Source organism: Lepidochelys olivacea (genome assembly GCF_965140295.1).
Source record: "Lepidochelys olivacea isolate rLepOli2 genome assembly, chromosome: 2".
In the NCBI taxonomy this organism is placed as follows: Eukaryota; Metazoa; Chordata; order Testudines; family Cheloniidae; genus Lepidochelys; species Lepidochelys olivacea.
The window spans coordinates 52,646,704-52,912,990 of record NC_140412.1 but is presented as its reverse complement, the minus strand read 5'-3'; the positions used below and the strand labels follow the sequence as shown (position 1 = coordinate 52,912,990).

Below are 266,287 nucleotides of genomic sequence, written 5' to 3'. Positions count from 1 at the left end.
AGAACCTACATACAACATGTACCCTGTGGTCAGGACAGGACATTCCATGATGTTACAATCAGGTGTCTCGTGATCTCGACATTACCTTACCATTTATTGCAATCTAGTTTTTTATAATGTTACCTTTTGGCACATCTTTTGCAGTAATCTTGTGAGTTTAATGGCATAGGGTTATTCATCATTCACCCACTCATGTCAAGCATTGTTAAGCCTATGACCTAGTAACAAATCTATTTCGCACACATTGATTATTAATGAAATAGCATATGAATTGACCATAACATCACATACTACAATGATAAATGGATGATAAAATGAACTAATTGGCTACACTATGACTAGGTAGAGCAGAGTCATCTGCAAAAAAGGCTTCACATGTGAGGAAGTCCACAGTAGTTTAAATTATAAACACTTTATGAGGGATAGTGGGCCACATTCTGATCTCATTTGCACCGGTATAAGTGGAATAATTCCACTGAATTCAAATTCACTGAGTCAATTTACTGGAATTATTCAAGGTTTACAGGTTTCAGAGTAACAGCTGTGTTAGTCTGTATTCACAAAAAGAAAAGGAGTACTTGTGGCACCTTAGAGATTAACCAATTTATTTGAGCATGAGCTTTCGTGAGCTACAGCTCACTTCATTGGATGCATGGTTAACAGTGATGAATCTGATATCAGATTCTACCCCTATGTGTTTTAGTTATAATTATACACTAGAAGGGAAATGGGAAAATAGATGGTAGGCAAATTGAATTCATCATGATCACAAGTGTAAGGTTATGCAGCCACACATCTAGAATGTGAAGGACTAAATAAAGACTCAATTATCTGGCCCAGGAAAGCAAACATATTCAAATACTTCCATAGAGTTACATTCTACACTAATTTATGCTGGGGTAAAGCTAGAATAAACTGTTTTCTTCAATGTAATTTCAGAATACAGGTCTGTATATTTAGACCTTCATTCAGACTGTTTCTCCTCAGAATTATTGTAGAATTCAGTGGGCTTGATAATTATTGTCTGTCCATTGGATTTAGACCAGTGAAACAGAGCAGAAACTGGTCTGAGATTTGTAGCACTTCCTAGCTGAGCCAGATTGGGATGATAGCAAGAATAGTTTCTCTCGCAGAATTTCATGTACACCTGGAGTACAGAAATAACTATTTGTTCCATTTCTCCCCTGCCCATTTCTCCTCCAGCAGCACCTGGAACAGAGTTTAACACAGATTTTCCAAGAGGTTAATTTAAAAACAAAAGTGATGTCCTAAGATTTAGAAGAACAGTTAAGGGATCATAAACGCAGTTTCCACAAAAAGAAAAGGAGTACTTGTGGCACCTTAGAGACTAACCAATTTATTTGAGCATGAGCTTTCGTGAGCTACAGCTCACTTCATCGGATGCATGCACTTCAAAATCTTCATTTTTCTAGGTCCACTAAGTGTTAGGAGTCAAATGTGTAACAGAATCCACGGTCTCCCAATCAACTCTCTTTCCTTACCTCAGAGTCAGCCTTAGCACTTGGGGGGAATACATGGTTTTGGGTTTTTTTTGCCATGCTGTTACCCACAAAAATGTAGGACACCCCGCCTATACCCTACTGAGGGCTCAAGGCATGACCCAGCCAATTTAGGCACCCCCTACCTTTTCCCTTCCAAGGGTTGGGGGTGTAAGGCACCTATCCTTATCCATGGGGCTCAGGAAGAAACCTGATCAATTTAAGTACCTGCCCTTTCCCACGGGGCTCAGGGCTCTATGGGTCCGTGGAACCTTTTCCCAGTGAAAGAGCCTTACACAGCTGTGCTCTAAACATCTATTTATTAGCAGCACACACAGAATACATATATGAAGCAAATCTCTTATGCTCACCACTCCCAATATACAGACAAACTTCACCTGGAGTACACTGGGCTTCTGATACAAAGCCTGATGTTTCAGGCTCTCTTTCTACTACAATGGTCAGTCGGGATCCTCTCATCTGAGGATGCCGGTGCTGCCTCTGCACGCCACGGTCATGCAGAGGGATCAGAGTTCTAGCAGCTTAATGTTAAATTGAAGTCCGGAGATGGTTCCCAAAAAGCATTGGTTTTTAGTTACATTATATAGGTAAAACTAGTTACCTCCTTTAACTTCTCTAAACCTATGATATTATTCAATACCCCTAGGTAACAAAATTTAACCAATCACGCACTGGCACCTATGTTTTCTCCTCCCTGCTCAATTCTTTTTACATTTCAGAGTGGTAGCTGTGTTAGTCTGTATCAGCAAAAACAACGAGGAGTTCTTGTGGCACCTTAGAGACTAACAAATTTATTTGGGCATAAGCTTTCATGGGCTATGCCCAAATAAATTTAGTCTCTAAGGTACCACAAGAACTCCTTGTTCTTTTTACATTGAATGTCTCATGCCCAAATTGTAATTTATTTATGACTTTCTTTGTTTGTGGAGAGAGTCAGCATAAATTTGCTGGTTAGAGCTTATTTTATCTATTTTACCAATTCTTGGGGTCTTTCTGTTTCCTCCCTAAACTTCCAAGTGCCTGCTTTATAAAATAAATCTATTGGAATATAAATATTGTACTTACATTTTAGTCATTACAAGTCATTGCCTGTATGAAATTTTAGTTTAGTTTGTACTGACTTGGCTAGGGCTTTTTATATAGCCTTTTGTAAAACCTCAGCAAATATCTAGATGATTTGATGTACCTCCGAAGACATCTGCATACCCCTGATTGAGAACCACTGGCACAAGATACTTCCCAGTCTATCTATACCTGTCTTCACTTGCCATGGAATGACTGAATTTTGATTTTTGTTCTTTAGTCTCAGATCCATCTTTTTCTCCTTTCCATTAATGTTGGCCTTTTATCACCGGAGACAAGACCCGCACCCCTCGCAACTCATGTTGTACTTCAATTCTTCTCTGCTTTTTTTAAAACCTAGCAGCAATGAGAAGTAAATCACAACCACCTAGATATATGTAATGTGAACACCACATTGTGTTAAAAACAAACACTTTTTCTTGTCTCCACTAGAAACCCCTATTTTAATCTCAGAGTCGCTTCATTCTAATGCCTTTTTCTAATCCATAAACTAGACATCGCCACATCTTGTAAAGGTGTATGGAAGTATATTGAAGGGAACATTCCTGTAGAGAGGCGTGACCTAAGAACTCCTTTATGATCCTAATTTCTCTGTTTCTAATATTTAATTATAGTGTGTAACAAATGTAGTTGAATTTGCTTGAGCTGTACCTTTAAAAGCAGCACATGCATTTGTTATGTGTGTAGTCTGCTACTTCTCTTGTACTCCCAGGCATTGGGGCTGCTGCCAACTTCTTTAATTGGGGATCTGCCTTCTCCCCACCCTCTTTGTGAACTTCTGATTCTTTTTGCTTTGCAATGATCACTGAACAGCTGGGAGGACAGTCAGGCACCTTCAAGAAGAAGGGAATGATTGACAACATTAGTCTGTACATTGTCTACCAGATGCTGTGCAAAAGAAGAGAGGTGGCAACCTTCCCACCCTCTCTTTAGTAACCCAAATCATCGCTTCTGTGACATTCATGTGCCCACTCATCTAGAGAATGGGGAGCACAAGATTGCTTCTGAATCTGGCTATTGTGTGGAGCAATTCCACCATGCAATCAAGGCTATATTTACGTTAAGAAGGTTCTAATAGTAATCATGTGTTGGAATGAAGTCAATAGTAACAGTTTTAATCAGCAGTCAAACATTTCTCTTTCTGATCACGGGTACAAGATCAGTACTTAGAAAAGGTTATTAGTCCTGAAAGTACTTTTGGTGGTCCAACAAAGTGTTTCAGTGTTGGCAGATCATAATAAAACAGACCATGAAGAAAGGGTGTCATCTAGGTTAAAAACTGTCTCCCCCCACCATCAACTATATAAATCTTCAATAATTTCACAAAAAATAAAGCTAATATGTGTGCTTCTTGCATGGTTTCCTCTCCTGGAGAAGCCTGAGAAGTCATCCACGTCTCATGCTAGTGCTAACATCATGGGCTCTTCCTGTTTCCATGTTTAAACATAAACCACAATGAGAGAAACAAGAGGAGAAATTAGAAAATTTGTAAAACCAGTGCTTTCTCCACTTCACTTACTTAGGCCAATGAGAAATAGACACTGCATAAGACATTAATGGCAGCATTGGACTAAAACAGCCTCTCAGACTACTTCTATAGGGTACCAAGAGTGGGAAGTACACAGTTATTGGCCTCGGTTCTGCAAACACTTAAACACATGCTTAACTTAAAGCATGAGAGTAGGCCAACTGACATCAGTCCAACATCAGTAGGATTATTTGAGTGAGGTACATTAAGCATATGCTGAAACAGTTGTAGGATTGGGGTCATTAACTTCTCTTTACTGGTGACATGTGAAATGGAAACAATTCAGCTCAAGTCCCAGAATCTAGGCTGAATTTTCAGGGCTAGCAGTTAAAAAGAGCAACCAACACTTCTTCCTTGCAAGATGAGCAGATTTGATCAGGAATTTAGTAAGACACAATAACTAGAGAAGCTCACAATGCCATATTTACCAACTCACTTTTTAGGTTGTAACTGCACTGTAACGTTTGTGATACTACTGACCGTTTTTACACAGTTGTCAATCAACAACTGAGAAAAGACTGAAATAATGAATTCAATAAACTAGGTGACATACACACTTTTAAAACAATATAACTTTGATTGTTATTAATTATTTATGTTGTCATCTTGCCTTCCCCGTGCCCTGACTTCAGTTTTGGTGTAGTTTTAGCAGTCGTGATTTACACAAACTCTTGGTATTATGGATGAATGTTATCTACCTTTGAAAACTGGGATCTGAACATTTCAGATTATGTGCCACATTGGTTTTACTTCTAACAGTTCTTGAGGTAGTGGCTATTAAAATTGTGTCAGAACTGAAGGAAAAAATAATCAGGTAGCCTGATAACTTGTATGCCACCACTGCCAGAGACGGACGGAAAGCTGAATCCACAGTTTGAATTCTTCTCAGTTCCTGGTGGTATATGAGATGAGCCCTAAGTTAGTCTCTGGTTCCACAGAATAACACCACCACTTCATCTAACAAATCTGACCCTTCACACCGGTATAATTATACATCCTTGCTTTTAATAGCAATTTATCCTTTTCTGTAAGAAAATTAAGCTTTGGGAAAAAATTCTGGCTTCCTGATGAACAATCTGAAGTTCATGTATGTTCTTTTACTCATATTAGCAGTTTCCTGTACTGTAAAATGAGCATAATACTTAATTTGCCTACCTGGCAGGGGTGTTGTGAGGAATAATTTATGTTTGTAAAGCAATTAGAAGACAAAAGCTTTAGATAGATGCTACGTTATGATGCAATTGACTATTTTCATACTGGTAATTTTAGAAATATGATCAACTTTACCTTAAAGGGCATAAAATGGAAAAGCTAAGGATGAGTGTGTCACATAAAATAGTGAGCTTTACAGTAAGTAAATACTGTTCATTAGAACTGGTTGAAGTTTATCATTTGAAATGTTTTGATGGAATTCCCCTCCCCCCCACAAAAAAAAGTCTGCTTTCCTAATTTTTTGGCTTAAATTAAAAAAAACCCAAACATTTTTCAGTTGCCAAACACTCCAGTAAAAGTCTGAACATTTTGGAGGGAAACAAATCATTTGTTGACATTTTTTCACAGAAACTCTTCCTCTCCTCTCCCGATTTTCCCTGACCATTTCTACTGTTCATACATCATGATCTTTGGAGGGATCTGAACGTATCTTTCTTCCTCCCACAAAAATGAATGCGTGTAACCTTTTAGAATAGCTATCTTGCATGGAAATTATTTTGTGCATTTAAGAAAAACAACATTGTGTATGTTCTCCCCTACAAAGGTGAGTGTGTGTGATCCTCCTATTTGAAATTCTACTGTTTTACCAAAAAGAAAAGGAGTACTTGTGGCACCTTAGAGACTAACCAATTTATTTGAGCATGAGCTTTCGTGAGCTACAGATCTCTTGCATCCGATGAAGTGAGCTGTAGCTCACGAAAGCTCATGCTCAAATAAATTGGTTAGTCTCTAAGGTGCCACAAGTACTCCTTTTCTTTTTGCGAATACAGACTAACACGGCTGTTACTCTGAAAACTGTTTTACCAGAAACCTTGCATCACTTCAGCAGATGTCTCAGTTTGCCAGTGTCACAAATGCTCACAATGCATTCGATCCATGCTCCTGCTCAGGATCCTGTACAGTTTTTTATTCTGACTATTCCACCTACCGGCAGAATGCTGTCTGTAAACATATGTGGTTCAGAGAAAGGGAGCTTGCCATTGGTAGATTCACTCCAGCAGGCCTCCACTACACTACACATCGGATCTGTCAGTTACTTTTACAGTGTGCACTAGATTTTGGCGCCACCGCTGGGAGTGAGGTTTTTGTTCCATAACAAAAACATGAGCTTGAAAAGCAAGGCTATCGTACAGTCTATGAAGAGAGAAAGGAAGGAATACACCCTGAGAACGTTTCAGAGCTGTCATCGAGGCAGCTTTCTCTGGCTCTCAGAGATTATATTCGAAACAATGTAACAAATTATATTTGCATCAGCCATAAAACTGTTTAATCCCATAAAGATGAACATTAGGCAGTGGGCTCTTATGAACTATTTGTAGCTTTAGGTGGAAGTGTACAGTATTTTGATCTGTTAAAATTAAGGTGATCAGATAGCAAGTGTGAAAAATCAGGACGGGGGTAGGGTGAGATAGGGGGTCTATAGAAGACAAAGCCCCAACTATTGGGACTGTCCCTATAAACTCGGGACATCTGGTCACCATAGTTAAAACGCTTTCCAGTAATTTTGACTACCTGCATTTTTCTTATGACAATGGTCCTGTGGTCAAGACCCAAGACTGAGATGTCAAGATTGCTAGGTTCTGTTTCTGGCTGTGGAGCAGACTTCCTGTGCAAGCTTGGTCAAGTCATTTAAGCTCTTCCTGCTTCCATTTCCCCACCTGTAAAATGCAGCATTGTCAGTTCTCACGATTTTATTTCGCATCTCATTAAATTTGTTGTTTTCTTAAATCCAGAGCTCTGGGAAACAAGTGATTTCATGAGACTCTAAGCTTTCGTTAAAAAAAACAAAAACAAACAAACAAACAAACCTTTCTAGCCCTCATTGTTTGTGGAGAAAAGCTTTAAAATCTGACCCAAGCATACTCTAATGTCTAAAAGAAACCAGAAGGCAAAGAAAAAGAACCCCAAATCTGTTTTTAAAATGGCTCAAAATCATTATTATTGAATCTCATGAGTTTGGGGTCCTGATTCATGATTTTTGAATGCTTGGGGTTGGCCGTAGGAAAATGGGACAGTGACCTATCTCATAGGGCTATTATTTATCTTAAGCCATTAATATTTGTTAAACACATGGCATTTACTTAGTGTCTTACATACAATGATCTCAGAGGATAGTCAAGGCTGAAGCTAACTTTCCATTAAAAACTCAATTTCTAACTGTACCCTAACTTCTCCAAGAATATACTGATTCTCCCTCCCCTCTTCCCCCCAATATTTCACACACTGAATCTCATTCTGGGGTAGAGGTTTTTTGGGAGGATTCATGAAATTCCAAAGAAAAAATTTGAAGTCCTGATGTTTCAAACATTTTCTTGTAATTATTTTTAAATAAACTTTTTTGACTTATAAGAGTGTAGAATTATTAAAACATAAAGGGCTCTTTTAAAGTGTTTTCAGAGTAAACTTTTCAAATATAAACATTTATAAATATTAGTTGACTTTCTATTCCAGGCTTTGCTGCAGCAGCAGCTGGCCTGAGACAAAAAATAGACATATCATCAGCATGGGAAGGGGCAGGACAATGTGGGGCAAAATGAGGAAGGGCAAGGACTGAGGGGCACTTAGTGGGATGGAACAGAGCTGTGTTCTCGAGTCTCAAAGGCTTTGTCTAGACTTGGATTTAAAGATGTGCTGTAAGAAGGCATTAGACAAGGCAGTGGGTGCATTGACATGTGTTAGCTGGTCACATAAGAGCCTCGCTTTAAATACCCACTGCTTTGTCTACACTAGACTTTTAGAATTGGTCAGTCAGTGCACATGGGCTAACGCCTTGTTACAGCACATCTTGAAATCCAAGTCTAGACAAAGACAGAATGAAGGCACTCTGGGAAAGGCTGGAGCGGATTATGAAGGCAGGCAATAGATAAGCAGCCTATGGAAGGGTGGAATTTGGGGTCAGGGACATAAAGGATAGATATGGAAAGGGGTGCAGGGGACTAGGGGCGAGGAGTAGTGGTAAGGGACAAAGGCATAGAACGGAGCATATAAGGGACTACAGGAGACCAGGGAATATGGGGTGGGGATTGGAGAGGTTGTGTGCAGTGACTGGGAGAGGCACAGATGGCAGTGTGCAGGAGACCAGGGTGGGACACAGCCTGGGAGGATGGTAGACTGGTACATGGAAGGGGGCAGTGAAACGGATTGAAGTGGGAGAACAGGAGGGTTTTATATACTTTTTAAACATTTTAATCTACAAATGAGAGTGTTTGAAATGTAGCATGGTGCTTCCCCTGAGCCTCAGCAGCCCCATCCCACCTCCATCTCTCCCTTGGTTTCTGCACTCCACTCCCCCTTCCATGTCTTAGTCTCCATCCATCCCTTCCTAGTCTCCTGGGAAATCTCCCCTACTTCCTCCACTCCCCCGACTGTTGTTTCTACCCATGCCAGCTTAGCTTACTGCAAACTGTTTATGCTCTCCAGTGGCCTGCACACCATTCCATCCTCTAAAAAGCTGTGCAAGAGATTTCTGTTTTATCTTCTTCTGCCCTGAATCCCCCTTCCATGTCTGACAGTACCCTACACACACACACACACACTCTCTCTCTCTCTTTCTTCCCTGTCCTCACTCCATGCCCCTCATCCAAGCCCTTGGGGTTTTTGTACCCCTACCTACAGGACAATTCATGGGGTAGGCCACTGCTCAACGCAAGTAAATATAGCAGAATCTGGCTCTTAGAAAATGGTACAAATAGTTTTACTTTCTTCTGTCTCTGTGGTCCCAGCTGTCCTAATTGTGTGCAGTTCAGAAAACTAAGTAGCCTGCAAACCCGTGTCTTATGGGACTTGGAACCTAGATTAATATTTTTGCATAGAAGCATCAAACTCCTCTTACAAATTGTAAGCTTACTTTCTTTTTAAAGTAGATTTAGTCAATCTTTTTTGTCCCATGAATTATTATTCCAAATATTTAAATATAATTTATTAATGTATCATAGTTTTGTCAAAAAGTAGATCATTAACAAAAACTATCTATCCCTATTAGTTATTTCCTACTAGGTTACAGAGAACGATATGTCATTTGCACATGCATTTTGAAAATTTACCCCACTATTGTATCCATTATTTTGCAAATTGCAGACATTGAGATGAAGGGTGTATAATTTACGAGCTTGCCTTTATTCCCTTTTGCAACATTGGTACTGCATTGGCATGTATCCACTTTTGCTGAAACTTCATTTGAATACAGCACATTCTTTATTATGATTAACAAAGAGCTGCTCTCTGGACTGCTTTGAATCTAAGTCTGCTCAGGGAGATTAGTTGATTTTGAGCAATGCCAACTCACTAAATAGCTCTGCTTCACTGGTCTCAAAGATATTTGGGACAATGGATGCACAAGTCTTTTTTTTTGTGTATTCGCCCCTGCAAATCGATATTTCAGCAGTTTTGCCATCCTTTGCCATTTTATTTCCCATTTTGTTTAACAGCGTTCATTCAAAGCATCTACTTCCCCCATGTTATTTTCCAAGATTTGTAAACAGAGTCAACTGTGCGTTGAACTCCAGCATTCAACCGTCTTAGTATTTCTCTTTGGTTGGTTTGTTTGTATGCTATCGCCCTCTACAGGATGGAAACAACTACAGTTGTATGCCCTAAGCCCTTTGTTGGCAGAGATTCTCCTTCAATTTAAGTGGAAGGGGCCAGACGTTTTGGAGCAGAGGGGATTCCTTACGGTCACCACGTGCCTCATCTGGCTGGGTATTCAGAAGAGCAACAACTGTGAAGCCCTAGGTAGCAACAGATGTGTTTACTAGATTCTTTTGTTTTCATAAGTTTCAACATTAACTCCTTCTCTGATTACCCTTGAGCAGGTAACGTGCAGATTGCATTTGTATGTTTAGGTGTATATTTGGCACAGGTATTTACAATCACTGTTAAAACTGAGTTCATTTCTCTTTAAATCATCTGTCTGAAGTCAGAAACTCATTTTCATGAAGCTGCTTTTGGATTTCTCCACCACATAAAAATTAGGCAGTTGTCCACTTCTGCTCATGGTGTAATTTATCCTAATTTACTCATCTAGATTGACAGAAACCAGAGCTAGATGGGAACTTATTCCTTATAAAGTAATCATTAGAAAGGTGCATAAATTGTAATCCATAATGATTAGAGATCCATCATAAAGTACACACTCAATAGGTATATTGCTTTTGTGACTTCATAGCCATATCTGCAGATGGTAGTGACAAAAATATTCATATCTTTGTTATTTGTATTGCCAGAGCACCCAGAGGTGACCATCAAGAGTCAGGCCCCATTGTGCTAGGTGCTGTACAAACAGCAAACGACACAGTCCTTGCTTTGCAGGCTAGTTTAAGACAAGATGCAGCAAACAAATGTAACAAAAAATAGGAGGCAATAGGGGAGGAAGGACAAAGGCAACAGTAATACAGATATTTGCTGTGCTGTTGTAGCCATCTTGGTTCCAGGATATGAGAGAGATGAGGTGGGTGAAATCTCTTCTTGGATCAGCTTCTGTTGGTGAAAGAGGAAACCTTTCAAGTGCCACAAAGCTTTTCTTCAGGTCTTGGCTTGAGGAGCTCAAAAGATAGTACCTCAGCTAATAAAGATATGCAGTTACACAGATTAGAGGATGTGCACATAGGTGCTGGTTTTCTAAAGTGTCAGGGGTGGAGGGTGCTCGACCCCCAGCCCTGCCCCAGGCCACCCCCACTCCACCCCTCAAGACCCTACCCCCACTCCTCCTCTTCCTGCTCAGTTATGCCCCCTCCCCCGAGCATGCTGCATCCTTGTTCCTTCCTCGCTCCCAGCCTTCTGCATGCCGCAAAACAGCTGATTGCGGCCAGCAGAAGGCGCAGGGAGGGAGGGGGAAGCGGTGATCGGTGGGGCCCAATAGGGGGGCTGCCGGTGGGTGCTGAGCACCCACCATTTTTTCCCCATGGTTGCTTCAGCCCCAGAGCACCCATGGGGTCGGCGCCTCTGTGTGCACAACTCCATGGTTCCACATCAGTTATATTTAAAATAAAATATCAGGAGATGGGATTGCTATTACACTGGTCCTCCGCCAAGCTATTATCAAGTGGCAATTTCCAGTAGGCACCCGAACAGAAATAGGGCTTGAGGAGAGATTTGAAGGAAGGGTCACCATTCCCCTTATGCTTTCCCTCATTCTTGACAAGGGGAAAGAGAGTAAATAGAAGGAAAAGGACAATAGAAGGAAAAAGGAGAGAGAGAGAGATAGAAGAAATTAGATGGGTAGGCTATAAATCCTAAACTGGGAATAAAGGATGACTATGCAGTCTTAAAGGTTCATGAATCCTTCACAGGTCATCACCCAGAGAGGTAATGTTAGCCTACATAGAACCCTACTGGATTTCATGCTGGATTTCCTGCTGGGAAGCAGCAGTAAAATACCAGTTCTCAGTGACACACCAGAACCATTCACAATTGTGGAGATATTGAAGCAATGATGAGCATTTCCTTAAAAAAAAAAAAGAGAGAGAGAGAAATTCTAATGTAAGTGTCTAAGAAAATAGTCACTAAAGACCAGATCCTGCTTCTGTTGAAGTCAATGACAAAAACCTCCATTGATTTCAGCAGTGCTGGAGGCTTGATCTTGCCCTTAGAACTATACCTCAGATTTCCATTTTGGATATTCATGTGTCAGTTTTGAGTCTATGGATTTTTGGGGGAGGGAGCGGACGGAACTCTTGACTCCCCTCTGTTTCCAGAATGCTGGCACTCTTGGGATAAGAAACCTCCAACAGGTATGAAGGTGCAGTAAACATAGGACTTCAGCATGTAACCTGTGAATCTTATTAACATTCATATTCAGCTAAAGTAATAGTCATAGTAAATATCCATTTAAAAACAGACATTGCTGATAAGTATTGGAGATGTGGATTATTTTCTGGCTTCTTCCTACATATGTTAAGGAGCTATCAAAACATTAGAAGCTTTTGAGAAGAAGCGTGTGTACAAATTAAAATAATATCAGATACTGTTGTTGTTCCTGGGACTATTTTTGTTCCAGACTGAATTGTTCATATAAGGGGTTTACCTTGGATTTACTGATTCATAAAATCCTTGGTTCCTACAAATTTCATTGATAACAAAATACTTATAATATTGAAGATTCTATAATAGTGAAACACTGCTTATTCCTCCCAAGATAGAACACAGGTACAGGAGATAAAATGACATGGCAGCTCTAGAAATATCAGCTTAAAGAATTCCACATTCACTTGGAGACCAATCACTAGTGCACAGTATTTGCTACTATCATTTGTCTTCGGGCAGTCAGATATTATGGTGAAGAGCACAATAGAAATACCTCTAAATAGCTTCATCTGCATGTAGAATTCTTCTTCACCTCCACTAATGGAGAGTTGTGCAACATGCCCTAGGATTGTTAACTAGAAACCACCTTCCTGTGAAGTGGTGGGGATAGAGATTCAGGTGTATGTCAGATACATCAGTTTATATTTTGTTAAATGTTGGGGAATGAAAGTAAAAATGGATCAGGATATGATGAGAAGATTTGATTTGCCGTGGCATGATCAAGGCAGCTCAATTAATAGCACTGCCCAGTAATGTTGTCTAGCATAGGGATAGCTGGTTCCCTGAGTTTCACTTAGATCCATGTGTGGAGGACTTCTCCACACATGAACTTCCCTTCCTCCAGTCAGAACAGGGCACTACCCACCCTACCCTCCAGGATCCTGTAGATGGCTGTCCATAGGGGTAGAGACATCTGTCTGTGTGGTCCTGTTGCAGGACCTGAGTCTTATTTTACTAACCCATTTCAGTGGAAATAACTATTTTAATGAAGACACAGAAACTGGAGATAAACTAGTACATGAAGTTAAAATGCTAGAGCAAAGTACAGGGATTTAGTCAGGTAACTCCCATTAGTTCTAATTAGAATTGCACAGCTGAATCTAAACACACAACTTTATGGGCTTGTCCTATTGTTCTCAGCATATTTTCAGCAGCTTACTTACAAAATAAAGCACTAGGGGGAAGTGGCTCATTTAAACCTTTTCTGTAGGGCTGTCAACCTAGACAAATTGGAGGATTGGGCCAAAAGAAATCTGATGAGGTTTAACAAGGACAAGTGCAGAGTCCTGCACTTAGGATGGAAGAATCCCATGCACTGCTACAGGCTGGGGACCGACTGGCTAAGCAGCAGTTCTGCAGAAAAGGACCTGGGGATTACAGTGGACGAGAAGCTGGATATGAGTCAGCAGTCAGAAGGCTAATGGCATATTGGGCTGTATTAGTAGGAGCATTGCCAGCAGATCGAGGGAAGTGATTATTCCCCTCTGCTTGGCACTGGTGAGGCCACACCTGGAGTATTGCGTCCAGTTTTGGTCCCCCCACTACAGAATTGATGTGGACAAATTAGAGAGAGTCCAGCGGAGGGCAACGGAAATGATTAGGGGGCTGGGGCACATGACTTACGAGGAGAGGCTGGGGGAACTGGGGTTATTTAGTCTGCAGAAGAGAAGAGAAGTTAATCACGATTAATCACACTGTTAAACAATAATAGAATAACATTTTAAAAATATTTTTGGATGTTTTCTACATTTTCAAATATATTGATTTCAATTATAAAAGAATAAAAAGTGTATAGTGCTCACTTTATATTTATTTTTTATTACAAATATTTGCACTGTAAAAAACAATAGTATTTTTCAATTCACCTAATAAGTACTGTAGTGCAATCTCTCTATCATGAAAGTTGAATTTACAAATGTAGAATTATGTACAAAAAACACTGCATTCAAAAATAAAACAATGTAAAATTTTAGGGCCTGCAAGTCCAATCAGTCCTGCTTCTCATTCAGCCAATTGCAAAAACAAACAAGTTTGTTTACATTTGCAGGAGATAATGCTGCCTGCTTCTTGTTCACAATGTTACCTGCAAGTCAGAACAGGTGTTCGCATGGCACTGTTTAAGATATTTATGTGCCAGATGCACTAAAGATTCATATGTCCCCTTCATGCTTCAGCCACCATTCCAAAGGACATGCGCCCATGTGGATGTCAGGATCTGCTCGATAACAATCCAAAGCAGTGCAGACCAACGCATGTTCATTTTCATTATCTGAGTCAGATGCCACCAGCAAAAGCTGATTTGCTGTTTTGGTGGTTCCGGTTCTGTAGTTTCCGCATCAGAATGTTGCTCTTTTAAGACTTCTGAAAGCACGCGCCATACCTCATCCCTCTCAGATTGGAGGGCACTTCAGATTCTTAAACCGCAGGTGGAGTACGGTAGCTATCTTTAGAAATCTCTCATTTGTACCTTCTTTGTGTTTGGTCAAATCTGCAGCGAAAGTGTTCTTAAAGTGAACAACGTGCTGAGTCATCATCTGAGACTGCTATAACATTAAATATAAGGCAGAATATGGGTAAAATAGAGCCAGAGACATACAACTCTCCCCCAAGGAGTTCAGTTACAAATTTAATTAATGTATTCTTTTTTTAATGAGTGTCATCAGCATGGAACCATGTCCTTTGGAATGGCGGCCAAAGCATGAAGGGGCATACAAATGTTTAGCATATCTGGCATGAAAATACTTTGCAATACTGGCTACAAAAGTCCCATGCGAATGCCTGTTCTCACTTTCTGGTGACATTGTAAATAAGAAGTGAGCAGCATGATATCCTGTAAATGTAAACAAACTTGTTTCTCTAAGCCATTGGCTGAGAGAGAAGTAGGACCGAGTGGACTTGTAGGCGCTAAAGTTTTATATTGTTCTGTTTTTGAGTGCAGTTATGTAACAAAAAAAAAATCTATATTTGTAAGTTGCACTTTCATGATAAAGAGATTGCACTACAGTACTTGTATAAGGTGAATTGAAAAATACTGCTTCTTTTATCTTTTTACAATGCAAATATTTGTAATAAAAGTAATATAAAGTGAGCAGTGTACACTTTGTACTGTATTGTGTTGTAATTGAAAACAATATATTTGAAAATGTACAAGAACATCCAAAAATATTTAATAAATTTCAGTTGATATTCTAATTGTTTAACAGTGCGATTAATTTTTTTGAGTTAATTGTGAGAGTTAATTGCAATTAATCTACAGCCCTACTTTTCTGGTTTGTCTTTTTAAAGAGAGGGATGACTAGGCGTGCTATTTTATCTTGCGAAAAGACTAGTTATAAACCCTTTAAAAATGAGGCTAGAATTACAAAAAAACCAAATGAAGCCCTGACCATTGTGCTGCTGCCAGTTACGACAATAATAGCAGACTTCTATTTCAGCTGCCCTAGGAAGCTAGAAAAGTCCATTTATCAGGAAAGCAAAGTTTAGCTCCTGAAGTTGGACACAGACAGTAAATCCTTCTCTCCTCCATCCCCAAGAGAAACTAAAAAAGCAGAAGAATTCAGAGACTTTAGTGCAATTCCAGATCCATCAAACATAGATGTTAATTCCCCTTTTCCTACATAACGCAAGTGAAGCTGAAATATTATATTGATTTCCATGCTACTTTCTCATCAGTGAAACTATTGTTTATTCATGGCTTTGCTGAGCTGTTACACTTTGCTGGCATTCAGGCTGGAAGCATATCCTTTACCGATGACATTTTAGCAGGTTTCCTCTAAGCAAGCCTTTCAAAACAAACAAACAGACTCATAGTTAGAGTCCTAATTTGCTCTCCAAAGCACAGGACTCAGACCTTTTTCTCACAAACATATTTCCTGCAGATTGTCAGCTGGCAGAAGTTTGGCAGGCACACAAAGGATTACAACTGGCAGGTTCTTTTTCTTAAGATGTTCTTCTATTCATGGCTGACCCACCATTGCACCTCATGTAATACCCAAATCCAGTAGCTGTGTATGCTGTGAGCTACTAGATTATGCACCAATATCTGCATTGCAAAAGCAAAGAAAAGGGAGATTAGAAAATTTTGCAAGACCACCAGAGTGGGCCAGCTAAGACAAATAAAGCAGCAGGTCTAACTTATTCCCTGAGCACTACTATGTATTGTAGCCCAGCAAATTCCTATGGAAACTTACAAACGCCCATAGCCTGCTGAAATGACTTACCTTGAAGTTAATGAGCGCCTGTGCCTTCGTTTCCTCCTCCTCTCCCCTTGCCTGCCCCCAATCCGTTCCTTGCTTCTTTGTGGCTGCTTGCTCAGCTCCTCTTCCGAGCCTTCCCTGCCCTCCCAAACTCTGTTTTCTGTGGTGGATGCTGCTGCTCCTTTTGACCCTTGCTTCAGAGACAGACAGCCTGGGGAGCAGGAGGCAGAAGAGATGCCTATTGCATGGCCTGAAAGGAGACAACACTGACTCCCAGATGAGGGAAAGGGCAGCCACGAGTTCGGGGACATGGAAAGGTTAGCCAGGGGAAAGAAGGAGCAGCACAATGACAGGGAGCTGAATGAGGCAAGGAGGGTGGGTTTCCCGGTTTGCTGGCTGCAGCGTTGACGACCCCAAGCATTCAGAAATTTGGAGTCAGGCTCCTGTAAAATCATGATTTTAAAAAAATAGATCTGGCCTCTCATTTCTCTTCTGTTTTTGGAGCCTTTAGGGTTCCCGTTTTCAAGCTTTTCTCCACAACCCTGAGGGCTAGAAACATTTTCTATAAAAAAAAAAAATACATGCTTAGATTCTCATATAATCTAATTCAGGGTTTGGTATTACCACATATCACCTGACTCCAGGAGCTGGGCCTTCACAAAACGCACATCAAACATGAGAGCTGCCAACACTGGGGCAGGGGATAAAGGAGGGAGGTGGAGGGGTGCTGCTGGCGGCGGTCAGGCCTGCATTCCAAATTAGCAGAGGTGGTAGATGGGGTGGAGCTTGCCAGGCACAATAGCTGAGCCCTCAACATTTATTCTACTTGCTCACTTAAAAAAATACTGGCCCTTAGCGAGGGGATTTTTCAAGGCTGTTGTATAGGATTTACACACCATCACTTGATTTTATACTAAATTATTCAAATGCAGATATATGTATCTCTCTCCATTCCCCCCGGCACGTGTGTACACACACACGGATATGTATATATTTAAAATGCTACTTACAGCAGAGGGTGCTACTGCCCACCTATATTGATCAAAGAGGTGGGTCATTCTTTTATTTCAATGTTATCCTCATTCTCCCCTCCTGTTTGCTGCCCAGGCCTGCTGGCTGTTTGTCTTGAATTATATTGGAAGCCATCCGGGTCAAGAGCCATTTCATTTCATGACTTTGTACAGCACCAAGCACTTTGGGGCCACCACTTCACAAATTCCAAGCCCAACTCCCATCCCCAGTCCATACTGCAGATAAGAGATCCCACACTCATAGCCAACTGCACATTTTTTCAGTGGGTTTTCTAAAAAAAAAAAAAAAATCTTTAGACTCAATCCTCCAATCATATGTAAGATTCTATCCACTTTGATGATACTGTGGTACACTGGGCTGGTTTGGCATTTTGGGGAGGGGAAGACAGATTATTATTTGTCCCTCCATTTCCCCAAAGCTTAATTGACCTAGAAACGATTCCATCAGGAATAAATGTGCATTGATGGGGCCTGTGCTAGAGGACCAAGCCAGTTATGCTCAGGCAAAAAGTTTCCTATGACACCAAGAGAATTTTTGCTTGATTAAGAATTAAGGACTTCAAGATTTGCCCGTGTGATTCTGCAGTCCCAGAACGGTCATTAATGAGCCCCCCTGATATTTTCATTGATACAAAAATCCCCACGATATAGCAAGATTTTCCAGTTTGCCCAGAAGCAATTAGGAGGAACAGTAAATAATGAGGAATAGAATACTAAAGTTATTTTTGTGCCTGAACTAATTAATAGCAAGCAGCTTAGTGTAGGGGTATCATTATTTATTGAGCAATGACTGTGTAATCCATGCTCTATAAACAGAGGACAACAGGCTGTAAATTAAACACCAGAATATCTCCAGTGGCTTGGAATTGTAAAGTTATCAAGGGGGAGATTTGAAGACTATTGTAGGAAAATCTTGATACCTTCTTTCTTAACAGGGTGCATTGCTAAAGAAAATGATTAAGGTTCCAAAGACCTTCTGAATGGAGGATTGAGGTTGACTGTCTTACGGTGGAGCAAAAATAATTAGCTGTTATCTGCACAGGTCAGAGACACCTTTCCAATAATGCACGACCTGGCAGACAAATGCTGCAGTGCTCTTATTGTGAGCACAGCATGGAGGTAAAAAATCAGTCATTTCTACTGCACTTTATAGTTACACCAAGCTTAGGTACCTCAAGACATTACATTCTTTTGATATCACTGTATACTAGTTGGTTATTATAACTAGCAAGTTGAAAGTGTTTTTCACACTAATTAAAAGTTTTGGGGTTTTTGCGGGGGAGGGAGGGGAAGGAATCCAATTCTTCCCTTTCTTTAGAGGCCCCTAGCCAGTCCATCTGAGGAGTGCTTCATGTGGCTCCCTCCTGCGGATCATTGCTAGGCCTTGCGAGGGTCACTACTGGAAAGCAGAAGGGCATCTTTTTCTTCTGTGTTTGTGCAGCATCCTGCACAGTGACTCAGGCCCTTGGGTCATACAAATAAATAATAATAATTATGGGCCTATTCAACCTCGCTCCTGTCTAACGGCTTAGTGCGATCTGTAGCACTTCCAAAACGGAGGGCCAGAAAGTGAAAGGTATCAAAGCAGATTTAAACAGTGTGAATTTAGGGAGACCGGCCCATTGACTCAATGGGAATTTTGCCAGGAAACTGGAGCTAGCATAGCTAACTGCAGTGAATCAATATGAACAGAGGTGCGCGATCAGCTACATGGCAATTGGAACCAAGCGAAAGCGCCTCGTCTTCCCTGTCTTGATGTTGAGCTGGTCGACAATTCCTGCTAGTATCAAACCCTTCCTAGGGGTGGCAAGTTATGGAACATTCAGGGCCTGGCTCCACCAATGTCCAAGGCTGGGTCTCTCCACCGGGCCCGCCTGCTGCCCCCACGTGCCTCCCGGCCCTGTCTGCCACCCCCAGGTGATTTAAAAGGGCCTGGGGGGCCCCTGGCTGCCACCACCTGCAGTGCAGCGGGGCTAAGGCGGCTTCCTGCCCGCCCTTGCTCTGCGCCACTCCCGGAAGTGGCCGGCATGTCCCTGTAGCCCCGGGGGAGGGAGGGTGTGTCTCCACATGCTGCCTCTGTCCCGAGTCCCGACTCCGCAGCTCCCATTGGCCAGGAACTACAGCCAATGGGAGCTGCAGGAGCGGTGCCTGTGTGCAGCAGCGTGTGGGCCGCTGCCTCGATGACGCTGCCAGAGGGGTGAGCAGGTCGCTTTCAGAAGCCGCCTGAAGTGCCTCATCCCTCACCCTCTCCCACTCCCTAACCCCATGCCCCAGCTTGCACCCAAACTCCCTCCTAGAGCCTGTCCCCCACACCTCCTCCTGCCCCCAACCCCCTACCCCAGCCCGCACCCCACACCCAGACTCCCTCCCAGAGCCCACACGTCTCATCCCGTCCTCCACCAGCCCAGAGCCTGCACCCCAAACCCCATCCCACACCCCAAGCCCCTCCCAGAACTTGTACCCCCAACCCCAGCCAAGAGCCTGCACCCCTCCTGTGCCCAAACTCCCTCCCAGATCCTTAGGCAGGTGGTAGTGGGGCAGGGGGTACTTGGACCCATTCTGGGCACCACCAAAAATTATACAAACTTGCCGCTCTGACCCATCTCACAGACTCCAGTGACAGGGAACGCGGTCACTGCCAGCAGTCAGGGCCTTCTTTACATTTCATCTGAAAGACGGATGGATTTGCCACATAAATACAGTAACATACATTCTTCAGTGTGCAGGACTTGGGAAATGCAGGATAAGAAGGAGAAGCTAGCAAATATGCAGCACACTGGCCTGGTTCTGATCCTTGCACAATTAGCAGCATTGTTAGGGACAACAGACCTAATTAAACAGTTCTGCAACAACAACTGAAACTGGGAGCAGTTCATTGTCATGCTCCTGTTCCAGAAATGGAGTGACTTTAGAATTTGCTCCTGAGCCAGATATACACCAGCTGTGTTATCTTAAAATCCTTTTCATTTTCTGCCATGTATGGCTGAGGTTAGTTTAAATAGTCTGTCACACACAGTGCCACCTAGTGGCTGAACAGTATAATACCGTTTAGCATTCCATTTCATTCATTACAGCAGATTTAAACCAGAGATTACATACAATGGGCTACAAAGAATGTGGAATTATACTCCTTATCTAGTACTTTATGGCACTTGGGATACTTTTATCATGGAAGTGATATTGATCAGTACTCAGTAGATGTTACAGCTATTTTCTGAGTAGTGCCTACTCCCTTTCTGCACAGCTAAACAAACCACAGTGCAATTATTAGTTCTAACTTTGAGAATCACAGTAGATCTTAGACTAACACATCTGGGACCTAATTCTGGTCCCATTTGCACCTGATCTCTTCTGGTGTAACTCCACTGACATCAGTTTGGTTAGTCCTTACTTACACCAGTGTGAGATCAGAGTCCGGCTCCCTCTGGGCCACTTGCAAAGATGTTTCCAGTTCTTTGCCACAACGCCAGCCTATTCTTAGGCCCTCAGTGCCATAATGCATTTCCTGGTATTTGCTCAAAAAAGCTACTTTGTGATCAAAAAAGATTGTATGCCATGTCTCAAGTTTCTCTTTGTTAAACAAATAATGACTAGGGCTGTCTGTCCCAATGTCTGCTTCTATTTGTGGAGATTGTAACCTAATATAACATAGATCAAGCTCTCTTACGTGAACTTTAGTCAACAATGGAAACAAAAAGCTAATTTAAGTTTTCCCTCTAAACATCTGGGGTAAGGGTAGACTCAGCCTTTTGCTGGTCAGGTCCATAAAGCTAAGCTTAGCTTCTGTGCTTTCTGAGATGTGTCCTCTTCCTGCAGCTAAGCCTGCAGTTTGCTGCTTATTGAAAGCCTCCCATTAGATCATTGAGAGTGTTTCAGGCTTTTCAGAGTGTGGACCACATCTTAATACAGAGATGGTCTCATGGGCCATCTCCCTTCTCAATTTTAAGGACTACCTTCCCTCCCATTCACTATCCCGGTGGAAATGACAGCAGTTCCCTATACTCCCTAAAGATAGATTTTTATGTATTTTTAGATATCCTTAATAAAGAAGCATGTGATTAACCAGCTCTCTTGGGACCACCATCTGCTGCGATCTGGAGTCCACAGGTTGAGAACCTTGGTTCAAAGGAATGGTACCCTCCACTCAGGGAGCACATCAGTAGTCCCACTTCCAGCAGGCCCTAGCCATAGGACCTTTTATAGCAGCTTCTGGTGCCTTTCTTGTAGCTGCCTCCACTGCCAATGCCATACCCACAGATTCTTTCAAATCTGCCAAAGTCCATCAATGCATCCAGCCATCAGGAGTCCTGCCTGCAAATCAGTGGTGTGCTGTGACATTTGTTGCATGCCTTAGATGGTCCAAAATGGCATCTTCCATGTGGCGTGACAGTGCATGGAGGGTGCATGCGAGGCCACGCTATTGCAGAGGACACCATTTGTAAGGTGTCCTCCATGCTGTATGTGTGGGTCACGCTGTGCATAAAATGGCATCCTCCATGGGGGGCCGGAGGAGAGGCCAGATGCTACCCACGGGCTTCCGGCTGAACAACGCACAGTAGGTTGGGCATGCCTTGCCTACTAGATGGCACACCACTGCTGCAAATCCATCCTGCCAGTCTCTTCAAAATCACCGAAGTTGGTAGGCATAGGAGTGAGCAACAAAAGCTGCTGCTGATGCAAACAGCTGTTGAATTTGAACAGGTTTCCAATGATCCTGCAGTGCAGAATTTAAATGGTTCACTGTGGGAAAAATGGGAGACACTAGATTTTTTATGGGTTTGGCATGTATATAAAGCAGATGCCTTTTTACCCTCATTATGTTGCCGGCACCCAGTGCCAGAGGCAAACAACAGCAAGGTTTGTTGCCCAGTGGGCATCACCCAATAATCACAACGGGGTGGAGAAGCAGAAAAGTTTATTTGCAGCTGCAAACAAGGTACAGGGAGAACAGAATTTCAAATCCTGCACCCAGAGCAGGAAGTTACACAGGCTTTTATACATCCTTTCTTCAGCATACTTATCCAATAGCAAGCTGCCTTAAGCATCCACATAGCCAGCCAATCCAGTTACTAGCTAGTTCCCTTGTTCTCTGTACCATCTGTTAAACCATACATAAAGCTGCTTTGTTCAGCATTGTTCTGCCATATCTGCCCTGTTTGGCCTTGTTGCAAAGTGAGACTGCCTGAAACGAAACATATTGTTGCAGATCTTCAGCATAACTGCTGCGAGTGCCTCCAGGCGGGGGGGCCAAGGACTCATGGGCCTAGTGCGAGGGGGCTTCATCGACACTCGGGGTCTTCCATCCCCTCAAGTTACCTAGTGGCCATGCCCCAGTGTCCCCAACAATTAGTAACAATAAATAAAATATATACTCTCAAAGCAAACCAATACTGACTCCAGGCCTCTTTAACCAGAACTGGTTCCCTTCCCCATATACAGCCGTCCTGCAGCACAGTTAGCAGTGCCACTGATGCCTAGCTACAAAACTATCCACATGACATCGAAAAGCTGAACCTGGTAGGGAGCAGGGACAGGAAAGGTCTGGGAAGCACATTGCAAAATGGGGCTGTGCAGGGGCAATTGAGGCTGCGGAGAGGGCGGCGGAGCGGGAGGACTGTAGCTCTGCAGGGGTATATGAGGGAAAGGAGTGCACACTGGGGCTCTGCGGCGGGGGTTGTTATCGTCTGATTTCACCAGCTTGAGATGGTTCTGGTTTGTAATTTTAAGAGGAACCCTTAGATACTGAACTCAGCCCCTGTTGCTGCAGCCAACACCAGGCAGAATTGTTACATAATTCAAGACAGTTTCAAATGCATTCACAAAGGGACCGAATTAAGATTGCAGAGGCATTTCCTAAATATTGAGTGCCTGGCTTTGCAACCTTTATAGTGTTTTTTGCATAGCTAATCTATATAGTTTATACACACACACACACACATCCATGAGAGATTTCTTTCAATAAAGCTTTCCATATAATACAGTGCGACCTTGGAATGAAATATTAAAATTTGCCTCACTCTGGACTCACCGGTCCAGCTCACCGTTGAACAATTCTTACTTCATTGCTTGCGGTGTGGGTGATGGACTAGAGTTTACAAGCCTTGGGTTGGAGCTGGTTATGAAGACATCAGAATTATACATGAGTCCCAGAACAAAAGTGTGTAAGTTTATTCTACGATACAGCTGATGAAAATGGGAGAAGTTATCTTAATAGAGTGTGGCCAAGCCCATGAGAACCCAGCACACTAGGGTAGCGTATAAGTCACGCACTGTAGCCTAGGGTAGTTGCTGCTTCTCTTATTAAGGCGATTGAAGTACCAACCTTTAAAACAAACCTGTAGAGTATAGCAGATTCTGTCTCTTCTGTTTCATATTTCTGTAAAAATTACATAGGCTGACAAGGGCACTATGTTAACTAAGTTTCCTTCTGGGAGCTTCTCTGTAAATAGGAGAATGGCCGGAAGGTGATGACGATTGACTGTGAATATCACAATAGGAAAAATCACCCATCAGTCTGTATGTGCACAACGCACAGTACTTCATTTTACGTCCATATGCTTGAGACAAGCAGCAAAGCTCTACTGTTCACCCTGTTGCTGCACAGAGAAACACATTACACTATCGTCTATAACCAAGACCACACATGCTACAGGAGAGTGATTACAGAATCCACATATTTACCACTTAGAATCATAGACTCATAGAATATCAGGGTTGGAAGGGACCTCAGGAGGTCATCTAGTCCAACCCTCTGCTCAAAGCAAGACCAACCCCAACAAAATCATCCCAGCATTTAAGCTTTAATTTTGATAAAAGCTAGGCTCTAGGCCTCCTGGTTGTGGAGATAATCCTGAAAAGAAGCAGAGTTTAAATCCATGAAATGTTTGCCTGAGTCAGCAGACAGCTTGAAACCATAGCTCCAAGATGTGTGTCACCTGGCCCATTCATGTCAATGGCGTTAACTCTGAAACCTAACTCTGGCAATCTGAATGTCACCACTGCTAACTATTTCATTATAGTGTGGCAGGAACATTCAGATAATGTGCTTTCTCACAATCCCAAACCGCCCACTTCCACTTCACCATTCCAGGTGCCACAAACCTCTACCATCCTGAACCCAAATGCCAAAATCTCTGACAGCTTCTAGGATAGTAGAAAACTTTTTCCTTCTGTTTTATCTCTCCCTTCTAGTGGGAAGGATTTTGGATAGCAGCATGATGCGTTGCATAATTACCCCCGCTCCAAAAAAACATTTATTTCCATAAATTAGTCAGTGAGCCATACTTTCACAGCAATAAGCCACTCAAGGGTGTGCAGTAGTCAACTATCAGTGTCCGGCTTGAGTGGTCTGAGGCACAGTGTGGAGTACATCAGTGCCCTGCCCATGCCCATTATGCTGTTGTTCAACGCTGTATGACAACTTCTGCTTCCAGGACTGTTGAGCCAGCACTTTTCACACACAATTTATTTACATTGCAGATTTCTAAAAGTGACCTGCTGTTTATGACCTAGGGAAGCAAAACTTGGCAAAACAAGCAAAATGATTGTAAACAACTGTAGTAAGCACTCTAGTCTCTCTCCAACAGACATACAATAACTGAAAATAGCAAAAACAAAAGAAAACACCGTGGAACTTCAACTGATTTTAGAAATCCTGAACAAACATTTTCAGTTGTGGGTTAAACGGATTCTGAAAGAAACTTTCGTTAATGTTTAAGCCAGACTTGCAGCTGGAATGCAAAGTCAATAATTATCCCATTATCATTAAACCAAACACCCACAAATGAAAGTGGGGGACAACGTGTGAAAATCCCAAGTGAAGAGTCCCATACCCGTTAATCCCCTCTCACACTCACAATCCTCTTTCTACTTATGTTTCCAAATATGTAAAATAACAACCTTCGTGAGCATCAGTAAATGTTCAGAATACCCATTCCCTGGCTGAGAGTTTTTGGCAACATTTCCCTCTTTCTCTTCCTGTGATCCTTAACAGTAGCCAAAGCTATTCTGTTAACATTTGACAGTTGCTGTTGAATACTGAAGCATGGGTGGTGCGTGAACCCCGCCTTTGGGGATGCTAGTCACCCAGCCCTGCCCCTACCCTCGCTCCCACTGGAGCCCTGAGTGGCTCTTCCACCCCCACTGTGGCTGGAGGAACCCCAGTCAAACTGTCTCGAGCATCAGCCAGCCCACTCCAGCCACCCTGACCCTTGGGCCAGCCCAGGCTGCTGGCTGGCCTGAGCCTCAAGCTGAGCCCTCGCCAGCTTTGGAGGAAGAAAGGGTGAGGGGGAGTGAGAGCAGGACCTCAGGGCAGAGCATGAGTGGGGCCACGGCATGGATTTGGGGAGTCTTAGCCTCCCGGGGCCTATTATACCCATGGCTGCTTCCCTGTATTTATGACACACACACACACACAACTCCATTGAGATTTTAATAATAGATTTAACTTCAGAGTCTGGGAGATAGAAAAGAACTTTGCCCTCTCTCCGTCTGTTCTCTTTCTTACTTTCTGATCCTCTCCTCTCCATTTTTCCTTCACTCATGCTCAACTTCTACATCAAGCACACACACACACAAATAATGCAGTCTTTTGGCCCCAGTGGCACCCACACTTCCTCCCAATAGGGACTGTAGAGTGGCTAATGCTCCTAGGATTTCATCCCAAAATTCTATAGTCAGGGTCTGATTGGGGAGAGTTGTGGCCTGGTGAACCTAGACCTTGAGCCATAGACCCCTGAGTTCTAATTCCATCTCCATCTGTGCCCTTTGCAAAGTCAGTTCATTTCTCTGCCTCAGTTTCCTCAGTTGTGCAACAAAGATAACACTTGCCTTATCTGTTTTAGTTGGATTAATTAGTTCACTTTTGTAAAAACCCCAGAAGATAATAAATGCTAAATGGTTTTATCAAAGTCATTTTTCTCAGAGTACAGATTGTAGCTGGTGCTTTCTCAGCCAACCTGTGAGTTTGCTTCAAGATATGACTGAAAGAGCAAGTTTTCCAATTAATAGAAATCTAATCATGTTAAGGGAAACAAGTAAAATAATATGAATATTCCACTTAATCAGAGCCAACGTGTCATTGGACTTTTAGGAAAGGAATTAACATTACTGAAGGATGAGCTCTTAATGTACTTCATCCTAAGGTGTTATAGGCAAAGACTAATTAGGAGTGGGATAAGAAGAGGAAGAGGAAGATCAAAGAACATTATTAAAGACTTGGAACTTATTTAATAGCTCTCGCTATTTCTCTCTGTTTTCCTCACTCTTCCCAATACAAGAATTCAGTCCTTTGCTCATCTCTGTAAGCAACTCTGTGGTTTTGGATTGATAATTTCCTGTCTGGTTCTTAAAGGCTCCTGGGAGTTTTATCCAGTGCTCACCGCACTGCAGGATAGGTGCTGGGGCTGGGTACTCATTTTGTACATTTAGGGTATGTTGACACTGCAGCTAGACACTCGAGAGTGGCCTGTGACAGCTGACTTGGTCTTGCAGGGCTGTTTAATTGTGATGTAGACATTCAGGCTTGATAGAGCTCTAGGACCCTCCCACTTCACAGGGTCCTAGAATCCAGGATCCAGCCTGAGCGTCTACTCTGCAATTAAAAAAGCCCTTTAACCTGAGCCCTGCGAGCCCGAATCAGACAGTGTGGGCTAGTCACGGGTATCTAAGACATTCAGGCAGGCAGATTGCTTCCAGATGCAGACGTCCTCATCCCATTTAATGTAAAGCAGAAGAGGCTGGTGATATGGATGTTGTAATCCCATGCAATATCTTTGGAGACCATATTATATTAAGTTTATGCAGCAGTATCACTGTGGGCTAGGGATTGTATTCAATACTAGGAACAGGGTTACCACTGCTTCGCCAGGAACCAGAAACAGTAGAAGGTGATTAAGGCAAATCACTCAGGCTGTAACACGTCCAGAGAGGTACCACCTTTGGGGACTCTCCTGTGTGAGAAGAGACTCCGTCCTGCTCCCCACCTGAACCCGGCTGCCAGGGAGAGAGGCTGAACGTGTCATGGGTGGGGTAGGGGGGCACAACAGGAGAAGAACAGAGTCCCCTCCCCAGACAATGTGGGGTGGGAAGAGCATGGTGGCCCCGGACTGGGTGCAGGGCTGTGGGGGTGTCACTGGGTGATCACATGGGATGCTCACGTCCTCCCCTTTAGATTGTGCCACCCTAGTATGGGGAGGCAGGAATCACCTATGCCTGGGATGACTATCACCCTCTAGCAGTGAGGAATGCAGAAAAAAGATGTTCTTTCTTCCTCTTTTTTTTTTATTAATAATGAGAGAAAAGTTAGAATATCTTCTGAACACCGCTGAGAGGGGGAGGATCCCCCCACCAAAAGGGCCGGAAAATGAACTAAAGTTCTTTTTCTTCTTTTTTTTTTTTAAACCCAAAATTGGTAAATGGAAACACTAACAACTAAGAAGAACAAAAGAACCAAAATAAACTACTGCTTATACTAATGATGCAGAGAATGAAGAGATAACTGCTCGCTCCGTTTGAGGCCAAAGATGGTCCAGAAGGAATTAAGGGGGGTTCACACACAAAGCACAAGATAGCTTTGAGGAAGGCCAGAAAGGAGGGAGAGCGCATGTGTGGGCTGAATGGACACTGCTACCTAAAATCTCTGATTAGAGGCGCTAGGGAGCAGATACACCTACAGTGGAGCACCTATAGGGACACTGCTTGAAGAAGAATATTTGATTATTATTCTATTGTCGGATATTTTAGTGCACTAAAGAATGCCGATAGCCCCATAGCCATGGTAAAATGATCATTAATCTTCCTCTCCATTTCACTAACAGACTCTGTGAATTCATAGGTCTTGACTGGTTTGGTTGATAAGCTGCTTGGCATTGGCTAGGTTAGGAGCATCCATGTTAGCTCTAATGCACTATGCCACTGCAAAGCGTATCAGGAAGTCCTGACTCAGTGCATCAAACAGCTGTGAACCAAAGCACAGAAACTATAGTTTCGCCAAGACTAATACTTTCCAATTCCTGTTCTAACAGCCCTTTAACAGAAGGCGCCCTTCGTTATGCTCATGTAATTAATCTAAGAGTTAATAATAGTGCACATGCTTGGTTGGCTAATAACTGATAGAGAAGTAATTATGGAAAGAGTTTGTCAACTAGAGCTTCACTGAATTTTTGAGGCTATTAAGTATAACTTGTGCAGACGATAAAAAAACCCCCAGTCTGACACTTTATATACAAGTAAAGGTAACCTACCAGTTTTGTTCCGCTGACAGTCTATATTCATTATCGTAGTTCCTATGAAATATACAAGAGGCTCACCTGAGTTTATGCAGATTTATGACACTGCAACAGAGCTTTATGAAGTAGCCTCCTCATTAATAGTTATAAGAGAGAATGTTAACCATCAAAATGACAGGGCTTGTGAGCGGGGTGGGGGGGGCAATACATAGAAGAAAGGGAATCTTTTCCAGTAGAGTCAACTTTCACTGACTTAATGAGCGTGAGGGGAAAAATCAATTCTCCCCCATTTAAAGGGCGTACAGAATGACTGCTCCAACCTCAGGCCAATTGCTTCTCATGCAAAAGAGATGCAACTCTGTGTTTATGTAACAATAGCAGCTTCTTACTGCTTTTCACCTCCCTTAGCACTGCAGACCCAAATGAAATTATCAGCAAGGTGCTGTGGCATTTCATTCATTGCCTGAATAGTTCTTGGAGCTCTTCAGACGTAAGGCATTCTACCCATTGTTTATTATTCCTCTCTGATGCAACTATGGATTTCAAGGGAATTACATCAGATAATCTGCCCCGTCGCTGGTGAACCATAACCAGCATAATCACTCACTCCCCGTCAGCGGCAATAAAAATTTACAATTAATTATTTTTTCATAACACAAACAAGGCCATAGCGTTCATTAGCACATCGCTTGCATTTCAGCAAATGTCTGTCTTTCTGCGTAGCCATTACCAGTGCTTAACAAAACAGACAGGCCTCATCAGGGAAAACATTGCCTCTTCCGCCAAAAGAAGTGACATCTTCTCTATTTTGGGAAAAAAAAAAAAATCCAGGCTGTTCCTCCCTATTAAAGGGAGCAGGCCTTCACCCTGTCATAGGACTCTATGCATTTAGTGGTGTGTCACAGTTGCATTACCACTGAGGTAACAAGCCTTGTTCAAAACAGTTTCCCATTTAAACTGCACAGTGGAGAAAAGGCCTCTAGCCTCACCTCCCCCATCCCCGACAACTGTTGTAACATCACCTTGCCTGTGATTTGCTTTGATTGTGCGCATGCGTATAACACACCTACCAGCTTTCCGTCCATAAAGCTGGTCTTGTGTGGGCACTAGCCCCTCTGCAATGAGCCGGGGTGCATGGAGTGGGGAAGCAACTAGGACAGGGGCAGGCAAACCTTTGGGCCTGTGGGCCACATCGGATTTCGGAAATTGTATGGAGGGCCAGTTAGGGGAGGCTGTGCCCCCGCCCCCTATCCGCCCCCCCTTGCTTGTCACCCCCTGATGGCCCCCCCGGGACACCTGCCCCCCCACTCCCTGACAGCCCCCGGAACCCCTGCCCCTGATTGCCCCCCACTACCCCATCCAACCCCGCTTCCTTCTTGACCGCCCCCCGGGAGCCCTGCCCCCATTCAAACCCCACTTCCCCATTCCCTGCCTTCTGACCGCCCCAACCCCATCCACACCCCCGCCCCCTGACCACCACCCCAAACTCCCCTGCCCTCTATCCAACCCCCCTGCCCCCTCACCGCGCAGCACAGGGCACTGGTGGCTGGCGGCACTACAGTCGCGCTGCCCAAAGCGTTGCCTGGCCACCCGGAGCGTTGCGCCAACATAGAGTTGCTCTCCATAACGGCTACCACTAGCCCATTCCTACGCGGAGCAGTTTAATACACTACACTGGCAGCATGGCACGCTGAGGCTGCGGGGAAGGGGGAACAGCGGGGGAGGGGCCGGGGGCGAGCCTCCCGGGCCAGGAGCTCAGGGACTGGGCAGGAGGGTCCCGTAGGCCATAGTTTGCCCATCTCTGAACTAGGAAGAAAAGAGCAAAACAAGAACAAACCTAAACCATCACACGGCGAACACAGAAAGCTGGGAATTTTGCCATTTAGGGCATGCCCAGTGTTGTCTTTAACACTGCATTTAGACATCATGGTGATAGTCTATATAAGGTGCCTAATAGGGAAGACTAGAAAAATCTGTTTATTAAAATCTCTGATGACACGCACAGGCTTTCATATAACAGAATACATTACATCCGAAATTAAAATCCTCTCCCCACACACAGAGCGCTTGATTCTTGCGTTTGTTTAGTCTGGAGAAGACTGAGGGGGGGACATGTTAACAGTTTTCAAGTACGTAAAGGGTTGTTACAAAGAAAAGTTGTTCTTGTTAACCACTGAGGCTAGGACAGGAAGAAATGGGCTTAATTGAAGCAAGGGAAATTTAGATTAGACATTTGTGAAAATTTCCTGTCAGGGTAGTTAAGCACTGGATCAAAATTGCCTAGGGAGGTTGTGAAATCTCTGTCACTGTCTAACCTGCTCTTAAAAACCTCCAAACACCTGTCAGGAATGGTCTAGATAATACTTAGTCCTGCCTTGCGCGCTGGGGACTGGACTAGATGACCTCTCGAGGTCCCTTCCAGTCCTACACTTCTATGATTCTGCAAGTGGAAAGTCACAAACTGCTCAGTGAGGTGGAATGCTGGTGTTCCATGATCAAAAGCTTCATTCAGATAGTTGGGCATGTCTAACTGTATTAAGACAATGATGTCCATGGTTTTTAAGTTATAACAATGCCTTATGATTAGCCAAGGAAAAAGTCTGGGTGGTTATGTATGGGTTGTTTTATTTTTAAATGCAACATACAGACATACAATAGACTAAACATTTGATTAGCAAAAATATTTTGTTGAGTCTGTCTGATCAAATGCTACAAACATCTATACAGGCCGGTTCAGGTGAGCAGTTCTGCGTCTCCAAGATGAATTCATGAGACTACTTATGTACAGGATAAGGTCTGTATGCTGGAAGGTAGCAGTTCCTCATCAGGTACCTTTAAGGCTGGAATAGTAAATACCGGACTGTGGAAACTCATTTCTGTTTTTGAATATATTAAAATTAATCCCTTTATCTTAACATTGGAAATAACCTTCCCGTCCAGTCTTTCCCTTCTAAAGTGAGTCTTGGCTAGCTACCTTGCATGATTTGTACTCTAACTCTGAAATGTGAAAATACATGTAAAATAAATACAAAATTATTGGCAGCAAAATCAGACACTTACTTAACATGTTATTGATTTTTGCTGAGTTTCTCAAAGCCAGGCTACATGCTATGAGTACAAGTATGAAGATAACACTTCAAAATATTTTGAAGTCTACCATTAAAATGTTTTCCTTATGCATTCCTTATGCAAATTCTAAGCATCTATGAACAGTGAAAGTTACAAGTTTTCAGAACTAAAACAAAACCCAAAACAAACAAAAAATGTATTTTGAGGCAACTAGAGCTTTGCAATGTTACCCTGGGTACACATTTTAGCAAAGAAAATAGAATTTTACAGCATCATCAGAATATGGTGCACAAACTTGGTAATCGTTGCTCTTCAAAAATGCTGAAAAACTGCACGTTAAAAAGTTTAACAGCCAAATTCCAATACCACCAATTTCAGTGAAATCAGGTTATCAGTTGTGTCTGCAGTGGGACTGCTTGCAATGCATGGAAGTACACACATACCAACTCTCTACAAGATCAGCCTGTGGCAGAAGGTGTTACTCAACATGAGTAAGAGTGTCAGAGTCTCCCTTTAAATAATCAGATTGAATGGCCAGCCCAAAATATTTCTGGTTGAAATTAATATCAAAAGACTCCATCAAACAATGAGGATTTCAGAGGCTTCAGAAGCAGGATGAAAAAGAATGTGGAAATATTTGTTAAAAAAAAGAAAAAAAAGACACTTTCAAAAAGTGACAAAACTGATTTATTGTAGTTATTAGTTTTGATTAAATTTTTATAGATTTTCAATCGACTGAATTTCCCTAAGATTTTTAAAATTTGGTGTGTTTCATTTCATTTCAATGTGAAACATTTCTCAGTTTGACATTGTTTACACGGATCACCAATATATTCAAAAGCGATATGCAAATATCACATGAATCAGAAATATGGCAGAGCCAATTTTAAAAGCTTTTCAGAGAGTACAGTACAGTATATGAAGATTTTACCAGCATACAAACAAATAAGGATTAGGGCACTGCTGTACATAATTAAAACCTATATTTTAAATTATTGACCTGTGTTCTTACTTTTACATAACTTGCCTCATACTTAAGTTACATCAGGGCAAAAAAGTTTATTTACACACAACTTGTATATATTTACAGTAAATAACCATAATTACCTACTGTGCTTTCAGCAGCCAAAAGCTAAATTGGCTAGAAACATCAAACGAACATTCTTAGAATAATGGTAGAGCTAGATGACACCAGATCATACATATTACCACCAAAAAAAAAACAACCAACCCGCCCAAAAACCAAACCCCCCACACACTGAAAGGAATTTCATGTCATTTATCAATTTACAAAACCATAACTTAGAATTTTGGATCTGAATTACTTTCATAATGGTACAACCCCTGAAATTACAGCCAAGCTACAGTTTATGGAATATAATTTCTGAAAACTAACCTACTTTACTGCTGGTTGGTTCTGTGAATAAAACTATACAGATTTCAAAGGTAGCAAGCCAAATCACCAACCATATTGCAAACAAACCTCAAATGCTGCCATCTTGGAAGTCTGCATGCACTGATTGCACTTTCTTATATCACAAGCATTCCTTTAAAGGTCTCACTATCCATGCATCTGAACTACATACCATATATTTAACATGTTCTCTGTATCTAGTCCAAGATATCATAGCAGGATACAGCTCTAATCATCTCATTTTCAAATCAGGCTGGTTAGAGAATATTTTTTCAGTTCTGCTTCAGTGACAAAAGTCAACTATAGCCCAGAAAACGCTATTTGTTCCTTAATAGACCATTACGAGGAAATCATTCTAATAAAAAATGTTTTTCCATTTTAGAACAATAGTTAAACTAAAAACAAGTGCCTATAATTACAAATATAAACCCCATATGCTTTAAGGATACGATGTCTCATACATAAATAAAGATTTTTGTGCTGAAGCCTAGCTATTCTCTATAACACCTGCTTTAAAGCAAATCCTTGAAGAATTATTACCAAGGCATACTCTTTTGTAATAGCCATTACTAACAACTTTTCCCCATACAAAAAGCTCCGTATTTCTATTTGGTGCAATGGAAGTCATGATCGATTGTAGACCAGGGTCAGAGAAATAAAGAACCTTTTATCACTTCAGTTGTAATACACAGAATACTCACAGAAACACAAATTAGCTGTTTTGTATCTAAGGGCCTGCTCCAGCAACTCTTACTTTTGCGAATAATCCTACTGAAATCAAAGAGGCCAATTCTTCTGATTTCAGTCACAGTCCATTAGTGCACCGTGCAGATCACCACCTTGGAAGCAGTGGTTAAACAGGATTTCCATCACTGCAATTGTAAAATTTGTCCACTTGAGATTTCCCATACAGTGCTGACTAATTAGAAGTTAGGTTTTCATTATTTTTGTTTGTTTGTTTATCTGGGCTCTCCAGAAAAAGCTAGCCGAGTACCGCATGGGGCAGAGGGAGGAGAGAATTCCTGGCATTGCCTCTTTTTGCATCGGTTCTCAAACTGTGGGTGTCAAAACTGTCAAAACCCCATTTTAATGGGATCGCCAAGGCTGGCTTACACTTGCTGGGGCCTAGGGCCAAAGCCCAAACCCCACTGCCCGGGGCCAAAGGCTTCAGACCTGGGCGGCGGAGCTCAGGTTACAGGCCTCCTGCCTGTGGCTGAAGCCATTGGGCTTTGGCCTCTCTCCCCCCTGCCTGGAGTGGTGGAGGTCAGGCTTTGGGATTCCTGCCCCCTCATCTGGGGTGGTGGTGCTCAGGGGAGCTCAGGCTTTGATCCCTCTCCTGAGGTCCTGGGGTAATTTTTGTTGTCAGAAGGGGGTTGCAGTGCAATGAAGTCTGAGAACCCCTGGCTTATGGAAACCTTCAGGAGCAACGCTCCTGAAGAGAGATGGGGGAGCTGAATTAATCTCTTTCTAGGCATTGGGAATGTTCCCCTTGAATTGCAGTCTTTCTTGCTAGGGGAATCTTTCCTGGGAGGAATACATCTTTGTGATATGGCTGAAACATAAATGAAACTTACCTGTCATTCCTTTTCTTACTCTTCTTCCAGTTGCTACAGCATTCCACATTTCATCCCCCAGAAGAAACTATTCTTTCTGTTTTGGCAGTTTGGCTCTCAACACCCTTTTCTTTAAATTGGAGAACTGGTCTGCCTGAGGAGGATCAGTTAGCTTTCCTGGTATGAGTTAAAGCTTGTGAAGCAAACAGCCGCTTCCAGGAGCAGAGACAGGCCCAGGTGGCAATAATTAAGGGAGACACAGGTGCCAAATCAGCAGCTACTAGGAAAATTCAGTTGTCTGTGCAAAGCCAGAGCAGTAGACTGGAGCTGGTTGCTTGTAGGAAAACGCTGACGAAACGGGCTAAGTAATAGTTCCGATATAGCCTCAAGGAAAAAAGCAAAATGCAAATGTCCTCAGGTATCTGAGAGACTGCACTTGCTTGCAAGAGCCTGAAAAGTTCTTGTCTTGTCTTAGATGTGTTTTTTAAAATACATTTTTATCATATTATCTGTTTATGTTTCACCAATCCTTGCTTGTCAGCTGAGCTGCTTGCTGAGGTGACAGCTACTCACCTGAGTAAGGTCTGCAGGATCTGGTCCTTAAGGCTGTGATTTTCAAAAGGACCTAAGTACTGAGGAGCATAGGGCCCATTCTTCTAAATCAATTAGCTGCTGTTGAAAATTTCACGCTAAGTTCTCAATCTGATGCAGTATCCACGCTCCCTGACAGCTAAGCCATATTTCAAAAAGGACTGAAGTGTTGTTAAAATGCTGATTGCTGTCAATGTGACAAAAAACACCAACAACCAAACAGCTCCATAAACGATGGATGTTACAAACCCAGCCTATAGTGAAAGCCAGAAATGAAATACTTTAAGTCTCTTTCAGGGCATTACAAAGTCAGAGCTTCAGCACTGCCAACTCCCAGTGTTAAAAAAATCATGACTTTTTTAAAAATAAAAGTTGTGTCTTGGGTTGTAGACCCTTTTGGTTACACTTTTGTCATGTTTTCAAGCTTTTCTCTGCAAGTATGAGGCATTAGAAATTTTCATTAAAAAATTGAGAAGCTGAGATTCTCAAGTAATCACAGGATTCCAGGAGCTGGAGACACTGAACACCCCCCCCCCCCAGTACTAAATTTTATAAGATTCATATAAAACACAAGAGGTGGCAACATTATATTGTACTGAAAGGAAGTTATCCTGAATAAAATAAATAATGGAATCTTTAAAACAAAATTAACTTTAAGTACCCTCCAATTGTCTGAACAGTTTGTTATTTTTATACAAACAGGAAGAAATAACACAGCTACCCTTTGAACATAGCTGCCCTTTAAACCAGAGTCTCCTTTTATCTTTTCTATTACAAACATGTACTCATGCTTGTTAAAATTAGCCAGTGGGTTTTTAAATATACAAACTTGTAGGCAACGACTATTAAAAGGATAAAAAGAACATAAATGAAAGCCATAAGTTTAGAAAGTAAACAGCAGGACAACAGCATGTACAGTAGATCAGCCTAATAACTCTTGTGCAGAAACAGTGATCTGTTTATATCTTTAGCTGCAGGCACTTTGTCAGCCTATGTGTGATGATTGCCAGCTTGGCAAGAGTTTGAACTGGGGCCCTCCAGAGCTAAAAGCATGAGTTGTTATAGTTTGAATTAGACAGCCAGGCACTGTAGCCGACTCATGTCCTCTGTGGATTGAGGACAGATGCATGATACACACTGACCAGTGGTTTACATATGCAAGATGTGCAGTTATGTTTTGTAAACTGATCACTGGGTCACATCAGAAACTGATCACATTAGAAATCACCATTCATGTTTGGACTAGCCCTCAAGAAAAGAAAAGCACGTGGTATGCTTTAGCACTACTGGAAAAGTGGCACTTAGGCAATAAATCTATTGCATGTTTCTAGGTTGGGTCGGGTGGGGGGGGGGCATAAGAATTATGAGCATGGGTTCTTCCATACTGACCCATTCAACGGTATATATGATGGGGCTCTCTGTTCATCAAGGAAGGGACTTCAGATAATTATCTGAGTGTGGGAACTCCCTTGTCCCATTTATCTCTTCAGTGTTATAAATCTACCAAATTCTTTTATCACTAAAAGCTATGGCTAGTTGGAAAGGGATGCTGGAATATATCTTCCTGCCTTTCCTCAGACCGAGAGCTCTCTTCACAATGTCCTCCATCACTACCATCATACAGAGAGACACTAGGGACCAACTTCTGCACTGGTGTCAACAGTTGCAATACTCATCCAAGTCAATAAAAGTTGATCCTCTTTCCCTCAGAACAATGTTTGGTTTGAGGTCTGTAACAGCGCAACAAACCACTGTCTGAGATGCTGAGTCATTCTTTCTGAATTCTTGTATTTTGCAAGAAGCTAAATGCCAAGTTCTTCATTTGGGCAAAGTCCAACAGCCTTACTCAGGTATGCTCCAATTGAAGTCAGTGATTCAAATCTGAATTAAATTAGAGTTTGCCTGTGTAAAGGCAAAGAAAGGACCTCAGAATTTGACTCTAATTTAAATTTATGTTTCAGGGCTATATTTCATTAGATAGATTACAAAGTAAAATGTATATATAAGAATTGGGAGTGGGAGATAAGTTCCTGAACTGGGCCCCATTTATATATTATTCCAACCCCATAATGTACGATCACACCTTCACGTGTCCAACTGATCCTAAGCCAAGGCACTGGCTCTGACTGGTTGATTTTAAACTCTGATTGACTTGTCAGGTGTGAAGACTCCATTTTGAATCTGTGTGAGCTGACGAGAAAAAAGGAAGCATTGTTAGAGAGTTTTGCAGTTAGAATAATACTGCCAAAGCTAAGTTCTGGAAAGCACACATTGCAACAGAGAATGATGTATGTCACAGCTTTACATTTCAGCTTTGAGAAAGCACATTGAAACCATTTATCCAGCATCTTAAAAAGCACCATTAAAAGGTTTAACAACAGAGAACACTCGGTATACTGAATTTCGAGCAAGAGTATCAGCAGGAACTGTGCAGGGATCCATGGAAAAGTATACAGCCCAGAAGAATCCTTGGAAGATGGATTCCTAAAGGCACAATATGTTATGTCCTGAAGGATGCAGCAGTTGACACCTAGCCAACTGCTACTGTGGAAGATTTCAGCTTTGGGTGACCAATGAGAGTCTGAATCACAGCACCTATTTCCCTCCTGCAATTTTTTTCTAATACTATTCACCCTGCTACATATGAGAGAGTTTACAAGTGATTTTTATGCAAAAGACCATGAGCAACTATTAATCCTAGACAGATGTAGACCCAGTACGCCCCCGGCCTGAAAGCTCACTGGATCACTAACGATTTACGAAAGATTTTTGCTGGTATCTCCACTAGGGCTTTTGCTGATGCAGCTATGCTGATTAGGGTGTGATTTTTTTCACACTACTAACCAACATAGCTATGCCAGCGAAACTTTTAAGTGTACAGCAGGCCGTAGAAAGAAAATCATCATATAGCAAATATGTTCTGGATACTGACCTCACCCCTAATACGAGACATTTGGGATGTAGTGAGCATGGAGGAATTAATGGAAAAGGAGAGAGAAGTAAGGCCAGGCAAAGCATGTCCCTCTGCCTTAAAAATACTAGTATTAATCTATTTGTGACCCTGGTTTGAAACATCAGCCGAAGGATGCTGCTGAGCTCTGGTGCTTCCCCCATCCAATATACAGCTGAAGAGGAAGTGCAGTGGAAGCATCATTGAGAGTCCAGATCTTACTCTTGGAAAGGAGCGAGAAGAGATGCCAGATTCCTTGTCAAGTGATTACATTATCCAGGTGAGAACTTGGGATGGGACCCTGGCACATTTCTCTTTAAAGGTGGATTGGACCTGGAGGCTGAAAGGGAATTTTGGACTTGCCCCTGAAGAGTCCTTCATGAGGGAGGACTGTTCTGTTTGCTGGCTTCCAACAGCTGAAGAGCACTGATCCACCCCCACAAAGGAATCTCAGGGGTGTGAAGGGATATAAATGCCCCAACTAGCCACCCAGACTCTGAGCCCCTAAGGGAGTAGTCTTGGCAGATCTCCCCATCTGTGGCTCCTGAGTAGGTTTCCTTACAAATGGTATGCCTCTTGACCTTTGACCTGTGCTGCCATGATGGGGGTGGGAAGAATAGGCAAAGAAGGATCCCAGTAGGGGCCCTTGTTTAGGGAGCCCCCCCCTCCAAAATTTTTGAGGAAAGGAAATGGGAAAATAGGGGGGAAAGACTGTGGCTGCCCCCCAAAAAAAATTGGCTTTGAAAGGTGGAAGAGGCAGAAACAATAAACTGGAGGCAGAGAATCTGGTACAAGGATGAAAGTATTGAAAGGACTTTGAGCCAGGACCAAGATACTTGTGGCTTAGTCTGAACTGCCTCTGCATGTGCACGAAAAGAGTCACAGCCCAAATGTCCCAGAGTGAGTGGGAGGTCAGGATCCAGAAAGTTTTCATTGCTCTGATACTGCAAGATTTCATTGGAGAGTATCACTGCTTCACAAAATAATTCTGTGTCTTGTATAATAATGAATGAATTTACTGCTTACAGCTTAAAATAATCACTTTTATAACTGTGTGTTATTAAACAAATTCATGTTTGATATGTAGTGCTTTATGAGACCAAGTATTTACTGTGCCCATAAGTTACAAAAATACCCAGTTAGATTTGATACATCCCTGGTACAAATTACCAGTATTGCTTAATACCAATTGAAACATTATACCACTAACTGGGCCCAGTCTCAGTGTATGCATATCTTTTTGCTTTTCTTTTTTAAAGCAAAAACAAACATTTTCAAACACACACTATATAATATTGCATATACGAACATGAAATGGCCCATGGATTTGAACACTATCAAATTTTGGGAGAAGGAGAAATTTAAATCTGAATTTAAATTTTGCAGCTGTGTTTGTGTGTATAAAATAACACACACACATATACCAGATGTGGTGCATTTTCCTGTGTTCTTAGTGTGGTCCATTATGGTGTGTTGAAAGAAACAAAAGAACCAGCAAAACACCTATCTATTTAATCTCTCTAAGCCATATCCTTTGTTTTTATTAGTAACCATGTAACTTGAATGCTCTTCAAAATGATTTTAAAACTGGTTGCCAAAATGGTCAATTACCATCTCATCCCAAGAGAGTCTTCTCCTCCCTTGCTGTTTTCTTTCCCCATTAGTTTTTAGTATAGGAATGTTGAGCACCAGGGCTTTCCCTGAACATTTCTCATCCTCTTCTTTTCTCTCTTTGCCTTTTAACAAAGTGGTCTTTGCACAGACTGAATGATTTTGATTTTTGAAAAAACAGCAAGGCATATTCTACACACCTGCTTAGAAATCGGATAAAGCCTAGTAACAATTAAAGTATTCATTTATGTGCTTCTATTACAACTAATAGGTAATATTTTTAAAACCAGGATAATTTTTTTGTTACATAAAATGGCAAGTTAATATACAATATTTTTGAACATGGAAAATTTGTTAGGAAGTAAGCATAAAACTTAAAATATCAACCCCCATGTACCACACCCAGTAAATAAATTCTCATAATAAAAAAATATGTTTTTTACATTTGGATCTGATTACATTTAAGTTGAGCAACTTAAAAGAAGCAGATTTCTTAAAGATGAGGTCAATGCTGCGTTAATGTGGACCAGACATCCATTTGCACAGCCCTTCAGATGTAACACGACAGCTGCCCAAATGCTGTGTGTGTAAGTCTGAGTGTGTGCGAGAGACAGAACCTAAATGTTAAGGCTATAGTTTTAAAGCAATATGCTCCCAGATAATTTTTAAAAAGGCAACAAACAACCCCTACAAATACCAGTCCTTAAATACTGACAGTCAAGTTCTAAAGCTTGACTTAAAAAAACATGGACTCTACAAAATGAATTCAAGTACTATTGATGTAAGTCACTTGTGAAATGAAGTACCTTTTGTTTAGACCATTGCAGTAATAAAACCGGAATGGAACACATTAATATTCTGTATCCATCTCTTATCACATCTGGCTGCAAGAGCTCACAGTCCTAATATACTGAAATGCAGAGCTCCTCCTGTGTAAAGTTAAACTCATTTTTCCTGGCCCCACAAAGAAAGTCTGAGTTGAAGTATGGAGCTAAAATAATCTGAGATTTGCTCTTTGAAGAGGAGGGCTGAACTTGAAGCCAAACAATCCTTGAGAAATATTTTGAAGCTAAGGACAAGAATAATATTTAGAAATGTAAAGCTGGTTTTCTTTAATGACAGTATTTTTAGGAAGTGATCACTTTGAGGTGACAAATGTGGTACTCTTTCCCAAATACTGGTTGTCTTGAAACTCTAACAATAAAGGATCCTTTAAACCCTTTTGATTTCAATCCTGAACAGATGTAATCATTCTAGTGAGGTTCACACAACCAGCAAGATAGTGCATCCTGGATGAAAAATGTTTTGCTTCTTTGTCTTTAACTTTTGTTCTGTACTTATACTTTGAATTTCTGTGTTCAAAAGGAAAAAATATTCCTGTTCTTGTTTCACATGAATCTGTTGAAAATACCTGTTGATAATACTTGTCATAATCTTGTTGCCAGGGCAATTAAAGTCTGGTGATATCCCTAGAGTTTTGCTGCAAGTCCCCTATACTCTCATAGTCATTCTCTCCTTGGAGAACAGCTTGGCTGGTGTTAGGCACTGATAAGGTCTTGTCTTCCTCTTGGCTTACTGACTGGACCACTTCGTAGTCCGGCTCGGACTCCCCATTTGGCCTGTCCGCTGACTGAGGCACAGTGGTAATGTCTGAGGTGTTTTCCAAGTCCTTTACGCTAGCATAGAGGCCACTGCAAATAGATGGAGACCTTTGAGGTACAATTTCTTGAATACTAGTGTAAGTAGAATCCAGCATTCTGATGGCCTGCCCTGGTTTACTCACAGAAGAGTACATAGCTGAAATCTAGGGAAGAGAGAGACGGATTTAATTTTTAAGCATAGCAAAGAACTTCTGTTTCATCATCCTCAATCTGTTTTGAAGTCAGCCATGGAAAAGTATATTGCTGCTACATGCATCGATTTTCTTTATGGAGAAAACATTATTTATTAACAACCACCATTGAACATAATCCCTTGTAGCCAAATCTGTATACAAAAGAGAGCCAGCCCTGTGGGAAAGTTGATAGAGTTACAGTAAGTTCTACCTCAAGATTCTCAATGCTCTGGCTGACTGTGGGTGTGACAAGGAGATGACGGGTTTCAGCTTCTGGAAAACAGTGTGTGTGTGGAATGTAATTTGGACCTAATTTTAGATCCTCTGATAGAATGCCTACTCTTTTACCCGTGGATAGAGGCTGCACTGTAACTATAGTAGTCACAGGTGCTATGAGGGACCAAGGATGTGAAGAGAAAATAAAAATGGAGGACAACATTTACTCAGACAAGGCAATATTAAATAAAACTAGAGCTAATGCTGGGCCTGATGCTTCAACCCTATTCATTTGGCTTCAGTGGGATTGCTTCCTGAGCAGGGGTCACAGGATCAGTCCCTCTGTGATTTAGGATTACAAGTTAAAGAGCAAACCCTTGTCAGCATGTCTTGGAGGCTGACAGGAAGAGGGAACACCCATGGTCACACTAGTCAATTCCCACTAGCAGATGACAAAATCAATGTGCCTGAAAAGCTATGAAATAATAAACCGCAAACAAGGGCATTAATGGTTCCATAAAAAGGCACTTTCAAAGGGAATAATTAATAAAGAGAGCCAAATCTCATAAAACTCACAGAGCTGAATACAGGGGCCATGTGCTCAAACAAGCACACATAAAAGGCCTGGAGCTCAGACTTGGAATCCTGAACCCCAGAATGCAGTAGACAGCACACAGCCACTGCTCTAGATATGTGGTGCAGAAGTAGATGATACTCACTGCTCCACCCTATGTGTGGATTTAGCTTTGTGGTTCCACTTCTGTCTATACCCCTTCTCTGCTGGAACGCAGAGAGCCTTGCAGTGCATAAGGCAGGGGGTGGAGCTGACATATGTGGGTTTTCTGAGCCTACCACCTTTGTTAATGGAAACATAGCTCTTCTGTTACATCTTGGGTCTTTCACACGCATGCAGGGTCATTCATGATTTGGATTAAGTGAATTAAGAAACAAGAGATGTGCATTATCATAAGACAACATTGAGTGCCGCAGGTGCATCTGTGATTCTCATAGGCAGTTCAAACACTTCTATTAATGTTCTGGTGTATTTTTTAATTGATTAACAGATGTATCACTTTCCAGGTGGTGATATTTCCCATCTCTTATTTCCTACAAACAATAGGAAATACAGACAAAAAGTTTTCCTATTAATATATTTCCTGAAATACCATGTTCATGCATGCATAGAGTCCCAGGACTAAATTAAAGGAACCCAACTTCAAGGATGACTGCCTGTCTATGACTCTTTTAATATAATATATGAGATCATGTGGCGCACTGCAAAGTTTGTGTTTGCTTTTTTGTTTAGACAACACATATTTGTGTATTTCATGGGGTTACTCGAGGTGACCACACTCAGCTTCTCTCTTTTTTTAAAAAAAAACTTTTCTCTTCCTTCCCTATTTGGATCCCCTTAGTTTGTTTTACTTGTATACATTTTTAGAGGATGGCTTTATATTCCAAATGGTTTTATTATGATTTAAATCTATTTTATACTGCCCCAATCACTATGGGTAGGGGAGCACTTAAAAAAACAGGCCATATTGGGCCATTGATTTATTTTAAGCAGAACTCCTCATTGAAATCAACTGGACTATTTATGGCCTCAAATTATTTATTGGTATTAATTCTTTACAAGGCAGTAACCCCCTAGTAACAGGTATGAAAAACCAAAATGCAATGTTCTCCTTTAGAACACCTCAGATTTTATGACTTTGGCTTTATAAATGGAAAAAATAATCCATAGCTTTAGTCTCCCTCCAGAGAATTTTCACGTTTCTCAGACCCCACTTAATCATGCACAACTTATGCTGATCTCAGTCTGAAAAAAATGTCTTCTGGTTAGTTATTAAATTTCATGCAAGAAACCTACATCGTCTTCTGTAAGAGATGGGTCTTCCTCTCGAGACTTGTAAGACAGTGAACTAAGCCTCTGTAAGAGAAAAAAATCCTCATTAACAGTGAACATGGTGAAATCTGTAATACAGCATTCCCCTTACAATCAATATATATTACATGGGTATTTGCTCACTCCATTCTATTTTACATCAACTAATATCCATGCTACTGCTTTTGAGATAAACAGCCCTGAGGGTAGTATGGCTTTTTAGTGCACCAGCATTGTTCTGAACCTGACTATCATAAATAAAGGTAAATACAATTCAATGGTTAAATGGACTCGGTTCTATAGGATTCCTGCAGTTAGATTTCTAGTGAAAAAAGGAGGAGTCTTCAAAGGGTTTACAATCATGAACAATTAACACCAGGCTGTTATGTAAGGCTTACCATAACACACTATTTACATCTAAGAATTATTTCTAATTAAAAATAGTTAGTTTAAACAAATTCAAAGGAATAATATCCCTTTAAAAGACACACTTGAGTTACTGGAGGTACCATTCTTTGTTAAAATGTCGATGGAACCTTTGCAAAATGGTTGTGGCTGTTGTCTTGATGTTGGGTTGGAGGCTTTGGCCTCACAACTGAGGAAATACAGGTGTTACCCGTGAAGTTGGTTTAACAAAAAAATCAAAGATATATTTACATAAACATTCCCTTTTTTGTTGCTACAGCAGAACCAGCAGATGCTGCTGTGCGTTGATAGTGAGAGCTAAATAAAGGAATGGGAAATTAGAATTAAAAAAACCCCTACAACAACCCCCATCTACAATGCTTAAAAGATTCAATCAATTCCCATTTTCAACTGTGCTGCAGCTGTAGTTCTCAAAGACAGAGCAGGCCTGCACTTCAATGCATTATGCATGTACATGTCAAGAAACACGTGATGCTGCCGGAGCTCTACCTCAGGATGACTTTTACTCTGAATACATTTTAATTAGACAAACACCTTTTCTCTGGCACTCAGGGAACTGTATGTGTCAGCTCTCGATTAATTCTTCAAAGCGTGAACCATTTTAATCAATTCCCAGTCCCTGCAGATTCTGACATTGTATTCTCTGGATTGGGGAGCTACAGAGTAGCAAATACATTTCTTTGCATCAACGACTATGAAATAAAAAGATTTTTTGGAAGATTTTTCACACCTGACAGGAATAAAGTCATTAATACTGACAAATTTTCCCCATAAATATTAGGGTTGGTGTAAATATTCATTACAAATAATATTTATTATATATTTAGCTCTTTTTGGTTAATTATTAGCAAAGCAATCTTAATTTTCTTTCAATAACCTTGTTATTTGTAAGTATTCACTGAACAATCTTGATGAATAATTTTCAGGCTTATGGGTTGTGTTTAAATTGTTCACTTTAATTCTAATACAGCCACCTATATTATAGGGTGTTTTTCTGCTCCCTGATTGGATGATTGAAACATGTTAAATAGGAGACTCACCAATAATAAACAGCAAGTAATATATATCCAATACACATTTCAGACAAAATCATTCACATTAAAAATTGTGAAACTCTGGAGATTTGTTAATATTTTAATAAATACTAGGGCTGTCAAGTGATTAAAAAATCATGATTAATTGCGTGATTAAAAAAATTAATCGTGATTAATCGTGTGATTAATCGTGCTGTTAAACAATAATAGAATACCATTTATTTAAATATTTTTGGATGTTTTCTACATTTTCAAATATATTGATTTCAATTATACCACAGAATACAAAATGTACAGTGCTCACTTTATATTTATTTCTTATTACAAATATTTGCACTGTAAAAAAACAAACAAACTAGTATTTTTTCAATTCACCTAATACAAGTACTGTAGTGCAATCTCTTTAACATGAAAGTTGAACTTACAAATGTAGAATTATGTACAAAAAAACCCCTGCATTCAAAAATAAAACAATGTAAAACTTTAGAGCCTACAAGTCCACTCAGTCCTACTTCTTGTTCAGCCAGTCGCTCAGATAAACAAGTTTGTTTACATTTGCAGAAGATAATACTACCTGCTTCTTGTTTACAATGTCACCTGAAAGTGAGAACAGGCATTTGTATGGCACTGTTGTAGCCAGTGTTGCAAGATATTTTACATGCCAGATGTGCTAAAGATTCATGTCCCTTCCTACTTCAACCACCATTCCAGAGGACATGCGTTCACGCTGATGATGGGTTCTGCTTGATCATGATCCAAAGCAGTGCGACCAACACATATCCATTTTCATCATCTGAGTCAGATGCCACCAGCAGAAAGTTGATTTTCTTTTTTTTGGTGGTTTGAGTTCTGTAGTTTCTGCATCAGAGTCTTGCTCTTTTAAAATTTCTGAAAGCATGCTCCACACTTCATCCCTCTCAGATTTTGGAAGGCACTTCAGATTCTTAAATTGTGGGTTGAGTGCTGTAGCTGTCTTAAAAATTTCACATTGATATCTTCTTTGCATTTTGTCAAATTTGTAGTGAAAGTGTTCTTAAAATGAACAATATGTGCTGGGTCATCATCTGAGACTGCTATAACATGAAATATATGGCAGAATGCGGGTAAAACAGCAGGGGACGTACAATTCTCCCCCAAGGAGTTCAGTCACAAATTTAATTAACACATAATATTTTTAATAAGTGTCATCAGCATGGATGCATGTCCTCTGGAATGGTGGTTGAAGCATGAAGGGACATAGGAATCTTTAGCGCATCTGGCACGTAAATATCTTGGGACGCCAGTTACAACAGTGCCCTGCAAATGCCTGTTCTCACTTTCAGGTGACATTGTAAACAAGAAGCGTGGGGCATTATCTCCTACAAATGTAAACAAACTTGTTTGTCTTTGCAATTGCCTGAACAAGACGTAAGACAGAGTGGACTTGTAGGCTCAAAAGTTTTAAATTGGTTTGTTTTTGAGTGCAGTTATGTAACAAAAAAACCCTACATTTGTAACATGCACTTTCATGATAAAGAGATTGCACTCCAGTACTTGTATGAGGTGAACTGAAAAATACTATTTCTTTTATCATTTTCACAGTGCAAATATTTGTAATAAAAAACAATATAAAGTGAGCACTGTACACTTTGTATTCTGTGTTGTTATTGAAATCGATATATTTGAAAATGTAGAGAAGCATCCAAAAATATTTAATAAATTTCAATTGGTATTCCATTGCTTAAAAGTGCGATTAATTGTGATTAATTTTTTTGAGTTAATCGCGTGAGTTAACTGTGATTAATTGACAGCCCTAATAAATACCCAATATAATTTGAGCACACACAAATAACAAATAATACGACCCCATATCATAAGGATGTGGCTTCCCTGTAGCACACACTGTTGGTCAAGCGTGGCATGGCTGGCACTTCCTGCCTCAGTTTCCCTCTCCACAGTTGGTCTCCTCCAGCACTGATTAGACTGGTGTACAAGAAGAACTAGTATATGGCAAAGTGATGAACTGCTCTCACACATTATTGCCCTACTACCGGGAAAAGTTAACTTTGATCACTAGGCTAACATTTTTGCCATTGTGATCACGCAGTCTCGAAAATCACTTAACAGCGCTGACTAGACTATAAACAATCATGTCTTTTAGGAGTCTATAGTTACAAGTAAAGACTAAAGCAGTTCTTGTCTCATGAAAGCCCCCAAACTCATTCTGCTATTATCTACCTCAGCAAATGTAAATAATTGGGGGAAAAAGTCACTACAATTTCATTTGAGCCTTTTGTGAAACCTGCTCTATCTTAACACTGTTAAGAACTCTATGGTCATTCTAGCCTACAGAGCAGCTTAATAGCAGCCAGGGGGAAGATGCCTAAGATAGAGTAGCTCCTAGGGCAGATTTAACTTACATCAGCGGGCTGTCCCAACCACTGATGCAAGTGGAATCTGGGTGGCAAAAAGGTGGCTTAAAGTCACCTTTGTCCCCTCCTATGTTGTGCCTTGGCTATGTCTACACTATGAAATTAGAATCATAGAATATCAGGGTTGGAAGGGACCCCAGAAGGTCATCTAGTCCAACCCCCTGCTCGAAGCAGGACCAATTCCCAGTTAAATCATCCCAGCCAGGGCTTTGTCAAGCCTGACCTTAAAAACCTCTAAGGAAGGAGATTCTACCACCTCCCTAGGTAACGCATTCCAGTGTTTCACCACCCCCTTAGTGAAAAAGTTTTTCCTAATATCCAATCTAAACCTCCCCCACTGCAACTTGATTAGGTCGAATTTATAGAAGTCGGTTTTGTAGAACGCATTTTTATACAGTCTATTGTGTTTCCCCCCACATAAATGCTCTAAGTGCATTTAGTCCACGGAATGCGTCCACAGTACCGAGGCAACCGTCGACTTCCAGAGCGTTGCACTGTGGGTAGCTATTCCACAGTTCATGCAGTCTCCGCAGCCCATTTGAATTCTGGGTAGAAATCCCAATGCCTGATGCGGCAAAAACATTGTTGTGGATGGTTCTGGGTACATATCATCAAGCACCCCTTCCCTCCCTCCCTCTGTGAAAGCAACGGCAGACAATTGTTTCGAGCCTTTTTTCCTGGGTTACCCGTGCAGACGCCATACCATGGCAAGCGTGGAGCCCACTCAGCTCACCGTCACTGTATGTCTTCTGGGTGCTGGCAGACACGATACTACATTGCTACACAGCTCATTGCCTTTTGGCAGCAGACAGCATAGTATGACTGGTAGCCATCGTCGCTGTACTCCAGGGTGCTCTTTTAGCTGACCTCGGTGAGGTTGGTCGGGGCGCTTGGGCAAACATGGGAGTGACTCAGCCAGGTCATTTCCCTTTTAAGTTTCGTCTCTTGGCGATTCAGTCCTGCTGGCAGTCCTATTGCAGCATCTTCTAATGAGCAGCCAGGAGACGACAATGGCCAGCAGTCAGACTGCACTGTCTTCTGCCGAGCACCCAGGAGACTGGAGATGATGATGGCCAGCAGTCGTACTGCACCGTCTGCTGCCAGCAAGATGTATAAAGATAGATGAAGTGAATCTAAACAAGAAATAGACCAGATTTTTTTGTATTCATTTTCTCCTCTCTTCTTCCCTCCCTCCGTGAAATCAACGGCCTGCTAAACCCAGGGTTTTGAGTTCTACCCTTGAGGGGGCCATTCTGTTTCTCCTTGATGCAAAGCCACCCGTTTGTTGATTTTAATTCTCTCTAAGCCAAACCTGTAAGCCATGTTGTCAGTCACCCCTCCCTCTGTCAGAGCAACAGCAGACAATCATTTCGTGCCTTTTTTCAGCACAGATGCCGTAGCACTGGGAACATGGAGCCCGCTCATATCACCACGGCAATTATGAGTACTATAAACTCCGCATGCATTATCCAGCAGGATATGCAGAACCATAACCTGCAAGAAAAGTGAAACCAGGCGAGGAGGAGGCGACTGCAGCACAGTGATGAGAGTGATTAGGACATGGACATAGACTTCTCACAAAGTACGGGCCCCTGCAGTGTGCACATCCTGGTGTCAATTGGGCAGGTTCATGGCGTGGAACGCCGATTCTGGGCCCGGGAAACAAGCACAGACTGGTGGGACCGCATAGTGTTGCAGGTCTGGGACGATTCCCAGTGGCTGCAAAACTTTTGCATGCGTAAGGGCACTTTCATGGAACTTTGTGAGTTGCTTTCCCCTGCCCTGAAGAGCAAGAATACCAAGATGAGAGCAGCCCTCACAGCTGAGAAGCGAGTGGCGATAGCCCTGTGGAAGCTTGCAATGCCAGACAGCTACCGGTCAGTTGGGAATCAATTTGGAGTGGGCAAATCTACTATGGGGGCTGCTGTGATGCAAGTAGCCAACTCAATCACTGAGCTGCTGATATGAAGGGTAATGACTCTGGGAAATGTGCAGGTCATAGTGGATGGCTTTGCTGCAATCGGATTCCCTAACTGTGGTGGGGTGATAGATGGAACCCATAACCCTATCTTTGCACCAGAGCACCAAAGCAGCGAGTACATAAACCACAAGGGGTACTTTTCAATGGTGCTGCAAGAACTGGTGGATCACAAGGGACGTTTCACGGACATCAACGTGGGATGGCTGTGAAAGGTACATGACGCTTACATTTTCAGGAACTCTGGTCTGTTTCAAAAGCTGGGACTTACTTTCCAGACCAGAAAATAACCACTGGGGAGTTGAAATGCCTATAGTTATCCTTGGGGACCCAGCCTACCCCATAATGCCATGGCTCATGAAGCCGTACACAGGCATCCTGGACAGTCAGGAGCTGTTCAACTGTAGGCTGAACAAGTGCAGAATGGTGGTAGAATGTGCATTTGGGCATTTAAAAGTGCGCTGGCGCAGTTTACTGACTGACTCGGTTAGACCTTAGTGAAACCAATATTCCCATTGTTATTACTGCTTGCTGTGCGCTCCATAATATCTGTGAGAGTAAGGGGGAGACATTTATGGCGGGGTAGGAGGTTGAGGCAAATTGCCTGGCCACTGATTACGCGCAGCCAAACACCAGGGCGGTTACAATAGTACAGGAGGGTGCGGTACGCATCAGAGAAGCTTTGAAAACCAGTTTCAGGAATGGCCAGGCTACGGTATGAAAGTTCTGTTTGTTTCTCCTTGATGGACCCCCCCCAGCCCTGGTTTCACTCTACTTTCCTGTAAGCTAAGCACCCTCCCCTCCCATCTTCGATCACCACTTGCAGAGGCAATACAGTCATTGTTGCTTCACATTCATGCACTCTTTATTTATTCATCACACAAATAGGGGGCTAACTGCCAAGGTAGCCCGGGTGGGGTGGAGGAGGAGGGAAGGACAAGGCCACACAGCACTTTAAAACTTATTGAATCCCAGCCTTCTCTTGCTTGGACAATCCTCTGGGGTGGAGTAGCTGGGTGGCCTGAGGCCCCCACCGTGTTCTTGGTCGTCTGGGTGAAGAGGCTATGGAACTTGGGGAGGAGGGCGGTTGGTTACACAGGGGCTGTAGCAGCGGTCTGTGCTCCAGCTGCTTTTCCTGCAGCTCAACCATATGCTGGAGCATATGAGTTTGATCCTCCAGCAGCCTGAGCATTGACTCCTGCCTTCTTTCAGCAAGCTGATGCCACCTACCATCTTCAGCCCGCCACCTCTCCTCGCGGTCATAATGTGTTTTCCTGCACTCTGAGATTGTCTGCCGCCACGTATTTTGCTGTTCTCTGTCAGTGTGGGAGGACAGCATGAAGTCAGAGAACATTTCATCACGAGTGCGATTTTTTCGCCTTCTAATCTTTGCTAGCCTCTGGGAAGGAGAAACATATGCAGCTGGTGGAGGAAAAAAAAGGGAGAGTGGCAGTTAAAAAGACACATTTTATAGAACAATGTGTACACTCTTTGATGGTAAACCTTGCTGTTAACATTACATAGCACATGTGCTTTCATTACAAGGTCGCATTTTGCCTCTTATTGAGGGTATGCCAGTTTGGTGTGAGAGATCTCTCACGCAGGGCTGGGCAGCAGAATTCGGCTTGCAGGCAGCCATGGTAAGCCACAGTCTTTTGGCTTCTTTAACCTTCATAACATATGGGAATGGTTTCAAACAGCAGCGCCCTCATTTCCCATACCAAGTAGCTGTTGGGTTGGCCATTAAAAATGGGTTGGCAATTTGAAAGGAGGGGCTACAGTTTTCGGGTTCATGTGCAGCAGAAACCCAACTAACACCCCTCGCCCCCTCCACACCCAATTCTTTGGGATGATGGCTTCACCCTCCCCCCACCACGTGGCTAAAAGCGGGGAAGATTTCTGTTCAGCCACAGGCAAACAGCCCAGCAGGAATGGGCACCTCTGAATGTCCGCTTACTAAAACCACCCTATTTCAACCAGGTGACCATGAATGATATCACTCTCCTGAGGGTAATACAGAGAGATAAAGAACGGATGTTATTTGAATGCCAGCAAACACTGGGACCATATGCTGCAATGCTTTGTTCTGCAATGATTCCCGACGACGTGCTACTGGCCTGGTGTGGTAAAGTGTCTTAGCATGGAGGACGGAATAAGGCTGCCCTCCCCAGAAACCTTTTGCAAAGGCTTTGGGAGTACATCCAGGAGAGCTTTATGGAGATGTCCCTGGAGGATTTCCGCTCCATCCCCAGACACGTTAACAGACTTTTCCAATAGCTGTACTGGCCACGAATGCCAGGGCAAATTAATCATTAAACACACTTGCTTTTAAACCTTGTATAATATTTACAAAGGTACACTCACCAGAGGTCCCTTCTCCGCCTTCAGGGTCCGGGAGCCCAACTTGGGTGGGTTCGGGGGGTACTGAATCCAGGTCCAGGGTGATAAACAGATCCTGGCTGTTGGGGAAACTGGTTTCTCTGCTTCCTTACTGTGAGCTATCTACAGCCTCCTCCTCCTCCTCATCTTCCTCGCCCCCAAAACTCGCTTCTGTGTTGCTTCCCACTCCTTGGATGGAGTCAAAGCACAGGGTTGGGGTAGTAGTGGCTGATCCCCCTAGAACGGCATGCAGCTCATCATAGAAGCAGCATGTCTGGGGCTCTGAACCGAAGCAGCCGTTTGGCTCTCTGGTTTTTTGGTAGGCTTGCCTGAGCTCCTTAATTTTCATGCGGCACTGCTGCGGGTCCCTGTTATAGCCTCTGTCCTTCATGCCACTGGAGATCTTTTCAAATATTTTGGCATTTCGCCTTTTTGAACTGAGTTCTGCCAGCACCGATTCGTCTCCCCATACAGTGATCAGATCCCGTACCTCCCGTTCAGTCCATGCTGGAGCTCTTCGGAGATTCTGGGACTGCATGGTCTCCTGTGATGATGAACTCTGCATGGTGAGCTGGTGCAGGTGAGCTTGCCATGCTGGCCAAACAGGAAATGAGATTCAAAAGTTCGCGGGCCTTTTCCTGTATATCTGGCCAGTGCATTTGAGTTGAGAGTGCTGTCCAGAGCAGTCACAACTGAGCACTCTGGGATAGCTCCCGGAGGCCAATACCGTCGAATTGCGTTCACAGTACGCCAAATTCGACCCAGCAAGGCCGATTTCAGTGCTAATCCCCTTGTCGGGGGTGGAGTAAAGAAATCGATTTTAAGAGCCCTTTAAGTGAAAAAAAGGGCTTTGTCATGTGGATGGGTGCAGGGTTAAAATGAGATAATGCTGCTAAATTTGACCTGAACTCGTAGTGTAGACCAGGCCTTAGACACAGCAGCGAACCTGGCCTCTTGACTGCAAGAACTTCAGGACTGGGCCTCATCATACCTGCCTGTAAACTTTTCTTGGACTGCTGTTAAACCAATACGGGAAGTGCATTCCAAAGTAAGAATGGCCTCTACCAAGAAGCCCTGCTCTCCATTTTGTACATCTAGGTATTGTTTGCATAAGCTATTAGCAAAAACTAAAGGAAAAAGATCCTGAGTCACAGAAATGAATAGGATGCCAGTGCAGCCTTTAGAGAACTAGTGTGATAGCTTCTATACATCTAACACCCCTGAAGATGCAGGCAAAAGCAGTTTGTACTACCTGCAATTTCTGAGTAGCCTTTAAGAGTGGCCCCAAGTAAAGCACACTGCTGGACTCCAATCTGGAGGTCAGGATGGTATGGATAACTGCCTCACCAGAGAGACTGGAGTGTATGCTTCACACCTACACTATTTCACAGTAATGCATGACCTTAATTTAAATATGTTCTTTAAAATAAAGGATGATTTTTAAACTTTCAGCTCTATGACCATCATCTATGTACATAGGGTCTTTTTTCTGTCATTATAAAATTGTCAGTATAGGGTTTACCTTATCAGGTTCACCAGCCCCCTCAGTCACCTCTTCTTCCTCCTCTGCTCCCTTTTCCTGAACGTTCTCGTTTTCATCAAGAAATTTCATAGGTACGGGAGGTGGAGCCTCATCTTCCATGTCTGGAGTGTTGCCAAGAGGACTCTCTGAATTAGTACTTTGCCGACTTTTTTTATTTCGGTCAACAGAGGCATATTCTGCTGATTCAGTCCTGCACTCAGGAACCTGGTCTAGATCTTCAGCAACTGCCAGTGTACACTTTGGTTTGCTGCCACAGCCTCTCTCAGTGTTGGCTGCTACTCCTACCTCCTTAATTTCCTTCACAGTTTCATACAAGCAGTCTTCAACTATGTTTTCTTGAGAGGAGCTTTCTTTCAAGACCTCATAAGGCCCTTCCATTCCAAGACTCTGATCATTTTCGATATTTCTTGGGGAGAGGATGGTTTCCATGGCATCATTAGGAGGAATTCTGGGTAGCTCCCTGCTCTGGTGACATTTTATCGACTTTCCCAGAGGGTCCTGATGGTCTAACAGATCAGAAACAGAAGTTTGTACATCTTCATAAGGTTGGATGCAGGCAGTTGTGCTGTCTTCTGAGAGAACTACAAAAAAATAAAACAGAATAATTTACCAACTCTCCCTGACTTCAGGAAGGTTAGATTAAATAAGCATATGACCTACTTTGTTTCTGCATTACTATTTGCTATTTACAGTGAGAAAAGATAACTTGGAATTCTCTGGCATTCACAGTATTCTCAAGTTTTAAATAAAAAGACATTGCTGTACTTACCAGATAAGATAGTTTGGTTTTGCAGTATAGTATTTATGCAATGAATCTCAAAACACTTTACACAGCAGCAATGCTCATAGTGAGCCCAGGGAACGGGCGAGTAGATGCAACATATGTAATGTTCTCAAAAATGGCTGGTATCCATGTTTGCATATTAGAGACTGCTGGGGTTAAGAGTGAAGATGTTGGTGAGGATCCTGGACTCAGCTACTGTTCTTTTTGAAAAGTCCTGTTGGATATTTGATTTCTGTTTGCTCATTTCTCTGACACAAATAGAAAGGCCCTCACTTGAACAGAATGGCCTAATTCTGACCTGACCCACACCTTGTGCAACCCTACTGAAGTCAGCTGGGTTGCAGAGCACATTCATTACTCCACAAGTTCCTTATTGAAGTACTTTTCTTAATATTGTAATGCATAATATGAACTGACAACCTTTAGTTCTACAAATGAGGGATTTCTAGTAACTCAGTCACAAATAAGGTAGTCCATCTTAGATGGTGGGGGCGGGAGAAAAGAAAAAAAGGGCAAGCTGTTTTATTAAGCAGAACATGTCATGTTTTCAGATGCAGGTTACAATAAGTTGTTATTTTCAAAGAGAACACTCCTGGAATGGAATTTACAGATCTCATTATCTGGTTGTGCACATGTGGGTATGCACTGCAGTTTGCTGGAGTCGGATATATACACATATCCATACAAACACTTTCCAGATTTTATCGTGTGCTTTTATAAGGGACATCTACATGAAAATAATTTCTCTGTGAAGTTATTTTACTTACTAGCTTCTAGTAACACTTCACACTGACAAAAGCTCAAAAAAAGAAGAGAGAGAAAGTGGTATTTTCCTCCATTTTTCCAGTCTAATGTGTGGATTTGACTGCACTTTGTTGTAAGAAGTGTCACTGATTTTGCTGGTTGTCAGCTCTACTTTCTTTGCCGTGCACAAGTATGATGACCGCTTTCACACCCTGCTCTGGGCGTACACTTTTGCCCCAGCCCAACAAGAGGATGTTTACCTGTAGCACAGCAACATAATTGAGGATGTTTCTGAGTTTCAGGCTGGGAGTGATGGTGTCAGGAAGTCTCCTTTCCCTCCTGGGATCCCTGAACAAAGCCAGGGAACAACAGGAATTGGGTAAAGAGCAGAAGTGGAACCTTCTTCTCCTTCAACTCAAGCCCTGTGCAGGGGCCAATGGGAATCTGGTAGGGTGTTTTTCACTCCCAGGATGCAGCTCCTGGGCAGCACCAGGAACCAGGCAAGGACTGGGAAATGGGGTGGGACAGTTTGGAAGTTTGAAAGCTCATCCCTATGCTGCTGTTGCCAAGACCATTGAAAGTGAAGAGGCTGGCTAGGTAGCAAGTGTGCACAGAGAGTGGAAGCAGGGGGAGGAAAGAGGGACAAACCTGAGTACGTTAAGCAGTGCTGCTCTCAGGCCTGAAACTGACCATGCTCCCTTGCTGAAAAGATCCACACAAACATCAGCGGGGCAGCAGACAGAGCCATGAAAGACCTCACAAATAACAAATTAAAACAAATCTCTCCATGCTATTTAAAGGGCAACTTATACCTAAACTGTGAAATTTGTGTGTCAGTTGCATGCACTTTCCAATGGAAGCTTTTGTAAATACTCCCCTTCTGGCTTTGCTGGGCCTACTCAGTGTATTAAGTCACTCTGTGAGGTAAATACACCTAAATGTGAAACACCAACCAATATGAGGGAATGGGGATCAGCCATAAAAAAGACTAGGTTTCAAAATTCCTTTTGTTAATTGTTTTTTGAGTGCTAAAGGTTTAACGGATTAGTTTACAGCCTCACAGTGAGATTAGGGGTTTAGCTGTAACCTAGGGAATGCAGCCCAGGGTGTCAGTGGTTAACCCAGAGAGAAAAAAACAGTTGGCCCCTCGGAGCTCTGTATTAGGAGCATGTTTATTTTTAGTTTCAACTGAGTACAATATTTTCTGGTGTTACATGAGTGTGAATCATTCTGAGTGTTCAGCAAAGCAAGAGGAATTAAAAAAAAACTTATTCATGTTTCAGTTTTCTAAAATATAAAAATATGTTCAAGTGAACAAGAAAGTTGTTTTGTTTTTTTCCAAACTACTGACCGTATAGTGTGTTCAAATGATTCTGGTATCAGGACAGCTTTGTACATTGTCATTATTTATAATTTCTTTTCCCATCCTGCCCAAAATGTGCCTTTGTGCTGCTGAAATCTAAAAGAAGGGATAATTCCTTCCCTAAAGAGTTTACAGCTGAAGGTGCTGATTTTGCAAACATTTACACATGTGCTTAGCTTTACTCATGTGAATAGTTCTATTAAAGTCAATGGCATTACTCACATGCATAAAGGTAAGCATGTGGATATTTGCAGGATGGGGCTAAGAGACTGCACAAAGTGAAGCAGATATAAAGGATGCTATACAAAAGAAACTAATTAGAGAGTAGGGTATTTCTTTCCCTTTCCTTTTCAAAGTACTGCAGTACTTACCATCCCCATTACTTAGTCCCCCATTCTGGTCACTGCTGACAAGAGGATCTATAGCCAGACTTGTGATGGAATGGCTGAACATCTCCTTATCTGAAGGCTGGAAAACAAAATCTGAAGGATTACCTACCATTTAAGTAGAGCAAGAGATAAACTATATTGCAAAATAATACTGTGAATGTAGTCCAGTTAATTTAAAACTGGACACAAATCTGTTTACACTGATACACATATTGCTACTGCATACACATATTATGAATTTGATTCTGATCTCACACTGCTCTGTATCGGGTATAAAACTGGTGTAAAATTAGAATCAGGCCTTATATATTAAAGTCTTTGTGCATATGCTATATTAAAACACTAACTGCATCTAATTATACTGTGAAGTTCAGCCAAGAATAAAGCAGACATAACTCTCATGGAAATCTCTATTCCAAACTCACTGGTAATGTTCTGTAGTATAAATTGGTCAAAAAATAGATGTTAGTGGGTGTGCAAAGCAAGTGTAATTTCCATACTGAGTGCGGAAAAAGTGGAAGTCATGGGGTTTAGGGTAGCAGGAAAAGCTACTAATAGGAAGGTGTAGAGAAAATAGCCCACCAAGCTGCCATTCTTCTTCGCCACTTTTGCTACTGTGTGGCCAGTGTGTAAATTACATTTATTTTGCACATAGACTGACAAATTCCCACAAGTTATACTATTGTACTTTGCCATGTACAGGATACAACTGTACTCTAAGCTATCATGTGCAAATCAGGAGTAAGTCTACTGCACTCAATGGAGCTAGTCTGCGTAAATAAAATCAGAAACTGTTGCACAGTGAAAAGTTAACATTTACCTTCAGTTACCACACGGAGGTATCTTATCTACCACAATATTAAAATACAAAATGACTGCACTTTCTTTGATATCCCTATGTGATGATTTTAAGTAAAGGTTGACTTTTTAATGGCGACCAGTACACACACCTGTTTTCTGACCAATTTATGTTCAGCGTGAAACTAGCATTGTTATTTATGTCATCACTGCATAAGTTGAATTAAGTCTGACTTAAGACCATGCAATAAAAATTCAAAGGTAAGCATTAAATGTTGGGACATCACCTTGTCATTTACTATGCTGGACGTGCTAAAGCCTCAGGATACTGCCTGATATTGCAGATGCTGCCTCATCCCTGTGCACCCAACTGAACTCTCTTGGGGCTGGGGCTCACCACATCCCAGTGCTTCTTTCCCTGCATGCAGTCCCCCAGCAAGGTGCAGCCCAGAGAGCAGTACCATGCTGCTGTGGCATTCGGGCTGCAGCCCCTTTCCCTGCTACTGCTCTGCCCATGGCCTCCCCTCCCAGCCTGCAGCCTCTTACCTCCTGAGTGGTCCCTGTGTGCAGGTAGATTTGCTGGGCTGCAGTCCCCCACTCCACGACTGCCCCGGCCCACAGCCTCCCTTCCAAACCCTTATGTCCTGTATGGTCACCTTGTGCAGGCAGGTTTGTTGGGCTGCAGGCCCCAGAAGGAAGTGCTGGATGTGCCGAGCACCAGCCACAAGCAGGTTTGCGGGGCTGCAGCCAGAGAAGACACAACCCAGCACTTCCTTCCTTGACTGTAGCCTCACAAACCTGCCAGCAGGGGGTGCTCAGCACATCCCATTGCTCCCTTCTGGGGCTGCAGGTGGCGCCTTTCTTCCAAGAAAAGTTGCTAATAAGTGGCATGCCATTGATAATATCAGAATCCCGTCAACGCTCATGTTAATGGGATGGGATTGGTTCCCAGCAATATGTTGCCATTAACTGGAAGTTGCTAATATCAGGATTACTATTAAGGGGAATTAACTGTACCCACCTCACAAATCCTCCCATTAACTCCCCTAAACCTAGGTCTAAAATAGGTCTATTTCTGTCTTCTCACCTGCAATATTTTATTTTGTATGCCCAGGCTCAGGAAAAGGGCTGATTACAAAGCATTAGAAAGACACAAGCTGTTATACATAAATAATATTTACCACATTCATCAGATTTTCATGGTCCCCATTCTGATGTTTTGGCCTCTTTTCCCTTAAATTAAAAAAAAATGTAAAATTATGCTGAGAACATCCAGTAAACCTCTAGTAAAATGAATGTTCTGATAGTGATCTGTATTGACCATATTGCTGCACTTTTATTTTTCTGGCTAAAACATGGATTCTTAACCTGGGAGGTGCCACGATCTAGAGAGGGGCAGCAAACAGGTTCAGACAGTCTCATCAAAACGTTTTTCTGTTCTAACGTCCATTCACAGAATGGAGAAGTTTGTGAACTATCACATTAAAATATCAATTTAACCGTTCTTTGTGTCACTTTCTGAAATTCTCATGTACGTATTTTCTGTGACAGATTCTGTAATCTGTGAAGCTGTCTCTTTAAATGGCCAGGGCAACACCTTTTAAGGAACACTACAGTCTGAGGAATTAGAAGAGGCTTTTTAAAGGTCCTATGGGCCACAAAAGTCCTACTAACAGCACAGTTTATGATTCCTTAAAAAAAATCTACAAGTGGATAAAGAGTGGGCACTTTAAAAAGCAAAACACTTACAGTGTGTGTAGCACCATGTGGCATGTACTTCATTATACAATGAATGTGTTTCAGATAGGCTTTATAATCTACAGATTCTTAGAAGGGATTAACTATGTCAACAGCCCCTTTCTGAAACAGATTACTTACTCTGAAACATAGCTATAAAGCTGACACATAGAGACTTCTAATCTGGAAGAAAAGGGGAGTAAAAAGTGCAGTGGGGAGGGGAAGCACAGAGTGGTGAGGTGGGAGACTAATGATGTCGCCTACCCCAAATACTCAGAGACACATGGCATTTTCCTCAACAGAAATCTGCCTATATCTTTAAACTTCTACTTAATTGTGAAACAAGTAATTACACCAATTAAATACACAACAATGTCCATGCCATGCAGAATGTGATTCATGTTTACAAATACTTCGTTTCCCCAAAGGTTTTTGACAAAGCATTTTAAGCATGGTAGATTTTACTCTTAAGTCATCAAATATTCCATCAACAATTTTCAAAAAGTGCGCTATGAAGAAATTATATATACTTTATAAACAACCTGCCAAACAAAATAACTTGTAATAAACGATACTGCATGCAGATTAGCAACATGTTGAATAACTGAAGAACATCACTAGATAACTTCTAACAATGAATTTGCATAACTTGTTAGAAATATCCAACAGATTGATTCTCATAAAAGCTTTCCGCTGCTTCCTGTTTCTGGCACTGTCTCGGGGACTCAAGCATTATTAGATACAATATAGAGCAATATTCATTAATCAGAACTTTGATTAAGAATAAGAGGATTTTTAAATCATATCTGTATACAGGCAGTTGTGACGAATGTGGGAGTGCACATGAGATCATGTAGTAAAGAATGAGATTAGATGGGTATCCCTTTTAAGCGTAGAACCAATTTACACATGCTTTTTAAGAAGCCAAGTGTTAGGATATAGATATTCAGGCCTGTCTGTAAAGGCCTATACTTGAAGAATTTACGTATATGTTTATCATTTAGCTAGTTATAGAAGTATAAAAGAAAGAAATCTGTGTAAGGGCCTTCTCTCACTATGACAGTCTGAGGCCCTGTTCTTAGGCTAATGCCTTTGGCTAAGCAGCAGAGGCAGCCATAAACTGGGAAGCGAACGGTCACATCTTCACATTCCAAACTAGTCATACTGAAATAAGGCAATCTCAGGCTGTTAAAAAGGTGATCCCATCTATCACCTCCAGATAAAGAGAAGAGCCTAAAAGATGTAAAAGGAAATTTAGTTTGATAGTTTTCTGTTTGGTAAGAACTCACTTATCAATAGACACTGCTGGGAAACCCTTATGTCTTTATAGATGTAGTTGTGAAATCCTCAATTCTGTATTGTTTTGTCATTATACTTCCCTATTTACTATTGTTTATTTGCATGGTCTCTGTCTGGTTCTGTGATTGTTTCTGTCTGCTGTATAATTAATTTTGGTGGGTGTAAACTAATTAAGGTGGTGGGATATAATTGGTTAGCTAATCATGCTACAATATGTTAGGATTGGTTAGGTAAATTTTAGTAGAATGACTGGTTAAGGTATAAACTATTTAAATTAGGGGCAAACAGGAAGTAAATTGGGATTTGAAAATAAGAAAAAAGGAACTTGGATTTAAGCTTGCTGGAAGTTTACCCCAATAAACATGGAATTGTTTGCACCTTCAGACTTCGGGTATTGTTGCTCTCTGTTCATGCGAGAAGGACCAGGGAAGTGGGAGAGTGAAGGAATAAGCCCCCTGACACCAAGAAGCTCTTGGGCCCAGCTTTGTCCCAACTTGTCTTCCAGAGAGTGCCTTAGTCTGTTTTTCCCTTTCAGGAAAGTTAGGCTGTGTGACGTTATTGACATGAACTGGGACAGTATAAATCATTGTTGCAACCAAGGTTGCACCAAATCTTGTACAAAGGAGATCAAGTAATGTGTCTACGGAAAGGTTGTAATTTGCTGGTTATAATTATGCTGTCTGTATGTATGTATCATTTTTGTATTTGAAGTTATGAATATTGGCTATGTACTTGTATCTCAATGTATTTGATTCTAAGTAGTATCACTGAAGCATTTGGTCAGCTTTTTGAGAAAGGACTATTCTGAATAAGTGTCCAGTGAAGAAACACTTAACTGACAATGGACCTTGGGAGACTCCAATCTATATCTGAGGAGCCTTCCTGGGAACGTTCAAGGAGCATCTGAGCAATGGCTGCCGCCTGCAAACTGAGTCATGCACGGACATGTGACTTGACCATGTGACTCCAAACTCCATCTTGCTGCTGTGATTTTCCACGGGAAGAACAAAGGGGTCCTTCCACATGGCAGAGGATATAAAAGGCCCTGAAAACCCCTCCATTTTGTCTTCAATACTGCTTCTCACCTGTGGAGGAACTTTGCTTGAAACTGAAGGTCTGAACAAAATGACTGAACAACCCATCCAAGCTGGGATGTTTGCATTTCAGAGACATGATTGGTTTAAATCAACAGTAATCCCATCAAGCCTGAACTAAGAATTTTGCAATTGTTCTATGTATTTGATTCCATGTAACTAATTTTAACTCTCATCTATATTTCTTTCTTTTTATGAATAAACCTTTAGATTTTAGATTCTAAATAATTGGCAACAGTGTGATTTGTGGGCAAGATCTGACTTGTATATTGACCTGGGTCTGGGGCTTGGCCCTTTGGGATCGTGAGAACCTTTTTTCTTTTACTGGGTTATTAGTTTTCATAACCATTCATCCCCATAAGGAGCGGTGCTGGTGGTGATACTGGGAAACTGAAGTGTCTGAGGGAGTTGCTTGTATGACTTGTGGTTAGCCAGTGGGGTAAAACCGAAGTCTTCTCTGTTTGGCTGGTTTGGCATGCCTTAGTAGTGAAGGACCCCAGCCTTGGGCTATGACTGCCCTGCTCTAAGCAATTTGTCCTGAATTGATACTCTCAGTAGTGTCCTGCCAAAGACCGCTTTGTTACAGGCTCTCTCAAAAAAACCGCACCTTCCATATGAGTTTCTGGGATTCTGGCCCCCAATTATGATATTGCCAAGTGGTCTTTTTACAGAACCCAGATGTGAAGTCTTCCTTTTGCCTCAGACTGGTCTCTCCCAGTGATTCAGGCAGGTCATCTAAGAAAATAACCTATTTAGCCTTAATGACTTGCAATCACTGGTCTGAGAGGAATATGCTGAAACTGTCTGTTTCTCCTGACATTCCCATAGACCACAACGTAAGCCACATTTTGGGGTACACATCGACATTCCTTGTTGTGCACGTCCACATTCTTTACATCAGTAAAGGAAAATGACGCATAATTTTTGTAATTTTCATAATTTTAATGTATAATTTTTGAAATTTGTTAAAAACCTTTTTACTCTTTATTGTTCATATAAAGAGGTACACCTCAATCTACTTATTAGACATCCATTTTGGGTCAGATGCAGGTTGCACACCTCAGGCAACCACAGCTCTACTTTCAGCTGTAAATATTATGGACGTGTTTCTGCTCTCATTTAAAATGATGTAAAATCCAGGTGAACTTCACTGATATTTATGAAATTACTCTGGATTTACACTAGTATAAATAAAACAGAATTTAGATTTAAGTTTTTCTGCTCAAAACTTAATCCACCATTGTTAGAATTTTTTCAGAAAAGTCCTCTGGATTTTAAGGAGTACATTTTTAAAGCACTACACTGCACCTCACTTAGCTGCATGATCCATTAAAACCAATGGAAGTCAACATCACTTTATCAGTGGGGCTGATTTCACATGTTTTGGAAAGGGCTTGAAATTCACCTTTGAAAAACAAAGTATTTCTATTAAGAGAAGCTGCTGGTCTTGGTGGAACGAGGCTCTCTAATAACAAAGGAAATCTTAAGGGTACTGTGGCAAATCAAAGCTTTGCTTAGTACCATGCTTGCTTGAAATCTGAAGGTTTGATCCTTGTTCTTAACTTCAGGGGGTGCAGGATCAGCCCCTAAGTCTCCAAAGAGGGAGGAGAAAAAGGTGAAACTTGTAGGAATATCAGTATAATACTTTGCTTACTGCTTCGTTTGTCTCCCATATGCTTCTGCCCAGTTCAACCCACTGGATAACAGTGTGGGGGAACATTCATCTCCTGCTTCTCTCCAAGATTCTCTGCTCTGCCTGAAAACCTGGGCAGATTAGTGATCCGAGCACTGAACACTGGGAGCAGAATACCACTCACTCTCTCTTCCGCCCTGGGCTCCCGGGTCTACACTGGCATTTCAAAGAGAGGAGGGAGTCTGGGATGCAATGAGGGGAAAAAGGAGGTTGTTGGTGTGCAGAGCTCCTACACATCACCAGCAGGTAGGTTGTGGAAGCGAAAGACACACCCTGGAAGTGCGGAAGGTTTTACAGGGTTTTCCCTTGAGAGGGCCTAGGAGCAATTTACTGAAGCTACCCTGCAAGATGTGTAGAATAACTAAGTCCAACAACTGTTAACACAAGACTTGAAAAGTGTGTGGGGATCTGAAGCCCTCATCAGCCCCTCTTCAGTGCTAAGAATTTGAGAAATCAAAACAATTCCCACACTCACTGTTCGTGTATACCCTACGAAGTGCCCCCTCTGTTGGTTCCGAAGTAGCAGTTAATATATTTGCTGGAGCTGTTATCAGTCAATGATGCCAGTACCAAAAGAAACTATTCAAGTCAGACTGAAGTACTGACGTCATCAAACACAATTTACCTAAGCGTAAATCTTTTCTCTTTTGCATTGTACTGTAATCAATACTGTTGTCAAGGTTCCTCCCCCACTCTGAACTCTAGGGTACAGATGTGGGGACCTGCATGAAAACCTCCTAAGCTTACTTTTACCAGCTTAGGTTAAAACTTCCCCAAGGTACAAATTAATTTTATCCTTTGTCCTTGGAATAACCACTGCCACCACCAAACTCTAATTGGGTTTACTGGGAAACATAGTTTGGACATGTCTTTCCCCCCAAAATCCTCCCAACCCTTGCACCCCACTTCCTGGGAAAGGTTTGGTAAAAATCCTCACTAATTTGCATAGGTGACCACAGACCCAAACCCTTGGATCTGAGAACAATGAAAAAGCATTCAGTTTTCTTACAAGAAGACTTTTAATAGAAATAGAAGTAAATGGGAGTAAAGGAATCACCCCTGTAAAATCAGGATGGTAGGTACCTTACAGGGTAATTAGATTCAAAACAGAGAATCCCTCTAGGCAAAACCTTAAGTTACAAAAAAGACACACAGACAGAAATAGTCATTCTATTCAGCACAATTCTTTTCTCAGCCATTTAAAGAAATCATAATCTAATGCATACCTAGCTAGATTACTTACTAAAAGTTCTAAGACTCCATTCCTGTTCTATCCCCAGCAAAGCAGCATACCAACAGACACAGACCCTTTGTTTCTCTCCCTCCTCCCAGCTTTTGAAAGTATCTTGTCTCCTCATTGGTCATTTTGGTCAGGTGCCAGCGAGGTTACCTTTAGCTTCTTAACCCTTTACAGGTGAGAGGATTTTTCCTCTGGCCAGGAGGGATTTTAAAGGTGTTTACTCTTCCCTTTACATTTATGACAACTGTAAACAAACATCTATTATTGAAAAGAATCCACAAAGTCTGGACAGATCTAATTGACCCACTAGCTGGGCAGAGGGGGAGAATGTTTGGACCATAACCTGCAGAAAACAGCAAACCTCTTTTCTCACTTCACAAGTCATGGATACTATAGCACTGGGCTGTGACCTTAGGTGTCCTTGGGAGTTTCAGGTTGTAGTATGTGGATGAGCACCTTATTGACATGCTGGCGCCTGTGAGAGGGGTCCATTGCAGAGGAAACGAAGTACAAGATCTGTTCAGTATACGATACAGGTTGCCTTTCTTTGCAAGGGAATTCAGAGTTTAGGACTTTACTCCAAAACCATAGCGATTTTAACCTCAAAGACTCATAGACTTTGAGGCAAGAAGGGACCATCGTGACCATCGAATCTGACCTGCACACTGCAGGCCACAGAACCTCACCCACCCACTCCTGTAATAGAGCCATAACCTCTGCCTGAGTTACTGAACTCCTCAAATCATGATTTAAAGACTTCAAGTTACAGAGAATCCACCATTTACACTAGTTTAAACCTGCAGGTGACCTGTGCCCCATGCTGCAGAGGAAGGCAACCTTCCCCCCGACCACCAGGATCTCTGCCAATCTGACCAGGGGGAAAAATCCTTGCTGACACCAAATTTGGCTGTCAGTTGGATCCTAAGCATGTCAGCATGACACCTGGGAAAGAATACTCTGAAGTAACTCAGAGCTCTCCCCATCTCGTGTCCCACCTCTGGCTGCTGGGGATATTTGCTCCTGGCAGTCACAGATAGACCACATGCTGTTGTAGGCAAGGTCATCAGACCATTCTTTCCATAAACTTATCAAGCTCAATCTTGAAGCCAGTTGTTTGCTCCATTGTTCCCCTTGGAAGGCTTTTCCAGAACTTCACTCCTCTGCTGGTTAGAATTAGGGGTGTCAAGCGATTAAAAAAATTAATTGCGATTAATAAAAGCGATTAATCACACTGTTAAACAATAATAGAATACCATTTATTTAAATATTTTTGGATGTTTTCTACATTTTTCAAATATATTGATTTCAATTACAACACAGAATACAAAATGTATCGTGCTCACTTTATATTTATTTTTGATTACAAGTATTCGCACTGTCAAAACCAAAAAATAGTATTTTTTAATTCACCTAATACAAATACTATAGTGCAGTGGTTCCCAAACTTGTTCCGCCGCTTGTGCAGGGAAAGCCCCTGCCAGGCCGGGCTGTTTACCTGCCACGTCCTCAGGTTCGGCGGATTGCAGCTGCAAGCGGCGGCCAGTAAGTCCCTCAGCCCACACTACTTCCAGCAGCTCCCATTGGCCTGGAGCAGCGAACTGCGGCCACTGGCAGTGGCGATTGGCTGAACCTGTGGACGTGGCAGGTAAACAAACTGGCCCGGCCCGACAGGGGCTTACCCTGAACAAGCAGCGGAACAAGTTTGGGAACCACTGCTACGGTACAATCTCTTTATCATGAAAGTTGAACTTACAAATGTAGAATTATGTACAAAAAGAACTGCACTGAAAAATAAAACAATGTACAATTTTAGAGCCTGCAAGTCAACTCAGTTTTACTGCTTGTTCAGGCAATCACAAAGACAAACAAGTTTGTTTACATTAGCAGGAGATAATGCTGCATGCTTCTTATTTAGTGTCACCTGAAAGTGAGAACAGGCGTTCTCATGGCACTATTGTAGCCAGCGTCACAAGATATTTACGTGCCAGGTGCACTAAAGATTCGTATGTCCCTTCAATCTTCAACCACCATTGCAGGGGACATGCATCCATGCTGATGACAGGTTCTACTCAATAACAATGCAAAGCAGCTTTCTTTTTTGGTGGTTTGGGTTCTGTAGTTTCCACATCAGAGTGTTGCTCTTTTAAAACTTCTGAGAGCATGCTCATGCCTCTCAGATTTTAGAAGGCACTTCAGATTCTTAAACCTTGGGTCAAGTGCTGTAGCTCTCTTTAGAAATCTCACATTGGTACCTCCTTTGTGTTTTGTCAAATCTGCAGTGAAAGTGTTCTTAAAACGAACAACATGTGCTGAGTCATCATCTGAGACTGCTATAACATGAAATATATGGCAGAATGCAGGTAAAACAGAGCAGGGGACATACAATTCTCCGCCCAGGAGTTCAATCACAAATTTAATTAACACTTTTTTTTAACGAACATCATCAGCATGGAAGCATGTCCTCTAGAATGATGGCCGAAGCATGAAGGGGCAAATGAATGTTTAGCCTATTTGGCACGTAAATACCTTGTAATACCAGCTACAAAAGTGCCATGCAAATGCCTGTTCTCACTTTCTGGTGACATTATAAATAAGAAGAGGGAGCATTATCTCCTGTAAATGTAAACAAACCTGTTTGTCTTAGCGATTGGCTGAACAAGAAGTAGGACTTAGTGGACTTGTAGGCTCTGAAGTTGTACATTGTTTTGTTTTTGAGTGCAGTTATGTAACAAAAAATTTCTACATTTGTAAGTTGCACTTTCACAACAAAGAGATTGCACTGCAGTACTTGTATGAGGTGAACTGAAAAATACTGTTTCTTTTGTTTATAATTTTATGGAACTATTTAGAATAATAAATAATATACACTTCGATTTCAATTAAAATGCAGAATACAATATATTTGAAAATGTAGAAAAACATCAAATATATCTGATAAATTTCAATTGGTATTCTATTGTTTAACAGTGTGATTAAAACCGAGATTAATCGCGATTAATTTTTTAAATCGTGATTAATTTTGTGAGTTAATGTGTGAGTTAACTACACTTAATGACAGCCTTAGTTAGAAGCCTTCATCAAATTTCAAGCCTGAACTTGTTGATGGTCAGTTTTTATCGATTTGTTCTTGGGTCCACACTGGTGCTTAATTTAAATAATCCCTTTCCCTCCGTGGTATTTTCCCTCTTATGTGTTTATAGACAGCATTCATATCTCCCCTCAGCCTGCATTTGGTTAGGCTAAACAAGCCAAGTTCCTTTAATCTCCTCTCATAAGGTAGGTTTTCCATTCCTCTGAACACTTCAGTAGCCCCCAGGGGAGGAGGAAGAGGAGGAGCTGGAGCGCGGGGTGAGGGGAGCTTGGCTGTCAGTGGGTGCAGAGCACCCACTAATTTTTCCCCGTGGGTGCTCCAGCCCCCGGAACACCCATGGAGTCAGTGGCTATGCTCATATTGGCAATACCTCCCAACTTTGTGTCATCCACAAATTTTATTAGCACACTTCCACTTTTTGTGCCAAGGTCATTACTGAAACTGTTGAATCAGATTTGTCCCAAGACTGATCCCTGAGGAACTCCACTAGTAACCTCCCTCCAGCCTGACAAGTTCACCTTTCAGTCTGATCCATTGTAGTCTCCCCTTTAACCAGCTCCTTAACCACCTTTCAATTCTCATATTAATCCCCATCTTCTCCAATTTAACTAATAATTTCCCATCTGGAACTGTATCAAATGCCTTACTGAAATCCAGGTAGATTAGATTTAGCGCATTTCCTTTGTCTAAAAAATCAGTTATCATCTCAAAGAAAGAGATCAGGTTGGTCTGGCATGATCTACCTTTTGTAAATCCATGTTGTATTTTACCCCAATTACTCTTTACCTCTATGGCCTTAACTATTTTCTCTCTCAAAATTTGTTCCAAGACCTTGCATACAATTGAGGTCAAACTAACAGGCATTTAGTTTCCTGGGTCACTTTTTTTCCTTTTTTAAAAATAGGTAATATATTTGCAATTCTCCAGTCATAGGATCTGACCCCCGAATTCACAGATTCATTAACAATCCTTGCTATTGGGCTTGCAATTTCATGTGAAGAAAACTGGTCAATAAACTACTTTGGTTTGTGGCCCATTTTTAGCCATTCTTGTGATTTTAGCCATTCTTGCTACTTGGTTGTAAATTAAATGACTTCAATCCATGCTATACTTACAGTATCAAAATATTTACCCTAGAACTGATGAGAGCATATTATGATGAGAGTAGGATTTTCCTTTATTTATACCTTAACAAAAAATGCAACAGGATCCCTCTGTCACATTTCCCTCTTTTTATCTTTATTGCCTCCTGATGCACTAGAGTCTTACCTGTCACAGCTGGAGCACAGAAAGATGAGGAAAGTAAGGAATAAGAGTGTTGTCAGAGCTGCCAAACTTCCCCACACAATGACATGAAGTTGTCCACTGCTTAGGAAACCACCGTCAGGTCCCATGATATTAATAGGAGCTGGTGTAATTTAAGGATGAAGGGATTAATCCTTGGAGAATGCTGGCATCTGTGGTGAAAGCACCTTCTCTTTCTGCAAAGAGAACAATGTTTTTAGAAATTGTTATGGATTTTGAAGATAGACTGACAATTACAGGTCTGACAAAAGAGATCTTCAAATATAGTCTACAAAGACTAAACATGCTCAGTTTATAGAAAACTTGACCCATGAGGAAAGGTTAAAAAACAGTACATGTTTAATTTTGAGAAAAGACTGAGGGAGGACCTGATAACAGTCTTCAAATATGGTAAGCGCTATTATACAGAGGACTGATCAGTTGTTCTCCATGTCCACTGAAGGTAGGACAAGAAGTAATGGGCCTAATCTGCAGCAAGGGAAATTTAGATTAGATATTAGGTAAAACTTTCTAACCATACAGGTAGTTGAACTCTGGAATAGGCTTCCAAGGGAGATTATGGACTCCCCAATCATAGGAGGTTTTTAAGAACAGATTGAACAAACAACTGTCAGGGATGGTCCAGGTTTACTTGTTCCTGCCACAGTGCAGGGGGCTGGACTAGATGACCTCTCGAGATCCCTTCCAGCCCTACACTTGTATGATTCTATAAAAAACTGTTCTAAGAACAGGAAGACTAACAAAAATACATCTTCAGTAAGCTCCTGATACTAACATAGAAAAAACCTGTCAAATATTAACAGAAATGATCAAATATCAACAATCTTCAAGTAGATGAAAGTAGCATAATCTCAGTACTTGTATTTTGGAAAAAATAGCCCCAAATGTCAATTGCCAGGTACCAAAGCAGTCCATTCTCCATCTATAATTGTTAATAATGATTTTAGTAAGTGCATTTTCAAACACAATGAAAAATTCTGCAAAGTTGCCAAGAAAAAAAATGGTTTATATGGCACCTCCTCTCTTCCCAGTTCTCAGCGTCTGCTGCCTGCATGGGACCATCTGTTAAATAAGTAGAGCTGTATGCATAGCTGTTTTTTTTTGGTTTAAGGGCTGAACTGAACATTAATTAAAAAATTGTTTCAGGTCAACCCAAAATTATAATTTTTCAGCAAACTGAGAAAGTCAAAAATATTTTGTTTCTGGGTTGAATGAAACATTTTGTTTGACTTGAAATAAAACATTTCAATTTGCTTTAAGTTTTTAATTGCTTTTTAAGTTTTTTAAAACAAAACTGAAGTAAAATTTTAAATGAGTCATTTTGAATCAAAAAGTCAAAATATTTTACCTTTTTTGAAATATTTATTTTGTTTCATTTTTGACATAAACCATTAAGTGAATTTGACATGAAGTCGCAAAATGTTCCAGTCAACCCAAACCTGCATTTTTCAGTAAAAAAAGCTTTTGTCTGAAAAATTCTGCCCAGCTCTAATGTCAAACAAGCAAGGTAAATCTAAATGGAATATCATAAAACACTTCCTGCATAGGGATTATAATTAGAGTTAATTTTCTCTGTGTAAAACGTTATTACTTTTATTGGACTGCCTTGGGCTCAAGAATAATAAAACTGAATTCAAAATTATTTTCGAGCTTAGCAGAAACTCAAGAATAACACAGAAGAGATGAGATGGGGCTTTCCCCTCCAACTACCTGAATCAACAATAATTTTGCTACACAAGAGCCTATAAATTAAATTATTTTGTTCATTGCGGGAGACCTTGAGACATGGTTCAGTCTAATGCCATTTGTATATTGTAAAGTTTTTCTTTGGTATTCAAAACAGTTTTTTTTAAATGGATTACATTATGCCATCATAATTTCAAAACAGGATATGCACAGTTAATTTATAACCTGGCAAACAGTTCAAGATGAGGAAACATGATGATGAGCTATAACACTTAGAAAAAGGTCAATGATGTTTCTTTGTCAGCATGAAAACATAACAATAAAGAACAAGGGCTAGATGCAGCTCAGTGAAGAACTGAGAATTGATCCCATCTTATAAATATTTCCGAAGCAGCAGTGCACTCATTAGTTGTAATCTCAACTAGCTCAGCTACTACACTACAGTTCTGCAAAACCACACTATTATGCCAGTGCAGAACCCTCAACCAAAGATTCATCTCCCAGAAAAGACCATTCACATCAAAGGAAAAATACTACAGGGGTTAGAAAGATCAGAGTAGCAGGAGGAACATAGGGTAGGAAGGGAATCTGCATTGCACATTGTCCTGGTATTTTTTCCCCCTAAGGAGCTGGATAAAGCCATTATCATTAAACATTAAAAAGGGCTTTTCCCTGGGTGGACTGACGTGCAGAATCCATAGCTCCAACCAACCCAAGCATCCATGTACTCACATTGTGGCCAGTCAGAAGAACAGTAAAAACCATGCTGACTCCTAAGGAGATGCGGCATTGCTTGTGGACCCACTTAACATGCCCTGAACAGACACAGTCCAGGAAAAAAGTCACCACAGAGCTGTGCTCCATCATGTGCAAGGACATACAAGTCCCCTTGTGCTTGCCCTTTGTTATCTGTCCACCCAATAATTTCTACTGAATTTGGGGCCATCTCTCTCTGTACAAGGAGCCACACCCATTGCTGGTCATCATTGATCTCAGGAACTGTTATTTCTTTTGGATCTCCTATGAGATAGCAAGATTGAGCCTTTGATGAAGATGGCCTTTGTTGTTGGTGGAAAGGTAAGGGCAGAAAAGTAGACTTTCAAATTTTCAAGATTATGAAAGGGTTCAATAAAGCTGATGAGATAATTTTTTTTTCATAAAAGCAAGGGTTTCAAACACTAGGGGGACATAACATCAAAATGATAAGAATGGTAATAACGTGAACAGCTTATAGATATGTGATAGCAGGCATATTGGACAATAGTTCTTTAGATCTTCATGACTGCTCTTCTTGTACAGCAGAACGGTGTTGGACTCCTTCCAGCTAGATGGTGTCTTCTGCATTTCCAAGTAACAGCTAAACCTCTTAGCAAGGGTTTCCCAGAGGTCTTGGCCTCCAGCTCTTATCATTTCAATTGACAGTCCATCTTTACCTGGAGCTTTTCCCTCCTTCATTTGGTGAACTGCAGGTCAGACTTCGCTGACAAGGACTGGGAGTAAATGCTTGTTGGTCTGTTGAAGTGTTGGTACTGGGACATTTATCAGAGATGCGAACAGTTCAGTTTAAAAATTTTTGCAGACTGCTTCCATCTCTGTTCTGTCAATCACTGGTTTTCCGTCCCTGTTCTTCAGGGCCATTACTGTTGACCTGTACAGCGTCAATTCTTTTTTGCATTTTTGAGGCTTCTGTGATATTCAGTCGTCTTTAAAGGCCTTTCATTTTGGTATTTCTCGAAGTCCTCTTTTAGTCTTCTTCTTATCAACTTGCAGAGGAGGGAGTACTCAAGTTTGTCACCATCATTTCGCTTCATATTCTCCACTTCTCTAGCATTTAGAGCATTTCCTCTGAGATTCTTCCCTTCACTCTTTTCAGTCTTTCTTTCTCGGCTAATTTCACACATTGCCTCAACTTATCAGTGAAGTTTTTATAATTCTCATCGCAGTTATGTGTAAGGCTCCAGTCTTCCTTGGAAATGTCTGCTTTCAAGATTGCCTCGTCGGATATTTTTGGCTGCTGTCTCTGATTTGCCATCTGTAGCAACTGAGTCCTCAGTGAAGTGATCAGACAGCAGAGTGGAGTGCAGGACGTCGTCCTTGAAAGCAGGCATAGTAAAATGCGATGGGCTGGGCATATAGTGAGGCTCACTGACAATCGATGGACTGCAGCTGTTGCCAAGTGGTACCCATGGGAACTGAAACGACCACTCAGCTGACCTCCAAAAAGATGGGAAGATTTTATTGTGAAAAGACATGGCTGCACATGGAGAAGGAAGGCCAGGATACGAGAAGAATGAAAGACGTGTTGTGATCTGTGCAATCTATATGAGGGCTTAAGGACCAAGGATCAAGGTGACCAAGGTAATAAGGAGATAATTCACATAGGGCTTGATCCTGCTCCTGTTGAAATCAATGACAAAAGTCCCATTGATTTCAGTGGTGCAGGAAAATTAGGCCCATAAAGGGGAATAAATACTCAGGACATCCTACTAGGGGATTCATATTTACTCTGTTCAATTGCAACACATTTGTTTTGGGAGAAAAAGGGTAGTGAGAGAGAAGTCACAAAAGACATGAGGTGGGTCAAGTTGATAAAGTGGATGAGGTTCAAAGAAGAGCAACAGAAATTATTGTGGCCCTAAAAGGCCTGACTTTGAGGTGGAGTTTTATATCTGTAGCTTGACCACGAGACAAAAAAGTGGAGACAAACTACAAATATTTAAAGCTGTGAATACAAAGGATGCTGAGGAGTTAGTGTGATACGTGGATATAATGAAGAGTAATGGAATGAAACTGAGACAGGAAAAAATTAGGCTAAATGTCAGAAAATAATTATCTGGTAGTTACAGCCCTTCACGGATACAAAATTTGTATGCACATCTGTGACCCGCACACATGTAAAGTAATGCACATGGGAAAAAATAACGCCAACTATACACACAATATGATGGGGGCTAATTTAGCTACAACTAATCAGGAGAAAGATCTTGGAGTCATCGTGGATAGTTCTCTGAAGACGTCCACGCAGTGTGCAGCGGCAGTCAAAAAAGCAAACAGGATGTTAGGAATAATTAAAAAAGGGATAGGGAATAAGACAGAGAATATCTTATTGACCTTATATAAATCCATGGTACGCCCACATCTTGAATACTGCATACAGATGTGGTCCCCTCATCTCTAAAAAGATACACTGGCATTAGAAAAAGTTCAGAAAAGGGCAACTAAAATGATTAGGGGTTTGGAACGGGTCCCATATGAGGAAAGATTAAAGAGTCTAGGACTTTTCAGCTTGGAAAAGAGGAGACTAAGGGGGGATATGATAGAGGTATATAAAATCATGAGTGGTGTGGAGAAAGTGAATAAGGAAAAGTTATTTACTTGTTCCCATAATATAAGAACTAGGGGCCACCAAATGAAATTAATGGGTAGCAGGTTTAAAACAAATAAAAGGAAGTTCTTCTTCACTCAGCGCAGAGTCAACCTGTGGAACTCCTTGCCTGAGGAGGTTGTGAAGGCTAGGACTATAACTGGGTTTAAAAGAGAACTGGATAAATTCATGGAGGTTAAGTCCATTAATGGCTATTAGCCAGGATGGGTAAGGAATGGTGTCCCTAGCCTCTGTTTGTCAGAGGGTGGAGATGGATGGCAGGAGAGAGATCACTTGATCATTACCTGTTAGGTTCACTCCCTCTGGGGCACCTGGCATTGGCTACTGTTGAAAGACAGGATACTAGGCTGGATGGACCTTTGGTCTGACCCAGTATGGGCATTCTTGTGTTCTTATGTTCTTACATGGTCTGTGGATATCCGCTGATTTGCAGGGCTCTACTGATAGTGAGGGGTATTAGGCTGTGGAACAGTCTCAAAAGGAAAGTGTTGGAATACTCATTACCTGGCACTTTAAAAACACAAGATAATATACTGAAAGGAACAACAGAACTGGCTCAAAATTTTTGCTGGAAACTTTTGATGAAAAATGGCTTTTTGATTGAATCAAAAGTTTCAGATTTTTTTTTATCTGGGAATTTTTTGATTAATTTTATTTTGTTTTTCAGTTTTCCCCCTTTCTTCCTTTTTCCCCTTACTGCGAAAAAAAGAGACAAAAATAAAAAGGGGAAAGAAAGTGGGAATTAAAACCTGTAAGAACTTTTTCCCTCAACTTTCTCTATTTTTTTAATTCTAGCTTTCCCTCCTTTTCCTCCACTGGGCAAGAAAAAGAACAGCAACAACAAAAAGAAAATGTGAGGAAAAGAACGTTGCATTGCTCCCTTTTTCAGCATCCCTCCATTTTTTATGCACTGGAAAAAAAGAGGTGGAAAAAAGAGAAGAAAACAAACAACTTCTTCATTTAATTGCATTTGGACTTTTTCATTTAAGAATCAAAAATTTCAGTAATTTTTTGAATGAAACAAAAAATGTTCATTTTATTTGACATTTTTCATGGAAATTAAATATGATTTTTCAACCAGCCCCAGGGAATAATCCTGCATGGTCCCCAAGAAAATGGATTTGATTATGTAATACCTATGGGCATATATGGCAGGAAAGGTGCCTTTTCCTATTCTACAAATATATTCAAAAATTACTGGCCTTGCTAGCAAAGTTAATATCTAAGTTAAGGAGAGTGATAACAGAGTCTGAGGCATGGAACAAAGAGGACCACAGGAAGATTACAGATTTTGAAGAAATTGGTATAGCACTCAAAAGTTATGGAATAAGCAGGAACTAAGAGAACTGAGAGCAACAAAGAGATTTTAAAAAAAAAGAGGGATCAGAGAGAGTGAGTCAAAGGAGATATTTGTTTGAATGTCAGCTGTTTAAGAGTGATCGGCAAGGTTGAAGCTAGAAATGAGAAATCCTACTGGGCGGAAGATAAATTGAGAAGAGAAGGCAGCCAAGGACAGAAACTGGAGTCATTCCACTGTGGAAGAGACAAAGTACAGACTTAAAACTTTCACCATCAGTGAAAGGGAAGAGGTGAATACTGGAGACACCAGTCACTTGTTCAAGGTGCAAATGAAGAATAAAGTGATTATGAAACCCTACAGGACAGAACCCAGCACAGCCAAAAGGTCAGTGCTACATTACAATGTGGCCAGTTTTCAATTTCAGTTTTTAAAACACTGTGGGTTGAGATCACAGCAGTGAAAAGGGCCTAAAACCTTTCAACATATTTCTTTATATTATAAATATTTATATATATAAATATTTTAATGGTGGGTTTATTTATATATATTCTAAAATTGCTGGCCTTCCTAGCAAAGTTAATATCTGAGTTAAGGAGAGTGATAATGGAGTCTGGGGCATGGAACAAAGAGGACCACAGGAAGATTACAGTCTTTGAAGAAACTGGTACAGCACTCAAAAGTTATAGAATAAGCGGGAACTGAGAGTAACAAAGACATTTTAAAAAAAAGAGGGATCAGAGAGAATGAATCAAAGGAGATATTTATATATAAATAATATCACCATTAAAATATACCCAGGTGTATATATATAGATTAAATTCCACATGCTTTTAGTGATACTGATAAACCACTAGAGCGCTGCTCCTCCTATCTAAAATGCCATTAAAACTACTTTTTTCATTCAGCTTATGTTGTATGATGAAGTATGATGCACATTGCCTTACATGTTATGGCATTTAGAGTCTTTAAGAGAATGGGGTAAGTATGGCGATGAGCACAGTATAGAAACTTAACTAGCTTGATAGTTAAACCAATGGTCTTAACTCAAAATATTATGTTATAAACTCATAGACTTTAAGGTCAAAAGGGATCTTTGTGATCATCTAGTCCAGGGCTTCCCAAACTTGGTTTGCGGCTTGTTCAGTGTAAGCCCCTGGCAGGCCGCAAGATGCTTTATTTACCTGAGTGGCCACAGGTATGGCCACTCGCAGCTCCTAGTGGCTGCGGTTCACCGTTCCCGTTTGGGAACCCCTTGTCTAGTCTGACCTCCTGCCCATTGCAGGCCACAGAACCTTACCCCCTTACTCCTGTAATAGATTCCTAACTTCTGGCTGAGTTACTGAAGTCTTCAAATCATGGCTTAAAGACTTCAAGTTACAGAGAATTCACCGTTTACACTAGTTTAAATCTGCAAGACCCATGCCCCATGCTGCAGAGGAAGGCGAAAAATCCCCAGGGTCTCTATCTGACTGGGGGAAAATTCCTTGCTGATCCCCTTAATGGCGATCAGTTAGATTCTGAGCATGTGGGCAAACCCACCAGGCAGATACCTGGGAAAGAATTGCCTGTAGTAACTCAGAGTTCTCCACATCTAGTCTCCTGTCTTTGGCCAATGGGGATTTTTGCTACTGGCAGTCACTGACGGGCCACATGCCATTGTTGGCAGTCCCATCATACCATCCCCTCCATAAACTTATCAAGCTCAATCTTGTAGCCAGGTAGGTTATTTGCCCTCACTACTCTCCTTAGAAGGCTGTTCCAGAACTTCACTCCTGATGGTTAGGAACCTTCCTCTAATTTCAAGCCTGAATTTGTTGATGGCCAGTTTATATCCATTTGTTCTTGTGTCCACATGGGCGCTTATCTTAAATAATGGCTCTCCCTTCCTGGTATTTTGTCCCTCTGATGTATTTATAGAGAGCACTCATATCTCCCCTCAGCTTTCATTTGGTTAGCCTAAACAAGCCAAGCTCTCTGAGTCTCCTCTCATGAAGTAGGTTTTCCATTCCTCAGATCATCCTAACAGCCCTTCTCTGCACCTGTTCCAGTTTGAATTATTCTTTCTTAAACACGTGGGACCAGAATTGCACATGGTATTCCAGATGAGGTCTCACCAGTGCTTTGTATAATGGTACTAACACTTTCCTACCTATACTGGAAATACCCCGCCTATTGCATCCTCTGACTGCATGAGACTTTTTCACAGCCGCATCACACTGATGGCTCATAGTCATCCTATGATTAAACAATACACCCAGGTCTTTCTCCTGCTCTGTCCCTTCCAACTGATACGATCTCAGCTTATAGCAAATATTCTTGTTGTTAGTCCCTAAATCAGGGGTGGGCAAACTACGGCCAGGGCTTTGGATCTGGCCTGTGGGATTGCCACCCCCATGGTGCCACGGGCCCTGTGCTGCTCCTGGAAGCAGCTGGCACCACGTTCCTGTGGCCCCTGGGGATGTTGCTGGGGGCGGGGGAATAAGAGGGCTCCGCACGCTCCCCTTGCTTGCAGGCACCACCCCCTGCAGCTCCCATTGGCTGGGAATGGAGAACCGCGGCCAATGGGAGCTTCGGGGGAGGTACCCGCAGGCGAGGGCAGTGTGCGGAGCCCTTTGCCCCCCTGTCCCAGGGACCACAGAGACCTGGTGCTGGCCGCTTCCGAGAGCGGCGTGGGGTCAGAGCAGGCAGGGAGCCTGCCCTGGCCTGCTATGCGCCACTGCCACCCCTGTGCCGCTCCAGGTAAGTGGTGCCGGGCCAGAGCCCGCACCCCGAACCCCTCCTGAACCCCGCACCCCAACCCCTGACCTGAGCCCCCTGCCACAACTCTCCTGCACCTCAACCCCCTACCCTGAGCCCCCTGCCACACCCCTCCTGTACCTCAGCCCCCTGCCCTGAGCCCCCAAAATCCTGCCCTGAGCACCCTCCCGCACTCCATGCCCCTCCCTGTACCCCTGCCCTGAGTTCCCTCCCGCACTCTGCACCGCTTCCTGCACCCCAACCCCCTGCCGAGCCCCCTCGTACACCCCACATCCATCGTCTGCCTGCCCTAGCCCTACATTCATGGCCCTGCATGCAATTTCCCCACACAGATGTGGCCCTCGGGCCAAAAAGTTTGCCCACCCCTGCCCTAAATGCATGACCTTTCACTTTGCACTATTAAAGTTCAACCCATTTCTATTAGTCCAGAAGGTCATCCAGATCTTCTTGTATGAAATTCTGGTCCTCCTCCATACTGGCAATACCTCCCTGCTTTGTGTCATCCACAAATTTTATTAGCACATTTCGACTTTTTGTGCAAAGTCAGTAATAAAAATGTTAATAAGATTGGTCCCAAGACCGATCCCTGTGGAACTCCACTAGTAACCTCCCTCCAGCCTGAGAGTTCATCTTTCAAATCTGATCCATTGTAGTCTCCCCTTTAACCAGCTCCTTAACCACGTTTCAATTCTCATATTAATCCCCATCTTCTCCAATTTAACTAATAATTTCCCATCTGGAACTGTATCAAATGCCTTACTGAAATCCAGGTAGATTAGATTTAGCGCATTTCCTTTGTCTAAAAAATCAGTTATCATCTCAAAGAAGGAGATCAGGTTAGTCTGGCACAACCTACCTTTTGTAAAACCAAGTTGTGTTTTATCCCAATTACTATTCACCTCCATGTCCTTAACTACTTTCTCTTTCAAAATTTGCTCCAAGACCTTCCATAAAATTGAGGTCAAATTAACAGACCTGTAGTTTCCTGGGTCACTTTTTTCTCCCTTTCTTATAAATAGGAACTGTAATTAGCAATTCTCCAGTCACAGGGTATGACCCCCATGTTTACACATTTATTAAAAATCCTTGCTACTGGGCTTGCAATTTCCGGTGCCAGTTCCTTTAATATTCTTGGATGGAGATTATCTGGGTCCCCTAATTTAGTCCCATTAAACTGCTTGAGTTTGACTACCACCTCGAATGTGGTAATTTCTACCTCCATATCCTTGTTGCCATTAGCTACCCTGCCACTACCTCTAGCCTCTTCATTGACACTAAACTCGGAGGAGTGGTAGATACGCTGGACGGTAGGGATAGGATACAAAGGGACCTAGACAAATTAGAGGATTGGGCTAAAAGAAATCTGATGAGGTTCAACAAGGACAAGTGCAGAATCCTGCACTTAGGACAGAAGAATCTCATGCACTGCTACAGACTAGGGACCGAATGGCTAGGCAGCAGTTCTGCAGAAAAGGACCTAGGGGTTACAGCGGACGAGAAGCTGGATATGAGTCAACAGTGTGCCCTGGTTGCCAAGAAGGCTAACGGCATTTGGGGCTGTATAAGTAGAGGCACTGCCAGCAGATCGAGGGACGTGATCATTCCCCTCTATTTGACATTGGTGAAGCCTCATCTGGAGTACTGTGTCCAGTTTTGGGCCCCACACTACAACAAGGATGTGGAAAAATTGGAAAGAGTCCAGCGGAGGGCAACAAAAATGATTAGGGGGCTGGAGCACATCACTTATAAGGAGAGGCTGAGGGAACTGGGATTGTTCAGTCTGCAGAAGAGAAGAATGAGGGGGGATTTGATAGCTGCTTTCAACTACCTGAAAGGGAGTTCCAAAGAGGATGGATCTAGACTGTTCTCAGTGGTACCAGATGACAGAACGAGGAGTAATAGTCTCAAGTTGCAGTGTAGGAGGTTTAGGTTGGATGTTAGGAAAAATGTTTTCACTAGGAGAGTGGTGAAGCACTGGAATGGGTTACTTAGGGAGGTGGTGGAATCTCCTTCCTTAGAGGTTTTCAAGGTCAGGCTTAACAAAGCCCTGGCTGGGATGATTTAGTTGGGGATTGGTCCTGCTTTGAGCAGGGGGTTAGACTCGACCTCCTGAGGTCCCTTCCAACCCTGATATTCTATGATCCTATGATTAGCCGCATTAAAAACTGAGGCAAAGTATTTGTTTAGGAGATGGGATGTGCCTAGATAATCTTTAATGTCCACCCCATCCTCAGTACTTAGCAATCCCACTTCTTCTTTCCTTGTTTTCTTCTTATTTATATGACTATAGAACCTTTTACTATTGGTTTGAATTCCCTTTTCAAAGTCCAACTCTGCTTGGCTTTAGGCAGTTCTCACATTATCCCTACACTTTCTGACCTCCAAGAGGTGGCTTTCCTTGCTGATCCCTTCTCCCACCTTCCATTCCTTGTAGACTTTCTGCTTTCTCTTAAAAAAGAGAAATTTCATTTAGGGAAATAATGTTACAAGTGAAGGCCTGGACATTAAAGTGTTAATACATTTGGTCTGAACTGTGAGAGTTTCCCTTGTGGAATTTAAATCAAACCTTTAATACTGTGAATTTTAGAAAAGTTGCAAAACCCAGCTTTAAACAGAAACTTTGCTGCGAGCTTAGCTATGGAACAGCCAGTGGCCACTCAACAATCTCAAACTATTTTACATAGTTTATGATTCTTAAGGATTAGCTGTTGCTTCTGAAGGAAATGTTTTACTGCGCTGCCCTCTGGTGTTTATTTGCTCTAGAAAGAAGATATTTTTCTTTGCTGTTCTCATCACCTTTGCTCATGTGATTATATTTCAGTGCTGAATATAATCAGGGTTACTAAAAATGAAGGTGTGTATGCAATCTTTCAACTGCTGGGCTTAAAAATACTATTACTGTCTCTAAAAGATCACCAGACTTCATTACTTTGACCTTTGCATAGAAATACCATTGAGATGCTCCTAATACATTAAATAGGTGATACCTGGGGGTAACTCACTGACTGGATATTATTTAGCTGAACAGTTTTGAAAAATCTCTGAAAACCTTTTTAGACTGTAAGATATTTTTAAAATTGTACTTTCTTCAGAGAAAGAAATGTAAATTGAACTGCATTTAGAAAGCTTGTAGCACACTGTGGGTGATACCAAATTCTAAATAATAATAATAAAGATGAGGATAAGACATATGGATCGGAAGGTCTCCCATAGTATTCTTGTCAGCAAGTTAAGGAAGTATGGGCTGGATGAATGCACTATAAGGTGGGTAGAAAGCTGGCTAGATTGTCGGGCTCAACGGGTAGTGATCAATGGCTCCATGTCTAGTTGGCAGCCGGTATCAAGTGGAGTGCCCCAAGGGTCGGTCCTGGGGCCGGTTTTATTCAATAACTTCATAAATGATCTGGAGGATGGTGTGGATTGCACTCTCAGCAAATTTGTGGATGATACTAAACTGGGAGGAGTGGTAGATACGCTGGAGGGGAGGGATAGGATACAGAAGGACCTAGACCAATTGGAAGATTGGGCCAAAAGGAATCTGATGAGGTTCAATAAGGATAAGTGCAGGGTCCTGCACTTAGGACGGAAGAACCCAATGCACAGCTACAGACTAGGGACCGAATGGCTAGGCAGCAGTTCTGCGGAAAAGGACCTAGGGGTGACAGTGGACGAGAAGCTGGATATGAGTCAGCAGTGTGCCCTTGTTGCCAAGAAGGCCAATGGCATTTTGGGATGTATAAGTAGGGGCATAGCGAGCAGATCGAGGGACGTGATCGTTCTCCTCTATTCGACATTGGTGAGGCCTCATCTGGAGTACTGTGTCCAGTTTTGGGCCCCACACTTCAAGAAGGATGTGGATAAATTGGAGAGAGTCCAGCGAAGGGCAACAAAAATGATTAGGGGACTGGAACACATGAGTTATGAGGAGAGGCTGAGGGAGCTGGGATTGTTTAGCCTGCAGAAGAGAAGAATGAGGGGGGATTTGATAGCTGCTTTCAACTACCTGAAAGGGGGTTCCAAAGAGGATGGCTCTAGACTGTTCTCAATGGTAGCAGATGACAGAACGAGGAGTAATGGTCTCAAGTTGCAGTGGGGGAGGTTTAGATTGGATATTAGGAAAAACTTTTTCACTAAGAGGGTGGTGAAACACTGGAATGCGTTACCTAGGGAGGTAGGTGGTAGAATCTCCTTCCTTAGAGGTTTTTAAGGTCAGGCTTGACAAAGCCCTGGCTGGGATGATTTAACTGGGAATTGGTCCTGCTTTGAGCAGGGGGTTGGACTAGATGACCTTCTGGGGTCCCTTCCAACCCTGATATTCTATGATTCTATGATTCTAAGGACATTTGCAGTTACATTTGGTGGGATAAAATGTAAATGGTTATTGATGTTCATACTTCAAAACCAACAGCCAATAGCAACTGGGAAGTAATTATATCCCCACACTCCCAACCCTATCCTTGAATAGTATTGCACATTATGGGAATTTTCATATACTTTTTTATGTATCAGGTATAAGCCACGGAGGGAACCTATATACCACTAACCATAATGCATACAGCCAACTCCTCAAAGATACACTTGAATGCACAATCTTACTTCCAACCTCAGTATGGCTGAGACATCTTACCATTAAAAGATACCTTTACTTTCTATGAGTGAATAATGTGTTATTTCCACCTAAAATAATTCTGAGGTTGGTGTTCAAGTTGCTCATTTGAGCATGATTTAGCGAAGTTGGAGGTGTGCAATGTGAGTGGTTGTATGATGAAGGTGAAAGGGAGTGCGATGGGGTGTACCAACCCCCCACTGGCCAAGAAGGGGTTAATGAGAGCCTGTGGACTCAATCAGCATCACCCTGCTAACCCTACAGTAGGTGTCAGGCCTGGAAGGGTCTGAACCTGGCTCTGTTGGGGGCTGATTGGGAAAGAGAGCAGATCTCTGCCTTCTCACTCACTGAGAGAAGGCTGGCTGGTGCCAGGGAGCTGAGTTGAACTGTAGGCAGACAAAGCCTCCTGGAGAGAATGTAAGCCTGAAGCAGGGAACCCAGGTGAGTGCCCTCTGGAAGAGACAGACCCTAGCAGCTGAAGGGCAGAGCCTGGTCAAAGAGATGGGTGGATGACCCTCCTTTTTGAGTTTGTGATATTTGAATTTTGATACCCCAGAAGGGGAGGAACTCTGGTGTGACTTGACTTAGTCAGAGGGCTAAGTCACTGCAGCACCAGACCATGTTGGAGGTGGCTGCTGACAATTGAAAAGAGAGAGGGAAAGTGAGGTAGGATGAGCAGTGCTGTAGTGGGCACAAAAGGGTGTTGTGGAGCTGAAGATTCTGAGTGCTCTGGAGTATTATGAGGCTCAGAGACTAAGACATGAAATGAGGTTGGAGAGGGTTGCCTTGATTTTTAGTGATTGCATTGAAAGGAAATTTTTAACAGTTTATGTGGCAGAAAACTAGAGATGAGCCCAAGCTGCAAAGTTTGGATCTAGATCAGGGATCAGCAACCTTTGGCACCTGGCCCACCAGGGAAAGCCCCTGGTGGGCCGGGCCGGTTTGTTTACCTGCCACGTCTGCAGGTTCAGCCGACTGCAGCTTCCACTGGCTGCGGTTCACCATTCCAGGCCAATGGGGGCTATGGGAAGCGACACGGGCCGGGCCACCTCTTCCCGCAGCCCCCATTGGCCTGGGATGGCGAACCGTGGCCAGTGGGAATTGCGATTGGCTGAACCTGCAGACACTGTAGGTAAACAAACCATCCTGGCCCGCCAGGGGCTTACCCTGACGGGCCACGTGCCAAAGGTTGCCTATCCCTGATCTAGATCTTAATTTCATTGAAACCTGGGAATATCTGTGTCATAAATATAAAGGGAAGGGTAAACACCTTTAAAATCCCTCCTGGCCAGAGGAAAAACCCTTTCACCTCTAAAGGGTTAAGAAGCTAGGATAACCTCGTTGGCACCTGACCAAAATGACCAATGAGGAGACAAGATACTTTCAAAGCTGGAGGGGGGGAGAAACAAAGGCTCTGTCTGTCTGTGTGATGCTTTTGCCAGGAACAGAACAGGAATGGAGTCTTAGAACTTAGTAAGTAATCTAGCTAGATAGGCGTTAGATTCTGTTTTCTTTAAATGGCTGAGAAAATAAGCTGTGCTGAATGGAATGGACATTCCTGTTTTTTGTGTCTTTTTGTAACTTAAGGTTTTGCCTAGAGGGATTCTCTATGTTTTGAATCTGATTATCCTGTAAGGTATTTACCATCCTGATTTTATAGAGGTGATTCTTTTTACTTTTTCTTCTATTAAAATTCTTCTTTTAAGAATCTGATAGTTTTTTCATTGTTCTTAAGATCCAAGGGTTTGGGTCTGTGTTCACCTATGCAAACTGGTGAGGATTTTTATCAAACCTTCCCCAGGAAAGGGGGTGTAGAGTTTGGCAGGATTTTGGGGGGAAAGAAGTTTCCAAACGGGCTCTTTCCCAGTTATATACCTGTTAGACGTTTGGTGGTGGCAGCGATAAAGTACAAGGACAAAAGGTAAAATAGTTTGTACCTTGGGGAAGTTTTAACCTAAGCTGGTAAAAGTAAGCTTAAGAGGTTTTCATGCAGGTCCCCACATCTGTACCCTAGAGTTCAAAGTGGGGAAGGAAACTTAACAATCTGTATCTGAGATTTTGATCCAGGCCCCTTGGTCAGAGCCTAACACCTAGTTACAGTAGCTATGTTACAGTGATGCTGGTGTCTGAATTCTGGGAATAAACCAAAGGTTTTATTCCACTTGGATGTGAACAGGAATTTTTTCTAGTTATTTTTCAAGGTAGACATCTGTCTCAAAAATGATCCAACCATACCAATGGAATGCTATGCAATATGACTATTCACTGCATACAGGTACATCCCTGCAGGAGAAGATGTACCTCAATGTTTAGCTAAAACAATAATTCAACTGATTGAAATATTTGTTGTTGTTGAATCAAACATGCATCAGCCATGACCACAAGGTGGCAGCATAACATCACTTTAGTAGTTGAGTAGAGAGGCATACGATGAGATTTTGACAGGTTTCAGAGTAGCACCCGTGTTAGTCTGTATTCACAAAAAGAAAAGGAGTACTTGTGGCACCTTAGAGACTAACACATTTATTTGAGCATAAGCTTTCGTGAGCTACATCCGATGAAGTGAGCTGTAGCTCACGAAAGCTCATGCTCAAATAAATTTGTTAGTCTCTAAGGTGCCACAAGTACTCCTTTTCTTTTTAATGAGATTTTGAACATTCCCATGGCCTTTTAATTCAGTCTTTTAGGTCTGCTGTAGGTCTTTTACAACCGCTTCATTAAAATTCAGTTATAAGCCATCTAGACCAGGGGTCTCAAACTCAAATGATCACGAGGGCCACATGAGGACTAGTACATTGGCCCGAGGGCTGCTCCACTGACCACCCCCCCGCTGCCCGGCCCTCACCCCCACTCCACCCCTTCCATGAGGCCACAACCCTGCCCCACCTCTTCCCACCCCTTCCCTGCCCCCATTCCAACCCCTTCCCCGAAAGGATAAGGATAATAAAGCTCTGGAACAGGCTTCCAACGGAGACTGTGGAATCCCTGTCATTGGAGGTTTTTGAGAACAGATTAGACAAACACTTGTCAGGGATGGTTTAGGTATATTTGGTCCTGCCTCAGCATGGGAGGATGGACTAGATGATTTCTTCAGATCCCTTCCAGCTCCACATTTCTATGATTCTGTTATTCTAAAACTAGTTATTAAAACAATTTTATACTTTTTTATTTTCTGCATTTGTTTCAACTTCTGTCTATATGTACGTTCTTCTACAGAATCCAACACAATGGCACCTGTACTCCTGAGACTGGATCACAAAAATGGACAAGCCAGTGTCATTTTTGTCAATTTCCAGTCAATTCACTTTCAGGTTCCTATGTGCTAATGTGCTTGCAATATTTGGGCTTCAAACAATGCAAGAGGGTGTTCATTTTGGGAAAGAGAATATAATTCAACCTTCCCACTCCTCAAACACTCCAACAGCATCCATCAAACCCTGCTCCCATGATGGGTTTTTTTTTAAGTCTCACAAAAAACTTTCCATTAGTATTTAGATCTTTCAATTCTTTAATGTCCTAGATTCTTCAATTTACAAAATCTAAAGTTGCTTGACTTGATAGTGTCTATTTAATGAGAACAAATAGAGACAAAAGTTGCTTCTCAAGAATTGCTACAGTAACTAGACCTGAACGTAATTAAGGCCCAGTCTGCAAGCCTTCCCCACATGACATTGATGGGAATTCTACATGCAGAGGGCTTGCATGACTGGGCCTGTTTTGGTACTTGGGAATAAAACTGACTGGAATAGACTACCATTATCAAGCTGTGCGAGATTGCTAGGTTATATAAGAACATGACTTGTAGATAGTTTGTGTGTTCCCAGTCATCAAAATATCACCGCTCTGCTTTGCAAAACCACTCTGATGGACACAGTATACAGAGGTTCTAGTCTCTCCAACAGCCTGTTACATCTGCGATATTCAAAAAGCCTAGCTAGCTTGTCTCTCCTTTATTGCTGGCCATCAGCTCAAAAGCACCAATGGGCTGGAAAAAGGGGTGAAAAGACTTCATATCTTGTGTCAGCTTCATGGCTTCATTTATCTTTAAACCTTTTTGTTCTATGTCACTCTTCACCATGTCTATCCAACTTCTCTTCAGTCTTCCTCTGTTTCTGGTTCCTTGCAGTCTGGTATGTATTGCCACGTATGGTATCCTTTCTGGGTCCATTCTTGACACATGTCTAAACCATCACAGTTGTCTTTCTTGAATCTTCTGTAACAGCATTATTTCTTGCCATAGTGTCATGCCTAGGGGTTAGCCTCAGGTTTGGGCTGAGGATCCAGGTTCCAGGAGCCAATTACCAGGAACCAGGCCAAGTTGGAACACCAGGAGATCGGAGTCAAGTGACAAACGGGAGGGTTGGAACCAAGAGACACGTGTCAGGAGGCAGGCAGAGGTGGGTTACGAGGAGTTCAGGATTGGGTCACAGTTCGGAGGGCAGGAACCAGTTACCAAGAGTCAAGAAACCAGGAGGTCAGGATCAGAAGGCAGGAACTGGTAAACAGGAAAGCAGTACATGGCAGGGTGGAGCCCAGTTATTCAGACAACTTCCTGCTTCCTATTCTGGCTTAAATAGGGGCTGCAGCCCAGTCAGGAGCCTTGGAGTTCTCCCAATCAGAGCATAGGGGCTGGGCTTGTGCCCTAGTTGGGCTACATTGGCCCTGGTCCCAGTTCCTGTCTGTGAGCTGCTGGGTGGAGGATTGGGATAGGATGACTCCCATGACCCAGGTTTGAGGCTTTCAGGGTCTGACACCTAGCCGTTTTCTTCTCTCTTCATTTTTTATTTTCTGAAGTCTTGAAACTCTCAGTATTCCCCTCAGCCAGTTCATTTCTGCAGCAAAATCTTTTTTTCAATGGCTTTCCTTATACTCCAACATTCCAATCTGTACAGCAGTATCAGCATGATAGTTGTCTGATATACGCTGATTTGGTTTTTATCAAAATGTCTTGAGCATTCCAGATCTTGAACTGTTTTCCAAAATGCTGTAGCAGCCAGTCCAATTACTCCTTTTATGTCATCTTTGAACTTCCCATTCTTTGTAGAGCACATATGAATCATTTGCTAGAGTAAATATAAAAGGAGATTTAGGCCTAAATTTTCAGAAGTCACTAGTGATTTGGGATACATCAATTTTTGGGTGTCCAACTTGAGGCAAGCTGAAGGGGCCTTACTATCAAAGTTCTGAGTCTCAACCCTCTGAAAATTAGTCCTTTTTAAGGGGACTCAAGATGGGCCAGAAGTTGAAAAAAACAAAATCATATTTGGGCCTTAAACGCCTTTTAAAAAAAAATACAAAAACCAAGCCTCCGTGAAACCTTGTATCTATAGCATTAAAAAAAAGTTAAAAATTGGCTTTGCCTCAATAAATGCTGACCTGCCAAGAAACCTAAATTCACCCTGTGATCAACAGATTTGTGCTCTCTCAAAAAGTGGGAAATCTGGTGGTTCCATGGACAACCTAGCAAGGAAGCATTAGAAAAAAGAAAACAAAGGACAACTTCTCAGAACCGTGGGCAGCCCATTGATAGCAAACAGCTTCTCTACTTGTTAGGATGCAGCAAGCTTATTTCTATTTAAAATTCAAATCATATTTACTATGTTCAATGAAATGTAAGAACTGTCACTGCAGAGGCTACATAAATTACATTTCTCCTGTCATCCTGTTCTTTGTCAAAATAAACGAGGCACACAGGGTACTGTAAAGTTGAACCTGTGCATGTCTCTCTCCACACACACACACGCACCCACCCACCCCTTGAATATACCAGAAAATGCTGTTCTATCATGCTGGGTTAAATTCCACCCACACTCCCCGCCCCCATCTTTACTGTTCTGTCCTCTGGCTACTTCAGACGTGAAGTTGTAAGCCAATATTAGAAAAAAAAAACCTTCATGGTCCCACTTGTCTCTTTAACTACATCTCTTTTCTCTCCTCTCCTTTGCTTCTAAGTACACTACCTCAAACAAGTGGCCTTTTGTGGCCTCGAATCCCTGTCTTCCAATTCTCTCTTTGAGCCCCCTCTAATCTGGGTTTTTTCCACTGAAATTGCTGTGACCAAAAGCCTTGTCTTCACTGTTAAAATATGTATTATTTTTTACCTCTGGATAACTAACTTCTGTGAGCTATCCTTTTCTCTCATTCTTCCCACCATTTTTGCCATTGTCAGTGTTTCCTACCTGTGCTTCTTTGCTCAGGACCTTCCTGATTTTTATCTTGCACACCCTTCTGAAAGCTCTTCAAGGGTTTCTTTAAGACTCCCATTTTTCTTCTCTCTGTCAGAGTCCACCGGAGCTTTGTCCTCGGTCCCTAGCTCTTTTTTCATTCTACACTCTCCCCCAGAATGAGCTCATTCACTCCAACAGATTCAAATACAGCTTATGCTGAAGACTCCCAAATCTATTTCTCAGTGCTCACCTATACAATGGCCCTGATCCCCTCTAGCACTCTCTTCTTACCTGAGGTTTAATCACATACCTTCACCTATCTCAGATGCTTCTATCTCAAGATCAGCTTATGCACAGCTGAACTTACCTTTCCTTCCAAATGCGCTCCTTTACTCCCCTTCTCTGTTACTCTCAGCACTGCCATTCTTCCTGTGTAGCTCAGCCTTTCCTTTTTGCCCTCAGATCCAGACTCTCACCAATCCTTCTGCTTCCTACTGAAGAACATCTGACATTTGTTCCTTCCTTTTCAGCCCAGGAGACAATATGTTAATCTAAGCCAGAGGTCCCCAAACTGTGGGGCACACCCCCTTGGGGGGGGAACAGAGGAACATTCAGGGGGGCATGGCAGGCCCGGGTCAGCCCCCGGGGGGGCAAGGAGGAAGGGCCACCCAGCCCCACCCCACCACTTCTCTGGCCCCACTCCCAACCACGGCCCTGGCTATGTAATAGGCTGGGGGGCTGGTTGCTGGCCCATACTGCACCCAGCCGTGGCTTTGCCTTCACCCCCACCCCTGGCCATGGCTCTGTTCCTGGCCTGGGGCTCAGGTTGGGGGTGGGAGCAGAGCTGCACCCAGCCACACACCCAGCTGCCTGCCTCCACCGTGGCCAGGCTGCGGCTCTGCTCCCACCCCCAGCCTCAAGCCCTGCTCCTGGCCCCAGCCTCAGCCCCCTTACCCTGTCCGCATCATCCCTACCCCCCAAGTCATAGCCCCGCTCCTGGCTCCAGAGTGGGGTGGGGGCGGAGACACGGAAAGGGGCAAGGGAGGGCATGACCCTCAAAAGTTTGAGGACCACTGGTCTAGGCCTTAGTTTCCTCTCAGCTTGACCAATGCATCTTTTTGCCTCCCACTTTACATCTCTCCTCATTCCAATCCATCCAGATCACTGCTGTGAAAATCTTTATCCTCCCTCCTGGCTCTGGCCTTGTCTATCCCCTTTAATTTCATCAGTGGCTGCTACTCACATGCCACTTCAGTTTATGTTGCCCCTCAAACTTTCAACACACACGACCTCTGCATTTGCATGTATCTTAGCCCTCATCCCCTCCATTAAGAGACATTTTGGGAAGTTGGGGAAACCAAAAAAACAAAACCAGCTTAAATGATTTCTTTCTAAAACCATATGACAGGGGTGAACTTAGAGACGTGGGAAAGTTATCAGGAAAGTGAACAAAGAAGACTAGAAACTAAAAATGCACTGCTACTGTTGCCCTCACAACCTTAAAGCAGACTGTGAAAAAACAACCAGATTTTCAAATAAAGGTGCATGCATTTATCTGCATATATTTGCCCACACCTCACTCATACAATACAGGCACCATCCAGTGTATATGCACATGACCACGAAGGTGCATAACTAACCATGTCCATGTGCAAATAGCTGATCAATATTCACATAAATCAGGCATGCACAAATGTGTGCAATTTTAAAATCTGGTCCTAAATGTCCAGCTCTCTGAAGGATGTACTATTATGAAGTAATTTACTTAGCACCTAAATATGCTTTAACGGTTTAAAGTATTGTACAAATGTTTAACTAGTTAATCTCACAAGCTCACGGTAGAGTTGGGAAGTATCCCTATTCTTACAAATGAGAAAACTGAGGCAGAAAAGTTAAGTGACCTATTCAGTTGTCATCAATACAAAACTGTTCTTCAGAAAAAGAAGAAAATGACACAGACCAATCTTTCAACTGCAGTGCACCAGTTTGGTCTGGATAAACTGACAGAGGTAACCCTACTCAAGAAGAAGCTGATAATCAAGGCTATATAAAAGGCTTTATAATAGCAATAACACACATTGTTTACTCCAGGCTTTACCAGCTGTAAAATGACTAGCTAGAGTGTTAAGGGAATACAGCATTATCTAATGAGTGACCATGCCAAACATTACAGGCTAATTATAGTATATTATTCCCTTTCAGCCCCCCCCCGCCCCTCATCCCCAATAACCATATTGCTTTCTGGCTTCTATGAGGTAATCAGACTGCAATTATCTCATGATTTAAAATGTACAGAAATGAAAGCTCTCTTTGTGAAATGCTTTCCAGTTCTGACACTGATTTCTAATAGCTTGTACTTTCAGGAAAAGCAGAATTATTTCATACTAAAAATAACCTGTTTACAATAGCACTTTGTGGTACATAATTGTGCTATCTCAGCTTATTTTGTAATCTTTGTGCAATCCATACTCTATATTCATGTTTTTTTGTACATTCTTAGGCCAGAAGGGACCATTGTGATCACCTAGTCTGACCTCCCATATAATGCATGGCATAGAATGCCCCCAAAATAATTCCTATAATATGTTTTAGAAAACGTCCAATTTTGATTTAAAAATGATCAGGGATGTAGAATTCACAATGACACTTGGTAAATTGTTCCAATGATTAATTACTCTCCCTCCTAAATATTTATGCCTTCTTTCCAATTAAAATTTGTCTAGGTTTAAGTTCCAGCCATTAGATCATATTATGTCTTTCTCCATAGCTGTCAACTCTATGGGTGCTCCAGGGCTGGGCCACCCATGGAAAAAAATTAGTGGATGCTTAGCACCCACTGGCAGCCAGCTCCTCGCCTACCCCCCAGCGCCTCCCACCTGCCGGCAGCCCTGCCAATCAACCCCTCTCCCGCCCTCCCAGCACCTCCCGCCCACCACGATCAGCTGTTCTGTGGTGTGCAGGAGGCACTGGGGTGCTGGCGGGGGAGGAGCGGGTGGGAGGAAGGGGTGGAGTGGGGGAGGGGCTGGGGCTAAGTGGGGGTTGAGTACCCCCAGACAAAGGAAAAAGCTAGTGCCTCTGCCTGTCTCTGATGGATTGATGAGCCCATTATTAAATATTTGTTTCCCAGGTAGGTCCTTAAAGACTGTAATCAAGTCACCCATATCCTTCTCTTTGTTAAGCCAAATAGTTGGAGCTCCTTGAGTCTATCATTGTAAGTCAGGTTTTCTAATCCTTTTAATCATTCTCGTGGCTCTTCTCTGAACTTTCTCTGATTTATCAACATCCTTCCTGATTGTGGGAACCGGAACTGGACATTATAGAATATCAGGGTTGGAAGGGACCTCAGGAGGTCATCTAGTCCAACCCCCTGCTCAAAGCAGGACCTAATCCCCAATTTTTGCCCCAGATCCCTAAACAGTCCCCTTAAGGATTAAACTCACAACCCTGGGTTTAGCAGGCCAATGCTCAAACCATATTCCAACAGCAGTTGCACCAGTGCCAAATACAAATGCCTTACAGAAGTCTAAGTATACTACAGCAACACTACTATGTTTATTAACAAAACCTGTCATCTCACTTAAAAAAATCAAGTTAGTTTGAGAGGATCTATTTTCCAAAACCCCATGGTGATTGGCATGAACTACTTTACCCTCCTTTAAATCTCTATTAATTGAGTCTTGTATGAGTCGCTCCATTATCTTGCTCAGGATTGATGTCAGACTGACAGGTCTATAATTACCCAGGTCATCCTGTTTACCCTTTGAAATATTGGCATAACATTAGCTTTCTTCCGGAAATTTCCTGATGTTCCAAGACTTATACAAAATCAGCACTAATAGTCCAGCAAGTTCCTCAGCCAACTATTTAAAAACTCCTAGATGCAAGTCATCCAGACCTGCTGATTTAAAAATGTCTAACTTTAGTAACTGCTGTTTCACATCCTCCTGAGACACTAGTGGAATGATGATATGACATCATCTGTTTTTTTCTGAAATACAGAACAGCTATTTATTGAATACTTCCACCTTTTCTTCATTATTATTTACAATTTTACCATTTCCATCTACTAATGGACCAGTATCTTTGTTAGGATCCTTTGTTTCTAATATACTTAAACATTCTCTCTTCTTGTTGTGGTACAGCGTTCTAAATACAGCATATCAAGCAATGTTCTCCTGTAGATTGACACATTGGTTGTGTCAATTTAAATAATAGAACTTCCCCTAAATCCAAAAACAGATACATGTAATATTGTCTATTAGGGCCTGATCCAAAGCCCCCTGAAATTAATGGAAAGGCTCCCACTGACTTAAATGGAATTTGAATAAATCATAAAACATGATAAAAGACCCTTTAAAATACATTGTTGACTCATATTACATAGTATCTTAATGTGAACATACTGGAGTTTAAAACACACTAATGCTTTGTGCTCTCTGCTACATTTTACATGAATCTTTCCCTATGTCTGTCACACTATTAGGAGCCCCGTCTATTCACTGTAGCTTCATCTGTTCCGGGATCTGATTTCTTGTCTCCTGACAAATTTGCTCCTCCAGGATATCCTGTGCTGTTACCAAATACGGCACATGACAGTCTGTGTGTGGCAATTTGCTGGAGACCACCTAGGAATACTTGTAGGTCTAACGACTTCCAAGCCTACTTTGATGCAAGTATCTGTCCAGTGTGTGGCAACAATTAAAAAGCACAACCCTCCTGCTTAACCCCAACAAAACATGACTAAACAAAAACAGAATGCTTGGCTCTATTAAGAAAATATAAAGGCACACAAAAGTGACTAGTGATTTTTGGGCACCTAATTTGACACTTTGAAGAAGCCTGATTTTCAGAAGGTGCTTTGCACCTACTCTCTGGATATCAAGCCCCTTCAATGTGTCTCAAGTTGGGCACCCAAAAATAGGGGAACCCTGAGTCACTAATCACTTCTGAACATTTGGTCCAAAAGTATCAAACACATTGTAATGACAATATATTGAATAATGGTGCATCCTCATACAGAGCCTTGTAAAATAGTGGAGACTGAAAAGCTCCAGAGAAGTGCAGCAAAGGCTACAGGTACGATGTGAATTGCGTAAAGAGGGATTGTAATGTTTAGGACTATTTAGACATGACAGAAGAAGCGTTAAAAAAGATTTAACTGAAGTAGTGTCCTGAATAAGAGGTCACTCACTCAGGTGAGTGGCTGGCAAATGTGAAAGTATAAAAATTCACACTATAGTCCACCTTAGGTATTCAGCCTTTATACCTCAGGCTCAGGCTTTCCTTTATCAAAATCAGCTGACTCTACCAAGTGATTTTTAACATCTGGCAATATACTATTATTTATTTGTATTACAGTAGGACCTATAGGCCCACATCACAATGTGGGTCCTATTGTGCAAGCCCTGTACATACACAGAGATAGTACCTGTCCCAAGGAGCTTAGACAGACAGGGTAGGAGAAAGGACATACAATTATCCCATTTTTTAAAAGGGGAACTGAGGCACAGAGGGATTAGGGGACCTGCCCAAGATCACTGAAGAAGTCTGACAGAACTGGGAATTAAACCCAGATCTCCAGAGTCCCAACCCTTGTGTCTTTACTTGAAGACCATCCTTTTCTCTTTTGAGTATGCACAGACAACCATTAATTTTGCTCTTCATACATTATCAAGTATTTGGTTGGGGATCACCATGCATCTAGCAGCACATTTTGGGTGTTACTGGAAAAAATACAAATAAGGTTTATATTAAAACATTAAATAATCTTTACATTAAAATGTATTAAGACAAAACATTGTGCAATGGGCTGGAAATCAGATACTCTGGATTCTATTGTCACTTCTGTAGAATAGCTGCTGTGTGGCTTTAAGTCACAGAACCTCAGTTTCCCTCTCTGCAAGTTGAGGATAACAGCATTTAACTACTTCACTGAGTGAGGTGAGGGTTAATGGTTTAATGTTTGCAAAATGCTTTGAGATCCCTAGATTGAAGGTGCTTTGGAAGTGCCAAGTGCTAGTTTAATATTTACAGTTAATTTTAATTAATCACAATTGACTACCTTGGGTGACATTGGTCAAAATGAGGAGTACACAACTGAGAGTGTCTGGTTTGGGCAGCACCGATATGCTCGCTCCATTCATGGATTCTGGGATGCAGTTGCTTATATACATTTTCTGTATACAGCTTTAAGAAACTTCATTAACCCACCTGAAAGTCCTGGTGTTTTGCCAGATTTCATATCCCTTATAGTTTTTTTTTCTCTGAAAGGGCCCTCAACTCTCCTCAGCACCTCGCAGGATCAAGCCCTCATTTTATTTTTCTTCATTTCTTTTTAATCCTCATCTTTAACTCTAGCATAATGTCATCCCTTCCATGTTACTGGAGAGCTGGTTGGAGAAAGAAGAAATGGACAAAAAGACAGCAACTCTGGATATGCTAAACTATGCTCTGAACTATACCTCCAAGCCCGGCTAACATTCATACTGCACTTCTGAATCTAAACAATGCAGTATAATGTAAAAAAATAAGATGAACTGTTCAAAATGTTTTCAATTTCCTGGCACTGTATACAGATAACTCTTTGGCTTTCCTGCTGCGAAAAGGGAAATATAAATTCTACACTCTGTCCCAGTGGACTGAGGTAGTGAAAGCTAATCTTTAGTCCTGTGGGAATGACTTGCAAGCAGGGTTTTCCCCCCTATAATGCCACACAGCAAACACGATTATAAGATCTAATGAACTGTAACTAATGTAATTTTGAAAATCTTCACAGTTAATGAAAAACAGGCCTTCTCCCTCCTGATTTAACTGGGATATTTTGTTTATACACTATGGAAAAAAGACTCTTCATAAGGCAACGTATGAAAACTTAGTTTTCAATTCCGCTAAATTCAATCATCTGACAGTTTTTTCCAGATCCTTCCTGACACCTGGGTAAATCATGAATAGATCTATGCTTAAGAATCATCTATGAATATCTGCCTAAGAAAAAGGACTTCTCAAAGAAAATAATTTCACGTTATTCAAAGATAAATATTTAATTTAGCTGTCATGGACTAGCACTTTATAATCTGCAGATATGTGTAAAAGGGATAATTTCCTCAATAGGGCCAAATTCTGGACTCATATTAACATATTGCTCTCCTGGACGCTAATAAAGGCCAAAAACATTTGCCTGAAAGCAGAAGTTTGCTCACAGACCGGAATCTTTAACTTGAAAATGAATAGCCTAGTGACTAAAAATGCCAGTTTTCTTGCTTCACCCTTGCTCTTCTCAGCAGCTATCAGCAGCAGTTCTGCCCCAGTTAAGTTTATCATAGGATGTCACTTATCTGCTGGGATATCACTCAGGAACTGTGCCTGAATGAAAGAGCTCTGCCTCTCTCGTCCACCACATTCTTATCTGCATTTGCATAGCTCCCAGACCTCCCAGTGTGCTAGGCATTGTACAAACAAATAGAAATACCCTGGCCCAGCTATGAAAAGTTTACAAACAAATTAAAGGTAAGATCTGACAAGTGACAGTGACCAACAACAGAGGGGTATGAGAAGGGAGGCCAAGTGTATCAGTAACAACATCACATAACTAAACAGGCCAAAGTGTACCTAACTTGTTTGTTACAAAACATTTCTATTTTTTTTGTTTCTGACCAGTCAGGGTTTTTTTGTAGGCAACACCACACAAGTGGGTCATGCACAGAGATTTGAAAGAGAGTACTGAAATTTGATGAAATACTGAATCAGATACAGTGCAACGGTTCTCCAGGGACAGGAGGCAGAGGCAAAGTGGATCACATTAAAGGAAGAACAGCTGCATGATGGTTGGAAAGGAGCAGATGTCAGTAAATTTGAAAGCTTTATACATTTAAATGTGGCAAATAATATACATATATATTTACACAGTAGGTGGACTGGTATATCATACTCTCTCACCTACACAGACAAATATAATCACATCACACACTCCATTCATATGCTCTACAAAAATAGTTACCCTTGTCTTCAAGGTCCTTCATAACCAGGACCAATCTAACTTTGTAATTTCATCTCTCTATATAAACTTCATTCAACTCAGCTGCCAATTCTGCCTACACTCATCCCTCCCACCATCTCCTTCTGTATCCCCAGTCCAGTGAAAGTGCGTAAGGGTGCGGGAGAGTGCGTAACGGAGGGAGGGGGGAAGGAGCGAGCGGGGGCAAGGCCTGAGGGCAGGGCAGGGGTGTTTGGTTTTGTGCCATTAGAAAGTTGGCAACCCTAATCAAACCTTCGCTACCATTCCACTGCAGCTATCTGGAAAGGTCTACCAGTCTCCCTCTAGCTCACTGATTCCATATACCTTTTATAAACAACACTCAAACCATAACTCTCCTATGCTGCTAGTGCTTAATCATGCCCCTCCCTTTATGCCTTTACTACTCTACTGCACTCACCTACTCTAACATTTTTACTATAACATTTTTCAAAATTGTTCATTGTTGTGACTACTGTGTGATGGAAGAGACTTGTGTGAACACATAAAATCATTACTAGAGATATCAAAAGTATCACTGATGACTTTTTCTAGTTTATTTTTTCTTAATTATATTTTTAAAATTTCTTTCTTTTCGTACTCTCATGGATCTGGCAAAGGCAGTTTACAAAGAGTAGGAAAATAAATAGTCAATTTTCAAATGACAAAAGATTAACAATGGAGTTACCACAGTTCTGGGGCTGGTAGTATTTAATATATTAGTGATTTGGAAAAGGAAGAGCAATAAGCTGATGCACTTTGCATAGGGCACAAATTATGTTGGCTAGTTACGACTACAGAATATTGTAAAGAATTTACAGGGGCCTAAGCAAGCCAGATGAATGGGACATCACAACGGCAGATGAGATTCAGTGTGAACAAAGGCAGAGCAATGCACATTGGAGAGAATAATTTGAACTGCTTATAATCCTACTGGCTTCTAAATTTACTGTATTATGGAAAAGAACTGAGCAGCAGTGAACAGCTGAATGAATGTTTCCACTCAATGCACAACAGTGGTCAACAAGCCAACAACATATTAGGATGTTTAAGGGTGGGGAAGAGAAATTTACAGAAAATATTAGTGCCATTATACAGATTAATCGTATGCCCAGACCTGGAAAACTGTTCTATTCTAGTCACCCAATCTTAGAAAGGATATAGCAGAAAATGAGGGGTACAGGGACAGATCACAATGACTTAGGGGCATGGAAAAAACCCTCTCATATGAATCAACTTGTAATGACTGTGACTATTTCCCTGTTCAAAAGGAGACAAATAAGAAGGGACATAATAAAATAATACACTGTAATAGCTGTAATAAAATACCTAGCTCATACATGGTGCTTTTGATCTATAGATCTCACAGATCTTTACAAAAGGAGACCAGAAGGTAGGTCAGGAAATTCTATAGACCCTTTCTCACAACACAAGAACAAGGGGACATTCAATTAGGTTTGCCAGGTGTCCGGTTTTTGACCGGAATGCCCCAACAAAAAGGGACAATGGCGGCTCCAATCAGCACCACTGATTGGGCCATTAAAAGTCTGATTGGCAGCACAGCGGGGCTAGGGCAGGCTCCCTGCCTCCTGTGGCTCCCAGAAGCAGTGGCATTCCCCCGTCCGGCTCCTACGTGTAGGGGCAAACAGGGGGCTCTGCACCCTGCCCTTGTCCCAAGCGCCAGATCTGAAGGTCCCATTGGCCAGCACGCAGAGCCGCCTGGCCACACCGCCACCTAGGAGCCAGAGGACATGCCACTGCCTCCGGGAGCTGCTGGAGGTAAATGCTGCCCAGAGCCCGCATCCCGACCCCTTCCTGCATCCCAACCCCCTGCCCCAGCCCTGATCCCCCTCCTACCGGCTGAACCCCTTGGTCCCAGCCCGGAGCCCCCCCCGCACCCCAAATCCCTTATCCCCAGCCCCACCCCAGAGATCACACCCCCAGCTGGAGCCCTCTCCCTCATGTCCCAACCCCCAGAGCCCGTACCCCCACACACACTCCAACCCCCTGCCTTCAGCCTGGAGCCCTCTCCCATACTCCGAACCCCTTGGCTCCCCACCCCAGCCCGAAGTCCGCTCCTGCACTTTGAACTCCTCATTTCTGCCCCCACCCTGGAGCCTGCACCCCCAGGACGGAGCCCACATTCCCTCCCACACCCAACCCACTGCCCCAGCCCGGTGAAAATGAGCGAGTGAGGTTGGAGACACCTTGAAAATAATAAGGTGATAATATTGCAGACACCTAGAAGATAATAAGGTGATAAGTGACAGTCAACATGGATTTGTCAAGAACAAACCATGTCAAACCAACCTAACAGCTTTCTTTGACAGGGTAACAAGCCTTGTGGATAGGGGAGAAGTGGTAGATGTGGCATATCTTGACTTTAGTAAGGCTTTTGATACTGCCCAGAGAGTAGTTATCAGTGGTTCAGTCAAGCTGGAAGGGCATATCAAGAGGGTCTGCAGGGATCAGTTCTGGGTCCAGTTCTGTTCAATATATTCATCAATGATTTAGATAATAGCACTGAGAGTACATGTATAAAGTTTGTGGACTATACCAAGCTGGGAAGAGTTGCAAGTGCTTTGGAGGGTAGAATTAAAATTCAAAATGATCTGGACAAACTGGAGAGATGGTCTGAAGTAAATACCCCACTTAACATTGTAGTTATGTTCCTGAAAAATGCTACTTTAAGCGAAACGATGTTAAGCGAATCCAATTTCCCCATAAGAGTTAATGGAAATGGGGGGGGGGATTAGCTTCCAGGGAAATTTTGTTCGCCAGACAAAAGACTATATATACACCTCAACTCTATTGTCCCTCTGCAAATTTGTGTATACACAGTCAGTCCCTTACCTCTCTCTAAAATTACAAAGTTTCAAAAAGTTCAAAGAATAGAAGATTGTTGGGGGTGGAATAGATCTGGACAAGGAGAATAAGTCTGGAGATAAATGTGAGAAGAGAGGGACAGGCAGTAGAAACAAAAGTGAAACTGTTTGAGCAGTATATTCCAGAAGTCTTGAGGTCATTCGAGCGTAGCCTTCATTGATTTGAGATCTACCATACCATCCTCTCACTAGAAGGGAAAACCCATAATGGCAGCAGGCCGTAAAAGAGACACAGTTTGGGAATAAGAACCATTCAAGAAATATATGTTTGCTGATGATGTTTTAATGAAAGTCACACCAGTGAACAGGTGGAAGTCACTTAAGCACTTGGATTCAGAGACTGTTGAAGTGATCATCTCATTTTTAACAGCAGTAGCTTCTTCTGCCAGTGTAGAAATAATATTTTCTTCTTTTGGACTAATTAATTCCAAATTGAGAAATTATTTGGGAACAAGGAAAGCTTGTTTTTCTTTTCCAGATTATGAACGAACAGGAAAATGAAGGTGAAGACAGCTGAGTTAGCTGCAGAAACCAATATTTTAAGTTTCTCATGTTGTCCTGGCTGACATAATTGATTAAATTTTTTTTTAAATATTTCATTTAACTATTTTAGTTAAAAATAATTCAAAGAAAAACAAACCTGATTTTAAAAAAGTTGAATGTTTAACTAAATTCAAAAATTCATATGCTTGTTTTGTTAAAATATTATATGTTTGCTGTTGAAGAAAAAAATACATAACTTTGTTGTTTTAGTTAAATAAAACAATTTAAATGTCTGCCGGGTGATGTTCTCCTCCTAATACAGCATGGCAAGAAAATCCTCCAAATATTAATGATTAAGCTGTTGAACTGGAGATAGTTCACCTCCCAATGACTTCAGAAATATCTGCTTCAATTATCTTTGGTAAATGAAATAACCAAACAATCATTCACTTTCTGATATAGCTGTAAACCTGATCGGAAAAGTTTTCAAAATTAATCACCTAAAAATGTATAGTGTGTACCTTCTAAAAATGAAACCTACATCTATCTCTGAGTTGTGAAGAATATGTATTAAGGCAGAGGTGGGCAAACTACGGCCCGCAGGACCGTCCTGCCCGGCCCCTGAGCTCCTGGCCCAGAAGGCTAGCCACCAGTCTCTCCCCTGCTGTCCTCCCTCCCCTGCAGCCACACGCCCATGCAGCGCAATGCTCTGGGCGGCAGGGCTGCAGAGCCCGACCTGACCCAGTGGTCTGTGCTGCACAGCGCTGCTGCCTGTCCTTGTGCAGCTGCGCTGCCAGCCACCAGTGCTCCAGGCAGCGCGGTAAGGCGGCAGGGAGAGGGGTTTGGATAGAGGGCAGGGGAGTTTGGGGGGTGGTCAGGGGTGTCGATAGGGGTCAGAGCGGTCAGATGGTGGGAACAGGGGGGTTGAATGGGGGCAGGGGTCTGGGGGGGGCAGTCAAAAAGGAGAGGAGGGGTTCAATGGGGCGGTGGGAGGCGGTCAGGGGACAGGGAGCAGCAGGGGGTGGATGGGGCAGGGGTCCCCGGAGGCAGTCAGGAAGGAGAGGGGTGGGGTTGGATGGGGCAGCAGGGGGCAATTAGGGGTGGAGGGTCCGGGAGCGGTCCGGGGACCGAGAGCAGGTGGGGTGGATGGGGCAGGGGTCCCTGGGGGCCATCAGGGAACAGGGGGTTTGGATGGGACAGGAGTCCCCGGGGAGCTGTCAGGGGGCGAGGAGCAGGGGTGTCGGATAGGGGTTGGGGGGCCAGGCCATGCCTGGCTGTTGGAGGAGGCACAGCCTCCCCTAACCGGCCCTCCATACAATTTCAGAAACCCGATGCAGCCCTCAGGTCAAAAAGTTTGCCCGCCCCTGTATTAAGGTTATAACAACCAACAAGAATGCACTTTTATGTAGAAATCCATGGTTAAATCAAGTCTTCCTGACTAGTGATTTAAATCAACTCCACCCTGGGAGACAGCACACACACACCGTGTGTGTGAGAGAGAGATGCGCATTGCCCCATTAAGTACGCTGACCCCACTCTAAGTACACTGACTTTTTAAGTAGATCAGCAAGTTGAGACAGCAGTTGCTGCCAGCAAGCTCCCTCCATCCTTAGCCCTGTCGTGTCCACCCTGCTCTGTGGAGATGGGGTACAGGAGTGGGGGGGAAGGGGGAGGCGGGCAGGAGCCAGGGGAGATGGATACCCTGATATTAGCACCCATCTTCTTCCCGGGAGCAGCTCCAAGGCAGAGGGCAGGAGCAGCACATGGCAGTGGGGGGAGGGACAGCTGAACTGCAGGCAACTGATAGCCTGCTGGGAGGCTGCTGCACAGGGAACTTAGGGGAGAGGGGAGTTGATAGGGGGGCTGCCAGTCCACCCTGGTGCCAAGCCCCCACCAGCTAGCTGCAATGGGCTGCTCTTTCTGCAAGCAGTGGACCAAGCAGGCGGCTGCCAAACACCGTTATAAGGGAGCATTGCGCAACTTTAAATGAGCATGTTCCCTAATTGATCAGCAATGTAACAAGGAAACAACTTTAACTGGGAAGATGTTAAGTGAGGAGTTACTGTTGGATGAAATTCCATAAGGACAAATGAAAAGTACTCCACGCAGGAAGGAACACATACAAAATGGGAAATGACTGCCTAGGAAGGAGTACTGCGGAAAGGGATCTGGGAGTCATAGTGAATCACAAATTAAACATGAGTGAACAGTGTAACACTGTTGCAAAAAAAAAAAGCAAACATCATTTTGGGATGTATTAGCAGAAGTGTAAGGAAGACAAAAGAAGTAATTCTTCTGCTGTACTCTGCACTGATTAGGCGTCAACTGGAGTACTGTGTCCCGTTCTGGGTGCCACATTTCAGGAAAGATGTGGACAAATTGGAGAAAGTCCAGAGAAGAGCAACAAAAATGATTAAAGTTCTAGAAAACATGACCTATGAGGGAAGATTGAAAAAAACCTGGGTTTGTTTAGTCTGAGAAGAGAAGACTGAGGGGGGACATGACAACAGTTTTCAAATACATAAAAGGTTGTTGCATTTTATGGAGGAGGGAGAAAAATTGTTCTCTTTAATCTCTGAGGACAGGATAAGACGCTATGGGCTTAAACTGCAGCAAAGGCAGTTTGGGTTGGGCATTAAGAAAAACTTCTTCACTGTGAGGGTGGCTCAGCACTGCAATAAACTGCCTAGGGAGGTTGTGGAATCTCCATCATTGCAGATTTCTAAGAGCATGTTTGACAAACACCTGTCAGGGATGGTCTAGATAATATTTATTCCTGCCTTAAGTGCAGGAGATTGGACTAGAAGACCTCTCCAGGTCCCTTCCAGTCCTACGATTCTATGATTTTATGTTTTTTGGTGAATGCAGTCAAACCTCTGTTATCCAAAACCTCATTCATTAACTGAACCTCTCAGTTATCCAAAGGTCAGATATGTTGCCCAAGGTTTGACTTCAATGCATAACAGTATGTGGGGATATCTGACTTCAACCTAAAGACTTACATCTTCATAAGACTCTAGGCCTGAAGTCAGATTTCAGTGCACAAAGATTTATGTAGTGAAGTCCTCCCCAGCCATACTCTTGGGGAAACCAGTTCACTGCCTGTGTTTGGGAAAGCCACACAGAAGGCTTTAATGCTGGCGCTCCATGTGACGTAAACCCCAAGCCCTGACTTCAAAGCCTACAGAGCTGTTTGTTTATCTGAAGGTTTTGGGTGTTCCTCAAAACCTACAGACAATCACAGTTCTATTGTAGTAAAGCTGTTCTCCATTTACAAAACTACCCCCCCCATACACACAACGAACAAACAAAAACAATAAAACCAACCCCAATAAACACACACAAATAACCCTACCAGCTGCACTAGAAACAGGACTAGGCGCCCTTCATTTGTTTAAAGATGTTGTTAAAATGCTGTCTAGACAGCCATTAAGCATCCATAATGAAGGGCGACAGAAATGTGTAAGTTGAAGTAGAGCTTTAGTGTCAACAGTCCAACATTTATTACAAACAATGAAACCAACCTTTAGTGTCATTAACCCATAAGAAATGTCTTAAAACAGTCAACCAACCACATATGGTGAAAGATTCTTACAAACAGTAACATGTAGAAAGATCGGGGTATCATTAAGTAGTATTGCTTCCCTTAAATCCAGTCCTTTAATTGAATTGGCCTTTGGAAAGGAAGGATTAGTCATTAGTGTCTTAGTTTGCTGGTTTAAAATAGTAAACACCAAAGATGGCTTTGTTCCAAAGCTTTGCTGTTAATTATTGTAGCCAGTGGTGACATAGTAGTCGTTCCCAAAGTTAATAATTAATAGCTTACAACATACAAGTTACAAATTCAGTGAACACAACATAACAACAGGGATCACATTTTTTGGGTGGGAGGTAGCTCTTCTTTGTTGAAGCCATGTGTTGTTCTGCGTCTAATGTAGACTGCAATCCCTGTGTGTTTTTAGTTTTGTAAAGCATCATGCACAGTTGTGATGTCATACCTAATTAATAAGGAGATAAGATGAGAATAAATTCTCAGGGTTTGAGACTTATCAGGAATGAAGCTGCATCTGTTTTCTTAACAGGGCTTTATTGAAACAATATCTCCTCAAGGTCTGGTACTCTCTGTTGTGTCTCTTAGTACCCAATCAGCATATTATGCCCTTTAGTTTAACTGCACTGACTTAACTCGATCACAGTAATTTTTTTTTCAAAGAATCAAGTTAGCACAGTGACTGCATACTTTATTAACACACTACATCCATCACTAATCCAGTCCATGGTTCACTCTCTAGCTACAACTACTGTACTTCCAAAGCCTTTTTTGCACTAGGGGTTCTGGGCATTAAGCTTCCCACTACTGATAAGACCAGTACAGCTGGTGTCGGCAGCAAGGGTGGGAGTGCTGGCATTTTAACCATTGCATTGTTTATTTGCCTGAGCAGGGTTAGGAGGTGACAAATATGCGGTGGCTGTGGCTGCCTCATCTGCAGTTGTGCTCTCACCATTGCTGCCAACAACAGAGCTGCACCAATGGGCAAGATTTATCAATAAATCCTAATATAGATACCTGCTGAAGACACCAGCATTTTTTGAACTCTGCATCCAGATTGCTCCAGACTATTGGGAGACAGCAATGTCAATTGCCACAGCCTCTACGGCCACACTCTCCTTTCTGATAATTTTTCTTTAAAAGATTTTAGTAAAAAATGGGGATTTATTTCTACCAGAGATATATTTTTCATAAAAATAAATGGATAGACTGGTTGGCGGCTTTGACTAGGAGCTCAGGGGAAACCAAGACTGAGTATAATCTTAGCGCACTCACATCTTGAGGCAGTGGATGCTGAGACAGTGATGCTCTTTGTCTTTAGGAGGAGTGGATGCAGACCATAGGCTAGATTCTGCTTTGTTACACTGGTGTATACCTGGAGCAGCTCCAATGTAGTTAGTTACACTGGTATAGCGGTTAGAAAGTGCAAAAGGGTTAAATGGGTTCTGCAGTTGGAGGCAGGTGGCTCTTTTGGATATAAGAGTAGGAGTAGGTCTCTGAAGAGACATCGAGGGTGTACGCTGAGCAGACCTGAAAAGCAGCTAAGCCTGGGGAGAAGGTTTGAGCTGATCTTTGTTCTTCTATTTCTTTGTTAATGAAGCCAAAACCCAGGAAGGAGGAAATTGGATTTTACATGTTATGTGGACTGTTTGTAGGACAGGTTGGGAAATGCACCTGCTCACACAGAGATAATAATCTGGCCCAAAATAGTTGTACACCCTGTAGACACATTGCTATGTAATAGCATCTGTTCACCCTCGGAACACATGCAGGTGCTGGAAAGAGGGGCTGGTGAGGATTTGTCCTTGCATTATGTGTAAAATCACAGTCCTGAACAGGATGAGGAAAATCACCAGCATCTAGTCTTGGACTGGATTGGTCAGATGACTGATGTGGGAGAGGTGCAAATTCTTTTGGATTCACCTATAGGCAGGATGTTTGAGTAAGAGCATATATACACACACACACACACACACACACACACACACACACTTAGAATGTCTGGAACGCCTCACCACAAAAATGGTACATAATAAAATGCATAAATAGCTCCAATAAAGTAGCTTTTACATAAATTAACCCATAACACTCTATTGCTTTTGACTACAAATCTTAACAAAAATCAGGTTTCCTGGAAGTATTACCAATGAGCAGACCTCTGCGACTTCAGAGAGATATTTAAACTCAAACATATCGCAATCCACATCAAAGGTACTGAAAATGTCCAAGAGATTTTTTAAGCAATGGTTGTTAGACCTTTTGGGGGAGAAGCTGGTATCTGGCAGAGTGCTCATGACTATAATACAATATAGATTTTTAAAAAACCTTTAATGTTACACAAGTGGCACGGAGTGCTAATCAAAACATGGACTATTATGTTCACTTAAATGGGGTTTCTCAGCAATGTCTCAGAAATGCTACTAAATGGAATCAATTGTACTAAACCAGACAAAGATAAATAACGAACAATACACTAAAACTGAAGATTCTTTTAGTCTGCTATAAACTGAATTACTATCCACGGTATCCCTAGTTATACTGCATTTCTGTTATCCATTTGTAGAACATTAGCATTAAAACAGAAATGTTGCTCCTGTTTACAAACACAGATTAAGTAAAGCCCCAATTTACTTCCACAACTACTGGCATCCATGCTCAGCTGGGATAATGGCAGGGAATAGAAAGCCACTCTTCCAAGGATCACACCAGTGCTGATGGGAACACAACTTTCCAAGCTGCAATCAGATAGAAGGTTTTTTTCCTTCCATCTGAAAATTTGTATAGGATTTAATAAAGGACTATGCCTTTCCCTTAGAATTTGTAAGCAACCTACAGAATTCTACAGCAGGAATTGCATTATTTTAGAGTAGATTAATTTGTTTCTGTTAAATTCAACAAGCCTTTTCCATAAGGGAAATGGAAAGAGCTGGTCCTCTCCTCAACATGGAGCCTTGTATTTGAATTAGGCCTTTTGTACATTAGAAAGGTTCAGATTTAACTATACCAGTAAGCCCTCCTAGTGTAGCTGCTTATACCGGTAAAAGAGTGCTTTTGCACCTCTTGCTTAACCCAGTTCCACCCCCACCCCCTCCAAATAAATAAATAAATAAATAAATAAACTAGAGGATTCTTTTGCTAGTAGAACTGTCTCTACTTTAGGGGGTTGCCATTACTACACTAATAAAGATTTCTAGTGTAGACCTGCTGTTAAGGGTTGTAGCAACTGAAAAAGGCTGTGTAACCCTATCCACTCTACTTGTTGAAGGGCCAGACCCAGCATAGCAATCTAGAGGTGAGGAACTCATACAAATGAGCTGTTTCCCCACAGAACTTGAACACTCGACTCAGCTTTACTGTCACAGAGAGAGACACTACAGAGAGCTGAGGGCCTCACACAAAGGTCACTGAAGCAGTGGAAAGACTCCAGCTGACATCACTAGGCTTTAGATCAAGCCCTCACTATTTATGGTGTACATATTTTAGTGCTTCATGCTGAGAAGCTCAATTCCCCACCACCACTCCCATATCTTTGGCCTAGTTAACCTTTCCTCTGAGTTTATCAGCCCATTGGATAGTAGGGTGACCACCTTTTCAAAAGGCAAAACCAGGACACATGCAGGAGTCCCGCCCCCTCTATGGCTCCACCCCTGCCCCTCCTATTCGCTTGAGGCCCCACCCCTGGTCAGGCCAGAAGCCAGAGCCAGGCCATGGTAAGAACCGCCCAGGGAGCCTGGGCTGCTGTGGGGAGCCCTAGACCTTCCACTTACCCTGGATGGGGAGGTGAGTCAGGGTGCCTGAAAGCAGCCCGAGGCCTGTGTCCCCACCCCCCAGGGCAGCTGGAGGGTCTGGGGTTCCCTGGGTGGTTCTTACCAGGGCCTGGCTACAGATTCTAGCATGGCCAGGGGTCAGGGCCTCAGGGGAAGAGGAGGAGCAGGGGCATTACGGTGAGTGGGAGCTAAGGCCCACCTCAGCCTGTACCCCCAGTGGGAAGAGGCTGGCACCACCCCTGACTCTTGGGCAGGTGCGGGCAGGTGCGAAGCGGCACCATAGGGAATCTCGGACAGCATTTGTCCCGGAGTCATTCAGCCCGGGACCATGGTCACCCTATTGGTAGCCCAGCATAAACTGCCTTCTTGAGCTTGGACTACTTAGAAGACCACTTACACTTCGATCTGGACAGAGGCTACTGAAATAGGTTTTTGTTATATTTGCTTTGCTATGTACAGCATCTGCAATAGGTCAGAAGTTCATCTCAATTGAGGTTCAACTAAAAATTGATCTTGAAATGGTTTTTATGCATTAGTCAGTATCTTTATAGTGAATTTCTTCTCTTCTTATCCTTTGGTTCCTTGATTAATTTTGTTCTCAAAATCTTGATTTGGGGAAGATACGAGTACTCAGCACAAAACTGAGATGTTTCCTTAACATGAGAACTAAATTAATCAAGGAATCAAGGGACATGAAGAGAAGATATTCTTTAATTGCCTATACACCACTGCTAAGAGTCTGGGTAACAAACATGAGGAATTGGAATTGCTCATTTATGAGCATAAATTTGATCTAGTTGGTACTGCTGAAACATGGTGGGATGATTCCCATAACTGGAATGTTAAAGTCACTGGTTATAACCTATTTAGGAAGGACTGAGCGGGCAAAAGAGCAGGGGCAGTGGCAGTCTGTCAAAAATGGCTTTACCTGTTTAAAAGTCACTGGTAACTCAGAAGAAAATAACCAATTTATTTGAGCATAAGCTTTCGTGAGCTACAGCTCACTTCATCGGATGCATACTGTGGAAACTGCAGAAGACATTATATACACAGAGACCATGAAACAATACCTCCTCCCACCCCACTCTCTTGCTGGTAATAGCTTATCTAAAGTGATCACTCTCCTTACAATGTGTATGATAATCAAGTTGGGCCATTTCCAGCACAAATCCAGGTTTTCTCACCCTCCGCGCCCCCCCCCCCCCCACACAAACTCACTCTCTTGCTGGTAACAGCCCATCCAAAGTGACCACTCTCTTTACAATGTGTATGATAATCAAGACTAACACGGCTGTTACTCTGAAACCTGTCAGAAGAAAATGATCTCAAGTGCTTATGGATCAATGTCCAAACAAACAGAACACAAGCTGCAAACTGAGCTTAACACACTAGATAGGTAGGATACAAATTAGCAAATTCTCACCCTGAGTGATAAACAGGTTGGCAGATTCTTAAGGCACAAGTTGCCTTGGCTTTCCCAGTTTTCTTACACAGCCTAAAAATCTTTCCAGCCTGGGACCGTCACTTCCCACAGTTCCGTTGTTGTTCCTCAGGTGTGTTGTTGTAGGGAGAGTGAGGACCTCTCATGTTGTCTTTGTCCTTCTTTTATATCTTCCCCCCACTCCCTGGAGCTTTTTGGCTGTGACCTGGGTCAAAAAGTTACAATTGTATAGAGCTATCTGACCTAAGTCAAACAGTTCCCATTATGTAGAGCTATCTCTGAGAGGTTTCTATTGCACACAGCTCCTGGGGTAATCCTTATGCCTGTGTGCATTTCTTCAATAAGCCACTCACATTGTTTGGCCTCATCCAATGTAGCACATTTGAAACACAGAGACATGGTCAATATTGATACAAAAATTATACAAAATTGAACGAAAATGATACATTCATACAAATTGGATAAACACAATCAGTAAATCATAACCTTTCCAATGATACCTTACATGAGTCATGATGCATGAAGTACATCTCAGTTATGTTATATCCATATCATAAGCATATTTCCATAAAGAATATGGAGTGTAATGTCACAATGAGGAACAAAAAGAATCCTTATCATTATTAGATGGAAATGGTTGAATTATCAATATTAATGCAAAAAAGGCACAAATGTTCAATAAATATTTGCATTCTGTACTTCAGAAAAAAAAAGATGATGTAGTGCTATCAAATGATCTCTCTCTCTACTCCACTAGTATCTCAGGAGGATGTTAAACAGCAGCTTCTAAAGTTAGACATTTTTAAATTGGTAGGTTTGGATAAACTACATCCAAGAGTTTTAAAATAGTTCACTGAAGAACTTGCTGGACGGTTAATGTTGATTTTCAATAAGTCTTCATGCACTGGGGAAGTGCCAAAAGACTAGAAGAAAACTAATGTGACAATATTTAAAAATGGTAAACAGATGACCTGGGTAATTACAGTCTGATGTCAATCCCGGGCAAGATAATGAAGCATCTGATATGGGACTCGATTAATAATGAATTAAAGGAGGGTAATGTAATTAATGCCAATCAACATGGGCATATATGGAAAATAGATCCTGTCAAACTAAATTGATTTTTTTTTCAATGAAATTAAAGGTTTGGTTAATAGATGCAATAGTGCTGACATAATATACTTTGACTTCTGTAAGGCACTTGATTTGGTACTGCATGGCATTTTGATTAAAAATTCTAAAACAATATAACATTAACATGGCATACATTAGATGGATTAAAAACTGGTTTCAGAATGAAACTGTAAATGCAGAATCACCGTCTAGTGGGTGTATTTTCTATTGGGGTCCTGCAAGGATTGGTTCTTGGCCCTATACTAATTAACATTTTTATCAATAACCTGGAAGAAAACACAAAATCCTCACTGATATAGTTAGCAGTTGACACAAAAACTGGGGAAGTGGTAAATAATGAAGAGGACAGGTCATTGATTCAGAGTGATCTGGATAGGTTGGTAAACTGGACGCAAGCAAATAAGGTGTGTTTTACTACAGCTAAATGTAAATGTATACATCTAGGAACAATGAATGGAGACCATACTTACATGATTGAGGACTCCCTGCTGGGAAGCAGTGGCTCTGAAAAAGATCTAGGGGTTGCGGTAGATAACCAGCTGAACATGAGCTCCTAGTGTGACGCAGTGGTCGAAAGTGCTAATGTGATCCTGTGATGTGTAAACAGTAGACAGCAGATGAGGAGAAGTAGAGAGCTTTTTACTTCTGTATTTGGCATTGGTGTGACTGCTGGAATGCTGTGTCCCGTTCTGGTGCTCATAATTCAAGAAGGATGTTGAAGAGCCACAAGGATGATGAAAGGATCAGAAAACATGGTTTATAATGATAAACTCCAGGAGCTAAATCTATTTAGCTTAACAAAGAGAAGGTTAAGGGATGACTTGATTACAGCCTGTAAGTACCTACAAGGAGAACAAATGTTTAATAATGGGCTCTTCAATCCAGCAGAGCAGAGACAGGTATAACATGATCCAATGGCTGGAAGTTGAAGCTAGATAAATTCAGATGGATATAAAATATAAATTTTTAACATGAGAGTAATTAACCATACATATCCCACCATGCTAATCAGAGTTGTATTAAATCTACATTATTAAAGTAAATTATAATTATTTAGAATGAACATGCAATGGGAGTTGATTTTGATGGATGTTGAGCATCCAGATTTTTCAAGATATTTAGGCATTGCTGCCCTCAGTGTTGCAACACCTAACCGATTTGTAGTCATTGGGTTTTAGGCTCCTAAATATCTAAATTCCTTTTGAAAATGAGGCAGACTCTAAATTAGTTAGATTTTGCACTGCTGAGAGCAGCCATGCCTCAATATCTCTAAAAAATGTGGGCCTAGCCTCTTTCACATCAACTGAAGTATTTGAGGTACTGCACAGTGAGTTGTGGTCAACAAATACAAAGTCCTTGCTCCCCAGCAGGTGTCAGGAAGGCAGGATGGTCTTGTGGGAGTCAGGACATTTGGATGTGTTCTTGCCTTGCAATGAAATTACTGGGTGACCTAAGTAATAGCTCTGTGCCTTGATTTACCCATCTGTAAAATGGGGACAATACTTACCTATCTCAGAGGAGAAATTAAATTAACCTCCGCACAGTGCTTTGAAAAAGTGAAGCATGAGTTGCATCCGAGAGTGCTGAAGGAATTGGCGGCTGTGATTGCAGAGCCACTGGCCATTATCTTTGAAAACTCGTGGCGAACCGGGGAAGTCCCGGATGACTGGAAAAAGGCTAATGTAGTGCCAATCTGTAAAAAAGGGAAGAAGGAAGATCCTGGGAACTACAGGCCAGTCAGCCTCACCTCAGTCCCTGGAAAAATCATGGAGCAGGTCCTCAAAGAATCAATCCTGAAGCACTTGCATGAGAGGAAAGTGATCAGGAACAGCCAGCATGGATTCACCAAGGGAAGGTCATGCCTGACTAATCTAATCGCCTTTTACGATGAGATTACTGGTTCTGTGGATGAAGGGAAAGCAGTGGATGTATTGTTTCTTGACTTTAGCAAAGCTTTTGACACGGTCTCCCATAGTATTCTTGTCAGCAAGTTAAGGAAGTATGGGCTGGATGAATGCACTATAAGGTGGGTAGAAAGCTGGCTAGATTGTCGGGCTCAACGGGTAGTGATCAATGGCTCCATGTCTAGTTGGCAGCCGGTATCAAGTGGAGTGCCCCAAGGGTCGGTCCTGGGGCCGGTTTTATTCAATATCTTCATAAATGATCTGGAGGATGGTGTGGATTGCACTCTCAGCAAATTTGCGGATGATACTAAACTGGGAGGAGTGGTAGATACGCTGGAGGGGAGGGATAGGATACAGAAGGACCTAGACCAATTGGAAGATTGGGCCAAAAGGAATCTGATGAGGTTCAATAAGGATAAGTGCAGGGTCCTGCACTTAGGACGGAAGAACCCAATGCACAGCTACAGACTAGGGACCAAATGGCTAGGCAGCAGTTCTGCGGAAAAGGACCTAGGGGTGACAGTGGATGAGAAGCTGGATATGAGTCAGCAGTGTGCCCTTGTTGCCAAGAAGGCCAATGGCATTTTGGGATGTATAAGTAGGGGCATAGCGAGCAGATCGAGGGACGTGATCGTTCCCCTCTATTCAACATTGGTGAGGCCTCATCTGGAGTACTGTGTCCAGTTTTGGGCCCCACACTTCAAGAAGGATGTGGATAAATTGGAGAGAGTCCAGCGAAGGGCAACAAAAATGATTAGGGGACTGGAACACATGAGTTATGAGGAGAGGCTGAGGGAGCTGGGATTGTTTAGCCTGCAGAAGAGAAGAATGAGGGGGGATTTGATAGCTGCTTTCAACTACCTGAAAGGGGGTTCCAAAGAGGATGGCTCTAGACTGTTCTCAATGGTAGCAGATGACAGAACGAGGAGTAATGGTCTCAAGTTGCAGTGGGGGAGGTTTAGATTGGATATTAGGAAAAACTTTTTCACTAAGAGGGTGGTGAAACACTGGAATGCGTTACCTAGGGAGGTAGGTGGTAGAATCTCCTTCCTTAGAGGTTTTTAAGGTCAGGCTTGACAAAGCCCTGGCTGGGATGATTTAACTGGGAATTGGTCCTGCTTCGAGCAGGGGGTTGGACTAGATGACCTTCTGGGGTCCCTTCCAACCCTGATATTCTATGATTCTATGATTATTGTTAATGAAGCCCAGCTACTTGGTGGAACAAACAGCACTTCAAAGGGGGAGAATAACCCCGGCTCTGCTGGCTTCCACAGAATCCAGAGTGTGGTGGGAGGTTCTCCAGGACATGTGAGAAGGAGTGGGCAAAATGGATGTTTGGAAGAAGCATTTCTCCAGCAACAAAAGCAGAGTTACAAATAAAACAAGAGTAAAGGTACACAGAGATCAATGGAGCTTTTATACTTAGATGGAAAGGATGGCTCGGTGGCAGAAACATCAGATTTGAAATACTCTACAGGTGCCAATCTAGGTAAATTGGATTAGCCCTTCATCCTTAAGGTAAATGGAGGGAGCTTCATGCACTTTATGGTGGTAAAACTTTCACTCAAGACCATAAAAATTGAAGCTCTGTCTGCATGTTCAAGAGCCTATTGGTTTATTTTGTAATAGATGGGGTTTCCCCAGGTTTCATTGTACAAAGGTTCCTACCATTGAGCAGTGTTTTGCACAAGAAGGCTCTTTCTCTGCATTCCAGAGGCTGCTATAGTTCAATGGTTATATACAGTATATATTATTTATAAAGTGCTTTGGGATGAGATGTGCTAGATAAATGTCAAATATTATTACAGTATACTGTACTTAATTGGGAACACTGAAATGGAATTGGCTGCTTTATAGGAACTCTTTCTAGGAAAATAATTTAATCTAGTGATAGTAAATGTCCATGATCACTTATTGATTAAGACAGTATTAGTATAAATCCTGCTCAGTAAGGATGCATTTATCTAGCATCAAGTAGTTAAGTGTTTACTCATGAGTTATATAAGTTTGAGATGCTAAAACTGCATCTTATAATATATGAATTGCCAAATAAAGAGTAACGGGTATATCTTTCTGAAAACTCAGGAAGTCTTAGGGCTATGTTGATGGGAGAGAGCTCTCCCGTCAACATAATTACTCCACATCTAAGTCATTGTAACTTACATTGCTCAGAGGGGTGGTTTTTTCACACACCTGAACAACGTAAGTTTCATCAACTTAAGTGGTAATGTAGACAAGCCCTTAGTCCAGGACAGCTGGAAGCATATGGTATAAAGCCATATGGTTTCAGATTGTGGGATTTAGAAGCTCCATTGGCAATTTTAGTCTTAAAATATACACCAGGACTGCTCACCCAAAAAGAAAATTTCATGCAAAACAAACAGTGTCTACACAATATTAAGGTTGGGAAATCAGGTACTCCCAATCTAGGATAAGTTTCGAGCATTGTTCCTTTGTACTTATTACTTAAAATATAGTATACCATAAATTATGTCAATTAGTACAATATATAATACAAACTCATTTCTAATATATGTTACATGCAGTTTTCAGATTTGGCTTGATTTTTGTGTTTAAATTATAGCTATAAAACATGTCAAGTTTGAAATAAATCAGTCTCCTGGCATTTTAAACTACTCTGTAGGCTTGAATTGATCTAAGAAGAAAAAGTTTCAACTTGCTGAATCTAAACATTCATAACTTTAAAGCTTCTGAGCCACTTTTCTTCACAGCTGGTACCTTGTTTTGCAGGTACCATTGATATATATTAAACTCGAGCCTGGAGATGATGAGTCTTGTATATAAGATCATATGAGAAATTCCCATTTATGATACACTCATATTGTATTAACTAATTTATTATAGTAAAATAAATACATTTTAAAAGCATAAGACCAAAGAGGCAGAGTTAGGATTAACTTGATTTCTCTTTGCATTAAACTAGATTTCCTTTAATTTTATAGGGCCAAAACATGAGGTACTTACTCAGGCAAAACTCAGTGGAAGTTTTGCCTGTGTAAGCACTTCAAGAAGTGACTCTTCAATTTTATTCTAAAAGGCTCTCCAAAACAAACAACGAAAGGGTTACCTTAGCTGGCTAAAAGAAAAGGAGTACTTGTGGCACCTTACTCTGAAACTTAGCTGGCTAGCAGTTTCTCTCCCTCATACTCCCCCCGTCCCCGCATGATCAGAAGGGGAAGTACTATGTACGTTTTTTTTTAACCTAGGTTTATGGGGCACATGCCAACTTCCCCTTTCTCCGAACTGTAATACGCTGTACTGTACCACTCTCGTAAATGAGAATTTTGAAACTGATCTTAAAAATATTTTAACAGCTGGGGCAATGGCATTATTCCTCTACTTTACCTTAAACAGAAAAGCCTCTTTTCTCCCACCCAAACTGTTAACATCCCTAGATTTACAGACCCCATTCTAAAGTAATATTTAAAATAAAGACCAAGACAAGACGCGCTCACCAGCACAATCTGTTCCCCTCAAGAGTACTACTTCCTCTCTCACTAAAATCCTTTTATCTAATGCCCCATCTCCATGAAGTTTATATTGTCGTTTCAGAGACTTTAAATTACTGGAGAAGCATTTGCTTGTATCTTTCTCCTTTCCCCACCTTCTGAAATTATTCTCCAAATTGTCCTGTTTTCTTTTATAAGAGCAATGTTATTCACCCTGTCGCACAAACTTATCTGATGCCGCCTCACACCCCCTCGCTTTTTGTGTGCTAGAAATAGTTCTTTACACTCGAGTACATTAACGGAAGTGACTGAACAGCCACCCACTACAAGGTGGAAAATAAATATTTTTTCTCTTTAAACTAATCCACACCCTCCCATACCAGTTTATGGGTCAAGCCTGGAGGTATACAGGGTTTGGATTATCTATTTTTTCAGAGACCAGTTAGAAGAAGATAATGAATTAAACTGTTGATTCATTAGCACTCACTCTCTCAGGGATACCAACAGTCTAGGTCTTCATGATCTTCAAACAATTCTCATCTATGAAAAAACTCTTTATTTTTCCTGTTTAGAAAATCCATTTTATGCTATCTTTCTCCTGACTACTTAAAAGTATTTGGTTCTCTCTGTTTTCCATAGATGGGTCTTATTTTCCCTGTTAAGAGCCTTTTTAAGCCGCTACTGCCATGTTTCAGTAGAAATAGCAGATGATGACACTCTTAAGCTGTCTCACGATTAATCAGTGCTCTAATTGAAAGCATTTATCAAGGGAAACAGCCCTTCCCTTTTGTCATGCCCTCCTGTTTTAGTATTTTCTTCCTGAATAAGAAGGATGACAAAAATCAATATTTGTTTTAACCAAGGGATCCATGTTTTCAGCTCTGAGGCTGATGTATAAAATCTAAATTTCCAGCAGTTAGAACAAAGGAATGGAGAAGGTAAGGCAAGTGCCAACATATGTTCTCCCATTTTTAGTAACAAAAGCAAAATTTTTAAGATTTCCTTAGTTATTCCAATAGAGAAAGCTTACTTGGTCAGAAATTTATACAGTTGCATGCCTAAAGAAATAGAATCATAGAATCATAGAATATCAGGGTTGGAAGGGACCCCTGAAGGTCATCTAGTCCAACCCCCTGCTCGAAGCAGGACCAATTCCCAGTTAAATCATCCCAGCCAGGGCTTTGTCAAGCCTGACCTTAAAAACCTCTAAGGAAGGAGATTCTACCACCTCCCTAGGTAACGCATTCCAGTGTTTCACCACCCTCTTAGTGAAAAAGTTTTTCCTAATATCCAATCTAAACCTCCCCCACTGCAACTTGAAATAAGATCTCTCTAATTAATTTCTCATGAACCATAAGGTCTAGTCAAATCCTCTGTCACTTTTTCCTATTCTGGTATTAAAACTCTGTTAGCAAGAAGATACAGAGTCACTGATGTAATCTCCAGCCACTGATGTAATGTCTTTCTACTTAAGGAATCTGAAGAATGGATATACACTCAGCTTAGAATTTCCACTTCTTGGCATTTATTGTACGATAAAACCAAGAAGCATTTTTTAGATTACGTATACAGTGCCATATCATTGTATTTTCAGGATCTTTTGCAGCACTGACAAATATGCTGCATCTCTATTCCCCACAGGACATCAATCCCATGCCACTCTGCACTATGAAGATAAAAAAGGTACAGGATGGTTCTTGATGCATCGTGTCCTCAGCCTCCACACAATTGTAAACAACAACTATCATTTCTCAAATGGCTGCTTCGTTCTTTCTTTTCTAGAGTTCTTTGCTCTGCGTTTCACCATTATTCAGACGTGTTTCTTTGTGACTCCATGTAGGTGCGCTGCGGTTGGGGGTACATGTGTCAGGCCATTCTGGGCAGAGTGAGGGAACAGCCACGCTATGCAGCATTCTCCTGCAACAATTCTGGGTATTTCCCACTAGAAATCTATGAAGGAAACAACATGCTACATGCAGCATTAATTCCCTGTGCTGTTTTCATATTCCCCTGCTCCTTGGGAACTTCTAAATGACCTGTACTGGCAAGATGAAGGGAAGTGTGAAGAGGCAGGGTCTCAGCACAGATGCTCAAAGCCTGCTGGGATGAAATTGAGTTTCCCCACTGAACCTTATGCTTTACATAGTTGCAAGGCCATGTCCCCTACCTTCCATACATCCTCAAAGCCCTTCATCCTCAGAGGAGAATGCAGCAGTGTCTCCTAGCGCTGGTGATATGCATTATGCTAGAGAACTTGTTAGCTCACACATTTTGACTAACAGGACATTAAACATGACTTTGCACCTCGTGCACACAAGATACCTCTAAAGTTAACTATCACCAGCTAACATGCCTCTGACCATGACAGTCCTTGACCACGCTAAAGGCAAAACTATGTTTACATTGTGTTAATTGTATTGTGTTCATTAACACATTGCCGTGATGAATTTTCTCAGTGTACACAGGGCCTCTGAGTCCTGTTTCCTTTCCAGCTGGCTTTATAACAAAGGCAGACTGGAACCCAGCACTTGTGTGTGTAAAGCAGTGTTGTCCAATCCATCTACTCAGCATGCACTTGTCCCCTGAGACTGCAACATGGCAGCGGAGGGGTAAAGAGAGGAAAGGTGTCTGCTGCTGAACAAGGCAAAGTTTCCCGTAATTCTATTCCGTGGCAGCAGTAGAGTGAGTTGAGCTCCCTGTCATTGTGAGGGAGGCCCGAAGGACAAAAGAAGGGGAAAGATGGCCTTGCAGAGAGAGTAACTTACTCACTGCTACTCTGAAGACTAGGAGAAGGAGGAAGAGAACAAAGCTCTGAGAAGTGGGGAAAGAAGAGATGGAGAAGAAGTGAGCACAGAGCTAGGAAAAAAAGAACTTGCATGATGCGGGAAACTGAGGAAGAGCGAGGTGGGAGGAGGAAGAGTGGTGGGTCTCCTGGGGAATCAGAAAGCAAACCCTGGCTCTCATTTTTTTTACCCCATTCCTTAATGAGGAATACAGTACAGTATCTCATTGATCTGCTGTATAAAAGGTGCAAGGAACATACGACATGTCTCTCCCCCATGAGTACCATCCCAGAGAGTTTAAAGCCAGCAGGAAAAGTTATGCATGCAAATTTAATACTGTAATCTACAACACTATTTAAAAATGTTGTTACCCCACATATAATGCAATTAAATTTTCATCACATTTGTCAGCATAGGATGATAAAATGACAGTATATGTAATTCTTACTTGAAAAACACTAGTTGCCATTTGAAATAACTTCATATAGAAATTCAGTAAGTGTAAAATTAAAAAAAAATAGAACAAACTAACAAATCAAAACAAACAAACAAAACAAATTTTACTTTCAGTGGGTGTCTCCTACCTGGCAGCAGTGTCCTCCCAAGTCGTCATGCAGGTCCTCCCAACAGGAAAACAGAGCTTGAGTGCTAAAATATGAAGTAGTAGTTAAGAAACTATTGTAAGCACTGCCTGTAAGTTATCAACACAGATACATCTTTTTGCTTATAAATACCAGCACAGTATAGAAAATGTAACTGTGGAAGCCAAGAGCATTCCACTCAAGCTGATTCTGCCTGTTTTGTCTAATACACTCCAGAGAAAATAGTTACTATACACTGTACACTAAAAATCTGGAATTCAGCAAACGAACTTTAAGAGTTTTATGTGGATAGGGCATTTTGGTGTACATATGCCTCTCCCAGTATCTTTTATTAACTGAGTGAATAACAGCTATATAATTGTTTGGCAAATTAAGCAACATCCTTATTAAGAGATGAAACTCCAGTACAAAAAGTGATGTGAAAGGTGGGCCTTAAACCAACCAAAGCCAGGTAATTCATTGGTTCAGAATAAGAGTGCCTTATTTTTATGTATTTTTTGTTGTTGTAGTTTTTACCTTCCTAAGGGTTAAACTGAAATAGGGAATTCTTATTCCAAAATAAGAGCGTCCTCACATAGACTTGCACGGAAATAACTAAAGGCAGGACTCAAAACCAATCTAGTTCGTTCAGTGCCTCTTGTGTGTAGACAAGCTCTAACTCTGAATTTCCTGCTTTTTGGTTCAAATGCCTAATGTTAGTCTAGAAAACACACACACACACAAAATAAATCCTGCTTCCAATGAAGTCAATGGCAAGTGAGCCCCATCATTTGTTATCTAACAAGAAATTCCAGATTTATGTATATTTTTATTGATCTGAAATATCTTCCTAAGTCAGAGTAGGTGCTTTTTGGAATTTGTCTCCTTAATCAAAAGACCAAAGATTTTCTCCTGCCTGTTGATATTCTACAGATGGTATAGTTCAAACACGGATATTATTCTACAAATGACTTGATATGGAGTCTAGCTTAGTCCTTCCTCAGCCATAGGCTAATGCAGAGGGAAAGTATGACCATTCCTTCCTCCTCTGGGATGATGCGTGAGCCCTCCTCCTTCCCAGGAATGCACAAAGGGAGCAGTTCCTGCACTCCCCAGAACTCAGGGGCTGCAATACTGACAAACCCTTAATGAACTGCTTATTTGATAAAAGGACCCATTCATGAAAAAAAAAAAAAGACTTCTTGCTTCCAAATGTTTCTTTATCAGGCACGTGTGTGGGGTTATTATTATTTCTTTGATATTAAATCCTCCATAGTGTGAGGGCTACAACAATTTTTAAAATCCAGCTGTTGGAACTGACAACTAAATATAGTTAGCAAAGTGCATGTGTGTCTGTGTGCACCTTGAGCTGTTCCTCAACTCCTTTTGCTAGATCAGCTCTTGTGAGTTAGTAGAGGATTGAAATTAACAAGATTAAACCTGATGGGCTAAATACACTAGTGGGATGTGTAGGTGTAACTCTATTGCCACCATCAGCAGAAGTGAATTTTACCACCCTATGATTCTGAGAACGTTTAATGGACTATCAAATGTTTAGGACTTAGAACAGAGTATCTGTCCTCAGCACTCTGCACTGGCTGGGACGAATACATTCTTTCTGAGGATCTAACCATTCCCCATCCTCCTGCTCTGAATCCCATTTCCATTCCTACATTTCCTCCCTTTCCCTCCCATAAAGAGAACCCCATACTCCTCACGAGGTTCCCCAAAAGCTGACCTGTGAACTCTTTTTTCCTGCTCTCTGCCCACAAACCCTTGTTGGCTGGCCTGACTGTGAGAGTTGCTCTAGGCTTTGGGCCAGAAGCTCCTCAGCCCTGGCCTCTCATGCCATGGGACCCTGGGCATGTTCTCTTTCCCAGCATGAAGGAAGTGGTAGGATCCAGAAGCAACAGGAGGTGGAGCACTTTAGGCAGGCCAGCCAAGAGGGATGACTGTTCTTAGCAGGGAGCAAAGAGGCTGGCTCAAGATTTGCTTTTTGTATTTGTTCTGACCCAACTACATCTTATAGCTGCCTACCTAGTTTTATCAGGGTTCATAGGAGTTACATGTGTACATTCAGGGAAGATCAGATCCTGTGCTGCTGACAGTATTTATTTTCAGGTACAGGTTTCAGAGTAACAGCCGTGTTAGTCTGTATTTGCAAAAAGAAAAGGAGGACTTGTGGCACCTTAGAGACTAACAAATTTATTTGAGCATAAGCTTTCGTGAGCTCAAATAAATTTGTTAGTCTCTAAGGTGCCACAAATACTCCTTTTCTTTTTTCAGGTACACTATTTTCAAGTGAAAACCTATCACCATTTCTGTCTCCTGTGGCCAAATGATGTTTTCTTTTAACTCCTTAACTGTTGGCCCAGTGTGACGATTGACTTGTGGCTGGTGAGCTTGTAGTTCCCTACTCTTTAGCTGGTCAGCTAGTAATCCCTACTGTTTTTGGCAGCCTTTTGTCCAGTGTGATAGGCAACGGCTGCTGTTGTCATTATCCACACGTTTCTATGACTTCATATACAAGGCAACATGTTTGCTATTTGAAATGGTGGTTCCCTGGAGATTAAAACAGCAGAGGAGCACAAAGTAGAGTGTGCCGTGTGGGACTGGTACCAGGCACACAGACGGTACTGGCAATGTTTTCCTGAATGAAAGCCTCCAAATGTGCAACAGTTGGTACTCTGATATACACTAAGAAAAGAGAGGTAAATCACAAGATCTGATATTGTGAGCAGCAGACTTTCCTCATTTCTGATTTCTTTTCTGTTTAAGTACCAGAGTCCAAGATTTTCTAAAGTCACTAGTGATTTTGGGTTCTCCAGATGTTGGGTGTCCAACTTGAGACACCTTAAGAGAACCTGTCTCAGAACTGAGCTCTCACCCCTGAAGGCATCTCAGGTTGGTCACACAAAATTATTAGTCACTGACTTTTGAAAATCATGTTCATACTGTATTTATTAAACCAAAAATGGCTATTTAATGTAGCATGAACACTTCCAATAATGCTCTTACAACTGAAACATTAACAGAGGATGACAATAACAAAAACAACCAGAAAGCCTGTAACTGCTCAGACAAAATATATATATTTTTATAGAAATAGAAAAATGAAAAATAAAGTAGAAATGCTACCAAAAATTGTCATTTAACTGGTGAGGACATAGGGGAAATACATCTGCATTACTACATAAAAAACTGCTTAGTACAATTTGCAATCACAAAATGCCAGAAGAAATATTGCTTAATAAACACAAGCTGTTTTTTGCTTCCTGCTGTACTATGTGGAACAAATGTTAATTTTTCACCACAGTGTGGGAACACCTGAGAGGCACAGAACTGTATCTGGTAACATGCAGAGCTATTTATCCTATCTAGTAGCCATACAGAAATGCAGCTCTATTAGCAAAAGTCACACTGCATATACAGTAGCTGCTGAGTATAAAATGAAGGCTGAGAGACTAAATGGTCTTTTCTTCTTCTGATGGGAGCATATAAAGAATTTCTCACTAATGGTAATGGGAGCTGCTCTTAAAGGGGAATGGGTCTAAACTTAAATAATCCTCAATTTCTGCAAGACACAGTATTATCAAGCTACTGTTTGTTCTAAACTGTCTATTCTTCCAAAGAATCTGCAGACTGCTGAACTATTCTGTTCCTATTGTGTGCATTTTTAATTAATAATGAATTAAACAGCATTAACTAATGCGCTACCATACAAGTGAAAATATTACCTTCAACTGAAAAGGTTTCTTCATCCAGGAACCCATTTCTATTCTACCAAAGACACCATGAAAAGCTATTAGCAGCACATTATAACATTCCGTCTTCTAGTCAATCCAATTCTTGGAATTCTGATATTCTTGTCCACTCTGCTACTTTCGGATTCTGTATGCGCAGCACAAATCTCTACCTTATTTGGCTGCCAAGCGTATAACAGTGAGCAAACAATGCCTTCTCTGTCAGAACAGAGAATGAATAGTATCACAAAGACACTCCTCTAATGTACAGCTCTGTACTTTTACCCTGTCCTTGGAATAGTTAACTAAGATGAGAAGTGATGGGAAAAACACTGGTGCATTTTTGATTGCTCAAAACTCCATTAAAATTATTTAGTGCATTATGCACAAAACCGTACATTTAAAGATGAAATGAAACATACAATAGCAAGAATACTCTCTGTCAACTTGATTCATGCTTTTTCTGTTTCAGATATGTGGGTGTCTATGTGAGCAATAGGGGAGGAGTTATTTGGGATATAATTTAAGGGGCAGAAAAGGTTGTTTCAAGTCATAAAGATTAACATCTGGAAGAGAAATCTCACACTGACATAGCAATGTAGTTTTAAAGGATCTGCTATGTATTTTGTTTTGAAATGGACTATGAATTCTGCTCCTTTTGCTAAGGCTTAATTTCTGGAATAGAGTATTAATACTATGGTTTACACTGTGAGACTCTGAAGTCTCACATCAGAAATCCTCCAAACAAATCAGTCTGTTCACTTTCTCCAAATGACATTACAATTTAATTTTTCAAGAATGCACGATAGTTGACGACATTCCAAAACAAGTGCTTTAAGAGACACGTTCTATCAACAGTGAATGGCTTTCTTAGCAGACGTTTACAGCAGTCAATACGCAGAGGAGGGTAGTAAGATTCTTAAATTTAATACTTGGAAATGAATGATAGAAACCTGCCGTCCCTCTTTAAAGCAGTTGTATAAATTTTTACCTCTAAGAATCAAATAAATGTTCTTAAGTTTCAACCAATATATTTTGGAAGGCCAGACAGAGTTTACTTCACAGGGCTTCTACTTATTCTCCTTCCAACTGGAGCAAAAATCAGGCACTGATCCTGTTAAGATTCATCGACGTGCTTTAAAGTTCAGCCCATGAATAGTCTTACCGAACTCATGTGCATAGTTCTTTGCAGAATCACAGCCTCAGACTCAGGCACAGTGCAGTCCAGACCTTGCCTGGAGCCGTTCTGAGCTGGGATGGCCAAGTGGAGCAACAAGGGGTGAAATCCTTGATCCAGTAAGTCAATGGCAAAATTCCCACTGACTTCAGTGTTTTGAGCAAATCAGACAAGGATTTTGGGTATTCCCATATGTGGTAGCTGTCTTTGATATTTTTTAAGGCTAATTTAACTTGAAGATTTTAAAATATCCAAAGTTAACTTTATATCAGTGGTTTAAAACCTTTTTAGGCTGCGTACCCCTTTCCAAATAATGTAGCCTACTGCATACCCCCATCTGAGATAGGGTCAGAATATACCTATGAAAAACAGGAAAAAAAAAGGTCGGTAAGGGATAACATGATGTGTTGTCTGCCATTACAGGATTTTTCTTGCATACCCCTGACAAGAGCTAGGGGTACACCTACCCCAATTTGAAAACCACTGATGTATATGTAGCAGGAGGAAACAATACTGTTCCTTAAAGCTGATCACCAGAAACAACATTCAGGGACCATTCAGCCAGGATGGAGCACGATTGTGGATTTGTTCCAGTTCCCAGATGAATTATGGCAACATTACAATAATTTCCCATGCATTCAGTATTATTTGGCAATTTGCTGGCAGTCTGTCAGAGGCCCTTCCACTTGTCCAGAGTAGGTCCTACCAGGTCAGGATGGAGGCTCATTGACAGGGCAATATGGGACACTTATATTGCTGAAGTTCAAGCCATACCTATTTATTAACTTCTAATAAATTAGCACCTGTCGATTTGGTCCTTTCTGTGAATAAAATGCCTCATTCTCCAGGGCTGTCATTATGGGACCTTGACACTACATAAAAAAGTTATTTTAAAGAATGAATGGCTGCAGGTTTCTGTGAACAAAATGTTAGGTGCTTGCAATAGAATTTAGAACGTTAGTTTGTAGAAGGAAAGGATATTTCTTAACTTTTAAAAAAAAAACCCAGTGCATCGGGAGTAATTCTAATTAGGCCAAACCCTAACATACTCACTCAGAAAACTTCAGTGGGAGTATAGTGTTAGTGGAAAGTGCACAGAAGCTAAGTAGGAACTTGTCCCTTAATGCACAAGCATTTTTTTAAGGGCATGATAGAACAGGACTGTCCCAAATGACCAGCCCAAATTTTTTATTTATAGCTTAACAAAGAGAAGGCTAAGAGATGACTTGATTACAATCTGTACCTACCTACCTGGGGAACAAATATTTGATAATGGGCTCTTCAATTTAGCAGAGAAATGTGTAAATACGATCCAATGGCTGGGAGTTGAAACTAGATAAATTCAGACAGGAAATAAGGCGTACATTTTTAATGGTGACGATATTTAACCTTTGGAACAATTTACCAAGTGTTGTTGAGGATTCTCCATCTCTGACTATTTTTAAACCAAGACTAGTTGTTTTTCTAAAACACGTGTTCTCGGAACTATTTGGGGAAAGTTCTCTGGCCTGTATATACAGAAGATCACACTGGATCATCACAATGGTCTGTTCTGGCCTTGGAATTGGTGTAAAACCCTGTTCTGAAGGGTAGTTAATAAGTTTATCCAGAGGTAAATCAGAAAATAATCAAAACACTTGTCCTAGTCTCTACTACAAGCATTTTGGAACAGGGACCGTATCTGCCAGCACCTGGCACAATGGGGCCCATATGCTGCTTGAGACTGCCAAGCACTGCCACAAAACAACCAGACCACTCCCCTTATTAACATTACACACAAGTAGTGCAAGTGGTGCCTTGATTCTGTTTCTAGCCTTGATTTAGGAAACAGAAATCTAACAATGTTAACCTGGTTGAATTTTAGGTGTAAAATTTCTTTGACATAATATCTGAAATGTACAAAAAATATTCCAGAGGAAAATACAAACTTAGCTTAAAGGCGCAGTGTCAGAGTTGATGGACCTCAAAACTGACCTATTTTTTCCCCTATAGAGTTGTACAACGGATTTCAAAATCCACACACTTTTATACATTTAAAAACCTGCTTCAGTGGGTTTTTTTCCTTCTCTGAAAGCAAGAAAATGTCTCAAACTAAAGAAATGCCAGGAGGCCAGCACTCATGAACAACTTTACAAATAGCAAGGGAAAACAATCCATAAATCTTACATACACGGAGACACATTCGTTGCTAGAAGCAAACAGAATCAATTCAAAGAAAGGCATATCTATGCTATAGAGACTATACCAGCGTGACTAGGTTGCCATAGCTATGCTGGCATAACCCTGCAGTACAGAGGCAACATACACCGATGGAAGAGATTTTTCCATCCATGTAGGACCCCCACCTCCACGAGGAAGGATAGCTACCTTGATGGAAATATTCTTCCATTGACATAGCTGCATCTACACTGGGGGTTACTCGACATAGCTATGTTGGTTGAGGTAAATGTTTTTCACATCCCTGACCAACACAGATATGTAAGCCTAACTTTTAAGTGTAGACCAGGCCTAAGAATTGGCCAGCAAGAGTGTCGTACTGTAGGCCAACTTTATTTTCCCCCCTCCCTTTTAAACCTGTACTACATCTGAAAATGGTGGGCGTCAGTGTTATTTTCCACTAATTCTCGTAACATTTTTCTCGTGAGTGTGTAACATCTGGGAATGGCAGTGCAGCATCAACAGACTGAGATGTCATTCATTAAATACCTTGGGTTTGTCGGTGGTATTTTCAAGAATGGCATCATTAAATGGCAGTCGCCAGGAGCTCAAAGTCTTTCCCATGCAGCCTAGGAGATAGTTGTGGATATCTGGGAATGTCTTCTGCACTCTCTCATCCCTGTTCAGTGGTATTTTTACCTTTATTCTGTCCTACCAGATTTTTAAACAAAAACTCATGTACCTAGGCGCACCTAGTGCAATGTGGCAGAGATACTTCTATGTGGAATTTAGTACCTCACAACAGAAACTCAGTGTATCTTACCCAAATTGTATTTCCCAGATAGATTTGTATTGCTAAATAATATAGAGAGATTAAGAGCTACCATTTATATAGTTTATCACATTCTTTTTTTCTCCGAGTTTGTGTGACCCTGAGCTATTCTGGACCTTCTCATGCCTTGGTAACTGCTTTTACAGCATCTCCTGTGGCACATAAAGATGAGGCCATTACTCCCTAATATAGTATGAAACTTATATTAACTTCCAGAGGCACGGAAAATGCTTTCAAGTCACATTAAGTGCTGTGCATATATTCTGATTTCAGTTACAGCAATGCAAATCCAAAGAACTTCATTAACTTCAGCGTCTCTGGATTTACACCAGTGCCACTGAGATCAAAATTTCTTACATACTTTCTTCACATGCACACTAAGAACTAAAGAAGAGTTTCTAAAAGAGCATAACATCCAGGGGAAAAGAGACATTCCTTAGGGCAGTTTGGATGGAAAAAAAGAGCTCTGGCACTGAATGCAAGAATGACTGTGGAACTACAGATTGGAAGTTAAAAGGAATACCTTTAGGCTATATTCGTCTTTAAAAATGTCAAAGAAGGTTTCTCCCATGTTAGAAAAAGTAATCACAGGAACACATTACAAATCCTTGGAATTACCAGTGTAGTTATTAGAATTTTCAATATTTTACTAGTAGGAAAATTGTATTTGACCAAATCTTATGAAAAATGTAATTTACTCCTTTTCTCTCGCACTCTCATACACACACTTTATACTTACATACGCATAGGTAAAGAGATATATTATACAACATCCAGAATAATCTGTAAACTTTAGAATTTCTTCTTGACATGAAATATTGAAAGATGTGGAATGTGCTGAACTTTTATGAGCAACTGAAATACAGATGTCAAATCAAAATAAATCTTTACAAAAATCTGACTAAACCACCCTGGCTCTGAGCTCTGAACTCATGCCACCACCCATGCTACTATGTCCACACTGTTATTTTTAGTGTGTAAGCAGAGCTAGCCCATGTTTGTCTACCTGGGCTGGGAGGCATACCTGTGGAGAGGGAATGGTAGATGATATTAGGGCTGGTTGGTTAGGTGTGCAAAAGACGTGAAGGGTTCTGGGAAGCAAAGGGCTATTTTAACCATGAAAATAGGGACTTGTCTTCTCTACTAGACTTCCCTACTTTGAGAGAATTGATTGCCAATTAACTCAAGATACTTGACATGTGCCTTAAGGCTAGTGTGGACACAATCCACATTTATTACAGGCTCCACAGTTTGTGTGAGAGGGTCCCACACTAACACTAGCAAACCTGTTACGCACACTGAGTTTCATAGATTCATAGATATTTAGGTCAGAAGGGACCATTATGATCATCTAGTCTGACCTCCTGCACAACGCAGGCCCCAGAATTTCACCCACCACTCCTGCAAAAAACTTCACACCTATATCTGTGCTACTGAAGTCCTCAAATCGTAGTTTAAAGACTTCAAGGAGCAGAGAATCCTCCAGCAAGTGACCCGTGCCCCATGCTACAGAGGAAGGCGAAAAAGCTCCAGGGCCTCTTCCAATCTGCCCTGGGAAAAATTCCTTCCCGACCCCAAATATGGCGATCAGCTAAACTCTGAGCATATGGGCAAGATTCATCAGCCAGATCCCCAGGAAAGAATTTTCTGTAGTAACTCGGATCCCACCCCATCTAATATCCCATCACAGGCCATTGGGCCTATTTACCATGAATATTTAATTACCAAAACTATGTTATCCCATCATACCATCTCCTCCATAAACTTATCGAGTTTAATCTTGAAGCCAGATAGATCTTTTGCCCCCATTGCTTCCCTTGGAAGGCTATTCCAAAACTTCACTCCTCTGATGGTTAGAAGCCTTCGTCTAATTTCTAGTCTAAACTTCCTGGTGGCCAGTTTATATCCATTTGTTCTTGTGTCCACATTGGTACTGAGCTTAAATAATTCCTCTCCCTCTCCGGTATTTATCCCTCTGATATATTTATAGAGAGCAATCATATCTTCCCTCAACCTTCTTTTAGTTAGGCTAAACAAGCCAAGCTCCTTGAGTCTACTTTCATAAGACAAGTTTTCCATTCCTCGGATCATCCTAGTAGCCCTTCTCTGTACCTGTTCCAATTTGAATTCATCCTTCTTAAACATGGGAGACCAGAACTGCACACAGTATTCCAGGTGAGGTCTCACCAGTGCCTTATATAACGGTACTAACACCTCCTTATCCCTACTGGAAATACCTCTCCTGATGCATCCCAAGACCGCATTAGCTTTTTTCATGGCCATATCACATTGGCGGCTCATAGTCATCCTATGATCAACCAATACTCCAAGGTCCTTTTCCTCCTCCATTACTGAGTTAATTAATTAGTTAACTTGAGGTAGGAAAGTCTACTAATGACATACCCTATGACTATGTCTTTACTACTAAAAGGTGTGTTTTCATATTGAGAAAGTCAGGGTTATGAAAAAAACTACTATGCCAACCTAGCTATGCCGGTATAGTGTCTGTAATGGAACATGCCCAGAGTGTAGTATCCTGACTTCCTGCACTACAAGGCTACAGATATTTTCTGAACTGCCCATTGGTAGTGTAAAATTCTAGTGCATGAAGATTTACATTATTGTAATTATGAACTAGAGCAGGGGTAGGCAACCTATGGCACGCGTGCCAAAGGTGGCACGGGAGCTGATTTTCAGTGGCACTCACACTGCCCGGGTCCTGGCCACCGGTCCGGGGGAGGGGGGCTCTACATTTTAATTTAATTTTAAATGAAGCTTCTTAAACATTTTAAAAACCTTATTTACTTTACATACAACAATAGTTCAGTTATATATTAAAGACTTATAGAAAGAGGCCTTCTAAAAATGTTAAAATTTGTTACTGGCACGCGAAACCTTAAATTAGAGTGAATAAATGAAGACTCGGCACACCACTTCTGAAAGGTTGCCAACCCCTGAACTAGAAGCACATTAAGCATCAGATATTTAGAACTCCTGACATCATTTTACAGATACAGTCACAATAGATGAGAGTATCTCCGCTAGTCAGTATGTTTCTGATAGCCCTTTACAAATTTGTTTGCTGTTCCCTTGATTTTTTGGTACCATCTACCCTCAACTTCAGCTGCTAATTTTTATAACTCAGAAAAAAAATGCATCAAAAACTGAGGAATGAAATCAATCTTCACAAACATAGGACGTCTTATATTTACAGGCCCCAATGGCCTTCTTCAGTATCATTTTAAGAGTGCTGTACTCGGTTTCATTTAACAGGATGAAGGTCTTGACAGAGTAGGGCTCTTTTATGTTGTTTCCACTCCTTAATTAGATTTCAAATCAAATCTCTCTCTGGACTCATGACATTCAGATGTATTTAGATATGGCTTAAAATATTGCAAAGCTATCCATTTTCTCATATTGTCATGGCTAACCAGAAGGAACTCTCTTGAATTAGCTGGAAATATGGACCAGATTTGATTATCCAAATCAAATTGCCAAGCAAAAGAAGCACAAGGGAATGATGCTTTTTTTAAAATGTCAGATCTGATTAAAGTGAGCTAGAAATAATATGCCAATACTAGTGAACAGAAGAACTTGGAAATGGAATTGATATACTAGTATCTGGTAAAATATCAACCAGAAAAGGCGTAACTAGGTATTTAATTTTTAGAATCACAAATGTCATAGGAGATGAGATTAACATTTTCCTGTCATTCCATGATAAGACTTACCTCAATAGTTGCAAGAAAAGGAACCCTGGAATTTTGACTGCTCCTTTTCACTCATCCATCACCTGTGTCACTACTCTGTCACTCAGTTTGGATGGTTCTGCATCATGTCTCTAATTGCTGGCTTGCCATTCTGAATCCTGATCCTGACACACCTATTTTAATTGTACCATTACTGGTGCAGCACAGAGGCCATATCACTGGTAGTCAGCAAAAATGTTACACACAAAACGCTTGAACTCAGCTGCTCACATTAGAATTTAATAGTACGTGAACAAACAAGAAAATATACCAATTATATAAGTCATTTTACAAACAAATGGATTTGTTTCTTTGTATAAACTGTCTGCAGCACACTTAAGGGCTGAACCTGGACAGGCATAGGTCTGTTAAAAATTGCCACCCAATATTATTAGGAAAACCAGGGATTTGAAAGGAGAAAAAATAACTTAGGGGGAACTGTTAACCTCAAATTAACAGCCTGGATATTACCGAAGGCTTTTTAACACTGGAAAATCCATTTTATTTCTGAGAGCATTCTGGGCCAAAATATTAAAAATTCTGCACCAAAAAATTAAATATTCTGTGCACAATATTTTAAAATTCTGCACATTTTATTTGTCAAATAAATGTGGAGGTTCCGGCATAGCACTGGGGAGCATAGGCCACTGGCTGCACAGAGGTGGGAGATCACTGTGCAGCAGGGTGACCAGACAGCAAGTGTGAAAAATCAGGACAGGGGGTGGGAGGTACTAGGCGCTTATATAAGACAAAGCCCCAAATATCAGGACTGTCCCTATAAAATCAGGACATCTGGTCACCCTTCTGTGCAGCTCCCCCCATCCCCTGGACATGGACTCAGCGGTGAGACTGCACACAAGCCTGACACAGTGCAAGTACCGGGCCTGCCCCAGAAACACCCAAGAGCCCTGCCACTCTGTGCCAGGTGAACACCAGGTGTGAGCAGGCAAGCTCAGCACGGCAGGATCCAAGTGTGGAGGGACTTAGTGTGGGGGGATCCAGGTGTGGGTTGAGAGGGTTCTGTGAGGGGCAATTTGGGTGCGGGCGGCTCAGTGGGGGATCCAGGTGCGGGGGGGTGGGGAATCTGGATGCACAGGGACTTGTTGGGGCGGGGGGTCTGGGTGTAACGGTAATGAGAATCTGCTGGAGGGTCCAGGTGAAAGTGGCTGGGGCTCAACAGGAGGGTCTGGATGTGGGGGACTGTAGCAGAGTGGTCACCCCACTCCAGCCCTGAAGGGGTTAAAACAGCCCTGGGAGAGGGCTGCCTTGGGGAAACAATAGTAAAAGCAGCCCTGGAGAGGGCTGCGGCTGGGAAAAGGGAGGCTGATTGAGGGAAGTAGCCACAGCTGGGGCCACACCCCAATCAAGCCACAGCTGGCCCTATACGAGGGCTGAGGGCCAAAAGCTGGAGGAGTCTCACTCTAGCCCTGGAGTGGGAAGGGCTAGCTGCCTGAAAGCGAGGTACCTTAATCGGAGCAGTGTGGAGAAGGGCAAAGGGAGCTGGGGAGCTCCAGCCTGGTAAACCCCCAGGCTGCAGGCGTTGGTAAAGGCCCAGAAAGACACTGGGGCTGCAGAGGGGCAGCCTGAGAATAGGCAAAGGCAGCAGGTCCTAACCCCTTGCCAATGATGCGTGGCAGTCTGCCCCACTGAGCTGGGGTTAGTTGATGACTGGCAGTAGCCACTGAGGCAAGGTGGGTTTAGAGGGTTGGGGGTTCCCCAGGGAGGGGAGACCCAGAGTGAGGGGATACTGCTGGGGCAGAACGCCAGGGCAAAGGGCACCAAGGTCTGGGAGGGACACAGGACCAGCGGCAGGTGAGACCCTGGCTTGCAGAGGGCGCTCCATACACTGGAGAGCTAATTCCCAGGATGACCAGCAGCTGAGCACAGCACAGGGTGGGAGCTACCAGAGGGTCTCCCCCAGTCCTGCCCCCTGCCCCACAATGATTTACCTCTCTGCCGGCTGCCTTGGGCACCTGAAACATACTGCTCGGGAGGGTCGCATGAACACTCTTGTGACTTCCCTTTGCTTCCCTGTCAAGGTCATTTTTGTGTGGGGAAGTAAAAAAATCTGTAGGGGACATAAATTCTGTGCATGCACAGTGGCACAGAATTCTCCCAAGAGTATCCATTTAAAGGAAAAACAGGATGGGTATACTTTGCCAGTTCAATGGCTCTTGATCGTTCTGAATATTGTAAATTCACACCTGACAGCAAAGGTTGTTTTAAAAAAGCAGGGAAACCTGATCAACCACTTTGATCCACATCAAAATATCAACAGAACATTTGTGGATTATGCAAATATTTCTGCTTGAATTCAAAGGTGTTTGTGATTGTACTTCAGAGTAAAAATGCGAACCAAGCGGAGAAAGCTGTCTGCTGTAGAACTTAGTAATTAGGCATTATCCTTGAAATCCAGGGATATGACTCAACGTATGAACTAAATAATGACATTTTCCCTTCTAAATCAAGAAAAGGAATGTGAGGGCACTCAGGGACAGTATCTCCTCTCAGATCCAAACGGTTGATCTCAATTCCAACATCTTATCCATGATATAATTGCAAAAGAAAAGAGATAAAAGCCCCAAGAAGTTGATTGGAGAGACAAGGTAATATCTTTTATTGGAACAAATTAAGACAGTATTTTATTGGATAAAATTAAGACAGTAGTTTCCCAGGCCTGAAGACGAGCTCTGTGTAAACTTGAAAGCTTCTCTCTCTCTCTACCAGAAATTGGTCCAACAAAAAGATATTACTTCATCCACCTTGTCTCTCTAACATCCTGTGACCAACACTATATCAAGAAGTTGATATAACATAGCAACTCAAAGGAGTACAAAATGAGAAACAAGACAGTAAGAATGTTCTATCGAATAGGTCTCTCCATCTTCCTTGCTTTGGTCACTCCATGATTTGTCTGTTTAATTTAAAGTGTAAGTTCCTTATTTTAGATCTAGAAGATATAATGCTCTCCTAGAATGCTATATAAAATAATAATACCTCTATGCTACTTTCCTTACATTTCTTTGATATCATACATTGGTGACGAACGCTCTAACACACGTATGGAAACCCTGCCCAAGGTTTATCTTGTTGGTTAAACAGGTTAAAGTGGAAGGGAGAGAACTATATATGCACAACATTCATCTTTAAAGTTTCATGAAGTAGGAAATTTACAACGGCAAGTCCCACAAGTGTCGAATGAAGCTTGGCTGAGGTGAGAGTGTTTAGAAATTAGGAAGAAAAAATTTTCTCTTTGATTTTCAAAAGCACTTATTTTTTCCTTGGCAGCAGCCTTTAGATATTTTACAGCTTACACTGAACTTGTGTGACAGAGGTGACAAGAAGAAAAGCAGTCCTATTTGTTGACATACTCATGTACATAAATGATGCAGCGGAGATAAACGCTGAGGACTCAGCTGAAGCAAACTGAAGCTTTTTTTTTGGTATATTTTGTTAATAAGCAGTCTTTCCTGGATATAGAGAATGAAACAATCCATGACACAGGCTCCTGTACCCACTGAATCTAATTTTAAACTATTCTTGCACAATGCTATCTTACAACTACATTTATAAAATACATAGGAGTTTCAAACGTGGAGCATCTGTAATATTACAGTTACTGTTCCAGTAGGTGAGAGCTGCTGGAACACATGAGAAGACCCTCTGACCCAGATTTTTGTTAACGAGAGTGTAGCAATTTTAACTATACTTGGAAGAGTCAGACCTGTCCAGTGCAGGTTTTGACTGGACACTGTGAGGTTCCATCCACGCTTCAAAAGTCCCCAAACTTGAAATGGTTTTCAAGATCAGCTCTTTTGTGGAACTGTTTACCAGCAAGTGGCAGTTAACATAGACAGAGCAAAACTTTTTTATAGTTGCCAAAAAGAGCCTCAAAGAAGTGCTTTAAAAACTGTTTTTATTTTTAAAGGTTATGCCCCAATCACATAGGCTGGCTTCTGCCAATAAAACTGTTACCTAAACTGGGTATCAGAAAATCCCAAATTCCTGAGACGGTTTTCAAGATGGGACTCCTGTAGCAAGGCAGAGGCCTGAAATTCACTGCCCCTCCCCTGTATCAACCTTTGACATAAAAAAAACAGCCACATAAGATGGGGACTCTGTGTGGTAATCAGTTAAGCCTCTATAGTAATTTCAGAGCAATAGATACAGCAAACCAAACCAAATCTGAGACAGACTGCCACAGAGAAGCTTTCATCTATCCAATCCCCTTCATTTCAGTGGATGAATTCTCCAGCTACCTGCTGTTTGTGTCATTACAACCTACACTTTTCCCACTGTGATTCACTCCATCTGAAGGACTGAAAGCAAGCTTGCCTGACAGGTGGTGACCATACTCAATCACCTTCCTACATGGTGACTGGAACATCTGGGATTTTTTAGAAAAGGAATATGACTCCATATGTAGAGAATGGCCTTTTAAATGGCACAAAGCAAAGGGGACCCTACAAAGCACTGGAGAATGTACTCTGGGGGAGAATCCCGCATTAACAGGAGAATTAACTATGTTACCTAGTAGATCTTTTCCATCTTTAATTTTTTTTCTATCTTTACCGCAGAATGCTTGCTTGTACAGTCAGATGGCTAGTAAAAGTTGTCTTAAACCATCTCCTTACCCATAACTATTTTACATTTGGGGACAATGTATACCTTCAGATCAGCGGCACTGCTATGGGTACCCGCATGGCCCCACAGTATGCCAACATTTTTATGGCCGACTTAGAACAACACTTCCTCAGCTCTCGTCCCCTAAAGCCCCTACTCTACTTGCGCTATATTGATGACATCTTCATCATCTGGACCCATGGAAAAGAAGCCCTTGAGGAATATTCCACCATGATTTCAACAATTTCCATCCCACCATCAACCTCAGCCTGGTCCAGTCCACACAAGAGATCCACTTCCTGGACACTACAGTGCTAATAAACAATGGTCACATAAACACCACCCTATACCGGAAACCTACTGACCGCTATTCCTACCTGCATGCCTCCAGCTTTCACCCTGACCACACCACACGATCCATTGTCTACAGCCAAGCTCTGCGATACAACCGCATTTGCTCCAACCCCTCAGACAGAGACAAACACCTACAAGATCTCTGTCAAGCTTTCTTACAACTACAATACCCACCTGCAGAAGTAAAGAAACAGATTGATAGAGCCAGAAGAGTTCCCAGAAGTTACCTACTGCAGGACAGGCCTAACAAAGAAAATAACAGAACGCCACTAGCCGTCACCTTCAGCCCGCAACTAAAACCCCTCCAACGCATTATTAAGGATCTACAACCTATCCTAAAGGATGACCCAACACTCTCCCAAATCTTGGGAGACAGGCCAGTCCTTGCCTACAGACAGCCCCGCAACCTGAAGCAAATACTCACCAACAACCACATACCACACAACAGAACCACTAACCCAGGAACTTATCCTTGCAACAAAGCCCGTTGCCGATTGTGCCCACATATCTATTCAGGGGACACCATCACAGGGCCTAATAACATCAGCCAAACTATCAGAGGCTCGTTCACCTGCACATCCACCAATATGCCATCATGTGCCAGCAATGCCCCTCTGCCATGTACATTGGTCAAACTGGACAGTCTCTACGTAAAAGAATAAATGGACACAAATCAGATGTCAAGAATTATAACATTCATAAACCAGTCGGAGAACACTTCAATCTCTCTGGTCACGCAATCACAGACATGAAGGTCGCTATCTTAAAACAAAAAAACTTCAAATCCAGACTCCAGCGAGAAACTGCTGAATTGGAATTCATTTGCAAATTGGATACTATTAATTTAGGCTTAAATAGAGACTGGGAGTGGCTAAGTCATTATGCAAGGTAGCCTGTTTCCTCTTGTTTTTTCCTACCGCCCCCCCCCCCACCAGATGTTCTGGTTTAACTTGGATTTAAACTTGGAGAGTGGTCAGTTTGGATGAGCTATTACCAGCAGGAGAGTGAGTTTGTGTGTGTATGGGGGTGGGGGGGATGTGAGAAAACCTGGATTTGTGCAGGAAATAGCCCAACTTGATTATCATGCACATTGTGTAAACAGTTGTCACTTTGGATGGGCTATCACCAGCAGGAGAGTGAATTTGTGTGGGGGGGTGGAGGGTGAGAAAACCTGGATTTGTGCTGGAAATGGCCCACCTGATGATCACTTTAGATAAGCTATTACCAGCAGGACAGTGGGGTGGGAGGAGGTATTGTTTCATATTCTCTGTGTATACATAAAGTCTGCTGCAGTTTCCACGGTATGCATCCGATGAAGTGAGCTGTAGCTCACGAAAGCTGATGTTCAAATAAATTGGTTAGTCTCTAAGGTGCCACAAGTACTCCTTTTCTTTTTTCGAATACAGACTAACACGGCTGTTACTCTGAAACCTATTAATTTAGGCTTAAATAGAGACTGTGAGTGGCTAAGTCATTATGCAAGGTAGCCTATTTCCCCTTGTTTTTTCCTACGCCCCCTCCCCCCCCCGGATGTTCTGGTTTAACTTGGATTTAAATTTTGAGAGTGGTCAGTTTGGATGAGCTATTGCCAGCAGGAAAGTGAGTTTGTGTGTGTATGGAGGTGGGGGGGGTGAGAAGGCCTGGATTTGTGCTGGGGGTGGCCCACCTTGATTATCATGCGCATTGTGGGGAGAGTGGTCACTTTGGATGAGCTATTGCCAGCGGGATAGTGAGTTTGTGTGTGTGGTTTTTGGGAGGGGGGTGGGGGGGTGAGAGAACCTGGATTTGTGCAGGAAATGGCCCAACTTGATTGTCATGCACATTGTGTGGAGAGTTGTCACTTTGGATGGGCTATCACCAGCAGGAGAGTGAATTTGTGTGGGGGGGTGGAGGGCGAGAAAACCTGGATTTGTGCTGGAAATGGCCCAACTTGATGATCACTTTAGATAAGCTATTACCAGCAGGACAGTGGGGTGGGAGGAGGTATTGTTTCATGGTCTCTGTGTGTATATAAAGTCTGCTGCAGTTTCCACGGTATGCATCCGATGAAGTGAGCTGTAGCTCACGAAAGCTGATGCTCAAATAAATTGGTTAGTCTCTAAGGTGCCACAAGTACTCCTTTTCTTTTTGCGAATACAGACTAACACGGCTGTTACTCTGAAACCTGTTAAAAATAATAATCTTATCTCATAAAACAAAACATTGGACACTGGGATAAAGAATATTAATTCATTATCCTGTGCTGATTTATTAACCTGGGAGATGCTCAGACACCATGGTGATGGATGTTAGTATAAAACCCTAAAACTGAGAGATAGAAGACAGATTAAACAACACTGTCCTGGCACGGACCAGGAACATATGTCTCGAGAGGGATTAGAATTTGCAGATCACCAGAGATAAAATTTGCATGTATTTGGACACTTGGCCAACCTCTGCAGTTCTTGGTCATTATCTGTACAAACTCCCATTAACTTCATTGGGAGTTTTGACTAGGAGCCACAGTGCAAAAATTTAGAACTGTGGGGTGGTAATAAAGTTCTATGTAGGGGGACATGGCAGATATATGGGAAAGGGTTGGGAGGAAAAAAACATTTTCAGTTCACCTTTAAAGTACCGAGACACAATTTAAAACAAAAACACTCTGGTTTTCAGAAGCAGACTCCTATTTCCAACCCACAACTTTCGCTTGAGGCAGAACCAGGAGGGAGGGAAGATGGCTAGAATGCTGATGGCAGAAGCCCTATTCTGAGTCCAACCAATTGAGCCATGAAGAGTTTTTGAAGTCTTATAACCATGCCAGGGCAGAATGCAAGAAAGCAGTTTCTTACTTCCAGTGCACCAGTAAATTGAACGTAAACAAAAAGGAACAAAGACTACGGTAAGTTGCTATAGCTGTCATTTAGTATAACTCTAGCAGCTTTACATACATAGTTTTGTTGCATTCAAAATTCACCTTCACAGCTGGTTTCTCTCCCAACTGTTGTTAATGTATTTCATTAAAGTTCTTCTTCTTTCAATATGCATTGGGCCCTTCTGAGAGAAATATACTAGAACAGCTGCAGACAGCTGTGAGCTTTCCCTAACGGACTCTGACTGTTGCCTCTGATAAATCAGTGATTGTTTTGTGATGAAGAAGAGAATCTTAACTTCCCTTCAAATATGATCACTTGCTGGTACTGTGGGAATCCAGGCAGCAAACTGCTGTTAAATTTACAGTCGGGGACATGTGTGTGCCATATACAATGAAAACATTTTATTTTTAAACCAACTGGGCAGATGAAGAAGAGCTAGCCTAATCATGCAAAAATGTTTTCAACATTTATAGGAAAAGGCTCTTTCCAAAGCATTTCAGGGATCCTGATATTACACATAGTATTGGCTTTCTCCCCTTCTGACTTTTGTTTTTGAATTAATTAAATAGAATACACAAAATATATCATCTTCATATTCTTACTCCATCACTATCAAGTATGGAGTAGTCTCAGCTACTGAAGGAATGTTAAGTCCAGACAAGAACATCTACACTTACAATTCTCCACTATAATACAATACAACAAACAAAACACACTTATGATAAGGGATGCCTTATGACTTTATAAGTACCTCTGTAAATGCGCAACCTACATTTAGGGTTGCCAACTTTGTAATATTGAAAAACCGGACACTCCGGCAGGAGTGCCGGAACTTCCCTGCTCTGCCTCTTTCCCTGCAAGACCCCGCTCCTGTCCTGCCTCTTTCCCTGTCAGATCCTCTTTTTGACCACATTTTCCAGTCAAAAAGTGGCCACCGTACCAACACTCCTTGGCTGTCTTGCACTCAGTGCTTCTCTGTCTATATTTCTCCTTCAAGCTGTCTACCTCTCTTTAGTCTAGTTGCATCTCTCTTCATTTCCTCTCCCAGCTGTTCCAGCTCATGGCTTTCAGCTCTCCTACTAACTAATGTGTTAACAATACCACTCACACCATTGCATAGCTCCTGCCTGATTCATCACTGAATCAAAAGAACATAAATCTCCTGTGTATGCCAAAGCAACAGTACATTAATGCCTTGTCTGTACCAAAAGAGACTATGCTAGGAAATGCTTTCTAAAAATTATTGGAAAATTGTTTCAGCTGAACATGGTTTGACCCTCACTAAAGATGGTACAAAGTGTGGTTAAAATGTTTATGAAAACCATTACCAACACTCTATCTATAACACTTTTACTGCTTTAAGTGCTGCTTTTGCTTACACCAACATAAATCCACAGTAACTAACTGAACAGACAATTGGGTCAAACAGACGTAAGTTGACTGAATGGTGAGACAGTGGCTAATCCCCCAGATACAGAGGAAGGGGATGATCTTGATGTCGAACTAGGACCTATCACAAGAGTAGAAGTAGAGAGGGCAGACAACTGGTTAAAAAGTGGAAAGGCGCCAGGTCCAGATATCATTCCAACAGAGTTTAAGGCAGACTTGAAGAACACTGCAGACATTTTGATAGGCCTCTTACAAAAAGATATGAGAAGAAGAAAAAATACCAAACAAGTGAGAAAAGGGTCACACAGTAGAACCTCAGGGTTATGAAGACCAGAGTTACAAACTGACCAGTCAACCACACCTCATCTGGAACTGGAAGTACACAATCAGGCAGCAGTAGAGACAAAAAAAATTACAGTACAGTACCGTGTTAAGCGTAAACTACTAAAAAATAATATAGGGAAAATTAAAAAAAAAAAGATTTGACAAGGTAAGAAAACTGTTCCTGTGCTTGTTTCATTTAAATTAAGATCATTAAAAGCAGCATTTTTCTTTTGCATAGTAAAGTTTCAAAGTTGTATTAAACCAATATTCAGTTGTAAGCTTTTGAAAGAACAATCATAACATTTTGTTCAGAGTTACGAACATTTGAGAGTTACGAAAAACCTCCATTCTCGAGGTGTTCATAACTCTGAGGTTCTACTGTATAGTGAAGCTGAAAAAGAAAGGAGAGCTCAGTGAGTGTAAAACCTGGAAGGGCATTCAATTGCTGTCTATCTCAAGTAAGGTATTTACATGTATACTTCTATATAGACTACAGAAAGCAGTAGGTTCGAGGTTATGACAAAAATAGGCAGGGTTCAGACAGGAGAAATCATGTATAGATCAAATAGAGACCATATGTCAGGGGTTCTCAAACTGGGGGTTAGGACCCCTCAGGGGGTCGCGAGGTTATTACATGGGGGGTTGCGAGCTGTCAGTCTCCACCCCAAACCCCATTTGCCTCCAGCATTTATAATGGTGTTAAATATATTAAAAAGTGTTTTTAATTTATAAGGGGGGTCGCACTCAGAGGCTTGCTATGTGAAAGGGGTCACCAGTACAAAAGTTTCAGAACCACTGCCATATGTTTCATCAACTGAATGGCAATCACTGCTTTATATGAATTCTATATATTTCCAAAATGTCTTTGATACAAAGCATAGAACAGTTTTATGGAAGTTGCTATACTCTGTGAAGTCCATCAGAAATTTATGAACATCATTCAGAGTTTCTATTAAAATATGACATGCCAAGTAATATGTAACAGCGAACTCACTAAGCCATTCAAAGGTACTGTGGGAGTTGGACAAGGATGTCTTATGTCACCAATGATCTTTTTATTGGTAGTGGACTAGGTAATGAGAGAGACCACAGAACAACCAAGGGGCACACTGGGATAGAATGTACCCCTGTATTCACACCCAACATACTATTGTAATAATCTTTATACAAAGTATGCCCAGTAAGGTATTATTTGAAAAATCATAATTTGCTGACCAGTATCGTCCTGATAAAATATGTGTGGCAACATTGTATGTAAAGTTATAAGATTCCGCTGCATGGTGTTATTAACACGTCTTCTAAACTGAGGTTCGCAAACAGGTCTGTCTTAAATAAAGGAATGTATGCTCTGGTTAATTTTCATTTAAGCAGTAAACAGAGTCATCAAGCAGGAAGAGAAACAAAGGAAACTCAGACAGTTGAGAAAAAAGCAGCAGAGAACTTCCTTCCACAGAGAGGGTTTTTGTTTTTGTTTTTTTTTGGCTCCTGGTACCTAGCTGGAAATGCTTTTCAAGAAGGGGACTGAAACTATAAAAAGGAGGGACAAACAAACGCAGGGACCCCTCTCTTTCTCCCTGCCCATCACATTCACAGCACCTGAAGTGACAAAGAAAGCATTGGTTAGACTCTGGGAGAAGGAGTCCTGACCTAAGAAGTTTGTCATTTGGGGTGACAAAGTGTGTGCGTATTATTCTTTTAAAGATATAACAGACTTAACATAATTTGTATTGTCCAGGAGGGGGCTGGGCAACACAGGACATACATTTCTGGGGGGAAAATCTAAGGCTGAGGGTGCGTTGGAGTTACTCTTCAGTATAACCAAGGATTCTGAGAGCCAGAGTGTAACCCAAGTATGGCTGGCACACAGTCACTCAGGCTGTAGCTTGCATGCTGGACGATTGTTTGGGAGGTGGGAGCTACTTCAGCAGGGCATTGTAAGGCACCCAAGTTGCAGGGCAGGTCTGACATAGCTACTCATTAGCTCATTGTACCCTGGTATGGCACACATACAATGGATTTTCACGCAGCATTAAGAGGACTTTGACTTTGCAGATGATATCAACTTGCTATCCCACACCAATAGAGATATGCAAGCCAAAACAAATTATCTCCTGGCCTATGCACAATTAGTAGGGTTGAAAAATCAATACAGAGAAAACTAAAACCATGAGAATCATACACAACACCACCACTTTCTGGGACTGACGTAGAAGAGGTCCAATATTTCACATATCTTGGCAGCACTGTATGTACAACAGGTGGAACAGACAAAGACAGAAGAGCGAAGAACAGACATGTCTCTGTTATTCAAAAGCCAATCTGGAGAAACATAAATCTTGTCCTCCAAACTAAACTTATAATATTTAACACCATTTTAAAGTTGGCACTGAAACTTGGAGATTTATTAAGTCCTTATTATATAAACTCCAAGTTTTCATAAACAGCTGCCTTAGAGAAATCCTCAATATCAGATGGCCAGGAAAAAAAAAATCACAAATGAAGAACGCTGGAGGTGGGTGAAACAGAAAACAATAGGACAAGAAATTATGAAATGAAAATGCAGATGGCTAGGACACACGTGGAAGAAATAACAAGACAGGCATTGGACTGGAATCCCCAGGGTAAGAGTACCTGAATCCTCACACAACAGAACAGAAGTAGCAATATCTTGTACCAGTGAGCATCCAGGTCAGTAATAGAAGCTCAAATGCCTGGGTCCACCCACACAAAGCTTCACGCAGGATTGGGGGGCCTTAAACTGCTAAAGCTGATACCCCATTGAGATGAATGGAACAGTTTTTAGAACTTTTGTTTTGGGCTATCTGAAGATAAACTGGTGCAGTTTATTTACAATCCACAAAGCATTGCTTTTGTTTCTTTGGAACTCAGCTTCCCTCTCTTACCCGTAGCGCTCAGGGGCTCCATACAGCTGGAACTTTCAGAAATATAAACCCAAGATTTTACAAAGGTCATGTCCTCCTCATTAGAGATCAGCCATACAAAAATTTACATAAATCACATTAATTTATACATTCAATTAGAATTAAATGTTGGGAATCTTAAAACAGCAAAGTGAACAGTTCAGCAAGTCTCCCTCATGCCTTATTTTAAAAAAACAACAGAACATTGGACTCCAGCAAACAAGAGCATGTGTGAAAGTAACACCAGCTTGGAGTTAGTCATCTGTCAGAATGTGGAACCTACCATATTGGCTGAGCAAGCTTTAAATGTCTCACTGCAGAACTGGGAAGGAAGAAATAATAAACGTGGCAAAGATCCACAATTATAAATTGCACACTAGAAAAAAAAAGTACAAGTGACTTAAAGCTTCTTAGTTAAATGTGTGAGAAGAGAGAACATTAAAGAGAAAAAGAAAATACTGTAGACCCAACAGGACGTATAACCATCTTGATGCTTAGTTAGGCAACAACAGAAAATGAACTTCTTGCCAAGAGGAAGCCACATGGAATCTTTAAACACTTCTGCAAAGTGAGAGACATTTTTTTTTAATAGCACTGGTTTGAATGTTTCTGTTCAGAAGCAATTACCAAAGAAATAGGCAATAGGTAACTAACGTACTTGAGCTATTTAAAAAACAAAAACAAAAAACCAGCTACATTCAAGGAAGTATCTAGTACTACACTCATTTTCTGCAAAGAATGTCTCCAATGAATTGTTAGGATATAGAAATTCAGGCCGGTCTGTAAAGGCCTATACTTTAAGAATTTAGGTATATGTTTATCACTTAGCAAGTTAAAGAGATACAAAACAAGAATCAAAATCAGTCTGCCTGTTTATAGACTGGTTTCAGAGTAACAGCCATGTTAGTCTGTATTCGCAAAAAGAAAAGGAGTACTTGTGGCACCTTAGAGACTAACCAATTTATTTGAGCATAAGCTTTCGTGAGCTACAGCTCACTTCATCGGATGCATACTGTGGAAACTGCAGAAGATATTATATACACAGAGACCATGAAACAATACCTCCTCCCACCCCACTCTCCTGCTGGTAATAGCTTATCTAAAGTGATCACTCTCCTTACAATGTGTATGATAATCAAGTTAGGCCATTTCCAGCACAAATCCAGGTTTTCTCACCCTCCGCCAACCTCCCAAAACTCACTCTCCTGCTGGTAATAGCCCATCCAAAGTGACCACTCTCCTTACAATGTGTATGAAAATCGAGGTGGGCCATTTCCAGCACATATCCAGGTCTTCTCACCCCCACCCCCAACACACACACAAACTCACTCTCCTGCTGGTAATAGCTCATCCAAACTGACCACTCTCCTTACAATGTGTATGATAATCTAGGTGGGCCATTTCCAGCATAAATCCAAGTTTAACCAGAACGTCTGGGGGGGGCGGGTAGGAAAAAACAAGGGGAAATAGGCTACCTTGCATAATGACTTAGCCACTCCCAGTCTCTATTTAAGCCTAAATTAATAGTATCCAATTTGCAAATGAATTCCAATTCAGCAGTTTCTCGCTGAGTCTGGATTTGAAGTTTTTTTGTTGTAAGATAGCGACCTTCATGTCTGTGATTGCGTGACCAGAGAGATTGAAGTGTTCTCCGACTGGTTTCTGAATGTTATAATTCTTGACATCTGATTTGTGTCCATTTATTCTTTTACGTAGAGACTGTCCAGTTTGACCAATGTACATAGCAGAGGGGCATTGCTGGCACATGATGGCATATATCACATTGGTGGATGTGCAGGTGAACGAGCCTCTGATAGTGTGGCTGATGTTATTAGGCCCTGTGATGGTGTCCCCTGAATAGATATGTGGGCACAGTTGGCAACGGGCTTTGTTGCAAGGATAGGTTCCTAGGTTAGTGGTTCTGTTGTGTGGTATGTGGTTGTTGGTGAGTATTTGCTTCAGGTTGTGGGGCTGTCTGTAGGCAAGGACTGGCCTGTCTCCCAAGATTTGTGAGTGTGTTGGGTCATCCTTCAGGCCATCCTTCAAGCCATCCTTAATAATGCTTTGGAGGGTTTTAGTTGGGGGCTGAAGGTGACGGCTAGTGGCGTTCTGTTATTTTCTTTGTTAGGCCTGTCCTGTAGTAGGTGACTTCTGGGAACTCTTCTGGCTCTATCAATCTGGGAGGGGGAGAGAAGACCTGGATTTGTGCTGGAAATGGCCCACCTTGATTATCGTGCACATTGTGGGGAGAGTGGTCGCTTTGGATGGACTGTTACCAGCAGGAGAGTGAGTTTGTGTGTGTGTGGTTTGGGGGGGGGGGGGTGAGAAAACCTGGATTTGTGCTGGAAGTGGCCCACCTTGATTTTCATACACATTGTAAGGAGAGTGGTCACTTTGGATAAGCTATTACCAGCAGGAGAGTGAGTTTGTGGTGGTGGTGGGGGGGGGGGGGCGGAGGGTGAGAAAACCTGGATTTGTGCTGGAAATGGCCTAACTTGATTATCATACACATTGTAAGGAGAGTGATCACTTTAGATAAGCTATTACCAGCAGGAGAGTGGGGTGGGAGGAGGTATTGTTTCATGGTCTCTGTGTATATAATGTCTTCTGCAGTTTCCACAGTATGCATCCGATGAAGTGAGCTGTAGCTCACGAAAGCTTATGCTCAAATAAATTGGTTAGTCTCTAAGGTGCCACAAGTACTCCTTTTCTTTTTGTTTATAGACTATCATAGTGAGAGAGAGCCTAAGGCCTTGCTCTTAGCCATAAGCTAGGAAGCGAACAGTCACGTCCTCACCAGTCACACTGAAATAAGGCAGTTTTGGGCTGTTAAAAAGGTGATCCAATCTATCACCTCCAGAGAAAGGGAAGAGCCTAGAAGATTTAAAGAAAACTTAGTTTGATAGCATCCTGTCTGGCAAGAACTCACTTATCAATAGCTGGGGTGTGAAATCCTCATTTCTTTGTTGTTCTATCACTGTAGTTCCCACTTCCCTACTATTTGTCTTGTTCTGTGATTGTTTCTGTTTGCTGTATAATTAATTTTGCTGGGTGTAAACCAATTAAGGTGGTGGGATATAATTGGTTAGATAATCATGTTATAATATGTTAGGATTGGTTAGTTAAATTTCAGTAAAATGATTGGTTAAGGTATAGATAAGCAGAACTCAAGTTTTACTATGTAGTCTGCAGTCAATCAGGAAGTAAGGGGGAGGGGCGATTGGAATCATGTTTTCCTAAGGGGGGGGGAAATGGGAACAGGGAGTGGGAACAGGGACACAGACAAGGCTCTGTGGGGTCAGAGCTGGGAAGGGGGACAGTGAGGAAGGAAACTGGAATCATTGCTTCCTGGAAGTTCACCCCAATAAATACCAAATTGTTTGCACCTTCAGACTTTGGGTATTGCTGCTCTTTGTTCACGCGAGAAGGACCAGGGAGTGGGAGGGTGAAGGGATAAGCCCTCTAAGATCTTGGTGCTGTGACTCGGATGCATCGCTTTGGACACGTGAGTGGCAGCCTGTAAGTCTCCCTCCCCAACAGTCCGCGCAGCTGCTTGGAGGGGGTATGGCGAACTCTCATGATGGTAGTTGCAGGTTATGGCAAGCTGGGTTAACGGATTTTTTGGATAAATGGATAAGGAAGAACCAAGGGCCCATACCAGGTGCAGGGGTCAACCTGGGATGAGATTAAAAAGGAAATGGAGGCAGCATTAGGGGACCCAGAGGGATGGGGGGTGGCTGAGGAGCTCACCCTCCTTGGTATATGGGTAGTTGAAGAAGGTCCCTTCCCATGGGGACTGAATGCCTTCCAGGGAAAGGAGGCACTTCAGCCTGCTTGTGAGAGGTTTGAAGTAAGGGCAGCATCACTGGAAGCTGCCAGTAATCTTTCAAGTTTGGTGCTGCTTCAGCAAGGGCTGCTGAAGAGTTGTAGATTAGTTAGGGGTGGTTAAAGATGATTTGGGTGTAGAGTCGAAAGCGGAGTTAACACAATACCTTAAGAGACAGGAGCTGGGACTTGGTCCTGGGGGAGTGGAGGGGAAAAAAACATTTCAAAGTGAAAAATGGCAGGGTTTGCAGGAGCAGGTCAAGGACCCCCCACTCTTCTCTCAGAGCCAGGATGAAAACCTGGGGGTAAGGGTTCCCAACTGTTTCAACCCAATGAGCCTACTCTTGGCTCAGAGCTAACTATATCCTTTTCTTCTTTCTCTCGGTTTACTTAATTTGCTGCTGGTAGCCTGTACTTTAAACTGACCTCACAGGGTTAATTGGTTTCTTTCCACCTCTTCCCCCTCTGCTCCCCCCAATTTTCCACACTTTTGTTTTTCTGAAGTTTTAATGGAGGGTACTTTGGATACTTATGTGAAATATTTTTGGGTTTTTTGGACGAAGTATGATGGAGGTCTTCTGTATTCCGCTGGAATTTTTTGAAGTAAAAGATCCATGGGCAGCCATGGAGACAAATGTTTTACTGCCTTTTTGAAGAGTCTCAAGGTAAAGACAGCACAGGTTAAGGCAGCTATGTGGCAATAATTGTACTTGGTGGCTTAGTTGTTACAGGCAAATTGCACTACCTTAAAGAACTAAATGTAGGAGTAAGTGATTTAAAGAAGTGAGTGAAAAGTTACAAATAGCTTTTGCAGAAATTAGTAATACAGAGTTTGGAGGAAAGTAAATATTTGGGAGTTGTGGAAATGGTAAAAGGTAACAGTAACAGTTGTGATGTTACAAGAAGGAAGTTTTTGGTTTGATGATAAAACCCAGTTATATGAATGTAACTGTATGTGCAACTCTGTGCAGTCACACTGGATGGAAGCTTGCTAATTAAATTATATAAGGGGGTCAGGTCGAGTGGCTACTACCACCACTATGTTTTTGTCACTAAAAGCCTTTAGAGCTATTCTGAGGGAAAATGGGCCCTGTTCCCACAGAAGTGGTCTATAAGGAACTGCTGCAGGCAGCAGACGGAGAGATAATTTGATAAATTTGATAAAATATTTTACTATTGGGTAATGTAATCAAAATCACTAAAGAAATGTAAAGGGTTTCTATTGGAACTTAACTTGGCTGCCCCTGGCTGGCTCTGGTTGTACAAGATGGGAGTGTAATCGGGGTACAGTTGTGAAAAGAATAATCGCAGTGCAAGGGATGTTAGGCAAAAGAGAATTTTGTGTGTGTGTGTGATTATGTAAGGTTTTAAGGACCTAAACTGACATTCCTGGTTTGTAAAACTCTTGTTTTGAAGGTTTAAGATGAATTGGTTTGGTTCTGTTTTATTGTTGTTGTTTTTTCTTCTCTATAATGAGTCTGAAAATCCATTTGAATCATTCAAAGTGGCAAACTGACAGACACTTTTTGCCAGACACAGGTAACTAGTGTTTTTTGGGTTTGGTATTTAGCATTTAACCCTTAAGGGTACCTCACTACTCTATAAAGTTCAAGACCAAAGTTATGGCTGTAGTAAGGGGCAGCCAGAACCAGGAGAATGGAGAGAGAATATGGATTCTTTTTTTGGGGGGGGGGTCACAAATGAAACAGTTAAAATTGATATGGTTAATATAATGTTGTGGAGGTTAAACTATGGATGGAATGTGCATTTTCCCAGGACGTGTGCAGTGTATATTGGAGAAGGGGTAAAAGAAATGCAGCCAAAACATGGTACCTTAATTAAAATCCTATGAGGGCTCCAAAAAGAGCCACAATAGGTTGTGCTTTCTTTTTCAGATCTGTGTGTGTTTTGGAGCAGGAGATGAAAGTGGAAAGTAATCAGAACTCTGGTGGAAGTGGAATGTGTCCCTTTTAAGACAGTCTCTGAGCTGCTGATAGCTTTGGATCCAAAAGCAAGCCAGAAAGCCTCTGTCTGGATGCAAATTACCAACCTGATGGGGGAAGGAGAGAACTGCCCATAAGTGGCAGCATAAAGTAGCTGCAAATAATGAATACATCTGGTCAGCAAACAAGCTACTAGAAGACTCAGATTATGGCCCTCCAGGAAAAGGAGGTGAAAAAACAATTCAAGCTGAAAATAAGGGGGACAGGTTAACCCTAAGGGAGGGGTGTGTGTGCGCGCGTGCACAGTTCTGAAATCTGAAGCTGTCTCTCAGCTATTACCTGAAAATAAACTTAAAGCTTGGTACAGCAGAGAAACTATTGCAAACTTGGTTTGTTGTACAAGAGGGGAAACTAAGGTACACCACTTCATGATTTCATAAATGACCAGTCAGTGGGGTAATTCACTAGCCTGACTATAGAACAAAATAAGGACAGCCTGGAGGTAATTCTTCTGTTTTTCCTGCAATTAACAAGGAGATTTGTAAAAGGAAGTGGTATTATTATTAAGCAATAATCTGTCCCGACAAAGGGGATGGAAATTGTTTTTTTTGTTTTTCAGACACTCTACAAGCAAGCTGGCGCCAGTGGAAGAATAACCCAGAATACCATGGATCTATGTTTTGAGTTGTCTGTCTGTGGTGTTTGTCTTGTTGCTAGCATTGTTGTGTTTCAATGAACAGAAAACCTCTTGATGTGGGTGGGGGATGGCTTCAAAAGGCTAACTAGGATGGGGGGGAGATGTGTATCGGAATGCAAAATGCTAGGAGGCCAGCACCTGTGTAATAGCAACCATGGTACCTCGAAATGGAATGGCAACTAAGGTGGTCCCCACAAGCCCTATGGGAACAATGAGAAAGGGAGGAGCTAGCTGGGAATCAACAGAGGGGTGTGTGAAATGGTGTAAATCCAGAGAAGATGTTTGGATGTGCCCCTCCCTGATGGCCATGGAGGAGCACACCCTATGGTAAGGTGTGGACAACTGGGTGTACTGTGTATGAGGTGTTTTGCTGGGAATGTATATATTACTAGGGGGCACAATTACACCAGCCCATAACCAAACTACACATTGCTATCTGAACTTTGGTGCACAAATGGATCTGTGAATCTTATTGCTGTGAATAATCGAACCAGGGCGTACTGCCTGATTCCATATCAAGTGGTTAAGTTGGTTTGGACAATAACCCATTTCTCTGTGGACATTCAATGGACTTATGATATGGACAAAAGCACGCAAAACTTGCAGATTACAAGGAGTCTAAAGAGTGTTTTCTTCAGTGATGTGAAAGTTCAGAAAAAAATATTTTTTGTTTCACAGCAAGAGACATATGTAAATCTTAGAGCCTGAATAGTGGCTCAATACAATATCTTGCTGGTGCATATTTAAACCACATATAACTAGTTGTATCATGAGCTGTAATCAAGAGTGAGAGCACTCATTCTCTAAATCAGTCTGCACAAATCAGAGGAACTGATTCCAGACGTGACACCCATTAGAAAAGAGGAGAAAGAGAATCTTGTACACTGAACCCAATCCTGGCATGCTGGCACAGCGTGACCTGGAGTAGGAAGGCTTATTGAAGTGCTGCAGTGTTACTGCCATCAACAGGTGTTGCTATGGGAACTGGAATTGTGTTGTCAAGAGTCATTGAAGGTAGTAAGAAATCATATAAGGAACATCCAGAAATGTAATGAAAATGAGACAGAAACACTCTCATCAATTTCTGTCCATGCAAAGACTTACTTATGCCAACCTGTAATGAACTGGGAAATATCTGTATTATTATTTTATGAATATGGTGCATGGGTCTGTGTGTGTTTCTGATGGGTTACTTGCTAAGGAGTTAGTTCAAAAGGGATTGTTAGAGGAAAGACGAAACAATGACACAGGGAAGAGTCCTGCAGGAAATAATGGAAAAGCTGTTTACTGGGAAAAGCCCCTGCTTGCCTCCAGGCAGGCGGAGAATGGTTTACTCCTCCCAAGGCTAAGACTAGGATGAAAAGGAAGATACCAAACATTAGGCCTAGAAAAGTGTAGGGGATGAGTGAGCTGTCAGCAGACTGAAGGTGCACTGGTTGATGGGAACTGCAGCAAGGGGGTTGACTCTCTCAACCCAGAGATGGGAATAGGCTGGACCTACTTGACATATGAATAGAGAAGTTAAGCTTAGGTAGGGAAATATGCATATAGGACTCTGAGTTGCATTAACCCGTTTTTCTAGGTGCTGTGTTCTCCTTGCTAATTAAAGACTGCTTTGTTTTGAAATTGCTGCTTTTGAGTCACTTTACTCAGTGGCTGTTACAGATCCTTGGAGGAAAAGGGCTGACAAGTGCCAGACAAAGTTGGATCTGTCAAATCAACTTGGTTGGGAAACAGAGAAAGCTGCAGCCCTAAGAACCAGTCTAAGAGTAGCTGGACCACAGGGTTCCACCCACAATGGGATGCAGGAAACCAGGCCTGTCACCTAAGGGGTGCACTTGAAGGAGACCAGAAGGAGTCTAAGACGCAGCTGTGACTGCAACGCAACATTTAGATGTTTTGTCTTTTACCACCCTGAGCAGTTTAAGACCTTACAAGCTAAGCAGGGTAAAGTTAGGTTAGTATTTGGATGGGAGATTTTCTTGGAGGGACTTTACAGCATTAATACAAACCACTGGAGTAAAAACATCTTCTATTATTATTAGCAGTATTCCAGTAGCACCCACAATGCTCTAGGCAGTACCCACACCCATGCGAAGACACACTCTACCGTCTCGGGAGGACACAGGTCTTGCCTAAGGCATCATTCTGATATAAAATAATTAGGCTGCTGCAGAATGTATTAGCTAGGTGCAGAGTTTAAATGTCATCTAATCATATTCACACAAAGTAATCGCATATGCTTGTGCAGTCATAGCTGCACAGGGTGTAGCCAATCCTTCCTAGGCCTGTCTCAACGTCGCTTTGCAAAGGCTCAGCGCAAGGAGTTTTGAGAACACTGCTCCATTATGATACCAAGAGACATCCTAAACCATATACAGTACACCACTTCTGGTGAGAATACTCAAGCATAGAAGCTTAACATTCATTTTACATGAGTATTTATGCAAATAAACCTTGATCATTTGACTGTTCATAGAAACCAAATTCAAATGGGATTATAGCATAGCCTAACCAAGAATCATTTGTAAAGTCAAGTAAATATATTCACTCAGCTCTACTGAAAATCATCTGGGATGAAACTCAGGAACACAGGTGGTCCAAAGGGTTCAAGCTGCATCCAATGAAGAATATAAGAGATCATCCTTTTTTAAAGCTTTTTTAAAAGTTCTCTCTCTATCTGGCTCAGTTTACTGTTTTTGTTCGTTTTTTAAATAATGTGAAATGTTTTAGTTAAGTTACAGTTTATAGTAGAAGGAACTTGTCACAGTACTGAATCAAGGGCAAAGAAAACCATATTATAACCCATCTTATTTTAGGGGGAGAAAGAAGAAGTTTGTATTTTCTGAGTGAGCCTGCTCATTTTTCTACCACTGTGAACAAATTCAGCTTGGAGATGACAACAATTTATATTCCATTAATCCAGCTCACAACAGCTGGCTCCTTCTTATCCGATGCATCAGGTGGCATGATGAAAAATTTTAGGTAAAGAGTTGTATGAAATCAGAAAGCATCTTTGAGTCATCCCTGAGTCGCCAAACCAAGAAGAAACTCCTTTGAAACAACACTGGCTATGAAAAGAATGCTGAGCCTTTGACCCAGCTATTTTTATTTTTTAAACTTACTGTAGGTAAAATTTTGATACAGGTGGTCATTGTGAATTCTTATCTCTAACCTGACAACCAACAGACTTCTCTTTTACATGAGGATTAGAAATTACTTTTCTGTAATGGAAAATAATCTTATTATTTTTATTTCAAAGGACAAAAACGGCCATGTGGTTATCTTGTAACTGTGTGGAAGAAAAAATTCCTTTTTTGGGGGCCATTAAGAAGTTCCAAATTACTGTGGCCTGAAGCAATAAACTAAAGTAATTTAACTAAAAGAATGAAAAAAAAAGTGAGAGAGTTAGGCAGTAGCTTGTGGCTCCAGTATCATTAGCAAAAAGTTTATTGTGTACATCAGTGTAAAAGGGCAAAGATTCCATTATTTCCTGCAATAAAAAGTTAGCATTCATTCACTAAGCCATAATAGCGGCAAGCTAGTATTCCTTTCTGCCTTCCTTACTAATACGGGACAAGGATAAGGTTAGTCATTACTTTATTCACTACTAAAAGTAGTGTATTTTTCTTTTATTTGAACCAGACTTGTAATTAAACAAACTTTTTAAAATGCTAGTTGAATAAACTTCACTGTCACCTTTGAACACTATTCTTGAACCTTCACTATAACACTATATCAATTTTATTATTTTTATATCATTTTCAAGATAGAGTTAACCACAGGATTATACAGTAAGGTATATAATTACAGAACATATACCCATTCTTTATGTCATGTACAATGAAAGACATACCCGTGATTGCTTTGTGCTGCCAACCATTTATTACCTTTAGCTATGGGGGAGGGAAGAAGAGGGGAATTAATTACTTCTGCTTTTCACACACTGGCACAGTCTTTATGGCTGTTGTATTATTGCTTTTGATTTTAGGAGGTCCATCTCATGAGTAAGGCTGCGAGTCTGTCACGGAGGTCACGGATTCCATGACTTTCCCTGACCTCTGCCCCTGGGCCAGCAGCAGCAGTTTGGGTGTGTGGAAGCAGGCTCAGGGCAAGGGGCAGAGGGATGGGGAGTGCAAAGGGATGCTTATCTTGGGGTAGGAGGCTCCCCGGTTCCCACTGGGATTGCCCCTCTGCAGCTCCTAGGCATGGAGGGGCGGGGGTCCCAAGCAACCTCTCCCACCACCCACAGCACCCCCAGACTGCCTCCCTGGGCATCTGAGGGCCCCCCCCCCAGTTTTAGTCATGGTGGACAGTTTAGTAAAAGTCATGGACAGGTCACGGGCCGTGAATTTTTGTTTACGGCCCGTGACTTGTCCATGACTTTTACTAAAAATACCCATGACTAAAATGTAGCCCTTACTCATGAGCCCCAACAAACAGAAATTAATGTATGTAAGCTTTCCTTAGATATATTGGCAATAAGAAGCAACAATTGAGTCAACATGAAAGCATTCAACATGAAAGAAAATGCACACACACAAAAATAACTGCATACAAAGGGAGAGGGAGAAGACAGAATATTGATGGCAAAAATACTAAGCCCTACTGGTTTTAAAACACTGATCTTCCATACATAAATGTATTCTCAAGGATTCCATCTGCTGAGTCACATTAGTAGAACTACACACAGAATTTTTTTTTTTTAAAGGAAACTCTTGCAGACTGGAAAACAATGGTCAGATTCAATGGAGTTACATCAGGGACTAATTGGCTAGAGACCCCAACATTCTGCCAGTAATTCTGTAAAAATATTCACTTTGGATTCTATGAAACGCCCATAAAACTGATAAAAATAAGATCTGAAAAAAATACAGTATAAGGCTCTTTGCTTTCAGCTGCTTTTGCAGAATGAGTTCTTTGGAGAGGCTTCATTCCTTCTGGTCTGAAAGCTTTGCCAAACCACTGGGGTATAGCTTTGAAGTCATTTTGCTGAGTAATAAAACAAAAGAAAACTACATGTTGTTCTGTAGAAGGTGCCCATAGTTTTGATTCTTTTTCTCCCAGCAGTGAATATAGCACGAGAAAAATCCGACACTGCAGGAAAGCATTTATGCACAAAGCACCAATTCTATAATGGTACAACTGCTTATATCATCATGTGTGATGGATTTATGACATGCACACTTCTCGATATGTACCTCTACCATGCTCTCCCCCACTACATACGTGCACAACATTACTGCTATTTGCAGGAATGGATGAAAAGCCTCCTTCAGATGTGTCTAAGAATAATATTTAACCTAAGCACTTACTTTTTGTATAGTGTGCAGTTTTGGATCACTACATTAAATCTTAAATGAATAACATGCTTATGTCATTCCCCCCTTTCTATCTAGCATACTTTTTTGTCCAGTAAACATATTATGCACTGACTTTTGCTATGTGTTTGGTATAGAGGGACTGATTCTGATCTCACATCAGGGTAAATCAGGATGTGAAGTCCTTGGAATAATACCAATGAAATAAGAATCAGTCCCATACGTTTCTGAAAATGTAATTAAAATACATCTCAGACATTATTCATACATTTTACATGTTTTTAATAAATAGTAATAGCTCTGGGTTATGGGGATGGAGTAGGGAAATCTTGTAAAAGACACACACACAGGGTGAGAATATTTTAATCTGATTTTGGGCGGGTGGGAGAGGAAGCAGATGCTTTGGCTACTTATTACACATGATACAACCCTACTACTTAATATGGTTGATCCAGAAAGCAGGACTTGCATGCAGTATTTGGAGAAAACTGTCATCTGCATTCATTTCTTTCACTTGGCTGCTAAAGAAATATGGATACCAGCATATAAATGGATATTAAAAAACTTACTGGATTTCCTGTGAAACCCAAACTTCTGAGTGTTCATTATGAGGTAGAATAAAAAGCATGACAGATGCTTTATCCTGAAATCCAGAAAAGGGTGTTTATTTCAAAGCACCAACTGCAGTAAAGAAATGTGAGTAGTGATAAATAAGAGGGGAGAAGAACTAAGCACAAAGTCTGATCTGAATATTGCAGTACCTTGTAATTGGGCAAAACTACAGTTGTCCAGAGTACCATAGTATTATTTCTAGGTTGACACAGTGTCTAAGCAATCATTCCCCCACATCCAGCCTGAGCACACAGGTTCTGACTGCCTTGGGGCAGTGTCCCTACCCAAAAGTGTACATTAAAATTGCATCCAAACAAACAATGCTTTGCTCACAACATAGAGAACCAAAATAGATTATTTAAAAGAAAATGAATCACTATCCTATAAAAATTTCTGGTGGCAGCATGCTTCACTGAAGCATAACACAACAGTTATTGAGTTAATCAAAGCAGGTATATATATGCCTTGACAACTGAAAGGGCACTCACAAAAATCAGTTCCACTCAGGACTAAATTTATGGGTTTTGACCCCATTTCACTGCTGAAGGTAAGTTTTTCTTGGAGCGGGTTGTCTACTATTCAGTAGTACTCTTTGGACCTCCGGAGAGCAATCCTGTTCTATGCCAGAGAGCCATCTAGGAGTCGAGCTTTCAGGTGAAGTGACAAGAGGTTGGGGTGAGTCATGGTGCCTGATTCCTGAATGAGGAGGTCTGCTGTCAGAGAAAGGTGAAAAGGTGGTCACAGGGATAGGTGAACTAGATCTGGGAAAAAGAAAAGGAGTACTTGTGGCATCTTAGAGACTAACCAATTTATTTGAGCATAAGCTTTCGTGAGCTACAGCTCACTTCATGGGATGCTTATGCTCAAATAAATTGGTTAGTCGCTAAGGTGCCACAAGTACTCCTTTTCTTTTTGCGAATACAGACTAACACGGCTGTTACTCTAGATCTGGGAACCGTACCTACCTTGGCCATGACCATACTATAAGGATGTCACTAATCTCTCTTGTTTCAGCTTGTTCAGGCCTTTGAGGAGCAACAGAATTGGGGATAAGCATAGAGTAAGACATGAGGCCAGGCAGTAAGGAGGGTGTCTCCCAAGTTGTTGTGTCTACACTCTGCCCTCACCCAAAAGCATTGGCATTTTGCAATGAATGGAGTCATGAAGAGATCTATCTCTGGAGATCCCTAGGTGACACAAATCTCCTGAAATACTGCGTCATTCAGCTCCCACTCACAGTCGTGACAGAAATGGCTGCTCAGCAAATCTGCTATGATGTTCTGTAGCTTCAGTAGATAATCTGCTGAGATCTCTATGTGATGGGATATGCACTAATTCCATAGCTTTATAAATTCTGAGCATAAGGACTGCAATCTAGCTCCTTCTTAGCAGTTTATATAATACATTGCAGTCCTGTTGTCCAGCATTACTCGGAAATAGGGATCTCTGATGTTGGACAGAAAATTATAAGTGTGTTGGACTGCTCTGTGTTTGAGACTATTGATATGGAGACACATCTCCTGGCGAGTCCATTTGCCTTGAACTGTGAAGTCCTGGAAATGGGTGTCTGAGCTGAGCAGAGAGGTGTCTACAGTAACGATTTCTGTGGGGGAAACTTGCAAGAATGGAACTCCCCTAGACCTGAATCAGTTTGACAATATCTCTTAAGTAGGATGACCAGATTTCCCGATTTTATAGGGACAGTCTTGATATTTGGGGCTTTTTCTTATATAGGCTCCTATTACCCCCACCCTCTGTCCCGATTTTTCACACTTGCTATCTGGTCACCCTACTCTTAAGACACAGCTGGCTTTTGGGAAAAGATTGCTGAATTTTGTGTTTCTCTCGCATGTCCCTGAACTGCATTCATTAACTGTCAGAATGCATGTTGCATTATATTTTATAGCTAACATGGCAAAGATGTAGGTCCTTTTGTAGCTCACTTTCTGTATAATCTAAGGCTCCCAAATCAAAACCAAAATACAATAAAACATAAAATAGCTTCGCAGCAATTTCTCTAAAAAAGTTCTACATGTGCTTCACTAATAAAGTACTTGCACAACACTCAATGAGTGAACTTGCATTTTGCCCATCTGGGTCAACCGTGTGCAATACAAACAGCACTTCAGAAACCCTGGTACCTTTGGAAATTAAGCAGGCTGCTGCGTGATGCAAACATCATCATGGTCTGAAAATGAGACATGGTCATGTCTCACTGACGTACTCGTGTATAAATATTAATTTTAAAGTTACTTTAAATATTTTTACCAACCAAATGTAGAGTTCAGCTGTTTATTCAGCTGAATATTACAGTGGAATTCTCAGCAGAAATCTATTAACTTAATAGACAAAGGTGCAATTCGAAGTGAAAAGTGTGTGTGTGTGTATAATATATATAAAAAGTGTTAGAGAGAACAAACCTACAATTCCAACTGATGTCTTTATTAACTCATTCTCAGTGGCAGTATCCCACACAGGGTTAGTATGAGGTTAATGTATACCCCACACTGTGACCTTTCAGGCTGAATTTAATTGTATACCTACCAATGATATAGAAGAGTGATATAGATATAGAAGAGTGATAAGGCGCCCACTGATTGATTTTCTTGCTCACCGACCACAAGAGCTCATTTCAACAGAACCTTGTCATTAAATTTACAGCACAATTGAGAGCATGTTTCATGTGATATAGACCCTAATCTAATTTCTGAAGCACTTATATAAAAGGTCCTCCATCACAAGCCACGAAAGTCCCCATCTGCCTCTGTCAAGGTTCCTCCCCCACTCTGAACTCTAGGGTACAGATGTGGGGACCTGCATGAAAAATCTCCTAAGCTTATCTTTACCAGCTTAGGTCAAAGCTTCCCCAAGGTACAAAATATTACCCCCGTTATCCTTGGAATGGCCGCTACCACCACCAAACTAATACTGGTTACTGGAGAAGAGCTGTTTGGACGCGTCCTTCCCCCCAAAATACTTCCCAAAACCTTGCACCCCACTTCCTGGACAAGGTTTGGTAAAAAGCCTCACCAATTTGCTTAGGCGACTACAGATCCAGACCCTTGGATCTTAAGAACAATGAACAATCCTCCCAACACTTGCACCCCCCCTTTCCTGGGAAATGTTGGATAAAAAGCCTCACCAATTTGCATAGGTGACCACAGACCCAAACCCTTGGATCTGAGAACAATGAAAAAGCATTCAGTGTTTTACAAGAAGACTTTTAATAAAAAATAGAAGTAAATAGAAATAAAGAAATCCCCCCTGTAAAATCAGGATGGTAGATATCTTACAGGGTAATTAGATTCAAAAACATAGAGAACCCCTCTAGGCAAAAGCTTAAGTTACAAAAAAGATACACAGTCAGAAATAGTTATTCTATTCAGCACAATTCTTTTCTCAGCCATTTAAAGAAATCATAATCTAACACATACCTAGCTAGATTACTTACTAAAAGTTCTAAGACTCCATTCCTGTTCTGTCCCTGGCCAAGACGACTACAGACAGACACAGACCCTTTGTTTCTCTCCCTCCTCCCAGCTTTTGAAAGTATCTTGTCTCCTCATTGGTCATTTTGGTCAGGTGCCAGCGAGGTTACCTTTAGCTTCTTAACCCTTTACAGGTGAGAGGAGCTTTCCCCTGGCCAGGAGGGATTTCAAAGGGGTTTACCCTTCCCTTTATATTTATGACAGCCTCCTCTTTAAAACCTCAATATTGTGTATAGCATTATCTTTTAATATTTATCCTACTTAAATGTGCATAAAACAAGACCATCTTGCCATTACACATTAAAGAGCACTTTTAGGGGTCCTGCTATTTGCCCGTGTAACTCTGGGGGGGACTTTTCCAAGTAAAAGTAGGGGGGAAATTAGAGTAAGAAGAATAGATAGGTTACAATGAATCTAAACGTAATGCAATCCCAAGATAGACACTTTTACTGTACATGCATAATGCTTTTTGGTTACACTTGAAATTTATCATCTTTGGTTTCGTAAAAGTGGGACACATAAAAGGTGTCTTTGTGAACATACCATTCACTGTATATGTGGCGGAACTATTTTTTGTATTGGAAGAATACGATATCTGTATAAATATTGACAGGTTTCAGAGTAGCAGCCGTGTTAGTCTGTATCCGCATAAAGAAAAAGAGGACTTGTGGCACCTTAGAGACTAACAGATCTCTCCTTTTCTTTTTGTATAAATAGCGTGTGTCTGTTTATAGAGGTTTTCATTCTAAGTTTAAGTTTTTGTTCTTTTTATGCCAAATTGGATTTTTCTCTCCTACATCCTATTTTTCATTGTTCTCCCAAATACAATTTTCTGTAACATTTTTTGTTACTCAGTAAGACTGACCAATGCACTAAAAAATCCCCATGAAGATCTTTAGGATCTGTGCTAGTTTTAAACAGATTCCATTTCCAATAGATGAAAATAATGTCCAACAACACTTATGTTTGGGGTTTATTAAAAAACTGATAATTGTGATGTATTTATTACTTTTTCTATGCACTTATCACCACAGTTTGAGCATACATTACATTCACATACATTAAAAATGATCCTCACAACCTCCTTGTGAGGTAAGGAAGCACTATCCCTATTTTACATGACAGGAACTGAGGGCTGATCTATATCGAAAAGTTACATCAGTATAGCTATGTCTCTCAGGTGTGTGAAAAATCCAAGCTGATCTAACCCCCAGTATGGACAGTGCTAGTTCCACAGAATTCTTCTGTCGACGTAGCTACTGCCTGTCAGGGAGGTGGATTACCTATAGCAACAGGCTGTACCACCGTAGCATTTTAAGTGTCAACACAGCCTGAGGCTCACAGTGGTTATGAGCTACCTTGCGCCATTTAGATATTATGCACATTATGCACTTGGAACAAATGTGGGTGTATCATCCTAGGGGGACCATAATACCTCCTGGAGCTCTTGGGGTACATAGGGGCAAAGGGAGAGTAATATAGGATACCCTTTTAAGTGGTGCCTGCTGTTTGATTACCTCTGTTCCAGGCTGGCTGGCTGGATGGATGTGTAAGTAAAACAAGTTACACATGGAATATGCCCATACATGTCACTTATGTCTCCTCACAGGGGAAGCTGATCTGCAACCCCCGGACACTTGCTACTACCCCGCAGATAGGCAACAGTAGTAACAGTATTTTTCAATAAAAAGAAAAGGAGTACTTGTGGCACCTTAGAGACTAACCAATTTATTTGAGCATAAGCTTTTGTGAGCTACAGCTCACTTCATTGGATGCATACTGTGGAAGCTGCAGAAGACATTATATACACAGAGACCATGAGTGGGGTGGGAGGAGGTATTGTTTCATGGTCTCTGTGTATATAATGTCTTCTGCAGTTTCCACAGTATGCATCCGATGAAGTGAGCTGTAGCTCACGAAAGCTTATGCTCAAATAAATTGGTTAGTCTCTAAGGTGCCACAAGTACTCCTTTTCTTTTTGCGAATACAGACTAACACGGCTGTTACTCTGAAACCAGTATTTTTCAATGTAGTTTATAGTAAGAAGTTACTGTACGTATCCCAATGATAGCTTGGACAAGGCACTAGCCAGCTTTATGCTTTCATGATAGGCCTCTCGGATTAAGAGAGAACATTAGAGATCACAAAATCATCTTTATAATAGTTAATTCCAGGAATCTCCATCACAAAGATATTGAGAACAATACTAGTAATATACTGCAAGAAACGATGCTTTGGTTGTTTCACAGGTTATGTTTTTTCTTACCATTTTGCCAAGTCTGTTGAATTAAGTTTCACAGCAGTACTGGTTTGAAGTCATATTAGAACCTGTGTGAAGTTCTAATTCCCTACTCTCAGCCTGGCTTCCACTGAAGGACCCGGGGGAAGTAGGACATAGTGGGATTGCAAAGTCTGCAGATACCTGAGGCTGCATCTTCTTCGTGGAGTACTCGACAGGGACCCCTCCTTTTGTTTTTGTATTGAACAAACATAGTTTCATATTAACTCAGCTCATGGGAGCGTGCCCTAAGCCTAGAATCATAATTTCTCATTCAGCTCATCAACAACTAAGCTTAGTGTGAACTATTCCATTAAGTCAAAGACAGAATTAGCTTAATCACATATGCCACATCATATGTCCCTATCAACACGCACTGATAAACAGATGAATGGCATTTGCACAACTCAAGAGTGGGTGGAAAACAAATTATTTTACTTCTAATTCCATTTGTTAGGAAGGAAAATACAATCAAAGACCAATACGTGTTCATGCTACTTAGACAGGTGAATAATATACACATATATAAATTATATGAGATAAGAAAACAAGAGGTTTAAAAGGGGGAAAAACTGAAACACCTACAAAATCCCCAGAGAAAACAAAACAACTATTTATTTGAACTCCCAGGAAAGCCTAAAGCCAAAATATGAGTATTTTCTTTTGTAGGCAAGTTTCCACATATTGAAAATACGCTTGAATGAACTGTTGACTATTCTTATTAAAATCTTTGGCGAGTCTGCAAATTTTTCACTCCCTAAGGCTTGGTCTACACTACCAATTTATGTCTGTAAATTCCACACCCCTGAGCGACAAAGTTATAATGACCTGACCCCCAGTGTAGACAGTGCCATGTCGATGGGAGGGTTTCTCCTGTCAACATAGCTACCAGCTCTCGGGGAGATGGAGTACCAACACTAACAGAAGAAGCTCTCCCATTTGCATAGGAGTGCCTCCACTAAGCACTACAGGGGCACAGCTGCACTGGTGCAGCACTGTAAGTGTAGACAAGTCCTAAGAAAGCATACATGAAAATCAGCATTGGGGGGAGCTTTGGAGGGGACTAATACACAGAGGCTCAAATACTTTGTTATAATTCTAAATGAAACCAAGGCCAAATGGGAATCTGGCTGAAATGCTGTCAGGTGGGTGCATTTTCTGTATATCCCACATCAAAAACAACCTCTGAAGCACAATGGAGGTTCCCACTGAGAGCACTTTCACTCTACTCATCACACTGGATAGAACATACACTGTATTCAGGGAAGGTTATCACATTTAGAACATTTGAGTTCCTGTTGCCAATTGTTTACAGAGCAACATGAAAGCTGTACTGAAGACTAATTGCCTTCTCTTCCTTACAGGAGGAGGTTCATGATTTACATGTGAAATCAATAAAATTTAAATCAATGGTACAACTCATGGTAGGAAAATTAAGCACATGATAAACAAGGTGTTTAAAGGATCAGGGTCTTAATGAGTTATTTTGAGTACTTATTGTTTTAGGCCCAAATACTATAAACACTTAAGCAAGTACATAACTATTCATGTGAAGCAAATGGGATATTCATATGGAGTAGCATCTCATCCAGTGCATCAAATCCCCCCAATAACAGCGTTGTCGGTGCAACCAGACAATCACTAGACTCTTGAATGAAGTTACCCAGAAAAATGATAGAAGACAAAAATCCCTTATCGCCCAGGGGCAAACTCATTTCACAAAGTGATCTTTCAACACTTGTCCCCAAACAAAACCTGCACAGCACCTTCAAAGGGCGAGCCTGGGAACTTCAATTCATAACTCTGCTAGATGCTAGAAACCCTTGACTTAACAGGGACACTAGTATATGGCTCATTACAAACCCTTTATAACACACAACACTGCCTGCTACACTTAACTGCCCGCTTCAAACAACAAACTAACCCCCAACTGCTCGCCAAGAGCGACCACCTCCAACACGCATTACCTCTTTTGTTTAGCAATTTGTCCTAGACACCCTGCTTCCTTCCCTGCATCTGAGGAGGAACGCTGTGTAGTTTGAAAGCTTGTACCTTCCACCAACAAAAGTTGGTCCAGTAAAATATATTCCCCCATCTCCTTGTCTCTTTTGTGTAAGCAGTGTCACACATGAGCTTATTTGTTTGCAAGAACAGAGCCCAAATCACTCTAACATTTATTGGATTACTTTATAAATAGGCTGCTTAATTAGTCAGTTTTGAAAGGGCTGTTATCTTCAGACATAAATTGCATGACTAATGCATAATCTACCATCATCCACCTACCAGTTTTAATTGAAATAAATACTGCCTGTCCAATGAGGTTTCATTAAAACCAATTCATTATTACGCGCATTGTTGCCCCAAGCACCTTTAACTCAACAAATCCAAATGAAAATATATACATTTCAATTCAAACCAATAAATGTGTACCAGAACCAACATTTTGTATTGATAACATTAATCACAGCCTCATTTGGTTTACTGCAAAATGATAGAATCTGTTAGAGAATCAGAGATGTCAAAGATGGAAAATACCTAATGAGTGTACAGAGTCCATCTCCCTGAAAATGTAGAATTATTCCTCATAACAGCTTTTCTAGGCTGGGAGAGGATAATTTAAAAATGTCAAAAGTGAATGAACTCCCATCACTTTCCTAGGACAATTGCTTCACAACTTCAAAGGTCTAAAGATCATGAAAATTTCCTGATATTCAGTCCATATTTACCCTTTTTTACTTTCAACCTCATTAGTTTCTTAATTTCAGAACTCCTCATTATATCCCTGTTCATAACTCAAAATAATTTATTTCTTTCCTGAGTGTTTAGCACCTGTACCAAATAGTAAGTATTAAGAGTACTTTGCGTTTTGTTTAGGTTTTTTAAATTATTTATAATTTCAATAAGGCATTTATATAACAGGGCAACAGACAAGCCAAATAAAGATCTAATTAAAGAAATCATATACACACCTCCTCTGCATAATATTATCAGAAAGCATGAAGATCACAAAAACATCTTGGCGATAATAAAACAATAAATTCACTTAATGAATATTTATTTACATTTCCAAGACTTTTATTGAAATAACTGGATACATTTGGTTTGGGTTTTCAAATACATGTATTTCACACCTTAAAGAAAGGTGTCCTAACAGAACAGAGCTGTAATAAATCGTTCCCTCTCTAGCAAATGTTAATAGAGCTAAAGCTAATTATGCCTGCTGGTTATGCAATCATCATATTCAACTCCTTCCATAAGCCTTTCAATGACGACACACAACATATTGAATATATAAAGCTACCATTAAAAACTGTTATTTAAAAACAAAAAACTCTGGGCACATGAAATTTCAGCCTACATATCAGGTATGTTTAATAAATTTTGATGAGGCCGATCCTTCTACCCTTTAGTCCTGGCATGAGAAGTCCTCATCCATGGAAATGATTTCAATGGAACTGTTTGATGGAGTAAGGACCATTCACGTGAACAAGGATTTGCAGGATTGGACACATTATATCACACATTCTTTAACAGATGGCTTAATTTTGTGCAGTACTGAGTTCCCTCAAATGTAATTAACTGCAATGGGAGTTGAAAGCTATCAGCATGTCACAGGACTGGGCCCTTAAATTGTAAGCAGAGCAGAGAAGAGACCATGGATGAAATACTGGCTCCTCTGAAGTCACTGGGAATTTTGCCACTGGCTCCAGCGAGGCCAGGATTTGAACCAGAGTTTCCTTTCATGTTAGGACTGCACTGAACACAGTCAGCACTCAAATAACAGCAATACAGCAGCAGCAGCGCTGGAACTGACATTAGCAGATTCTTTGCACTGATAAATTAACTACACTGGCAGAAAAAGATGATGATGTACAGTGTATCGAAAAAAAATCAACTATTATGTTTGGCAGTCTGAGTCATTTTTTTCAATAATATCAAAATATGACAGACACAGAATGAGTCTCCTGTCATGGCTGCTTGTTTATTCTAGGCATTATATCAAAATTCACAAGAAAAGCCATCAGAAAAGTGTAATACCTGTTGATCTGTTTCCAGTATGGCAACCTCTACAGCACCATTACAAAGTATAAGAGGGTCACATAATCTTCACTCCTATACATCTGTAAGATCCCCCTTAAATTTATTCTATGGGATAGTTACAACTTTAAGTAATATAGAAAAAGGGCATTGCTAGAAAAGTGTCATGTGAAAGAACATTCCGACAGAATGCTCATACAAAAGGCATGTATTTTCCTGTTGGAGTTAATCACTTTTTACTATTCTGTAACACAGCCATTTAGGGACAGCATAGAAATGAATATCTACCTTGAAGGGGTCTCTTGTTGCCAGTGACAACAGCAGGCAGTTAAAAAAGATGAAGAGCAATGAGGGTTGCATACAATGGGTTCAGCAAAGAAGATCTTGTACCAAATAATCCACAAATATATCTGCAAACCAGAGGTAATTTTGTGAAGTGCAAGTGAGAGAGGAGTTTGCATACATTTATTTCATATAATTTTAAAACTACATTTTCTCCCCACTTTAATTACCTTAATGACTTCATATAATCAGTTTTACTTCTACTGGGTCTTCACATTCGGTATTTTCATCAACATTTGGTTAATATGCCAGGATAATACGTTTTATTAAAGAAATAAGGAAGATCTGTACTAAGTCACGTCTGTCTCAAAAATCCGTCAACTCCCCACCAGCTGGATTCTATTATTTGAATTAAAATGCTGCCGTGCCAGCTGCCATACAGCACATTTCACCACCCTGATTCCTGGTGGAATTAAATCCATACTGAATAATGTAGTCTACTATGAACCAGAAAGGAGGCCTCTTGTTAATACTAATGCATATCTGGAAAACAGAACCATTACAAAAATTCTGGAAATGGTTACAGCAATGTATGATGTAGAAGAGGACACTGTCTAATAGACACATTTTACAGGCCATAACGTAGCAGCTCCGTTATCAAAATATCCTCCTGATTATACCCAAGGGCTTACTTTTCAATAGTGATTTCTCCTGCTATACAACAAACAATTACCAGATTTTTTACTACATACTACATTTAAAGAATCCTGCTGAAAGAACTTTAAGAATTACTACTAAGCTATTGTAAAAGCCAGCACTGCAAAGCATTTATAAATTACTGCAGGACAATTATTAGACAGGAGAAAAATAATGTATAGTTCTAGTCTGTTACTGTTGCCACAGTTAGAAAAAAAGATTCTGGCAGGCAAAGAGCCCATGTAAATAAATGGGGATTTCTGCTAGATGTGGACTTCAGGAACAGGTGCCAAGAGTATATGCTGTCAATGAGTATTAAGAATATCACTCAGCCTTGATACAATACAAGAATATTAAACCTTAAAATATTCACTGATTACAGCATGCTAAGTAGAACTCAGACTAAAAACAAAAGATGGTATGTTGATAGGAACCAATATTTCCCCTTTTTTCAACTGCTATCATAAAGAAGTGCAGATTTGGAATGCCAACATATACCTTCCCTAGCATAGTACTGGCTTTGAAGAATATTTCCTCTTAAATAGTGTATCAATGGCTCCCCTTTTACTACAATAAAGAAATTAAACCACAAATTATGGTCAAATAATGTTAAGGTTGCAATCAAGGTATGACAATTGAACCACATAAACAAAAGGAAATTCAGAGGTAAGATTGAAATAGCAATGCAAATTCATTCTTGCGGTAAACCAACAGAACTGAATAGCATTACACAAGGACAAATTTGCTCTCAGTCTTTAATTGACCCCTTTGTGCAGAAGCATTGTAGGGTTTGGTGATCTGTTATACACAGTACTCTCAATTAAGTATTATGTTTCTAACATCACATGTGAATCCTTGCATGTATAATTCATCTCTTTAATACTGCTGCAGTATATTTTGTGATTTCTTTATAGGGAATTGCTAAGGCAAATCCTTTAATATAAAGAATTAAGGCCCCAATACTGCAAGTTATTCCATAAAGGCACGTTGGTCCTCTCTTTCGGAACAACTTGCCATACTGGGGCCTAAAATCACTGAAACTTATAGCTGCCCTCCTTTAATACAAGTGGCCATGTTCCTTAGATTACTTAGAGCAGTAATATTTGTATTATAAAGTTATGTTCTATAGTTAATCTAAACTCACAACTCATAACTAAATTATGTAATGTTTAGACTATCGGGGAAGATGAAGGTTCAGGGGTTTGGTAACTAGATATGAAGCTTAGATCAACTGGACAAAATCCATGCAAGGTCAGTAATGAGCAACAGTTGTTACAATTTGATGGCTGCTTGAACTGAAGTGATGGACTGATTCCAGTTTATAGTGGACAGGTACTGACATTACATAAAATGCCATCACAATTGGCATCTTCGCTGATAATCTCAACAGAGAGGCTGGACACTGAAGCTAGAATTTTCAAATGAACCCAAAGGACTCAGACACTGAATTGCCACTGAAATTTAATAGGAGAGAGGTGCCTATGTCCCTCTAGACCCTTTAAAAATCATAGCTTGGATGAACGTGATGGGCTAACTACACTGCTACTCTTACAGAGGGTCCCCTCCAGGGCATGATTTGGGCACACTGGAGTGCACTATAAGCAAGCTTGTACTAATGCTACCTGTATACTTGTGTGTGGATTTTAAGAACTTTTATTTCCAGGGCAGTGCATGTTGCATCTGTCACAACCACTATACATTATATTGATTTTACCATACAATATAAATATATTATCTCATATATGTTCAATGGTCGCACTTGAAACATTTTTAACAGCTTGAATCCCTGCCATACACTTCTACTGATATCCCCTATTATATGTACAGGAAACCTTCCTCACACCAGTACAAGCTGTTTAAGTGTGACCACTATATATATGTAAATTTTAAGCATAGATTATAGATGCAAAATACATATACATACATTCCATGAATATGGAGAAGATATTCATGTGATAAATTGCCGAATCGTGTCACAAATGAATTTATGTGCCTTTTCTGGCTCTTTGCTCATTAATTTATCTCCCAAAAAAGACCCAGCACCCCCCAACCACAGATCATCTTCAAACAAAAAACAGAATTCTCCCTTAACTATTATGCATGTTAAAGGCCCAAAATGAACACTATTCAATCCTGGAGCCATAACAACTTTTATATAAATAACAATGTTGTGACTTTAGCATCTGTTACCTCACATCGCTGTAGAGCTAGAAACAAAAAATTTACACCATCCAAAGAGAAATTCCCAGCTCCTCACTGCCATGTTTTCCTTACCTTGGAAGAGCCTGTGATATCAGACCTTAAAACCAGGACTTTTCTATACACAGAAAAGATATATATTTATAGGTTTTATAGTTCCCTGGGAGCTCTGTAGAATTGGATTAATGCATAGATCCACTACTGTTTAAAAAAATGCCATCCCAAATAAGTACTGACAAAACTTTTATACCAGAACACACACCTATGTATTAGGTATATGTCAGATATTTTACAAAAAACTATTGTAGTATTATTTTAGAAATTATTTTAGACCTGTATCAGCTGTAAGGGCCATGGTATAGGTTTTATTATAGGAAGGGCTGGTTGCACAGCTATGATTAAGGTTGCCCAACATTTCTCATTATAAGATCCTCTTTTCTGTTGCTTTTAACTTTACCAAACTGTAACTATGTGGTGTCTTGCCCAAGCTGAATATTTTGGAAAATATGAGTCAAAACAGTTCTATTTCTGATGAGGCTGGATTGAATATGTTATATTGTTCCTGTTAAAAAAAATCTGGTGTCCTTTTTTTTTTTTGGACAATCTGTAATACCTCCAAGCTTTAGAGCAAGGATTTAAAATTTGTTAGACTGGTGGCCAAATTTGGTCAAATTCTTTGAAATATTGCAGTTCACATGCTCAGTAGACACTTGCTAGAGCTTTGCAACTTAATTCCCTGAAGATCGGGGTGATAATGCACCTCACAGGGAAGGTATGAAAATAAATGTATTGGTGTTTGTAAATTATTCAGAGCACAGTAACTCAAAAGCCCGTGAAGAAATTAATCATTCTGTTGTCAGAGCAGTGTTTGAATAGAGTGCTGTTAATATGTCGTGGGGCCACACACTGAACAAGAAAGAGTCAGCAAAATACTGAAGAGCTGCTCATTCAATGAGCAACATCCATCTTATGCACTGAATGAGGCTTGGGTCATTCCGCTGAAAAACAGTATGTGATCATGGATGTAAAGATTGCATCACAATACATACACACAAGGGGGTTGAATCAAAGATTCACAGATATTCTGACATTTTCTAACTTTTAAGTGATTCTCTTTGCAACCTCAATAATGTTCTTTTAATATACTTTTTATTATACCTACAGGCACATATAACCCTTAAAGCTGGTACATTCAGCTTAACAATAACCATGTGATTAACATATTATAGTGGTATTTCCCATTGCGTCCACAGGAAATCACATACATACACACACACATCGGGGGTAGCCGTGTTAGTCTGTATCCGCAAAAACAATAAGGAGTCTGGTGGCACCTTAAAGACTAACCGATTTATTTGGGCATAAGCTTTCGTGGGTAAAAAACCACTTCTTCAGATGCATGGAGTGAAATTTACAGATGCAGGCATTTTATACTGACACATGAAGAGAAGGGAGTTACCTCACAAGTGGAGAACCAGTGTTGACAGGGTCATGTGGTCCTGTCAACTCTGGTTCTCCACTTGTGAGGTAACTCCCTTCTCTTCATATGTCAGTATATATATAATGCCTGTATCTGTAAATTTCACTCCATGCATCTGAAGAAGTGGTTTTTTACCCACGAAAGCTTATGCCCAAATAAATGTTAGCCTTTAAGGTGCCACCGGACTTCTTGTTGTTTTTATATACACTCCCCCCATCAAGTTGTATTAACATATTATTTTTCACTCCCCCAACCTCAATATCTTCTGAAACAGTGCACATGTAATAAAATGCACACTGATACCTTTCACAGTTTAATTTCAAAGCCCAGGACATAACTATCTTGGTAGCTCATTTTCATAAACTAATTACTAATTATATTTTAATGAATTATGAAGACAGTAGTTACAATAAATTAGTCTTGACATATAAGGATCAGTACAAACAGGTCTTCACCAACCATCCCAGAGTCTGATTTTGGCTTTTACACACACACCATGTTCTATCTTTAATTCTGTTGGATACTATTCCATTTGATACATTATATTTTTACCTTTGATCCAAATCTATTATACAAGATAGCATTGAGACAGCAGCTGGTAACTGCAGAGAAAACAACATGACCATCTGAGCTAGGTAACTTAACGTTGGTATTAACATCTGATTTGTACCTCTCCACAGAAGAAATCTCAAAAGCAGCATTGTCTTTTATTCTACATCGATGTTGTGAATGGACTACTTCCTGTATGTTTTATGACCTATTAATGAACTTCCCACAATACCCCTTTTTTAATACTGTATAATGTATATAAGCAAGAAAACAAGTGTCATCCTCTACTTAGAGAAGCAAGAATGCTATATATATCAATTACTGTCAATCAAGAAGTGCTAAAGAACAGAAGAATGTTAAACTCTTCCTCTTCCCATGCATGGCTTGTGTTGTGGTTAATGTCTAATTAACCCACCCACAATTTTCAGAAAAACAGCTGAAGTGTCACTTAAATGAGAAGAAAACAATTTTAAAATTTGTAGAAGACCACAAAATAGTGAAGAGAGAAATCTTTTCATTGCATTGTCATCCGTAGATCCTTATCAATGAAATAATACTTTGCATAAGTAGGTACTTCTTTGGTAAAGTCTGTTATACTTAAAATATGAATTACTTTAAAATATATGCATACCCTTTCAAACAAAATTACCACGAACACTCATTCGTAACTGATTAACATCTATATTGGAGGAAACACAATACACACAATAATCTTTCAATTTGCTGTCACCCAGATTCCAGCATTGCTATGAAATAGCTGTAGATCAGAACATGCTGTCTATCAGCATGCAAGCAAGCATACTAAGCATTCACTTTGCTTAAGAACTCCTTTGGTCAATACTGCCACAATGCAAATGAAAACAGGATTTTCCCATTTTATGTGTGCAACTATGGACAAGTTTTGCCCTATCAAGATGGCAAGTACTGTATAGATAAAGCACAAATATGTTGTTTGGCTAGGCCTATTCAAAATTATAAAGCCTTAATTGGGGGAAGCATTCTATAACGATTACATGCAAAAGCACACACAGCTTCAGTTTAATCCAGAGTATAGATCCCAGCATTGCTAAGAAAGGCAGCAGTGAGCTGGTGGGTGGACCACATGCCAAGTCAGTGTGAGTATATATGCATGATTACACATGCAGACTGAGCAAACAGCTCCAGTTTTAAAAGTGGTGCTGGATGTGAGGAACTAGATTTCTTAAGGGACTGGTCATGAGATATGGCATCTTTCACATCTAAACTACCAGTCTGATTCCAGCCCAGATTAGAAGTAACCAAAGGTTGGCATCTGATAACTTTTTGGCAGCCTGAGCGAAAAATGGATTGGTGATATCAGTCCAGCTCCTTTACTGTCAGCTGTCTGAATCGTTAAGGGTATGTCTGCACTGTGATAAAAGACCCACAGCAGAGCAACGGCTGGCCCGGATCAGCTCACTCAGGGCTCACGGGGTTACAGTAGTGTGGACGTTAGAGCTTGGACTGAAGCCTGGACTCTGGAACCCTCCTCCCTTGCAGGGTCCCAGAGCCCAGGCAATTTTATTGCCCCACAGCCAGAGTCAACTGACCCGGGCCAGCTGAAAGTCTTTCACTGTAGTGTAGACGTACTCTAAACCCACCATCGAAAGGGACAATATCTGTCACCCCCACCTGCAGGCTCCGAAAAGAGGCTAATGATTGAAACAGAACAAAGCCTGAACGACCTGGACCTTACACAGGGATCATTGCAGGTCATGGATGATGCATGTTGCTGCAACAGCTCTTGGTCAGCTGTGTTGTATATGTTGTGTAGATAAAGTCTCCGTCACAGACTAGGAAAAATCCTAGTGTCCAGAATGCTGCAAAATGTATAAGTGCTGTACCAGCAAGTAAAAATGTCACATTTTCTGCCCGCTTGAAAAAAAAACAACAGAGAAAGCGGAGGATGGTGAAATGAAATCAGGCATAACAGCTGGTAGTTGAGCTAAAAAACCTGAGCAGCCTCTGGGGCAGGTGAGGAGAAAGTGCTGAAGACAGCAATGAAGTGGAGCAGTTGGTGGGGACTGGCACACAGGCGGGCCTCACAGATGTAGCCACACAAAGAGTTTCTTGGGAGCAGGGAATATACATTACTGAGCATCAGCCCAAATATATTGCCAGTTAGTGTGCTCTGAGTAGACCTGTGGTGCCTGGAAAAGGATTAGACAAGGAGTGAAATCCCGGCTTCACTGAAGTCAATGGGAGCTTTGCTACTGACATCAATGGGTCCAAGACTTCATTTTAGGTCTAGGTTTTTGAGCTATAGCCAGGTAGCTCAAAGCCAGTTGCTTGCCAGAAAGGCAAGTGATAGTTTAATTTTCTGTCTAAACCAGACTAACAAATTTGCAGTGCATAATATACAATATGACTAGTTGATCCTGCTGCAAAATGCAAGTTAATTTTAGGAAGTACATAGCCTCTCTCTGATGCTAAGCAGGGAGATATCCAAGAATGTACATGGCTGAAAGGCATTTCCCAGACCATGACAAAACTTGATGGTGAGATCTACATCAACTCCCTGGGTGATAAAGGAGAGGATGGCCTAAAGTACTACTATCTGTATCCTGCCTACAGAGCTATCAAGTGCCTGGCTGGCAGCCTTAAACAGCCTTCAAACATCCTCATCATGAAACCAGATGGCTCTCTCTGCTTATTTGTGGATGAGGTGCTGGACAGATGGAACACATATTATGGATGCCTGCTGAACCACACACTTGCTGATGACTGTCTAGAGCTATGTGACCTGGCAAACCACACAGCTGCAGACCCAGGAGCTCACAGAAGCAGACCGCACAGCTGCAGACCCAGGGGAGATCCTCAGTCACTCAAGGCAGTACAAAAGGCCATCCAAAAGTTATGGAATGAACATGCTGCTGAGCGCCCCCCCGTTGGTCTTCCACCCAACCTGTTCAAAGGTGCCTTGGAGCCAGTGAGAATTGGCCCGCATCAACTGTTCTTAATATTAAGTTACAGCCTTTTACAAATTGCTAACTTAGCTACTGCTCCCATCAGTGAAGATTTCTGTGAATGTGAGTGATGTGTTCTTGTTTCTTGGTATATGTGAAGAGACAGGACTACACAATCGATGTCCAGAAGTAGGAAGAGTTGAGATTTGAAAGTGAGGAGGACAATATGGAGGGAATTACTCAAATCAAGACATGAGGAGATAATGAGATGAATAGGAGTTGAAGCAGACAAGTACCTGAGATAGCACTGAATGCAGATAATGTTACAGGAGGTAAGAGAAGACAGAATCAAGCTAATAAAATATTTAGAAGGTAAGAGACCAGGCAAACAGCTAGGTTCCTGACAGCAGTAATGGCAGTGATGAACAGAGTTTAGAGGGGAGATGCATGTAGTTCAGTTTAGGTTGAAGAAACACATTTTATTAATTGGTGGGATATCAAATATACAATAGATACTTTAAAACTAATGTTATTCCACCTCAGAAAAAATACAGTTCAATTACAGTTATGCTTAATGTTCAGCAAGCAACTGTCTTTAATACTACACTACACATCCCATTATTACATTAAATACTCTGTGTCTGCTGCTTACAGAAACTAGTAATTCTTATAAGGTTTTAACTAAAGAGCAGCTGCAGACATAAACCATACTGCATGGACTTTTAAAGTAATTTGTTGTGGTTGGGGGAGAAATACATACTTCCGATGATGTTTCATCTTGCTTCAAGCTGTGACGGCAAAAATGTGTCCAGTGCAAATACATAGCAAAGCTTAGCACAAGAATTTTGTCAATTTTTGTTACACATTCTCTGGATTAAATAAAGTGAGCTCAGAGTCTCAAATTCACTGAAGAAAAGGTGTAAGATCTAGCCACCTAGAAACACTGTGGTGCCCCGATATGCATGTTTAGAATGTGAGAGCCACAAAGATGAGTGTTCATATCTTTGATTTCCTAACAAAGCCAAAAAGCCTGTGTTTATAAGTGTGAAATTTCTGTTTGAACAAACACACCACTCACTGTAAAAAACAATATAAATTGTGGGTGCCTCAGGCACTCTTACACAGTAGGTATGGACACTGATTAGGCTGTCCCAACTGAGTGATTTAAAATTGCCTGTATCGTTATGTTTAGTGATGGAAGAAGTCAAAACCTTCCCTGAGGTCAAACTCCTCCAAGATATCCTGCACATGGAAATATCATAGCTTCACAAGTTTAATCTGTGCCTACTCTTTGGTTGTAAATAAAACACTGAGTACTAAAATTTTAACTAAGAGAAAGAAGTCTATTCGTCTTAGTCCCTACAACGTTTAAACCAATTTAGTTATATTACATGACCAAAAAAACCTACATTTAAAGAATATGAAGGTTACACAGCTAAAGAGATAGGAAATGCCAGAGTTAAGATTGTCTGTGCAATCTTAATTTGACTCCGCTATGCATATGCATTATGATAGTCTTTTGTATGATCACATGCTATTTTTTCCAGCATCCTTCCCGTATTTGAAATAAATCATAGGGAAGTTCCATACTGTGGACTGATTCATCAAAATATTTTAACACTTGTGTAAGTCTTAGCATGTGATGTCAATTGTTAATGTTATGACCCACATGCTTAAAGTTACATGACTGCTTACATTGCTGAGGGAGGGTCTGCATGTAGGTTAGGTGAACATTTCCCATTACAATTTTTTTCCAATGGAAATCTGAGTTTTTAACTAAATGAAAAGTTTTGTGGGAAGTATCTGCTTTCCAGGAAAACGGGGGAGAGGGAAAGAGTTTTTCATCAGCAAACTGAATACTTCTTGGTTATCTGCAGATTTTTTATGACAAGTCAAAACAAATTTGATTTCATCTAAATTTTCTGCAGAAAATGTCCCCATTTTCTGACCAGTTCTACCTAAATGTTTAGGTTATCAAAAACATTTCAACTCATATTCTAAATGCCTAGTATTTATTATTTTAGTATTCCAATATATGTTCAAATATGAATATGAAATATTAGAATCAAGTGATTATAAATCATGCCTACCTTTAAGAAAAGAAATCCTGGTCTCATTGAAGTCAGTGACAAAATTCCCATTGACTTCAATGGAGCTAGGATTGCATCGTAGGTGTTTAGGCTGACTGAGCAGCCTTGGAGTTTTTCAATTTTTATCTGTAAAATCATTTCCCCTTCAATTAATTTATACATACAAGACAACAAATCCTGCATGTTGGCAGAGGGTTAGACTAGCTGACCCTTGTGGTCCCTTCTAACCCTTTGTTTCTATGCTACATACATATATATGGGTTTGGACAATGGCAGAGCTGCCTTAGAAATCGGAGATGTTCTAGCTTAGATTTCTATCAACCCACTCTGCCACTATCACCACCATCCACACTGGCTTGAAAACGAACATTGAAAATTGGAATAAAGATGAACTGTAGGCTTTCAGTTTTAATAAAAACTATTATTTAAGTTTCCCTTTCCACACTGAATGATTGCACAAGCATGTGCTCAGAATTAAGAGACTGCTCTTTGACATCAGCGTATCGATTTCTGGGGGTTCACACAAAGCTTTTCACATTGTTTCTGGACTACAGATTTACACCCCTGTAACTGCCTGACAGACATCATATCTGCTTTATGAATAAATAATACTATGCCCAAGGGAAACATTGAACTAAGAAAAAAATCAATATATGTCTAGCACATGTTAGGCAGTCATTCAGCTGAAGTCTGTCTCAAATACATGGGGCAATTTTAACAACAAAACAAAAGCATTCTAAAATGTAAGGAGGGCTGTTAAGAAGACTACCATTTTTCCACTGTTCATCCTATTACAAGAGAAACAATATTCTCCTTTAAAAATGTGAATAGATACACTGATTGCAATGCATTCAGTGATTACCATCTACAGATTTCTAATGTTATATTCACATTTCAAAGAAGGTGGTAGCAAACCGTCTCTCACTTTGCTACTCTTGGATTTGTTTCAATGCACATCTGTGTAATAAAAGTGACTATTATTACAATTGACTTAGTTTTTATTTTAAAGCTATCAGCTTATTCTAAAATTGCCTTTTCTTCCTGAGACAGGCCTGGGATCAAAGGTGAAACAAGAGCAGGGTAAATTAATTATTCATGCAGTCTTGTAATCACCTTAGGCATTCTAGCAATCTAAGCCTATTTTCACAGTCACCACAATTATTGTGGTTCTGACATGCACTTTAGTAGCTCTGTGATTGAAAATCCACCCCAGAAACACTTGGATCCCTCTACTTTATGATATATTAAAATAAAATTATTATATATGTGACCTCAGATTTTGTTGCAATTTGTTTCTTTAATATTTTCTATATCATTTATATATATATGTATATATATATATATATATATAGCATGCAACTGGGAATTAAAGGGTGGATCTTTAGTTAACTGCTCCAACGAAGAAAAGATTTCTCTTTGAATCACAAAAGGTTATTCGCTCTGCCTTCTCAAAAATGGACCTGGCTGGCCACAGTGATCTAACCCTAGAAATCAGCTTGCCATGGAAAAACTCGGAATTTGCGTTTTTACAGAGAATCTTTAGGTTTTTACATTTTGTGGGGAAAAAAACCCAACATATACAGAAGAACTCTGTTTATCCGACTCTCTGGATTAACCGAACCACCAGCACACCCACAGGAATATGGGAAACTGACACTATAGTCTTAGGCATTGTCTTGATTATCTGATCTGGCTCCAGTCCCAATTAGATAGACAGTGGAACCCTGTTTATCCAATCAATAAAACATTGTGTTCAACTGATACCTATGTATACTGTGGCTAGGGAAACTAAAGTTCAGTGTTTCATTTTAACCACAGAAACACACAGATTTTGGTGTTTTTGTATTCAGAGAATTTGGGGGGGGTTATCACAGAAAACTAAGATCCCTGGTCTTCACAAACTCCAGGCTTAACTACAGCATCTCATTCATTACACCTGGGTATAAGCACTTTGACATGAGAAAAGCATCTACTAATCCAGAATGCAGCAGCCAGCCTCCGCAGCAACACATCACCCCACTTCTCTGTTCACAGTGCTGGCTCCCCAAATAATAGCATCTCTATTTCAAAGTCTCAGAGTTAAACCTCTTCATGGAAGTGCCAACAATAGGATGGAAATTGCCTCTCCTAAATGACACCTTTTTTCCCTGGCAATTGCACTTCTCAGGAACAATAAAAATACCAACCTCAGGTGTGAACTTCATGAGAGCAGGAGGTAGGGCCTTCTCAGCAACGGGGCCCACGCTATGGACCTCATTACCAGAGGAAAGAAGAGTGACCATGAATTTCTCAGCAATGGAGCAAAAAGTAAAACCCACATCTTCAGCTTAGTGTTCCCACTGCTGCAACTCAAAACAGCGCAGAAGTGAAAAGGAGAAGGGGAAAGAGGTGGAGGTAAGAAGGAAGACTATCATTAGATCTAGGAGCTGTCTTCAAAATCACTGATCATGAGTGGATCTTGGAGCCAGAGCTGCACAACTCAAGCAGTTTTCATTTCTCCTCTCAGGCAGATCCCTTACTCCTCTTCCCTCTCATGAGGGGTTCAGTAGAGCTCCATCTTGTCCTCCCTCCTGTTCAGTATGTGCACGGAAGTGTCAGTGAGGAATCATGGGCTGCACTGCCTTCAGTATACTGATGATGACCATAGGTGCTGGAACTTGGGGTGCAGGGGGTGCTGCTGCAGCACCCCCGGTTTGAAGTGGCTTCCGTCATATACATAGCTTACAGTTTGATTCAATGGCTCTCAGCATCCCCACTATAAAAATTGTTCCAGCCCCCCGATGATGACATAAGCTTTATGTTTTTATGAACTCTTCTGATTATACAAGTTGCAGCTGAACAACTTTCTCAGTGTCTAGTTAAGACTGGGGCATACCTGGCTGAGAGTTCAATCCAAATAAAGCAGAGGGGATACTGGTGGGTTAGAGGAAGCAACCAGAGGATATGGCAAGGCTATATCTATGGAAGGATGTTAGGGTGTAGGCCCCTGTAGGGAGAGCCAGGAGTGTTTTGTGACTCATGCTGGAAGCCAGACAATGGGTGGGGGGAGGCTGATTAGCTCCAATCCACAGTATAAAAGTGATTTTTTGAGGAAAGTGAAGTACCTAAGGTCAGGGACTGGTGGTCTTGCAGGGAGAAACCATGAGAACAAGCCAAGCTCAGGAGAAAGCTTATGCTGAGGTTTGCGTTTCATTATTTATGTTAAAGATAGAACCAAACCCCACAAAGGGGTAAGGACTTGAATATACATGCAAATTATTCCAGATTAAGGTAGGGTATGAATTTGAAGCAGAAGAGCTATCCCTGAATAACTTCATGCCTAGAAAAAAGAACAGGAGTACTTGTGGCACCTTAGAGACTAATAAATTTATTTGAGCATAAGCTTTCCTGGGTGCATCCGATGAAGTGGGCTGTAGCCGATGAAAGCTTATGCTCAAATAAATTTGTTAGTCGCTAAGGTGCCACAAGTACTTCTGTTCTTTTTGCGGATACAGACTAACATGGCTGCTATTCTGAAACCTGTCTTCGTGTCTAGAGAAATTCTAAATTTTGAACACTAAACTGTCATGTGTGTGCAGACGCTCATGCTGTTTTGAGAGAGCAGTGGGGGCTCTGCCTCTTCCCACTGCCTGTCTGATTGACAGTGTTTGTCCACCAGTTGTTCAAGTTGGAGCCTGATTAGAATCCCAAGTATTGAAGAATAGTCAGGTTTCAGCAGCAGCCAGGCTGGCTCTCTTATATTTACAACTGGCTAGCAGATTAAGATCTTCTTTGTCAGAAGTGAACTTCGCATGCTGAACTTCATTAATACTTGCAGAATGTGTCAAACCACTTGTTAACCAAAAAGAAAAGGAGTACTTGTGGCACCTTAGAGACTAACCAATTTATTTGAGCATAAGCTTTCGTGAGCTACAGCTCACTTCATCGGATGCATACCGTGGAAACTGCAGCAGACTTTATATACACACAGAGAATATGAAACAATACCTCCTCCCACCTCACTGTCCTGCTGGTAATAGATATTACATTAGCACATGTAGTGAAGCATGTCCCAGCAACAGAATTTTATCCTAATACAGCTCAGTAATACAGCAAGAATTAAAAAGCATGAGCTCACTGAATATGAAATAAAAAATGCTGTTTTAATACACTGTATATTGCTAGAGAGGAGGGGAAATAGATGGCTATCTCCTGAACTGTGAAATCTCATTTGGACAAGCTTGGGGGGAAAAATCAAGCTTCTTGATTCCATGCAAAAACTCCAAGTTCCTGCTGCTAAATACATTTATCTAGGAAAAAGTCAAAATATTCTCCTGAACAAAGAGACATCTACTATCAAACATTGTAGTGCCCTGACTCTCCTGCCTGAACTAACAAAAGGAAGATTGTTTTCCATCATACCAGCTTAAGTTGTTTAGTGACTATGGGTTCACAAAGGGCAGCTCAGTGTGCACTTGAAATACTATGCCAAGATCCTAAAAAGCCACAGTTTGTCTTGAAGGGAGGGGAACTGAATCTCATCAAGGAAAACCTGAATTAAAGGGTGAAACCCCATTTTGTAAGAGTTCTCTTATGTATAGTATGTGAAAATTGCTACCAGATGTCTCCCTTCCTTTCCCTTCTGTTTTGGAGATCCTGTTAAGACAGCCTAATTAGACAAATAGAATGATAAGGGGCAACTTTTAGGCCTTGTTATTTGGTTTTATACATATTTAAAAATATATACGCATACTGCAAATTGGCAAAATATATTTCTGTGACATTCTCCATTAATAATTGTGTCTGAACATTATGAGATTGATGCTGATAGAAACTGGAAATTCCTTTTCTAAACCCCAAGCTAGACAGGCAGCTGCAGGGAAAAATTTCCGCATTCTGCCTTCCCCGTGACCTCAACCCCAACATAACAGGATCCCACTATCTAGAAGTGAGGTATAGTTAAGTCTACATAACAGCTAAATACCAGCAGCTCTTCTATAGAGAGGCCACAAACTCTTAGCTGTATTAAATGATGTATGAAAGTTCGGTGATGTAATCTCTTTTCTGTTGTGAACTGCACTGAGACCTGCAAATATGTCCCACTTAGATTGTGACCCCAGAACTGAAAGACAGTGTTTTATCCAGTAAGTTACACGGCCTCATCCCACTTTATTCTGTTGCCATTTTGCACAATCAATGTATATCACACTATTAAATCTCCCTCAACTATATATTTCAGTCTCTATTAATCACACTAAATAAAGGAAAAATTCACTAGTTCTTTTTTTTGGAAAAAAGAAAGGAAAGGAAATCTGGAAAGGAAAGATCTGGCCAAAGTAATGTGACTCAATGGACAGAGAGTAGAAACCATCATATTAATAAGCTAATTGCCCAAAGGGGTAACTAAAGGAAGGCACATTTTCTTTTTAGCCTAGTACAGAAAACTTGGCCAAATGAGGATATTAGCTCTTCTTTAGCTACTATAGGAAGTATGTGCCTGCATGAGTCTAGAGACAATGTATTGGGCTTTCTGGTGAAGACAGACCTGCCCTAGTTAGTAATTTTCTGTGATGTGGTTTCTGCTCTGTTCTACTATTTGTGGTAAGCTAAAAGCTCACTTTCAGTTCCTGATTTTTTTTTTCTTTTATAGATCTAATTTTTCACCTTAAAGATTGACAGCTTTCTTAAAACAGGGACAGTAAATTCAATGAATTTTTGGCCATGCACACATGATCTTTTCCTCTCAAATGAGATTAGTGTCATAGGAGTTTGAGCCATGACAGAATCAAATACTGCCATCATGACTGAAAAACAGAACTCCGAAGGCACAGGGATATGAAACAGATCTATATAAAAGACAACTTTAAATTGTCTGGTGAAGTGTAAAATTATAAGCTGATCTTACCACCATGTTTAGATGGTATCTCCTCCTTATCAGGTCTTTTATCTACCAAAATATTATTTGTATTGCTGTAGTACCTACATATCCCAGATCAGGACTGAGGTCCCAGTGTGCTAAGCAATGCACACACACATCAGACCACATTTGCAAAACATTTCACAAATCTTTTTTTAATGCAGATGAAAATTTGAGTTTTTACATAGCACATCCAGGATTATTAAGCCATAAGTAACAACTTCAATGAAAGCTGCATGTAATGTTGTTATCCAGTTTAATGGCTCAGAACTGGTACCTCCATAAATTACAGGTGTCCGTACATAAGATTGAACCAACCCAACCTGACCTCCAGAGCAAACAAAAAAAGAAGTTATATAAATAATTACCTGCAGTCTCTGTAAGGTCGGATGTTCAAGTGATCTATAGCATTGATGGATATCTCCTCCTGGCCAAAAAAATAGAGAAGGAAAAGCTCATGATTCCGAACATGTGAATCCAGTTAATAATGGAACAGTACAGGAGGGAACAAAACAGATGGTTATTTTCTCATGTATTTTCCAATTTAAAGGGAGACTCTTAGAGTACAAATATTTTTAGACAACATATTTCCTAACCTATTATTAGCAGCACCTTGCAGTATTAAAGAATTTAAAAGCATATTCATTAATATTACTATTTATATTTTTCACTTATTTTTTGCATTTTACAGCTTGGAGAAAGAAATGAGACTAGCTTTTTTATTCTCCCTCTCATGCACGTTAAAAAAGTAATATAGATCCTGCAGGTACAGTTAGAATAGTTTATTGCCATGCAACCACACTGTCTTCAAACTATGCTTGAATGACACTTGTGTAAATCCACTACCCTCATGGTGTTTGCACAGGATAACTGATAGACTAAGTAAGCAATTATGCTAATTATGCACCTAAAGGAATAGAATCCAAGGCCTTGTCTACATGAGAAAATTTAACTAATCGGTTTGAAAACTGATTTAGCTACATCAGTGCAGCCCCTTGTGTCAGCGTTTATTTAGGTTTAGAAGTGCCTAGTAAGGATTAGTTTAAATTGTAAGGAATTGACTTCTTACGTCAATATAAAGCAATCTTAAACCAAAATAAGAGTATCCACACCAGGCACTTGCACTGCTTTAAATAAATCAGTTTCTAAACTAGTTTAGTTAAACTGCCATAGAGAAGGCCTTATCCTTGCTGGGTGTTCAGAGCTATTAACAGTATTTAAAAAGCAATTTTTAATATTAAAATAAGTAGAAATGACTCTGAATACACAAAAGACTAGATTTCCACAACAGGTGCCATTTTTACATAGGCAATTTTCAGAGAAACACAAGTTTAAAGCAGCCTAAGCTTTCAGGGACAATGACAGAATCATTTTTTCAGGCATTAAAAGTATATGCTCATACAGTATTTTTCTCCTGACATAAGCATAAATTATGGCTAATGTTAATGTGCATTACAAGCCAAATTTTTCACACACAAAGGTGAGAATATTCTCAGAATGTATTATTCAGCTCTATTTGCTAGTCCAGGCATCTCCATTATTGAAGAATTCTTCTAAAAATACCCTAGTACAAACATACTACACAGCTGTTGCTTAGCTACATTCTCAATCACTACAAAGCTGGTCTTCCAGATTCACTGTCAAGGTCAAAGCAATTGTTTTTCACTTCAACTTTAAAGTTATCCGGTTTATGAAAAGAAGTTACCCCTGTCCTACTTTGTAGCACACAGTATATAACATTCAGCAATGGGGAAACTGGTCAGCAGCCTTATATTTACCTGAAACGTCTCTCCAAATGGACTAATTCTTTGGAGAAGATAAAATACAAAAGACAGCTAATATGGTTTTAAATGTTACATCTTTACTGATTTAATAAGCTCTGTATGTTTGTTTATTTTAACTACACCCATTAACATGATATCTAAGTGCCTCACAAAGTTGTATTAATTTTAATGACTGGTTTACTGTAACAGGGTGGCCTTTTAAGAACCAGAAGGTCTGGGCTAACCAGCCAGCCCTGTTTGATTATCAGACCCAACTGATTCCTATAAAAAAAGGCTGAGCGAGCTTGGTCAAAGGGGATTTGCAAGAGGGAGGATAGCACTTATGTCTGATCCTGGAGCAGAGTAAGTTGTAGATGAAAGGCCTCTGAGCCCTTGCAGCCTGTGTTGGCCAGAGGAATAGCTTTGCTGTGTTACTTTGTGAGGTTTTTTTGTTTGAATTAAGAAACTGTGCCCTGAGGGAAGGGCTTGCAAGATCCTTGTGTGTGGAATTAGTGCTTCCTGGAGAAACTGGTCAGCAGCCTTATATTTACAAACAGTCCTGAAATTTCTCTTCTTTCTCTTTCCAAGAGAAAGACAAACACTGAGGAACTGCATTAGTCTTGTATTTATTCTTCTCTGGTGGAGACCCAAGAGCAGACAAAGTGGTTGTTTTTAAAAAGTATCTCTAATTAGTGCAATGGAAAAGGTAAAGCGAAGAGGTGAGTTTTGGACGATACCCTAAATGTGCTCTGGTTCTGCAGGAAGGTGCTCCATTGACAGGGGGTGTCTCTACCCCTGTCTGCTGAATATTTTATTGCCCCTGAAGAATGCATGTGTAATTAACTTGTAAATAATGAAATGAGCATTAGTGATATACCAAAGACAAAGTATGCAATTATAAAGCATCAGTGCCTGTGCTGTTTCTGCAGTACAGCTACAACAATTAATCAAGTAGAAATTCTGTCAATTACAAAATCAAATTGAATGTTATGACAAAGTCACAGGCGCCTGAGGTTTTTAACAAAAATAAATCTAGGCAGGTCAGAAAGAGAGCCAAAATACTGAAACGCAAGGCAGAAATTCAACAGAATATACCAACCACATAAATGGTTACACATATTAGCGATATGTTTCCTGTCACTGGAAAAGAAAGGGAGATTACTAACCCACAGTTATTTATGAAACAAAACAAAACATTGAGTAATATTGCATAAAACTAAGAAAATAGTAAACAAGTGCTGGAGATCTTCATTTTTATTTCTGATGCATAATATAGCTCCATTGACCTTTGGTTTCGTAGTAACAGGTTCTTGAGGTATGATATTTATAACCACAAATACTGCCCTGTGAACTGTCACGTATTGTTCCCGTTTCACAATGAATCTGGGATACGTCTCAATATAGTGAAGGAACACGAGAGGGATTACCTACAAATCTTGTATCATTACAATCTGAGGTTTGTTTTTTTTTTAATCCAACACTAGGGGATTCTGTGGCGTCCCAGTGACATGGCATGGAAGGTGCCCTCAGGAGAGCCATTGCAGGTGAATCACAGATGTGTGGGATGTTGAGTTCCTGCATTTTGAGAAATTCAAAGCTGCGCTCATGCAGGAGGAATACTGGATTTCCAAACAATGTGGCACTCCCTGCCTGTATGCATGCAGGTTAGAATCCAGCCCAAGGGGCTCACTTGGCATGTGAATACATTAGGTAGGGTTTTACAGGCTCTCTCAAATGCATATGATGTGGTCATTTAAGAAATCCAGTGGGAAAATGTAAGTACATTGACTGACTGCTAAGACTATACAAGTTCTGGATCATAAATGAAAAAGCATTATGGGCCAAATTGTGACCTTTAGTACCAGCCACCCAAGCAACAAGGGGCATAAGGCTCCTCCTTGCTCCCCTGCATGGGCTGTCCATGTTGCAGGTCACAGAGGGGGGCAGAGCAGCCTCTTCAGGCCACTACTCATCTAATCATTTGGGTGGGAGGTGGGTGGACCCTCCTTCTCTCCAACAGTAGGCTAACCAGCACAGATGAACTAGTACAGAGCTACATAACACCGAAAGACCCCGATTGGCATAGGCCGGGATCAAATCTTAGACCAGTGGAGCTTAATGCACAAGCCTCTACTACATGAACTAAAAGACACTTGTCTCTCAGCCAAGTCTATAGCAGGCTCATCAAGCTCTAGCTGCCGCGGAAGGGGGACAGAGTACCACACCAAGCAGACATGGGTTACACTAGCACCAAGTAAAGGATTGGTACTGATTACTTCCCCTCCCCTCCCTCCTGGAGCAAGGGGAAAGCAGTCAAGATTATGCAGGGCTTGTGGTAATAACATAATCCAGTCCTGTGCTATTAGCACTTCAGCAAGCTATCACTTAGCCAATTTCTAGATTTTGCAATATTATGGGTCAGAAAAAAAATTATGGGTGACCCTGTGTGGGTCCATGACTAAGAGGAGTAAGAGGTAAACAGCCAGCTATAAAGCAAAGAGAAGAAGTACTGCTCCAGTCTAGCCCAATGATGATGAATCCCCAAGAGTCTTGGACAGAGGCAATACCATGATTCTATACTCCTCTGATGCACACAAGCTGAGCGGATGTAGGGGGCAGCACATCCTTCAGCCTAGAAAATGTATAGCAAGTTTTCACTATTTCCAGAACACCAGAGAAATTCTGACTGAACCAGGACTCCCAACTGCTGCATGACCCTTCCTCAGTCTTCCCTAATGCAAGCAGGACTTTAAAGTCACAATTCAACAAATAACACAGATACAAATCTATGGTTCAAATGTTGCCTTCAGATACTTCCACACAACTCTCACTGAGGACAAGAGTTGGGTGCAACTATCTGTGGCTGCATTAGTTCATTATGCATGAATTTGACTACATTAGATTGTCATTCTAAGCCCAAGAGAAGAAGCTCAGCATCGGACCCAAAGAGACGGAAAAGGGTTTAGATTGGGGGTGGGCAAACTACAGCCTGTGGGCCACATCCAGCCCATCAGACCTTTTAATCCGGCCCTAGAGCTCCCACTGGGGAGTGGGATTGTGGGCTTGCCCCACTCTGCATGGCTCCCAGAAGCAGAGGCCTGTCTCCCCTCTGGATCCTATGCGTAGGGGCAGCCAGGGGGCTCTGCATGCTGCCCCCGCCTCAAGTGCCAGCTCTGCAGCTCCCATTGGCCAGGAACTGCGGTCAATGGGAGCTGCAGGGGCGACGGCTGCAGACAGGGCAGCATGCAGAGCTGCCTGGCTGCCACCGTGCCTCCACGTGGGAGCCAGAAGGAGGACATGCCACTGCTTCCGGGAGCTGTGGGGGTGATGCCTGAGGATGGGGCAGTGTGCAGAGCCGGCCTCACCTCCACATAGGAGCCAGCGGAGGGACATGCTGCTGCTTCGGGGAGATGCTTGAGGTAAGCACCGCCCAGAGCCTACACCCCTGATCTCCTCCCACGCCCCAACCCACTGCCCCAGTCCTGATCCCCCTCCTGCCCTCAGTCCCAGCCCGGAGCACTCTCCTGCACCTGTAACCCCGCATCCCTAGCCCCACCCCAGAGCCTGCACCCCCAGCTGGAGCCCTCACCCCCTCCCGCATCCCAACCCCCCCAATTTTGTGAGCATTCATGGCCCGCCATACAATTTCTATACCCAGATGTGGCCCTCAGGCCAAAAAGTCTGCTCACCCCTGGTTTAGATACAAGATTGCTGTGAGGCCCAGTTGCTGTGTTGCATGGTAACAAATGAAATCTTGCCAGGAAGTGCAGGTCCTGGGCAGGCTTACTCAATGGGATACTGTATACACAAGGGGAGGCGGAGGGACAGTAGAAGTACGGTGAGAGAAGGAAACTACTAGTGCTGTTTCAAAATAGGTCTACACATTTAGGAAAGACTTAACTAGTCTCAATCCATTCATTTTTCTATGCCTACTAAAATGTCACTCAGAAACCCAACCCAGCATCTAAACACTTTTAACATGTGTATTCCCCCCCCTACCCCCAATGGTCTTTGGATTCAATATGTTTTCCAAATGGAAATCTGCTTTTTATTTTTCCTTCAGCTTCTGTTGCAGTGAGGAATGACAGGAAACTGGATAGGTCTGACATAGGCAAGGAAACCTGGCATACACATGTTCAGTGCAGCAGGGGGAAAATCAGTTATCTCACGCATACCAGCAACATCACCTGTCACACTGAAAGAAATGGGGTCTCTGAATGATTCCGCACTATAATAATGCCAGTGCTTTTATATTCAAAAGGCTCCACTAAGTGCTATTCTCCATCTGTTAGAAAACAGATCACACAGAACCTTCTAGCCAGATGGAGCCATCAAAAACTCTCTTCATCTATCATGTAGCTCATACATGACTTAAATGCACATTCATTCATATTCTCCTGCTCTGCCTCCTGCAAAAGATCCAAAAGACAAAGTATACAAAACCCCAGATTTACAGGTTAAATACCATGGCAAAGTCTCACTCAGCTTAGTTTTTCTCTTCTTCTTTCACTGACATGAAAACACATTTTTTTTACTCACTTGGATGCATGTCTACATTTTGTAGAATACCTGGGAATAAATACAAAAACAAAGGCAGGCATAAGGTTGGTGGGATTTCTCTAAAAGTAAAAAAGTTACTTACCTCATACTGTAACAGGAGTTCTTTGAAGCTATGTGATCCCTACTTGTATTCCACTGTGTCTGAGACCAGAGAGCTTTTCTAACAGCGTCCATTGCTCTGTGCCTGCGCTATGCTATTCCTTGTGCTCCAATCCGAGGGCATCAGAGGCAGCGTGGACCAATTGCCAGTCCCATTCCTTCTTTACCATGAATCTATATACAAAGATCCGAAGCAGAGGGGAAAGAGAGTGGGTAATAGAACACAGACAGATAAGATCAACACATCACAAAGGAATCCAGTTACTGTATTAGGTAACAGAGTAGCAGCCGTGTTAGTCTGTATTCGCAAAAAGAAAAGGAGGACTTGTGGCACCTTAGAGACTAACCAATTTATTAGAGCATAAGCATCTGAGGAAGTGAGCTGTAGCTCACGAAAGCTTATGCTCTAATAAATTGGTTAGTCTCTAAGGTGCCACAAGACCTCCTTTTCTTTTTGTATTAGGTAAGTAACTTTTCTTTCCTCTTTGAATGATGGTCCATGTGTACTCCATGTGGGTGACTGACAAGCTGTGTTCATTGCATAGGAGGGTGTGAGGACTGTTGACAGGAGGACTACTGTGCTGAGGGATGTATCAGCTGCAGAAGCCTGGACTAAAGTATAATGTCTCAAGAGGTATGTACTGAACCCCATGTAGCCACTTTACATGTTTCAGCAAGAGGAAAATCTCAAAGGAAGGCTACAGAAACAGCTTGGGCTCTAGTAGAGTGATCTCTCATGCCCTGTGGTGGTGAAATGTTTTCCCAACTCATAACATAGTAGAATGCATCCCAAAGTCCATTTGGAAAGTCTTTGGAAAGAGACTGCTTCCCCTATAATTTGTTCTGTGACAGATACGAGTTGATTTCCTAAATGGCTTTGTTCTTTGGAGATAGAATGCCACTGCTTGACTGATATTCAAGGAATGCAGGCTTCTTCTTCATTAGTGGTGTGTGGTTTAGGTAGATAGGTGGACTGTTTGATTCAGATGGAAATCTGAGATCTCTTTGGGGGTAAATTTCGGGTGCAGCCACATGGAAATTTTATCCTTATGGAAGACTATGTACAGAAGGTTCACCATAAGGGCTTTAAGGAAAGAAGATATTCCAAATAGTAGGGATGTCAAAGTCCTCTGGGGTTATTTTCTGTGAACACTGAAGGGATTCTGTCTCAGACCCATGCTTCAGTAGAAAGAAACTGGAGAGGTGGTCAGTCAACACTGCCCTTATACACTCAGATAGGAGCGTGAGGAACAGGAGAGTGGACCAATGGACATTGTTAAGCAAAAATCTTCCAGTCCCAGACACATGGAGTGCATACACACGCACAGTGGAATCCACATAGGGACCATTTCTCAAAACGGAATTCTACCCTTTACAATCCAGAGATATGCATTTCAGTGGTCATGCATGTTGTATAATATTGCTGCCCTCCTCCTTCTGACACAGTGTCACCCTTCTGCTCAGCAGTAGCACATGGGCATCCAGTGGAAGAGAAATCAGAATATAATCAGAGACCTCAGCTGCCTGGTTCTCACCATGCTCTTCAACCAGTGCAAGCGGTTCTGCCAGACTCCCAGCTCCTGGAAGAAGACCATGATGGTGCTGGTGTAAAAGAAGGTTGAGCGGTACAACCCCAGCAACTGGAGGCCCATCTTCCTCTGCTCCACGATGTACAAGCTGTATGCCAGCTGCCTGGAGTCGAGGATCACGGAGTAGTCAGTGAGCGGGGAAGCCATCAGCTCCATCCAGAAAGGCTTCCTGTCCTGCAAGGGCTGCTTCGAACACAACTCCATCCTCCAAACCACCACCCAAATGGCCAGAAGGGTGCGGAGGCAGTGCACGGTAGCATAGCTTGAACTGGCTAATGCCTTTGGGTCCATGCCCCACCACTACATCTTTGCCAGGCTCCAGGAGTTCGGGATGCCAGAGAACTTCCTTTGTGTGATCCAAGAGCAGCACCACCATCTGCTCAGTCGAAGGGGAGACCGCTGAGATCCTGATCTGCAGCAGAGTAAAGCAGGGCTGTCCCCTCAGCCTCATCTTTAACCTCACCATGGAGCTATTGCTGTGAGCGATCTCCAACAGCACAGATGGCTTCAACCTCCACGGTGAGAGGGTGAGCATCCTGGCTTATGAGGACGACTTGGTCCTGACCTCACACGACCCAGACAGCCTCCAAGGTATGCTAGACACCACCAGCCGAGCTGACAACTGGATGGGGCTCCGCTTCAATGCAAAGAAGTGCACAACTCTCCACAATGATGGCAGTGAAAGGGACTCAGTGCAGGTGATGGGGTTCCAGATCCAGGGCAAGCCCGTCATCCTTCTGGCAGAGGGGCAGGTGTACCAGCATCTCAGCATGCTGATGAGTTTCCGTGTCCGGCAGACACCAGAGAACACCATCAAGGAGATCTTGAAGGATGCTGCCAAGATCGACACCTCCCTGCTGGAACCATGGCAGAAGATAAATGACCTGAACACCTTCCTGATCCCCTGCATCTTGTTCATCCTAAGGGGATCCTCCGTGGCAAAGGTCCCCCTCAACAAGGCAGACAAGATTGTCTGGCAGCTGGGTGAAGAAGTGGCTGTTCCTTCCCCAGAGAGCCAGCAATGAGCTGGTTTACATCGCCCACAGGCATGGCAGCACCAATGTCCCGCACTGGTAACCTGTGCGATGTCGCGGTGATCACCCACGCCTTCTGCACGCTGACATGTCCCAACGCCACAGTAAGGAACATTGAGGCGAACACCCTGCGTGACATGATAAAGAAGCATCTCGGCAGAGTCCCCTCCAACCAAGACATCACCACCTTCCTGAGTGGCTCCCTGGATGGCGAATTCAGATGGGACGGGGCGACATTGCTTCACTATGGTACCACACTCACAATGCCATGCGTTGCCTGGGGAAGCATGTCGGCTGCTGCTGGGAGTGGTGTGAGGAGCACCAGGAGCTGGGAGTCCTGGTGCCACAGATCAGGTCCAACAACACCATTGTCTCCCCAAGCACCAGGGGCATGCTGAAGAGGACGCCGAAGGCTGCCGTCCATTTGCTGTATCTGGAACCCTGAAGTGTAAACCAGACCACGGTAAAGCCTTCGAGTTGACCAGCAAGTGGGATGCCAACAACCACTTCCTCACTGGGGGGCGGCTTCATCCATTTGGCCGACTGGCGGTTCATCCACCGTGCCCGGCTCAACTGCGTCCTGCTCAATGGAGCCGTCTGCTACTCAGTGGAGCCGTCTGCTATGGGGAACTGAGAGAGGCGTTGCAGGAAGTGCGGCTACTCCAACGAGACCCTGCCCCATGTCCTGTGCAGCTGCAAGCCCTACTACAGAGCTTGCCATCTGCACCACAATGCCATCCAAAACCGCCTGGTGAAAGCCATCACACTGAGCTAGAAGGAGTTTGCTGTTAACTGCGCCATCCCTGGTACCAACAGCCAGCTGTGACCTGATGAGGCCCAGAAAAAGATCATCCTTGTCGACATCATGGTCTCCTTTGAGAACAGGACCCCGGCCTTTCATGAAGTCCAAACTCATAAGCTGGAAAAGTATGCTCCCTGGCCGACACCCTGAGAGCGAAGGGCTATGAGGTGCAGGTGGACACCCTGATCGTTGGAACCCTGTGCACCTGGGACCCCTGCAACAAGTGTGTGCTGTGAACCTGTGGGATCGGTCAGTACACACGGCTCATGTGGCGTCTCTTGGTCTCAGACACCATCCGATGGTCCAGGGACATCTACACCGAACACATCACCAGCCATTGACAGTACCAGGAGGCGTGAGCTGGAGCGACATCATGCATCAACTATGAGAAAGGGACCAAGAGACTGTGTCTGTTGGACCTTATGAACCAGAACCATAAACTCACTGAACGTTAAATCTCACCAAATGTGGGTGAATCCATCCACATCATCATATCTACTCATTATACTCCACACCTAAACATAGCCATTATATGAACAACATACCCTCATATCTCAATGTCTGTACTTTGCCCCGTTAACCTATTACCCCCAATCAGGGATATTGCATATTATGTATACCTTATGCCATCCGATCTTAAATCGAACCTTGCACCCCTTGATAATCTGTATGTTACTCCCCAATAACCAGAAACTTCTATGCTTAAACTCTGTACCGTTCACTTTTTAAAATAATAATATTTAATAATAATAAATATTATTTAATAAATTTTATTTAATAAAATACTCTGTTAATTTCATTCCACTTCACACCTACAATACTTTACTGCTGAAATGGAGAAACAAATACAAAATCCTTCGGTAGTTATAGAATTTTTTTTTCAACATTAACTCTGGATTATCTGTTTAAACTGCAGTGCTCCAGTCCATAACATTTTGTGCATTTTTTTTTCTTGTTTCACCTATCTCCCACAGCCTGCCTTTTGTTAACTTCAAATGCTCCTATTTGCACATGTAGGCCCAATGTAATGGCAATAATCACAATGGTTAAAGACCTTACTATACTAAAAGAGAAAACACAAGCTACAGACCATTCTTCCAGAAACTAGCCATGGTACAACAATCCTTTAGACTCACCATATACATTTGTAAGATGGTTGGCAACATAGTAACAACATGTTGCATTCCCCATTAGTCTAGTTTTTGACCCTGATTGCAGAAAAGCAAGCATGTGCGATGCTTAAGAACGTTCTCTATGCACTGTAGTTTTTACATTCTTCTAAACATCTCAGCACAGAATGGAGGTGAACATGCTATTTGGAATGTAAAATCAGGTCCAAACACAAAGATTTCTATATAATGCTGAAGATTGAGCAGAATTAAGTTTAATCAAGCTGCTTAGTCTACACAGTCAATTCAGTAAATTGGGAATTGGGAAAAAATTGCACTGCTTCTCAACTGTACAGCGCTTGCCTGGACAAATCTGCAAACAAAGCAGAAAAATGCAACACTGTAAGAGAAGTAAAATCAGACAGTCAGAATATTTACCTTTTATCTGAAAATGATTCATGATACACCCCTATGATGTGTCAGAAAATTGCAAAGCAGTTCATCTATTATTGATGATCCAGCATTCCCATAGCCATCTGAGTACTACTAAAGTAAATTTACCTTTGACTTTATTTTCTGTATTGAAAGAACAGGGACATCATGTGTGTTTTGCAATGCTAAGAAAGCACAGTATCACGTTTTAGTTACACTATTGTAGCAAAATCTTGTTCAGACATAGCTACTATATAATTTCTGTCTTTCTAAAAGCTAGAAAGCAATCATTAGCATGTTGGACCTGGCAAGCACATATTAGCTATCTGGTAATTATAGAAACCAGGAAAGTAAAAACCCTCAAACTTTTGCATTTGATATATGCCTGATCAAAATACTGTCACCCTCAAATAAATGAACTCTTTCCCACAAAATAATATGCAAAAGAGACATGCTTCACAACTGTAAAATGCAAGAAATTATTATTTGCAAGATAATTATATTTTACATGTATACAATGATATGAATATAACATTTAAATGCTTCATTCAAAGTCAAGTTAATCTAACTTACATAGTATTAACACTACTTGAATGACAATGAATTTGCCTTTTTTTTTTCCATTTGTATCTTGAATATCACCTAACAATATATTAGTTATATGACAGCAATGCCCAAAATGTGCCAGGAGCTTTCTAAATACACATGAAAAGACAACTCTACCCCCAAGAGCTTACAATATAAAAGGACAAAAATGGATGAGAAGCAGAGGATAGGGATTGGTGCACACACAAGTGATCAGTGTGTCTTGTTAGTTCCATCTTTTAATTTACTTATTTTTTATTCAACAGACAAAGGAGAAGTGAGGAGGGAACAGCAGGAGGAGGTTAATAGGAGCAAGAGAGAAGACAAAAGGAAGGGGAAAAAGATTACGGAGGGTGATGGAAGGAAAGGGGGAGGAAAGAATGGAAAGAAAGATGAACAGCAGGTAAGAAGGGTGGAAGGCGGTTGGGACAAAACCAATCAGCACAGAGTAAAAAGTAAAGGAGTACTTAAAAAGTGTTCAGCATCTGTTGGGGCCCAAAGGCTATGAAGGGAGCAGCAACATCTGGCTACACATTTATCTCACTGCAGCTGCTTTGTGCTCCCCAGGGCTAACTCTACCTCTAGGAAATCCTGTTCTATTTCTCCCAGCCCATACATGAGGGAGATTCTTGGAGCCTGATGCTTCTCCTTCCTTTCCACTAGTGTCAGGGTCTAGGGAATGGATCGCAGGGAGCAAGTGGGGGCTTAGCTGGTCCTCGCCTCTGCCTTGCTACTGCACTTTGTCCCAAGATGACAAAGAAGGGAAGAATCTCAAAGGAACTATAGTTTGTGAGGCAAGTGAATTGCAGCTAAACAAGACAGCAAAACTACTAGTGTCCAAAGATCCATTTGCAGCGGTATTTGTGGTAAGAAACTCACTACTCTGGTATTGGACTGAAGGATTTGAGGAGCATTTCTACTACGACATGTATCATCATTCACAATACTTCCTGAGCCTGGTGACTTGTATCTCATTCAGTCAGATTTGGCTGCAGTCTCTTTTACATCTTTCATGGATTTTCTTGTTACTATTCCGGCACAAGACTTGATACATAAGGATGCCAGGAATGGTTGGTGGGTGGGTAAGTGTGTGTGACAGTGAGGCACCTACTGAACTCAAAAAGGGTAATTTATAAAGAGATTAGAAATTAATTTCAAAATTGTCATTCTAGTATTCAAAAGTTGCCTTACCGGCTTAGAGTTTAAATGTAGTTCTTGCTGTAGTGTGCTCACATGTACTTCATAAGCCTCCAGATGTGGAGCATCATCTCTCTCTCACTTGCACACTAATTCGCAATCCCAGTTAGACAAATGGGAATTTTGAGTGCACAGGAAGGTAACAACTGGGCTCCTCCCAGGATATTCAAAGTGAAATGTGTATATGCTTCAAGGGTCAGACTGTTAAGTAGTGTAGCTCTATTGATTTCAGTGGTGCTATGCTGATTTACACCAGCTGAGGATATGGCCCTATGACTCTAATTTGCATCCCTACAGGCTTCCCGTCCTGCTCCCAATTTAAGTCAAATGCAAAACTCCCATTTACAGGGGAGCATAATATAGTCCAGTATATATGTATGAGATTTTACATGGGTAATCTCCATTAATAATACTAATATACCCTCGCCCTCTCAACAGACCAGTAGAAGAATACAGCCGTTTGTAAACAACATCCTGTCTCATAAGACCCTTCAGTTTCAGCTTTTCTCTAAATTTGTCCAGAAAAAAAGAGGCCTTAAAATAGTAAGTACGGATGTAAAGACCGCCATAAAAGTGACCCCTAAAATCTTAACACACACACAGTGTTTAGTTTAGCGCTATTTAAAAAAAAACACAAATAGACTCAATTATTGAGTTAGACAGTAAACAAAGGTAGGGGGTTTTACATATGTTATAACCATACGCTCTGGACCTTTGGCTTGAACACATTTACATGCAAAAATCACTTTCTGCAAATGTCTCTTATCCACTAGGGAAGGCCAGAGAAGAGAACAGAACCAGTCGAGCATACAGAGATTCGTGAAGCTTGTCAGCTGGGCAATTTAAGATGAATCATACTGTTCAGTTATACAAGACATACAACCTGGGGAGAGAGTGTGTAGAATCAAAGTCATAAATAATTTATAAATAATACCATCATCTCACGAAATATCCAAGAGGCTAACCTCCCATTTTTTCCACTATTCTTTTCCACTCACTCCAGTCAGATAGAACCTGAAGACACAAACCTATCAGGAGTGAACGGGTTTTTGGCAGTTGATACATACAATAAAATGAGTTATAGGCTTAGAGACAGGACTGCATGGACTAATCATACTAGGTCTGATTCAACTATGTCTGTGGAAGGAGAGGAGCAAAAGTCAAAGAATTGGGCCTGGGGATGCCCAGGATAGAAGCAGCTCTGCCGTATTCTCCCACCCAATCATTAAACAACAGACAACCACAGTCAAAAATATCCTCTTCTTTCCCGCCCCTCCCCTCCCTGAAAATGTCAATTTTTCATCAGCAATTCAAAACCAAAAATATTTCTATTTGGAAATGCTGCTGCAGCACCTCATGGAAGACAGAGTGACTCCTGCTCCCATTATCATCTATAGACTGGGCTCCCTGGTTGAACTCCGTTGCTTATGATACATCAGTCTTCCCTCTTAGAAGGGAAAATGGAGAATCATGAGAGTCCCCAGCCAATATTTGCTTTCCTCCAGTCCTCTTGTATAGTAGCTGATTTTAAACGAGAGACTGCATACTTTTGTTAAAAGCTCCATTCCTTCATTCTTACATTCCCTCAGAACTCTTGTGTGTCACCATCCAGTTCTGGAGACTTGTTGCTATTTGTCAGTTTCTTCCAATAAACTCCCCTTTGACAGTTCCTCATCTTTGTTACCTAAAGAGTACCTCCCCAAAATCCCTGTAGTAAAAAATAAAGCTAACCAATAATTGAATTTTTCTGCAATGTCCTTGCTATCTTCAATATTTCTTTAACTCCCAGATGATAAAGCAGACCCAACAATTCTCTTACAGATTTCCTCCTTTTGATATATAAAGAATTTCTTATTAGTTTTTATGTCTTTGGCTATTAGCTCATCAAATTCCCTATTAGTTCTCCTTATTTTCATATTATATTTGACCAGCCATAATTCGAGTTAACACTCTTTTCTATGGGATTTGCTAGTTAGATATCCATTTTGTGAAGAATACCCATATGACTTAATAGCCAAGTTAGACTGTATTTGCGAAAAGAAAAGGAGTACTTGTGGCACCTTAGAGACTAACCAATTTATTTGAGCATAAGCTTTCGTGAGCTGCAGCTCACTTCATCGGATGCATCCACAAGTAAGGTGCCACAAGTACTCCTTTTCTTTTTCCATATGACTTAAATACCTCTTGAACTCTGCCATTTCATCGTGTTGTTGGTAGCTACCGGTGAGGTACTCTGCTCTGGTTCGATGATGATAACAGTCAGCTGCGTGTGTGTTCCCTCTGTGTGCTGCCTCAGCTCTGCGCAGATAGCTGACACAGCAGACCCCAAGAGAACCCCGAAAGACCATAGACCCTAGTAAGGTATGAAGGCACCCGGCCAGGTTTATTGTCAAATGAAGCACAGTAATAGTTTCCTATAGACTCTATAGGACATACTATGAATATGTGCCCCCTGGCAATGGACACAGCTCAGTCAGTGGCGGGACACTCCACTGTGCCCTAGGCTGGACAAAGATATGTGCTCCAGGACCTACTTTTATACAGTTACAGGACAGATTACTCATCCCTACTGACGTATTGAGTCAAGGGGCTGTACCTCATTAGGGTGCTGTCTCCCCCTTTGATCATGTTGGTTCAAACAAACAGATCTGTCCATCATGATGTCCTTTTGACCCTCTCTTTGGGATGCACCTGGCTGTTCCTTGTTATCTCTGTGAAGTGTCCTCATATTGGGATGTGCAGGTGCCCTCATGGCACATGTTCCTCTTACTACTACTTATATCATTAGCATGTGCTTTCTAGGAGCCCTTTTCTTGCCAAGTTCTGTAATTAGGGCCTGCCTCCGGCTCACAGCCCAGCTTTGCTTAGCAATGCCTGGAAGTACTTTGGTTCAGGCTTTAGGCTTCTGATGAGGCCTCTGATACAAGGGTTTATGTTTCAGGGCCTCTTACTACACATCATACTGATTTTTTTTCTTGTCTTCCTTTCTTGTGTAGGAGTTGCAGGCCTTCTTTGCTTCTGATATGTGCTTAAGTAGCCTCCATGGTGAATCTAAGAATATTAATTTCCTTACCTATGGCCTTTTTAACTAGCTTCCAGGTGTGTTTTGTTTTTGTTTTTTTGAGAGAGAGAGGTAATTTGGCACCTAAAAACTCAACTATAATTAAATGATATGCATCCACTGTCATTCAGACTGTCTCTGAAATCATTAAACATCCAGTTACATGTTTTTCATTATGCTGTGCATGCTACATTGTTCAATAGTTAACTCTGAGAATTTGATTTAGGTATGAGCCCAAGGCCTATTGCCCATGCCACAACCATCCAGAATATTTTATCAGAGCTCACTGATGCCAAATAATCAAAAGTGTTAGCAGTGTTTATTATAATGCAAATAAAATACACTCTTGAAAACATGCAGATTATCATTTAGCTAATGATACTGCTACCATAGCATCCTAACAGCTCACATACAACTAAAGGATGAAAGAAAGCATCAGTATATTGTTTCTCAGTGGTTTAGCATCTTTCTAGTGAGCAATAAAGAAAAATTAAGCTTACATGCTCATGTTAGAACAGTAAGTATAGCTTCTAATGTCACTGTTATACTTGTAGTCACCTCTCTGCAAAAAGAGATTTGTCCATGTAATTCCTATGAAATGCTAATGGAGTATACCCATGTAAATCCCATTGCATTGAGAAGTGAATAACTTTTTCAGTTGTCATGGAAATCTTTTCAGAAATAACTATTGTATATGTACATACAGGCCTGTCAACCTTTGCAGTGGTTTGTTGAAAACTAACATTTTCAAGAAGCCTTCTTCCAAAGTTTTAATCAGTATGTTTTTGTTATCCCTATATCCTTCAATATGTCAATTCATGCATTTCTTCTGCCATCACTATAGAATCCAGATGCCAGAAATAATGAACTGAGGGATCACATCAATTTGGCCTTACCAGGCAAGACCTCTCTGTTCCACCTTGGATTTACCTCATTCCTAACCAGGTTCACTTCTTGGTCCTTGTCTTCTAGGAGAACATTGCCAGCCATTCCATAGCTCAGTAAGCTCTGATGAAGCTCTTAAGCTCATGCTTCACTTTCTACTTCAATGGGGCTACTAACGACTCCAAGTTAAGCATACACTTAGGTGCTTCATTGAACTGGGGCCTAATTTGGGAAAGGCCTGTGTAAAAAGCATGGTTTTGCATCATGCGCTACAATGGCAACTCTCTGCTTCCTTCTGATCTGTGGCTGGAAGTTTTAAACTTCCAGGTGTGCTACAGAGAACTGTCTGCCCCCACCTGTAGAATTTTTACCTCAGACCCTCCTAGCTACAACTTCTCTGTTGATCACAACAGTTGCAATAGTGCATACCGAGGGAAGGAGTCACTGAGAAAGCTCAGACCCAGACCATTTAAAAATAGTCTCTTGTTATCATTAATTATCTCCCATTAATGATATGAGGAATGAGGTAAACAGTTTTGTTGTGTGTGTATGGAGAGGCCTGGGGGGAAATACACGGCACGTCAGAAATAAAAGTATAACTCTGTGTTGCTTCTGCCCCACTGGCAAAGTGTGAACTCAAGAAGCAGCTATAACTATAGTTAATGCAAAAATCAGTCTACCTGATAAAATGAAAAGGCTGGGGCCACTGATACAGCTATACTGAAATTTTACCCAACATTTGCAAATCATTTTGCATTATCCTTATTTTTCAGCTCCTTTAGAGGCTGTCAGCTATAAATGAGCCACTGCTGGGCTCCTGTAGGAAAAGTTTTCAGAAACTTATAGGAGATATAAAATCAAAGAAAGCATAAGCAGTTCACAAAAAGAAAAGGAGTACTTGTGGCACCTTAGAGACTAACCAATTTATTAGAGCATAAGCTTTCGTGAGCTACAGCTCACTTCCTCATAAGCAGTTCAGTTTCTCTATTTTCTTCCTAGACTGCTGTTAGCTTTGCCAAAATTAAGAGACACACCCAGCTGCACAAACTTCTACTTTAGAGTGAGAAAGCTCTGTGTCAGTTTGTGTTGATAAAGCCTCCTTCCTTGAATATGGGAATGATATTACTTCAGGTCTTTTAGTATGCCAACTAAGATCAGAAACACACCACCAGTTCTGTTATTCCACAATTACCAATGTGTTTCAGGACATCAGAAACAATCCTAGCCAAAACTGAACTTTAAAAGATGACATTATATAAAGTACTTAAACAAAAAAGTTCAGTTTTAACTAGTATTTCTTCTGGTAACTCGGGTCTCTTTGTAAGGCAACAAATTATGTTACTGGTCAAGGAAACCTGAGTTATCCAGTTAAGAATGGGATTGTCACTCATGTTTCTCAGATCTGCAGTCATAAGACATTGTTGATCTTGTGTACACACATTTGTAGGACCATCTGTAACTGTGTGGAAGACACATAGCTTCACTGATGGACAGACAGCACAAGGTGAATATAGGTATTATGCATCTTCAAAATGGAAGCCCAACAGTAAGGAGGTGAAGGTAAAGTACAAGATGAAATGTTCACGGTAGTTCTATTTCTTAACAAACATTGTCTGTGTACACAAAACATGGTAGAGAGGTGGAGCTGCGTCAATCTCCTGCAGTGTAGTTTGGGGTTTATTTTAAAATACTGGGTAACTTTTAGCTGTTACAACTGAAAGTCTGTGCACTGTGAACACAAAGCTGATTGATGTGGGCCAGGTTCATGCAAACTGTCACCATCAGAGGCTAGACTTTCCTATCAGATTTTATTCTACAACAGAGAAGAGCTCACATGCACCTGACAGATCTTAAAGGTTCATATATATTTATTGTAGGAATGTAAATACTGTTTAAAAAGTTAACCATTTAAATGATTAAAAATATGTCAATAAAACAGTTAACCGATTAAGCACCTGGGGCTAATCTACTGGTGTGGCTGGGGCTGCTCCGGCCAGGTGGTGAGGCTGGGCCCGCTCTGGCTGGCTGGTGCTGCTCTGGCCGCTCCACCTGGATGGCACAGCTGGGCCTGCTCTGGCTGGGTGGCGCGGCTCTGGCCACACCAGCTGGCACAGGGCCACTCGGATCAACATAAGGCCGCTTGGGCTGGCCGGCCGCCCAGCCCAGGGTTAACAGTTAAGGCGGGTTAACCAGCAAGACTATTGCTTACCAGTTAACCTTTTACATTCCTAATTTATTGACAGCCAGAAATATTTGTCTCCAGCTGCATTTCTATCTCCACATTTGCCCTCCCCTTCTGATTAAGCGTTAAAAAAACCTAAGAAATTAACAAACAAGTAGTTGTTGTAGTTGTGTAGTAATTAGTAACAACATACTGGACACAAACCAACAAAGGCAAGAAAATGAAAAATTAAGCACATACTCTCCAGTTCTCCATCCACAGGCACACACCTTACCATTACCACAACTACCATACACCACAGACTATGCACTGCGGTCTTAATTCTGCCTCCCTAGGAATGTCAGTCTTCCATGATCTCCTTTAGTCACCATTCTACATACAACACTTTACTACACTAACCCATTCCAACATAACCAACTGTCCGCATTACTAGCGTTGGATGAAAATAATAACATAAGAACGGCCATACTGGGTCAGACCAAAGGTCCACCTAGCCCAGTATCCTGTCTTCTGACAGTGGCCAATGCCAGGTGCCCCAGAGGGAATAAACAGAACAGGTAATCATCTGGCAAACAGAGGCTAGGGACACCATCCCTGCCCATCCTGGCTAATAGCCATTGATGGACCTATCCTACATGAATTTATCTTGTTCTTTTTTGAACCCTGTTATAGTCTTGGCCTCCACAACAACCTCTGGCAAGGAGTTCCACAGGTTGACTGTGTGTTGTGTGAAAAAAATCCTTCCTTTTGTTTTAAACCTACAGCCTATTAATTTCATTGGGTGGCCCCTAGTTCTTGTGTTATGAGGAAGAGTAAATAACACTTCCTTATTTACTTTCTCCACACCAGTCATGATTTTAATCTGATAACAGGTTTTATGTAGAAGGGTAAAAGGGGGCAAAGTTAAATTTGCAGCAAATGGTCTGCAGCCACAGAGGCTCCTCCTGCCTTTAGGCTCGAGTATCATCTGCAGAGAGCTAAAGGTAATATTCCCCTCACAGACCTTTCTTCCCTCCTCAGACACTGCTCCCCAGCACACAAATGAGTTATTTACACCAGGCACTTTGGAGAGGATTGCTACAATTTGCATAAATTTATCTTAATTAAGACATATACAGTTGGTGCTAACAAGTTATTAAATTCTTCACTACACAAGTATGACATTCTGAGCACCGGCTGTTTTTATACAACAGTTTCCAAATAAAGATTAAACTAAGAAGAAATGACTATCAACTAAAGTTGCAATGCAAGGAGCATTGTTTTAATTAAGTACAGTGCACTTTCAGTGTTTAGAACTATACTGGAGAAATCAGTCAACTATCTCTAGACAGGTTTCAGAGTAACAGCCGTGTTAGTCTGTATTCGCAAAAAGAAAAGGTGTACTTGTGACACCTTAGAGACTAACCAATTTATTTGAGCATAAGCTTTCGTGAGCTACAGCTCACTTCATCGGATGCATACTGTGGAAAATACAGAAGATATTTTTGTACACACAGACCATGAAAAAATGGGTGTTTATCACTACAAAAGGTTTTCTCTCCCCCCACCCCACTCTCCTGCTGGTAATAGCTTATCTAAAGTGATCACTGTCCTTACAATGTGTATGATAATCAAGGTGGGCCATTTCCAGCACAAATCCAGGTTTTCTCCCCATCTCCCCCCCCCGCAACCCACTCTCCTGTTGGTTATAGATTATCTAAAATGATCACTCTCCTTACAATGTGTACGATAATCAAGGTGGGCCATTTCCAGCACAAATCCAGGGTTTAACAAGAACGTCTGAGGAAGAGTGGGAGGGCGGGGGGAAGGAATAAACAAGGGGAAATAGGTTACTTTTTAAAATGAATCAACCATTCCCAGTCTCTATTCAAGCCTAAGTTAATTGTATCCAATTTGCAAATTAATTCCAATTCAACAGTCTCTCGTTGGAGTCTGTTTTTGAAGTTTTTTTGTTGAAGGATAGTCACTTTGAGATCAGAAATCGAGTGACCAGAGAGATTGAAGTGTTCTCCGACTGGTTTATGAATGTTATAATTCTTGACATCTGATTTGTGTCCATTTATTCTTTTACATAGAGACTGTCCAGTTTGCCCAATGTACATGGCAGAGGGGCATTGCTGGCACATGATGGCATATCTCACATTGGTAGATGTGCAGGTGAACAAGCCTCTGATAGTGTGGCTGATGTTGTTAGGCCCTGTGATGGTGTCCCCTGAATAGATATGTGGGCACAGTTGGCAACGGGCTTTGTTGCAAGGATAGGTTCCTGGGTTAGTGGTTCTGTTGTGTGGTATGTGGTTGCTGGTGAGTATTTGCTGGTGAGTTGGGGGGCTGTCTGTAGGCAAGGACTGGCCTGTCTCCCAAGATTTGTGAGAGTGTTGGGTCATCCTTCAGGATAGGTTGTAGATCCTTGATAATGTGTTGGAGGGGTTTTAGTTGGGGGCTGAAGGTGACAGCTAGTGGCGTTCTGTTATTTTCTTTGTTAGGCCTGTCCTGTAGTAGGTGACTTCTGGGAACTCTTCTGGCTCTGTCAATCTGTTTCTTCACTTCCGCAGGTGGGTACTGTAGTTGTAAGAATGCTTGATAGAGATCTTGTAGGCGTTTGTCTCTGTCTGAGGGATTGGAGCAAATGCAGTTGTATCGTAGAGCTTGGCTGTAGACGATGGATCGTGTGGTGTGGTCAGGGTGAAAGCTGGCAGCATGTAGGTAGGAATAGCGGTCGGTAGGTTTCCGGTATAGGGTGGTGTTTATGTGACCATCGTTTATTAGCAATGTAGTGTCCAGGAAGTGGATCTCTTGTGTGGACTGGACCAGGCTGAGGTTGATGGTGGGATGGAAATTGTTGAAATCATGGTGGAATTCCTCAAGAGCTTCTTTTCCATGGGTCCAGATGATGAAGATGTCATCAATATAGCGCAAGTAGAGTAGGGGCGTTAGGGGACGAGAGCTGAGGAAGTGTTGTTCTAAGTCAGCCATAAAAATGTTGGCATACTGACTTAGAACAGTATGTGTTCACCAGGAGAGTGGGGTGGGGAGAGAGAAAACCTTTTGTAGTGATAAACACCCATTTTTTCATGGTCTGTGTGTATAAAAACATCTTCTGTATTTTCCACAGTATGCATCCGATGAAGCGAGCTGTAGCTCACGAAAGCTTATGCTCAAATAAATTGGTTAGTCTCTAAGGTGCCACAAGTACTCCTTTTCTTTTTATCTCTAGACAGATTTCAAGTACAGAAATCTCTGGTTCTTAAGTTCCTTTAGACAGTAGTTACTCCTGAGGGCATTCTGTGCCAAAATATTAAAAATTCTGCACCAAAAAATTAAAAATTCTGTGCACAATATTTTAAAATTCTGCCAAATATTTGTCAAATAAATGTGGAGGCTCCAGCATGGCATTGGGGAGCACAGGCCACTGGCTGCACAGAGGTGGGAGATCACTGTGCAGTTCCCCCCTGAGACATGGACTCAGTGGTGAGACTGCACCCAACCCTGACACAGCGCAAGAACTGGGTCTGCCCAGAAACACCCAAGGCCCTACTCCTCTGTGCCAGGTGCACCAGGTGTGAGCAGGCAGGCTCAGCAAGGCAGGATCCAAGTGTGGAGGGACTTAGTGTGGGGGGATCCAGGTGTGGTTTGAGAGGGTTCTGTGTGGGGCAATCTGGGTGCAGGCAGCTCAGTGGGGGTTCCAGTGCGGGGGGCGGATCTGGCTGCACAGGGGCTTGTTGGGGGGTCTGGGTGCAATGATAATGGGAATCTGCAGGAGGGTCCAGGTGAAAATGGTTGGGGCTCAGCGGAGGTGGGGAGGGTCTGGGGGTGGAGGGTTTAATGGGGAGTCCAGATGCTAGGGGAGTGGGGCTCAGTGGGGTGGGGATCCAGGTGTAGCTGGTTGGGACTTGGTGGGGTGCGGATCCATGTGCGGGTGGCTCATCAGGGTGGTCCAGGTGCAGGGAGAGTGGAGCTCATCGGGCGGGTTCTGAGCATTAGAGGCTGAAGCTCGGCAGGAAGGTCTGGGTATGAGGAGTCTGGAGGCAAGGGGGTTGAATGGATAGGGGAGCAGCTCCCTGTATAGGGATCCCTCCCCCTGCGGCTGAGGAGTGATAAATGCAGGAAGTGCGAGGAGGTTCGCAGAGGTTCCTGCCGCTGGAAGAGAAATCTGGGGGTGGGTCTGACCCGGCTCCGGATGCCGTGCAGGGGAAGAGAAAGTCACATCCTCCCCAGCCCAGCCAGGACTAGCAGCTGAGCCTGGCGCAGGGTGGAAGCCACTAGCGGGTCTTACCCAGTGGTGCCCCCTGCCCCACAGTGATTTACCTCTCTGTTGGCTGCCCTGGGCACCGAAAAACATACTATGTGAGAGGGTCGCATTAACGCTCTTGTGACTTCTCTTTGCTTCCCTATCAAAGCCATTTTTCTGCGGGAAAGCAAAAAAATCTGCAGGGGACATAAATTCTGTGCATGCGCAGTGGAGCAGAATCCCCCCACGAGTTAACTACAGTAGTGAATGGAAGTTTTCTGCATTTAAGAAAGCTTTAAGGTCTAACATTGTTAAGCACCCAGGCTGATTTTTGAGATGGGAAGTAGAATGGATAGGGCACTGTGACTGGACTAAGAGTCAGAAGATTTGGGGTGAAATCCTAGCCTCACTGGGAGTTTTGCCACTGACTTCAGTGAAGCCAGGATTTCATTCCGGGTGCCTAATTCTGGCTCTGCCACTAACGTGCTGTGTGATCTTCAGCTTCCCCCACAGGGTGTCTATTTCCCCTCCCTCCTTTTATCTGTCTTGTCTGTTTAGATTGTTAGCTCTTCAGAGCAGGGCCTGTGTCACTATGTGTTTGTACAGTACCTAGCAGACTGGGGCTCAAAGTTTGGAGCCAACCTTGAGGCCTTTAGGTGTTATATAAAATAGAATAATAATTTCCAAAGGAGCCTAAGTGAGTTAGGAGCGCAACTGAATTGGGAATTAGGTGTCCAGTTCATTTGGACCCTTTGAAAATCCCGTCTTTAATACACAAATGCTATATAAGCATGCATTTACCAACTGCTTCTTTTGCAGGGATTATAAATTCTGCAAGTACATGGCTTAAAATGTACTACAGTCTTGTGTTCATAGCTAGGAGTCTTTCCCCCAAAAAGGAGCAGATCTCATATTTTACTCACTCTTTACTCAAGCAAACTCAGATTACTCTTTTAAATAATTATTTAGTTGTATAGGAAATTTTAACAGTTTATACAAATTTGCCATGCAAATATCAGAAATAATACATTAATCACTTCAACATTGAGCTTATTATTTTGTTTAGAGAAACATCATGCAGTAATATAATGATCAAATCTCTCTATTTGGCAGGGTATTTCAATATTATAGAGTGAGCTGCTTCATACCACTCAGGACCTTTTGTTTCTGGGGATTTTACTAAATTGAGTTAAACTACTGAAAACTCATATTTATCAAGCCAGGCATGTCTATCAAATGTTAACAGTAAAAAAAAAAAAAAAAAAAAAAATGGACTGCCCTGCTGGGGTTATTTTTGCAGGCATTATCTAAGTATCTATTTGTCCTCTTTCTATTTTGCTGGGTATGTAATTTATGTGTGATTTTTTTCCCATAACAACCTGTCATACTTTTTTAACCATTCCTCTAATTTTGGACTATTTTCCTTTTACTAGTGAGAGCCTATCCGTAGTCTAGTAGCTACTAGCAGATGAGAGTTTAATTCTTCATATTTTTGAGTATGACGATTTCTACTAAGAAGCCCCAAGAGGATTACCAAAGGATCCTGTGGTAATAAATACCCAACAGTTTGCAATATTTGGCTATGAATCACAACCCAGTACTGCTGAATGACCAGACATGTCCACCATATATGTATATCAAGTCTCCTCCTTCACCACAATTTCTCCAACATTATTCCGCATTTAATCTACACACATTTTCTAATTAAATGGGAGATGTTTAAAAATAAAGACTGAGTAAAACCGAGGAAGGACCTCAGGATTCTTCCCACAAAAGTTAAATACAACAGCTAATTTTCATGTGTGTTAAGGTTATGAAACTAAACAGTCACATCAAAAAGTGAGAGTCAAATCCTGGTCCCAGTGAAGCCAATGAATAAAGTGGGGTCTTTTCATAACTGGGACATCAATTTAACTGGGATGGCAGACTGGCCACCGTGGTATCCCAGTTAAGTGGATCCTGTTGTAACACACATTTATATAAAATATTAGGATAAAAAAATTTCCCAATATCCTGATACCAGTAATTTAATAGATTAAAGCTAAGTAACAGATTTTTTCAAAGTCACCAACCCGAAGTACGAAAAAAATTATTAAATAACCTGTTCTAAACATATTGATACTATCTAGATATGAAGAAATTATATTTGCAGTTAGAAAATCAACAAAACCAACTAATTTTACAATGTACTATGGAAAAATTCTGAACTTTTTTTTTAAATTAAAGATCATTATTGGGTTACTAAAACTATTAACTAACCTAAGACTTATTCCAAGGTTTCAAATAAGGATTCAAAAATTATTACTCCCTTGAGCTACATGTTAGTCTATACAGAAAAGCCTCAGATCATGAGAGTCACAAAATGGAGGCAACAGCAATAGCTAATAAATGTACATTTAAAAAAATAATCCGGAAATACTCTTTACATACTCCACTGAACTGTGGATGTGAGGGGCTTATTCTACTAATCCATGGCTGATTGTATCCCAGATACGTGGAACTGTGAAGGTACACATATGAGAAATATCCAACTGCCAAATGGCCTCTGGCTATACAAAGGCAGGAGTAAAGAGTACTACTGTCAGAGTACACTGCTTATTACGACACATTCTATGAGGTCAATTTTTGAAAATACCATTCTTTGAAAAGGCTAACTTAGACTACAGTACTAGTGTCAAACCACGGCATGTCATAAATGGCTTAGCCCTGTAACCAGGTCAGTGAATTAGGAAGGTTACGATTGTGACAAAAAGCCAATTGTAAAATATCCCCTTCAAATTACTCATTTTAATTTTAACTTCTTGTGTTTGATTGCTTGTTGTGTTATGTTCCTATTCAAATAACGCAGAAAGAAAAAAAAGCTGTGGAAGAGATATTTTGCCCAACTAGCCATGAGTTATTTCTAACACTTTAGGTGTTAATTGACTACTCAATATTCTAAAAGAATAAACAGGAAATTCCTTTCTTAAAAAACTTACTAAAATTATGCAATGGTTTGACAGTTTCTCAAAGCACAAAACAGAATTTTAATACCTAGTTTCCCCTGTATTCATTTTCCTCTTACCTCTCTCCTTAGACAATCAGATCTACAGTATGCCTCATCAAATGTGTCAGATTAATAAATAATGAATGATCTACAAACAATATAGCTCAAATCGTCCACTGTGTTAGCTGAAATCGTCCACTGAGTTGGATCAATTATCTTGCATTTAACGAGAATAAAGGAAAATTAAATTAACTTAATCTCTGACATTACTAAATTAAATGATATAATCTTGCATATTACAACAGATCAAAACAATGCACTTCCTGAAACAGAATAATCACAAAACAATGTACTTTTTACACTGAATAATTGCCTGTAGTATGAAGAGGCATTTCATAGCTTTTTGTATTTGGGAAACATACACAGAATGCAGTCAGTTCTAATTACTGTATTTTTTTAAAACAACTAGGAGATACTAGGTGAGAGATGCTTTTGAACCCAGGCTTATAGTAATGCTTGAAGTGAAAATTAAATTATACTCACCAAGGAGGGGAGGGGGGGACAAATCTATAAAATATGTATATTCTTGATAATTATTATACTCAGCCATTTATAGTACTTCTGGTTTTCTAGTAGCAAGTTTATTTTAGTAGTCTGAATGTTGATGCCTAATGTAGAGAGACTTTACTAGCATGAAAAATGATAGATATTCATCTCGGATGACAGCCACTTCACTCATATAAAGTCCAAGGAATTGAGCTCTATGCTGGTGCAAGGCAAAAGAACTGAAGAAGTGAAATCCACCCCCAAAACCAGGACGGTAGCAGGGTTGCTGCTTAGCACTCATGTTGAAGCTATTCCGGACGATGGGATGGAAGAATAGCCAGAGCCTTTCTGTATAAGTTGCATGGGGTGCTGTGGTTACATGGTCCATGGAGACAGATTCAGTGGCCCCTCATCCTGGCCTTCTGGATGGCCTATCTGGGGCCAGGAAAGGGAAAGGGGAGATGATCCCACAGAATCATTTGACTCCCTCTCCTTCCAAGCTGAAGACCTGGATCCTTCCTTATGCAGAGGGGAATACTCCTGGAAGAATTCTGCACCACTGCACATGTGCATATTTCATGTACCACACATATTTTTAATTTTTTTTCCAAAAAATAGCTTCTGCTGAAAAGTTGCTGCAGTTCTGCCTTTTACCCATCATAGGGCGCTGTGGTGCCAGAACAGATCAACAGCTCCTGGCCAGCCCCAGCTACGACAGGGAAGAGAAAGAGCCTACCTTCTTCACAGCGTCTGTCAGGCCAGGTCAGGAAACAGAGTCTATGGGGAGACAGACAGCATGGGGCTGCTGCAGGGTCAGACGGGCTCATAAGGGCTAGTGGGAGAGGACAAACTAGACCAAGCTAGGCTGAATGGGAGTGGAGGCACAGGGCCACATGGACAGAGGGAGAGGGAGTGCAGAGCTACAGGGGGAAGGAGGATGGCTGAGTTGGGGAACAGACACACATGGAGACAGCCGGGTGGGGGGGGGGTGCAGGGCCACATGGGGATGGGGGGAGTGGATGTCTGAGTGAGGGTGGAGGGAAACATGGACAGAGGACACATGGAGATGGGGGAGAGGGGTGCCTGAGTGGGGGTGGAGGGACACGTGGACAGGGAGTTCAGGGACACATGGGGACAGGAGCAAATGTCCCTGACTGAATGGCAGAAGTTGAGGTCAGCTAGGGTCTGCATGGGCGGGTGCTCCCTAACAATCCCATCCCACCCCCCCAAAAACCTGTTCCATACTTTTCCCAGCCATACCCAACAACCCTTCAAGTTCATACCCAGGCTCCTTCCCTTCAATTACTTCCTTCTCCCTCAGCTCCTCCATTACCCCTAACTCCCCCAAGCCTTTGCACTGCTTCTGAGGGGCGCGGGAAATACGGTTCTGTACTGTAGTTTAAATGAATGGTTACTCAGAGTTCTGTATTAATATGCCTAGTAAGGAATTTATTTGTCAAAAAACATTTTCTCTATCTTTTTTTTGGTCTGTATTGTTACAGACATACTTGCTGACAGGCATTTTGAAATAAATTACCAAAATAATTGAAACTGGTGTGATTATATTGTGTTATTTTGACAAATAAAATATGCAGAATTTTAACTTTTTTGGTTCAGAACTTTTAATTTTTTGGCACAGAATTCCCTCAGGAGTGTGGCAATCACTGTGCAAGAGGCACAAAGAAACCATCATTTCCCTGGGGTTTGTTTGCTTGTTTTTAAAAATGTGTGTGTCCATTAAATGTCTTTTTGTAGACTCAGTCCTGCATTCCTTCACTATATATCTTACGGTTCTGTATTGCTGCCCATTACTGTAGTATCTGGGCACCTTTCATGTAAATAGATTCGCATGAGTGGAGCCATTAGTGGACTTCATAGCACCTCTGGTTCTTTTCCCTTACTGGATACAGAAAAGCCTGCTCGAGGTATGTAATTTTTGTTTTTGTTATTTTACAGGATGACAGTGGAGGCTGATGATATTATAAATGTGATTCCACTTACGGTGGAAAATTTTTTATCAGAGAAGAAGGTTTTATGTCATTTATCTAAAGACCATTATACCTGGATTCATGGACTCTCTTCTGGAAGATCATTCCACAGCCAGAACCCCACAGCTGAAAATGGTTTGTTCCTGGCTCCCACATGCTTTGTGATCTGCACTGATCTCCAGAATAGTACAACTATCTTGGTAATTCATTGATTGAGATCCAGTCTCCAACTCAGCTTGGAAAAGCCAAAACCTTAAACTGGCAATGGAAGTGGACTGAGAAGCAGTGAAGGCACTAACGCATGGGTCTGATGTGCTCATGGTGTCCTAAAGAGGAGCCACGCATTTTAATTATCAGTATAAATATTCATGTGAGTAAGGATTTGCAGACACAGATTGAGTGGATTGCACCCTCAGCGAGTTTGCAGATGACACTAAACTGGGAGGAGAGGTAGATACGCTGGAGGGTAGGGATAGGATACAGAGGGACCTAGATAAATTAGAGGATTGGGCCAAAAGAAATCTGATGACGTTCAACAAGGACACGTGCAGAGTCCTGCACTTAAGAAGGAAGAATCCCATGCACTGCTACAGACTAGGGACCGAGGGGCTAGGCAGCAGTTCTGGAGAAAAGGACCTAGGGGTTATGGTGGACAAGAAGCTGGATATGAGTCAACAGTGTGCCCTTATTGCCAAGAAAGCTAACGGCATTTGGGGCTGTATAAATAGGGGCATTGCCAGCAGATCGAGGGACGTGATCGTTCCTGTCTATTTGGCATTGGTGAGGCCTCATCTGGAGTACTGTGTGTTCAGTTTTGGGCCCCACACTACAAGAAGGATGTGGAAAAATTGAAAAACGTCCAGCGGAGGGCAACAAAAATGGTTAGGGGGCTGGAGCACATCACTTATGAGGAGAGGCTGAGGGAACTGGGGTTATTTAGTCTGCAGAAGAGAAGAATGAGGTGGGATTTGATAGTTGCTTTCAACTACCTGAAATGGGGTTCCAAAGAGGATGGAGCTAGACTGTTCTCAGTGGTACCAGATGACAGAACAAGGAGTAATGGTCTCAAGTTGCAGTGGGGGAGGTTTAGGTTGGAGATTAGGAAAAACTTTTTCACTAGGAGCACTGGAATGGGTTACCTAGGGAGGTGGTGGAATCTCCTTCCTTAGAGGTTTTTAAGGTCAGGCTTGACAAAGCCCTGGCTGCGATGATTTAGTTGGGGATTAGGTACTGCTTTGAGCAGGGGGTTGGACTAGATGACCTCCTGAGTCCCTTCCAACCCTGATATTGTATGATTCTATGACATTACATCGATAATCAAGAGAAAACATATAGGTGGTGTTTATGGGAGTGATTATTTGGAGGAAGAGGTTCCAGAAAGCAGAGTTGGGTTTTTTAAATGATACTTTAAGTTGGGTCACAGGGAAAGGAGTTTTAATGATCCCCCTAGGCAGTGAGTAATCAAAACAATGTAAATAATATGGACCCTGTCTTGCTACCACTGAATTCAATGGCTGAATTCCTGGCTTCAGTGGATATAGAATCAGGCACTCTGAACACAGTGCCATAAATTAACACAGTAAAGTTCTGTTAAGATTGAAGCACGGCACATCCTGTTACAACAGCAAGCTTAATAACTTTGTTTGCAGGGATGGGAAGAGGGTCTGGTTTTCTTTAATCTCAGATAGAATTAGTTTATCGTTTTGAGGGATGTCCTTCTTCATTTGGTCAGAAACAATATTTTTTTAGAAGACACAAATCCGGAAGAGGCCACAGATGCACATTCCTGCCATAGCCAGGAGGAAAAGTTGGATCTGTGAAGCCTGAAATTGAGATCTGGGACTAGTACACTGGTGCTTACATTTCTGTCACTCCTTAAAACTTGCTGTCATTTGGAAACAGCAGATTGCTATAAATGTCTTGCCATTCACCTTTCAATTAAATAAAAGTAACATCTGAAAACTTGCATTAAAATAACCATAAGATTTGTTAGGGTCCTCTTCTAATTATGTGATCTTCACATTTCCTGTACATTAACAAAGTTAGACTATGAAATTGGCAGCAAATACTCGAAGCTTTAAAGAGTCTTACAGAACTTGGCAAATAACTCTACAGCAATCAAGTAATCAGTAAGATGAACTTCTTTCCTTACAGCTAGACAGTTTTTCCATTAAAAATAAGATAAATGGTTAAATTAAATCACAAATATACTTTATTAGATCTATACGCAGTATAATGGCTTTTTGAAAGAAGGCAATTTTATCATTGTGCTTCTGTGGCTGATAAATAAGGCCCAGTCTTGCAAACCCTGACTCACATGAGGAATCCATGCTCATACAAATTGTCCCACTCTAATCAACAATGGGACTACTCACAGGAACATGGATTCTTCATGGGAATAGTAGCTGGCAGGGTCAAGCCCTAACACTGTAATTACAACTGCTAAATTACACCAAATAATCCTTAATTTGATGTATTATATTGCAGTACATTAGCAACATTTCATTGATTTAATAATCCATCGTAAGAACTCACTCCTGTGATACGATGAAAAGAAGTCTCAAACACAGTATTTAAGTCGTTCTTCCAACACACTGAAACATAGCATTTCTTCACAGGACAATAAAATGTTTATCCTCTGTCATGCATTTCATTTATGCTGTTTAGTTGTGTGCCCTTTGCAGGGAACACAAGAGACTGCCTTATGCATTAATTAAAGCACTGTTGCACTTTCTAAAAGAACAATGAGTGCAAGGGGGAAGAGGTGATCATTCCAAGAAGTAATGAAGAGATTTTGTTTCAGCAGGTTATCAATTATTTATGAGTAAGTCCCCAGATGAATGCATCTGAAGCTGAGTGGTTTTTTTTTAAATACCTTTAAACTCTACACACAGTACAGTAGTACTGTACACAAGCTAAATTGGTTTTCTATACACCAAGAAATGAGAGTTAAATCTGGACGTTATTAATAAAATAGTAATGTACTTTCTCTAACAAAGTGTCTGCAAGTCTTAAAGTCACCTTGCAGATTTCTTTTAGGATCCAACAACAGAAACTGTACTTTGAGACTTTACAGAGATAATAAAGACTGGGGAATGATATAATCTCATAATGCAGAATTTCTGTAACTTTTCTTACAGTCCAGTCTTATTCATTTTGACTATCAGACTCTTAAACTTGTTATGCCATATATTATTCTCCCAGGGCAAAACCTGTAGGAGTAAAGTACAGTTGGCTGGAATTTTTTCAATGAAAAATATTGATGAAAGTTGTCCTTTTCCCCCCAAAAGGGAGAGATTTTGTTTTGTTTGTAAAAAACTTGTAGATTCTCTTCTAAATTTTCTATTTTTCAAAATGTTTTAAACAGATACTTTAAACAAACAAAGTTGGCCTGTGGGTTGTTCTGCAAAGTATAAATATATATGCACACATGGATGCACATATGTTTTATCTTTTGACAGGTGGTCACTTTCATCATGCAGTGGAATAGTGCCAAAACTGGAACATTCCATTTGCTAATTTTACTGATTGCAATAATTTAAGAATTCTGTTTTTGAAAATAATTGATGAGAACGTTTGGAAACGAAAGCCAGACTACAGAGCATAACAGGCCACTTTCAGAGTTACAGAAATATCTGTGCAATTCCCTCTTTCCTCCCCCCTTCCCCCCACATTTCTTTTCTACCAGCTATAGAAGCTGATTAAATGCCCACTGAAATCAATGGGAGTCTTTCTTGACTTTATTAAGCTTTGATTCAGGAGGGTCCTCTAGTGAAGACCCGCTAAATCGACTGCAAACAGCTCTCCAGTCCACTCCAGTACTCCACCAGAATGAGAGGAGTAAGGTAAGTCAACAGGAGAGCGTCTCCTGTTGATGCACTGCAGTGTAGACACTGCAGTAAGTCTACTTAAGTTACATTGACTCCAGCTACGTTATTCACGTAATTGGATTAGCATAATTTAGGTCAATTTACCACAGTAGTGTAGATAAGGTCTAAGGTTCACTTCCTTCCTGGAGCTTCCTCCACATGCTTCCCTCTAAAAGGAGGGTTTGGGGATTGGCACATTGGGAAAGGCTAATTAATCCTTCAGAGAAAGGAGGCACTTTCTGCATAGATCCTAAGGCAACTGCAGGAGAGTGCTTCAGAGTGCTGTCTGGCCTCCCCCTGCCTGGAGCAATGCTGCTATTGGGTTTTACCCTCACCCCACAACTAGACGAGTGAGCCTCCTCTCATTCTGTCCTGAACAGTTAAGCATTGCCATGTACCATTAACAATTGCCACTTTCAACCGTTTTATTAGTTAGTTTGTAAAAGTTTATAGAGTGTGTGTATTTGGATGACAGGTGATATATCAATGTTAGCCATTATTCATTGTTATTACGCAGCTTTAAGGAACATCTACATTTACTTTATCACACCACAGTAGAACAAATGGCTCTTGAAGTCGGAGGACAACAGCTTTACTCCAACCAATCTACATTATCTGTCAATGTTAGCTAAAATATATGAATATCTGAAAACATATTGACATAAAAGTGAAATACGGGTTGATGGGCATTGATACAAAAGTATCATTTCAAATCCATCTTTAAGAATTGGGCAACACCTATGTACAATTGTGATACTGCTATGAAATCAATGATCCACACAGTAAAATTCTGAACTCTCTGGTTGCTCACTGGAGAGCTTTTCTTCTTAGACTCTGAGCTGCTCAGGGCATGAAAGGATGACGACCTAGACATCACCTTGCCTGTAAAGCACCTAATACATCATGGATGCTACTGTAAACAAATAGCTATAATATAAAAGGAGCTAGATTTGCCATACACTGTTTGAAAGCTGATGATCTGAAGACATCAAAAAGATCTTTGAATATTCAAATTGGTCAACATGTCACTAACAGATTTCTTCTGTGGGAAGACAATTTGTTTTGAGCATGAGCTTCCTTAGCAAACCAAGTGAGTAAGCAAATGGACTTTTATGTTAATTCCCTAATTCCATATCCTCATTTTGAAGGGAAAAAAATCATTTCCCTATTCCATGTTTTTATGTGGACAGAATTTCATTTCCTTCACTATTACTATGAACAACAGATCATAAGCCAGTACTGAGGAAGTAGAAATACAATGTCAACACTAACCAAACATTCTGCGCAATGTCTTGTTGAAATAGCACTTGACAATCAGTACAACTAGGACATTACTGGCCATGCCCAGTGATATGATGCATCCCCAGCTAGTTTGGAAATAAAAAGAAGCCTTTGGCAGAAATCCAAACATGATTTTGTATATGCCTACCTTTGATATTAAAGTATTATCCTTAAGTTAAGTAAACATTTAAATGATACATTCATGGACAGAGCTTTTCTTACACATTTATACTTTCCCACAGATGAACACTGCTTATCTTTAACTTTCTCATTTACTGTTCATTCATACCCTTTAAAATGAACACTCTTTGCATATGTAAAAATGATAAACAGAAGAAATTGTATTTTTCAATTTACCTCCTACAAGTATTGTAATGCAATCTCTTTGTCCTGAAAGTGCAATTTACAAATGTAGGGTTTTTTTGTTACATAATTGCACTCAAAAACAAAACAATGTAAAACTTCAGAGGCTACAAGTCCACTCAGTCCTACTTCTTGTTCAGCCCATCGCTAAGAGAAACAAGTTTGTTTACATTTACAGGAGATAATGCTGCCTGCTTCTTATTTACAATGTCACCAGAAAGTGAGATCAGGTATTTGGATGGCACTTTTGTAGCCAGCATTGGAAGGTATTTACATGCCAGATATGCTAAACATTCATATGCCCCTTCATGCTTTGGCCACCATTCCAGAGGACATGCTTCCATGCTGATGACTCTTGGTAAAAAAATTATGCATTAATTAAATTCGTGACTGAACTCCTTGGAGGAGAATTGTACATCCCCTACTCTATTTTACCTGCAGTCTGCCATATATTTCATGTTACGGCAGCCTCGGATGATGACCCAGCTCACATTGTTGTTCTTTTAAGAACACTTTAAACTGCAGATTTGACAAAACGCAAAGAAGGTACCAATGTGAGACTTGTAAAGATAGCTACAGCACTTGATCCAAGATTTAAGAATCTGAAGTGCCTTCCAAAATCTGAGAGGGATGAGGTAGGGAGCATGCTTTTAGAAGTCTTAAAAGAGCAACACTCTGATGCAGAAACTACAAAACCCGAACCACCCAAAAAAGAAAATCAACGTTGTGCAGGTGGCATCTGACTCAGATAATGAAAATGAACATGTGTCAATCCACACTGCTTTGGATGGTTTTCGAGCAGAACCCGTCATCAATATGGACGCATGTTACCTAGAATGGTAGTTAAAGCATGTGTATCTGACACATAAATATCTTGCGATGCCAGCTACAACAGTGCCATGAGAATGCCTGTTCTCACTTTCAGGTGACATTGTAAACAAGAAGAGTGCAGCATTATCTCCTGAAAATGTAAACAAACTTGTTTGTCTGAGTGATTGGCTGAACAAGAAGTAGGACTGAGTGGACCTGCAAGCTCTAAAATTTTACATTGTTTTATTTTTGAATGCAGTATTTTTGTACATAATTCTATATTTGTAAGTTCAACTTTCATGATAAAGAGACTGCATTATAGTACTTGTATTTGGTGAACTGAAAAATACTATTTATTTGGTCTTTTTACAGTGCAAACACTTGTAATCAAAAATAAATATAAAGTGAGCACTCTACACTTTGTATTCTGCATTGTAATTGAAATCGATATATTTGAAAATGTAGAAAACATCCAAAAATATTTAAATAAATGGTATTCTATTATTGTTTAATCACACAATTAATCGTGATTAATTATTTTAATCACTTGACAGCCCTAATATTAAGTAAACTGCACTGTAAGACCTCTTGTACTTTTTATTTTCTTGTTTGACATGTTGATATGCAGCAATGCAAATATTTAGACACAAATCCTTTTCTTCCTATGTGAGTACCCCCATTGAATACTTTACTCACAAAAGTAAAGGTTTGCAGGATTGGGGTCTATAGCTTTACCCAATTAAGGCCTTCATCCTGCATCTGACAGCACTCAAGAGAACCGCAGTGCCCATGTGAAACCCCATTAAAGTCAGTGCAGCCCCACGTGAGCCAGTCAGTTGACCTGCACACTATCAGTTGCAGACTTGGGATCTCACTGTGGATTGCCTTCAGTTACACTGTGGATCACCTTAAGGATTTGTTTCTATTAAACAGGGTGTTAAAATGTGTTTAACAACGTACCTGGTCTATTCAGCTTAGCATCCTTCCCCTCCCCATATTAGAAGAGTTTTAAATAGTATACTGCTGGAAGAACTGCTACTTTTGAAAAGCTTCACTGTTTGCCATCCCCTTAGAGAAACTTGGTGGGAAAAACTTTTAGCATCAATTAATTGAGAAACATGCTCATTTGTTAACTTCTTTGTGTGTCAATTAAGTCAGCAGAACCCTTGGAAAAAGTGCTTCTCAGCTAAATGCCGCTGGATAGCCAATGAGAGGAGCTGAGCTGCTTCGTTTTTGTAGATCCCACAAAATAGTGGCTCTTTCAAAAACACACTTTTGCTCTGGATTATGGAGTATTTTCTTTTTATGATTTAGACTCCAGATGGTCCCTCCTATCAAACTAAAATCATTCTTATGGTATGTTAAATTTAGACCTTAAACTATTTAATATCATTCCTGTGTATTCAATGTATGAGCTAAAAACCACATTCACATTAAGATGCCTTGCAATTAGGTTTCTGCAGAGCTTTGGGTTTTGAAAGGCATTAAGAGAGACTGTGGATTAGTCTTTTTTTTATTAAATGACATTTCACAAATGGAATTAGAAAAATATTTAAGCTTGTTAAAGGTCAGATCCTGCAAACTTTACTCATGCAAGCTGCCTTCAGTTCAACCTCTCATTTAAGAGCTGTGTCTGTATTTGTTCCTTTACAAAGTATCTTACATTCATATATTATTGTGATGAAACACCTGGGTCCATGATGGGTATTGAAATGGAAGAATAATTCCTTGGGCTCATCCTGCAAGGTGCTGCGTACATTTTACTGTCACTGATTGCAGTGGGAGCTAAAAACAGCTGGCACTTGCAGGAGATGCTCAGCATGCCGCAGAATTGGGCTCTTGTTAAATAAGCATCGTATCTGGATTAATGACTTTTTTAGTAAAAGGTGGAGATTTTGCTATAATTATAAATTGTATAACAAAGTAGTACAGGTGTTTAAAATGGTTTAAGAATCATGAACATGGTAAAACCTTTGTTTCTAACATTTCAGCTCAGTTTTTACACCCAATATAAATAAATCTGGTACAAACTACTTCCTTTTATTGAATGTTTTGAATATTTATTTCAATACTTATTGAAACCCAAATAGCTAGTAGCTACTGCAGAAGGTGTAATCTAGCACACACTGAGGTTATTGGGCAGAGAGCTTCTGCTAATGTAAAAATTGTCTTAGCTCCATTGAAGTAAGGCACCATGACAATTTACACCAGCTGAAGATTTACCTACATGTTGTTTAAGACAATAAGCAACTCTTATTTTGTTTTGAGTCCAAATTAATGTAACCTGATGCTCTATATATCAGATAAACTTGATTGAAACATGGCTGCTAGGAAAACATCTTTTCTGCCAAACTACATCTTTGTCTCTTTTTCTGCATTTGAAATAATACTGAGCCAGTACGCAACAAACTCTACTCCTTTTACAAATTTAATCAACTAAAGCATTCAGCAACACTGCTGATATATTACTCTGCTTACAAACAAATCTCTCAGGGACAGATTAAAAGGAAATGTTACAGAGCTTTATCATTCAAAGCCTTACAGTTGAGCCACCTATAAATCATTGTGTTTGTTTATTTAGATAATTGGGTCCATTCCTGCAAGTAACTTTCAAGCTCCACAAACATCTGGTTCTGACTATTTTTTAGTGTGTGGATTTTTTTTAAATATTAGAAAAAATGTTCCAAGCATGCAGTACATTATCTGTTATGTATAATTTGTGCATGTAACGGCTCTCTGCACTGCTTTGAAAAAAATCCAGCTCTCCCTTGGTGATCTCTTCCGTTCAAAGAGTTTCCAATGCGAAAAACAGATGCCACTGTGAATCCAACTGGAGTCTGTCACAATGTAACTGTATCTGAATTAAAAGATAGTTAAGGATTTGACTTGAGGCAACAACAGAACGGAAAATCAAAGCTGAAAGAATCTGCCTGCTGTGTGTATCGCCCTATGTGGTGCAAGCCAAGATATATACACGTTGATTTAAGACTTTGGTGCAGATTCTTCACCGCTTTGGACCTTGCTGTCATCTGCACCTGCGAGGCGTTGTAAAATGCTGCCAAAGCGTGACAGTGTTTTACACCTGTCTAAAGGAGAGTGCTCTACCCATAATAATTCTAGGCAGGGACTGAGTGACAACGATCCCTCTGGATTCCTTTGCTTTGTGGGCTTATGTCACCACCTCAGTCATATGACTACAGCACTTCCCACTCCTGGTCATACAGCCTGTACAGCCCCCCAGCGCCACAGGAGACATTACTTGGCCAGAGGCGCATCCGATACTTCGAGGCTCAGTAATCGCTGCGCGGCTACTGCTTGAGCTCATCCAACCACCTTGCTCCGCCCGACCCCGAGCAGTGCACAGCGCCGGAATCACACACGCGCAAACCTGGCCCTCTCTCCCGCCGCGCTTTGCCTTCACTCGGGAGTCCCTCGTCCCGCCAAGGAAAGAGCAGCGCTTCATCCAAACACCCCCCACCCGAAAAACAGACACAAGCGCGGCCACCAAAAGGGGCGATCCCTTAACGCCACCAGCCCAAGTCACGCTGCTGCCTGTGGGACCCTGCCGGCACCGCACCGCACCTGCCTAGCAATAACAAGTCTGTAGGGCTTGACAGCCCCGTGGGGACTAGCGCTGCCCCTCCGCCGCCCACGGGCCACACAGGCCCGCTCTGGCCCAGAGCAGGGAGCAACCTGGAGCCCCCATGGGAAGGCTGGGGGGCAGGGCTGGACCAGGCGCTAACGCATCAGCCCTCCCCCCCCCCCCACGCCATCAACTTTGGAAACCGCAACCAACTTACCAGGAACCTCCGGGACTTCGCGGCGTGCCCCCCCAGCCCCGTCCGGGCCCCCGCACCGCCGCTGGGGAGCTGCCGCCTTGCTAGCTGCGGCGGGACCCGCACTTCCAAAGGCAGCGCCGGCCCCTGCTCGCCCCGCGCGCCGGAGCCGCGCCGGAGCCGCGCGCGGGCGCCCCGGGACGCAGGCGAACAATAACACAAGCAGCGGGGCGGCGCGGCTCCGCCGGCGGCAGGGGAGTCCCGCAGCGGGGCAAGGCAGCGAGGAGCAGCCCGCGACAGCCCCCCACACAGCGGAGAAAATGACAGCGGCGGCGGCGACAGAAGGAAGAGCAGCAGCAGCCGCCGGTCCGGGCAGCGCAGGATGAGCTCCAGCAATGCGCATGTTCCCAAAGCCCAGCGTGCAAACGCACGAGATGCAGCGCCGCCGGGGCTGGCTGCGGCGGGGCAGAGCCAGGCTGGAGAAGTGCGGCGGGGACTGTGCGCTAGCCGGCTGCAGAGAGAGCGAGACCATGCACGGCCCGGGTTCTGGTCGCTCACCGCACGCACGCACCTACCTCCCGCCCCTCTCTCCTTCAGAGACAAGGAAGTCCAGGCAGTGAGTGAGTGACCGCTGCACGCGTGGAGGCTCCTCTCTCTCTCTCTCTCTTTGCAAACATCAGACGCTCTGTCGCCTCCAAATGCCTGCCATGCAGTGCAGCGTGAAGAATTGATGGCCCCTGCTGAGTGAAAACAAGAAGGAGTCCTTGGGGCACCTTAGAGCCTAACAAATTTATTTGGGCATAAGCTTTCATGGGCTAAAACCCACTTCATCAGACGTATGGAGTGGAAAATACAGTAGCAGGTATATATATACACAGTATATGAAAAGAGGTTAGTTGCCTTACCACGGGAGGGGGGAGTCAGTGCTAAAGAGACAATTCAATTAAAGTGGGCTATTCTCAATAGTAGAATACCAAGGGAGGAAAAATACTTTTGTGGTGGTAATGAGGGTGGCCCATTTCAAACAGTTGACAAAAAGGTGTAACAGTGGAGGGAAATTAGTTCTTGTAATGACTTATCCACTCCCAGTCTTTATTCAGGCCTAATTTGATGGTGTCCAGTTTGCAAATTAATTCCAGTTCTGCAGTTTCTTGTTGGAGTCTGTTTTTGAAGGGGTTTTTTTTGCTGAAGAATTGTCACTTTTAAGTCTGTTATTGAGTGACCAGGGAGGTTGAAGTGTATTTTCCACTCCATGCATCTGATGGAGTGGGTTTTAGCCCACGAAAGCTTATGCCCAAATAAATTTGTTAGTCTCTAAGGTGCCACAAGGACTCCTTCTTGTTTTTGCTGATACAGACTAACACGGCTACCACTGTGAAACCTGCTGAGTGGTCACTGTAAGCAATGGATGGTGGATTCCTTTATTGCATTGCACTTTTAAAATAACAAACTGTAAGAGACCAGCTGCCTTGGTCTTGCAATAAGCTTGTAAATTTTTATATTGTTTTCTTTGACATGATCAAACAAAAATCAATTAAAACCGAAAGTGCTGTTCTAGCTGAAAAATAAATAGGTTTGTATATGCTGCATTAGTACTTCAAGAGGGTAATCTTTATGGGACTTAACAACATAGGACATGCAAAGAGCAGCCCAGGATAGACAGGGAAGGTGGAGGCTTGTTTGTGCCCTAAGTGAATTTTGACAGTGTGGGAAGGATTCAGTCATATGTATGTAGAAGATATGTTTTCTTACATTTCTCTAGCACAAAAAAGTACATACACACACATATGTAGTAGATAAAGCAGTGTGCCATATGGCTCATCTTGTACAAAGCTGTTGAGTGCTCTCATAAATATTTTACTAGCCCAGCCATTCTCAAGCTGTGGCTAGCTCTCAGGTGAGTTTCCAGCAGCTGTCTGAGGTGTGTGTGTTGATGGGAGAGCATAAGCTCCTTCTAATCACTGTCCTCATTTCCCAGTGTTTGCCCAGCCATTGGCAAATAGGTCTCCTCTAATTCCAGCATTAGCTGCAAGTCAGTACGTAGGGATAAGGCACACTGTCTGATTTACCTGGACTAAAAACAAGAATGAAGGAGTCCAAACTGCCATTTGTAGAAAATTTGGGGTAATATTACTGAATAAACAGATTGTGAGACGAGAGGGTTCAGGTTTGAAATTAAGAGTGTGGGAATGCAGAACATTGACTGAGAGAGAAAAACCATAACAGCAGGTGCAGGAAAGGCTGCAAAGTGAAAATATCTCACTTGGGTTTCTTTCAAGGGAAATTTTACAACTGCAGATTAAAATATAATAGTTTCCACCCAAAAACTACATAGGAAGTGATCCATCACCTATGGAAGTCAATGGAAATATTGCTATTGACTTCAGTGGTCACAGGATCAGGCCCTTATTCCCTATAATCCTAACCTAGATGTCACAAATGTCCTTAGGCCTCAGATTTGATCTTGACTCTACAATTGATGGGTAAAATGAAAAATAAAGTCTTGTCTACACAAGAAACTTTTACCAAATATACCAGGAAAATTATACCAGTATTGTTAAACCAATATATTTGTACTGATATAACCCCCCATATAGACACTCTTATTCCAGCACAAGAGTGGCTTTTTCTGGGTTAGTTTAAACCTCTTCTGAAGCAACATAAGCTAAAATGAAAAATGGCACTCTTATACAGAATAAGAATAAGGGGTCCACATAGGGGGTTATACAGGAATTACTGTATCAGTTTAAATTCACATCTGATACCACTATAAGTTTCCCATGTAGACAAGCCCTAAGATAGAGCCATCCATTTCCTCTGGCTCTGTTTCTGGAGCAGAGGTGCAAAGCCAATAAGAAGTGAATTGTGTCTGATTTATTCTTTATCTTTCTATAACTATTTAAACATAACACCATTATTACCCATTATCTTTTTAAATAGTAATCAGAGTGGTTTTCTCATTAACTAATCACAATTTGCAGTCTTTTCCCAGCACAGACGGAAAAGATCAGTAAAGAAGAGAGAAGTTCAGAGACTGAAGACAAGAGGAAAAAATCAGTCATGGTAGGAAGCCCAAACCAGAGCAAATAGTATTTGAGATGGTCTGGAGGCAAGGGGGAAAGGAAATGCATAGGCACAAGCACAATAAATATAAATATATTTATATAAGTAAAAATGAAACCCTTCAAAAAGGCTAGCAAAAAATCAGTGACTTTTACACGTGCTTAATTCTGCACTACATAAAAGTGTTCCAAAGGCCCCAATCACTATCAAAGTTTTATTGTAGCAGGCATTGTAAAGATGCATAAAATGACACAGTCTGTGCCACAAGGACCTTACCATCTAGTATTAAAAAAGATGTATTATGTAAATGTAACAAACAGAAAGGAACAGGAGAAGAAAGCTCAAAGTAATAGTGAAAAGGCTACCCAGTTACCTATTTAAGGAGTGCACACAACTTCATGGTTATAAATAATTTTTGGGGTGCTAAAAGTATAAATAAGTATCAATAGGCTTGGAAAGATTATATTTTTATGAGTAAATATAAGTAAATGTCTATTTCACTGTACACACACAAATTGACAAAATAATTGCTATTATTGATCATTGAAATTTACAGATTGGCAAAGTAAGAAAAATGTTGCTTGAGAACTTAAAGTTGATTGAAGAATAATTACTTTGTATATTTGACATTTGATGTTGAAAAATTGTGTTTTAATGGTTATAAAGCTTTTACTTTTTGAATAGCAACATCTACTGTAATTAATTATTGCCTGCCACTGTTGTCAGGCCTCCCCATAATTTCCTGCAACTGTGAAAATTTAAATGGATAAAAAAAAATTTTAAAAATGCTTAAACTCCATAATTGTGTGCAGTGAAAATTTAAATCGATAAAACTAAAAAAAAAAATGCTTAACATCAATATTATCTACCAATTTTTTTTTAAAAAATTGAATTCTGCTTAGCTTAAATATCAGAAATCCATCCTTAAACTCCACTATCCCTTTGTGGAACTATTTTCTTATTCAAGAACCCGACAAAATCAAATACCTGATTTATTAGGGAATGCATGTGGAGCTAGATGTTGACGTTAGTCATGCTTTGCAGCAGCCTAACAAGATATCAGCTGAAGTACAATAAAGGCATAACAACGGATTAAGGTGGAAACACAGGACTGGATACCTCAAACTCTTGAGTCACTTAAGTAACCTTGCTGATTTCAGTGTGAGCTGCAGATGTTCAGCACTTGTGAAAATCAGGCTGTTTTTCTTCAACTGCCTAAGTATGGAGTCAAGGCCCTAAATTTAGGCCCCTTAGAAGTCAATCTGCAACTGTTGGCCTAAGGGCTCAGACTTGGATCCACAAAAGTGACTTAGGCACCTAACTTTTAGGCATCTAGAAAATAACAGGAAGAATGCTGTGAACCACAAAACCAGTATCAGAGGGGTAGCCATGTTAGTCTGGATCTGTAAAAGCAGCAAAGAGTCCTGTGGCACCTTATAGACGAACAGACATATATTAGGTGGGGAAGCCACCTAAACTAGCCAATGGGAGATGCAGAGAGAAGTGTGTGTCATAAGCCCTGCCCCTTTCTCAGAGATAGGTACCTAAGTCCGGGCTGCAGGGAGGAACCTATCTCAGGTGGTGATCTATGAACGAGGGGAAGATAAGCACACCTCCGCTTAGTTTGCCTGAGAGGTCAATCCAGTAGGCATGTTCAGATGCCACCTAACTCCAGCAGGTAAGGAGGAAGAGACCTTCTATTATAGCCAGTGGTTTAAGCACTCACCCAGCATGTGGGAGACCGCTATTCAACTTCTCTATTCACCCGATGATGAGGAGGGATTAGAATAGGGATCTGCCATTTCTCAGGTGAGTGGCCTATATAGAGTTATTTTTACTCTTTTACTGGCCCAGTTAATATTTAAATAATTGAACAAATTCAACCAGAGAGATTGAGGGAGCCCCACATCAGAACATCCCAGAGTGGATGGGAATCTGGGAGGCAGTGACCATGAGTTGGTTGAGTTCAGGATCCTGACGCAGGGAAGAAAGGTAAGCAGCAGGATACAGACCCTGGACTTCAGGAAAGCAGACTTCGACTCCCTCAGGGAACGGATGGCCAGGATCCCCTGGGGGACTAACTTGAAGGGGAAAGGAGTCCAGGAGAGCTGGCTGTATTTCAAGGAATCCCTGTTGAGGTTACAGGGACAAACCATCCCAATGAGTCGAAAGAATAGTAAATATGGCAGGCGACCAGCTTGGCTTAATGGTGAAATACTAGCGGATCTTAAACATAAAAAAGAAGCTTACAAGAAGTGGAAGGTTGGACATATGACCAGGGAAGAGTATAAAAATATTGCTCGGGCATGTAGGGATGTTATCAGGAGGGCCAAATCGCACCTGGAGCTGCAGCTAGCCAGAGATGTCAAGAGTAACAAGAAGGGTTTCTTCAGGTATGTTGGCAACAAGAAGAAAGCCAAGGAATGTGTGGGCCCCTTACTGAACGAGGGAGGCAACCTAGTGACAGAGGATGTGGAAAAAGCTAATGTACTCAATGCTTTTTTTGCCTCTGTTTTCACTAACAAGGTCAGCTCCCAGACTGCTGCGCTGGGCATCACAAAATGGGGAAGAGATGGCCAGCCCTCTGTGGAGATAGAGGTGGTTAGGGACTATTTAGAAAAGCTGGACGTGCACAAGTCCATGGGGCCGGACGAGTTGCATCCGAGAGTGCTGAAGGAATTGGCGGCTGTGATTGCAGAGCCATTGGCCATTATCTTTGAAAACTCGTGGCGAACCGGGGAAGTCCCGGATGACTCGAAAAAGGCTAATGTAGTGCCAATCTTTAAAAAAGGGAAGAAGGAGGATCCTGGGAACTACAGGCCAGTCAGCCTCACTTCAGTCCCTGGAAAAATCATGGAGCAGGTCCTCAAAGAATCAATCCCGAAGCACTTGCATGAGAGGAAAGTGATCAGGAACAGCCAGCATGGATTCACCAAGGGAAGGTCATGCCTGACTAATCTAATCGCCTTTTATGATGAGATTACTGGTTCTGTGGATGAAGGGAAAGCAGTGGATGTATTGTTTCTTGACTTTAGCAAAGCTTTTGACATGGTCTCCCACAGTATTCTTGTCAGCAAGTTAAGGAAGTATGGGCTGGATCAATGCACTACAAGGTGGGTAGAAAGCTGGCTAGATTGTCGGGCTCAACGGGTAGTGATCAATGGCTCCATATCTAGTTGGCAGCCGGTATCAAGTGGAGTACCCCAAGGGTCGGTCCTGGGACCGGTTTTGTTCAATATCTTCATAAATGATCTAGAGGATGGTGTGGATTGCACTCTCAGCAAATTTGCGGATGATACTAAACTGGGAGGAGTGGTAGATACGCTGGAGGGGAGGGATAGGATACAGAAAGACCTAGACAAATTGGAGGATTGGGCCAAAAGAAATCTGATGAGGTTCAATAAGGATAAGTGCAGGGTCCTGCACTTAGGACGGAACAACCCAATGCACAGCTACAGACTAGGGACCGAATGGCTAGGCAGCAGTTCTGCGGAAAAGGACCTAGGGGTGACAGTGGACAAGAAGCTGGATATGAGTCAGCAGTGTGCCCTTGTTGCCAAGAAGGCCAATGGCATTTTGGGATGTATAAGTAGGGGCATAGCGAGCAGATCGAGGGACGTGATCGTTCCCCTCTATTCAACATTGGTGAGGCCTCATCTGGAGTACTGTGTCCAGTTTTGGGCCCCACACTTCAAGAAGGATGTGGATAAATTGGAGAGAGTCCAGCGAAGGGCAACAAAAATGATTAGGGGACTGGAACACATGAGTTATGAGGAGAGGCTGAGGGAGCTGGGATTGTTTAGCCTGCAGAATAGAAGAATGAGGGGGGATTTGATAGCTGCTTTCAGCTACCTGAAAGGGGGTTCCAAAGAGGATGGCTCTAGACTGTTCTCAATGGTAGCAGATGACAGAACGAGGAGTAATGGTCTCAAGTTGCAGTGGGGGAGGTTTAGATTGGATATTAGGAAAAACTTTTTCACTAAGAGGGTGGTGAAACACTGGAATGCGTTACCTAGGGAGGTGGTAGAATCTCCTTCCTTAGAGGTTTTTAAGGTCAGGCTTGACAAAGCCCTGGCTGGGATGATTTAACTGGGAATTGGTCCTGCTTTGAGCAGGGGGTTGGACTAGATGACCTTCTGGGGTCCCTTCCAACCCTGATATTCTATGATTCTATGATTCTAGGGGTGAGGTTACTCATCTGAGAATTGGGAGACTTATGTTCAAATCCCTTCTCCTCATCAAATGGAGGGGAGATGTCAACCAGGCATCTTCCACATCCTGCATGAGTGCTTTAACCACTGAACTAAAGGTAATAAGGAGGTTCAACTCTCTTTTCCCCTCATGCCAGCCTCCATCTGTTTCATGTGGAGTTAGCCTTGAGCACATCTATCAGATCAGGCCCCACATCTGAGTTAGGCAGAGGAATGCCTATCTTACCCCAGTTCATGGATCACTCTGGTGCTTAGATGGGAGATAGGGGCCTGGATGCCTAGAGTGAGAGAACAGTGCACGTGCCCAGAGACAGGAACTTAGGGCCCCCAGGAACTTGGACTGAAAAATCTTAGGTGCAGACTGAGTTTAGGTGCCACAGAGTTAGGTGGAAGCTGAACTAAACTTTGCAGTGATACCTAAAATAGAACTTATGTGCCTAAGTATGGTTGTTACACCGCTAAGTACCTTTGTGCAGTGGTTCTCAACCAGGGATATGCATACCTGGGGGTCCACAGAGGGCTTCCAGGGGGTACATCAACTCATACAATGACTTGTTTATACTGCTCTATATACCGTACACTGAAATGTAAATCCAATATTTATATCCCAATTGATTTATTTTATTATATGGTAAAAATGAGAAAGTAAGCAATTTTTCAGTAATAGTGTGCTGTGACACCTTTTTGTATTTTTATGTCTAATTTTGTAAACAAGTCATCTTTAAGTGTAACTTGGGGGTACACAAGTCAAATCAGACTCCTGAGAGGGGTACAGTAGTCTGGAATGGTTGAAAGCCACTGCCTTTGTGGATCCAGGCCTGAGTTCTCCATATGTATGCTGTTGAACAGACTTTCAAAGGGGGGTTGAACATCCACAGTTCCACTGGAAGTCAAGGGACCTGTAGGTGTTCAGCATTGCTGAAAATCAGGTTATTAGGGCGATGAATTGGACCTTTAATAAGATGCAGGAATTGGTAGGAAGACCTTGCTTCCTCTCAGTGTACCAGAAAGAGATTGCCACTGGCTGGGGTATGGATTAAATGTTCTAACAGAGCTCTCTTCCAGTCCAAATAATTCAGTGAAATTCAGGTGACTGTATCCAGGGCAATTCATTTCTGGAATCAATGAGAAATTGCATTACACATGATGTGTGCAAAATAATTCTGTCAAAGAGATGACTGCTAGCATGGCCAATTTACCAGAAACAATCATTGTTAGTTCTGTGCCCTGATTAATCCAGTGGCTTCATGGGTAACTGTGCTGAGTAATTTCTTGACAAAATCAGGTGAAAAAAATCAGATCTCAGTATTCCACAAGGGAGAAATTGATTAAACTGACAAAGTAATTCTTAACAATTTTACCATCAGTTTGCTGAACTCAGTTGGCCTGATTCTGATCTCAGTTTGACTGTTTTAAATTTGACTTCTTTGATGTCAGTGGAGTTACTCCTAATTTACACAGATGTAAAACAAAATTAGGCTCAGTGCGTGCATGTCCTTCACTTTACCACAAAGAGGTCTCCAACCAGGAATCCTATAGTCCTTAGTCAGTAGTATTGTAGGCTCGTTGATTTTGGTGACACAATCTAGCAATTTATTTTTAGATGAAGAGAGTATATGCAAGTGACAATATTTACCTGACACTGTTTCACTATTGCTATTCAGGAACAATTGTTTCTTTCTTATACCTTGATTCTGTTATTGGCAATGGCTGCTGCTGTTACTGCTTTATTTATTTTTATGGTTGGGAATCAACGGATAGGGACAAGGCACTGCTAAACTAACTTCTATATACAGTACCAGGATTGCAACAAATTGGGAGAAAGCTTGAAAGACTTTAAGAGATCAGGCCACAATAATGATTAATATAACTGATTATATATAATGGATGTAACTGACCAAGAAAGAAATATTTTAGTTTACAAAACCATGTCAAAATCAGTGTGTCATTTTCCAGAAGTATTATAAATCTGAGAATAAGTAGATGGATTTCTTAGTATTTGGCCTATGCAGAATTATGAACAATCCACATTAATGGGAGTAATGTATTTTTAATAGGATTTTGCTTTGCATAACTACATTAAGCAAAATATTGCAGACTGGTCTGGTTTAAATTACCATCTTCAAATGTAAAACTGGCATCTAAGAACATAAGACAATTACTCTATTGTCTAGAGGGAAAAAACGTAACCACTGAATGTTATCAAAACTGATTTGAATGTAATTATTGGAATGATAGTGTGGATTATTATAGTATTGGTTACAAACATCAAAATGAATCTGCAGATTAGTCAGACCATCAACCTGCCTTACTTGTATCTATCAGAAATTTAATGACTGCAGAGATTTTGTTTTCATGATACAGCAAAGGTCAGGAGATATTGCTGGGTTTGGTGAACTCGGAACAGGCTCGGAACAGAACTCGGAACTCCTTTTTATAGGAACAGGCTTCCAGCTGTTAAATGTTATGTTACCATTGCCTTATATGTAAGGAAGCTGAATTATTTTCTTTAACGTGGCTATATATGAGCCCATTACAAGAATCTAGCCAGAACAAGGAGCAGACTCTTGAAAACAAATCAAAACCTATCTGAGGAAGAGATTAAAAATAGATCTTCTGAATTCACTAATACGCATTTCAAATAATATCCTACTGTCATAAATATAAAGGGAAGGGTAAACACCTTTAAATCCCTCCTGGCCAGAGGAAAAACCCTTTCACCTGTAAAGAGTTAAGAAGCTAAGACAACCTTGCTGGCACCTGACCAAAATGACCAATGAGGAGACAAGATACTTTCAAAGCTGCGGGGGGAGAGAGAGAGAACAAAGGGTTCTCACTGTCTGTGTGTTGCTTTTGCTGGGACCAGAGCACGAATGCAGGTCAGAACTCCTGTAAAAAGTCAGTAAGCAATCTAGTTAGATATGCGTTAGATTCTGTTTTGTTTATATGGCTGATATACATTCCATTCAGCACAGCTTAGTTTATTCCTGTTTTTATGTCTTTTTGTAACTTAAGGTTTTGCCTAGAGGGATTCTCTATGTTTTGAATCTGATTACCCTGTAAGGTATTTACTGTCCTGATTTTACAGAGGTGATTCTTTTACTTCAATTAAAATTCTTCTTTTAAGAACCTGATTGCTTTTTCATTGTTCTTAAGATCCAAGGGTTTGGGTCTGTGTTCACTCATGCAAATTGGTGAGGATTTTTATCAGCCTTCCCCAGGAAAAAGGGTGGAGGGCTGGGGGGCATTTTGGAGGGAAAGACGTTTCCAAGTGGGCTCTTTCCCTGTTATATATTTGTTAGACGCTTGGTGTTGGCAGCAATAAGGTCCAGGGACAAAAGGTAAAATAGTTTGTACCTTGGGGAAGTTTTAACCTAAGCTGGTAAAAATAAGGTTAGGGGGTTTTCATGCAGGTCCCCACAGCCTAGAGTTCAGAGTGGGGAAGGAACCTTGACACCTACCTACCAAGTGTAATGAACTTGAACAGATTGTGGCCACTAGTGTTCAAAAGCAGCTTTCTGACAAAAAGGGAGAAGAGTACTGAAAAGAAATGCTGGTGGCATTACTATTGCAACTCCTCTGTTTCTGTCAAACACTGAGGTAACAGGGCTGGTTCTTGTGCAAACTAAGGAAATCTCCTTGCTTATAGATTTGCTAAGCATTATTATTACATGAAGATGAGAAAGAGCAAGCTAGGAAAAAATACAGGTTGGGGACCTCCAGGACCTGATCAAGCAGGTATTAACTCCTGCTGTACCTAGCCCACAGATGCTGCAGTGACTTCTATGATATAGGAGGTTAATTCCAATTCTCAAAGGGAAACTTGAGGTTCTGCTCACTCTGCCACAATTGGGGTCTGATCCTGGCTGAGAGCAGCCAGCCTCCCTGAGGAGTGATTTGTGGAGAGTCCAATGAATATGCTCAATTGGGAGAGCAGCTGCTCTGTTCTAATGCAAGGCCATGTTCTTCCCACCACTGCCTAAATGCATCCAGGTCAAATCTTTTGATCTTCCTCCCTTAGCAAGATGCTAGAGGCCAAGTTAAAGATTCAGAATAAAATGACATGCTAAATTCAAGGATTTGAGGTGCAGACTCCTTGGTTTGCTTGCCAGTGACATCACAAATGCCTATATGTAATGGGAATAATAAAGGTTTAGGGTTCTTTGAAAATCCCAGCCTGCAGGAATTAGATGATTAACTGCCCCTGAATAACAGTAGGAATTGCAAGTCTAATGGCCTCAGGCTCCTTTGAAAATTCTAGTCTAATATTTTTTTCTTTCAAGCTTTTGCTGATGTTGCTTGTGATGTCGCTCATTCAGCCAGAGAAACTCACAAGTCTGCAGTTCATATTTCTCAAGAAAGTAGCAAATGTTTCAAGTATGATGGAACATATTTTAACTTTTAAAAAGGAGTATTCCTTCCTTCCTTGTTACGGATACCTCACAAATAATTTTTTAAAGGGCTTAGTGATTTTAAAAACAATTCTTTGCAGTTCACATCTAAATATAGCCATAGTAATTAGTTAAAAACTACAGAAAATAATTTTTAAATACATTCATATGCATTAGACTGAAGGTGCCTCAAGCCAGTGGATATATCTAAAGATGTAAAGCAAACTCAATCCATCAAACAGGCAAGAATTACAGGAAGCCTAAAATTTAAATAAGCCATTACTAAAGATGCAGAAATCAGATTCATGTTAAAAGCTATGAAATATGTGTAAGATTTTACAGGTTTTCACCTATTTAAAATCTAGCGCAGTGTTAGAAAAGAGGTTTAAGTCTCAATTTTCTGAAGGCTCTTCAAACTTTACAGTTTTCCAAGACATCACCCTGTACTATTATGTCACATGCACTTCTTAAAGTCTGTTATTACTGCCATTATATTTACCTAACCAGACAAATACAGAACATAATAGGGCAAATTCATTCCTATGGTAATTCCACTAAACTCATTAGATTACTTGAAGGATTAGCTGGCCAAACCTGGGTACACAAATGTAGAAATCATAAAATGTGCCACCATGTATCCTTAAAGACACAATGAGATATTTAATTTGCTGTCTTGTTTTCTATCTTGTCTTGACCCCCACCCCTTTCCTTTCCTCCCCCACCTGTTACACTATGTAATCAAACCAGTCAGACATCATAATAAGTGCTGGACATGACAGATCAATGCAGATTTTGAACTGCATGAGTCTTATCTACATGCCCTATTATCTAGGGCAGCCTTCCCGCAGGCATCACAACAAAGTATAGAATTTTCTCTAATAACCTCACTAGGCACTCAAAGGCTACATCAGCACAGCAGATTGTTTTACCATTCTGGTGTTAGTAACACTATAGTTAAAGGTCTGGCAGAATCACTACACAAAACCATATTTCAGGAGTTCAGAATTTAGCTTCAAAAATAATACTCCATACTGAACTGAGGCATATGTAGTGCCCTCTAATCAGGAGCATGTCCTTAAAGCAGCTTAAATAAAATGTTTGTTTTTTAATTTATAGGACAGTTTAAACAAAATCCTAGTCCTCCTTAATTCCATTATTGTCCATGTACAAAGTTAATGCTATGCTCTTTGTGTAGGCTCCTATTTGTCTATCTAAAATTACTGGTATTAGATAGTCTTTTGTTCTCATTTAGAATGGACATTTCTGACCTCAAAGGCTCTGTTTACACTACCAAACTTCATAGCTGTAATTCACCATAGGTACAGCTCCAGCAGTGGTAACAATAGTGGAAGCTATAGAGTAGACAGGGATCAGGTTTTTGCCACTGTGCTGCATGAGTTATGCTTTTACTGCAGTTTGCACCATTGCTTCCAGTGGTGAAAGTGCACTGGCAATGAATTAGGGTTATGAAGTTACCCAATATAAACTTAATTTAACAGTCCATAAAGTGCTGTATCTGAGAACTGGAACAGTCTTCCCTATGACATGACTAATGTTTTAAGGAAAACATCTACATTGATAAATGTCATCTGAATACAAATTTGCATATTTGCCTATAAAGAAACAAGCAAATAATGACGTGCTAACAAAGATGAAGTAAAATATTCTTCCAGCCAACAAAAAGAAGCAACATAGTTTAATAGATAAGGTACCAACTAGGGCATCAGGAGACCTGGGTTCTAGTCCTAGCTTTGCTGCTGACCTGCTGCATGACCTTGGACCAGCCACTTTGACTCAGATCCACAAAAAGACTAAAGTGCCTAAGTCCAAAAAGGTAGGTGCTACTGAGACCTTCAACATCCCTGCTTTTGCGGCTGCCACCTAACCCTGAAGGCACCTAAATTTTTGCCATAACAGTCCCCTAGTGCCTAGGTTTCTGCTGCTGGGCATTCACACAGCCTCACTGTAGGCATCCCGATGCTTATCACATACCTAAGCCCTGGTACAATCCACAAGCCTATTCAGGAGGCACACTTTGAGCACACCTATCGGATCACCTCACAAAATCTGGAGCAGGCAGGTGGTGGTGCTGGTGGTGACAGATGCTCAGTGTTGCAACGCCTGAGTCTCTTTGTGGATCCATATTTTCATCTCTGTTTCCCCTTTCATTCTTAGTCCATCTTCCCTATTTACATTGGAAGCCCTTGGTGGTAGAGGCTGTCTTACTATGCATTTGCAGTCCACATGGTGTTCTGAGTGCAACTGTAATACACGTAATAATAAACTGCTTTTTCAGAGTAGCAAATTAATTGCTCTTTCCCATATCAACATGCACATGCAGTTCTGAGAGAGGACTTCTATGACTTACCTTGCTAGTCTATAAAGACACCATTTTTTAAAATGTAAAATATTACCTGGTTGTGTTTTGAGGTGCCAGAAAGATTTTATACCACCCTTACCAAGACACCTGAAAATAGGTCAGCAGCTATCCATTTCAAAGAGACCTGTAATGCTGCAATGGAAACTGAGTTAATACTGATTTATGTACCAAATGCCCCCACTAACCTGGCTGTTGGGGACATTCAGCACATAACCATTCAGAAAAGGCTAGTTAAGATTTGTTTATGTTCCCCTGGCATTTTCTGTTTCATTAAAAACCCTGGGCCAAATTTGTCACATTGGTTTGCCTCAATGTATTTTACACAGCTAAGTTTGAAATGTTTGGTCGTAGAATGCATTAATGATGTCACAGGCTATAAAGAAAATTCTAGTATCAGTGAACTCACATAATGATCCTTCATAGGATATCTTTAGTAAAGCCAGATTTCATAGAGCCAAAAACATTAAATAAAATTTATTTTAAATTAATTTCTATCTGTAATGTCTGCTAACTGCCCTATAAGGGGAACATTCACCATTTAAACTTGCAATTAGCTGAATTTTCAGAACAGACAGACTACTCAAGCAGGACCTTAGGTAAACTTGCATAAGTTTTTTAAATAGTTATCTGGTACATGCAATACATTAAGGGTCAGATTTTTAAACATATTTAGTTGCTTATGTGCATCTTTAGGGATCTTTTGCTTATGCTTAATCCTTGCCCCTCAGAGTCAAAGGAGCATAAGGACAGTTCCTCCTTGTTAGGACTTTTATTCCTTCCCCCTTCTGCTTCAGTTGCAAATTTAGCTGACGGGAGGAATCCACTTGCATGTCTCCTCTTCACTGAGGGATGGGGTGAGGAAGAGCAAATAACAGAGTCCTTTGTCCTCTGATGTGCCACAATAGTTTGTCTGGTGTTGATGGGCCTTCTTTGTCTTAACACCTTCTGTTGGAGACTATTTCACATTAGTTAATGTTTCTCTCCTACCTGGTGATTTTTGCAGTTATAGAGGCTTATAATACAAACACTTACATATTAACTTACAATCTGGGAGTCAGATGTTATCAATGAGATGCATGCAACAATTTACACGCATTTAATAGAGTATAAACAATAAGCCCATTTTTATAACTCTAATACCTATTTTAACAATACTAAGACACAGGTGAGCTAGATTGATTCCAGCTATTCGTTTGCCAGTATTTAAGCGAGGCATGGGGAATCTGGCATAAGCTGACACCTGGTTTGCCAGTATCACAATATTGTAACAAGTTGTAAAGATATTTTAACTAATCTGTAATCACCTAGAAATATATTATTGTCACTATGCTGCACACCATGGCCACTCAGAACTTCATGGTGAAAGCAGAGATAGGACCAAGTCTTCCTACACAAAAAGTACAGAGAAGTAAAGGAGAATTTTGGTTAGTGGCTTACTGCTCATGAGAGGTACTTGAGCAGTTCCAGATTAATTCAAACAGGTGGTGGAGGCTTCTATACAATATATTACAATATATGTAATTCCTGTAAGATGTCTCCTCTCCAGGAAGTTAAACATGAGTCACGAGAACACACTTCTGTGGTTAAGGATTTCACTCCTAATGTCCTAAAGGGCCTGTTTAACTTTCAAGTGCCAAGTCTACATTTATCAATTAAATGATAATCATTATGTCACCGTTTCACCCATTGTCAAAGGGGCAAACATTCCTTTCAACTTTAATAGGTTAAATTAAATTGGCTCAAGCCCTGCAACCACAGACAGATTGGCTGTGTGTTGAGAGGAATTACTTTGATTGACATCTGTCTGGCTGACTGGGAACAGTTACTTTGATGAATGGCATCAGTACAAAAGGGTTTTGTGTGTTCGAGGGAGGTGTTGTACATACCCAATCAGCTGTTGGAAGCAGGGCCTGGGAGAAGTAGCAGACAGTTGAGCAGCATGACTGGCTCTAGGTTTGACAACAAAGCACTTTTGCTAGAGCCCTGAAACTGTGGCTAAATATCTGTAAGTTTTATTGCTGTTTCATCCTTCCTTATTCAAGGAAACAAATGTATATTTGTAAACAAAATTCATCTAGGAAAGAGTCTGGGTCCATTCCTTTCTCTTCCCAAATAAAACGTATTCCAATAATCAAAGGTCTTCTTTATTACTGGGAAGATATTACAGTTATAATATCTATTAAGTCACTGCATGTTTTAAGAAGTCCTCTAATAATAACACATGTATGTGGATATATTTTTCACTTAAATTTCCTCCAGGTATAAAATAATACATTATGTTTTTGACTAGTATCATCAGCTCACTATAACATTCAAACTTTTGCACATGATCTTTGAGAATCCACCCTTGTTACCCTCTATTCTAATTGGATACATTCTTTGCAACAGCAGCAGGTTCACAGAACACATCAGCGAGCTGTATGTGTATAAGCTTTGTCACACAAACATACAAGGCCATATTTTGGCTTCAGATGTATCTTTAATACTACTGCCAAAACTACTTAAACCCATGGATCTGGATCCTCAGGTGGTGTAAATCAATATAGCTCCACTGAAGCCAAAGAAACTATGCCAACTTACCCCCAGCTTCAAATCCAGTGAATGGTTTTGTTTTGTTTTTTAAAAAAAGAGCTTGAAAGAAGCTGAACAGAATTTCCATCTTCACTCTGAGATGCTAGTTCTGAAGATTTTTTCCCCAGTGTGCACTTTCATAAATTCATTGTAAGTTTTAATTACACAACAGCAATTTCAAAAGACTAAGTAAGCAGCAATTACAGTTGTACAAATACTTGAAACTGAGAATGAATAGGTTTCAGAGTGGTAGCCGTGTTAGTCTGTATCAGCAAAAAGAATGAGGAGTACTTGTGGCACCTTAGACTAATAAATTTATTAGAACATAAGTTTTCATGGGCTAAACCCCACTTCATCAGATGCATGCAGTGGAAAATACAGTAGGAGGAGTGTACACACACACACACACACACACACACAGAGTTAAGGGGAGCTATTAGCAGCAGGAGGAAAAAAACCTTTTGTAGTGATAATCTGATTTGTGTCCATTTATTCTTTTACATTCTTGTACAATGTAAACCAGACAGACAGTCTCTACGTAAAAGAATAAATGGACACAAATCAGATGTCAAGAATTATAACATTCAAAAAACAGTCGGAGCACGCTTCAGTCTCTCTGGCCACTCGATTACAGACCTAAAAGTGGCAATACTACAATAAAAAAACTTCAGAAACAGACTCCAACGAGAAACTGCTGAATCGGAATTAATTTGCAAACTGGACACCATTAAATTAGGCTTGAATGGAGACTGGGAGTGGATGGGTCATTACACAAAGTAAAACTATTTCCCCATGCTTATTTCCTCCCCCCCCCACACACACACTGTTACTCACACCTTCTTGTCAACTGTTGGAAATGGGCCATCCTGATTATCACTACAAAAGGTTTTTTTCCTCCTGCTGCTAATAGCTCCCCTTAACGGATCACTCTCATTAGAGTGGGTATGTCAACACCCATTTTTTCATGTTCTCTGTGTGTGTGTGTACACACTCTTCCTACTGTATTTTCCACTGCATGCATCTTATGAAGTGGGGTTTAGCCCATGAAAGCTTATGCTCTAATGCATTTGTTAATCTCTAAGGTGCCACTAGTACTCCTCATTCTTTTTGAGAATGAATAGTGAGGGAATTGCATTTCTGTGTTTATAAGCAGATCAATATCCTAACCTTATTAGAAGTACTTGATATTCAGAGTCACTCTTGTGAGCATATGAGAAAAAGTGCTTAGAATTCCTATACAAAAAATTGATTACTGAAGAGGAAAATTCCAATAATTACCCTCATATAAATATAATTGTTTCTCAGCCAAATTGTCCATTTATCTTTCTATATGCTTCCATGTAGGTGATATGTTCAATAATTTGTTTGTTATTTTTGTCCGGCATTCAAGAGCCTGATTTTGCTCTCCTATAAGTCAATGAAAAGCTCCCACTGATTTCAGTGGTCTGAGATCAGTCCTTTGCCTTCTGGCATTGCAGACAAAGGGAGTTACAGGTACTCACCATCTCTGAACATTGGGCCATTAGAGTGCATTTCAGTAGTCCAGTCTAGAGGTGATAAAATGCTAACCCAGTGCTCAGAATGAGCTGATACGCAATGATACTGTCTCCCAGCACCTCTCTAATGATGCTGGCTTGTTCATCTTTCACTTGGAAACAAAATGTAAGTCTGTAGTTGTTATGGCTGTGAAGAAAACCTCATAAAAGTGTCAACTGAGCATAATGGAAAGATGTCTATGCAAATCTGCAGGGAGCTCGGAACAACAGTGCTGAGAGGTGTGAACTGCCTTATTCATCTCAGTGAGGTATTGACTCAGATGTCCAGTGATGATAATATAGACAACAACACTCTTAGCTATTTCTTTGCTCATGCAAAAAAGCAGGAGGATCACAGATCTGCACAATTTACTGAATGAGGTCTCATTTTGGTGCTACAAGTATAAATTTTTCCCCCTCCAAACAAGAGCGAGCCATGTCCAGGGAGCCCAGCAGAGCCCATGGTCATATTCAAACCTCACCAAGTGGGAGCCACACTCAGAGATCCCAGTGGGATTTAGAGAGCACACATAATCTTATTTTGGACTTCTGCACAGTATACTCTGAGTGGTATCTCATTCTGGTAGCTCTCATGGTCAGAGTTTATTTTGTGGGCAGGTCATAGAAGAGTGCCACTGCCTTTCCCCCCCACAGTTCACCACCCTGACTAAACCCCTCAAAAAAGTGAGCCTTAAAAATGGTTTTCCTTTCCTCATTTCAATTATAAATTGCAAGGCTTGTCCACAGACTGAAAACCAGTTCTGAATTCATTAATTGCCAACTGTATCACAGTTTGTGGCTTCCGAGCCACAAGAATAGCTCTTGACATGACTACCAATCAGGTGCAAAAAAGGTGATCACAAACTTTTTTTTTTAATGTTCAGCATATTTTACACGGATTTATCATGGCTCTGAATGGCAATCATTCATAGATCGCTTCAATTATGGTGATGATAGGAGCACACTTAATGAAAGCTGGCTGTTAAAAGAATGTGTTCCCTTCTGAATCAAGTAATGTTGTTTGTATACTAATACCCATAAAATATATCAGGAATACTCGACTACTAGTGTGGAGTTTACTTCAAACATCTCTAGTCATTAAAACTACACAAGGTCAATTTGGGACAGTATATTTTATCATTAGAACTTATTTTCCTATCAGACTTACAGAGGCAAACTTGATGGCATGTAAACAATTAATCACATGTGAACGAACAATGAAAGCTCTGTTTAACAGCCCAGAGAATTCATTTCTGTTGCCAGCACACAACAGCAGCAGCACAAATGGTACCATTGCCATGAATGTTGTGTCGGAAACCCCAGTTGGTGAAGGATTACAAGAATTCTGCTCCCTAAGGACAACATATTCTTATCTGATCTGCACTGAGGACCCAAGGTAAGGAGCGAAAAAGGTGAGTGCTCTCTGTTGCAATATAGCTACTCTACATAATTGAGATGCCAACCAGATTCTGCAGCACTTCTGCATTAACTCCAATAATACACAACACTCAATGTCTACCTCAGATTCCTTAGGAAATCTGCTTAATCATAAGCGTCCTTTATTTAAGAGACAGATTTCAGAGTAACAGCCGTGTTAAGTGAGCTGTAGCTCACGAAAGCTTATGCTCAAATAAATTGGTTAGTCTCTAAGGTGCCACAAGTACTCCTTTTCTTTTTATTTAAAAGAGAAATTCACCAAAAGAAAAAAATGAATGGGTTGTCCAACATTTTTTTTTAAAATGGGTGCCTACATTTAGGGTTCTAAGTAACTGACCTGATTCTCATCGTTGCTGACTGCTCAACACTTTTGAAAATCAGGCTACTTATTTAGTTGCTTATCTATGGATGCAGGAGCCCAGCTTTAGTGTTCTATTTTTAAAAAAATCTTTCCCAGTAGCTCTAGATATTACTTAAGCCCCCTCCCTGCAATCTTCTGAAACAACAAAATACAGCAAACTAGCAAAGGAATATCTGTTATTTGTAGGACCTCTGCATCATTCACTGCACAAGTATGTATACATATGCATAATATGAACCAAGGTGTTCTAGGAAGGGAATAACTGGTCTTCTGGTGACTTAACCGGGATCTAGGAAATCTGGGTTCTATTCCTGGCTCTCTCATACAACTCCTAGGCAAGTCATTTAAACCAGCTTAAACCTGACGGGCTGCATGCAGGCCACAGGTTGCCCACCACTGCCATAGATCAATTCGTGAAGAACAACATTTACCACAGTGGCCACAAAGGAAGTTACCTAGTTGTGTTGATTGAACTGAACGTTGTTTCTGTGCCTGGTGCTGTGCTTACAGCTGCTCCACAGGAGTCTTGCCAGCAATGGAGAGCAAAGAGATACTGTGGTAGTTACCACAGTCGCTCATTGAGCCTTTGTCACCATTTATAAGCATAATGTTGGCATGTTTCAGTTATTGCGGTATAATTTCTTGAAGCCAGGCATGTAAGAAAAAGTCTAAGAGCGTATCAATGGGAAGATTTTCTATGTGTTTGAAAACCTCAGCTGGAATGGCATCAGGATTAGGGGATTTATTATTTTTCATTACTTGGATGTGGATCAGCAAGTGCAGTAGATGTGGGAATTTAATGGACATTATCCAGCGACTCATCAGAAACTGTAGATTAACAATTAAGTAGTTCACTAAAATGTTCATGCCACCTTTATAATATGTTATAAGAGATTTGCCATCAGCACTTGTTAGCCATGTCAAGGCAGATTGGATAGGGCCATACACAGCTGTGATCACATCACAGAAACCTTTGGAGTCATGTTGTTTCAGAGTGAAACCCTGTAGGACTTCATGGCTACCATAGCAGCCCAGAGAGCGAACCTTGCCACCATACTTCACTCTACAAAACAATCCCCTACTCACCCTGTGTCCACCATCCCACCATGTGGAGGAAGGGTTGGACTTACGGACCCAGAGAGCATGTACTTAACTATCACCAAGGTGCTTCTTTAACTATAACCAAGATGACAAGGTCATTCTCCTGCAATATGATGAATTTGCTTGCATAACTCTATCCATGCCTCCATTTTATGCCAGTTACGGTTTTCACCCTCATTGCAATCTAGTTGCATCTGCAGGCTTGCCAGTTCCTGTGGAAACAGACCTCATTATCCACCTTCATCACATTCACCAGGAACTTATGGAGTATGTGGATGCCATCAAGGAAACATAGACGCCATCCCAAAACCGCCAAGTTGTACCAACACTAAAAGTGAGTGAAAAGGTCTGGCTCTTTGCTAAACATCTGAAATCCTCTCGCACAACTATCAAATTAGACTATCAATACCTGGGTCTAATCAAGATTGCTGAACAAGTCAACCAGTATCATTCTGATGCCAGCTGCCCGAATCTCTAAATGTCCACCCCGTTTTCCATGTGTCCCCTACTGAAGCCTTACACAGAAAGTCTCTTTTCGCACTGCCTGCTCCGATGAAAGAGTCAAGAAGAACATGTAGTCAAGAAATTCTGGATTCTAAGCCAGTCCATGGTCAACTTTATTACCTGTTGGACTGGGAGGGTTACAGCCCAGAAGAATGGTCTTGAAAACCAAGCGGGAATGTCCATGTTCCACAGCTTGTACATACTTTTCATCATAAGAACCCAGAAAAACCAGGCCTGAAAGGGGCAAGTACTGTCAGGGTGATCCTGGAAGAGCTGCCTGATTGTTTGCACTTCTGATTAGTGGAGGGGTGGAGCTAGCTACTACTTGATCCAGCAGCAGCCAGAGCTCACTGGCTGTTTAATGCATACCATGTCTACAGCTTCTTCCTGTGCCTCTTCCTCTGCCTGTTTCTGCCCAGCCTGCTCTTGTGTCTGCATCAGTCCCTGCCCTTCTCCATCCTAGACACCCCTTGCTGTGTTTCCTGACCACCTCTCCGGGTCACCCATTGGCTCTGGCATTTAACTTCTGATCCCTGGCTCTGACCCTCAATTCTCAGCTATGCCCCCGGGTGTCTTATGGCCCTGATTCTTGATTCCAGCTCAGCTCCTCTCTAACTGCCAGCTCTGGCCAACCCCAGTGTCTCTGACCCTTAGGCCTGGCCGCCCATCAATGTCCCGGTCATGTCCCTGACCAGCATTCACCTCTACCATCAATACTATTGCATGAGCAGGATTCATGATAAGGGATTTTAGAGTGGCTGGTGAAGGGGCATGGAGTGGAACTGGATCATGTTTCTGTGTTCATTGTTTTGTGGTCCAACAATCCCAAGTAATTCTACTCCGTGCTGCAAGGAAATGGGGGAAATGGTCCCCAAATAAAGGAGAAGAAGTGTAGAGATTAGTTCCAAAACTGGTTGCAGCCTCTCGGGCACTGTGGCCTGGCTGTTGACATGGCAGACCTGGAGGAAAGCAATCTAGTAGGAGGCTTAGTCTAGCCTCAGAAGGTTTCCCTTTGGTTGTGGGTGCCTCTGCAGAGTCCTGGGGAAGAAGATGGTGTTTAAGAGGAAGTGAACGCCAGCTCTTCCATACAAGAAGGAGCAGGGATGATTCCCTGCTTCACCCTCTCCTCCTTATATTATCTCACCTGAAGATCAGACATGCATTTTGTAGGACCTCCAGTAATAGCCAATCACTTACGACACTGGTAATGTGCCTATCAAATTTCTTGCACCAGATTTTTTCTGGTTTTGAAAACCAAGCCTCCAACTATCTACGTATCGGAAGTAGAGTTCACTTAGGGCCTCTCTTACTCACTATGCTAATTTGATTAGTCATATATTTCTATAGGAAACTGATGACTGTGCCTCCAGGGAAAAAAGACAATTCTGAACTGCTTTAAAACTGAAATTTTAAAAAAGCTCTATTGATTAGATACAATAATTTGCCTAATTTGTAAACCAGCATACAATGGTGTAACAGAGTACAAAACCAGGGCCTCTTTCTCCATTGCACCTCCCAATCCTGTTGATCCAAGGACAGAGAGACTCTGTCTCTTAAACAAAACTGTGCAATGAACAGAGATTTTGAAAACAACTCCAAAGTAATAGAAGTAATTTTTTTGTAGAAAAACAATAAATTAATCTTTATTATGAGGATTTTAGAATGTACAAAGCTCGAGCCGGGGGATCTCCAGTTGTGAAGTTTCCCCATTCTGATATTTCATAGTCTCATAGAGTTTAAGGCCAGAAGGGACCATTAGAATCTAGTCCGAGCTCCTGTATATCACAGTGCATTAATTTTCACCCAGATACTCCAATATTATGATCAAAGACTTTATTTAGACCAAAGCAATTCAGTCCTCAGAGAGAGAATGAGAGAGGCCAGAGTACACCAATGCCCAAGGTCACTGAAATGGCAGGGAATTGATTAGGTGAGACATGTCCAGATAATCTCAGCTGGTGAACCATACCCCATGCTACAGGGAGAGGCAAATCCAACAACAAAATATACTAAGATCCCTGCCCATTTGACTGGAGGGAAGATTCCTTCTTAACTCCAAATCTGGTGATCAGTTACATACTGAGCATGTGAGAAAGATATACCAGGCAGGTATCTAGTCGGAGGATTCTCTGTACCACCTCAGAGCATGGCTCCACCCCATCTGGCACACCTGCAGCTGTGCCAATCTTTGATGCTTCAGAGAAAGGTAAACTGACCCCCCCCCCCAAAACCCTCAATTAAAAAAACAAATACCACCCCAGAATATATGTAGCCAATTGTGCATCGGGGGGGAAAATTCCTTCCTAATCCCTGCAAGTTACTGTCTGAAGCCCTGAAGCATTAAATTTTATTACAGTCATTATCTTAAAGCTACAAGTGCTGTAATCTTTATTTTATATGTGGAGATAAAAGCAGAAAGTCATTTACAAAAACAAAATGTAGAAGAAAAATAATTATGATATTTTTTCATATAAGTACTTGTTTAATTCTTAATCAAGATACAATGTAAAAAGAGTTTGTGCTCTGCCCAAATAATGCATTTAATAAAAGATATTTGGGGTCAGTTTAAAAAAGCAAACTTATTTCTATATCTACATTTTATAAGTGCCTCTTTGTAACACATCTTGACTAGCAAGCATACTGTACCTTATTCAAACAATATGAAATCAGCTGTTCACCATCAATTGGAAGATGAAGCTTCCTCTCCTTTAAAAGGAACCATTGTGTTCAGAAATAGAAAAGCTCATTGTAAGTTATAAATAAAAGCCAGATATTTTCTGCATGGATCATTGTATTTAGATGCAAATGTAGCTTGTAGATCATGCTCCATTAGCCATACAGGATACTACTTCTGAAAGGTTGCTGCTGGTTAGCTAGTGCTGCCAGCAATATTCAGTTTATATAACCTGAATTAAAAATCTCACCACAATTTTTGAATTTACTTTGTATACTATGCTGTGACTCAAAGCAGAAAAGTCTGAGACATTTAACTATGCTTTTCAATGTATCAGTGTCTGTGAATACATTTGTTTTGAACCAGAAACTAATCTCTACCTTTTGGAATTGTAAAGATCAGCTTCTTTGTCAGTTAATTACTACACTAGCTTGCTACTCACACCATATGGTAACACCCTTTTATTTTTAGCATTTTTTTATTTTGCATATTTAAATCAAAGCTGTTGTTAGATGAACCAAAGCAGGAAGAAGGGGGAGAAGAAAAAAAAAGGAAGTGACTTGTTCTAAGTAAAGCTAAACTGCTTTAATACTGAGAAGCCCATTTTCTGTTCTCCAAATCAATATGCGGTAATAGCATCCAGGACAGAACGACTGAATATAAAAGCACAGAGATAACTGTAGTAATCACAACATGCATTTTCGTAGCTATCACATTTTCCTACTGCCACTTCATTAACAACCACAGTAATCTTGCTTTGAAGCACAAGGGTTTTGATATAAACACACTTTTTTTCTTACAGATATGTCCAGCTATGATCAAAATCAATATCTGAATTTACAGCCATACATCACAATTGAAGACAGCAATATATCTTAGTTGAATTTTGCAAAAAATATAGTACCTGTCCAATAACTGAATTTGACTTCTACAACCTAATATTATGAAACTGATAAATTGAAACCTGCCACATTACCTCAGATTTCCTATAACCATCATAGTACCAATCAGAGGAGCAAATTACTGTAGGTTACATGCTATTTTAAACAGAACTATTCTGGGAATCAATCTATAAAATAATCTCCTGTTTTCAGTAATTCCAGTTATTTTCCACAATGGCCATTTAAAAAAAAACAATGTTTCTCTTTTGTCTGATTTTCTACTTCCACTTTTACACAACACACACTAGGAGTTAACCAAGGAGGAGAGCGAGAAAAACGTTTTTGCTTTTCATCTTAAACCACTGCAATATTATCCTTGCTTGAGGGCTCGTCACAGTAAAAAATCTTAGTTTCGAAATAGACAATAATGGAGCAGCAAGCACAATAGCTGCCTAATATGTTGTCCTTCACAGTGACTTTTTGCCCCTCTCTTTGCAGCAAGGGAAAGAAATCCATGAGCCTAAGTGGATTGCGAGCAAATGTTGCAAGGGTACTGTTTTGTTGTTGTTCATGTTCAGACTAGGAATTCATTTTGTTGTTGTGTTTTTGATTTCTCTTGTTAAGGCTTGTGTCACATCAGCTGTTACCACATCTGAGTAAGGGCAGGTCTAAACCTAAACCACTGCACTGGTAGCAGCTGAACCGCTGTAGCCCTTTAACGAAGATGTTCTAAGTCAACAGAAGAGAATGCTCCTGTCTGTGTAGTTAATCCATGTCCCCGAGAGGTGGTAGCTCTGCTGAAGGGAGAAGCTCGTCTGTCGACCCAGCACTGCCTATACAGGAGGGTTAGGCTGATATAACTGCAGCGCTCAGGGGAGTGGATTTTTCACACCCCCTAAACGACATGGCTATACCGATATAGGGCTTTTGTGTAGACCAGACCTTAGAAATGGAATCCAAACAAAACAAACGTTTTGACCCTGCTTTCTGTTCCTAGAAAGCAATCAACTTGGAGCGTGTCCTCCTGAGGAAACTGATGTGAAATAAGCTGGGTGTGAATTTAAAAGGCAATAGCTATTTTGGGCTATTTCCCCCTAAGTTACCTCAAAAGGAAGGTGATTCTCCCTCAGAATCACACTTTTCAAGCACCCCTGTGCAAGCAGGAGAGTGTAAAATACTCTACTGTAACAACAAACCAATCTATTTAGCGTGTCTCAGACTCATCATGCTTTTTTCCTCAATCTTTTGCCTGAATTATGAAACATTGGTGCAAACCGAAAGTAACCTCTGAGGGACAGAGAAAGAGAAACACACACACAGAGCAAAAGAATGTTTGCAGAGAGCTGGTGCTGGCGAAGGCCCAGAAAATATGTTCGGTCAATCACACTAACAGCCAATGTGTGGCATAGAGTAGCAACAGATTTCAGCTTCATACTGCTCTTTAGCTGCTAGTGTTTAGCTGCAAAAAATATTCAAGAACATAACAGGGGGAAAAATGGGCAACAAAGAGGCAACAAATGCCTTCTCCTGCTGTCATTGAAGTCAGTGGCAAAACTCACATTGATTTAACTGGGAGCAGGCCTGTGCCCCAATAAAATTCAGATTATTGTATCTAATAGAGTGTTTTTAACATTTCAGTTTTAAAGCAGTTCAGAATTGTTTTTTTCCCCTGGAGGCACAGTCATCAGTTTCTTACAGAAATATATGACTAATCAAATTAGCATAGTGAGTAAGAGAGGCCCTAAGTGAACTCTACTTCTGATACGTAGATAGTTGGAGGCCTGGTTTTCAAAACCAGAAAAAATCTGGTGCAAGAAATTTGATAGGCACATTACCAGTGTCATAAGTGACTGGCTATTACTGGGAAATCCTACAAGATGCATGTCTGATCTTCAGGGGAGGGGGTGAAGCAGGCCTGTGCCCCAGAAATGGAATTTGCTTCCTCTTAAGGGCCATCTTCTCCTTCCCCAGGACCCTGCAGAGGCACCCACAACCAAAGGGAAACCTTCTGAGGCTAGACTAAGACTCCTGCTGAATTGCTTTCCTCCTGGTCTGCCATGTCAACAGGCAGGCCACAGTGCCCGAGAGCCTGCAACCAGTTTTGGAACTAATCTCTACACTTCTTCTCCTTTATTTGGGGACCATTTCCCCCATTTCCTTGCAGCACGGAGTAGAATTATTTGGGATTGTTGGACCACAAAACAATGAACACAGAAACATGATCCAGTTCCACTCCATGCCCCTTCACAAGCCACTCTAAAATCCCTTATCATGAATCCTGCTCATGCAATAGTATTGATGGCAGAGGTGAATGCTGGTCAGGGACATGACCGGGACATTGATGGGCGGCCAGGCCTAAGGGTCAGAGACACTGGGGCTGGCCAGGGCTGGCAGTTAGAGAGGAGCTGAGCTGGAATCAAGAATCAGGACCATAGGACACCCGGGGGCATAGCTGGGAATTGAGGGTCAGAGCCAGAGATCAGAAGTTAAATGCCAGAGCCAATGGGTGACCCGGAGAGGTGGTCAGGAAACACAGCAAGGGGTGTCTAGGATGGAGAAGGGCAGGGACTGATGCAGACACAAGAGCAGGCTGGGCAGGAACAGGCAGAGGAAGAGGCACAGGAAGAAGCTGTAGGCATGTATGCATTACACAGCCAGTGAGCTCTGGCTGCTGCTGGATCAAGTAGTAGCTAGCTCCACTCCTCCACTAATCAGAAGTGCAAACAATCAGGCAGCTCTGCCAAGATCACCCTGACAGTACTTGCCCCTTAAGGTGCCTTTCAGGTCTGGTTTTTCTGGGTTCTTATGATGAAAAGTATGTACAAGCTGTGGAACATGGACATTCCCACTTGGTTTTCAAGACCATTCTTCTGGGCTGTAACCCTCCCAGTCCAACAGGTAATAAAGTTGACCATGGACTGGCTTAGAATCCAGAATTTCTTGACTACATGTTCTTCTTGACTCTTTCATCGGAGCAGGCAGTGCGAAAAGAGACTTTCTGTGTAAGGCTTCAGTAGGGGACACATGGAAAACGGGGTGGACATTTAGAGATTCGGGCAGCTGGCATCAGAATGATACTGGTTGACTTGTTCAGCAATCTTGATTAGACCCAGGTATTGATAGTCTAATTTGATAGATGGGTGAGAGGATTTCAGATGTTTAGCAAAGAGCCAGACCTTGTCACTCACTTTTAGTGTTGGTGCAACTTGGCGGTCTCAGTTGGGATGGCGTCTGTTTCCTTGGTGGCTTCCACATACTCCATAAGTTCCTGGTGAAGGTGGATAATGAGGTCTGTTGCCACAGGAACTGGCAAGCCTTCAGGTGCAACTAGATTGCGATGAGGGTGAAAATTGCAACTGGCATAAAATGGACTGTGTCAGATGGAGGTGTGGATAGAGTTCTACAAGCAAATTTGGCATATGGCAGGAGAATGACCTTGTGATCTTGATGATAGTTAAGGACCCTCTCTCTGGGTTCTGTAAGTCCAGCCCCTCCTCCACAGGGTAGGATGGTGGACACAAGGTAAGTAGGGGATTGTTCTGAAGAGTGAAGTATTGGTGGCAAGATTTGCTTTCTGGGCTGCTATGGTGGCCATGAAGTCCTACAGGGTTTCACTCTGAAACAACATGACTCCAAAGGTTTCTGTGATGTGGCCAAAGCTGTGTATGGCCCTATCCAATCTTCTTTGACATGGCTAACGAGCGCTGATGGAAAATCTCTTATAACATATTATACAGGTGGATTGAATATTTTAGTGAACTACTTAATTGTTCAGTTTCTGATGAGTCACTGGATAACGTCCTTTAAATTCCCACATTTACTGCACTTGCCAATCCACACCCATTATTCAAGGTATTGAAGGCTGATCAAGTAATGAAAAATAATAAATCCCCTAACCTTGATGCCATTCCAGCTGAGGTTTTCAAACACAGAGAAAATCTTCCCATTGATAAGCTCTTAGAATTTTTCTTACATGCCTGGCTTCAAGAAATTATACCACAATAACTGAAATATACCAATGTGCTTATAAAAGGTTCAATGAGCAGCTGTGGTAGCTACCATGGAATCTCTTTGCTCTCTATTGCTGGCAAGACTCATGCATGGATCCTCTTGAATTGACTCTGGACCCAAATCATCATCAACATGCTATCTGTCACCAATGGGTGAGCCGGTCCCCAGAGTTGGGACATCAAGGATGGAGAAGTGCAGGGGCTGAAGTGGGTACAACAGCAGGCTGTGCAGGAACAGGACCAAATACAGCTGCAGGCATGGAATGTGTAGAACAGCCAGTGAGCTCTGGCTGCTGCGGGGTCAAGTAGTAGCTAGCTCCACCCCTCCACCAGGCAGGAGGTGCAATCAATCAATCAGGCAGCCCCTGCCAGGATCAGCTGTGTCCAGTGTGTTGCTAGGAGACTGACCCTTCTGCAGTTGGCTCCTTGCAGTGCCTTGCTGGAGTTGGGAGCCACAGAAGACGTTCTAAAGGGTAGAGTGCAAAAGGTATCTACTCAGGGCACCTCATTCTGAAGAGTTTTTGCCCTAATATGACAGAGCAATTTCCTGCAATATCCTTGAAAAGCCTTAATGAATTAAGTTGAAGTATCTTTGGAGTCATTGTATTACATGCAAAGGTTATGTATTATTGTGGGCCGGGATTGTACATAACCTCTCTAGTGAGGGAGATGCAATGACAACCCTGGGAAATGTTAGAACTTCAGACGATTGTACTGAACAATGTGACAGACAAGAATGCACTTTTGGGAAAAAAAGTGTCAAGTGGTTTGCCTTGGGAATCTCTAGAGATGGATGCAAATTCTCCACCTCCCATTAAGCAAAAAATCTGTCTTTTGAAGGTTTCAGAGTAGCAGCCGTGTTAGTCTGTGTCTGCAAAAAGAACTGGAGTACTTGTGGCACCTTAGAGGCTAACAAATTTATTAGAGCATAAGCTTTCATGGGCTACAGCCCACTTCATTGGATGCATAGAATGGAACATATAGTTAGACGATATATATCTATATAGATATATATAGATATACACACATACTCCACCTTTTCATGTTTTCTGTAAGAGGCTAATTAATTAAGATGAATGATTATCTGCAGGAGAAAAAAAAATTTTATTGTAATCAAGATGGCCCATTTAGACAGTTGACAGGAGGGTATGAGGACACTTAACATGGGGAAATAGATTCAGTATGTGTAATGACCCAGCCACTCCCAGTCTCTATTCAAACCCAAGGTAATGGTATCTAGTTTGCATATTAATTCAAGCTCAGCAGTTTCTTGTTGGAATCTGTTTTTGAAGCTTTTCTGTTGCAAAATTGCCACCTTTAAATCTGTTACTGAGTGGCCAGAGAGGTTGAAGTGTTCTCCTACCAGTTTTTGAATGTTATGATTTCTGATGTCAGATTTGTGTCCATTTGTTCTTTTGCATAGAACATGTGTCCATTTGTTCTTTTGTCCAGTTTGGCCAATGTACATGGCAGAGGGGCATTGCTGGCACATGATGGCATATATCACATTGGTAGATGTGCAGGTGAATGAGCCCCTGATGGCGTGGCTAATGTGATTAGGTCCTATGATGGTGTCACTTGAATAAATATGTGGACAGAGTTGGCATCGGGCTTTGTTGCAAGGACAGGTTCCTGGGTTAGTGGTTTTGTTGTGTGGTGTGTGGTTGCTGGAGAGTATTTGTTTGAGGTTGGTGGGCTCTCTGTAAGCAAGGACTGGTCTGTCTCCCAAGATCTGCGAGTGTGATGGATCATTTTTCAGGATAGGTTGTAGATCTTTGATGATGCGCTGGAGAGGTTTTAGTTGGGGTCTGAAGGTGCCACAAGTACTCCTGTTCTTTTTGTCTTTTGAAGCCACATCCTGAGGAAGGGACCTATTCCCAGAGTCTGAAGATCAAAGGCCCGAGCTGTATAAAGAATAGACTAACCTATTCATGGGCATGTTGAGCTAATGTACCTGACTTGGTCTGACTCCTGCTCCAGCCACCATCCTCATCCTGTGACACCATGTAAGAGAGATGATGGCTGAGGAGCCAGGTTCCCACAGTGGGTGTCCGTGCTGGACTACAAGGGAGAAATACGGGTGCAGTTGCCATGAACTGTGACACCTCACACAAATCTCAAAATACTGAGAACTTTCTTCAGAAGTTTCGAATTCTGGATGCTTACTTTGGCCTTTCTCCTCCTCTTCCTTTCCCAAACAGGACAGGTTTGGGTCTCTACTTCATAGATGCCAATTTTCAGAATAATATTAGATGCTCTCATCAAAAATGTCTGTTTTTCTTGATACCATTCCCTTTGACATGTCCATGATACCCAGAGTCCTCACCAAGTACTTGGTGTAGGGGCTACTCATTAAAGATACCAGGTGATTCTTATCGATATGCATGTGAATGATTGGCTGATTGAGGGCTGTGGCAGACACTGAGAACCTCGGTGGAACAGACATGCAGTTTGTTCCAGAGGGCAGGCCTCCTCATCAACTGAAACAAATACTGTGATTGCATCTTGAAGGATCTCTTTCATCAGAGCAGTTCTAATCTCTGTGCAAGCCATGACCTTCTTCCTCAAAAAGAAGAATGTGAAACTATGACAAGCCATTCATAAGGCAATGATATTTTGCCTCATGCCTTTACCAATTATGTGACTCCATTTGCCCAGCTGAGGATGAGACCTTTTCAAGCCAACCAGTTACACTCAGAATGTGGACACTATGACCCTTCTTTTAAACTGTGCCTCCATACGTACTCCATTCTGAAAGAGGAGTGTGTCTCTCATTCCCTTTGGTGGTCACCATGTCAAATACCTCCAGCCTGGGCTGGGGACCTCACTGTCAAAACACAAGCAATGGGTTTTGTGCTCCTTATGCCCTTAGTCACTTTTCACATTCATCACTCTCTCTTGCCGCCCTTCCTGTCTTAAAGCTCCTGTGTACTAGGGTGTTGGAAGCCCCACTAGAGCTATGTTTTGTGGGATGAAAGGTGTCTGCATAGCCCACAAAAGCTCCCCACATTTTCCTCCCCCCACAGTGTAAATTCACAAGTTCCATTGTTATCAGGGCTCCTGTGCTACAAGGAAATAGGATTTCAATTCAGCACGCCCTACAAAGGTGTGGAACTTCTAAGCACATTAAGATGAACCAGCTCCTCAAAAGGTCATCTGGAATACTCCACGGCATCCAGTTCTGATGCTTAAGAGAAGATAATGACGTGAACTTGAATTTACATTAGGACCCAGCCAGTCATGTGTGTTTTGAAATAGTATGATGCCTTGTGCACAGGGATTGCATTTCCCTTTACAGAATCATACAATCATTTATACCCATATAATTCCAGTGGAGTCTGATGAAAATTTGGGCAACTGAATTATAAATATACATATACGTGTGTGCCGGATTCTCTTCTCATTTACACCAGTGTAAGTCAGGATATACTCCACTGGAGTAAATACAGTCATACTGCTCTGTGTAAAATCAGAATCAGGCCCTAAGAACCAAATATGTAGGGCTCAGCTGCACTGGGAAATTGACAGGCAGAACTGTGTTGGTACAATTATACTGCTGTAGCTATGCTGGTATAAGTTCCCCAGTGGACACTCTATTCTAGAATGAAAGTGGCATTATTGCAGTAGTTATACTGCAGAGGAAGTCAATTTTTCCACACAGGCAAGCACTTAAACATGGAAACCCCAACAAATGCTAATTCTACCACTTTTCTCTAGTTAGTAGTAACTAACTAATGGAGTGAGAACAATGGTTTGATTACCACTGAACCCAAAAGGGGAAAGTGGAAATATAGAGAACGGCTGGGTTTAATGAACTGGAACTGATGTATGTACTAAAGCTGTCTGAATGCATGTGATTCAAGCAGTATGTAATTTAAGGCTTTTGTTATTAAGATTAGAATGGACCTAAGACTCTGAAAGAACTTCAGAAATGGGAGACATTTTTAAATTTAACCACTCTAGCCCAGGAATAGCTTTTTTGTGGGGGTGGGGGCACTTTACAAACAAAAACGAAATTACCTCTTTACCAAGGTCTGAAGTACAAATCTTTTCTAAATGTGGTGGACTTTCCATTCTGGACTACTCCCTTGGTCTCCAGATAATGCCTTAAAACAATGTGTGCTTTCACTTTACTTTTTCACTTGCATTTTATTTAATGTTATACAGATTATTTCCATAGTGAATTCCTAGAATTTTGGTAGAGTGATCACTTATTCTTTTGAAGAAAACAGTTCCAGAGGTAATGCATCAGAAGCTCTGTGTCTTTGTGCACTGCTTGAGACAGACAGAAAGGGAAAAAACTTAAATCCATGCAAGAAAAATTGGATAGGCTTATAATTTCAGAAAAAGCATTAAAATATAAGTCATATATTAAGAGGATTACTTCACCATGAAGCAACCTTAAACAGAATCTGGTATCTGGAATATGGAATTTCCTCTATGTAATTTAAGATGTCAATTTATGCAGATTTTTAGCTACTTAACAGTTTTTTTATACTAGTAGTTTGTCAACTTTCCACTAAGACCAGTATTAGCTAAATTGGGGAAACTTTGTGGATGAAATCACCACAGGAAAAATTTCATCTGTAATTTATCCTTTAAATAAATCCTAGCAGTTAGCCCTTGAGCCTAGGACTTTAATCTAAAATTAGTGATTATTAATTGAAAGAGAGCTGTGAGGAAATTAAAAGCACCAAAAAGGTGTTGCTTTTATAATAACTATAGTATCACTGTTTAAAATTCAAATCAGCTTTTTGTAATTGACCATGAAAAATGTCTATTTTACTTTTACGGATTCAGTCACTTCCTAATCTTCAAACTGCTACATAGAGAGATATCCAGGCAGCAAACTGAGCCACAAATGTGAACTCTTCTTAGACATACAAAATTACTGCTCTCTCAAGGCGATTCCGTCTGTGAGAATTCTGGAAATTCACTTTTTGAACAGATTGGTGGCTTGGCAGACTTTTGTAACACATCTCTGCCAAAAGCTCTCTCCAGCAGATGGCAACAGCTGGGTTGTGACAGAGTTTGAAAAAGTACAGACTGAGTGCTTATGAAGGGTCCATTGTATTATCCCAATGATGTTTTCTTGTTAGTGAATTTTTATTGCATAAATTTAATCAGGAATTTGGGAAGGAGGTGGGTTAAAGGATCTGATATGGTAAACTGGGTTACTGGGCTAGATCCTATACCCATTGCAGTCAAAAGGAGTTTTACCACTGACTTCAGTAGAAACAGGATTTAACCCATAATATTACTGCATCATGTAAAAATATTGTATGAAGTGATAGATTTTATTTTATTGCTTGGGTTGAATTAAATTGTGATGTTGAATATTTCTAGTTAATATGAAAGTGGCCTGAGCAATGCATAGTCACTTTAAATATAAAGTAGAACAAAAATAAAGTGAATGTATTGGTTTTATTAATGCATCTGCTCATATCACACAATCTGATTATGCTACACACCAAGTGATTATTAATACTATAAATCTGGAAGGAGGGGGATGTAATTGTATTAATCAGCTTACAGAAATATGGCATTAGGTATTTGAGCTATTAATTTTAGATATGTCAGCAAATCTTATTGATTTAAGTTTTAACATATTAGTTATATGCTCACTGTGCTATAATATGATCAAATATTACTGTGTGAGGCTACTCTGGAATAAAGATATTGAATTGGGAGGCTTGCAGTGGTTCATTTTGACAGCACTTTTTCATAGTGGCTATCATCTTGTTCTGTAGAATCCAAGCTTCATTTTAAAAAAAAAAATTCTAGACTTTTCAGTAGTCAGGAAAACTTCAGAGTGTGAACTGAATATAAACCAATGCAATGCTGTCTGCCTGCGTCTGCATGGAGCCTGAACTGGTGGTTCTGAGAGATGTGAACTACCCTATTTGCCTCATTAGAGTGCTAACTTTGGGACCTAAAATTTAAATGTCAACACTTAACTATTTCACCACTGATCAAAGCACATAAGAAAGGAGAGAGACTATTGGATCAAGAAGATCTGTGTAACCAACTGTGGGTAGCATCTCATTTTGGTGTCACAATAGGCAGCGGCTGGTTTGTGGTCAGGTCTTGTTTCTTGGGTAGATGCAGTTCCAGTTAAGCAATATATATTTTTAGATGTGCTTTAAAAAAAAAACAAAAAACCCAGAAAACAATCAACCCACAATCCCAGCAATTAGTAACCAGAATGAATTCACTGTATTGTTCTGTGTTGTGCTGGCAGTAAAATATCAAGCAAACAACTGTCTCTATAAAAAAATAGAATCCCAAGCCATCAGGTGAGTACCGATTTCCACCATTTAGCATGGGAGCTATATTTTTACATCTCACAAATTAATATAGCTGTTACTGAAGCAGGAATCCATTTGCTACAACCCCCAAGCTTTGGTAAGAAGTCTGTGACAATTCAAAATGCCGCAGTTGGGTTCAGGGAGAAGATGTGAAGTAGATTCTGCTCTAATCCACCCCAACGTAAATCAGGAGTGACATTTTTGCCTATAGCAGAATTAATCTAGATTTACACCATGTAAATGTGATTTGTTTACTTCTGGGCAATCATCAGGAGGAAACACCCAATAGCACATCTGTAGCTGTGCAGAGTAACAATCATCCTTCCCTTTATTAATTTTTCTACTAGTACTAACACTTGCCAATTAGGGATTTGTTATTATCTAGATTGCAACTGGAATTTGTCCATTTACCACCCTCAGCTTTCCCAGTGGACATCTAATTTAGCAGTTTCTAGGCGCGCTCATATGGCAGTTCCCCATGTCAAAAGCTATTACTTAACTGGTTAAAATCAGTCACAAATACTGCAGTCCTCTCAAATCTTGTATTTGATTTAACATCCTCTTATTTTTCTAGTCCTTTATGAAAGGGGTTTCCCTTCTAATCTGCTTGCAGATCTTTACATCTAAGTCAATCTATGAAGGCAACAGGGAAAAGCCTTGGGCTAAGCTGATCCTGTGTGTGCGGGGGGCAGGTGGGGGGTGGAGAGGAGAGGAAGAGGCCCAGGGAGGACAGCCTTAAGCAGCCTTGGTTGCCAGACCACAGGTAGCCCAAAGGGCCCTGGGTCAGAGCCAGGTGGAGTGGGAGGGCCCAGGCTCCCTTGCCTACAACCCCCTTGGCAGTCAGGAGTTGTGGCCGTGACCACTAGGCCACGCTCCCCAACCAGACCACAAGTGAGGACCATTACATTGACCTGTCACACTAAGCAGCACAGCTCAAATTTCAACAATTAAGTACTGAAAATGTTGCCAAATAAATTCAAGGAAATCATGATCCGCTAATGCACATTCTGAGACCAGAAAAAGCTAAACTCATTAAATTATTCATTGAAAGTTATTCTCTCTGGTCTAATATCCAGCTAGAAAGATTGTAAAATGATCACATCTAATCTTTCTGTTCAGACAGAAATAATTGATCCATTCCGTATATATAATTACTTAAGATAGATTTTGCTCATAACACTGAAAAGTCTCATGGAATCTGTAATGGTCAAAACTATTAAGAGTATCATAGTTTTACATCTCAAAAAAAAATTGAGCATGCACCACAATGACTCCTAATGCTGCTCTGTTACATACTGAATCAGATGTGAAATTGAGAGTTACTTGATAACCAACATTACTTTCTGCAACATCTGGGTTTTCCGTGGTCAAGAATTTTTCAGACCCATAGCTATTTATATTAGGAGAACTGGGAAGATTAAGATCCAGTATCTTCACATTTTACCTATTTAAAATTCCCCCTTTTTATCCCACCCTCCCTCATAACACCAACAGAATACCATCATTAACCCCCCCCAATTTATTATATAAGAAAGATGGAGAAATGAAAATCTAGCACTATAAATTACTGCTATCCTCTCCCAGCACATTGTAAACTCCTTTGGGTAGGGCCTGTACCTTTAGCTATATATTACACAGAATCCAGCAGCTTGTTAATGCTGAATTAATAAATGTAGATAAGTTATAATAGTTTCAAATGAAGAAGTTTATTCTTTCTCTCACCTCCCCTAAAAGCTGTTGTATTATTATGGATATCAAATGGCTACTTTATTGCACTCCTCAGCTGGCTGTGTTAGAGTGGTCTGGGGAGTATCTAGGTAAAGAACATTCATTTGAGCCTTTTAAAGGATAAATGAAAAGTTCCCAGTCAAGACACTATTGTTATTACAACGGTACGTTGTACAGCACACTACATTTCCAGCCTCGGGTGGTTAATCAAATGTCCTGGTTGTTTAGCTAAGTCAAAGAATAGAAATTTTTACAATAATATTCCAGAAACATTGTAAATGGCAGCACAGACCTATTCCACTACTAAAGATAATATGAACTGTGTAGGCCAAATGTAAAGACTAATATTTTAGGATTAGAGTTGCTCCCTCTTCAAGGTTGTTCTCTCATGGAGGGCTTAAGTCTCCCAAACATACCAATGCGTTGCTTCACTGTTAGCCCAAATGGCAACAAGAAACTAACACTAAAATCCTGGAGGGAACCTTTATAATTAACTTCTACTGTAGCCTCCTTTAGTCTTTAGTTACAATTACAGCAATAGACTATTTACATACTTTTGTGCTGCTAGACTAGGGATCGGCAACCTTTGGTACGCGGCTCGCCAGGGTAAGCTTCCTGGCGGGCTGGGCTGGTTTGTTTACCTGCCGCGTCTGCAGGTTTGGCCGATCACAGCTCCCACTGGCTGCGGTTCGGCGTTCCACGCCAATGGGGGCTGTGCGGTACAAGGGGTGTGATGGCCGCCGCTTCCCGCAGCCTCCATTGGCCTAGAGCAGAGGACCGCGGCCAGTGGGAGCTGCGATCGGCCGAAACTGCGGATGCGTCAGGTAAACAAACCAGCCCAGCCCACCAGGGGGCTTACCCTGGCGAGCCGTCTGCCAAAGATTACCGATCCCTGTGCTAGATACTCAGAAGGGTTAATCTGAGGTGGAATTTTTAACAATAGCACAATACATTATTATTCTCTCTAGTAAGCAGTGAAACACACCCCATGACTCTCTCCTTCTTACCTACTGTTTTTCTTGTCCATATCCCCCAGTTAAGTTCTGATGCTACATGATAGTACACTGTCAAAGTTCAAACTGACTTCCCTTAACCCAGGAAAAGAGTATGGTCTAATATTTCACGTTTTGTGTATTTTCCTCAGTGTGAACATACAAGTGACTATTGTATGTCACTTGTATATGGATTATTTGTTAGGCAAATGGGCACAATTTTATATTGGATTTAATTCTTCTGGGGAAAAAAAGTTGGATTTCCTCCAAATCCTCCCCACTACTGCATTCTTCATGCAAGATGAAATATCACAGACCTTACCTTCTTTTATACTTGAGGATTTTTCAGACAAACTGCCTGTACTGAGTGTTAGGGGGCTTATTCCTTCACCCACTTACTTCCCTGGTCCTTCTTGCATGAATGGAGAGCAACAATACCCGAAGTCCAAAGGTGCAAACAATTCGATGTTTATTGGGATGAACTTCCAGCAAGCATGATTCCAGTTTCCTTCCTGAGTGTCCCCCTTCCCAGCTGACACCACAGAGCCTTACCCGTGTCCCTGTTCCCATTCCCCCCTTAGCAAAACATGATTCCAATTCCCTGCCCCCATTCCCATTTCCCCCCTTACTTCCTGACTGCAGACTACATAGTAAAACATGAGTTCTGCTTAGCTATACCTTAACCTATTTTACTGAAATTTAACTAACCAATCCTAACATATTGTAAACATGATTATTTAACCAATCATATCCCATCACCTTAATTAGTTTACACCCAGAAAAATCAATTATACAGCAGACAGAAACAATCACAGAACCTGACAGAGACCATGCAAATAAACAATAGCAAAGTGGGAACTATAATGACAAAACAATACAGAAGTGAGGATTTCACAACTACATTTATTAATAAGTGAGTTCTTGCCAGACAGGGTGCTATCAAACAAAGTTTCCTTTTACATCTTCTAGGCACTTCCCTTTCTCTGGAGGTGATAGGCATTATCAGGACAGGACTGTATTCCTAATAGCCCAATAGCACCTTATTTCAATGTGACTAGTTTGTAATGTGAGGAGGTGACTGTTTGCTTCCCAGCATATGGCTGCTTCTGCTGCTTAGCCAAAGACCTTAGCCTAAGAACAGGGCCTTAGACTGTCACAGTGAGAAAAAGCCTTATACAGTCAGAGAGTGATTTTGATTCTCTCTTTTATGCCTCTATAACTAGCTAAGTGACAAGAAAACACCTAAATTCTTAGAGTCCAGGCCTTTACAAACAGGCCTGAATATCTATATCCTAACACTGAGTCTGTGACTTGTCATTACCAATTACTTTAAATAGTCTCATCCCTTTATTTTTACCAACTGGAAATGCCTGCCTCAGTTCACAAACTGCAGTAACTCCTAACTTAATGTTGTAGTTATGTTCCTGAAAAATGCAACTTTAAGCAAAATGATGTTAAGCGAATCCAATTTCCCCATAAGGATTAATGTAAAAGGGGGGGTTAGATTCTAGGGAAATGTTTTATATATATAAACAAACAATTTAATTCTGTACACAGCAATGATGATTGTGAAGCTTGGTTGAGGTGGTGAAGTTAGAGGGTGGAAGAATGTGGGATATTTCCCAGGGAATGCTTTACTGCTAAATAATGAACTGGCATTCGGCTGAGCCCTCAAGAGTTAAAACATTGTTAATGTATCCTCAAACTCTACAAGGCAGCAGAAATGGAGGGAGGGGAGACAGCATGGCAGACAGAGACAGAGAGAGACACTCTGTGTGTGTGGGAGAGAGAGATGCGCATTGCCCCTTTAAGTACACTGACACCACTCCTAAGTACACTGCCTTTCAAAGTAGATCAGCAAGTTCAGACAGCAGCTGCGGCCAGCAAGCTCCCTCCATCCTGAGCCCTGTTGTGTCCACACCCTGCTATATGGAGAAGGGGTAAACGGGGGGGGGGCAGGAGTAGGGGGACACTCTGACATTAGCCTCCCACTTCCCCCCTCCACAGCAAGCATGAGGCTCCTGGGAGCAGCTCCAAGACAGAGGGCAGTGGGGAGAGGGACAGCTGAACTGCTGGCAATTGGTAGCCTGCTGAGCTGCTGCCGCACAGGGAACTTGGGAGAATGTGGAGCTGATGCGGGGCTACTGGTCCACCCTGGTTCCAAGCCCCCACCAGCTAGCTGCAACGGGCTGCTCTTCCTGCAAGCAGTGGACAAAGCTGGCGGCTGCCAAACAAACAATGTTATAAGGGAGCATTGCACAACTTTAAATGAGCATGTTCCCTAATTGATCAGCAATGAAACAATGTTAACCAGGATGACTTTAAGTGAGGAGTTACTGTACACACTCCAGAGAAAGATAGAAATAAAATAAATGTAAAATGAAAAATGCTTTCCACTCCTTTCCCTACTAGATATACCTTTAATGAGGCTCAGACATTTTGGTTGCAATAGCTAGTCCAGAAGGTGACTCCTACAGTATGAAAACTCAACACTGGAGAGTTCTGCAATTTTTGTAAGATCCACCCAAATTTATTCTCATATGAAATGAAGTACCAGCACCTGGGCATGTCTCCACTTATCCTAGATCATGTTGAATCTCCCTCCGCAGGAACTCTACCTATATAAGTTCTCCAGCTGGAGCTCTTTCAAAACATGTAGGACAAAGCAGTGGCTCATGAGTTTCCCCCATTGGACTGCACTTCATTCTCTCTCCTCCACCAAGGAAGTGTCAGGCACTGTAGGCCAGAGGAGATCCCACAGAATACTAGAAACACAGGACTGGAAGGGACATCCAGAGGTCCTCTAGTCCACACACACACACACACACACACACACACACGGTGGGACCAAGTAAACCAAGACCACTCCTGATAGGTATTTGTCTAACCTGTTCTTTAAAACCTTCAGTGATGTGGATTCCACAACTGCCTTTGGACACCTATTGCAGAGATTAACTAGCCATATAGTTAGAAAGTCTTTCCTAGTATCTAACTTGAATCTCCCTTGTAGATTGAACTGATTTCCTGTCCTACCTTCAGTGGACATGGAGAACAACTGATCACAGTCCTCTTCATAACAGCCCTTAACATATTTGAAGACCATGTCCCTCCTCAATCTTCTCCTCTCAGGCTTAAGCATGCCCAGATTTTTTAACCTTTCCGCATAAGTCAGGGGTTTTTTTACGCTCTCCTCTGGACTCTCCAGTTTGTCCACATATTCCAGAAAGCATAGCATCCAAACCTGTAGCACTTCACTGTAGACATTTACTCCAGCAGTGAAAGGGGTTCTCCTTTCACTGTAGGTAATCCACCTCCCCGAGAGGAGGTAACTAGGTCAACAGAAGACTTCTTCTATCACCCTAGCACAGTCTCCAGTGGGGTTATGTCACCTTGTAGCTTTTCAGTGTAGACCAGCCCTAAGTGAAGTACTTTGCACTTGTGTTTGTTAAACATAATTTAGTTGATTTCAGACCAATTCTCCAATTTATAAAGGTCCTTTTGAATTCTAATCCTGTTTCCTGAAGTGCTCGGAACCCCTCCCAGCTGGATATCTGCAAATTTTGTAAGTATATTCTCCACCCCATTATCCAAGTCATTAACAAAAACATTGACTAGTACTGGACCCAGCTATAGGACCCCATTAGGTATGTCTTCCCAGTTTGACAGTGAACCACTGATAACTACTCTGAGTACAGTTTTTTTAGCTATTTGTGTACCTGTTATCTGTACAGTAACTTTAGTCTAGACCATATTTTCCTTGCTGCAAGGGGATAGCAAAGAGCTGGGGGGCAAGGAGGGAATGTGGAGGCATGGATTCTTTATATAGGCAGCTCTTGCTTTCAGCAGATCCTCAGATCTACAGATCATGGAGGACTCACTGGATCAGCATCTCTCACAAGTGAGAAAAATTTTTCTCCAATAAAGGCAGGAATATAGCAAGGTGAAACCTGGAGTTTTTTATTCTCCTTTGGGATTAAGCTTCATAGGAAACATTAGCGACTTAATACAAGAAATGAGGGTAGTGCAGATACAACAAATAGTGTAGTAATTTCAGAGAACCAGACACTAGAAATGGAAAAGCCTACTAGGTCATCTAATCTGCCAGGGCAGGAATGTCCTTACAAGAAAAAGGATTGCAATGGAAGATCACAAAATGGGACTTGCTTATCAAAAAATGAAAAAGACACTTGGAATACTGTGTGGCATGCATGTCTGAAGTGAAAGGCATGATAGCTGGTTATTATCCAATAACTCTGTTGCTTTATTTGCAGCCTAAAGTTTTGGGAAAAGAAAAGTGACTGTATGAAACACCAAGGAAAAGAGTTACATGATCTTCAGTTGTCATATTATGAAACGATAAGAAAATACCATCTGAGACAATCCATTACAAAGAAAATAAAAAAAAATCTGAGTCTGTTCTTACTGCAAAAGAAATGTGTTTCAAGTAAAGTTGTCACTCAGTCATTATCACTACTTATATAGCACTTTACCTTTTCAAGGCACTGTACACATTTAATTAATTAAGAATTAGTTGATATTTTGGTGCTACAGAATATGTATGACGTATGCATCATATTTGGCAACTTCAACAACAATTTTGAACTAGCAATACACTCAAATCTAGCCCCAGATATGGCACTAGCTATATGTGAACACCAAGGCCAGGTCTACACTAAAAAGCTAGGCTGACCCAGTTACATCACTTGGGGGTGTGAAAAATTCACACCCATGACAACATAATTAACCCAACTTAACCTCTGGTGTAGATAGCACTAGGTCAACACAAGAACTCTTCTGTTGACCTAGCTACTGCCTCTTGGGGAGGTGGATTAACTACAGCGATGGGAGAACCCTCCCACTGCTATAGTGAGTGTCTAAACTGAAGTGCTAAAGCTGCACAGTTTAAGTGTACATGTGACATTCCCCAGGGTGCAATCTGGACTGTTGGACAGCTGTGTCTCCTCAGTTCTCCAACCTGGGGTGCTTTTTACACTGTTTTGCTGTGAGAGTAACTGCTCCTGGCCTGCTCTCAACCTCCAGCATGTAAAGTACCCCCACTTACATTGCAAGAGTGCTTCAGCCAGCCAATCTGCCGCCCTTGAATTACACTGCAGAGTAACATCAGCAAATTCCCAGTCCCAGACTTCCCCCCTAGAAATACAGAAAGACATCTTCCTTTCCAAATGAAAAAAAACTCATACAGATATAGAGCTCATCTTCCTTTCCGAATGCAAACAGATGGACATCATACCAAAAGGACTGAAGGTAAGATTTGTTAGTCTCACAGGTGCCACAAGTGCTCCTTTTCTTTTTGCGAATACAGACCAACACAGCTGCTACTCTGAAACCCCTAGAAATGTGCATCGTGTACTGTCCAGTACCCTCCTGGACAATACAAGCTGTCTGTTATTTCATTAATAGAAAATGAAATGCACAAACCTTGTTTCAGAGTAGCAGCCGTGTTAGTCTGTATTCGCAAAAAGAAAAGGAGGACTTGTGGCACCTTAGAGACTAACCAATTTATTAGAGCATAAGCTTTCGTGAGCTACAGCTCACTTCCTCAGATGCATATCGTGGAAACTGCAGCAGGCTTTATATATACACAGAGAATATGAAACAATACCTATTCCCACCCCACTGTCCTGCTGGTAATAGCTTTTCTAAAGTGATTTCCAGCACAAATCCAGGTTTTCTCACCCTCCACCCCCCCACACAAATTCACTCTCCTGCTGGTGATAGCCCATCCAAAGTGACAACTCTTTACACAATGTGCATGACAATCAAGCTGGGCTATTTCCTGCATAAATCCAGGTTCTCACATCCCCCCACCCCCATACACACACAAACTCACTCTCCTGCTGGTAATAGCTCATCCAAACTGACCACTCTTCAAGTTAAAATCCAAGTTAAACCAGAACATCTGGGGGGGGGGGGTAGGAAAAAACAAGAGGAAACAGGCTACCTTGCATAATGACTTAGCCACTCCAAGTCTCTATTTAAGCCTAAATTAATAGTATCCAATTTGCAAATGAATTCCAATTCAGCAGTTTCTCGCTGGAGTCTGGATTTGAAGTTTTTTTGTTTTAAGATAGCGACCTTCATGTCTGTGATCGCGTGACCAGAGAGATTGAAGTGTTCTCCGACTGGTTTATGAATGTTACAATTCTTGACATCTGATTTGTGTCCATTTATTCTTTTACGTAGAGACTGTCCAGTTTGACCAATGTACATGGCAGAGGGGCATTGCTGGCACATGATGGCATATATCACATTGGTGGATGTGCAGGTGAACGAGCCTCTGATAGTGTGGCTGATGTTATTAGGCCCTGTGATGGTGTCCCCTGAATAGATATGTGGGCACAGTTGGCAACGGGCTTTGTTGCAAGGATAAGTTCCTGGGTTAGTGGTTCTGTTGTGTGGTATGTGGTTGTTGGTGAGTATTTGCTTCAGGTTGCGGGGCTGTCTGTAGGCAAGGACTGGCCTGTCTCCCAAGATTTGTGAGAGTGTTGGGTTGTTATCTCTAATGAAGTTTCCCCAAACACTTAAATCCAAACATACCGGCTTAAATAAAACAAGTTTATTAACTACAGAAAGATATATTTTAAGTGATTACAAGTAACAAAGCATAAAAGTCAGAATTGCTTACAAAGAAATAAAAAGGTAAAATGGAAGTTAATACCTAGTTTAATAAGCTAAGTGAACTTAAAGCAAAAGGGTTTCTAACCACATGCTTGTAGCTGTCTGACTGGATTTTTCAGCCAGGACTTCTCCCCCAGTTCAGTGATGCTTCTTTTGTCTTTCAAATGTTGTTGGTGCCGTGAGTAGAGATGAGGGGGGAGAGGGGTGATTTGGGGTCTCCATTCCTCGTTTTTATATCTTTTCTTCCTTTTTGAGAATCATCTCCAGCTGGGGTTCAGATGACAGCCAGTCTGTTTACATGAGAACCTCCAGCTGTTGCATTGCCAAGATGTAAATTTCTCACTCAAACACTTCTTCCTGCCAAAGGATGGGCGCTTAACCAGGTGATAGTCCATTTGATTATGCTGACACCTGGCTGAGGTGTTGGCTAGCCTTGTGTCTCTGGAGACCTGGTTGAAGCGGTTTCCCTAGACTTGGAACAGGTCTTATACAGTGGAATTTCATAACTTTACATACGATATTGCCACACATTGTACCAGGACAATGATATTTATCATATGAGCTTTCAAACGATACCTCACAAGGCATACTTTGTACCAAGTTTACCATAGTCTTGTAGAAAGGGTGAACATAGGGAAAAAGACTGTCACTTCTAAAAAAAATCTTATACATACATTAATATGGCAAGATCTGTGTGGCAGGCTGTGAAGGTTTTGAATTGATTTTTCCTACTCTTTCTGTAGGAAAATCCACTCCCTGAGAGTAGAGTCTCCAGGGCAAAATACTAACTCCATTGAAATCAATGACAAAACTTCCATTGACTTCAATGGGGCCCAATATTTCACTCAGAATCTGAGTCTCCACTGCATTCCTCCAGTTTAATACTGGCATAACTACAATTTTAATAAAGTTATACCATCATGAAACTGCAGTTAAGAAGTTATGAATCATTAACAATGAGGAATATGGAT

General features: G+C 41.5%; 1 protein-coding gene across 5 annotated transcripts; it reads right to left on the bottom strand.

Annotated features, from left to right (window-relative positions):
• Nucleotides 1-36,556: 36,556 nt before the first annotated feature.
• PAG1 (phosphoprotein membrane anchor with glycosphingolipid microdomains 1) lies at nucleotides 36,557-221,245 on the bottom strand. Of its 5 annotated transcripts, XM_084618477.1 has the most exons (10): nucleotides 122,678-122,897; nucleotides 118,944-119,007; nucleotides 110,673-110,792; nucleotides 109,051-109,273; nucleotides 68,995-69,206; nucleotides 58,753-58,804; nucleotides 56,756-56,852; nucleotides 53,473-54,074; nucleotides 43,708-43,767; nucleotides 39,466-41,591 (listed from the first exon to the last, which is right to left on the bottom strand). In XM_084618477.1, the coding sequence occupies exons 5-10, from the start codon at nucleotides 69,117-69,119 to the stop codon at nucleotides 41,238-41,240; spliced, it is 1,290 nt and encodes a 429-aa protein (XP_084474603.1). In that variant the 5' UTR covers nucleotides 69,120-69,206; nucleotides 109,051-109,273; nucleotides 110,673-110,792; nucleotides 118,944-119,007; nucleotides 122,678-122,897; the 3' UTR covers nucleotides 39,466-41,237. The 5 variants fall into 5 exon arrangements, 4 of the variants coding, with proteins under 4 accessions (XP_084474603.1, XP_084474602.1, XP_084474604.1 ...); XR_014710132.1 differs by lacking the exons at nucleotides 109,051-109,273; nucleotides 110,673-110,792 and adding an exon at nucleotides 36,557-37,416 and having other exon boundaries at nucleotides 40,594-41,591; XM_084618476.1 differs by lacking the exons at nucleotides 109,051-109,273; nucleotides 110,673-110,792; nucleotides 122,678-122,897 and adding exons at nucleotides 181,751-181,809; nucleotides 220,555-221,245.
• Between the last annotated feature and the right edge of the window lie 45,042 nt (nucleotides 221,246-266,287).

What these genes read in the sequence shown, in the direction of transcription:
- PAG1 (XM_084618476.1), bottom strand. Translation starts at nt 69,119, where the DNA reads ATGGGACCTGACGGTGGTTTCCTAAGCAGTGGACAACTTCATGTCATT. An exon ending in ATGAAAATCTGATGAATGTG is followed by an intron (nt 56,853 to 58,752) that starts GTAAATATTATT and finishes TTTGTTTTCCAG; the next exon opens with CCTTCAGATAAGGAGATGTT. An exon ending in GGGCTGGTGAACCTGATAAG is followed by an intron (nt 43,768 to 53,472) that starts GTAAACCCTATA and finishes TTTCTCTTACAG; the next exon opens with AGGCTTAGTTCACTGTCTTA.